At 39.3% G+C, this 288,358-nt stretch overlaps 8 protein-coding genes and 1 long non-coding RNA gene across 14 annotated transcripts; 5 read left to right on the top strand and 4 right to left on the bottom strand.

Moving 5' to 3' along the window:
- The first annotated feature begins 80,530 nt into the window (after window positions 1–80,530).
- CDYL2 (chromodomain Y like 2) lies at window positions 80,531–139,293 on the top strand. The gene is made up of 7 exons (XM_056500499.1): window positions 80,531–80,940; window positions 111,384–111,978; window positions 120,129–120,346; window positions 127,101–127,273; window positions 131,649–131,859; window positions 132,560–132,703; window positions 134,805–139,293. Exons 1-7 carry the CDS (start codon window positions 80,917–80,919, stop codon window positions 134,961–134,963), a joined length of 1,524 nt encoding a protein of 507 aa, XP_056356474.1. The 5' UTR covers window positions 80,531–80,916; the 3' UTR covers window positions 134,964–139,293.
- Window positions 139,294–144,512: 5,219 nt separating this feature from the next.
- LOC130258028 (uncharacterized) lies at window positions 144,513–177,390 on the bottom strand. The gene is made up of 3 exons (XM_056501045.1): window positions 177,370–177,390; window positions 175,015–175,603; window positions 144,513–144,634 (listed from the first exon to the last, which is right to left on the bottom strand). Exons 1-3 carry the CDS (start codon window positions 177,388–177,390, stop codon window positions 144,585–144,587), a joined length of 660 nt encoding a protein of 219 aa, XP_056357020.1. The 3' UTR covers window positions 144,513–144,584.
- A 173-nt stretch (window positions 177,391–177,563) lies between these two features.
- On the bottom strand, window positions 177,564–192,300 carry CMC2 (C-X9-C motif containing 2). Of its 4 annotated transcripts, XM_056500496.1 has the most exons (5): window positions 192,223–192,275; window positions 191,661–191,932; window positions 185,888–186,024; window positions 181,739–181,810; window positions 177,564–179,824 (listed from the first exon to the last, which is right to left on the bottom strand). In XM_056500496.1, exons 3-5 carry the CDS (start codon window positions 185,966–185,968, stop codon window positions 179,750–179,752), a joined length of 228 nt encoding a protein of 75 aa, XP_056356471.1. In that variant the 5' UTR covers window positions 185,969–186,024; window positions 191,661–191,932; window positions 192,223–192,275; the 3' UTR covers window positions 177,564–179,749. The 4 variants fall into 4 exon arrangements, with proteins under 4 accessions (XP_056356471.1, XP_056356472.1, XP_056356473.1 ...); XM_056500497.1 differs by lacking the exon at window positions 191,661–191,932 and having other exon boundaries at window positions 192,223–192,300; XM_056500498.1 differs by lacking the exon at window positions 191,661–191,932 and having other exon boundaries at window positions 191,978–192,249.
- Window positions 192,301–192,406: 106 nt separating this feature from the next.
- CENPN (centromere protein N) lies at window positions 192,407–200,923 on the top strand. 2 transcript variants are annotated; one of them, XM_056500585.1, is made up of 11 exons: window positions 192,407–192,598; window positions 193,132–193,321; window positions 194,442–194,487; window positions 195,041–195,097; window positions 195,518–195,594; window positions 196,600–196,776; window positions 197,436–197,537; window positions 198,111–198,168; window positions 198,560–198,672; window positions 199,286–199,409; window positions 199,717–200,923. In XM_056500585.1, the coding sequence occupies exons 2-11, from the start codon at window positions 193,151–193,153 to the stop codon at window positions 199,818–199,820; spliced, it is 1,029 nt and encodes a 342-aa protein (XP_056356560.1). In that variant the 5' UTR covers window positions 192,407–192,598; window positions 193,132–193,150; the 3' UTR covers window positions 199,821–200,923. The 2 variants fall into 2 exon arrangements, with proteins under 2 accessions (XP_056356560.1, XP_056356561.1); XM_056500586.1 differs by having other exon boundaries at window positions 192,407–192,568; window positions 199,717–200,917.
- A 1,545-nt stretch (window positions 200,924–202,468) lies between these two features.
- Window positions 202,469–217,659, top strand: ATMIN (ATM interactor). Of its 2 annotated transcripts, XM_056500988.1 has the most exons (5): window positions 202,469–202,699; window positions 208,131–208,256; window positions 209,197–209,396; window positions 210,357–212,194; window positions 212,552–217,659. In XM_056500988.1, the coding sequence occupies exons 1-4, from the start codon at window positions 202,487–202,489 to the stop codon at window positions 212,185–212,187; spliced, it is 2,370 nt and encodes a 789-aa protein (XP_056356963.1). In that variant the 5' UTR covers window positions 202,469–202,486; the 3' UTR covers window positions 212,188–212,194; window positions 212,552–217,659. The 2 variants fall into 2 exon arrangements, with proteins under 2 accessions (XP_056356963.1, XP_056356962.1); XM_056500987.1 differs by having other exon boundaries at window positions 210,357–217,659.
- A 7,245-nt stretch (window positions 217,660–224,904) lies between these two features.
- PPP1R3E (protein phosphatase 1 regulatory subunit 3E) lies at window positions 224,905–226,008 on the top strand. The gene has a single exon (XM_056500990.1). The coding sequence runs from the start codon at window positions 224,996–224,998 to the stop codon at window positions 225,953–225,955; it is 960 nt and encodes a 319-aa protein (XP_056356965.1). The 5' UTR covers window positions 224,905–224,995; the 3' UTR covers window positions 225,956–226,008.
- Window positions 226,009–238,403: 12,395 nt separating this feature from the next.
- On the bottom strand, window positions 238,404–245,549 carry GCSH (glycine cleavage system protein H). The gene is made up of 5 exons (XM_056500991.1): window positions 245,195–245,549; window positions 241,820–241,899; window positions 240,774–240,837; window positions 239,111–239,242; window positions 238,404–238,536 (listed from the first exon to the last, which is right to left on the bottom strand). Exons 1-5 carry the CDS (start codon window positions 245,532–245,534, stop codon window positions 238,439–238,441), a joined length of 714 nt encoding a protein of 237 aa, XP_056356966.1. The 5' UTR covers window positions 245,535–245,549; the 3' UTR covers window positions 238,404–238,438.
- Window positions 244,836–258,405, top strand: LOC130257987 (uncharacterized). The gene is made up of 3 exons (XR_008841421.1): window positions 244,836–244,875; window positions 246,157–247,210; window positions 258,249–258,405. It is a non-coding gene; the product is annotated as an uncharacterized LOC130257987 (long non-coding RNA).
- LOC130257986 (polycystic kidney disease protein 1-like 2) lies at window positions 245,582–281,955 on the bottom strand. Its single transcript, XM_056500992.1, is given in 44 exon segments — window positions 245,582–246,268; window positions 247,063–247,194; window positions 248,354–248,455; window positions 248,941–249,151; window positions 249,843–250,003; window positions 250,337–250,464; window positions 251,352–251,485; window positions 251,583–251,910; window positions 252,746–252,931; window positions 253,625–253,765; window positions 254,454–254,550; window positions 255,003–255,234; window positions 255,961–256,189; window positions 257,119–257,332; window positions 257,848–258,074; window positions 258,228–258,427; window positions 258,931–259,077; window positions 259,425–259,603; window positions 259,799–259,900; window positions 260,119–260,349; window positions 260,733–260,926; window positions 261,200–261,425; window positions 262,105–262,239; window positions 263,132–263,258; window positions 264,073–264,197; window positions 265,196–265,378; window positions 266,605–266,730; window positions 267,556–267,750; window positions 268,204–268,349; window positions 268,507–268,701; window positions 269,405–269,546; window positions 269,792–269,912; window positions 270,511–270,718; window positions 271,326–271,431; window positions 272,536–272,585; window positions 273,301–273,399; window positions 274,452–274,856; window positions 275,487–275,716; window positions 276,283–276,430; window positions 276,850–276,960; window positions 277,785–277,970; window positions 280,556–280,720; window positions 281,265–281,672; window positions 281,675–281,955. Coding segments are annotated over 44 exon segments (7,578 nt in total). The 5' UTR covers window positions 281,715–281,955; the 3' UTR covers window positions 245,582–246,142.
- Between the last annotated feature and the right edge of the window lie 6,403 nt (window positions 281,956–288,358).

Raw genomic sequence — 288,358 nt, 5'->3', positions numbered from 1 at the left:
CAGAAGGCCAAACCCTGCTGGTTTACTCCTAATAAATTCCACTTCTAAAAAGTCTGCCTTAGATCCATGTTAGTGAGTTACAGCTTTTGACTGAAAAGATTACCTGGATAATTACACAGAAAGCAGGTAGCCTCCCTCCTTCTAAGCCACATTTATAGGGTCCATGCCCAAGTCACAATTGCAAAGTGTTGTACTAAATATATTTAGTATATTTATAGGTCAAGAAGGACCACATTCCTTTGGTTAGGTTGATTACATTTGGCAGGTACAATAGGAAAGAGAATGAATTTTACTGATGCTTGGACAAACCCTAAAGCACAGAACAAAAATTCTATTCCTGCATTTAAATGTGACAGGATATATGATTGCGCTTTATATGGAAATTCCATTTTTAAATATTTCATAAAGAAGAATAATTATTAATATGTCCATTAATAAAGTGTTACAAACTGCTGTTTCTTAATAGACTGCTAATAATGGTGGTTTCTACTGCCTCTTCCCATAGACTTTGCTTTCTTCCCTACAATTCCTATTGCTGCTGCTCAGTTTATTAACCCCATGTAAACAAAACATTAAAGCAAAATGTTACCAGATGTTTCAAAGAATCTATGAAAACCCTCCCTTAGGTTCTTTCAGCTTGAGTCATTAATCTATAAATTCTTTGGTTTCTTTTCTACTTAAACATTATAGGATTTTTCCAAAAGGATTTGGTACTCTCAAAGGTAAACTCTTGCTCGCCTATTAATGCATGAAATCTCACTAAAGTCACTGAAACTACTCGTGTGAAAAGACATGCTCAAGTTCATTATGGAAAGATTAGCCATTTGGGCTTAAGGAAACTGTACACTAAGTGCCATGGAGAAGTACTTTCAGTCTTTCTCATCTACATGCAAAGCAAATTCTTCCACTGTTTGCTTCCAATTTGATAACTGAGCAAACGCATAATAATAAATAACTCAAAAAAACACAAAAAAAGTAATTTACTTTAATAAACCACAGCTTCAGTCTACGGGGATCTATTTCTTCTGTCACCCTGCAGGGAAGGGAGAAGCTGATGTGGAGACCTCCACCTCCTCATCTCACTCCAGGCACTGCCCAGCCACTTTCTCCATCTGTGGATGCCTGACTGGTGCAGAGCAGCTCAAGAATTGGAGAAAATTTTAATCAAAGGCAAAAGAAAAGCCCAAATTAAAACAGAAGCCTACACATCCCAATATAGATATTCTTAAGGGGGCACAACACAGTTCTGTGCAGCTGCTAGTCATGTTTCCCAAGGAGGAAAATCCAGACCAAGACCCCACAGCCTCTCCTCCAGGCTGCCTAGAGGAAGGACTATGCTTCCCAGAAAGGTGGCTGGAATGGCTGGGACCTGCTCAGCCTTCCACAAAGGAACTAAAAAAATTTAAAAGCTGCTTCCTGTTGGCAGCCTCCCAGCAGAAGACACTGGCAGTCATGTTCCCTTCCCGTCCCCTCCCCTCCCTTCCCTGCAGGCTCAGGAAACTGCAGCTCAGGGCTGCACCAGGACACTCTCCCTGTTCCCATGTGCAGGAATCTGCAAGGATTTTGGCATGGCTGTGTTAACCCTTAGAGCTGAGCTCTGCATCTTGTAGTCCAGGCACCACAGAAAACCCTTTCTAAAACGCTGCCCACAGATTAAAACCATTAATAACTCCTTGGAGGTGTGAAACAACACCCCACCAATTTTATTTAATCCCTAGGTGCCACATCACCCCAGCATCACCTCAGGCCCCTGGTGTCACATCCAGCTGCTATAAAATGCTAAAATCATTTATTATATGGCATGGGGTAAACCTGCAAAACCTGGCTGTGGGTACCAATTCTGACCCTGATGTGCACAGGAAAGCTGCTGTGGTGCCACAGCAAGGAGACAGCAGGAACTGGGGGCTATAAAGTACAGAGAGCATGAGGAAAGGTTCACACATCCCTCTGGAGTCCTGATTGGAGACAACTTCCCAAGAAACAAGCACTGCAAAAGAGAAGGTGCATAGGAAAAAAAGCAAATTGCTCAGAAAAAAAAAAAAAATCAAAACAGGTACCATATGGAGAAAGTGTCATCAAAATTATAAGGAAAGACAGCAAGAGGCTGGCTCAAGAAACTCTAGAGAAAGCACTCTAAAAACTAGTAATTTAATAAAAAATTGTCTCTTCTTCATATATTAGTGAGGATTGTAGCATTTTATAGCAAAAGTAAGATTAAGAAATTTTGGCAAAATTCCAGGAAAAAGGGTTAAATATATACAAAAGAAGATACTAACTTTCCTTTAAAATTCAGTAAATTTTTCCTTAAAATCTTTCTCTCAATAACTATTCATATCTCTTCTGAAATCCAAATATTACCATATTTTTTAGTATCTAATCCCAGTCTCACCAAAACTGATGGATTTTGCCAGGCTTTGTCATCGAATGTGGAGCATCTCACAGAACATTCTCACTTTTTTCCTAAGAAAAGCTAAAGCCCTAGTCTAGGACACACCTGAACAGCCATATATAAATATTTATGATCTACCCAATTATGGGGAGGTTTAAGTTTTGATTTGGAGGACAAGTACAACAAAAACCCTGAAAAAAGAAGAAATAGCTTGATATTGCCTATTAAATTAATTAATTATTACTGGTCTCATACTAGGTAATTAAGTAAACTTTTAGAAGTTTATAGGACAGATTATTTGCTGCTTCATCCATCTGGGCAGGGTAGAGGTTTTATCAAAGTGAAATAATTTTTTATTTTTTTTTTTAAGCCAGAATTGTACCATTATCCATACTCACACTAAGGAAAGGAAAATTCAGGGTAAGGTCAAGGAACAGAAACTGGCTATCTAAAATGTCTCTGACCCTGTGGCAGAGTTTCAGCCCATCCTTTAAAAGCAGAAGCCCCCCCGAGCTGGTGGCAGCAGTGCCATTATCCATTACAGGGCTGAAGCAATGAAACCCCGTGAAATCTGGCACAGGGCCCAGAGCTGGACGAGGCTGTTGCAGACTGGGCTGACACTGAAATATTCTCTGCTTTCCTCACAAGTGTTCTGAGTTTTCATGGCTGCAGCAGAGCCCCCACAATGCTGGGCTCTGCTCTGAAAAAGGCTGATTGTCAGCACTGTGGGGTGGTGCAGACAGGAGCTGAGCATGTCCTACAAGGGGCAGAAAGGACACAGATCACTTTTTATCACTGTGGCCAAGTGTTTGGCTACACAGATCAAGAATACTCAGGACACACCAGTTTTCTGTGCAATGACAACAACCTAAGTTCAGGGGACACCAATGTGCATTTAGAATTTAAAAAAGCACAGCTGAATAATGCATCATGATGCTTTTTATCATAGTTTTTCTTTCAAAAAAAGAGACATAGGAAAGCAATTATAAGCTATTTTGATGGGCTCATAATCATCATTTTCCATAGAAACTTCAGAGCCTGTCAATGGAATATACAGAAATATCTGAAATGCTAATTGTCACTACATAATTGCTACAAGGCTGAAAACGTGTTAACTAGGAACTAGCTGGGCACTCATCAACTACATCTTCAAAAATAATGCTAAGAAGGCACTTCAGTCCCCTTCTGCAAACCTAATCAAGTACTGTGCAAAGAAAAACATGACACTGAAGTCAGATGAACACAGCAGCTCTGTAGGCACACAGGGCAGAACAAAATTTATCTAGACAATGGAACAATTCCAGTTTTAAGGAAAAAAAAAATCATATTCACTAAAAAAAAGCCCTGCTCAGATGGATGGGGTAGAAAATTATCTATCTTAAGAATTTTTAAAAGTGTTTTAAGGACTGGGATTTTTTTCACCCAAGTAAAATCAAAGGCTGAGAAGATGCAGACACCGATTCCATATCCAAATGTGGGACATAAGAAGAAGACATCTTTAAGCAATAAGACAATGTTAGCATTAATCATAAATATGTTGCAGAAATATAAAGGATGTTTCTAATAACCAGTGAAATTCTGAAAGAAATTTCTAATAGGAGTAATGGAAAAAAGAGAAATCTAGCTGGATTTTAAATTGATATTCTATGTTTCTATGGAGCTTTAGCAGTGAAGAAGAGAACAAATAAAGCAGTGCTCTTGTAAATAAAAATACTTGCTAATTTATCAAAATGAACATTAATTTGATGTTTTTAACTTTTACGCAGGGAAAAAACCTTTTAAAATTTGCAGCAATTTGAAAAATTAAAAAATAAAACTATCAGGAGATACAACCTCCCTTGGGTTTCATAGTTATTTCTCCACATTGGACAAAAGTTACTCCTACAGCAAATGTGTTTTCAGTTCCATTTCTTTCAAATACAAAGCTCTCAATTTAAATATGAGCATCACATAGATTTGAAATAAAATGGTAATAAAAAATGCAATCTTTTTTTTTATGCAACTACCTAAGAATAGAAATTACTACTAAAAAGAGAAAATTGCTGGCTAACCTGAGCTGGTGGGTCCTTGTCAGCTAATCACATCATGCTTATATGACTGACAAATGTTAAAAGCAGTAGATTACCCAGGAAAGCAAAATAGTTGCTATCTAAGGTTCTATATGTTGGTTTAAAGGGAACATCTTCTTAAGGAAAACAAAATGTTGTTACACTATTGACCTACACTTCTAACCACAGAAAGCTGTAGAGTCTTCATTTAATTAGAAATTATCAACTTCCTGCACCAATTGTGAGTCTCTCTTGCAATGTCATTATTTAAAACCTTTGCTATTTGGATTGTTATTTGCAGCCATTTTTGAAATCTCTGTAATTACTTATAGAGTGCCTAAATGCCAGTGTGTTCCATCTGATATTTGTCTCCTGGGGTTGGATTTCCCAGCTGCATTGCTCCTCCACCAGCATGGCACTTGGCAGCCAGGCTGAGTAAATTCAGGGATTCCATTAGTGTGGCAGCAAAATACAAAGAACAAAGAATGGTCCAGTCATTGATTTCCCATTACATTTCCATCAGATAGAAAGAGTACCCTTGGCTACTACCACCAAACAGAACTTGTTTTATTCTGGGTAACTCCTATTTAGATTGATTTCCCCTAAAATAGAGTTTTTATAATTGCTTTTTCCTGTTCTAAGTGTGCCTTTAGGGAAGAATTCCCAACATGGGAGGAGAAACACTCACCATACCTTCATGAGAAGTTGCAGTTGAAGAGTTCAAAACCACCACCAGAAAAGGACATAGGCACCAAACTCCTATAAATTTGCTGAATTCCCAAGGAATGGACACCTGCGTTGTTTTGAAATAGATGCTTGGTTAAAATACTAACAATGAACCAAAATCAACTACTATATTTTAAATATATCCATTGGTAGAAGACCAAACCAGAACTCAGAATTAGTAGAAATATCCTTATTATTTTGTTTTGTTCCATTTATTTTTAGTAGTCTCTGTGCTCTTATCTGGCAATACTGGCCAGGAGCATCAGACATCCACACTCTGATTGTGGTTGCAGTGGATAACTAGAAAACTAAACACATTGCAACACAGTGAACTAAACACACCGAAAAGGCATCCAATGTCATCACCAAAACTGAGTGAAACACATGAAATAGACAAACTGCAGGAAGAAAGAAAATTAAATTCAGTTCTTCTTCCAGTTTTAATATCCTAAGGCACAGATTCCAAAATACAATGTATCACCAGCTGCATGCAACAACCACAGCAGAAACTAACCTCTGCTTGCTCCCTGTTCCCTGGAGGGCAGTGACCAGTACCAGATGCACAAAAAAGACTCTAAGAGCATTCCCCCAGCAACTTTCACAGCTCCTGGCAATCTGCAGTCAGGGGACTTCCTGAGCTGGAGGTTACATCAGCATCTTCCTGTTTAGTAGCCCTCAATGGACCTTTCTTTCATGAATTGTCTAATCATTTTTAAGCCTATATATATTTTGGCATATGAAACATCCTGTAGCAATGGATCCCATGACTTAATTGTGTGTTGTGTAAAATGAGTACTTCCTTTTGCTTGCTCTCAATCTGCAGCACAACCAGATTATCTGGTGCACTGGAGGTGCTGTGCTCAGAGAAATGAACATTTCCACCACTGTCTGGCCATTGAAGACATCTGTCCCAGGATTTCTGAGCACTCTCTTTCCACGCTGAGGAGTCTTAAGACTGTTAGTGTCTCTTCCATGGCCATTCATAGTTGACCATTCCAAATACCCTCTCTGCCATTCCTAATTCTATATTGATTTTTTGGACATCAGGAAGAATTTCTTCACTGAAAGGGTTGTCAAGCATAGAGATGGGCTGCCCAGGGTAGTGGTGGAGTCACCACTCCCAGAAGTACCCAAGAAACAACTGGACATGGCGCTCAGGGCTATGGTTAGTTGAAAAGCTGACATTGGTCAAAGACTGGATTTGAATATCTTGGAGGTCTTTTCCAACCTTAGTGATTGTATGACTCTGTTCTATAAGCATACATAGAATATAAATGTGCCAATTAGTTCAGTGGCATACAGCAATTTTTATAGTATTTTCCATTTCCTTATTAATTATTCCCAGTAATTTCTTAGCCCTTTTCACTGTGTCAAAGCATTGAGGTGTATTTTCAGAGAACTATTCATGTCCAAAGACTTCTCTCAGCTTTAATTTTGACTAAAATCTTCAAAACTAATTTAACACCAGAAAACCTGATCAACTCACTGCTCCTGGTCAATTCTTTTGTTCAGCTATGAATGTATTAAATAGCGAAGATTCCCAACCCAGATGTCTGGAGGAAAGCACCAGTTCTCCTTCTAATGAAAAATAAGAAAATTTATTTCATCTCTGTTCTATCTGCTTCTCATTTCAATATATTGTATATATTTTCTACCAGTACCTGAACACAAGACAGGTCTTCAGCCTTGGCACCATAAAGGAAAAGCAAACTTTCCCCCAGAGTGAACACCAGTGCAAATAACTCTTTCAGATTTTGCTATGTCATTCTTCATGCATGTGTATTTTACACATCTATTGGCTGTGCAGCTTCTTTGGCAGAATCTCTTCTCTGGAGAAAAGGGGTTTTTTCTTCAACAATTTTATGCCTTCAGCAAGTTGTTCCTCAAAATCTTCTTAGGTCTGCCCAAGGTTTTATATTTATATATGGTCTGGTTTTATATTTAACCAGTCAAGGTTATGCTCTTTTTCCACCTTCCATTTTCAGCCAGATGCTTTTTCATTTATAAAAGCCTCCTTTTGCTCTACTATTTAACTTTGCTGCTCCTTCTTGATAGTGGTATATATTTACTCAAAGCCTTTAAAATAGCATAACAGCCCTAAGAAATATTTACAAGCACTACCACTAACTCAGTCTATAATACAGTTTTATATATATTTATATATATATATATACATTACTTTGAAACACGCTTTTTAAATGCAATGAAAGTATAAACAAGGCACACTATTGCTTGTACTAGAAAAATAGCATTATTATTAATTTGGGAGGGATTTTAATGTTGACATTGAAACAATTGCAACCACCTAACAAGAGGATTAGAGACCTGAGGCATATGTCACCAGGACTGGAAACTCTCACATCCAGAACATTTATTCCCTGAGACTCCATAAATGAAAAAAAGGTGCCTTCCCTCACCTTCTTTGGTGAATTATTGATTAGCTCTGCCTTAGAAGTGCCCATTTCTCTCCACTGATTGCAGGGGGAGTTTGGATAATGAGCTCTTACATTGACATCTATGTTGTAGGTATTTAAAATTGGGCAACATAAATCCTGCCAAGAAGAAACTCAGTTTGACTCTTTACTACTCACTCTGTGCTGGCAAGGAAGATGGCACAGTGTGAGAGAAGTGACATTCTGTGACTACTATTAGAAGATACTTCTGTACCTGGAGTGATGGTCTGTATCTTTTCACAGATTTAAAAAACTGCAACCAGATTTAAGTCAGTTGGTTGCTGGACAGCCACCTGAGAGAAAGGTGTGGTGCTGCAGTGTGCCCTGAACAATGTTTCAACAATGGATGGATTTTCAACCTGTTAGGTGGAAACACGGTAGTGATTATTTATTTTAGAATTGTAGAGCCTGGACTCCTTGATCCTCATGATTTTCAGATATACATCCAGGGCAGAAGACTTAATTTACTGCCACTGATGTGGAATTTATATTGGCACCTGTGGCCACAGCATTTATTCTCACCATTTTGTTGGGAAGTGATCCTCAGTCATTCCCAGCTTCTTAGCTAAGCAGTGTAAAACTGCAGTCAGCAGGTTCTCTGCCAGGTTTGTCCAGCTGTAACGCTAACTGGAGCTGCTTTTGGCACTGACCTTTTCCATTACTTGCAAACAAGGTCAGCATTTTTTGTGGGCCTTTCTTATTACTCTCCTACAGATCAGTGTGCCTGTGGTTTGCCACCTAATGTCTGTCATGTTGGCAACAACTGTGCTCCTGGAGCCCAAGAATGGAAGCCTTGCAAGTGGTGAAATTGAGGATTATATATATATATATTTTATAGCCACTTTCCAGATCCACTTCAAAGCCAGGTCTCCTCAGGCTTCTACCATCAGAGACTTTGAGCACCTATGGAGAATAATAGAAGCTGGAAGCTGCTATAGAAATTGCTGTATTAACTACTGTCCCATGGATTGCATCCTCTGTTGGCTCCCAATTCTCCTCAAATTGTAAGCAGTGGCTGAACTGCAGCATTATCTATTTGTAGGGAAGGGTAAGATTCACAGGAAACCTTGCAGAAGTTTGTAAATAATTTCTCTGAGATAAATGAAATATGTAATTTTTCCTTAATGATCTCTCTCTGCACAGAAAGACAAATTAAGCACTTTGCAACATATTGATAGAAGTGAAGAAATTTTCTCATCCTCAACAGAATACAAGAGAACAAAATACACAAAATACAACAGAACTGCTCAAGGTGTTAGCAGGTTCCAGCTGTCATTGAAAGCTTCTCATGATCTAGGAGGCTTAGGAGGCACACATACCTGCAGGATTGGAGACATTTAACTTCTGTAAGGATCTGAATTCTTTTACCCCTGTAGTTCAACTCTGTAATTTTTAGTCTAGATGATTCCATGGAAAGATCACCATTTGTGTCTTGTGCATTTGCTCATTGTTCTGTTTTTCCAGCATACCTAGTCCAGAGTCTCTCAATAGCCTGTCCTCTCTTACACACACCCACTAGAACACTAAAGCCCAGCATCCAGTGCCTGCAGTTCCTGCTTTTCTCTCACAGCATCATTCACATCAAACACAGACAGCAAAGCAGGAGGAATAGGCACACAAAATAGGTCAAGAGAGGAATGACTAAGACCTTAGAAGTCTATAAAATGACTGATAGTACTGCCATTAAATAATATTGTGATATGAATTGCAATGGTTTCATGCATTTGAAAAATTAGTTGGGCAGAAATCTTAGTGCAAATGTATTTTGCTTCAGATTGGGTTTTGTGTATGCATGACTTTTAAGTATTTAACATCTAGAAAACTTATATTGCAATTACACCAGGGATACTGAGTCAGTATTTGTATCTTTAACAGATCAAATCCAAATTCCTGATATGAGCATTTTCCACACCATTTCAGATAAAGTTAGGATTTCTGTACCTACTTACTTAAACACACTGAGATCATACAGCCTTCCCTAAAGTGGTCCATGAACTTCCAGTTATTATCATTTGCTAATATCATCTGGCAAGGTCAACCCACCCCAATATTTTACCATGTGGGGCCTATTGTTGCTGATCTTCTGTCTGAGTGAGCAGGCTAAACTAAGAAGTTGGATGAAGTCCAGATCTTTCCAGTTTTAAATAAACTTTTCTGTTTTGTCATGTTATTCAATAAAATGTTCCCAAAACAATGGTTTTGTAAGGTATAAACAAGTTAGGCATTTAAATAATTAAGTTTGAATGGAGTAACAGAGAATATGTGAAAGGGTCACGTCTTAAGTCCATCAAACTAAGACTAATCCTTAATTTTAGTGCTCAGAGAAACTCCCAGCTTCTAAACAAGATCAAAGTCCAGTTATGCTAAATGATCTGCAGGGTCTCTGCCCTTTACAATTTACAGTTCTGTAACAGGCAGAAGTACAAGGATAAATCAACTAAAATCTTACACACTGCCTGCTCTTGTAGCATAATTTATTACCAAGTTTTTCTTTTATTTTTCCATCCTCCTTTTTGATCCAATTGAGAAAGCTGGGGGTTGCTGGGGTGGACATGAGGCTGAAGAATACCCCTGACAGTTCCTTTTATCCCCACAGAGCAGTCAGGTACTTTGTCCAGTATCAAAGAAGCCACAGGACTGTTTAAATGCTTTCTGAGTAATAAGGTTTTAGTTTGGAGTTTTTATTGCAGAAAGAAGCCTCTCCCAAGAACCTTGTCTTCCCTTCCCATTAAACTGTTTTAAAACCTGGGAGACTGGCAGTGCCAAGCCACAGCCAAAGCATTCAAGGCAGAAATTATGACACTGAAGTATTTTGTGAACTACAACAGGAGTATGTGATGCATCATTTCTTAAGCATGGCTTGGGATTGCATCAGCAATGGAATCAGAATCTTTTCTGTTTGCAAATAATGAAAATTTACCCCAGTGGAACCATCTACATGAATTCTTATGTACAACAGAAGAACCACATAAAGGACCTAAATTGGCCTTACACAACATAAGGTACTGTGCTGGCAGTTTGCACAGAGCATCACTGCAGGGCAAATTGCAGCTATGGTATGTATTTGCCTATCTTGCATCTAAGGATCTGGGCAAAGCATCCTGCACTCAAATATGTACCTCAGGAAAGAGAAAAGGGAGAAAAGCACTAGTTTCTCTTAATGCATGTAGCAGTCATTTGGGAAAACCCCCAAGGACTCTGCTCTGAAAATTATTGGCCAAACGTGTCTGAGAATGTGCATTTCCAGAGTGCCGTTAGAAATGAAACTGCATCCATCAAAAGGAACTGGTTTCCTGTTTCTATTCTTCTTGCCTTTCATTTTTCAGATGTTTAAGCTAGATAATGAAAAGCCATTCCAGACCATTTTAGGTATTGCTAGGATGAGGTAAGGTTGTTATCTATTTGAAAGAGAATAATTTTTCATTGTCTGCTGGTATAAATGGGTAGAGACTTTTTTGCTTTCCACTCACATCCACCTGACATAAAAATGTTAGCATTCTCCAAAGAGCATTCCCTATTCTCCAAATGGAATTCAGCTGGGATTGGTGACTACAGCTATGCTTTTCCTTGAAAAGTTAGAGTGTGCAAATTTTAAGTTGTTTTCATGTGGTTTCACATTTTTGTTTTGTTTCGCACATCTGGAGCCCAAACTGAAGACAACAACCTCATCTCATTGTACATTTCTTAATTCTCTACACTACCCTCTAACCAGTCTTTTTAACCAACAAATCTTTCAGAATGCAGACTTAACTCAGCAAACCAGCCCATATTGGGTCTTGCAAATAAATCTCTGTTGCAGTCAACAGACAACTGAACCAATTTCATTTTGCGAGATAAAAAAAATCCTCATTCTGGAATATCAAGAATCATTATGTAAGCTATATTCACACTCATTTCACAGCACCAACATTCCTGATGAAGTTTCTTGTATATGAAACAACATGACTGATAATTTTCATGAAAAATCCAACCACCACTGTAATTTATTAGCACAGGAACACCCTCTTCTCTGAGGAATGACAACTGACCTCATCCCTCAAACTACTCATGAGAATTTCTCAAACTGTTTTCAGAGCTGAATTGTACTTTTGAGCTCTAAAATTTACATAGACTCATTTTTCAGGGAAAATGTATTTGTGGATTAATGAGCCCAAGGCTGGCTGCATCAGGCTTTGAGTGAAATGGATATGCCATGTGCAATCTACTATTTCTCATACCAGAATGAGGCCACTAGATTTAACCACACTTGCATCATGCAGCGTTATGGGGAAAACAGCTTTTGTCAAATCAGCAGTTTTTAACTGTTCTCAAAAGATTGGATTTTTTGCAGTTAATGTAATAGTTGATACAAGAACAAAGATGAAACTTATTAAAAAATATAAACTTGTGTAAATATTTCTAAAACCCAAATTTAAATTGGGCAGATTGCCAGAAGTTCTCATTGACTGCAGTGGGAAAGACAAATGCCTGATTTCCTTGGAAATGTGCCATTTATTAAGTGGCCCAATTCTGAAATTCTCTTTGGACTTCTGAAAGTATCATACATCCTTTCACACTCCAAAGCCAGAGTTTTGATCAGCTCCTAACACAGTTAACAGAAATTGACCCAGTGAGTCTTAGATCAAACCTAAAACCACATCAGGTTCTGGGGGAATCACTCAGCACAGCCCAGCAACCAGATATGGATGTGCAACATGAAAAGCCATGAGGGTTTTCAAGCCCTCACTGCAAGGCATGGTCCTCATGAGCTGCTGTATTGTTGCACAGCAGCACCGCCCTTCCCTTTCCATATTCAACATTACAAAATGCTCCTCAGCCCAAGCCTTAGGCTTCCAGCTGATATGCTGTAGTGTAGATTGCCTGGAAACTGTGACACAGCAATGAGCTGCAGAGCTGTCCCTCAGCAAGTGCAAAATTAATAAATATTATACTTGGCAGGATTTTTAGTTCATTCTCACTGGCCTCTGCTCTGCCACAGATCTTTGCACCTGCATCCAGTCAACTTACAGCAGTGCAGATGTGGCACAACACAGTTTTGCTGAGTATTGGTAAATTACACAACATCCATTTATTTGAATCCATTCGTCATTACACAAACGGGCACCTTTTCAAACAGCCCTTGCAGCATGATTCCACCATCTCACAGATTTTCTCAGGACAAAAAGGTAAAAATAATACATCCTCTGCAGCTTTTGAACAGGGATTTGCTTTGGCATGGCACTTCCTTCCCCTGTCCCTGCCAAATGTCAGAAAGTTTGGAGAGAGAACATTTCATTCTTTGCCATAAAAACAAAGCAACACAGAAATAAAGGAGCCGTAAAGGGAGAAGCCTGCTATCTTCCCACCTAGAGCACACTGTGATGAGGAGCAGTTGGCTGCAGCAGAGTCTCCCAAATGTGGGACAGCTTTCCCAGCACAAATGTGTAACCCTGAAGAGACTTGCTGTGGTAGTTTTATCATTATTTATTTTCTATTTTACTAAGATGCTTTGCTCTTTTTGAGTTCACGTGGTGACACCGGAAAAAAAAAAAAACAAAAACCATGCCTTAGAAACAACCACTGGGTTTATATTTCCTTTTCTTTTCAAAGACACTAATGTAAAGAACAGCATCCCTCTGGCCTGCAGGCACCTCTCCAGCCAGCAATTACAATTGAAAAGAATTACAGCTGCAATCTAGCTGAAGAAATTGTCTTATCTGCTCCACGAATGCACCCTTGGGAGAATTCTTAAATGCTATTTTATATCCCTGGAGAAGAGTAACATAGAGACAATGATGAAAAAGGCATCTGTTTTAGATGTGTGTAGCTCTAACCACGAACCTAGGCTGTGTGATCTATGCCTGTGGATAGTATGACTGTGCAGCTCATTAAAATTTTACCATAGGTTGCTCCACATCTTATTCAGTGTGTGGAAGCTCAAAAGAGACCCAAACATAGTCTAGAAACTCCAGAATAGATTTAAAATCAGTAGAAGGATAGGTCATAAAATTTGTCCCATTTATGAAGAAAGAAGAAAGTCTTTAAATTTATTTGAGTGCTTCCAGCTATGTCTTCCTGTATGGAAGTAGCACAGGCAGTATTTCACCAATATGGACTCTCCCAATGACAAGTAAGACAGGAGATACATTCTGAAAATAAGTTTCAAAGAAATTGATCTTGAAAATCTTCAAGAGAATTTTTCACTAACAACTCTCTTTACAAAATAAATCTCTATTTTTGTAAAGCAAGGTACAACAGAGCCAGTCTGTAAGGAATGAAAATTTTCAGGCTTCCCTCTGGAGTAGCACAGGTTAAACAAAATCTTCTGATAGAGTCATCTTCCAGCGTCTCTTCCCTGCTTGGAAGAGCTTGATTCTTGTTCCTTGTGCTTGTACATAAGCATAAGGCACCCGAGACCTCATTGTCCTTAAAGAAATTACCCAATCATGATTCAGCCACACCTGAATTATTAACTTGAAATAATTTCAAAATTAGCATTCTTGAGCCAGTCCATCCAACTTTAATAAATCTTAAAGGCAGATTTAGCTGGCTTAATCTCAAAGTCAGAAAGAAAACTGAAAGAAACAGTTTCAATACATGTTTTTTTCTGAGAGGTTCTAAAAAAAACAGAGTGAGGTCCCATATCCAGTTAGTCAGTGGTTAGTCAGCCAAAACCCAATAAAGCAAGGTGGCACTTTCTGTTTCATTTGTCATAGACTTGGGCATAAAGATGAAGTAGTTTGTTCTTCAAACAACCCCACTGATGGAAGCAGAGAGACCGGTTTTGCACACATCATCTTCCAAAACACAAGGTTCTAAATCATGTTTCATCCCAGCCCCCAAAAGGCATGGAGAAACAAGAGCACTCTCGTTCCATCCCCACCTCCAATCCCACACATCATCCGTAGTGCTAACGATCTTCAAAGGTGCGGATTGTGAATGAGTCTCGACATGCCACAAAGGCAGTCCTGGGAGCTGAGTGCTAAGAATTGGCAAGAGCTGATTAAATGAATAAACTCTTTTGAGGTGCACTGAGCTCCTCCATCATTACTGTCTTCAGCTGAAGATATTAGTGCTCACACCTCTTCAAAACCAGGAGCCATAGTGTAATTCAGGACTGAGAAGTTTTATTGCAAACCAGGCCTGGCCTGGGCTCTCAGAGGATACTGGTCCCTCTGTCACCCACCCAAGGCACAGGCTGAGAAGAAAATAAACCTGTGTCAGCTCTGTGCCATGAAAAACAGAGCAGAGATGCTGGCAGCATCTCTGCTGAGCCCTGTTGTGGAGTTTGAACCCCAAAATCTGTATGAGTTTGATGCTGTGCTCAAGCTAATTAATGAGTCTGTGTGCAGAGCTTATTTATTAACTCTACTTTCAGTCCTGTGCTGACTCAGCTTTTTAGTTCACTTCCACATGTGGCATCTGCACAAACTCTGCTGTTGTGGGCACCTCTTCCACTCCATCCCACTTCTCACATGCCTGTGTCTCACAGGAACTGGTGCAAAAAACAATGGAATGCTCTTTTTGAAGATATATTATAGAGAGCTTTTACATTCACTATTTACTAAACAAATGCTACATATGCAAGGAGTAGAACTCTGTACCTGTGATAAATCAGAAGTATTTTCTAAAAACTATGCCTCTGTATTTTAAAACAGAAAATACAATTCCCTGTTGCTTTCTGCTACTGTTCTTGCTTTAATGTACATTCTCTGTCTGAGTTTTTGCTTAAATATTTTTGGGAAAATGATGACATGAATTCAACTTGATATTAACATTGCCATTTTCGTTACAAATAACCAAAGACTATTGATTTAAGCCACTGTGCTGCAATTCAGAATATATCAGCTGTTTTCAAACTCTACAACATATTTCCTGCATGACCAAGAAGAATTCACAATCTCTTTGTGCCTGTCTTTCCATCCATAAAATAATGAAAATAATAACATTCCCTTGTCATCTCTGTGTTGCCTTTTTTTGGAAGGATGATACAGCACCTATTTTAACAGGTCTCAGGTGCTGTAAGCAGAGTTTCTCTACTGGGTAAGAGCCACAAAAAACACAAATAAAATTCTTCCCAATGGCCTTTAGTAGATATTTTTCAGTACGGTATTATAAAAAAAATATAAAGTCAGTCAGTGTGTTAGATTTTGTTAGAGAAAAACTGACAACCCTGGAACTCACTCATTAAAATGACATGCTTTTATTTTTTAATAACCACCCAAAATTATATTATTAAAAACTCTGCATTGCAATTACCTTTCAGGACTGAATTCATTGTCCAGCTCCACAAAGACAGCAGATAAGACACAGCAGATAAGAAAACTGAAACTGTGGATAGAATATTGATTTTGAAACACAGAAAGAAACAAGACAAAATGTGATATAGTTTCTTAACAAGAAAGCAGAGACACAGGTATCTCTACATCTTCCAACAAAAAAGAGTGAAAGTTTGTTTGTATGGATTCATTTAGTCTTTCCAATATCCTGTTCAGAAGTGTTTCCTAAGGGCTACATGTTACCACACCTAACCTCTTACACTGGGCATATGACAGTCCTTGAGGTGACAGCCATTTGTGTACACACAAAGAAATGCAATGAGTTATTATTATTATTATTATTATTATTATTATTATTATTATGTCCATTTTCAATGATTATGAGAGACAAACAGTCAAATTACACACTTTTAAAAATAATACAAATCATTCACAGAAAACCCCTTCAATTTACAGTGACAGCTTACAAGGATGTGGCTGCTGCTTTTAACTTAGGATTTTTTACCAAATTGTTGAAGTCCAACTGTCTTGCTTTTTTCTCATACAGAAAGATTTTAAAAATAACAAAACCCAGCTATGTCACCAGCTAAAACTGAACCAGTTAAAATATGATACTTCCACTTAACTTAGCTCTCATTCTATTTTTATCTAGACCACTTCATACAATATCCAAAATATAAAAGTATGATCAAATTAGAAAGTTAAGCATACCATGTGGGAAGCCTGAAAACATGGGTTACATTACCAGGTGAAGTTTATTTCTGTCTTCTTTCCTATTCAGTCATTTTTGCTGTCTTCTGCTGCGGTACATTCTGCAAAGGATACACTCTCTAACCAAGAGACATGGGGGAGGAAGAAGCAATAATGGCAAGTGAGTACAAGAATGATAATTAGTGTCACTATTATCAAATTAATTAAGTATAGAGTTGGGCAGAGGGATCTAATCAGAATATATAGCTCCACCAGATTTAAGCCAGTTGCAATGTTAGACTGATTTTATTAAGATTTTGTTTGGATTCTTTGTTTTGAAATGTTTGCCTTGTGAGTGGACTTGTGCTGCAGAACAAAGTAACACAAAGCTGTAAACTCATCAGGATCTCCTTCCTTTTATCTTCTTTGCTCAATACAACAATACTAACTCAGGGCCCATCTTAGACTTGTAAATATAGAAATCCTGGCTTTTTACTCCTCTCATATTTCTCATCCCTGTAAACAGAGTTCTACTGGCCAGGGTGAATCCAAAAGATCTATCAGTTTTTTCCCATTTCTTCTTTATATGGTCAGCATCTCTGCAGTTCTATTCATGTCTTCTTAAGCTTTGCTTTTGTCTGCCTGCCCCACTTCTCCACCCCTCCAGGGACAAGCAACACATCAGCTCTACTCTGCTCTTTGTCAACAACCAAAGCAGCAGGTAAAGCTTTTTATCCCTAAGCTTTCTGTTAAGAGTAGGTCGGGAAAAAAGGATACTTTCTGTAGCTGACCTTGCCAAGTCTAGAAACAAAACCCAAAGACAGAGGCGAGTATGAAGGACAGAAGTGGAGGATGTTTGTAGGGGAAACGAGAGGAAGGGTTTAGGGGAAAAACTTCCTGACCCACAGAGAGAGTGGAGTGTGGTTGAGGATGTGCAGGTTAGAAGAGTGACTGCAACAGGCAGAAGGGCACAGCTGAAGAAGGCACTTGGATAGAATTAATAGGACAAAACTATCCCAGAGTCTTGTGGCCATGAATATGTAATACAACGCCACAGGAAAAGGGCCAATTCAGACTCTGAAAAGCAGCATGATTCAGGTCAGCAGATGTAAGAGATGAGCCCAGCTGCAGCACCCCAGGAACACCTCTCAAGTTATCTCAAAACATTACTTACCAGTATGTCTCTGCCACACATGAAGGAGCTGCAGAAATCTGTAACTTCAAATAAAAGAACAAGGACTTAGTGTCTTTTCAGAAAAACAGATTATTGTTTTCTAACATTCTACTCAAGATTTTTAATCTCTGATTCTGGCAATACCAAGAACTGCAATACCCTTTTGACCTAGTATCAAGTACCTACTACTTGGTATTTCCCCAGAATTGTAGTTTCTGCTTTCCTTCTTCTCTACTGGACTTTGCTCACTGCATCAATATTGGCATTTTGAAGCCCAGCTGGGGAGCTCTGATCCTCTGTTCTGTCCCTGAAAGTGATCACTCACTCCATTAAGAGGTCAAGCATTTTTGTCCCGAAGAAATCACAGCCAACAAGGGAGGAAGGAAAGAGAATTTGCCTAATAATCCAACTAAATCAAATTGAAAACCTCAGAGTTGGACTTGCTCATTGTCATACAATTTTATAAAGCACCAGACCTGAAATGAGGCTGCTATGAGAAGGAGAGACAAGAAGCTACAACCAGAAGCAAACAGGCCCTTTATCTGGCAGTGGGAAGCACAGAAAGAGTGACACTCACACACAATCCAGAGCCTGCTGAAATCAGAGTCTTTCCAAGCACTGCCAGCTTTGGACTCAGCATACCCAGACGATTTTGCCAAAGTGAATAATGCTGCACTGTTTTACAAAATTATGAAAAACAAGTGGACATTGCAGACTGAGAGAGATGAAGAAAAGATAATGGCAATTAACCACACAGAAGAGATCAGCTTCTGTGGACAAAACAGAAACTGAATTGGCAGCAGCTTGCTCAGAAATGTGCTACAGATGTACTTCAGCATCAGGCTACTGAGATTCTGTCACCAATGGCTTTTTGGAAATAAAACAAATCAATAACCAAGAAATTACACTCCACATCAGGTTTAGGGGAACTCCTCTCCCTGTGTGGAGGAGGAATACACAATCATCTCATGCTGGTTTGGGATTTCTAAACACAGAATGAAATGCCACTCATACCATAATACTCACAGCGTGGAATTACTGTTCAGTGTCATTTTAGAGCACATGACAACAGTATTAACAAGACAGCCATTACGACTGGCTAAGCTCCATTTGAAGCCTTTCTTTTTAACTGCCTAACAGTGGCATGTTATTTCATATTAATTAGCAGCATTAAGCAAATGACAGTGCATGGAACAGGTTCAGGGTAGGTGGGGGTCTGAAAATAAACAGCTTTATATGCAACCAGCAATCATTACTTACACAAGAGCAGCCCCCAAACCATAATAACATACCAAATTTTCAGAAAAAAAAAAAGTGGAGATGTAATTGTCACTTATGGATAAATGTGTTTTGGTTTTAGAAGAGCCTGAATGACTGCAAGGGATTATGTCAAACCACGATGCAGCTGTAATATTTAAAAAGCTCTAGCTGCAATGTTCTAGATTATAAATTACATGTGATTTCATTTTTATCATTCTGAATGGATTATGATTGAAATGAGTATGTAAAGTAATTGCCCATGTAGGCAATGCACCACCCTCCTCCTCCCCTGAGGCTCTTGTAAACAAAACAAGGTAACTCAAGGGAATATTCAGGGAATAAAGTTAGTAAATGAAAAATACACCCTTTTGTCAGTGTCTGTAATTTTTCTGTATTCTTTTGCAGCCAGTATCTGCAGCATCTTTCATTAGAAGAACAGTCTAGTCTGCAGCTATGGGTTGTGGGAACTAATTATTATGTTTCTCCAATAAAAACTTCTGTTCTAAAGAAAGTCGTTGAATTGCCACCTATTTTGTACTGATCTACCCTCATCATCATCTTTAGAAAAATCTTCCATGCCCAGTGAATGCACATATATATTCATGAAATCCACCTGCTCTCTTTACTTCACAATAGGACTGATTTGGCATGTGGTTTCTGTTGTATTTGAAGATGTCACTATGCTTCATACATTTCATGACAAACACTTTCAAAAACCCTGGCTTTCTGTTTGCTTTGTTTGAGGAGGAAGAGGGGAGAGGGCTCAGTGCTCAGATGAGAGCCAGGCTACAGGCTGATTGACAGAGTAATAAAATATCCCAATCTTCCTTTGTAATCTCACACAACATAATGTAAGCTGGCATTACTTCACTGAAATGAAAGCTGTGACTCTTGACATGGAGTCACTGCTGCAGTGTGCAGAATGCTCTGGGTCTCAGAGGCCAAGGCCCCACCAGGTTTGCTAAAATAGGGTTTATATAGGTACAAATATCATTGTAATACAAATATTTACTAACAACATCAGAAGGAAAAATCAGAGAGCAGAGAGAGAATGCTCAGTCATTAGGCTACAGCCTGATTACTCATCTTAGCATCACTGGTGAGTGTGACTAGGCAGAGGGGTCTGGTACCTGTGGGGTGAGAAAGCCTCTTTGAGGTGTTTGTGGTTTGTAGACACAGGGTGGAGAGGAGGGGGGTGGGTTTTAACAGCAGTAAAGTGTAAAGAGATGGTGGCAAGCTCTTCAGCAGGAGCTCAGGTTGCTCTTCTGAGTGATTGCCCCTGTTCTTGAGCCCATTTTGTTCAGCTTTCAGGTGCCCTTGCCCAGCACCCAACTCAAACCCTTCCAGCTCTATTCACAGCTCTATTGCAGCTTCCTCGTCTTCTCCACACCAGCAAAGCCAAGGAGAGGCACTTGGTGGGTGAAGGTACCATGATGTTCCCCTGCTGTCAGAGAGCAAAGGGGCAGCTGTTCTCCTGGGAATGTCAGAGGTGGGGTCGAAACAGCAAGCACAAATGGGAGTTAGTTCATGGGCATTTTGTTAAGACATGGTCTACAATTTAAACAGAACCTTAAAAGCTCTGGGCAAGGTGATGCAGCATCCAAGTTCCTTGGTAAAGGAATAGATGTATATATTCACAATAGGGAAAGAATAACCTTTTCCCATTTGCCTTTTTCTGTATCAAACTTGGGAGTTCTACATGACTAAAGCACTGGGAGCTTCATTAGAAATACCAGAATTGGCCACACACTGCAAACCCAGAAGCTATTCCAGTGTCAAGAAGGCTTTCTCATTTGTCTAGAAGTTACTGATCTGTAATGCTTAGCAGAACATACATGAATTAATTATATGTTCATATGGTAAAGCAAACAACAAAAATATAAAATTAATTCAATAGCTAAAAGACATCTTTTGAAGTAAAGAGGCTGTTGTATACATTAGTTACCTGCTGTAGGGATTTGTTTCCACAACTCGTGGTTGTTTTGATGCCACAGCTTAACATATCAATTTGATGCTATCTCAATCTATGCCATCCCACATGTGTATAGTGATTAATAAAAAGAGCCCTGAGATGGAACAAGTATGAACATGTTAACAGAGCATATGGAATGATTTATGGCTACATGAGAAAATTATTATTTACATGACATAAGAGACATTTTCTCAGATTCAGGAAGGAAAGGGAAACTAAAATTTTCTTAGTTCTTTTAATTTTCTAATTGGTAAGACTCTTCTTTTGAGAGCTTGTCCACTTTTACAGCTATATCAGTTAGTTTAACTGGCAATCATAACACTACCCATAAGATTTCTTGCTAGATAAAATACAATCCACACCATGGAAAACAGAAATTACTGTTTTCTACCAGTGCTAAAAATAGCAAAACTAAGGTCAGCTATATATATCAATGCAATGCATACAAGCTGGCTATCAAAAGTCATTTCAAGGACATCTGCCCAAACTACTTTAAACCATATCAAGTATGGTAGATTTTCAAACAACTCCTTCCATGAGCCTGAAATATCCCAACAATTAATGTGATAGGCTTTTTTTTTTTTTTTTTCCAAACAGTGGCTTCAAAGAGGGGGCATGGATGCTGTGGGGAGAAATCAGAGCAAGTCAATGTTCAAACTTTCTGTGCAAGAGCAGACAGCTCACAACCCAGACTGACAGCCATCCTTCCATGGAAATCAAGCATATGTTGAACCAGTCACTAAATCTCAGGCTTCAGTTGTCTCTTAATGAAAGGTGCATACAAGAAATTCCCTCCACACACATTAGGATTGTGTAGGAATCAGACTTGTAGAGAACACTTTTCAGGACAACCTTGGCTGAACACCAGGCCACATTTTCACAAGCTCCTGAACAAAAAGTGGAAAACAACACACACTTTTTAGGTCATTTGCATTAAAGCAGTTTAATCTGCTACTAGGAAGACTTAGAATGCTCTTATTTTTTTCTTTCCCATATACTGTTTTGCTGTGGCAATGTCCATCTAAATCCCAAATAAAAGCACAGCTCCACTCCATTTTGGCTTTACTGCCACAGACAATGGTCTCGATGCCAAGTGCCTTATGCTGCAAGACAAACACTTCTGCTCTGACACTGCACACCATGGAGGAGCAGTGGTGCAAGGGAGCCCAAGGAGGCAGAGGCAGTGAACCAGTGCTCTGTAAAATTAAGAGTGCAATGGTGTGAGAAATCTCCTAGATGGGAAATTGTCATGTGAGTTGCTTGGGTAAAACAAGCAGTTATATATCCTGCAGCAAAAAGTGGAAGCCACCCATTTTTTGGGGTAGAATTATCCCTTTTCATAATTGTCAAAATTGACTTAAGAGTTCGCTATAGTTGAATTATTTTCCCTAGCAATAGGCTTAATTTCTGTCTATTATGTTCCCTGCTGTGCTCAGTTTGGATGCTGTGTGAGTGCTGATTTATCTCTTAATAAGTCTCTATATCAGTGTTTCTCATCAATAAATTTCAATGCCAGAGGCTGCCGCAGGAGACAATGGGAGTGAGGTGAGGGAGAATGTGAAGCGTGTCCACTTTTGTCAGATCTCACATTAAAGAAAGTCTTGCTCTCTTACATCCTCACATACCTTCATCCTTCAAACTGCAACCACTTTCCAAATCCACACTAGTAAATAATCAGATCATATACAGTACAGCTGATTTTTAAAAATAAAGTTTAAAAAAAAAAAAAAAAAAAAAAAAAGAATGGAAGTAAAGGGGCGGCAGAAAACACATTCTCTTTACTCAGTCCTGTGGAAGCTGAGCAGGCTGTTCTCTGCTGAAGCTGCTGCTGAGGAGCAGTAACATCTGTCTTCACACACTCTTGCAGCCCCCCACACCACAGTATCCAAGTATCCATGCTCACAGTGTGCCTGTGAGGAAGGAACATCCTGCTCTCTCCGTTTTCCAGACAGAAACAAAAGAGGAAGTGATTTGGTCAAAGTCACATGGGAAATCTGTGAGAAACGAGGAATTAAACTCAAAGCTCTTCAATCTTACTTCAGCTCTGACTGCACTCATGTACATCACAGAGTAAGTACACGTGGGTTGACAGCACATTGCCTTACACCACCTCTGGTCTTTAATGAAAAGTGGTTTAGAAATGTTATTTCCTATGAGCTTTAATAAAATTACACTGGAGTTATCTGGTTCCCTAATAATCAAATAAGAGGAATATTATTAATTACCAATGCCATAAATTTTATGTCATTTACAGGAGTAAACTGAGCACTGAAAATTATGTGGAGTTTCAACAAAGTCATAATGACAATCTTCAACTTCAATTTGCCTTTGAACCAAAGAGGAAAACCAAGTTCAAATGTAACTGAGATGTGAGTTTAAACATCCTTGGAATGCCACTAACACATGTCAGCATTTCTGCTTTGACTGCAACAGCTCTGTTTGGGAAGATGCCTGCCTTCTGTTGCCAACAATGTAGTCTGAATACTAAAAATGCAGAACTAGAAGATGGCCTGATACAGCCCACTCTTGTGACATTCACATTTCATCCAGATAATATTGCTCCTTCCATTGATGTGGGAGCTTCTAACAGGGATGGCACAGAAAGGTACAGAATATCAGCTGCAGAGGTGAGTCAGATAACTGCCATTTCAGTTGTACAAAGAATGCCTTGAACATGAATGTAGCAAGCACAAAAGCAGCACATCACAGGCTCCACTTCCACACACTGGGTGAGGCTGGGCTACAAGGCCAGCAACAGCATCTCTTAAATTGATTGTGAAACTGAAATCTCAAAGACTTGCTCAGTTTGTTTTAAAGCCCTCCTTTATCTTCCACATACTTTCTGTTAGGAATGTATATGAAATTTTAGAGCTAAGTTGGAAACAAAGGGATAGATCACAGGAATTGCAATAATTTACAACAGCAAATACAAATCAGGTTGTCCTGATTCTCATATCATCAGCTGACACTCAGACAGAGGAGTGGGGCTGACCCTAACACTGGCAGATTTCCAGCAGCATCACAGTGTCTGGTATCTCTGGATCTGCCAAGTGACCCCATCCCTAATAGGAGTGCTCCCAGAACAGGGATACCTCACCAGGGTTACCTGCCTCTAGAAAGAGGGAATGAGAAATCAATAAATGCAAAAGTTTCTCTCCAATTTAACCGTGGAAATAGAACCCAAAACAAGAAGCTGAGGCAGCTACTCCTGACCAGCCCATGAATGTCTCATACCCACAGACAATGGCTTATGCAAGAAAGTGTTTCTTCTTGGAGACAGTACCATCAGTGGAAGTAAGGATTCTTGGGAATGAATCTCACTCATTTATCTCACTCATTAGCAATCTAAATTAAATTATTATATTTAAAAGTATAAAAATATGTTGGCATTTTAGGTGCATGTGATTTTTTTTTTAGCATAGAGCTCTCCCTATTTAAAGTTTTACTAAGTTTTCCTGTAGTTCTTCAAATGTTTGCTCAGAGCTGCTCTAACTCTGTCTGGTTGGACTGTGCTGGGTAACTCACCCTGAAAAGCTTCACAGCCATAAATTGAACACAGCTCAAGGGCTGCTCCAGCATCTCCAGGGCAGGTGAGTGACTCCCCCTGACTTCAGCAGCCAAGAAGATGGAACACAGCCAAAAAGATGGAACATAAAAAAATAACCAGATCCAGTGGTGATTCAAACTTGTCCCCAAGAGCCAAGGAGTTACACAGTAACTTGATAATTTAAAATATATCACAGTAACTTTTTAGAATTTGATGTGGTACCAAAGTAGAGAATGCCAAAATATTCTTGGGAATGATTGCTCAGGCTGGCACACAGTCACAGAGAGAGTTCCGGCTGTCCAAGGAAGATGTTTGTCAAGGGTTTTCTGGTAAAAAGAGGAGGATAAGAATCAATTGTTCAATCTGAAGCCACACAAAGTCAGATTACAAATAGACACATGTTGTTAGCAGCAAGGTTAATTAATCATGGGAGAAACTTATTTTGTGGTGGATTTCCCAGTACTGGGTAATTTAAAAACCAACATGCATCATTTTTCTGAAGCATATGGTGTTGTTCCAACAATATGGAAAGTTTATGGACACAAAGCAAAATAGAAGAGAGTTGCATGACCTGTCTTATGCAGGAGACTAAACTTGCTGATCCAAGCACCCATTCCTAATTTAAAATTTGTGGGAAAAGGGATGGTTTCTCAATGTGCAATTAACCAACCTCTATTTACTGAATTGACATGAAACATTTCTATACAAGATACCATAAAATAACATTACTGAATTAGGCTCATTGTTTTCCATTAAGGAAGTTTCATTTTACTGAAATGTATTGGATTTTTCTTTATGAAACTCAAAGGAGCTGATGAAAGTTCATAAAACAAGAAAATTTTCTCCATCAATTAAGAGATAAATTTTCAGCAGGATAATACAAGACGAGAAAAAACCAACAGATAACATTCTTTAGGAGGTTATATTTTACCAGAGAAAAATATGAATGAATAATGGAGCAATTCCTGATTAAAGGAGTAAAAAGCAGTGGAATGGGCAACATAATATATGCAGGACCAGAGCACCTGTATGCCATCTCATAATAAATATGGCAGGAATAAAACATTAAACTGGCAATGAAATTGGGTGAGGAAGTGTGAAAGACAATAAGGGATAGATTTTTTTGAGAGCTATAGTGTGTATAAAACATGAGCTCTACTTGGAGGACAGAAGAGATTCAGACTGAAATGATGTGCAGATGGAAATTACTGAAGGCAGGAAAGGCTGCAGCCTAAGTGCTTAAGACAGGTGAGATGCTGCAGAGCAGATAAAGAGATGGGAGAAAGGCACTCCAGGACATCTGAGAGGGTGACACCATTGTTCACTGCAAGGCTTGGTGACGTATGAAAGGAGGCAGCAGGGCTACCAGTACATTACTGTGCTCTAGTTTTCAGTATGTCTGTTTGGTTTGTGAGAGAAAGAAAATAGCTTTTGAACAATTAATTGTTTATTATATCAAACCAATGGCACAGTCCATGGAGAGGTAATCTTGTGGATACTGGTGAAAGCCAGGGAAAGAAGCAGCTTGGATTTTCTCAGGCTGCTCAAGGAAAACATAAGAGACAGAATTATAACAATGATTTAGCACCTGCTGGATGTGTGAGAACGTGATGTTTTTGTGAAAGCAGATGTTTACCAGGGGTGTCACCTGCCTTGCACCAATGAAATCACTTCTGTCCTTGCTACCACAATCCACTCTATATAAGTGTGATTTGATTCTTTAATAAAGGGCTTTTACTTCTCTTCTGCATGAAGGAAGTATTGTTGCTACATTCTTTCTGCCGCTTTTCTAGCCCAGCAGCAACATAATCTGATAGATCTTTTACTGGCACAGCTCTCCTGACTCTGCCCTCCCACAGGAGCATCCACTCTGGTTTTCATGTGCTGCCACACAACACCAAGCACTGACAAATCCAGTCTCAGGTCTGATCAGCCAATAACCACAGCAGTGGAGGGAGAGCACAGGAGACGTTCCCAAAAGTGTCCTGCTGCAACTCTGCAATGTGGAAAACATTTCCATTCATGAGCTAAGCTATCAGCCCAGAGGAGAATGCATTGCTTCCTGGAGAAGGATGAAGTATATTTTACCTCTTCCCTGGGAGAAGGGAAACAATCTGGATTCATTCCTGTGCCTGGAGCAGCAATTGTACAGGGACATACTGTACAGTTAGAACCTGGTCCTACCCAGTGGCAAAAGAAATTGGTTTTCCATTTAAAAAAAAAAATTAAAAAAGATACTTGTTAAATTTTTTAGCTTCTTATTAAATACACTCCATTTGCCAAACAATAAAATTTAGTAAGTTAGCATTAAGCCATATTATGTGAACAATTTAATTTTATGCCACAAGAAACACTTGCATTTTCTGATTAAGATCTGTGATTTACACTTTGCACCTCATGAAAAGTTACCTGGAGCTAGAAAAAAGGCAGAAAATTTCTTTTAATGAAATATTAATACAAATTAATTCTGTGTTAGTAGTAATTGTTACTGAGTTCATTCTTCAAAATTCCAATTTCAATTCACCATCTTGGTGTTTTATTACTGACTTTTTACAGTGCTTGTGCAATGAATTACAGCAAAATCTCTGCAGGACAAAGATGTGCTGTGTGAATTATTCCTTGTTGTAAAAATCCAAAGTGCTCTGTTTACAAAATTGTGCCTGATATTTCCATGGGTTATCTAGAAGCCAAGTAAATCTGTGCTGCAGTCTGAAATAAGATTGCCTGGTTTCATGTAAACTTGAGTCATGATCAGTAAACACCACAGTTGTGGATAATTGAAAGAACAAAGGAAATTATAGGGCAGTTTAGGGGTTTTCAGTGGGTTGCCTCCTTCAGGCAGCCACGGGTTTGTCCTTGGCACTCATGGTTCATCCACCCCATCCCTTGTCCCAGCACTCCTGGCACACATGTGGATGCAGGGAGGTGACTCAACAACCCCTGGAGACCAATCCCCAGCACCACAGGGCCCAGGGCCAGGAGCAGGGATCAGATTTGGCTGAGCAGCAGCTTCTGCCCCACTAATGAGTCCCAGATGAACACGCTGGAGAAGGGGTGACCACCTCCACATTGAAGTCATCCCCATCTGTGTTGTGTTTGGTGTTGTGTCTGTGAAAGTCCCCAGCCACAGCTTTTGCTCCCTCCTCCTCATCAGGCCTGGTGGTTTCTTTTATCAGTTCTGTCACTGACTCATTGTCTGACTGTGGGAAATTAATTTAGTTTTGTCTGCACTTCAGTTTTCTCCATTGCAAAATAGCAATAAACTGCCTTATATACATGTGTACGCCAAACACTGCACACACTCTTATCACTCAAAGAAGGTTTTTTAGCATGTTTTGTGTGTTAGGTCCTAACATCAGCATTTTACAACAAACACAATATTTTAAACTTCTTGTCATGCATTTCCATACACTGATAAGTTGCCCAATAGCAGCAGTCTAAACCTTTGAAAGCATCATAAGGTTCTAAGCCAGAAGAAAGGTTTTAAACATTATTTTAAATACAAAAGTGACTGGGAGGTGAGGCGTACTCAGATCCAATTGATCACAGATGTAAGATTTTTATTAAATATAACATCACTCTATGTAGGCATCTCCAGGCACTCTGAAGGCAGAGCACCACATTTAATCTTTCACCTTTGCATAAACAGAAAATTTATGCAAAATATCCAGATGGAGAATTATGGTTACTGGTGGCTATTTCTTTCTTTTTAAAAAGTAATTAACCCCTTTTTCAGGCTAAATGTTTTCTTGGTGATGCTGTCTTCCAACTGGTACAAGAGGTTAGAGAACAGGTGCTGCACTAAACTCTCACTTTTTCTTAAGATAAGGGAAAAATTTAGAGGTAGTGTTTCTAAACTAATTGGTATAATCACAGTTTCTCAATTTTTATTTCACATTTCTTGCATGTCAGATCTGAGGCTGATTAATCTGTGTTACATATGCATTTGGTAGAAAGACATTTGTTAAGTGATTCAAAAAATCTAGACATTCCTCAATAGTGTGAATTTCAAGTCAATTAGAAACAAGTTTTGAAAAGTCAATAATCAAAGATCCTAAGAAAGCCAGATAGCCAGGCAAACACTCAGAAAATACTTGCCTAATCTATTTTATTTATTTAGGTATTTATATGGCAGTGATTAACCCTGACATCATTAATCTTGAATGAGTATGGAAATGTTTAATTTTCATTATTTTGCTTTCAGTGTTTGCTCTTGCTTCTGCAAACATCTCAAGACATTTAGCATCTTGCAAATGCTTTGGAAAATAATTTGTTGCTAATGACTCGGACAGATTTTTTGGTTTGTCTTCATTAATGACTGTGAACAGTGCAACTAAAAAACAAGGGCAGCTTCCCAATGTAGCTGGCAGTGCAATGACACCTGAAGCACCTTCCATTTAAAGTCATGTTTGGAAAGCTCATCACACCCAGCCACTCCTGAGGACACACTGCAATCCCACAAGGGCTCTGTGAACTTCAGCCAGCCCAGCTGAACAGGTTGTGTCTCATGTGAGTCTCAGGGCCACTTTGTCAGATCACAGTGCCTGAAAATCCTTTGAAACTTCCATGACAGCTGATTTCCACTGGCCTTTGGTTTCAGCCCAGTATTTTTTCCTGATGATTATGACTTCAGGTATTATTAACCTTGCTGTCTGAAGTGGACATCTTGTACAGTATTCTCTCAGTAGACTTGACGAAAGTTCCACTGAAGCCAATGGAGAAATTCCCATTGACTCTGTACTGGATGGATGCCAGGAAAACTGCTCTGTGCTGTTATTTTTGGTTACTATCCATGTTGCTTCACCTTTTATAAATTGCATATTATTCATTCACCCAAGAACTTCAACTACGGAATTCAGCCACACAACTCCAGGTGTCCAAGAAACTCAAAGACAAGAACTGAAACCCTGACTTTTCACAGGAACTTGTACAAGATACTAAACTGCTTAAAATAAAATAAAACACAGATGCAGCAAACCTTCAGTTTTGCAGTTTTCCTGAGAGCCAGCTGTTGGCATGTGTATCCCTAACTGCACTGGGACTCACCTTTCTTGTGGTGTGGTAAAGAAAAAAAAAGTGTTAAATAAGGAATGCAACTTGCAAAAATACTTTCTCATGAGACAAGGACATAAAGGAGAATCTGAGATCTACATATGCACAGAGGAAGTGGAAACCAGAAAGAAAGGAATGAGGAAGAGCAAAGCTGAGATAGGCAAGCTTCAAGTGATGAATAGACAAATTTGAGAGACAACATAGGGACTGAATGTGAACAAGTAAATTTAAGAATAAATTGTGTATTATTCCATTTGATCCCCATTCAAAAGTCCTTTCTTCTACCATTCCCAACATGATGAGGGTTTGTGAACCTAATCTTGTTATTCTCTGCAGGTTTGAGAGTAGCTGCTGAAGCATGTGGTTCTCCTACCCTGTACATGCCTTGATCCCTGGTTCACAAACCCTTTCCTTTGCTTTGGCCTTTCAAGGTAACCTGGTCCTGCAGCTAAAAACATTCCTTCTATCAACACAGCAAAGCTCTCAGTGTCTGCTCCCTTTCTCAGAGATTATCTGCATTCCTACCTAGCAGGTATCTGTGGTGCCAGACCAAGTCTTAACACACAGTCTTGTAATCCAGTTTCCAGGGGAATAACCACCTTCCAAATAGCTGAGGACAAACCTGGAAGTTATGTTTATTTAACAACAGCTGTCCATAGCTCAGACTGGAATAGATTCTAATGTTTACTAACCCTCCAATGTAATATCACTGTGAAATGCACAGCCTATGGATAATCACACATCCACGGGGGAAAATATTATCAGACAGGAGCTTCATAACATCAAACAGACTTCACAGGTAAATACAATCCTGAACATACCATGTTGTCATTACATAAAAAACTAAATGTCAGATTATTATCACTACATTATAAATCCTCTCAGCATGGGAACTGATCTTGTTCCACTTAAGCCAACTTGAGTTTTGCTACTGAATTCAATGAGTGGGAAGCAAGAACCTGGAGAGGAAACACAATAAAAAAAGGAGGAGAAAGACAATTTACCACTGAACACAGAGTAAACTCTTAGTTTTTCCTTTCTTCAAGTGTAATTGTTCAGGATGGGTATTCAGAAAACATGTATGACCTCAATGAGCTTCCAGACTCTGGGCACCAGAAGGATCCTCCTGTGACCAACTGGAACATCCTGCCTGCTCTGTGGGCGTTTGCACGAGCTCTGTTCCAGCCTTCTTGTGCTCCCCTCGAGACTCATCTGTCTCTGACACGAGCAACAAGGGAGATGGAGCAGCTGGGGAATCAATAGGGACAAGCTGAAAGTTATTTACAGATGTTAGCTGAGAAAATAGGAAACCCAGGGAACAGGGCAGCGTGAGCGACTCCATCTCAGAGGGAGTGTTCTCCTGTAATTAGAACACAAAGCTTTTATACTGATTTTCAGCTTTTGCTGTGAGCAACAGCACCTAATGGCAGCAACTGCTGTCCAGATATTTTAATATTCCTGACTTTGAGATTCCAGACTCTCAAAAAAAATGAAAGGGAAAAGCACTGTGGCACAGATCCAACTATCTGCAGACACAAAATCTGCAGTATTTTCTGCACGTCAGTTTGCCACAGCACTACAACAATGGTTCAGAGGAACACAGGATGTTTATGAACCTTGGCTGAGAGCAACTGAGTTACATCAGCCTTAACACTGTCTTCAGTAAGCTCAACTAAATCCCAAATCTATTTTTAAATTTACTGATGATTCCGACCGCATCTCTCCTTGCTTCACCCACTGCACCAGACTCCAGCCAGTCTGTGATCATTTAACCTCTCACAAATAAACAAGCAGAACTGAATCATAATTACACCAACCATTATTACCACCATCCCATCCTGGATGTCAGGTTTGGGAGTATGACACATCAATACTGCCCACAGATGTCTATTTGTTTCTAATCTTATAATTTAAATTCATCACTTGAGTAAAATTACACAAGAACATATTGTACTTGCAGGATGAAAGAACTGAGCAAATCTACTATATCCTTAACAAATTGCCTATCAATTAGATTTGTAACATCACACTTCTCACTACAGCCCATAATTGAATTCACACTTTGGAAAAACAGTCCCTGCTACCCAGTTCACAAAATCTACTGTAATTCCTATTTTAATAGTTCTTCTCCTGCTCATAGAAAGTAATTAACTCAAAAAATTATAACTCCTTACTACAGACAGATTGAAATAGTGCAGCCTTTAAATTTATCCCCCAACTATCTGGAGTTACATTCCAACTGCAGTTTGTTCATATAGGCCATATATCCACATTAGCTTCATAGTGACCAATCTGAACAACAATTTTGACTAAAGGAGACAGTAAAAATATGAAAACATGTCAGAAAAGCAAATCTGAATTTAGCATTTCCACAGAAATAGGTCTCAATTTTGGGATAGATGTTCAACACAGAAAATAAAATTGGAGTGTGTGCCTGGCACCCAACTTTCCTTTCTACAGGTGGATGCATAACTCCGTGCAAGGTTTCTGCACATTGTCAAGTCATTAAAAAAAATTTTTTTATTAAGTGTTGTGTTTCCAAGACTGGCCTTAATTAGCCCTGTAATGCCTTCACAGCAGGCACTTGCTCTCAGACTTCTATTAAGACTATAATTAATTCTACATCTCTAAATGCTCCATAGCTATAATTTATTTATGCGTCTAACATTCTCCTCATATCTGAAATTAGATTTGCACCTCTTTTGTTTTGCTTAAATCTTCCCTTGATCCTTTTCTGTATATATGACTACTAAACTTTGCATTTTTATCTCCCTGACATCTTCAGAAAAGGCCTCTGGTACAGAACTTTTCTAGTTGAGTGAGTTGTGATAGTGTCACCCAGACTAAAGGTCTGTACTAGTTATTTTCTCTGAAAGGCTGACTCACTGCTATTGTTTGCCTTTCTCTGTTTTAACTTGTATTGAATAACACATTAATATTTCTGTTCTCACCAGATATCACTCATTTTAATCAGTCTTTTTTAACAATTAGAAAAGAATGTCAGAAATGCACACTGTGCCTTCTTGAACTTTCAAAGCAATAAAATATCAGGACCTCAGTATTTTAAAAAATCAGTAAATAATCACTGTGGTAGAATAGATTTATTTATTTTAGCCACTACTTAAACGAATTATGCTAAGTGGTTTAGGACTTTGCTCTCACAAAAAGCCAACATATCCCAATCAAGCTGCCCAGACAGCACATCCACACATCCTGACACAGCTCAAAGGCACTGCTGCAGCCCTCACAGCTAACCAGGATTCTCACAGGGAGATAATCCCCTCAGATAATCTACCAACAGAATGAGCCTTAACTGTTTCTTTCTTAAGATTAGGAGTGTGTATGTCTGCTTGGACTCACTTGTTTTGCAAGCAGTTCTACAGACACAAGCATGGGAAGCCCCTCTTTTCCAGACATTAATTTCTGCAGCCCCTGCTTATGAGGAAAGACAGAATAGTCCAAGGGAGAACAGAACAGTCCATGAGTGAACAGACTACTTTGTCTCTTCAGCTGTGTCCTTGGCATGCTGTGTGAAACTGCACATTTAGTTTTCCCTTGGTCATTTGTGCATGGCACAGCCACAGCTGGAGACTCCAAGACCTGTCCTTACCTAATTACCTGTGTAAACTGGCTTAGTCTATCTAGGAAATGCTGCTTGTATCCTGTATTTTCCTGACAGACTCACTAATGCTGATCCATTACTCTGTGGTCTGTGCAGTTGATACGGGAAAGCTAAAACTGCCCCCACTAAAGAGAAAGAGCAAAAAACATTATGATTCTTCTTTTCCAATAGTAGGTATTACGCAACTCCACCAGAAGCATTTCCTTGGAAATCTCTCTGTTGTGTCCTCACATGCTTTCTCTGTCTCAGCCAGAATTCTGCCTTTCCTAAAAATTACCTACCCAGGAACTCATACAAGCACAGCTTCTTCTGTTTCAGGGGTGGAGAAGAGAGCTCTGGAATGCCAGTGCCTGGCTGTCACAATATCTCTCATCCTCACCCGCTTACATCTACTGAAGAAATGATCCTCTGTGTCTTTACACATTATGTCAGGGCACAACTGACAATATTATGGGAATTAGGTATGTAGTGTAACAAGAGTTATGTTTGCTGATCATGTGTTAAGAAAACAGGAAAGTCACTTGGTTCAGTTTCAAGTGTGTAGGCAAACCAAGAACTTACTCCTGTCAAGCAACCATACCATGAGCAGTCTGCCACACTAGGGAAACCAGGCAATGCCACAATGATCCAGAGTCTCCTTTCCAGATTTATGTCACATTTATTCTCTCAGCTCAGAAACACATTTGGTTCACAGAAAAAGGAGACAAGGAATGGTTTTAAAAGACTCTTTTATACCTCATCCGTACTGTGCTGCTTTGCAATGCTTCTTTTTCCTAAAAGCAGCCACTCCATTCAACTCAGAGCTTCTTTTATTCAGAGTCCTGTCAGGGCTATTTTCCCAACCAAGGGCAGAGCTCCTGGAGTATATTTGCATACTAAATCCAACCAGATGTTTCTGTGATGAGGGAACTACAGTGAAGGAGTGGGGTAGCAGGTGGGTGCCAAAGGAAACCAAGGAGCTCTCTGGAATATACACTGGGACAGGAGATGAGCTGGCTGCTCCTCAGCTACGAGACTCCACTCATGACACAGTGGTGAGAAGAAAAGTAAACAAGAGGGCAGAGGGAAAGGAACATGGTACTGGTGCCCCAAATTAAATGGCATTATTGGAAATTCCACTAAGTGAATTGGATCAAGAAATCAACCTGATTAGGGCATATGAGCCCTGAGAAATCAGGGGCAGGGCTGAGCTAGTGAGAAAGGCAGCAAAAAAACTCTACAATAAATTAGAAAAAAAACAGGCAGAGCAGAGAGAGTTTCTAGTTGCCTGTGTGTAGAACATGTAGTGGTGTCAATGAAAGCATTGACACTGCTGAATCACTTGTGGTGAGAGAGGTAAGAGTACATGCTACATATTCCAAAAGGAAATAGAAAAGGAACAAATAATTCTAATAAGTAAATATTGGCTTCAGATAAATATGTCTATGAATAGAGGGAAGCATATCTAGAGATAAAAATGCCCTTGTGTTTAGCCTTGGTATTGGAAGTTTTAGGTAAGCACACTGGGATTTCTAGATACTTATCAGGTGTCTACCTGAATGTCCTGCCAGAATTTCCCAACCAAATCTCTCTGCAACCCCAACACTTGAAACAGATGAGTTCCTACAGAATAAAAAGGGGAACAGAATAAATCTTTCCATTTTATTCATTTATTTCAGCCTTACACAGTTCTTTAAACACCTGTGATTGAAATTCCTCACAATCACTTAAATTCAAGATGCAAGAAAATGATACTTCTGATTAGAAAAGCAAATAGAAATACATGTAAATCATTAAATGTGAAAATGTGTATTAACTATCAATACTCTTCCTATGGGAAAAATCTGTGCCACCTGAGAACTGGTGTATCCAGCCATTCAAAATGCATCATTTATCCAAGCCAGGAATGTCAAAAATAATCTCTCCACATATTCAGCTACACAGACTTTTACATAAATCACTGAAGATATCACCCTAAGGGAACTGAGGATGAGATGCCAATTTCATTCTGTAGGCTTGCAACAAAACTCTCTCAAAATGAATTTTGTCAAATCCTAAGATCAAGGGCTGTTTGGGAAAGGCACAGTATTTTGCTGTATTCTTCTCTTCCCACTTGTGCCAGAAGAGATTTCCAGAGCACACAAGTTAGATAAATAATTGCACCTGAATCCAGCACTTATGCCAAAGCCAGTTGAATTAATCCAACCCATGACAACTAAATTAAGGAATTTTGCTGTCCACAAAGTGACAGATCCATTGACTGAATCAGGAACCAGATTATCAGTGCAATGCTGTGCTGTCAAAGCAAAGCAAACAGGTTTTATTGCAGGCACTACAGGAAAAGCCAAACCACTCCAGCTCCCCAGGTTTAAAGCACGGATTCTCAGAATGCTGAGTAAGACATTAGTGCCAGAATAATCAGCCCAAGAGAAACTCCCCATGCCAAAGAACAGAACTGGGGAATTTACCACAGAGCATCAGGGAGTGAGGAACAAGCACGCAGCAAAGGCTCCCAAACAAATGCCACTGAACTTCCAAACAAATCTGCTCTGAGTGCACTGCAACCTTCTGTGATTACCATCCATGAATATTGTATCAAATGAAGATTGCTCACTGGAACACTGAATTTTAAAGGAATGTTGCACAGTAGCTGAGGAAAGTGAACTATGAATTTTTAATTTAAGCATTCACATCAGAAAAAAGCCTCTAAAAAGTTTTGGGTCTTCCAATCAAATAGATACTTGGTGTGACCTGTGAGAGCAAGTAACAGAGTTTTAATTTAAAAAGCCAAGTAAGAACAATGACTCCTGATAAGCAGCAGACCAAGAATTAATAAGATATGACTTGTATTTTTTCTGACACTAAAATATTTGAATTTTAATGACATGGTATTTTTTAATTTTATTTTTTTTTAATTTTTAGCAGAAAAAATACAAAAACAATTCAAATTCTATAGTCTTCTGTCAGCCACATGTAGCAATTTATGCAACTCCAACCCACTCTAACTCCCACTTATACCAAAAGAGGTTGATCCAGCTGATTCAAGCCAGTGACTTAAGAGGAGGGGGATCCAACTGATACCATTCCTGGAGAAATAACAGAACTGCAGCTCCCTGACTAAATCCAGTAATAGGGAATTTTTTCCTTCTGTTGAGAAACAAATGGTGTCCAAACTTCACCAGGCCTTAATGAAGCTGAGTCATAAACCTACATGACAAGAGGCTCAATCTCCCTCTATTTGGAACTTTGCACGGTATTTTTGCAACATAAAATTATTGGGTATTACACACAACAAAAAATGTATCTATTAACCAAAAAAAGCCACGTTTTAGGTTACACCACACAGAAGTTTCAGGTGAAAAGGAATTCAATCAAGTGTGCTAACCATCTAAATTTTGGGAGCTATTACAAAAGCATCACTGAGGCACTGAACACAGTCATTATTAATTAAGGAAATAATTAAGAGAACATGTGCACAGAACTTAATCCCATACATTGTCTAATTGATACAAGAACATGTTATAAGCTTGATGATGCCAGTCCTGTTAACAATAACAGCACTATTTTGTCATGTACAGCCAAGAGCATTAATGTTCTGTGTGGCTCATTGGAAGTGCTCTTTCCAAACTGGAGTCAAGAGAAAAAAGAAAAGGAGGAAAAGACAGAGAATGGAAAAAATACACAGAGATGCTCTTGCAGAAGTTCTGCTGAGCTGGAAAGTCTCCATGTCACTCCAGAGAAGTGATTTCTGTGCCCCAGTGAGGCAGAACAGCACATTTTAAGTAAAGTGAGGGCAAAGGTAAATTTCTGTTCTCTTTTTGCAGCTGCGCTTCCAAAATAACTCTCTGCAGGAAAGAGCATCGTGGCAAGGGCAGGAGGGAGGATTAACAGCTCTGACCTGGCAGAGCTGGAGCCAGAAGTCCGTAGAAACCCAATGGAGTATCAAAAACAAAACAAAACAAAACAAAACAAAACAAAACAAAACAAAAAAAAAAAAAAAGACCAAAAACACTATGACAAAATGTCTGGAGTATCTAGACCAGAATGGGGGGTAAAATGAATTATCCATATGGAATCCTCAAAAGCACAGCCCATTCTTCAAATCTGGGCTCCTAAGGGCACCAGCAAGTTACACAGCAGCTTTCACATGTTTTAGTGATTAAAAAATTAGATGGATTGTCAGTAGCTGGACAGGTATGAATCAGACTGTAAACATCAAGATAGAGTCCTTGTGAAAATCTCATCTTCTACCAGGATTCAAGATTATTTAACATGCCAAGACATATGTCTCAGGCTTCCAGATTAAAGCTTTCATGACCTTTGCTAAATATCATCTTTTGTTCTCCTCTTTTATTCATGTGGTGACCCATGAAAACACCAAACCTTTCTTTCTTAAACAGCAAGTGCATAATACCTGCTTTCCATTGTCACACATCTTCTGTCACTGTCACTCTTAAATAAATAAATGAATAATCTTTCTCTTACTCAGTTTCCTACAATAAATACCCTGAAAAATGTTTGCTAAGAGCTACAATAGTCAAGAGTCATTTCATGCTAATATTTCATGCTCTGATTATCTCTTTTTCCAATGCATTACCTTTAAAAAAAACCTGCTCAACAATACTATATACAGTTCATTTATGTCTTCTGACTGTTTTGTGCTTATTCATGATACTGTTCTTTATTTCTTTAGTTGATGACACTGTCATCTGTCACCTCATCTGCCATTTACATCTCATTAATATCAATTGTGCCCTCAGGGATCAGTTTTGTCATCAGAAAATGGCACAGAGGGTCTGCAAATGGAAGAAATACCGCATCAGAGCCAAAAATAGCAGCGAGGCATCTCATCTCTCTTTCCCAGGCCCCACAGAAGCTCCTGTGGATAATCACAGCACGTTCAACATCATTCTGGTCACTAAGGTATAAGGAAGTTGTATTTAATAATTGCACTGGCTTTATTGGAAAATTAACTAAGTAGCAGAACAGCAAGCTGACTGAAACCACACTGACTGAAACTCACAGCTTCCCAGTGCCCATGACTTTGAAACACAGAAACAGAAGTGACTAAAGGCTAGGCTGGATCATTCAGAGTGAAAGAGAAGCACTAGGATCCAACCACTGAGACTACTCTTCAGGTCTTCATTTCCCAAGAAAAGCCAAGTAGGTTGTGATGTAGATAAATTCTCCTCAGGCCAGTGAGGGTAGGCAGAAATACCATTTCTCTGAATGAATACCCAACACGCTCTTTCCATGTTTACAAACCAGGAAAAGTCTCTACATTGTGATACAGAGATGCTCTTTGGAAAGAAACTAAAATGTACCCTTCTAACCACACCATTACAGCAGTGCTGCCAGTCCCATCCACTGGAAAAGGTGTGAGACAGGTTCCAGTTCAGCTTAAGCCTCATGACAGACACCTGATGGGCTGAACACTGCAAATTTTCCTACAGAAGATCCTTGTGAGCTTTCCTGGTGTTGAGAGCTTTGGGGTTTGTCTACCTGTATGGCTTTGGAATAATTCAAGAAAACACTGTGAAACACCGGCTAAAGCCTTGCAGCCTGCTGGGCTGTCACACTCAAGTGCTCTTGAGTGCATTCTGCTGTTCTGCAGGAGGTCCAGCAGCATGTCCAGTTCCTTCTCTCTGCTCATTTCTATTGTTGAAACATAGACCACAACTGGAAAAAATCATTCCCCAATGAATGTCCATAATGTGGCACTGAGAGGCCCCTGTGAAAATCACAGCTGTAACAGCAAAATTTTATGTTCTCTCAATGCTACAGTAATGTCACTCTCATTTCACATTGGACAGTGCAGCCACATAATAAACCAACTTTCAAACTATGGACATGCTTGGCTCATTTGCTTGCAATTATATTTAGTGAAAATATCTCATACTGTTGGCTGCTCAGTCACTTGCCTCTGCACCTTATTAGCCTGAGCATTGGGAAAATCTCCACTGAGTCCCAAAAAATGCAGAGCAGTAGTCTGCACAGACATCTGCCTAACTGCAGAAAAATGAACTTGCAACCTATTTTATTGCAAATAATGTCTGTCAGATTTTCCAAGAGGTATGTATTTCATACCTCCTCCACTACTTACCTCCACCCCCAAAACCTTGATCCTAATTGCACTCATCAGTGTCTTTATATATCACATTAGCATCTAGCCTGCCTCATCTTTTCCACTCCAGTGGCCCTAGATCTCATTGTGCTGCAGTTTATCCACGAGCCCCACACCTTCCATGCTGCAGCATCATGATGACCACTCATCCAGATAATCCTGGTCAGTCCTGTCACAGCTTTGACAACAGACGACTGTACCTGTCACATTAGATAAGCCATCCTATTTGCTTCACATTAAATAGCAGGGCAGTACATAGATATCATCTGTCACACGAGAAGCCTTGTGAAAAGACAGCTCTATCACACACAGCACCCATGAAGAGCAGAAAATGCCCAGCAGCTGGAGGAACTGTGTTTTAATATTTCAAAGATTTCCCGTCTGAATAAAAATTAATTACAAGGAAAAATCACACACACACCTATAGACAGTCGCTTTCTGAGAGGTGGCCTATTGCTCCCCTTGACCCTGACCAGCCATCTTGTTTCCATCCAAACTGCTCTTAATATGATAAGAAGTTCAAAAAATGTGAGGAATCAGACACAAATCTTCAACCAAGTGACAGACTCACTCAATGTGTTCCTTACATTAACTTGAACAGAAAATGCAATGATAAGGGTTTGAAAGTCTGTAAGCAGAGTCATAGGACAGATGCACTAGAAACACTTCCTAAAATATGAGCAGGTTAAATCTCTCTTTATTGAGCTTTGCAGGAAATATATTGTAGGAAAGTCACACCACTTATGATGTTTTACCCAAACAGACTGATGTGAATGTAAATTGTCATCAACTTTCAGCTTTTCATTACCTAAGCAGACAGATCCTATTACTCTGGGCTCTGGAAACATGGGAGCTCTTCCAGCAAAAGTCATTGCAGCAAATGCCTGATAGGAAGGGGCAAAGGCAACCAGGTGGGGTGGGGGGCACCTGACCCAACCATGAGCATGTGTACAGCAGAAACAACTCAGCTATGTAACTTCACTGATTCAACTTTGTTTTAATATCTTAAAACTGATTTATGGTGTGATTTATATTGATTATTATCAAGTTCCAAATGAGGTGTTAAAATCATTCCTTGTATGCAAGTAGAAGTGAATTTGGGAAATTATTTAACACTTAGGGGACCTTACTGTATAAACTCACCTCCACTACTCTGTCCTTTTCCCTGTGAAAGGCCAGATAAGGGAAGTTTACAGTCAATTAGAAAAGACTGATTATTAAGGTCTGATGGCACTGTCCTCTTGGTGAAAATCTAGAAATCAAGTTCTTTTTTAGTTCTTTTTTAGAAAGCAAAGCCTGTCTCAATATTACTCTGCACTTTTCTAAAACTCTCCTAGGTGAGCTTGGGCTGCAGTGCTCAGCTGACATCACTCCAGCTCTCAAACCAGAGCTGCAGGATCAGGTCAGGATATAGATTTTATGCCTAGACACCAGTCATAGAAAAAAGCAACACCCAAAATCAGTTTCTATGGCTGGCGGTAGAGAAGTTGGAATATCTCAGAATTGCTGCCTTCTCTCTCTCTACCCCAATAACTAAAAATGTAGACTTTTTGTCCAAAACATTAAAACTCTCAAGTTATTTCATTAATTTTCTATATTTTGATAATTTTCATAGCAGCTCTTTTACTTTATTAAAAACTTGACAATTTCACTTAGTAAAAAAATCAATTTTACATCTAGAAAAGTAAAAGAAGCCCTTTCAAGGTTAAATTTACATTCCCTTGTTAATGAGGATAAAAACAACCAAAAAGTACTACGAGAACAGCAGCCTAAATTTAAGACAAAAGTGGAATTTTCAACCTGGATTGAATCCCAAACCAATTGTGAATTTGTCACTGAAGTGATGCTCTGCTTTATCACATCTGAAACACTTTTCCATTCATGCTACACGGATTATCAGCAATCATATATTTGACTGGAGTGTGTACATACACAAAGCCACTTAGCTTTTAACCCAAGCAATAATATCATCTCAGCAGGAAGCTGTAAGGATAGAAACATTCAAGATCCTGCAGCATCCATGTATTATAACAGCAAGACTAATACAAGAATCTTAATAGAATTTTCTGCCTACTGCTATCAGATTTGCCCATTAACTCTGGGAACACAGGGAGCCTCTCAGAGGTAAAAAGCAACATTTTCAAAACCCTCAGAGTGGTTTAGGAATTCCCACAGGACTTGGGCTGAGTCACCAGGGAGTGTTAAAAAAGACACACAAAAAAACTTTAGCCCAAGAGCTTGTTCCCCACAGAAAGGACTTCACAGACAGGAGCCCATCTCTGCGAGGTGACACTTGGAAGGGAAGGGCTGACATTAATTGGAAGATACTGTTCCTGGAGTCCAATGCAGGTTGGAGCATGAGCTGGGGCATGCAGCTGCTTGGCTATGGCAGTTCTTGCTGCAGTGGCCACAGTGCTCAAGGGTTTTCCATGCAAGGTCAGCCCCTGTTGGTGCTGCTTCAGCAGAGCCTTGCAGCAGGGCTGTGGCTGTGTCCAGCAAACCCAAAACCCAAGCATGCCCCCGTGCCTCTGAGTGTACTAAAAACCAGCCAGATAACAATAACTGTGATCAGTCACAGGTGAAGTAGAAAACTACACCTAGATGGCGGAATTCACTGGGAAAAATTAATGTCTGAGCAAGTGTTGGGTTCTGCTCTGACTTGGAGTTTTGCTAAACCTTAACAGATTAGTGTCCCCTTCTGTGGGTTGGGGATGCTCTGGGATCCATCTGTGATGCTAGTTACTACCTGCTGTACAGGAGAACTGTCAGATTTAATCAGTTTTTACCTAAATTTTCTAGAGATGGAAATTCAATGTCAGACCAAAGTACTACTATTGCTTAAGTACTACAGAGCAGGTGCAGCATTTCAAATCTCAGGTGATTAGAAAACAGGCACTGCATAAAGCATAACACAAACATTTCATGTTTGGGGCAAATGCTGCTCTTTTGCTGCTATTAACAAAAAGTTAGGTCATACTGGAAATTACTGCTGAATATTTTATGAATTTCACACTTTTTAAACTTTTTTTTCACCCTTGTTTATGTACTTGGAGTAACTGATGCTTTTTTAAAGGATCGATTCATTTTTAAACATGAATCACACAATAATCTTACAGGGAAAAAGAGGAATTAGTCATAAAAACAATTGTGTATTTAAGCAGAGAAGAATGTGCAAGACAGGATGGGGGGAGGGAGGAAGGCTGAGATAGACACAAAGCTGCTATAGCTATTTTAATCAGCAAAAATAATGCTGTCATGGAAAAACCAAAAAAAAGAAAAAAGAAAAGAAAAAAAAAGCTGAACCAGCTTCATAGCCAGCAGAGGGAGCCAGGAAAAGCCCTTCATAATCACAGTTAGGGAATAAAGACAAATTAAAACAGATACATCTTTTCTAATACTATTTCTCCCATCTTCCACTCTCTGGGGGAAGTCTCACACTCCTGGATTCCTAATCCAGATAATCCATTTCCACTCCTGCAGAGGCATATTAAATGCAATGAAGTATCTTCAAATATTTCAACTCGCTTTCTATCAGAGATCAACAGGATTTATCCAATTTGTAGAGAAAACAGAGTTCTGCATGGATTTGGATGACTTGCCTGCTGTGGACTTTGATCCTGATATCAGAGACAACAGTTCTCCTGCAGTATTCTGCAGAGCTGAGACACAAAAAGGATGCATGCACTGATCCATGGCTCGTGCTTCTCCCAAAATACCTCTCCATAGACAACTATCCCTGAACTGAGAAACTGATACCACACCTGAGCAGAGAAATGACTAATGCTGGATTAGCCACCAGCTCAGACACTGCTGTTATTCATCAAATTGGACAGCAGATGATTTGAAGCCTTATTCAGCCAGCAACAGAAATGACTGAAGAACTTACTGGATAGATTAATAATATCACATAAATCAACTCTATTTCTAACTGAACAGACTGGATCACCATGACTTAATAGGAAAACCCAGGTGCACTTCTTTCATTGCAAGTTCTCTTATTTGCACAGCTCTGAAAATCTCCTCCAGGGCTGGGAAAATGCTCCTTTACTATAAAATCCAGAAAACTTTTCTTTGGGAGAGGGGATCCCTCCTTTGCATCAGTTCAGCATTTCTTGGGTGCTCATTTTGGCTGCTCTTCAGCTACAGAATAACAGCAGCAATTATTTGAGTAACCCAGAATCTGAATATTCTGATCTTTCAAAGAGGTGCATCAGCATTTGACTTTGGGCAAGTTGTTCGTAATTATTTTTTTCCCATAAGAAAAACACTTGTTCCAGGACATCATAACTTTAATGTAGACCATCAGAGTACCACCTCTAGCTCCAGTTTTACTACTGCTGTATGTTGGCTATTCAAAAACAGAAGGTTTTGCAGGGATCAAGTTGCTGGTGTTCTTCAAGCTAAGTTTTCCAGGGTTTCTGAATACAGATTTTTGTCTAATACTAAAAGAAAGATATATTCATATTCATAACCCTTCAAGTTCACAACAAAGTATTTTAAGCAAGCCATAACATTCAGCACATATCATTCACTTATCCCACCTGAAGGACTTTGATCAACATTAGGCATTCACAGTGTAATAGCTATATTGAGCCAGGGACCAGGATTATTTTTGAAACTTATTTTGTAAACAATTCTGGAGTGCAAGGAAATGTCATTCTATTCATGAACAGGATGTTAACAGAAAAATTTAAAATATGATTAATAAAACCCAGCTCTTCAATATTCTTCTGCGCCCTTTGGACTGCCAGAACAAAAAGTAAAACCAGCATTTTAGAAGTCTGTAAGTTGGTTATGAGTGCACTTAGGACAAAAATGATTTACTGAAGGTTACGTCATGTGCTACTATTTTCCACTCTGACACAGAATCATGGTTGTTCAGCCCAGAACAGTGATATGCAAACATCCCCAGCCTCAAGCATTTGCTCTGTGACAAGGAATACAGAGCACATTATGTTCCCAGCTCTCAGAGCAAGGATAGGGCAATATTCTACTGGTTAAACAGAAAAGAAAGGAAGAAAATTATTCTCCATAGCCTGTATTTATGTAGAGTCTTCTGCAATGGTATAAATGTTGTGTGTTTGGCTGCACGCTTTGGATTGCAAATGCTGCTTGATCTACTAGACTTAGCCTGAACACAAACATATTTCCCTTGCTGTTGAATATTATTATTTCTCTTTGGGTTTTTTTCCCTGAATATTACTTAGAAGTATTGTCAGAAGACTTTATAATGCTGTAAGAATGGTGATAAAATTCAATTATAATGAAATATTTAGCAATTTAGCAATTTAGGTCCTAACTTCTTCTTTTTACAAATTCACTGATTATAAAAGTCCTGGTGTTTTTCTCCTTTAGAAAGTGTGTACATGTTTCTGAGAGATACTGATATATGTGCCTTACCAATGTCCTTTATCTTAAAAATAGCATTAATTACACACAATATAGCAGTTGCTTTGGTAACTGATTTTTCCCCTTTTAAAGGCTGAATAAATAATTGTGTAATACCCATTTAAATTATCAGTGTATGTGATTGCACTGGTCTGAAGCAACTTTTATGCCATAATTTTTTCTGTGGTGCCATGAATATGCATAGATGTTGAGGTATGGCATGATTACTAAGTAAATAGTTGTGTCAGCATGGAATGTTGTGATTAAAGGAAAGTATTTGGACAATGATGATTTTGAATAGAAACTGCAAAATTAACAAGTGTTGTGGAAAGGAAAATTTCAACTAGTTTCACTCTACTAGTAATCTCCAATTTAATGAGAGTCCCAAGTGTGCATGACTTTGGGAATTAAACCATTACATCATGTGTGTTTTGAGATTCTCTCAGTAGCAGAAACCAAGCCTGTTGTTTTGGAATTCTGGGCAAAGCAACAAAAAGAGACAAATTTCTTAAACTGCACAAACTATTCATGCCTGGCCTGGAGTTCACTTCCCCTGCAGATCCTCATCTTTTAGAGCAGCCACAGCTCCCAGCAGAGCAATCCTGCCCTGGTTGTACAGCACATTCACAGGGCAGTGTCCCAGGAAAGCTGGGGAAACTCCCTCCAGGCTTAACACCCTGGGCAAATTCAGGGAGCAGCTAATTAAGGGTCAGGTAACTCCAAGTGACTTCACTGCCAGAGCCCAGCTGATCTCAGTGACAGCAAGGAAGACGCTGCATCTCTGCTGGCAAAACAAACCACAGGACTTGAGCAAGACCACTTCCACTGAGAAAGCTCTTGTGACAAATTTAGGAATACAATTATTTTACATATGTATGGGCATACTTGAACATAGTTTAAAAAAAAGAGAAAAAGATAAATCATACCACTGTGTTATATCATTTGTCCCCCTAGAATGAGTGCAAATATATTTGATCTCAACTATTATAACATCTTTCTAGTGAGTTACTTAAAATAAAATACTATTTTATTACCAAGAGCATTAAAATGTCATGTTTATATAGCAAAGATTTAATTAAAATTCAGATTATAATAATAATTTAACACTGAAGCACAGAGCTAAATTTATTTTGCTTTCGCTAAATTTCTTTTGTACTCTTCAAAAGAGTACATTAGTGCAGACAGCTGTGTCAGGAAAACACCACACTATCCACTGGGGAATTAGGTGCAGATTGGAGCAGATGACCACATTCTTGAATCTGCTGTTGAATGCCCAAGTACGTCATCCAAACCAAGTCAAAGATTCCTGGCACTACCAGAGAATGAATAAACAAGGGTAAGTATTTCCTAAGAATGACTCTTTACAAAGATGGACCAACAGATCAAATGTGTCTCAGATATGCACTACCAAAGTAAACCAAACAATTCCTACTGATTTTGGCATTAGACTTTAAGAAAAGAAGTTGCTTTGGAAAAGAAGTAACCCTGCCTTAAACTCTCTAGGATTGTAAGGATGGTGGGTTAAGCAGCAGGAAAGTCTCAGAGGTCCTTCAAGGGTGACAATGTCACCCTTGACAAAAAACCCCATGAAACAGGCACAACATCAAATATATAGAGGTTTATAAAAATACAGTTTTACCAAAGCAATTTGTAGATTGGACACAAGGAGTAGCTGAAACAGCTGACAGGAGTGACTGCATCACCTCCAAAAAATGTTAATCTGTCTGCATTGTTTAATACTAAGAATTTACTTTTTCCTCAGCCTGTGAAAAAGATTGCCCCATTGCCACCTGAAAGCACAGTACATCAAAATTAAAAGTATCCTGGTTTACTGTCTCCAAGTGCTTGATCAAGTATTCTCAAACATCATCCTGACAGTGGCTACTTTAGAGGAAATATGCAAATGGAGTTTCAAGTTGTTTCATTTTCCTACTTAAAGGCCCATACCTACACCTTGGCCTGCTCATGAATTTAGAATTAATTTTATTCACTGTCATCAATTATTTCCCTATGTGTGTCAGTGCAGAGATCTATAACATCCTTGTTTGATTGGTTTCACACTCCCAGCACCTACGATACAGATTTTGATGTTTTCAAACAGCCATTTCTTGTAATCTGATGCCCAGTGGGACCTTTGTTCATTGAATGCTTGTTCCATGGGTTTGTCATATCTTCTCTGCTCCTGTTTCAGACATCCCAACCTAATTTAAAAAACACAGTGCCACTAACCTGCTCTGATGCATCACTTTAACCAGCAGTTCCACCAAGTGAAGCACTTCCCTTTTATCACTATAGGCAGTGAGTTTCATGTGATCTTATTTTCAGCAGCAAATTACTTCCTGTTGTGAGTTCAACTGTTTGAAACACTCTGCAAAGGATCCTACACTGCAGGAAATGGACCTGTTCTTTTTAAATATTTGCTAGTTATACAAATTACTTCCTTTCCAAATTGCTTTGTACTTTTTTTTTTTAGTTTTTAAATTGTTCTGTTTAATTATCAAACTGCTTTCAAGTACAGTGTAGCTTGTTTGGGTTTTTTTCAGAATACTATTAGTTTTAAGTTATTTCTGTAAATAATACATGTTTTTCTTACATGCATTTCAACTACCACAAAAGTAATTTGAAAAGAATTAACATCAGAAAAAGGAATGCTGGGATATTTAAAGGGTAAAGTTTAAGTGACAACTAAACAGTGATTTTTCCATTCTGATGAAGACAGACCTTGTCATTTCAACCCTTAAAAAATCAAAATAGCTAAAAAAGCTAAATATTTCCTTTCTTTTCTTTTTTTTTTTTTTTTTTTTTTTTTTAAAGCCAAAACATATGATGACTTTATTTCCAAATGGGAAAGAAGGTTGTCTTTGGTTAAATTAATTACATTAAATGAGTACTTTGATGAAATGTTTTGGAGGCAAATGCAGAGTGACATGAGCCTAATGAACTTCCAACAGCTCTGGTTTGATCCCAATGACAGCACTTCCAGGTTGTTTCAAAAGGTCACTGTAAAAATAAGCAGGCATTTTTAGGATTAGCCCTGATACCTGCTTGCTCAGTGGACCAGCAGGCATCAAGCAATGACAAAAGCAGTTTTATGAAAGTTGAGTAGTTAGGGCTTAACTCCAGGGTTGACATCAGGGTCTAATTTTAGGCAGCTGGGTCAGGCGGGAGCAGCGGCCCCGGAGAGCCGGGGAGAGGAGGCTGCCCCTGGGACAGGCTCTTCTGAACCTGGCACCTGCTCAGAGAGGGAGGCACAGCCACATCTGATCTCAAGTGTTGACATTTCTAACACAAAAAAAGGTTAAAAGGGAAAAAAAAGTTAGTAGGAGAGTGCAATGATCATTTTGCATTACTTTAATCTTCAGCTATTCAAAGCCCCAAATGCAGATTTTGCCAACGAATAGGTTTTGAGAAATGCAATTAAATGTGTTCTAGGGTTGCTGGGTTTTTGACACAATTTACTTGATGATCTCATTGACAAATCAGGGAAAAGTCCACAAATTTTCACCACAAATTTTCATCCACAAAAAATGAAGTCGTCAGAGGGGCTAAAAGTTCAGGCTTCAAGGCTGCTTTCTGAAAGCACCAAAGACCAGCATTATTTGTAAACTTACAGGAAATTTGTCTGCTGCACAATACAATTGTGAAACAACTAAATTGTGTAGGAGGAAGACAGCATGTTGTAAAAGAGGTGGATGGTTCTGAAAATTAATATCAAAACCTGCACTTAAGAATGCAGAAAATTCTTTAAGTTTCTCATGCTGAAACTGCAATATATTGAAGCTTATCTAAGAGCCAGTGCCCAAAATGCCTTTGTTAATATTGTCAATACAATCCTCCTTCTATTTTTTATTGGCTGTGCTTCAAAAATTTAGTCTACTCCTGCTAGATGTCTCTTAACTTCTCTATTTACCATATTTTAATCTCACAGGGCAACAGAGAGGAAGGTCTCATTAAATGAATTTTCTACAAAAAAGCTGGTAGTTATTGATAAAAGCAGTACTGTGAAGTTTGGGGATCTTTTTTTGTAAGCATCACCAGCCTTTCCCAAGACTACTTGCTCCTGACTTTTTGCATCCAGGAACTTTCACAGTGATGTTAAATGTTGCTTTTTGTACAGTTACAAATTACAATTGAAACTCTTTCTATAGATCAAAGTTCTTATTAAGACTGAAGTATGTAATCATACCTGAGGAGGGAAATGAACTTATAAAACCCATGTTGTCTGATGAGTGATCCCTAATTCTGACTGTGCTGTGTAAATCCAGTCTGAAGGAACAGGAGGGGTTACCAAACTCAGAGGATATTGCAGTATGAAAGTAACACAGTATCTTCATTCAACAAAGCAAGGAACAAGAGGGTTCTGAAATTAGGCAAAAGGCTGAGTGCTCAGAGTTTTCCTTTTAGTTAAGGTGATAATTTTATATGACTGTATTGAAAACAAAAGAAGGTGCCTGAGCATTTCTGGGAAAACACTACTTGAAGGTCAAATTCCACTGCAGCTCCACAGAAGTCACCTGCATTTCATGTAAAGGGCAGAACTGGCCCTGTGGTTGAAAAATAAAATACCTCTCACCTGATTTTTCATCATCTTTTGGATACTTAGCGCATGATTATACAGAAGTTATTCCATAAATTCATAAATCTGAGGAGCCCAGTCTTCGAAGAGTCTTCCAGTACTCATCTACAACCACAAAAGAATGCAGGCATTTAGAAATCTTAGCAAGCTTTGCCCATCAAGACATTTTCTGGCAAAATTATTTTAAAGGTTGATGAAGTTAAAGCATGACAAAATGCCATAAGTTACCTCAAATACACAATGATTCTCAATATGTTCAGTGCAAGATATCAGTCCTGAATCAGTCAGCTGAACACTCTCATTGTGCTGCCAAGTCTTGTAGGTTAATATTTAGATCAGTGAGCAGCCACTCCTTCAGACAGAGTAATCTCCTTCTGTTGACACTAGGCCAAAAGGAACTCTGATATTTCTCTCTCATAAAGGATATTACAGTAAGCTTTGTGTCCTTCCCTCTCCAAATACATGTTACTAATGCAGTCAGAAATTATCAAACGTGTTGTTTAACTGGAGAAAATGATAGCGTGACACAGGTTGGAAGATTCACATTAATGCTGCTGTCCCCAAAATAAGCTCCAGAAAGCTTAAGTGAACATCATCACACTAGTGAAGGAAGAAATTTTAAAACACTGTAACCAAAAATTTAATAGCTAATTGGGACAATGACTCTTTAGTTCTGTGAGCTGCTAGGTATCTGACTGAGGAATATTTTGAAAACCATCCAACCTTGCTGTTTACAAGAAACTACAAACGAAAATATTCTCCACAAACACAACATTGCTTCATTTTACTGGAAGAATGACAAGAGGTGATTGCCCTGCTCTGCTCTGGTGCAGCCTCACCTCGAGCCCTGTGTGCAGCTTTGGGAACCACAGATGAGAACGATACAAAGGCATTAGAGAGTGTCCAAAGGAGGGACATGAGGATGGTGAAGGTCTGGAGTGGAATCTGTGTGAGGAGTGGCTAAGGGGATTTGCACAACACTCTCAGGCACATGGTGGGATTGTTGGGGCTGCCTTGTGCAGGACTTGGTGTTGGACTCGATCTTTGTGGGTCCCAACTTCCAACTCGGCTTATTCCATAATTTTATGACTTAAAGTTGGCTGAACACCAATATTGTTACCAGATAACATAACACAATTTAGCATTCACTCTCATTCTCCCAGAAAGCTGCTGAAGTGAAATACTTAGAAAATCATCTCCATCACTAATACAAACAGCAGGAAGTAGTCCTGTTACAATACTTTTAGACATCAATTTTCATGTACAGAATATAAAGTTCACCTTTGGGGCTTTGTCTCATTCTTCCTTGCTGATGCTATGCACGCTTTGAGGTCAATATCCCTGCTCCCATAATTCAGCCACAAACAGCTGGATCCTCTCTCAGCCCTGAGCTGCACTGGGGATGTGGGGCTGTGGGGCAGGAGGGTGGCCATGGCAGTGCATCCAGGCAGGGCTGGTGCAGGTCTTCCCTGCAGCCCCCAGCATGGCCAGGGATGCTGATAATGGGATTAAAGTGCTGCTGTCACACAGGCCAGCAGGGACACACCCTGGGATCCAGGACGGCTACATGGTCTGACATGTGAACTGATTCCAGCAGGGACACTCCATTCTGGCTCCTTAGCAGATCTGGGCTCCATGCCAAGTTTTTAGCAAATCATAATTAGGAGCTCAGATGGCAGGGATTGGTATGATGATCAGATCCAAGCAGGGAACTTGGTTCCAATCCCCTTTTTTCACCATAGACCTAGAAGAATGACCACCCAGCACTGAGAAAGCTCAATTTAGCAATGCTTATTGCTCAGTTTAACAGAGAGAATTGCACGTAATAATCTTCCACTCTCAGAGCAATCCGTCTCCTGAAAAATTCTACTTCATCATTGTGGACTAGCTCAAGAAGAAATTATTTTAACCCTGGCATGAGAATTCTGGATAAGATATTCAATACTCACAACTGGACAAAGAAAAAGGTCAGAGGAGACATATTGTTCTGAACTCATTTTCCTTTTTAATAGATTTCCAATTGTACTGGAGACTAAGAACACAGTAAGGAAACTATTGGTCAGAAACAGATCCTCTCCTCATCAGAGCTCAACTTGGTGCAGGAGGCAGAGCAGATATTAGTCAGGACAGAGCTCCTGGGCTGAGGTCCAGCTTTGCAGCCCCAGCAGGGAATGCTCCTACAGCAAAGGATTTCTATCCCAGCCAGCTGTGGCCAAATCCCATGTCCTTTGTATAATGGAACACACACACCAGGATGTCAGCATCCATTCCAAGAATTTTGCCAGATAACAGTTAACAAGGATACTCATTTTTACATATTTTATAAAAGCTGATGGCTTTTATGTGAAGGCTTTTGGGCTTTGCTGGAGAATAAGTATGAAAAAGTCTACTTTACTTCCTCCACTGAGGTTACTTCTCCAGTTCCAAGCAGCAGGACTGCAGCAGTGTCAAGATAAAAGCGTAGGTCATGCACAATTAAATATTATTTTCTACAACGTTTTTAGAAATTCTAATAATGTTATCTCAGTATGTGTGAGAATTTGAGTATTGCACCTCTTTCCTTGAATGCTTTACTTACAAAAACCTATTTGTGATATTTTCAATAATTTAAATTTATTTTCACCTTTTATAACTAATAGATTATCTATATAAGATCTTATTTTTCTTATGCTGCATATTTTTTCTCATGAGGTTAGTCTAATATTAAAAGTAATTTCAGACTGGCTGCATCTTTTGAGGGAGTGAATATTTTTTCTCAGTAAATTTTTTAAAGGAATTCCATGTTTGGAGCATTCTACTAACAATAAAGTATGCTGTATTCTACCACAGACTTAAATGGGGATTAAACAAAAAACAATAAATTTGGCAAATGCCATCCCCTACACTTGGTTCTGAGCAGGCATCTCTCTTTTTTTTTTTTAATCAGTTATTAATAAATGTCATATCTAACAGGATCACATTCCTTCTTGTTAATCAGCACTTTAATAGTAAAATACTTGACCACTGCAACATTTTTCTACTGGAGTAGTTAATGGAAACCTCAGTATAGCTCCTATTATGTATTCAAAGTATTTGCCAATTTCCTCTCAGCATGTGAAAACCCTTATTTGTGAGCAATGTGCTTCATACACTGGGACTATCCCAAGGAGAGCAATTACTGCGCAAACCGTGGTTACGGTGTAACGTGTAACGTGTAACGTCCTCCAAAGCAGAAAAACATCAGGCAAAACACACCAGAATGACTTTTATTGATACCAGAGCCTGCAAAGGAAGAGCCACCCTTTAAACCAGCAGTACCCAAAGCTGACCTTTCCTAAGGTAACTCAATCACATTCCATTTGGCAGCACAGTGATTTTATCAAAACATCTTCTGTTTTCATAATGGACTTCATCAATTTTTGCTGAATTTGCTGCATGATAAATTTTTAATTCAGGTGCAGCTTCTCTTTTATGAAATACAGAATACTGAATCATCTGAACTTTAAGATACAGAAGTAAAGAAACAGATTTGCACATATCAGTGATGCCTCCATAAGTTTTATGGACATCTACTTTCCTTTAAAGTACCTAACAGATGGCTCCCAAGTTTCCAGAAACAATCACAAAAGTCAAACTTATAGGTCAAACCATCTTGTCTGAATATGAACAGTAGAAAAAGGCTGTAATTTAAAAACCAAAAAACCACAGCCCTACTGAAGTACTCCAATATAAAAATAACATGAGCATAAAATACTCTTAACACCTCCTCAGAATTCAAACTGTTCACAGGAAAGAGTGAAAAAGTCCAAAAATCATAACAAGGAAATGAAAAAGGAAAAAGTGATTAGGGATATACAAAAAGAAGTTCAGGAACAGTTGTTCAAAGACCTTTCAAAGTAGAGATGTGGAACTAAATGGGAAATAAAATTCATGTAACATAATCATCTTGCAATCTAAAAGCATGGTGGCAAAATTCATCTCATATGACAATGATGAAGCTAAAAAAACCATGGTATTTATGACTCCTGTAACACCAAACGACACCAGAAATCAGACCCCAAAACACATCAACAACCATTCCCAACAAACAGCGAGATTAAGATTTTAGAAGCCAACTTCAAAATGACTCTTCACATTTGGAAAGTGTCTTGTGTGATCCAACTCCCTAATTTCCTTATAGATCCATTTCATCAGGAACTGTGTTAATAAGCAAGGAACTTGGGACTTCTCTTTTCCACCTTGTGAATTTTCAGCTTGAACTTCCAGCTATGAAGCCAAAGAGTAGTGCCAGCCTTTGGACAAACATAGCGGGTTGTGTGTGCAAATATCCTCTTGCAAGGCAGACTGGGGTGACTGGCTTGTATCAGTGAGAGTGTCCCATTTCCTTAGGCAATGGTGATGACTTTTTTTTTTTTTTATAATTATGAAGGTGTTTTCAGAGCAAAACACCCACATGATTTCAGCAGAGGCTTTGCTGGCCCCTAAGCCTACCCAGGTGAAGCAAACAAAACACGTTGGTGTATTTTAGTAATGACTTATGCCCATTCATTTTTGTGCCATTTTGGTTTTCTTGGCATTTGAATGGATTCTTCCTAGGGCAGTGGAAGTGGAGAAGAAAATTGGCTTTTGCAGATTTTTTTTCCCCACTGCTAATGTTGAAATGGTAGAGCAGAAATTTGTGAGTTTGTGTGATGGCTATGCAGTGAAGGCAATATCCAAATCTGGATCTTGGGGAGGGAAGTTTGCTCCAATGGACACAGATATTTCTTATGGATAGAGCTCTTCCCTCTCATCACTGATCTCATATCTAAGATCCCCTTGTACCTTCTCTGCCTTCATATTTTTTAATATTTTTAAGTCTTTGCTGCTCTGGGGGAGGATCAACTCTTCTCATATGTCTAGATGGAACATTGTTGTTGTTTTTGTGAATGTTCAAGCAGCCTGTCATGCCAAAGAACTGCTCAGGGCAGCAAGGGACTGGAATCAATCACCCTCTGAGTTCCATGGTACGTGATACTCCTGAAAACGTGACACAGCTCATGAATCACTTATCCTTTACATCAGTATGGAATATGACTGGAAAATACATCTATAAACTATACAAGTTCATGTACTATAAGGAAAGATGCAATTTCTTACCTTTCATTTATTAAATTTTGTAGAAATTACCCCTAAATTCCCAGTAATGAAATTTAACCAAAAACTGAGATTTTTGTCGCATTTTCTGAGGTCGGAGGAAGTTTTCCACACCCAGACAGGTGATTTATCCCAGGCAATAGAAAGATTTTTGCTTCACTTTATTACTCATGTCTTCAGCACTGCTGGTATCACAATGTACAACACGTGCTCAGCCAGGGAGAAGGGATTGTTCACTGCACAGGAAGGAGGAGAAATTCCATAGAAAAGTGGAATGCTGTGTCTTCAGAATCAAACTCTAGTGCTCTGGTGACACCTGCATTCCTCACACAAATGTTCTGTCACCTTTCCTTGGAGCCAACCCTTTCTATGGAAGTACCTCTCTCACAGTGCAGCTCCTTCTCGTTTTTCTATTTGAAACTTCTTACTCCTCAAATAATTCCTAAATTAATTGTCCCAACCCCATGTAAAGGATGGGCTGAGTAATGAAATCTCCCCACAAACGGGAAAATAATTCAAGCAGAAATGATAAGCATCAAATTCTTTTCTGAGGGCTCAGCTGAAGCCAGAGATTAGTTCTACGTTTCAAGCTGGCCACAAGGTGTGGTCCCATTCTAAAAGAGGTGGCAATGCCTGGAATGTAAAAATAACTGACGCAGATTCTGCTCTACCTGGGGTTTTTCCATTACAGATCTGATATCTTAATGATAGGTTGGACTTGAATAGTCCTGCATGGAAACATTCTTATGGAAATTAAAAAATCATAGTCTTTGGATTCTTTGAGAGTTTTCTCCCTCAAAAATCCTACATAATTTTCTAGGAAACTGTGTCACTGCTATCCAATTTTACAAGCTACTGCAAAAGTTTATCTGAGGTATCACTTACTGTTTGGTTCCAGCGGTAATCTTAAAAGTTTTGGTAGGACTTCATTAAATTCTTGTAGAATCCTACTATACTTGCTCCTATTAAATTTCCTCTTGTTTTTCCACAGGGGTTTGCACAGCCTGTTAAAGCAAAAGCCTGGAGTGAGTATAATATAATTTGGACATTCTGATGAATGAATTTCAAGGGGAAAATTGAGTCATCATTAATTTGCAACACATTCCCAGACTTAACAGTAAATATTATCACCATAGTTTTGGAAATATCTATCACAAAGCTTATGCTCCAAGTCTTTTACAAACTGGTTTACTACCACAAACAAACAATCTCAATAATTTCATGCTGATATAGACAGTTGGATCCTAAGCCCCTATCCTTGAAAATATAAATTTAAAAGTCAAAACAACTTAGCTTCTGCCTTCAAATATTCTTATAGAAAATAAAAACAAGCAAACAGAAAATGGTTTACTGTTATCTAATTGGAAAGCAGAGGTTTTCCTTTGAAACAAACACATTTTATGACTATCCAGGATGAACAAATTGGAGCAGAGAGCTAATAATTTATACCAGCATTGCTCCATGCATCAAGGATCTTTTATGCTCCTGGGAGGGCATTACAAAAATTAGAGTAATGTAGCAGAAAGAATGAGTTTGATCTTCCGTTACAGCATTATCCTGCCACCCTTGCTTTGCATTTCTGGCAACTTCACAAGGAACATCTCAAAGACTGAGAGAAGTGCGCCTGCTGGTCGGAATTCACCGGGCTTATCTTGGACTGTGAGACTTCTAAAAACTATGTAGCAGATAAGCAAAGTGGTATTTCCTCCGTGCTTGCTCCCTTCCATGCAGAAAGCTGTATATTTGATAACAGTATTTAAAATTTTCTCCAGCCCCTTTAATCATGTCTTTAATTTTGTTTAATTGGTTCCATGCCTGCCTCAAGAGCAGGGAATTTATAGGATTCTCTTCACTGATACATGAGCATCATAAGGGGACTGACCCTATGAGTTTCAAATGACAGTTGGGAAGATACTGTGAAAATACTGTGACAAGCAGCAAGAAGTTAAGAAAGTGAACTCAGGATTCACATTTTGAACTAATTCATTACTTCAAGTAAAGGAAAAATTCATATACATTCATTATTATTGATAATAATAGTAAAGTAAGTAGATAAAGCCCAACTCATAGGCATTATACATAATCTGTTTTGCAGTGATCACAGAAGGCAGTCATCTTCAGCATAATAACCCAGGAATGCCCTCACAGGCAGTATAAATTACAGGAGTTTGCTGCTGAATATGTATAGGTATTCGAGATTTCCAATAAACATTTAAATAAAAATAAGATGAAAGTGACTACTGATTTATAGTCCTGTTCTTCAGAGATCAGTATACCAGTTTCCAAAGGCAGTAAGAAACTAAAACAAGAAGGGTCTGCAATGTACTACTCAGGGCAGGCCATAACACCATATCTCCAGCTACAAATAAGACCCTCTGCAGAATTTTACCAGAACACAGAACAGCAGTGCTTTGTAGGAGATGCTGCAATAGAAACTCCCCTGCAAAGTCTCACTCTTTACAACACAAAATTAAGAAAGACTTTAAGGAACTTTTTATTGAAATCAACAGAAAGTCTTTCAGCAACCCCTTGGTTTCCATTACTAACTTGTAACATAGCTGAAAATAAACATCTTTACTGTAAAATAACAAGCAAGGGCAAATGAGGAGGTTCTGTTACTGATACATTTCAGTATGAAAATTCACTGGCTGAGTAAGCACTTTAAAATACTTTTTCTTTTTTTTTTTTTTTTTTACATATATAATATAAAACCAATTTCTCACATAAATGATCCAGATGTGCATACGTGACAATTTTGTACTTCATGCACTTTCTCCATTCAGGGTACATTTTGTGAACAAACCTCCAAGACACAAACACTCATAACTCATTAGCATAACAACAGTATATTAATAAAATCAGTGGCATAATAAAATAACAATAGCTTAAGCAACAGCAACATTTTGTCACCCATGTATCTCCCATGAAAAAGAATCCTGATATCAATGCCACTGATAAAAGCATAACTTCATTCTTCTGTCACACACAAAATATCACTACCATATAATTAATGCCACTAAACTCACAGGCTGTACCCATGTGTTGCTTTTTTTCCCACTTGGAAGGAAATAATTCCAGTGGTTTTCATCATATGCAAGTCAGTTTTGCTAAAAGAAAAGCATTGTTTAAGAATTCATTAAGCACTGTATTTTCAGTCCAGTGCACAAAAGGAAAGGGAAGGAATTCTTCACAGGAAGGAAGGATTGCTCCTGCAATGGAGGGACCCTTGCCCATGTTTGATTTGCCACCATTCTGTGAGGGACTGAATCCCCACTAGTACTTGCTCTGGTTGATAAACTTCTGCTTACCAAGGCCCCAAAAAACATCTTCCAGCAGTTGTCACATTAAGTTCTAACTCACCTGAAAGTAAAAAAATATATACGGCAAATAAAGAAGGAATGGCAAATGCATCAAAGGTATGAATGATATCAAGCCCCTCGAGGTCTGAGCCTGCTCTCAGGACAGATTCAACAGGTTTTGTTACTGACTATCCACCTGCTGCAGGCAAAATGGGGCTGATTTCTGTTATTGATCAGCCCACATATCACAATAGCTGGTTCCAGCATATCCAGTGATGCAACCTGACCAGAAAGGTGAGAAAAGAGGTGAGTCACTACCGTGAGATGAGACACACACAGGCACTGATGCAACAGCAGGGGATGTCAGTTTTTAAATTAATGCTGGAGTGCCAGAACAGCCCTCAGTCCTGGGTGCTGTGGTAAGAAGCCCCAAAGTTAAGATCCTCTCACTCAGAAGAGGCAATTCTCATCTGCACCCACTTTTTAGTGATGTTTCTTCCTCCCCTCAGAAGTTACTTGGGCAGGGATGAAGTGTGGCCCACTGAAAGCCACCTGCAGCACCAGAACTCTGAAATGAGGGAAAGAAATCCCTCCTGATGCTTGTGAAATAATAGAGATTTGATACTTATCCATGTTATTTCTGACAACAAGGTCATGTATTTAAAAGTTCTGGCCTTACACTAAAGCAGATGTGTTTATTAAGATATCTTCTGTGATTCATTATCAATTCTAGAACACAATTTTGTTTCCTGAACAGAACAGCATCATTATTCATTGCTTTTCACTTGCAAACAGCTGCTATTTGCATGTGAGTGGAGTCCTGCTTCTTAAAACAAAGAAGAGAAGGAAAAAAAGTGTGTAGAATTGTTCCTTATGATCACCAGCTCCAGCCTTCATTGCTGGGCATGAGGCCTCATAGAAGAGATCTTGCAAAGCTGAGCTGTTCTTTGTGTTCTGCACAGCTAAGAACATGCATCAAAAGAATGTCTTCTGCTGCAATGTCTTTTCCATACAGAAGAGAACTTGTGAAACTTAAAACTCCATGATGAATGTGAAGAAATCTTCAAGAGCAAGGAAGAATTAAATGCAAGCTGCTGCAGCCTCTGAACTCTGCAGCACAGCTCAGTTCTAACAGCATGAAAGGAAGAGGTGGAGTAGACAAATGTCGGTAAATTGAATGAAGTAGGAGGTTAAAAGGGAAGAAAAAAGGTAGTATGTCTTCTGGAACTGAAATTGCAGGAAAACACCAGAAAGTTGGAAACTGAAAAAAGAAGTGGAATGAAACCTTTATATGCTGTGTGAATCACTGTTTGGCTAGAAACCAGGAAATAATTGCTGGAACAGGCTAACAGTGAAAAGCCATTATAAGACCCTCAGCAGGAAACAAGCAAGATGGCTTGGGAGAAGCTGCTGGGCTGGCTCTGGAAAACCCCATTGGAGATGCAGGTTAAGAGAAAACAGGGAAAACAGGAATTGAGGAATTCACTGCTCACTGTGAGATGTAATACTACAATGGTCTGATCTGACAAGCTACAGAAAACACTGACCCCAAGAATCACAAATTAACTTGGAAAGAATTTATCTGCCTAAGTCAAAAGGTGACATTAAAATATCTAAAATGGAAGCAAAAGGTTTCTTTCCTCTATCCTTCCATAAACTGGATGGATTTTAAAAAAAGTTTTCCATAAAGTGTTGGCTTTTCTTGGTAAAATGCTGATTCATTAAAATAGGGAAAAATCATAGAGAAATACACAGAGAGCTTTAAACTGTATTAAGGTTCAAGAACAGACACGTAATTTGAGTCTTGAGTCTTTCCATGAGAGAAAAACTGAAACATAACTCTAAGAAGACAATAGCAAAAATAAGACACCCTGGAAGCATTTCCAAATTCAAAACTAAACCAAAATTTTTTGACTGAAATTTTTTCTGTAAATTTTTCTTACAAAACAAAATCCAAAAGTATTCCCATCAGCTCTAAAGGCAAACTTTCAGAATAATTATCTCTAAACAGACAGAGATATTTACTTAGCTGCAAGAAGAACTGAGTAGGACATGTCTTTGAGAAATAGCAAGAGGATCAGATTGCACTAACTGGGTTCAGGTAAAAATATGTTCTTCTCTCCCAGAAGATTATTAAAAAGCTGAAGACACGACTACACTTTATTTATCAAAATACAAGGCATAAGTATTTGCTAAAATCTCCCTCCTGTGAGGTCAGATACCGAGTTACCTGCACTGTGAATGAGGCTGTGGCTCCTGCCCCACCTCAGAACATGATTCCAGTGAACCCTGGCTGTGAGTGACCAACAGTATATTTGACCTCTGTTCAATTAATAAAAATATACAGGCCTCACTCTTGGCAAGTCTGACTTCTGGGTGGTCATTAAATATTACAACATGAAGCCTTTGTAACAGCCACGAAGACACACTCAAGTGAAGATTTTAGCCCTTGGCCATTAACATAATTAGCTCTTATTCTGTTTTTTTCAGGCCAACTCAGAACATTAAATGCACGTACAATTTTCCTAGTTCTTACAGAGGACACAGATGTGAGCTAATTGAAACATCTCAGAAAACATGTATCTTTTGGAGGAAATATACATTTCTTGTGCCTACTGATGTCTTTGTAATTTCATCCTCTTAAGAGATAATAGCTGTGTCCTTCTTTTTCTCTGTAAATTAAAGGCACCCTTATTAACTCAATAGAATAATAGTGGTGAAAGAGAACAAGTATCAGGCCCATTATACTCTTGCATAAAACCAGTATTCTTCAATAGAACTTTTCACTGTGACTGGTCTCCAGAAATTAGACCTCTAAGGAGAAAAAATATTTACACAGGAGTTCAATATTTTAAAATTTAACTTCATTCTAAATTAAAAACCAAAGCTTATAAAATCTGTGAACACCATAAAGACTGTAAAGAACAAAGCTAGCAGGGAATGGTATTTCTCCCAGAATACTCTCAGATTACTAAGAAAAATATTTTGTCTCTTAATTAACAGCTGTTGATTGATTTTTTTCTTTCATTAATTTTTCCAGTTGCTTTTAAATTTATGAACTTCTGCTTTCCACAGTATCCCATGGCAGAGAGTTCTGAATCCCATGGCTCTAAAGGAACATCTTCTTTTGCTGTTCTGAGCCTGCCTGATGCTGCTTTCATTTCATGCACCACATTTTGTTGGGAGACACAGTGAGCAATGTCATCCTCACTTTTTCCACGCCTGATTTCATGGATATCTACCATATCCTTCATTTAACAGGCTAAAAAGTCCCACTCTTCATTCATTAACCAAGAGGATGCAGCACCACTCCTTTGATTTGGAATGCTGTTCCCACAATTTCCATCTTCTGGAATTCTACTGCATTTCCTTTGAGGACCAAAACTTTATATACAGTGTTATGGATTAAAGGGCCTAACATGCAGCAACTTTATAAAGCCTTCTGGTTTGTTTATATTTTTCCTGATTTTTCTCAATGTCCAATTTTCTTGACCACTCCTGGGTATTAAACTGACACACTGAACTGAGTGACACTCAACTCAGTGATACCCTGACCCTGCTTTGAGCAGGGGGGTTGCAGTATAATTTCTCTATATGTCTCTTCCAATTCCAACAAGTCAGTGAGTCTGAGATTCAAGCTTAGGGGACAGCAGATGAAAGATTTCTATTTTGCCACTGTCCAAGACACTAGAATCACTCCTGTCCCAGGGTTATGCACAGCCTCAGCAACCCCCATTGGAAAAAAATGAACACAAACTGGATCAAGCACAGAAAATCATTACTAAGATGAATGGGAAAGGAAGAGCTTATCTTCCACAAGACAACTAAATGAATGTAGGCTCAGCCTAGCAGACTGAAGCCTGAAAAGGTTTATGATTGATGTCTGAAGTACATTAGAGAGCTAAATACATTGAATGGCTATTTTAGCTATATGACAGCATTGAAATAACAACAAATGGTCCAGGTGTATGAACAATTCTTGAAAAAACTCAAGCTAGAAAGTAGGAGAAATATTCTATAAAGGTTTTAAACAACATTTTCATCTTCCAGTAATTCTGGCAGTACCAAAGTCAAAAGCTCATTATATTTAATATTGAGTTTACCAAGTTTTGACATTTTTGTGAGCTCTTTCTTTCTTGAAACTAAATGATGGGAGAGACAATGTAATTTTACAATGTGCTCTAGCTTTCATGGAATTTCAGACTGTAATGGAATATGACACTTGAAATTTCTCTATCCACATCTATCTCAAGTGCAATACATGCAGCTTGAATCTATGAGCAATAGCAACAAGTCAGAGAGAGTCTTTCCACAAATTCTGGAGAAAATTCTTAACAATGTAATGAGGAAAAACTTCCAAAGTCTCAGAACTGTCTAAATTGAAAAGAGAAAAACAAGCCCAGAGAAATACAGCTCTTGGAAAAGGTGATTAATGACTTAGAAATTATAGCTGCTAACTCTATCTAAGGAGATGTGACAAATGTTTACAAAGCTAAAGCAGCAATGGTTTTATTACCTCAAATAAAGGCCATTATTAATGACTGGAAACAACAACAAATTCCTTAAACATTAGGTCAGAAAATTCAAGACAACAGCCTATATTCTGCCTATTAAAATAGGAGAAGAAAGTACAATCCAATTAATCAAACTGAACAGGCATCTACACTTGCTTTTTAAAACCTCATGTTCCCTGACCTCCCTGTGCATGAAATATTTAAGCTACACAAAGGTGGGGCAGAGTTTGGGAACCCATTGGCCTCAGCCCTGGAGAGCTGTTCAGCTGCTGATGTGTCAGAAGAGCCAGCATGTCAGATTTTATTTGAGCTGCAAAAGTCAATCTGGTAGTTAGAAACTGCAGAGTATGAGACATTATACACCTCATAAACTCTCCTAGTCAGAGCATTCTACACAAAAGACTTTGAGGCACTGACTTTTTCAGGACTAGTTAAGTACATAAAGCATGTCCAGTGCATTGCTGCTATGATGAAAGGTCTGTCACACCATGCAGAGGGTTTGTGCCTACTCACAAACAGCTTGGGTAAGACCTCCTCCTCCTCCTCCCAGGCAGGGTCTGCCCAGACACACATGTGCATCATATTTGGGGGAGAACCCACATGCAGGGAAAGATCAGCTCAGGTGAGAGATCTGTTTGTTTTCCAAAGAAAAAGCAACAGAGCATTTCTAGCTCTTTAATTTTAAACAGGAAAAGAAAACTGCTATTCCAGTTTTATACCAGCATATCTGAGGATCCTCCTCAGAGATCCTCCTCTGATGGAGCAGCATTACCACATTTTCTCTGCAGAGGACACAAGTTTCCCTACAAATCACATTTTAATTCTTGTTTTAATCATTCTCTCTTACCAAGTCTTGACCTCACTAAGGGAATGGCACATACATCATTGGCCTCAAGAGAGTCACTTTGAGACACTTTTTTGTACATAAATTATTTCTGAATATGTACATAAGACATATAAAAGTGAACAACACTTAAATCTTTAATTACTATTATTGCAGATTAAAGGAATCTCCCTCTTTTTAAAGTGGTGAACTTCTGACAGGTTTTAAACAAATTATTCTTGTGTGGTGGAACAGACACATCGAGAAACAGCCAGTGCAGTCAATCTCCATCCTGCTTGGAGCAAGAGTGATGGCAGTTGCCTTGTAAACCCACTTTGGAGAGCTCCTGGGGAGTAGAGCAGGGATGAACAGGTTCAAGGTAGGCTCAGTTATCAGTATTTGCTTGTGGATCTTTTTTAATGTTTTAATTTGATTGCTTAACTGGTTTTGTTTCAGAGACTTTTGAACACCTGAGCTGATTTAACAGTATAAATAACTTATTTAGGCTTTAGTATTATGATCAAAAATTTAATTTGAATGTGAATACATTTATTTGCCCAAGTATATTCCTTTTTTCTACTTAATTCTCCTATCATTTTTTGAAATTTACTGCTTGGAGGACACTTAAATATTGCAGCCAAAAGGTCTGGCTCAGTCCCATCTCATTTGATGGGAAGTCTTTGAAAGACTTGGCTGGAAGTGGATGGGTTCCTAATAGCTCCCTGAAGGAATACCAGGTCTAAGGGGCAGCTGACTGGCCATCATTGCACTTTTTCCACAAATATTTACTTAAGAGCTGATACTCTTCCTTAGGGTCAACAAACCCTGAACATTAAATAACTTTCTACAAACTAATAAAAGTTAAAGAAAATTCCCTTGGAGTTTCCTGGAACTCTGGACATAGTAAAGCTGAAGGCTTTAGCTCCAGCTTCACTATGCTGCCATTTGAGCCATCCATTTTCTTTATCTAAAATATTTATGTTGACCAGAAATGGTTTAAAGACCATAGAAATAATTCACATGGAATCCTCAGTAACACATATGTAATAATATGAACAAGATGGATCTTAATTAACTCAGATTCTACAGTTTTAATATTCTGTGGCCCAGATTTACTAACATCTTGCAGCCATTCACTGGTTATTCTGGTACTTGCCTATATGGAACTACTAAGAGAAATTATATATTAGCCTTGTTTCTGTAACTTACAGTAACTTCCCATTATACATAAATGGAATCATCTGGGACTGCATCATCCTAAATACTAAAATAAATGTGGAACAAATGCCATCATCTAGATGCAGCTACATTTGGCTCTATCAATATGTGCCATATTCTACTTAGAATAAATAGCTCTTCAATTTTTATGAAGGACGTTTATAAAATTCTGGTCTTAGATGAAACAAGCTTATTGCAAAGTTACCAGTTATGGAATATTACTTTACAAATTTAGATTTTCAGCTTTTCTGGAACTTCCCAAGTTGACTCAACCATTAATTTATTAAATGTGTTGATGGTAGATAATTCATTAAAAGCAACATTAGCTAGAAATTACCACCATATTAACACAGTATTTTCATTGAGTTTTCTTTCAAGTGATCAAAAGTCACAAGACTATAGCTGATGCTGCATTTATCCTCTAGTTCCCCATCATCATTTCAGTTTATACCATGAGTCATATCCCACAAGGTCAAAATGTTAAACACAACAGAGGATCTATTCTATATAATGCAGATCTCTGTAACATAATTTAGACTTACTATGATGCAATATTGTAAATTACTTTTGGTTTATGTGCTCAAATAATAAAATTCATGTAGCTTATAATAGGTTTTGATATTATTATTCTTACATTACTATAACATTGAACACATTAAAATGCAACAGGATGTAAAGACTCCAGCTTGTACCACTTCAGTGGAATTAAGATCTTTGTAACCAAGAGGCAGATCAAACCCAAAACATAAATTTTACTATCTGCATAGTTTAGAAACATAAGACAGGGACAAGTTCAGTAGGGCAAATAATATGAATTTAGTACTGAAATATATTTTCCATATAAGAGCCCAACATTTTTTTGAAGGTTTGCAAAAGGCACTTTATGACCCATTAGAAATCAAATGTAATATTTGTGGCTCAAGTGCATATACTGAAACATTTATTGAGTCTATTTATCTGAGATAAAACACATAGGATACAAAATGTGAAAGCCATTACCATGTTTTGTCCCCATTTATTCACCTGGCCAGGATACACTATTGAATTTCCCAACTCGTTTGTGACACAGTCGTGGGAATATGGCAATTGCATAAATAAAAGTCAAAATGCTAAGCTGTAACCATTGAAAAAGTACAATTGTCTTTTATAGCAGTTCTTAATCTGCTCTTTCCTCACCATGCAAATATAGCACGTTAACCATTTATTGATCTTTGATGTCATCATGTGACCTTTAAATTGAAAATGCGTGGACTTAAACAAAAACTCTGTTCTATAACAGATTAATGCAGTTGGCCTTTGTTGTGACACTGTTACAGCTTCCAGGGCAAGTGTTTGTGATGCTGGATGCCAGATATCATCATCATGGACAGAGCAATAGGAGAAAGAGAAGCAGAACAGAACAGGACTATTGGTTTAGCCTGGTAATGAGAAGTAACCTTAAATAGACAATATTTGGGTACATCTAAAATAAGTAATGTCTTTGTTGGAAACAGTGAGTAAAACACATGAAATTAATAATGAAATTAGTTTCCATCTTCCAATTAGGCCATACTCAGACTGCAGACACAAAATACCTTCCACCATGAACACATCTCAAGCTAGAAGTGCTTGAACTTCCACACACAAGGGATTAAAAAACACTCAAATATCTGGGTCCTTGCAGTTTTTAGTGAATGCTCTGAACTTACAGACAACATTCTACCTGCACTGACAAAAGAAGTACTAATGATGGAGTCATACACTTTACTTTCTTCTGCCTTTTCTTTTTTCTTTTTCTTTTTTTTTTCTTTTTTTTTTTTTTTACCAGTCATATTCAAATACCCGTAATCAGATAAACTGCTGAGTCATTCAGGGAACACTGCTGACTCATGGCTACTTTCATTTAGTTGAGCAAAAGAAAAGCCTGAGAGAAATTATTTTAGCTAAGTAGCTGCAGCAGAATTAGAATTTCCTATCCTGGTTCTACTCACATAAAAATAATTACTATATTTAAGTGCTTAACTACCTTATTGCCTATCTGAGAGCTTTGCTTGCTGACAGAAAATAAAGGAAAGATATTAATTATGTTCTCAGACAAGAGGCTTCTAAACAGAAAAGGTGACAGAAATCTCACCATTTTAGAAACTGTCAAGCTCGGCACCAGTAAGCAACCAATATTTACCATGGTTTTGGTCCCAGAATTTCCCATCATTTGGAGTACTAGAGTTAGTGATCTGGAGAGCTCTTCCTGAGCTTCCAGCATTTATTCCAGAGGCTTCCCCCGCCCTAATGCTCTCCGTGAACAACTGTAGTTGACGTTCTACATCTTACTTGATATTTCCACAACAGAAGTAATGGGACATATGTTTTCCAGCTACAACAAGAACAATGTGTGGAGAAACGAGACTCTCGGATGAGGCAGTGCCAAATCCTTCTCTGTTGCCATGATGTGGCCCCACTGATTCCAAGATGTGGCTTTGGGGATAAAAGAAAGAATGAAAATGCAGCTACATCACAGACTAGCTTTAGAATGAAGAGGCAGAATATAGAGGAGTATAAGCAACATTATGAGTAACATATTATGTTTTAAAGCAGAACTATGAATCAAAATGCTCATTAATGAAACCTCTGGATTTATTAATTTTGCTAAAGAGGTAAGCCACTAAACTGCCTTCAAAGTGGTGTTAATAGAAAGGTCAGTCAGTCATTACCAGCATAAAGTATCCTCCTGTACTTTTGAGAATTTGAATGCTTAGTAATGGATGTTATAAGAAAAGCTGTAGTTTTTTCAGTGCATTTTAGCTGAAAATTGGAATATTCTTCCCATAGAAACATACTGGAAAAAAAGAAAAAAGATAACCTTTTCATAGTAGGAAATGTCAGTGCTAAACTACAGAACAACAGAAATATTACATTTCTATTGGAGTTTTTTTGAAATGTGATTGTGTAAGCATTGACTAATGGTGAGGAAGGAGAGACACTCAGCAAATGTTACAAGTGCTTTTTTACCCTATTTACACCAGATGTAAGGGATTCAAAATTCCCACAGACAAACTCCACCTGTGGAAACCCAAACAGTACAGACCAAAGGCAGCTGGGAAGCCATATTTTTTATTTCATGTAAAGTTTTAATCAGCAGCAAAAATTAAATTTGGGAAAGGGTTTTGTATAAAACATGTTCTTGATTATAGAATTGAGAACATTTGCATGTTTTTGGCTTTTAATTAAAAAATATAGATGTCCGAACAAGATTTCTTCTTCCATTCCCAAAGTAGTATTTAATTGAAAAGTCACTTTCTTTCCAGCCAAAAAAAATGTCCTACTTGCAACTGCTGGTTTTAGTGCTCAGCCTAAGAGTCTGGAAACCATTGACACTGATAAATTTGCTTGCAGTAGCAAAGCAATGCTGCAAACTTCCTGCAATCCCCACCTCCCTTCAGGGACCCAGAAATATCTGCCCAAATCCCACCGTGGGTTTAGCTGATTCATGAGAAATACAATTAGGCCAGGAAAAAAATGCACTGATTAGTCCTTTCCCAGATAGGTTTTTGCAGGTGAGAGCAGAAATCTTGGAGAGGAGTTTGGGTCGTAGGAAACTCAGCCAAACTGGAGAGGCAATACCAACTGTCCTCATTAACTGACTCTTAATCCACAAGTATAAAGTAATTTGTCTTCTGTTTTTAGGGATTAATCTAGGCCAGAGCAAGAGTTTCTAGTGAGCCTAATGCACAAGAAAATCCCAAAAGCTGAAGGAAAAGCTTGCAAACAAGAACATGGCTTGATAAACATCTTATCACACCCCAGTTTATTTGGTCCTGCTCTAGAGTTCTACAGCATTTCCAATCAGTAACAAGAGATCTGTGTTGATAACGAAAGTCTGAGTAATGGGTGTGGAGAATTTAGTTACTGAACCAATGCTCCAGACCTGGTAAATGTAGCAGAATTTCTCTGGAAAATATATGAAGTGTTTTGCCAACAAATTAATGAAGAAGAACATTTCTTAAAGCTTCTTGTCTCCACAATGCCTGTGTACTGGACCTGTGATTGCTACAGACCAGCTTCAGGCCACAATTAATCCAGAGCAGAAAATAATTTTCCCTGGACAGGATTACACCAATCCCTCCCTCTACACATGATGAAAATGGAGCTTCATCTTCCTTCCCCTGTAGGTTAGGGGAGGAGGATTTAGAAAGTTTAAAAGAAAAGACATTAAACATTATTGGCCAGCCCAAGATTTATAATGTCTAAAACACTGTATTTTAAAAGATTCTTACAACCATTCTGACAAGCTACCATGGTTGCCACAGGCCTTTGAAATTCAGAAGGCAGAATGCCCTTAAGCTAAAAAAGTGCCTTTTCTTCATCCCATTGAATTGTACCCAAGCTGAGCCCAGTTACAAATTGTTTAAAATTGACATTTTCTTCTCAATCTTGAATTGCTCAGGAAAATTTAGGAACATAGGACTGGAAGGGATATCCTGAGTCATCAGATGCAGTCTGTAGGCACCATGTTATATAATTCTTTTCATAAAAGTACTGAGCTCCACCTTAAAAGCTGCTGCTCTTTTTCTGAACCCACTACTTCATTTTCAGGCTGTTCCAGAACATCATAAAAATAAAAAAGCCTTCCTCTGATTTCCAGTCAGTTTAGACCCATTTTTGTCCATAAGAAAATACTGCCCTTTAGCTCAATAGTTCTTTTCCTTGTCTTGTTTTTATTCCCTCAGGTATTCATATTGTCTCTGGATTTCCCCTCCAGTGCTGAACAAACCAAGTCTTTTTCAGTCCCTTATCCTAAAATAAGTCTTTCACTCTCCTAAGGAGCTTCAGGAGCACAGGGAAAATGAACAGTCCATGGGCATCCTAAAGGGCCAGGTTTGCAGGACTAACCTAGAGCTGCCACATTGCTCTTCCCCAACCCAAATCATTAAGCATTCATCATAATTTCAGTTAAGAAATGGACAGAGCAAAACTTCTGCAATGCATCCATTTTTGGAGCTCAGCACCACCAGGGAACAAAAGGAAGACAGCACTGGTGAAGGCTTAGTTTTTTTAATTCTCAGGTTCTTTTGGAATTGATAATTCTGGAACTATGTGATTTAAGGACAAAACCAGAAAACATCAAGAAGGGTTTTAAAATGTTGTCTAAAAAGCCACTGAAATCAGTCTGAATTTTCTAGAAGCTCTAGAAAGGTTTTTAACCAATGAGAGGTAGGTTTTAAACACTTAGTGACAACAGAAATAATGGGACATAGGTCCTTGCAAGAATTCAGTATCTAAAGACTGGTGTAATTATGTTGCCTGTGGACTTCTTGGCGGATATAATAAATATAGTTCTGGGAAAAGATGTGGGGAAATACAACATCAACAATGGGAAAGAAAAAAACAGAGATTATATAATCACATTTGGTGAGTCAATGTTGATTCTGATAAAGAAAAAAAAAAAAAAAAACATGGAAAATTAGCTTGAATATTAGAAAAAGCTCATTTTTTCCTAGAGCTTGGAAACTGCAAAACAGTGAAAGTCTTAAAGTTTGTTGCAAAAATCACTGGATGAACAAAGTAGTGTTGATCTGACAGAAAGCATTTTAGTGCTCTATATTTTCTGTCTTCTGTTTCTCAGGGTTTGAGATGGTCATTCTTTGATGGGTTTTGTTATCTTTTTTTTTGTATTCTACCCAATAAATTTCCTCATAAATTCCACCCTGAATTTCTCTTTGTATAGGAATTTCAGGGTGATGGATCAGAAAGGCACAACATCTATTTCTCATACAGTGAACACATCTGATACCCCAGAGCAGGGAGAGGAGCCTCAGCACTGTTCCACCATTCCTTTTGAGTAAGTCCACAGCTGAGAAGCACTGGAGAAGGGCAGTGAGAGCAAGGGAATCATTTGCCAGCCTAAAAGATGAACACTCATCAACAGCATTTACAAATGACTTAGTATTCAGAGAGCACTTGGGACACTTGTGCATCCATCATGGACACACACAAAGCAAGACACATAAACCAGAAAATTAATCCTCTATATGTAGTTTTAGCCAGCACAATGTGTCACTGCTGTGGTTCAGTTCAGCCTGACTTTACAAAATACATTCTGAAGATGCCACAGTGGGACAACAGCAATACATTTTAGCAAGCAGGAGACTTGTTGCTTCAATATTACATTCTAAAATCCAGCCCAGCTGAAGGATAAGGTTGGTACATCATTCCAACATATCACTACTTTTCTGACCTCCTTGGATAACAATGAAATCTGCAGCAATGCAGATTAACCTCTTAAAACAGAGAAAGAGTTGTATGAAAAGTTCTCTGAAAAGAGAGGTGAGAATTTATCACAAGAGTCTTTAAGGCCATCAGGCTTTGCACAGCCTTCAAGACCAGCCATAGGTCAAAGTAGCAGTTGATATCATTATTCATTTGAAGTCCTGCTGAGTCAGTTTTAACTGTTATTGCTCAATTTTGCTGTAGATCCCAACAGCAACGACTCAGTGATACTCTTCTTATAAGAAATACAGTATTTTTTTCTAACTTTACATATTCTTTGTCCATATATGAACTTTCCTCCATGCCTGTCCTCATTCATGAGATACTATTGAAAGAAAGAAATATTCCATCTGAAGAGAAATAGCTCAATTTGAAATTAATCTTCTACTTTTGAAATTATTCTTCCTCATTATATATCTGCAGACATAAATTTTCTGTCAAGAGGAAATACTGCTTTTAGGGTGCCACCTTCCAACTCAATAGTGTGTTCTCAGTGTTCTGTTAAAGCCTGCTCGTGAACTGAGTTACTTCTATCCTATTAATCATGTGAAAGTAAAGGCAAGGTTTGCTCTGTAAGGAATTTTACTGCCCAAGAAAGGTGACAGTTAACAGCCATAAAGTCTGAAGTGTACTCATGGATTTCCTGGGAGCAGGCAGCTGATAGACATAACCTTTGGGCTAAGCAGGCCACATCTGAAGATGACAGGGACATTTTGGGTTTATACCCACCAGCATTGGTCTTTTGATACCAACAGAAAAAGTAGCTGGTTTTGTGACATGAATAACAGTTCACCTAGACTTGAAACTCAAGATTCCAAACATATTTTACAGACATATTTCCCTTTTCTAGTTGGGAGCAGACTATACTTTTTATGAGCCTTCCTCCACTTCAGCTGCTTTTTCGGTCTTTCAACAGCACCGACACAGTCAGGAAGGAGGCAGCTACTGAGCACGACTGGCTGTATCAGGAGGAGCCAAAGGCAGTTCCTGCCTCTGCTGCTGTCACCACCATGTGACAGCAGAGCCACTGAAACAATCTCATGACTTAAGCAGAGTCCACAGCCCAGCTTTTCCATGACCTGTGATAAGTCCACGGCAGCAGCCAGCACAGCACACACACGAGGCCATGGTGAGACATCCTGGGTGGGTCAGGCAGAATTCACACAGGCAGTGAGGGACAGCAGAGGAGCTGGTTTTGGGTGGTATCAGAGTATTGTAAGTACAGCTCTCAGTTCAAGCACTGTCTCTGCTGCTCTGGGCAACCAAGGAAACACCCCTGGTAATAGGACTGGACCCTACAAAAACTCTGGTTCAGGCTGCAGCTCCTGCTCAACAAACACCAGACTGCCAAGGCAGAGATGGTGACCAGACACATCAGCCAACTCTACCCTTTTCTGAATGTCAAATGTTGGCAGGTAGACCCAAGAATCATCAAGCAGCCATCAGTGACCATGTCCCTGGGTTGCAGTGCCTTGTACAGCTAACATTCTGGAAAAGTTCACGGGTCACATTCTGAAACAGCCTGAAACCAAAACATTAAGGCAAATTATGTGATCTGCCTCACAAAGATGTAGAAAACACTGTCCTCCTAGCATGCCAAATGTCCAAATTCAGGTGTCTTTTACTAACCTTTGTTTGTTTGTTTGTTTGTTTGTTTGTTTGTTTGTTTGTTTTACTACACATTTGAGTAGAGCATCAGTATCACAACAATAACCAGCAGACCATGATCACCTCACAAGTTCTCTTTGCTTCCTGTCTTGCTTCTGCTGAAACCACTCTGGTACTGGCAGACAAGGCAGTGGAGAAAGAGCACACAGCAATGCAGAGAGCAGGAGCTCCAGCACAGGATACATTCTGCTACCACCCTGTTTAATTACTATTTGCAGTTCAAGGCTTCACAGATTACCTCCACCCACACAAGGTAATTTGAACACTTTTATTTCTTCTAACTATGTACTGACACGATGTTAACAGTCGCAATTTCAAGGAGTAAAATCCTTAGAACTGCAGTTACAGATCAAGGGGAAAAATCTCAGATCTCTCCCTCTGGTTTCATAAAATTACAAAATAGCTGAGCATGAAAAAGACCTCTGGAGGTCCTCCAGTCCATCTTCTTTTTCAAAGGGTTAATTTCAAAGTTAGATAAGGCAGTCTAAGGCCTTGTCCAGCTGAGTCTTGAAAATGTCTGAAGATGGAGAACCCACAAACTCTCTAGGCGTCTGTACCAGCACTTAATCTCCCTCATTATGATTTTTTTCCTTCTGTCCAGTCATATTTTCCTCACTTACAACTTGTGATCATTGCACCACTTCCTTTTGCTATGCATTGCTCGGAAAGGTCTCTTAGATCCACTATTAGATCCACCTCAGCCTTCTCTTCTCTGGACTAAATAAACCTTTGTCCCTCAGCCCCTTCTTCTATGAGGTTCTCAGTCACCCCAGCCACTTTAATGACCTGACTGCTGCCACAGCACAGCCCTCAGCTCAGGCACACTGTCCTGCTCTGCACCAGCAGGGCTGGCAGGGTTGAAAACTCTCCCTACCCAGGACAGTGACCTCAGGTGTGAGGTCCCAGTCTCCACATCAATTTAAAGTTTGCAGTGAAGCCAGGTGCTCACCTGAGACCTCTGCATTTACTGCTACATCAGAACCCAAATTCAATTCAGGGATGAACAGGGTGGAGAACACGTGTCAAAGATTTCTGCATTAAAGAGCAAAAACGATCAAAACACCAATAAGGAACTGAGTAGCCGTTTTCACGGGGTACTTATTTGACACACGCTCTGAAATTGTGTTATTAAAACTAGAACAGAAAATTATATGTTTCACTACCCAGAATTAGAATGAGAATGGACTGGTTTGTGCACAAAAGAGAGTGTAACTGAGAGGCTGCTCAAAATAACAAAAAACACACCAAGACAGTCATGTGATTATATCAGCACCAATATTCTGCACTGTCTTGAATGAAAAATTATCTGTATCATATACACTAAGTTGCACAAACTCACAAATAAACAAAACATTTCCATTTTTGGTTTGGTGTAACTGGTTAACAACAGAGGGAACACAGCAAACAGTGAGAAGTACAACTACAACTGACCAGAATGTCAGGCTGAACAAAGTCCCAACTTCTGCTTTCAGGGGACTCTGAACTAGAAGTTAGAAGTAACATGTTTCCAAGAGAGCAGATGAAGAAGCAATGCACTGTTATAGAACTGGAACAACACTGAGTAAGACAAAGTGGTGAGTGCTAAGCTGAGAGTAATCCTTGGTTCCTACCAACATTATCTCCAGCTAAAGAGTCCAGGTTGGAATTTCAGGGAAGGCGAATTGCTGTTGCTATGTTGACATCATTACTTAAATTCATTGGAAGTTCAGATTTCAGGTTTTGGGTTTTAATTCACTCCAGCCTACTTTGTTCTGACAAGACCACCAGGAAATTTTGGATTGAGTGCAAAGGTACAGACCTTACTGTCATATCTCCTCAGGTTTTATGTTCCCTGATTTTTCAAGAATTACTCTCAATTCACACTGATAAATGAATTAGTCTTCGAAATTAAAACTAGGCTTTTTTTCATTGAGTTCTCTCACTCTAAGACAGTCCATCTTGGTTTAAGAAAGACTGTTATGGAGGCTGTGGACCAGCTCATGCCTCCCACAAGTGGGCTGGCTGCCATCTCATCTGTACTGACACACTAGTAGAGGCACTAATGAAAAGTCAAATGGTTTGTTATTTGGAAATCAGTATTACAAATGGATTTACAATTTTTAAAAATTACTCTAGCAACAACTAAAAAGAGTTAAATTCTTGACAATTTTGAAGTTGAGAATATTTAATGTCTAAAAATAAAAAAACTAATATAAAAACTCAGAATAATATTTAAGAACAATATCTTCCCAGTTTCCAAGTTCTTTATGAAAAATTGTGTGAGTGACACTTCAGAAGGTCCTCTTCCTCCAAATAAATTTAATGCAAATACTAAGTCCCAGAAAACCAAGTTTATAGCCCTTATCCTAAAAAGCAGTCCTAATGATTAGCATAGCTAAGTATGTAGTGTAATGCAGAGCCTGTTGCATATTCATTCACAGTGGGTATAATTCTCTTCTTAGAGACACTACCAAACCACCAGCAGCCCTTGCATGTAAATAGAGACTTCCATTAGCTTGTATTTAAAGGCATCTATAATAAAAAATAATTAACATGTGCGATATATTTACACATTTTTAAAGTGCAAACTGTATGATAAGGCATCATTAAACATATATTATTTCAAAACATAAGACATCTTAGTAAAATAAATACAAAAAGAAAAATATTCCTTTAAAATTTAGTTTGCACACTCCTAAAAAAAACCCAAAAAACTCCTGTGAAAGCATTCATCTTTCAAAAAGTGTGCCATTAGAAACTCTAACTAACTTGGCACAGAAAGAATTTCTGAATGACCAGCAGACAAAATGAATGCTGCTTCTCCCTGGACTACATTCGGTTTTGCCCATTTTGCCAATATCAAAAAGCTCTAATTTTAGCTTTGCAGGCAAAGAGTAGTTAATCCTTGACTAGCTCATAATAATATTTTAGCCTGTGTTGTGATATTCAAATACAACATATATTCATCTTCCTGAGCGAAATCTAACATAATGTACAAAGACCCAAGAATCCTATAAGCACAAAAAGAAGTTTCTCCTTAAAGAATGTCATCAGAAACAAGGCCACAGATATGCCAATTAACTGATGGAGAAAGAGCCTCAGAGTTGGAGTATGGAATTCATCCCTGGCTATGCAGCTATACTCAAAACCCAACTGGAGACTGTCATGAGCAAATGAACTCGAGATGACTCAGGGCTGAGCTGAAGGGTTGGAGTAGACAAGCAACAGAGATTGTCTCCAGCCACCAATATTCTATATTTTCCTATAATTGTATATATTTTGAAACACCTTCAGTGCATCATGGAGTCTTTTCTTGTAAGCCCAGAAAAACAGACTTGAAGGCACTTTGTGGCTTCAGGCTCTCCATCCTCACAAATAATGACATTATGTAATCCTTTTCTTGGATGAATCCAGCTCCATACTTTTTCTCATTAGTAAGGAATAATTTCTTTAGCTTTCCGAAATGTTATGTGTCCTTGCATAGTTTCAGAGTTATTATTAAATCATGCAGTGATTTTCCTTTTCTTGGGCAAACCTTGTGAGCAGCCTACTATGCACAGAAGGTTTGTGCAAGGCAATTACACAGGTACAAGCAGAGTCCATGTCACAAAACACAGTATTGCTTAACGTATACAATTTAAACACCTAGATCCTAAAACCCTGCATATTTGTAGGCTGGATATCATTAGTTTAGTGCAATTTTTAAAGAGCTAAGAATCAAGGAGAAAAAACAGCTTAAAAAACTAGCTTACTAATGTGCTGTAATACATTGTGATCACTCTGAATATCATATGCACTCTATGTGTAAACCACACTGAACACTTCAGATGTCTTCCCTTAAGAGCATAACTCAGATTAATGTTTCCTATAGTCTTGCTATTTATGGATTCTTTATAACAGTTCCAATATATCTTGCCCAGACAGCACTATTAAAATATATCCCAAGCACCTTTAATTTCAAGTTTCAAATCCCATAATCTACTGGCTTATAACATATTTAGGTGTTCACACATTGTTATTTGTTGCTTAACAGACGAAGCCACTGGAGCTCCATTTCACACTTCAGTTTCAACCCACATGAAAAATAAGGCCATAACCTAAAATCTCTAATACTGCACTCTTTCCTGATGTTCAAGGTATACAGGAATATAGGAAAACAATGTGTGTCATTTTCTCCTGTTAGATATACATCATGATTTTCTAAATCAGTTGAAATTCAACTGCTGAGCCAGCAATTTTGAAGGTTCTGTGTACACAAGAGCTCCCAAATGAGACTGACTTCTACACATATGATCTACACTTTGTATTTTTTCACCTTAGTTGGAAAGTCAACAAACTGTCCAACAGGAATGTTTTGGCACCTTCTTATTATCTCTGACAACATGTCAAGTGGGAAAAAAGGCATTTGCAAACAAGAGGGAGAAGAATGCGGAAAGATTCTATTTTTGGTGCTATTTTTGGGAGGTACTCAATGTGTTCAGAGAAAGACAAAGTTATCATCATTTTATCCTTGGTCAAAGTCTCTTTTCTTCCCTTCCCCAATTTAGGCAAAATGGTATTGGTCATACTAAAAAGAACAGAATATGCTCATAAAGTTGAAAGAAGTAAAGTCACTTTTCAGAACAGCAGCCATTAAAACATACTATCAACTGCAGAAAAGTTCTGTTCCACAGCATACAATGTACTGCAACAAACAAACATTACTTTGGGTTTTTCCCAGATATTACTGTTTGTTTCATTATACTCTGGTATTCCAGCTCTTACTTCAAATGCTTCCTCTTGATGATAAGTAATTGTATGTTATAAGATCCAAAGATGGGTTTGGAGGAAGATAATAATTTAGCATCAGAATCAAATGATACTACTACTTGTTTGCTTCCAAAGACAGAATGGCACAGGGCAAAGAACACTGTGCCTTTCCCAAGCCTACTTCTTCTAATAAAATACTGCAAATCAATTATTTAAAAAAACATGCTGCTTTCTTAATTTTGTCATGTTCATCTAACTTCCAATTTTCAGATGCTCTCTGTATGCCAAGGACAACCTTCCCTTGTTTTGCAGTTCCTTTTTGACTTCACATTTTGGATAATTTTTGTGACAAGCTTCCTGTGGTATCCTAGTGCTTCCTCAGCCCTAACAGAAGCCATCACAGCCCCAAGCCCTGGGAAATCCCTGATCCTGCCTATCACCATCCAGGACAGCGGTGCCATAAGCAATTTCTCTATTTCCTGTCATCTGCTACTCTGTGAACCCACTAAGACACTTTTTTTCATTTCCACTCACTGGTTTTTCCATGTTCTCATCGTCCTCCCTTCTTAGGCTGGCGATAGACATGTTGCTACCTTGTTCCCTGATTTTGTTTCAGTTACTGCTGCTAAAATAGTCCTTTCCCTCCCCCATTTTTTCACACAACCAAGGCTTTGCACAATCTTCTCCTTGCATTTGCCTTTGGTTCCTTATCCTTCACTCATGCCTTGTTTTCCCTCCTTCTCTCACATAATTTTCATATCTTAACACAGGAATTCTCTCAATTTCTCTATTTATTAATTATTCTTGCCCATCATTTTTGTTCCTCCCCCCATGGCAATTTTTCATACAAGGTGTTTGCAAATACTCATCAGCACTCCTTGGGGGAACTGAGTCAGTGACTACATAGTTCTTACATATTTGTATAGCCCTGGACTGATTGACTAAACAGTCAATAACAAATCAATAGCCCAGCTATGACAGCAGTATTTTTGCTTTCTGGAATGGAATAGTTTTGCATTTAAGTTTATTCTGACTGAGAGATAATTCCTTCAAATAAAGTAGTGGAAACCAGAGCATCCATCAAATCCAAAGAAGTGTTCAAATGTGATGTATCATGCTTAGAATGTCTCCCTTGCCTGCATTACTCTATTGGGATGGGAAATAAGAGAAGGCAGCAAAACAATAAGAGTAATGAATAATCACAAATAATAGCAAAACCATTAAGTTTAGAGTTTGAAATTTGTACAATAATCTGGTTTTTGCTGCAATTTCATTTCATAGATATTACCACTGAAAGCAAATAAAATTGGAAAAGATGCATTCCTAGAAAATCTATTATCAGAAACCCTAAAAAAATTATCATAAATTCAAGCATTTCCAGTTTTTACACAAGACTCAGAGGGACACCACCTGCCCTGTCTAGTTACAATAAAGACCTGCTGGGCAAATGAAGGTCATTTGAATTTTTTAAAACTTAAAACTTTGTCTTCTGCTAACTCAAAGAGAAATACACCAAAACCATAACCAACTTTTCCTGGGTTTGAGAATCACAAAAATCCTCTTTATGCTCCTCACTATTGACTCACAAACCACCTCATCCCGAGGGACTGTGCACTCTGAAATGAGGAGTGAATAATCAGGAAAAAGATGTTTCCCCTCTTCAAAGTATTCACTAAAGCATTCATCCTTTCAAAACTTCCAAGCTACTATTTGTTTGGGTTGTAAATCTTAGAGCAACCTATTGACAATGTTACTGTAAACACTGTACAATGTAAATGAAATTGTCCAGAGTATAGATCAGGTCATGGAGACTTTTTCCAATATGGCCCAGGGTGAGCAGGTCTCATTTCTGAGAACACAGGAACAGCAAAGCCCAGAAAGAACAGTCTGATTTCTAGACCCGTCTGAAAATAAAAGATTTATACTCTTCTACAGCTTGGGAGAGGACTTTTTAAAATTAATTCAAGATACCTTTGGAAAGAGTTGATACTATGAAGGAAGTCAATGAGTTTCAGAGAATGAATATTTTAGTATGCATCCGAAAAACTACTCACTGGCTCTGACTGCCATTTTGTTTACTGCTGTGGAAAGATGCAAAATGTAGTTGTAATAAAGCAGCCATTGAAGAGATGGATTAAAACACCTACTTATCGATAGATATATTCTTATATTTGGCTCAATGAGCTGATTTGCTACTGTAAACAATAAAGGTCACTTTACAATAAGACCAAATAATTGATTTATCAAGAAGAAACCATGAGGTATGACTATTAAATAATGCATTGTTTAGCAATTAAGAAGTATTTGCTGCATTAATTATTAGAATTACTATGCATGGGTAGTTTACGGTATTTCTTAATCTTTCCAACATTTTACCCTTGAAACATCAAATCCCAACAATCCAAACATTGCTGGCGAACTGGAAAGCAAAAGACAACTCTTCAATTACCACAGTCAGGACAAAAAATAGTTATATTTCATGGAAGCAGAATGTCTTGTCCTTGGGACTCCAATATCATCACACGCCGCTGTAGACCATACAAACCGTAAATGTCTTTGAGCTCCAAACCATCATTAGATAGTTTTTATTGAACTCTCAGTCAATACTAAACTGGTTAGCTGGCAAGTTCATAATCACCAGAGGTAATATTCACAGTTCAGGGGATGGGGTCAGGCAAGAGCTGGATGTGCATGCGCGATTTCCTACTTTCATGATAAAAAGTGACAACGTCCAAAATACCTAATATTGATATTTTAAAAAGGAATCCTCTCAACCAGAAGAGTCTTTGGCTTTACACCGCTTGAACCACACCAGGATTTTTGGTCATAAATGAAATGTTGGAAATAATTCAGCGCTCAATAGCAGCGACTTTCATTAACCATCATCCTAGAGCCCGTGATTGTGTCCAGAGCACTCTAGAGTATGTGGGGACCCGGGTCACGGCGGCCGGGCGCCCGTGAGGGAAGCTCCTCAGGCCGGGCCCAGGAGCTCTGCCCTGATGGCCGGCCAAGGCGGTGCTCAGTCGAGGCGCAGCCCGGACACTCGGCATCGCCTTCACACGTTCCCCGTCTCTCAGCAAGCACCGCGGGGATGCCAGCGGCCATGGGGAAGCCTTTCTCCGAGAAACGACACGGACGGCTCTAAAGTGGCGATGGCCGATGGCTTCGTGTCGCCGCGCATCCCCCAGCCGCTTCAAAATTCCGGCCACCGCTCCACGTGAAGGGCAGGTGGCGAGAGGCCGCTGGCTTTCACGTCCCCGTGAAAAAATGGCTGAGGGGCAGCGGGAGAGGCATCGCCGTGCCCGGCGGGCAGCGGGGGCGAGAGGTGTTTCCAGCCCCGCCGCGCTGCCCGGGCCGCCGCTCCCCGGGCGCGGCCGCCCCCTCGGGTCCCTCGGCGCTGGCCATGGGCGGCGGGGCGGCCACGCGGCGCCGGGGGGCGGAAGGTGCCGCCAGGGCCGCCCGAGGCCCCGCGCCCGCCTCTCCCCGTGGTGACCTTGGGCGGGCGGCGCGGCCCTCCCCGCCGAGCGCCCGCTCCGGCACCCACCACTCCCGCCCGCCTCTCTGTTTTTATTTTTTTTATTTATTTATTTATTTATTTATTTATTTATTTATTTTGGCCGCGGAAAGAGTTTGGGGGGGGGGGGGGGTGGCTGAGGGAGGAGGAGGAGGGAGAGGAGGCCGCCGTCAGAGCGGCCCGGGGACTTTCCCGGAGGGAGGGCGCGGGAGGACCCGTCCCGGTGCCGGTCCCCGCCCGGGGCGGGAGGCGGCGGCGGCGGGCGGGGTGTGAGCGGAGGGCGGGGGGCGCCGGCCCCGCCGCCGCGGGGGAGACGCGGCTCCCGGCGCTGTGCGCCCGAGCTGCTGCTGCTGCTGGTTACGCCAGCCCCGCCGCCTGCCTCTCCGCTCTCCTCGCCTCTGATTCTGCGCACAGCCAGCCCCAAAGCCTGTCATTCTGCAAAACACAGTTTACTCAACAGAGAGAGCGAGTGGGGGAGCGAGAGAGGTGGAGAGAGGGAGACGGCGCGGAGGAGCCCAGTCCCGCACCCCAGCATGGCTTCGGGGGACCTTTACGAGGTACCGGGGACCGCGGGGCGGGCGGGCGGCGGGGGGGCGCCGGCCGGGGCGCCGCCGAGGGCAGCGGGGGCGCGTTCGCAGCCGCTCCGCCGAGCCCTCGTAGTTGCCGAAGAGCGGAGGAAATCGCCGAGGGAAGGGCTGGGGTGGGGGAAAAGGGCTGGCGTGTGTGCCCGGGGGGGGGCAGGGAGGGATGGAGCGGCTCCCCTCCCTTCCCGCTGCCTCTCTCTTTCTCTTTCTCTCTGTACTTTCCATCGGGCTTGATCTTAGCAGGCCTTGCAAGAGGGAAGGAGGAAGGAGTGAAGGAGAGCGAGAGTTAGCGGTAGGATGGGGAGGCGATCGCGGTGTGATGAGCCCAGAGAGTGGAGAAAGTCCAGGTAAAGTCATAGGCGCTCTGGACGTGCTGAATGTGCAGATTAGTGCGAAAAAATGCGCCTTAGCGCTGCCGGGAGGCGCAGGGATGGAGGCGGCTCTGCGCCCGCTGTGCAAAGTGCAGAAGCCGGCGCCAGGTTGCTTCACCTCCTGCCCGGGGTGCTGCGGGGGCGGCGGGGGCGGCGGCCGGGCCGGGGCCCGGCTCCCCGCGGGCCGCAAAGTTTGGCGGGGGCCCCGCTGCGGGCGGCCCGGGGTGCGAGGTGGGGCGGCCCCGGCCCCGCAGCCCGGCGTGCGCTGCCCCCCGGCCGCGGCGCGGCGACAGCGGCGGGGCAGCATCGGGCGACGGCGCCCGGCCGCCGGGTCGGGGGCAGGCAGGGAAAAACGAGCCGGCGGGCAGTGGGCGAGACCCCGCCGGATTTTGACGTCCAGCGCCCTGTTCTAATGCCCCAACTGAGAACGAGTCTAGCCACTCTTGCCACGCCAGGGAAGAAGGGAGAAAGCTGAAATGAAAAATAAGACAGACTGGACATGGGTATTTGAAATATCCAGTTCCAGTAAGTGGAACCAGGATGGAAACACGACTGAATGTCCCACACTTCTTGGTCTGGAGCACCTCCTCAGGTCCACGTTTCCTGGTGAAATGGCCATTTGTATTGAGGTTCTCTGGAGTGCAGAGTTTAAGAGCTAGGACAGAGACCACCACCTTCCAGTTGGAGCTGTGTGCGAGTGATAGGTACTGCTCAACCATCAGGGTGTGCTTGGGTGTGAACTGCTGTTGTGGTTGGTTGGACGTGGTTGGACTTATTCTCCATTTGATGATCTTGATGATCAGCTGTAGGGTCTCAAGTGCAAGAAGTGCAGGATCTGACAGGTTTCACGAAGACAGTTTTCACTTTGTCTTTCAAAGTCTTTAGCAGAGGTCATAGCTAAGGGATTACATTGCTCTGTTAGGATGGTGTTTTACTGTGTGTTACAGAGACCTCCTCTGAAGTGAACAGCACTTAAACTCTCCTATGTGGTGTTAAATTATCGGAAGTACATGATGATTGAATAGTGTCATTGACCTTTCCCCCCCCATTTTGCAGTATCTGTCATTTAACTTTGTAATTTTAAGGATATTGTATGTCAGCTGTATTGCTGTTGTGACTCCAGAATAGCCAGTGGGAGTTCTGTGAAGAACAACTTTGACCCAAAAAAGTTAGCAATACAATTTTAGGATTAGTAGTTTCGGGGATGCATAGAAGACCTTTGCCTGGTGTTGTTTGAGTTTTCTTTAGACTTTCAAATTAGCTCTAGAAAGAAATAAAGCTAGTATGTCTTAGGCTAATGGTAGCCATGCTAGTTTAGCTCTGACTCATTGTTAAAAAATGCTGCTGTTTTATGATCCTTGTATTGTAAGATGATGACGTTTGGTAGTGGGATGTGGGCAGTGTCCCTGTGTGACATCCAAGGTTGCTCGAGTAGTCACCTGGTGGGTCTGTGAGGGAGCAGACTCACAGTCCAATTTGCTGGCAGTGTTAGTCTCTCTGCAGGCATTTGCATGGATGAATGTGAATTTTTGGTACTGTGGTTCAAAGCCTCTGAATCACTTCCTTTCTTTGTTACTCCATTTGAAACACTTTTGCTTATCATTGTACAATATGGAAGAATTGTCTCCACCAGAACAGGCAGGTGGAAGAAGTGTGGCTGTTCCTTTCTTGTTGTGTGAGATGTTTGGAAAATGACCTCAGCTGGTCATGATGTAAAATCTTCATCTACATGTGGCAAAAAGTATGTGCAGGGCTTCAGTTATCAATCCATTTGCATTTTGCATTTTGCATCTTCACTGGGAAGTTCTCCATGACAGAGGTCAGAAGAAATGTCTGGAAAGCTGAAGAGCTTGTATATCTAATAGACAGCAATTGTGTAGATGGCTTCATTTAAAAGATGACTCAGTTTTGCCTCCCTGCTTTTTCCCCTTCCCAAAAAGCAACTGCATCCATGAGATTTATCAGAAAGAAGCTCTTAGAGCTGGGATGTCCCACACCAGTCTGCATGTGAGATGAAGTGCTTTGTGCCCTCAGAAAAGTCCAAGTTCTTGAACAAGTAAAACATTATGTGGATCACAGGATGACTATTAAACAGTTTCAGGATTTTACCTTGAAATAATTTGGGACTGTGGGTGTAAATAGACAGATTGGGTCTTATGGTGACATTCCAAAGGTATAGTGCACTCCTGATTGTATTTTCACTCCTTCGTAATATCCAGATCTTTCAAGGATTCTTACTGAACTCCATCAAGTAAGACCAACAATTAACTGCAGTTTGGAGAGTCTAATACTGGCTGAAAAATTATTTTTAAAGCAAATAATGATATAGAAACCCTGATAAAAGCACATGGAAAAAGTACAGTGTGTATATTGCCTATATGAACTCATCATACTTGGTGACACCCAAGAAACTTTTATAAATTTTGAAGTTTTGGAAATAGATGAGCATATTTATCCTGTCATTCATTCATTTTCTCCTGTCATATTATTTTAAAAGGCTTTTCAACCTTTTAAACTTAAAGATAAATTCAATTACTGCCTTTATGTTGAAGCAAAATAAGATCACAGACAAAATAACCTCAGTGTTTGGTTAGGTAGATACCTTTTTCCAATGAGAATGGGCTTTTAATCATCTGAAATACCTTCTATTATATGTAGGTTAGGACTGTGAAACAGGCACTGATTTATTCTAGAAGCAAATGAACACCCATTAGGAGTTCTATGTTTACTGGTAGTCAGTTCTAGACCTGTGTGTTAGAACCAAGACATTTTACAACTAAAGATAATTATTCCATTATCTGGTAAAATGTAGGTGTAAGTTTTGATGGTTTTAAGTACATTTTTTTCCTTTACCAATAAAGAATGTTGTGTATGTTTTAGTGTAATTCTTAGACTAAATGAAATACTGGTCTGGCTTTGCTTGACTTCCGTGTGCTTATGATTTCAAGCTTTTATGAGTGGGTGAAAGTGCCATGGAATATTCCTTTTTTTCCCTTGCTTTTCCTCTTAAGAGGTAACCTGTTAAATATTAAAGACCTATGGTGCATGTTTCCTTAGCAATAATAATCTGAAAATAAAGGACTGTCAAAAAGGGTCTTCAGAATAGCCTTCAGTAAGGCTGCCCTGCTTTGCCTTGTGTTTCACAATACACTGTTGGATGCATTGACAGGAAATACACATTCATTTTGGGAACAGATAGAAAGGGAAATGTATTTACTCTTAAATACCAAGTTTGTTGATTTCACATTAAATTTGTCAGTAACTTGAAGTAATGTTTTTCATTTTCCATGGACAATCCCACGTACATTATCTGAACCCAGACAGGTATCTCACAGACTCTGGTATTTTAAGTCCATGACATGGCTTTAGAGGGCAAAAAAATTCCATGTGAACAGTGCTCCTAACTTCTTTTTCCTAGCCCAGAGCATCCTTTTTACTGCAATAAAAGCTCTTTTACCAATGAATATGTGAACCAGTTATCAGTTACACAGAGATGCTCTTTAAATGCATCTCAATGGGTTTTTTTTAAATATTTTTGGGGAGTTGTAGGCAATGAACACCATTAGACTTTCAGGGGTGATGAAGTTGAAATCTAAAGTGGTATTTTACCATTGTGTCAGATTGTATTACAACACCTTTGGGTTGTAATGCACATGTTTCTGGATCACAATAATAAAACCAGTCATTAAAGCTCAATAGTTACTGCATTAAAGAGTAGAAGTGACATTTTTAAAAATGGCATCTTCTCACTGAAATGATGTAATGCCCATGGCCAGGAGCATGTCCACCACAGTGACACATTTCAATTCAATCTTAGTCTGTTTATGTAGCAATATAAGAATGAGCTGCAGTTTACTTCAGCTCACATGATCCACCAGATAGATAACACACTTTCAGATAATTGCAACATTTCCCATTTATACCTGCACTCAGGTATCAGCAAAGTCAAAACTTGAAGATAATAATGGCACTGTTTGGGCTGCTGAATCCCTATGACATGTGGAGACATGCAGATGGGAGAGAACAGGGTTGAACTTTTGGATGCAATGTTTGGCTTGAGATGCAGGGTTTAGAAAATCATCTTTGCTTTACAAGGAAATGCAAGTTTTTGAGTGTTGTGCTTTCCATCTTGCATCTCTTTCAATGGAGTCAGTTTTTAGCAGAGATGCATACTTAAACCTACTTACTGAACTGAAAAGCAGAAATCTATTTTTTAATTATTTCACATGTGTATTTTCTAAGACAGAAGTGACTTAGAATGTGGTGTATTTTAATAAAGGTTATTATTTCTTAAATCAGCCTCTGGATTGATACAACTGCTCTGTAGTGAAGGAATAGGACTGACTTCACAAGCAGAAAACAGTGGCTTGAAGTAGGATTTGGGGAATATAGAACAGTTAAGCATCTACTCATTATGTACACTGGCAAGCTGTGGATGCAATGCTGATTTCAGTAACACTGAGCTGGCACTCACAAATTCTAAGATTTGGTTGTAAGTAACACCTTTTCATTTTTTAGTGGAAAAGATACACTAACAACTATTTTGAAGAATCAGCTATTTATCAATACATTGTCACTGATCTGTTCTCAAAATCAGTGTTTAGAAGACAGCTGTCCTCAAAATCAAGAAACTGCCAAGCAGTATTACCTTCAGTAGGTAGAAATCCAGAACTCTTGTTCCCTGATGAAAGTTTTCAGGACTCTGTAACAAATGTGGTGTGATTTGCAATGCAGACTGTATTCTTCAATCCTAAACTGGGCAATCATCTGAGGTATATTTTGAGGTATAAAGATGGTCCCTTCTGCCCACATCGTGGGACTTCTCTAAATTGAAGTTACTGAGCGAGGTTCAAAAGCAGACCTGGATAACTCTGGTAGTATTCATTGTCTTACTAAGAAATTCCACTTTAGAGCTGCATATGGAACATTGCAATGCCCATGACTTTTGTTTACCTACAGCATCACCATTACCACAAGCCCAACTTCCCCATTACACTGTAAACTGCTGAGCATATTTTGGGACACCCAAAACCAATTGATTTCCTGTTACAGTCTTGATAAAGTGTTTTACCTGGCTCAAGTGTCGCTTGCTTCAAGGTACAAATCATAAGTATGTTCCTGCTTGGGAGGGACACTGAATTACACTCTGAAAAGCCTAAACATTTGAAGTGAAGGTACCACCAAAGCTACTGAACTGAACAGGCTTCCCTCCCTTCAGTATCCAGGTACAGTGGTTATAACTATCCAAAGATTAAAATTGCATCATTTTTTGTAATACTTCCTGAATGACAAATACGGTGCTTTATTTTAGGCTGGTTTTTGATTTAATATTAAAATTTAGCAATAAACTCATTGTTTAGTAATGGCTTCTGAAAGTTAAAATATTTGGAGAGAGACAGCTCAAATAATGGCAAAATTTAAATATGGTCTAATATTGAAAGAAATGGGCTAATTTATTTTTTTTTAATCAATGCAGTGATTGTGATGGCCAGCTATGTTGTAAATAGCATTTCTTTGTCCATTCATTTGACTTTTAGCATTAGTACAGTTTCTTGGCTCTGTACATTTTCATCAGTGCAATCTCTTTTTGTTGTTCCTTCTTATCCATATATTTTTCAGATAATTTTTGCAGCACATTTTATGGCACTGGCATCCTGACACTGGCAAAAAAAATTATTAAATAGTTAACTACTTCTTGCATTCAGAATATTAGAAAAATATAATTAAATTCAAATGTTGGTAATATACATTCATGTAAATACAAATATTTTGTTTTGACAAAAGGAAATTTATTCTTTCTGCCTGTTGAATTACAATGTCACACTCTTTGTTAAATATTAAAACTTTGCATTGGTAATATTGCAACACTAAAAAATACACTTCAGTCTCTTTTCTTCTATTACACAGAGCAAATGTAGATTACAATGCTATTTCAATACTATCTCTTTACAAATCCTGATATAAAATATTGCTGCAAATCTATTAGGTCTCTCAAGACTTTCACAAGAAATTGATATGATTGATCTGTGTAGAAAAGAATGATTCTTCTCAAAAGAGGAATTAGGTTGATTTTTACAAAGTGGTAAAGGGTAACAGTATGAGTGGGAGACTACAACAAAACACTAAAACAAAACCAGCATTTAAAATATCTGTCAGAAAGACAGTTTTGACTGAAAAAAGCAAGTTCCCTACTTGGGCTTTCCTAGATGTCTCAGATCACCCACAAAATTTGCACCCCATTCCTTCAGAGGAGCAAACCAGAAACAATGAGAATATTTTTTTCCTTCATGTTCTTCACTGGATTTATTTAGATTTTGTTGGGGTTTTGTGAAATCATCTTCTATTAATCACTTATATGTGCTCATACAGAATGGATTAAGAAGGAATATGAAGGACTACACAGCACTAAGTCTGAGCTCCTTTGCATGCAGATTAGTAGCACCTGTCAAAATAAAAAGAATTAGCAGATGCATGTGAATATGTCTTGGTTTGGACAAGAGTTAACATTTTTATAGAACATCTTACAGATCATAGGGTCAATATTTAGAGAAGAACGACTCTGGCTGGTGTAAACGTTTTTTTAAAAACCTTTTTGTAAGACCCCACAGGAGCAGCTGGTAACAAAACCAAGCTATGGTCAAGAAGGTTTGGTCATCTCTTAGACCATCTGGTTTACAGAGAGGTGTCTATGAATAAAGGTTTCAAACACTGGTATTGGGACCTGTGCTGTATAACAGAGCTATCAATTACTTGAAAGTAATCACATTTACTCTTGATAATTTATTAGGTTATTATTATTACAATTGTCAAGAAAAAAGTTGACAGTGAAGAGCTGAATGACAGCAACTGAAATTCAGTGCTTACAAATGCAAGTGAATGATCAAAGGAAAAGTAATCCTGACTATACATGCATAAAAATGAGCCCTGAAAAAGCTGTTACTATTCTGGAGAAATCTTGGAATCATCATGGAAGGTTTCTGGGTGTGTCCATGTTAGTATTTTCATTTGGATCACGTGCGTGCTTTTGAAGTGAATCTCCCTATGATCCCCAGTTACCACTCCTCTGTTTGCATCACAGCATTGTCTTGGAGAGCAGTGACCACACTTCCTTCCAAAAAACCCAGAAAATGTCCATGAGACCAGACTTCTGGCAAACAGACATTTAGGTGTTATTAAAAAAGCAATTGAGGATGAAAGAGAAGATGATCATCCTTGTGTCCCTGGGGAACATGGTGCTTCCACCTCTGCAGTACTGCAGCCACTGCCAGGAGACACAGAACTAGAAGTAATGCACAGAAGGGCCATCAGGGTACTGCAGGGGATGAAGTGGCTGTCAGTGGAATGACACCTTATGACAACTTTCTGTCTGGGTAGAGAAGTGATTGAATGGTATGGAAAAGACAGATGGGGGATGTTTCGTTAAGTCAGAGATGAATGCTGTTTCTTATTGCACAAGAAAAGATATGCAGCAAAGGAAATAATTAGGCAAGTGACAGAGACAAGGGAAGTATTTCACAGTATTTAAATCTTGGAACTCTTTGCCATGGGATGTTGTGGAAATCAGATTTGTAAATGGTTTCAAAGAATGGTAAAACAGGTTCTTGGCGGATTGATCCCTTTATACTTTTTAGCACAAACCAATCTTTAAACTGCTAATCGTGAGAAGCTGTGAGGGCAGAGCAAGGGCAGCACTTACTCTATAGATGCTGTTTCCTAAGCATCCAGTACTAATTTCTGTTTGAATATACAACACGTTGAGCTAAGTGGACCTTTAGTCTGACCTCGTATGGCAGTTCTTAGTTTCGTACTTACTACAGTCATTAAGCAAACACAGTTATTGACTAAGGTGTTGATACGGTCTGCAGAGATCACAAACACACTTGCCTTACAAGCTGTATCCCAGTGTTCTATTTCTTAGCCCTTGTCAATTAATATCTTGGCAAAGCAAAGGACAAATCAGAATAGTGGGTTTGGTTTCTGCTTTAGAGCCCTCACAGTCTAGATTTAGAATAAATCCTTAAGGTTGAAAAAGCCTTCTAAGACCATTGTGTCCAACCATTAACTCACCACCACTGTGTTCACTGCTAAATCATGACCCCAGGTGCCATATCCACATGCCTTTTGAGCACTTCCAAGGATGGTGATTCCACCACTGACCAAGGCAGCCTATTCCAGGCTTCTGACAAGTTGCAGTGTGTGATACAAGCAAACAAAAGAGTAGAAGAGAAGAGTTGATGAAGTAACATTGAATCAAACTTGTGTAATAACAATGAAGTTTTGGCTCCTTGTTGTAGCTCTGTTTAATAACTGGGGCTAAAGGGTTAAAGATAAACTACAAAACATTCCAGTAAATGCATGGCATGAGGCAAACAATAGAGTGTTACTGGAAAGTTACATTAATGGAATAATATGCTTCTGATTAACAAAATCAGGTTTCTCCTGCATAGAAAGGAGAAACCTAAGAAAATCGTAGAAAAGCATTTCAGCATCTGAAAGGGTTTTTCCACAGCTTTCCCACATTTATGGTTTTGGATGGAATTCATAGACTTCCTTAATACTGTACAGAATTGTCACTCTGCCTTACCTGAATATATATCAAAAAGCCACTAAATTTTAAGAAACCAATAAAGTGGTTATTCTGTTGTTTGGGGGTTTTTTTCCCCAGAAATGGTGTTTACTAATATACTGATATATAAACAGTCTCATTTCTAACTGACCAGCCTGACCTGTCAAATTCTTTCACACATACACAATAAACTTTTTTGTGACATCACTTGGCAGTCACTCCAACAAAGGAGAGAGCATTGCTCACGTATCTTATTAGTCTCACAAATACAAGAGATCTTAAAATAAAGTGTGACATTGTATAGTCTTTTAAAAGACTACTTTGTAAAATTTGTTTGACTCTGTTAATGGACTTGCCTTTAAATGTTATGCAGTTGAAATTTGCTCTCATATTTTTCATTTTTTGGGGAAGGGACAATTTTGCAAAATACAAAATTACATTAATACACCTAATTAATTCGTCTTCCAGAAATCTTTTGGGATAAGTTTCAGGTATTTTAGCACAGGAAAGGTGCTGGAGAAGTGCTGAGAAGTAGGGTTCACATGGAAGGAGAAGGCACAGTAATGTTTACAGGGCTTTTAAATGGGTTCTGAAAGAAACTGCAGAGAAGTTGATCACAAAGTGTTTTGGTGATTAATGTAAGGGAGGAATAGCAGACTGCAGTGCAAATGGGAATGCATGAATTTAGGATGACACAGCGCAGGAAGACCTTCGTTGATGTGAAGTGACTGAATTTATCTCTACATAAGCAGAGGAAGTAGCAAACTTTCAGATTCAGCAATGGTGCAACATAGCAGCAAAGCTTCAAATGAGATAGAAATACGACTCACATATCAAAAGCTATACAGGGAGGAGAAGAGAAACTTTGGATCCCCAATTAAGTACTGGGAATTAGGGGGAAAACTACATTTATGTACCAAAATGATTTATCGTGATTCCAGGGGAAAAAACCTGAAAGTTCTTGAAGGAATGATAAATACTGGATGAGGAGGGGCAATTAGAACTTTGTGATTTGTCTGCAGTAACTGGAAGCAAGAGTCTGTAATGGAGTCCAGGTGCATAAACTCAAGCTGTTCACAATCTGAAAATTGGAAAAGTTGAGAAAAAACTTCCACTATTGTGGAAGTAAATATTAGCACTGGTTCATCATTTTCTACTGTGCTGACAAGTCAGAACCAATGTACTACAACAGTCAGAAAAGGAGATGTTAGAGATGAAGAACTTGACAGTGTTGTATTCATGTGGTCAGTATTACAGACCTTATGCTGCTGTTTGCTGCAGATTAATACATGGTGGTATGCAGTGTTTGTACAGTCAGCAAAACACATCACAGTATGGAAACAGTGATAAAAGCAACAGGAAACTGAAAAAGCAATGAAAAAAAATATTTTTGGGGTTGGTTTTTTGTTTGTGGTTTTTATGGTGTTTTGTTTGTTTCATTTTTTACAGTGAAAATGCAAAATGACCACTTTTCTGTCTTTGTGTATAAAAACAGTATGAGACAGCCAATTAAATAGGCAGTTCAGGTAGCAAAATTTAATAAGACTCAATGTTCCTCTAACTTACCTTTATGGTCTGTTAATGTCTTATGTGCAGTAGAAGCCCTAATCTTCTGTGCACTGATGATACACAGAAGATGTAAGAGTAACACCAGAGAAAGTTGCACTTGATAATCTGTTTTTATATATACCAATGCAATAGCTTCTCCTTCACCCTACACACACAGAAGCCCTCAGATTTTTAAAAAAAAAAGGGTGAGCCCTTGGCCAGCTTTTATGGTTTCCCAGTGCTGCATTTTATTTTCCTCTTTGTGTCAAGAATGGTGATCATCAATTAACTGTGGGAAATGTGGGTCTCTCAGAGGAAAATACTTGAGTATCAATGTGCTGAGCAACATCTTCAGGGCCCATGTGATTTGAATCAGCTCCTTCCTTTACTTTTTGCTGGTTTAGGGCCTTCAGCAGCATTCTGTACACAATAGTGATGTGTTAGTGCTTTTAGGGAAGCTGAAGTGTAAATACACCATCAGAATACACAGTGAGCAGGCTGCCTGTGTGGCCTGATGGAACTCAGGAGCCTTAGAGAGCTCTGCTCCTCCCCTGTCCTCACTCAGCATTTGGAGGCCATTGGAAGGAGACTTTTCACCAGCAGCAAATGACTTCCACTGCCTTTCCCATGCACTTGCATCAGGGATAGGTTAAAGCAGGAGTGCCAAGATGGCCTTGTCGTCTCTCCTTGCTGACTAAGGCCTGTGTGAACAGTCTGTTGTATAGCACTTATCAAATGGATCAAGAGAATAAAAATTACAAGATCCAAGGAAGACACCCCTTTTTTTTTCATTGTACACATGTAAGCACTGAGAATGTGCTTTCATTGAAGAGCAGCATGGCTCAACGTGTGGACTACCAGTTGTAGTTCATAATCTATGAGCTGCCTCTTGCTGCCTCAGGAAAAATTAAGAAATGGCCAGAATTAGTGGAAAACTGTTCTTTCTCCCAGCTGAATAGCATCTCCCCAGCTTTGTCATGGGCACCACAAAGGATGACAGATTTTTTTCCTGCATTGTTTGACCATCCTGTGCTTTGGCTTTCTGACATGACATCACTTTCAGTGTTTCTAGTGAGTGCCTCTCGGAAGCAGTATCAGATATTTCAGTGGCACAGGGTGACCACTTACTGACAAGCTGCTGTGGGCTGTGATTCAAATTGTTCTGCAACTATGCTGCTGTTAGTTTTTGTACTTCATCCATTCATGTCAAACACCACTGACAACCGGCTCTGTTTAGAAGAAAGGTAGGTCTCCTTTTAACATGAACTGAACCTTCTATTTGTACCATAACTGATGGAATTTCTTCCCTTGGTATTAACTGCTACTCTTGTAGCCTATTTAGTTTGCAGGGAAAAAAAGGTTTTGCTTACTGATCAATAAGAGATGTAGTTTACATATAGTTTTTATTTCGGATATGCAGTCTGCATTGCTGGTATATCTTAGGTTACACAACCCTTGATTTTCTGTAGTCCATTTGAAGATATGTGTCTAAAGGACAGTTGACAAACCAAGGACAATATTTTTTTAAGTTTTTATCCCCAAGCCACAAGGCAGAATTCCTTTAGTTAACTGAAATAAATTGTGCTTTAATGTAGCACTTTTCTGAGATATCCAGATTCCCTTATTAATTCATGTCCAGCTGCTGTAGCTCCTGTTACCACCAAAAGGCAGCCATTCCACAATAACAAGCATCTTAAAAGTTGCAGTGTAATGGCAGTTGATCTTTCCAAGTGCTGGCTTAGACACCGAGGATGTTGTTTAGTACTGAGAAATCACCAAGATATGTTTTGGATGTACATTTAAATACATATACTTTTCACAGGCATTGAGGGGATATCTGGGGATTGCCTACAGATATTTAGTAGTTGATATATCACTTATTCAAGATTTGGAAAGTACTTGAGAAGTAAGCCTCAGGGTTAGCAGAGGAGCTGTGTGATAAGCCTTAGATCTCACAGAAGAACTGATAGCAAGACCTACCTTTTCATTCCCCCTCTGATTATATGGTAACGCAATACGGCTTTGCAGAGACAGATACAGCCTAACTGAGGACGCAGAGGATGAACCAAGGCTGGTTTACAGTCAGTTTTGAGGCTTTTTTTTCTTTTGAAATGATTAGTCTGTAGCTCCATTTCTGAGAAGGTTACTTGAACCTGTGACTCAAACAGAGACATCTCCAAACGGGGTAAACCAGTAGCTGCAGCACTTGCGGGACAGAAACTGCTGACTGCTCAGAGCACATTCCCCTGCAAACATGGTGGCAGCTGCTTTCGATCTGTGGCTTCTCACTGCTATTGTGTGAGGGAATCACACTCTGAGTTTCAAGAGCCACAACAGAGAGTAAGTAAAGCTGTGGCCCATTTAGGACTGGGTGTTATTTTAATGAGCTTAATAAATCCTATATAGGACTGAAAGTTTCTTTGGAGTCCTCAGTCCTGCAAAGCAGCACTCTCAGTCTGACCTTTGAGCCTTGTACAGAGCTCTGAAAACTGCACCAGTTCTGCGCTGCACCAATTTCAGCAACATCAGCAGCCTCAGTGGAAGTAGCTCACCCATTTTAGCAGCTGTTCTCAGCATCAAGTTGATCAGACATTGTACTGCAAAGGGCTTCCATTGCCACGGCTCATCATGGTCACAGACACTCACTGAAGTCCAGGAGGTCCACACTCACGTAGAAACAAAATTATTTGCTTTGTGAAAGAAGTACCCATAGAAGATAAGTAGTTGGAATTTTGTTAACCAAACTCATCACATGATTAAAACTGAAATGTTCGTGAATGTTAATATTGTTCTTGTAAAGCATGAATGGCAGGGATTCATTCCATGTACAGTATGGACACTGACCTTCAAAGGGAAAAATTCATTGCAGCAGCATTTATCTCACTTTTGGCAAAGCAGGGTGATGAACTGGTAAAAATATATATATTTTTTTAAGTACTATCACAGCTGTTTTCTGGCTATGTTACAATTTTATTAATGGATGTATATTGTAAGTTATCTATCCTTGGACAGTCTACTTTGGAACAGCCAAACTAAAAAAATTACTTTTATAAAATTATTTCAGTGTGGTTTAATACCAAATGCTGAGAAATATAGTAGCTATACCAAGAAAATTAAAAGCCCTAGGGCTAAATATTTTTATAAAAGTCACTTAAAAAACAGAACTTCGACCAACTAAGTTGACCTTGATTATTACAGTGCTGGAGAGCTTCAGTTGTGCACAGCTATAAGTTTGAATAACTTATCAGAATCTGCCAGTGGTTTAAGGTTGTGACTTCCACTAATACAAAATCTGCAGGTTTTGATTCAGATGATTAAGGAAATGTCCAACATGCCATTGAAAAGGTCTTCAGGTATCTAAAACCAAAAGATACCTGAGGGTTTGGCCCTTAAGTGAAACTATTCACAATTTTTCAGAATGTTCCTGGAGCAAAAGGTTGTTTCTCTCATCCAGGAAAAGGATGGCATCCTAGAACACAACAGGGTTGCTGCATCTTTCCTTATGGTAGCTCTGTGCTGCTCGTTTTTGTGTGTGTAGCTCAGACAAGCAGTAAATCTCCCATGTGGCATATGGATAAGGCAGTCCCTTCACCAGCAGGGATGTACAATTTGGCCAATACACACAGCCATTTCAAGATCATTCCTAATCTCAAAACACTTGTTCTGCTCTGAAGGATTTATAAGGAACTTCCTCTCCTCTCAGCCCTGCTCCATTGCTCTTCCTATCCCTCTGTTTGTGCTGCCAGTGGCATTTCCCTGCATGTTGCCAGCCTTGGGGCAGTCCTTGGCAGCCCTCCTATGCCCCTGCCCATCTCCAGCTCTCTGGCATCCCATTGCCTCTCTCTACTGCCTCCATGCACAGGGAAGCCTGGAGAATAAGACAGGCTGTCCACAGCTGACTCCACAGAGAACTTGGCCTCAAAACTAAACTCAGGGTGTATTTTTGAATGTCATGTAGGCTACAAAAGTGCTGCAAGGACAGGAAAGTGTCACTGATGTACTCCCTCTGTCTCCCTCACACTGGCTGTCCTGGACCAGGGAGCTTGTGTGCCACTAATGCAAATACTCACTGAATTTACCCCATGGAGTTCCCTGATGATGCAGAACTGTTATTTCAATGGAAATTGATTCACTAGTCATGAATTTCATTTGAGAAAATCATGTAATTTTTGGTTCACTGTCTGCTCTAAAGTGACAGCAGCTCTTTTACATACCCCAACAGGCTCAGCAAACTATTTAGCCAGTTTGAGACTGAGAATGTTATGTCTTCATTTCCGAAATACAGCTGATGGTGAATCACTTGTGCCTAATGAATGGTCTGTCAGGACAGCAAAACCAACCCCTTTCATATTTTGGGGCACATATATCCAAAAGACACTTATTCTTTGGATAAAAAATACAAATGTACTTTACTATGGTAAAACATATATGGGACACTAACTCAAATTATTTAATTCCTTACACTTAATTTATGCTTCATGTGTGTGCTTTCAGAACACTCTTAGAGCATTCTGTTTCAATTTGTTTAATTGATATTTTTGAATTTATGGCATAGGATTTTTAAAAACCCAAACACTGGGGAAAAAATAAGGTAAATGGTTAATTTTTTATAGATGTGCATCTTTCATAGATTACTTCTTTTTAAGCCTTTGCACTTATGTAGCATTATGGCTCAAAATTAATTCAAATGCATATTTAGCACTTGAACTTTTTGCAAATGAACAAGGCTGTTGTCCTGTTTCCAGCAGGGTACAGATCTATGTAGATGAAAAGCAGTTTGTAGACAGATGTGGGTAATTACATAGTTGTTTGCAGTGATCCAGTATAGCACAGTGAAAACATCTCTTTGGCCATGTGACTGAGCACATGGGTACAGATTTAAGACAATGAGTAATAAACTTTTTGCATACCACAAATAAAACTGGGGACAGAACTGCACACATCTTCCTTGCGTTTAATTTTTCCATTTTTGTTAGTCAAAATTGTGCCATTTTAAGATAAGGTGCACTGTTTTTCTAAGCAGTAAAACTAAGAAAATAAATTATTTATATTGATCTGATGAATGCAGTTGTTATTATAGTCCCACACTTAATAAAAGTGCTCTATCCCAATAATATACAAAATAACATGAATTTGAACTTTAAACAGGAGTGATGAACCCTAACATTTAGGATGAAGTTTCAGAGTTGACTCTAAAGCAGCTACAAAATTTTAGACAGAGCCATCACTAGCCATCATTAGCTCCCAAATTTTACAAATGCAAAGAAACATGGAGACCATCTGTTCAGTAAGTTGCAAACCACTTTGCAGGATTTAATGTTTGGAAAATTAAATTAACTAAGAGATATAAAAAGTGCCAGTGGCTGGAAGTTTACCCTTCAAAATTAGAATTGAGACACACTTTTTAACATTAAGGTTATAGCATTCTATTTATGGGACTTTGGTTCACTACTAGCAATGGTGTACCTTCTGTGAATCACTTCAAATTAAGACATGATGACTTTGTAATAATGTGATTTAAGTAAATCAGAATTTGGGACCTCATGCAGAATATGGATGAAGAATGTTCCTGTGCAACCCAGAATGGCATTCAGATCTGTAACTGTGAGCCTGTAAGTAACATCATGACACACAAAAAAGCAAATCTGAACCCTCATACTGAAAAGGAACACGCATTCCTTTTAACAGAGTGGCTCTGGGATTCCTTTGGTGCCTTGGTATGCAAAACTTACTCTAGATCTGTATTTCAGTTTTAATCTAAGTTTCTTTGGGTTTTTAGTGTTATAAAGACATTATATCCTTAAAGGTTTACAGCCACAGAATAAATATTTGTCAAAAGAGGAAAACTTGGGGGACATTGAAAAAAATTTTGTGATATCATATGTCAATTACTCCAGAATTTATTATTATTTTAATAGTTTTGTGGTTTCCATTTTAGATTGTATTATACACTAAACATCTAAAATGCTAGAAACCTCAAGCTCAAATATGCAGAGTCTATCTCACCATATTTTTAGAACATTTGACAAATAGGATATTATTAGCTTTTTATTTAAACAGTGGTTAAAAATCTATAGTTTGAAGAAAGGCATGGTGACCAACTGTTGGAGAATGAGTTCTAGTGTGTGAATAAACTATAAAGTGCAGATCATTCTAATGGAGCAGAAACTTCCAGTACTTTACGCTGTTTCAAATGACAAGTGATTTCAGACTCTAATTCTTTAGAATTACGCTTTTCTTTTCACTGTACACACAGTATATATAGATTATCGCTGGATACCCTTCACTGAACAATGCCCACAATTACTTACATAATTAGATTTAATGTTGCTGACTTATGAGTCTGTGACAAGATGGGCACTAGAAGAGGGAAAGAACCGTGTCTTGGGGATGGTTTATTATCCCATCTCATTTTTGGGGTTTTTGATCTGTTTTGTTTGTGTCCCTGTCCCAGCTCCCATTCTCCCTGGCTCTGGGGCTATCTGTCACGATGTTTGGGAGTCAAGCTGCGGTTTCCAGAGGGAGCTGGGGGTGGTATAGGAGGCAGCCCTTCCTTTTATCACGCAGGGAGTGAATGATCGCAGCCCTGCCCGGCCGGGAGCCAGCAGTGCCCCTGCAGCCACAGGGAGTGAATGATCGCAGCCCTGCCCGGCCGGGAGCCAGCAGTGCCCCTGCAGCCATGGGGAGTGAATGATCGCAGCCCTGGCCGGCCAGGAGCCAGCAGCGCCCCTGCAGCCACAGGGAGTGAATGATCGCAGCCCTGCCCGGCCAGGAGCCAGCAGCGCCCCTGCAGCCACGGGGAGTGAATGATCGCAGCCCTGCCCGGCCGGGAGCCAGCAGTGCCCCTGCAGCCATGGGGAGTGAATGATCGCAGCCCTGCCCGGCCAGGAGCCAGCAGTGCCCCTGCAGCCATGGGGAGTGAATGATCGCAGCCCTGCCCGGCCGGGAGCCAGCAGTGCCCCTGCAGCCATGGGGAGTGAATGATCGCAGCCCTGCCCGGCCAGGAGCCAGCAGTGCCCCTGCAGCCGCAGGGAGTGAATGATCGCAGCCCTGGCCAGCCGGGAGCCAGCAGCGCCCCTGCAGCCGCAGGGAGTGAATGATCGCAGCCCTGCCCGGCCGGGAGCCAGCAGTGCCCCTGCAGCCATGGGGAGTGAATGATCGCAGCCCTGCCCGGCCAGGAGCCAGCAGTGCCCCTGCAGCCATGGGGAGTGAATGATCGCAGCCCTGCCCGGCCAGGAGCCAGCAGCGCCCCTGCAGCCGCAGGGAGTGAATGATCGCAGCCCTGGCCAGCCGGGAGCCAGCAGTGCCCCTGCAGCCATGGGGAGTGAATGATCGCAGCCCTGCCCGGCCGGGAGCCAGCAGTGCCCCTGCAGCCATGGGGAGTGAATGATCGCAGCCCTGCCCGGCCGGGAGCCAGCAGTGCCCCTGCAGCCACAGGGAGTGAATGATCGCACCCTGGCCAGCCGGGAGCCAGCAGCGCCCCTGCAGCCGCAGGGAGTGAATGATCGCAGCCCTGCCCGGCCAGGAGCCAGCAGCGCCCCTGCAGCCGCAGGGAGTGAATGATCGCAGCCCTGCCCGGCCAGGAGCCAGCAGTGCCCCTGCAGCCACAGGCAGTGAATGATCGCAGCCCTGCCCAGCCGGGAGCCAGCAGTGCCCCTGCAGCCACAGGGAGTGAATGATCGCAGCCCTGCCCGGCCAGGAGCCAGCAGCGCCCCTGCAGCCATGGGGAGTGAATGATCGCAGCCCTGGCCAGCCGGGAGCCAGCAGCGCCCCTGGTGGCCGTGAGCACAACTGCTCACAGGGGAAAGCGCCCGCGGCGAGAGACGCTGGGACCGGGTGTGTGGCGGTTAAGGTTCCACAGTTTCAGTATCTAGTATTTATTCAGTTTTTCTTTTTTCTTTAATAAAGAGGGTTTTTTCACTTTTACTCCCTGGTATTCATTTCTCTCGTTGACAGAAGAAAAAGGAGTTATTGAAGCCCTTCTCTCCTTAGAAGAAACACTCATTCCAGAGTGTTTTCTCCTGAAATTTGTCTCAAAACAAGACAAACCAAAATCATAAAATGCAGATTCTGGGGTAAAGCCAGCCTGAGAAATATCTTTGTTCCTTAAAGATCTAATTTTTTAATCATATTTTTTTTAAAGACTATTTTCAGAAAAAAATTGAGGCCAAATAGATTTTTTTTTTTTGTTGAACATAAATTGCACTTTTGACCCTTACAAAAAATTGAAGTGGATTATTGATTAACTTGGACAGGACTGTCCATTTTGGTACATATGCTATTATGAAGGGTTTAAAAAATGAGAAAGTACATCATTAAACAACTGAAAGTAGAAAGACTTGAGACATTCAGATTATCTTGAATAAAAATTATTTGATATTCTATGGCCATCAGAGGAACTTATTAAATACTTCATAGCGTTTATCTGAGTAAGGAACATTTCTAGCAAAATGTAGGAGATGTACAGGTGATTCAGACATTTTTTTCTCCCTTATTGTCACCTTCAGAAGACTCTTTCCAGTAATTTAGAGAGAATCTGGAGACTATTCCGTCCATTTTCCCCCAGTGTCATCTAACCAGTATTTATTCTTATATGTGTCATAAAATATCTGCGATTCCCTCTAGAAGTAACTCACAGGTGCAAACTTGCCTTTTAAAGCCTGCACTAACTATTTATGGTTGTTGCATTAATGGAATCAGCAAGGCAAGAACTGTAAAGATCCGATCCCGGAGCATACGGTGCTGCCTTTGCCCTGTACTGCACAGTCCATGTGACATTCAGCAGCCAAGGGCAAGGTCTTTTCCCAAATAACACTGCATTTTTGCACAGCAAAACTAACATCTCTGTCTTTGGGGCACACTGGGCAATCATTAGCACTTTTCTGACAGACACTGTGTACTAGATTTTGTGATTAACATATTCTGACCATTTCATTTCAAGAACAAGTCAAACATTATGGCACGCTATGTATTAAAGGAAAGAGCTCAGTACTCTAAGCTCCACCTGCAATGCTGCTAAATAACAGTAGTCATCATTAGTCCCCATGTAGTGGGATAGGTTTACATGGTGCTTTGTGACTATGAAAATAACATTTTAGAGTGGTAATTGGGGAAATATATACTCTCTGGGGAAACTGTGATTATCTAAAAACAAATTGGTATGTTTAAATCCTTCTTGCATGACCACAAAAGTTTCTTGTTTCCTTGTATTATTAATACTTTCCTATTATCTAGAAGGCAAGATTAGTTCTTCTAGATACCTTACGTTAATTATTAGCCCTAAAAATATTCCAAAAGGGTGAGGTTTATGTTCCTTCATTGGACTACAGCATATAAGCACATATAATACATTATAAGCAAAATAAAAGCAAAACTGTTCCCAGTATTTATCAGTATTTCTGCTGAGGTACTAAGAATATAGCACCTCTCCATCATGTGGGTGTTATTGTTTATTTCTGTTAGATTCTTTCTGTGTATGTCTTTGTACACAACTGCTCTTTGGAGAGAAACAACGGTTGAAGTGTGATCAGAAATTCCATATGTTATTCCAGAGCCATATAATGCAGCTGTAGCCTTTTTCCCACGTGTTCATCTTGTGAGTTTCTTACCCCTCCCGAGTATTCCAGGAGCCTTTTGGTCTTGTCAGGTCATTATACTGCATATCCTGCTCCTAAACTGTGAGATGCAAGCAGTGAGCACCAGTACAAAATGCACCTATACAGCACAAATCAGTCTTGGGATTTTTCCCCATTTTTTTTTCACTACTCTTCAAAACAGATCTGCTTCACCAAAATTTTCATTTTGTACACTGCTCTACATACAAATTATTTCAATGCACCTTTCCCATTTTCAACACCAGGTCTGAAATTACTTCACAGAGTGGGTGTTCTTTTTGGATGAAGCACAAAAAAAACAAAGAGAAAGTTGAGATGATGACAAGGAGTAGAAACACAAACTCTGACCTTGAAGCCCGATCTAAGCATCCTACCCTGCAGAACACTCAACTCTCTTACTACCTCAGCACAAACCTCCAGGATAGGTACAGGAAACACAAGTATACCTATATAAGCTGTTTCCTCTTAGCTTTGTGGCAAAGATTTGGCAACTTGTCCCTGTTATCCCTGTCTTTAATTCCATCATATTGAACGAAGAGCAAGTATACAGCTGTTGCCATGGAGCATGTTGTATGTTCACACCCCAGCTTAGCACATTCCTTGTTGTGCTTACACCATGAATACTGAATGTTTATTCAAACACTGAAAAGACACTGAGGAATGACTTCACAATGTATCTCAGTATTAAAAGAATCCATGTAATTACTAAATTACTAAAATCTTTTTAACCTTGTGAGCACCTGACCTTTGTCTTCCAACCCATCTTTGCATCTCAAAGTGTGGATTCATCTTGCTGTATGACTGAAGGCCAACAAATTCTGATGGTACCAGGTCAAAGAAAGTTGGAAGTTCTAAGCTGCTTGTGAGAAGCTCCCTTCTAGCTGCCTGGTTAATCTAAATTCAGATTAATTGAGTCAATTCACACGCACACACACACTTCCACAGAGTGCACAGAACTCAGTTTTCCAAATGGAGATGCTTTTCTCAGTGGAAAAGAATTAATAAAGAATTAGTAAATTATTAGTAAATATTTTATGCAAAATGTACTACAGAATCATAAAATAATGCAAGTTGGAAGGGACTTTTGGAGATCATCTGATCGAACCCCTTGCTTAAGGCAGCACCAACTTAATTAGGTTGCTCAGGGTCTTGCTCAATCAAGTTCTGAATATCTCAAAGGGTGGATATTCCACAGCCTCTCTGGACATCTGTCCCAGTATTTGAACACATGTATGGTTTGTTCTAGGCATGACAGTGAGGAGAGCAGAAGATTATTATTGGCTCATTAGAATCAGATTAATTAGCTGTCCAATTCATAAGAGTCCTAGAAGGTAAAAGTCTTTTTTGTAAACTTATAAACCATTTGCTTGTGGGATCTTAGTATTAAATGTGACTCAGAGGTTTATTATACTAAAGTGGGAATTTAAGCTTCCATTCATGAAGTATCTGGAAAACAGTTTGGGTGTTGGAGCACCAATGTGCATTGGTCTCTGCACTAACCCTCAATTAATAACAAGCAGACAGCTGCAGCCTTCCCCAGCTCCAGTTTGTGACTGGCACAGTGCCACGGAAAGAACATACTCTAGCCCAGTCCCAGTGAGACAAATGTAGGGAATAAATCTCAGAAAAACCTACATTTATAAAAATATAATTCTGTAATTGCCCTATTTTACAGAGGGACATGGAACAAAGCCCTTTGCCACATCATTGCTGCAAATGCATCCAGGAGCAGCTGAGGTATTCACACAACCGCCAAGTTAGGAATCTGACTAACAAATACATGGAAAATTTCCTCAGTAATATATTCACTACTTACATATTCAATACTGCTTTGAGCATAGACATTTCTAAATGACTCCTCAGCTTCATCAGAGTTCCAGTCTCACCCTGATGCTTGATAGGTCTGCACCACCTCTGTACAGAAACAGAAGGTAGCTACAGCATAGAGATGTGCACATGCCTCCACAGAAACCCTTGGAGTGATCTGGCAGGCATTTGGAGCAGCATGGCAGGGTCTGTACCTTGCTACCTGAGAAACCCCAGTGTTGTTCCTTAGGACCTCCCTGAAAGGAGTAATGGATTCCATTCTACAGCAACCCGTATGACGGCCAACACTTGGCTGAAACCTTATCATCAGGAATCATAATGACCTGAAAGAACTCAGGATTCATCAGTTAACAAGTCCTTGGCTTGAGTGAATTACCAGGACTGACAGAGGACTCAGATCAAGGAATGGTGTCCACCTGTTGCCAAAGGCAGCTTTCAAGAGATGTGGGGTCTGAGGACAGCAGGTAATCTGTCCTTGTCTCCTCAGCAGCACCATCAGTGGCTGTGATGGCAGCTCCTGGGGACTCTGCATTGCCAGAGGAGTTTCAGGGCAGTGTGTGACCAGAGGTGCCATGCAGCGTGGTGTGGTCAGCCTGACTCATTGCAGACACTGGGACAAGCCCAGATGTGTCAGTGCCTTTCATCCACCCTGGAAGCAAACAGCCTCCTCAGAGCCCAGCTGATTGCTCCAAAGCACACTTCTGTTAAATCAATGGATATGCTTTCACACCCTGCATCTCCTTGTTTAGACTGCTGTCCCCATATTTTAAATGCAGATTTCTCATTAGCTGCACTCTCAGATGATTTAAGATGTCTGGTGAACATTGACAGCTTTCATAACTGCCTTTACTACTGTCCATAAGATAGTTTGTTCCTTCCAAGCACCAGTAGGAAGTTGGTTTTACACTGGGCAGAATTCAAATCTCAAATACAAATTAAATCTGCAGTGGAAACCAATACAATAATTGAGGCCAAAACTTGGCCTACTGACCCTGCTCATCTGAATGCTATTTCTGAGGGGATAACGATGTATTATTCTTCCTTTTTGACAACTACTCCTTCACAGAAAATTTTTGAAATTTTCTGTGCCATTTTTCTGTGATGTTGCTCTGGTATCCTGGATACTTAGTTGTAATATTCTGTGTTCCTGTCATGCCATTATAGTTGCCTGAAGCATGTCTCTTTATTCATTTTTCTGCTCTACCTTTCTTTTTGGCTCTTTCCCGTATTCTGCCACCACATTAACTTCATTTGTTTAACCAAGAAGATGAAGAATTCTACTGAATTCTGAAAGAAACCTTTGTGTTTCATGAGTTTTCTTCCCTTATTATCCCACTACTTTACAAACTGCTACTTCAGCTTTTCACTCAAAGGATTGCCCCTCAGCCTTCTGTATTGTACAAAGTCATCTATTTTTAGCCATTTCCCTTTAAAACCTAACTCTGCATGGTATTATTCACAAATTTGACTGTTACTACTTTTGCTGTATGGATGTTCCAAACCAGTTGCCCCCTATTCTAGTCTGGATAGAGAGTATGAAGTGTATATATGATTTATCCTTCTCATATCACCTTATCTCTGTCTAGTCACTCATGTAACATGGATAAGGTTCTGCATTTTCTTCTCCCTTCTGTGTCAGTGATGGGGAGAGATTACTGTCCTCCTTCACATTCAGACCCATCAGCTGGGGATTATTTTATATTTGCTCTCTGTCAGGTATGTGTTGCTGTTGTCCTGGTTCTGGCCAGGACACACTTAATTTTTGTGGTAGCCAGGAGGGGCATGGCCAGGACCCTGATGTTCTTCTGTACCACCTCGCATCATTGCCAGGGACAGGGAAGGGGACTTTTCTAGGAAGAGGGGGTTTCTTCCAGTCAAGAAAATGTAGTAGAGGGAGCTGTCTGGTATTGTTTACTTGCAGGGGTTTTTTTGTGTGAATTATTTATTTTCCTACAACTCTTTTTGCTGTTCCTGTTAATTTTTCTTATCTCGTTGTTGTTTCTAGTAAATTGTTCATATCTCAACCCATGGTCTTTGCTTTTCGTGCCTCCAATTGGAGAGGGAGCAGAGGGTGGTTTCAGTGGGAGTACTAAATTGGAGAATATAATTTCTAAGCCGTGACAGTAATTTAAAAAATAGTTATATCTCCGTGTGTGCAAGAGCTACAAAACACCTACTGCCACTGGAGATTCTTTACAAAAAAAACCTGCTGTTCTGTATATCAGATTTTGGAGTAACTACATCTCATTGTCCATTTGTCTTGTTTTCCAACCCAGAGCCTTCATTTTTGCCAAGCTGTCATTTCAATCCTTGAAGATATCTGCAAAACTATTGCATTATCCTGCCTTAGATATCGCTGTAAAATCCACTTTGAGCCTTCAATACAATGGCTTCTTGGACTGACCAGTGTCCCCTTGTAGCCTACTCTTGTCCCTCATCTCCTCTTTGCCATGTCACCTTTGCAGAGCCAGCAAGCCACCCTCTTGAGTTGGTAAAGCCTCTCTGAACATCTGAAATCCCAAATCCTCAGCACCTATAGACACATCTAGTGATGCAGGGCTCCCCAAAACCAAGGCTTTCATATCTCTGTGCTCAAGTTTACCACTTTGCTGTAAAAGGGCTGAGAAAACATTTTTCTACCTACCCCACAAGAACATGTGGTTTGTTTTACGACAGTCGTACCAGCAGCATTTGGAAAGCAATGACTCATTGAGTGGTACAGCAAAATAATTCAAATATTTGTTTACGCTGTATTTTAGCTAAACCTTTGTATTTTTTTAATGTGGAATCTCCACTTCTGAATAAGCTTTGGGATGGATGTAAAAGTGTTGAACTGGAGTTCTGGCCTTGAGTTGAATCTGAAGCCCATTTGGTGAAATAAAATACTGTGAGAACTGGATGAAAAAACACCCAAAGAAGCCATAGCTGAAAAAGGTAGAGGAGCAAAAACTATCAATGAATATAAAAGAAGACAGCATTAATATTTTTTTAAGGTAATTAACAAAGTGTACTTTTGCAGGAAAAGTGTTGGGTCCAGAAAAGTTAGGAATGTGGAAACATCACCTTGAGCAGTAACTTCAAATGGCTGCACCACTACTGTAAATACAACTGATGGCATTGCACTTCTGGTTTTCCATCTAAACCTCAACTGTGGAATCTCATAGCAGGATGCCTCTGGAGTGTTACTGTCTCTCAGGAGGGAAAAATCAAAGGTGCAGGATGGGGAGCAGCAGGAGATCTTACAGCATTTATTTGTCCTGTTTAGAGTCTTCCCATGTCTGTGTTGAAGAACACATACACCAAATGCAGTGGTTTCCATACTAGTAGTTTCCATACCAGGCTGATAGGCTTTTCCCAGTGAAAATACTGAAGTTCCAGGAGTTCCCTACTAAGTTTAAGATCTCTTCTGATTCCAAGAGAAATGAAAAACAGAAAAATAAAAAACACATATGCTTAAAAAAGAAAAAAAAAAAAAAAAAAGAAAAAAAAAAAAAAGAGTTGAATAAAAAGCAGCATCTCTTGAGATTAACGGGGTGTTCACTGTTTTTACTGGAAAGATGTCATTTGATGTTTTGCCTAAGAGTAATTCTGGTGAGGTATGGCTTCCCTTTCCTTTTTAAGACTATCTGGCCCTTCACTTTCATTTGACCAGCCAGGTAATAACACAGATTTAGTCCTGAGAAGTTTTCATAGCTGGATCTACTGTGTGGGTCAGATTCTGAATAGAATCCCAGCAGCCATCCCACTGTTATTTTTCTAACATGAATACTGGCTGCTTCAGAAGATAAGTTGCCATATTATTTGTACATCTGGAATAAATGCTCCAATTACTAGATTTTGTGAAATCAAATACAAATACAAGAAAAAAAAAAAAAAGTTACAAAGACAAGAAGGCAAAATATTTACTGCTAACGAGACACAGTTATTCTCAAAGCAAAGGTAACAAAAAGGGAGAAGTTAGGGCAATACTGAAGTTTTTTTTTAAGACAAACATGTTGAATCAGATGGCCTTTATCTCTCTCAGAAATCTTACTGCCTTTCCTTCCTTCCTTGGTACTTCCTTCAAATACCCTTCCAACACCCTCAGGCACAACATGGGACAAAGACCTCCAATGAAAAAAAAACCCACATAAACCAGTACAAGTCCTGTGATCATAGTAATGAAAGGCAGTTTTTCTAATGTCTGTCATGCAGTCGCTGTGATGCTCTGAAGAGTTCACTAACAGACACCATCTGAACACCACTGATTACAGTTTAAATTGCTTCCATGGATGTGCACGGCAAGAAGAGGAGATGACATGTATTTATTTTGGAAATCATAGAGTAGATATGCAACCTTCCAAATCTTTTGAGAAGTTTACTGATCTCCCAGAAGGTGTTTTCTGGGAGCACAAGGATTTTTATTTATGCTCTTCAGAGCTGTGAACTGAGATGAGGATGCTATGCTTTGATTTTATAGTTACAGCTGTAGAAATAAGTCCATTGGAATTATCCTTTTTTAACTTAGCCTAGATATATTTTTTTTTGATAAGCAAACAATAATATTGTGCAGTTAAATGATTTTGACCCAGAATTTTCTGTGAAGGAAAGGTGGCGGTGTTGTTGTATTCTGCATACATAAGCAAAACACTTAAGTTTATGAAGCTCTAGATATTTGTACTTTAATTCACTAATACATTTTTATTTCACATGAAGTATAGAATGCAGATATATTTTTAAAGGCTTTTTATTTATGGCTTTCATCCTAGTTTGTGCAGCTGTGTCTAGAGCTAGGTTTAAGGCTATTTGGAAGCTAAAAAGTGTGTTACAAATGCATTTGCATAGATGCCATGCTCTCATTCTATTTGTTCTCTTTAGAAGTATTTATATGGTAACATATCAGAACCTCAGTTCATCCAGAATTAGCCAGCAGGGACAGGAGAGAGAGAATCCAGGGAAGTGATGGTACACGACATTTCTAGCAATCTTTTAACCGTGATATCTCTACAAAGTTTGTTTGTAGTCATTGCGCTTCTATTAAATTTAACTCCTTAGTTTTCCAAAACAAATATAGTGAAATCATGGATTTGGCAACTGTAACTACCAGGGCCACTTTTGGGAACATGTTACTCAGTTCTGATTAAAGATGAAACTGAGGGGAAAAATGGAAAACAAGACACTGAAGCCCTAGATATCTTCTGCATATTCTCAGAAACATGTATTGCTTTTTCTAGGGGAGGATTTAAAATATTATTTCTATTAATCACTAGCTGTCACAGAATTATTTCTCATTAAGAACACTGATATGATTTTTGCAACCTTAAGTAAATACAGAAATATTATTATTTCACATAGTACCTGTTAAAACAAATACACATCATTAAAAACATGAAGTAGTGATGTTTGTTGTTACTGTGAACTGTGGATAGAAGGAAAATGAGACAGATAATAGCAGGTGTGGCTAAAACTCTGATATTTATGCATCCACTGAAGCACTTCCCAGTGGCACTCCAAAGGGGGTAAATATTACTGAAGAACCTAAAGCCCTGTGATAGAAAAGGACCATGTTGAGAGGTCAAGTATATTCGATGCTACCCTCAGATGCATTCAGTGAACAATGACGCAGTAATGAGGACAGTAAAATATCTACTCAGACTTTTTATGCATCATTAGCCAAGTCAGTGGGTATTATGGTTGAACTAAAAAAAAAATCAAGGAAAACAAACTAATTTTGGATTAAACCACATTTTTTTCATTATCTCCCCAACTAAACAATAAACTGAAAAGCGGGTTGACCAAAAACAAAACATTTTGTCTTCAGTTTATTTAGTCCTTCTTTATTGTAGTAAGTTAAATTTGAGCATTGATTTTTTCTGAAAATGCTGTAATTAAATTGTTAGATTTTCCCAAATATACTTGCTTTCTGAATGTGTTTTTCAGAAACTATGTATTAAATTTGACCCAATTTAATAAATACTTTTACTCCTACTTCATGATATGTTTAACTGGTTAATCACATTCTCCATTGCCATTATTTTATTTCCCAGGAACAAAGACTAGTCATATTTTCTCCTTTTATCCTCCTAATTGAAATGCAGGATGCCTCATCACCAAAATACTTGAATGTGTTCCATATTAAAAAACACCCTCCACGAAACCTCTTCACATAAAGCAACAATGTGAAAATACGAAGTCTGTGTAGAGATATGTGCATGAGTGAAAAAGGTGAGGGTGGAGAGATGGTTTTTGTGTGTGAGCCTAAAAAAGATGAGGTATATTTGTCCATCCTTTCTGAGGTTCTTCCTTCAGTGTGTAAGCTGGGGAACAAAGCTGGTGCAATCCCTCAAAACAAAGACAAGTAACTCCCAAGTAGCAGCAACCTGACAAAAAGTTTGTGTTCCAAGTCCAAAGTCCTGAATTAAAAGGGAGGAGAATGCATGTGTTGTTTATCTGGTACAGACAGAAAAGCAGTAACCCAGACTCCCCAGTACTGATAGCTGTGGTGTACCGAGTTTAGCAGCCATTTAATTTTTTTCCCCAGGACATACATGTATGTGTTTTGCACTTTAGTGAGCTGCAGTAATTAAGGTAACAAATCCACAGGCAGTTACACGGAGTTCCATGGTTCAATGTACAGTTTTTCTGGCTAGTCCCTGATAGAAGATGAAAGTATTTTAAAGCAAAGGATAATTTGGACAGCTGCTCTCTATAAAGTTAACAAGATCATAATAAGTCTACCATTAGTTTGACAATTGAAAGCCATACATCCCACATGAGGGGAAAAAAAATTGTCAGTTCATTTATTTTATGAAGCCTTTTTCATCTTCTCAGACAAATAATCTCAAACTTGCCCAGGCTGAGCTTCAGTTAATTGTTTTGCCTCTCTGAGCAATCCTGAAGGGGACTGTGCTAAATTCAGAGTAAAGAGGATGCCTTGCTTTGCTTCTGAGGTGGTTCTGAGTAGATATTTGATAAGCCAGAGCACAAGAAGGAGCTGTTTGGGATGCTGCAGTGGGAGTCCTGGAGATGGAGGAAGGTGTCCACTATGACTCAGAAACAGATATCTTAGCACAGTTCCCATGTAAATGAACTGAGATAGAAGTATAATGTTTAGTTGCTAATTACATTTAGACTCCTTTGGGGAACCCACCAAGATTTCTATGAATGTACAGTTCCAGCCAGTGAACAGACAAAATTAATCCATTGGTTTGCTCTAACAAGGGACCTAAAATGAGCAATTACATACACTGCTGCAATTGCCCTTCTTCAAGGTTAAATTCTCCATACAGATTCTACTGTTGTTCTTCACATGAGATGATTTCTTTGAAGAGCAGTGAACACTGTTACATGATCTATCCACTTATTTATTCTTCTAAACTAACAATATGGCTTTGGGTTAATAATAATTAATAATGATGATTTTTTTTCATTAGTGGCATCTTTATCCTTCATAAACCACATATTAAAAATGAAATTTAAAAAATAAAGAATGAAAAAATAAAACCTGGGAAAGTCTTTGAAGGTTTCCTTATCATAGCTGACCTTCCAGCATTGACTTTTCATGGCAGACATATATAACAAAAACGGTTTGTTCTAAAAACCCTCCCTACTTTCCCCACGTTACCAAGTCTTATTCTAATACTTAATTCCTACTGCCATTACAACATTTTTCCTAATGATTTGATCTGAATTTCACTTGGTGCAGTTTAACCCTAACTTGCTGCCACTGGTGTGTTTGGATTTTGCTCTGCATTCTCCCTCTGCTTGAGGCTTGACAAGCATCCAGGTTCCACAGCATCATGATGCTGTTAATTCACATTCAGGATGCAGCCCCAATACAGTCCTTTAGCCCTTGGTGTAGAAATGTTCCTTACAATGACATTCTCCTGCACAGGCTGATAAAATTAATTCCTTCCATGTATGCCTTAATGCCCTTTGTTTGCTATTTTATTTTTGAATTTGTGCATTCAAAAATTTTGTATATTTGCTCAAATATTGCATTCCTAAAATGTTTGCAAGTTGGAAGCATCAAAATGGATGTGCACTATTGCAAACAAGATCTTTGCTGTAAAATACTGCAATTTGCTGTCATCAGTTCTGTTCAAGATAGTTCCAAGACACAAAGAAGACTGGGGGAGCTTATAGAGACATAATTCATGTTTGGAGTCAAGAGAATGAACAGTAACTAACAAAGCAACAAAAAAAGCTTTATTTGGCTCTTTGAAACAAGAGGTAGCTGAGGAATATAACAGTAATAGTCTCATTTTGCAACCAGATTTTCAAAGAAATTGTGCTTTGATTAATGATTTCAGACTCCCTCTTGTTTCTTCACATTAGAGCTACTGCAAGTGCCCAGATCAGATTTGAGGATGTGTTTATGTCTCTTTTAATGTTTTCAGAAGGGCAGTGGCCTTGCTGTCAAAATACCACTGGGGCTCTGCATTTCACTCCTGTACTGTCAGATCTATTCACAGAAATTCTTTCTAATACAATCTTGGTTTTTCCTTTTAGGTAGAGAGGATTGTAGACAAAAGGAAGAACAAGAAGGGCAAATGGGAATATCTCATCAGGTGGAAAGGCTATGGGAGCAATGAAGACACCTGGGAACCTGAACATCACCTACTCCATTGTGAGGAATTTATTGATGAGTTCAACAGACTACACGTTACCAGAGAAAAGCGATCCCGGCACGGGAAACAGGCCAGCGCGCCAAAATTATTGCGGGAAAGCCGAGGGTCATCTGTTGAGAAAATATCACATAGACCTTCTGAATCTGGGAAGTCTAAAGGATCAACACACAAAAGGAAGAGAATTAATCCATCTCTTCAAAAACAGAAACGAGGATATGCAGCAAAGCCAGGATCTGCAAATGACAGGGCTGCTAAAACTGTGACTTACCGAACTACTCCCAGCGGTTTACAGATCATGCCACTGAAAAAGCCGCATAATGGTCTGCAGAACGGAGATGGCAGCCATGAGAAAGATTCTACACATTTTGGGAATGGCTCACAGCAGCAAAACGTGGATTTAAATGATCATGAAAGAGAACAAAACTTGCCCAGCGTGTTAGAAGTCAGTAGCAATTCCCCTGTTGTGAATGGAATTGGTATGTGATTTAAAAACTCCTCTGTGTGGGAGGGGGGTGTTAATTGCAGCAACTGTAAGTAGGGCCCACTCGTGGAAAAATCATACACAAGTGATATGATGAGAAGCACACAAACAAGTTCCACACTTTCCCTATGTATTATACACCTTTTTTTATCAGTTGGCTTCTCTCTTCCCTTTTCCCATGGAGTGACACGAAGCAGTGTGGGCTCTGTTATTGTCTTTGCAGTGTAAATCCCTATGGGAAGCGAGGACAGGGCATGGAGTAGGAATGACAACTGAGATATGTACAATGCTGCAACTGTGGGTTTCTCTATCACCACATAACAAATCACTACTCAGTTAGGTGTGCTCAAACCCAGTGGTCTAGAGAAACCAGTGGTCTAGAATTATTTTAGAATTAATACCACTCTTGCAAAAGTACCCTGGCAAGTGTGGCTGAATAAGATTCAAGTAATCAATATTAATGCTTGTCATAGTCAGGAACTCTCAGAATAGCCAGGTCCTTGTCTCTGACAGTAACTGGACACATCAAAACAGGCTTTAGAGGAAGGTACAAACAGTCTTGAAGCGCATAAGAAGATAGAGGAGAAATTTCTCTCTAATCCTCATAGTTATTCTCTGGCTTAATTCTCAAATACTAAGGTTTACATGCTCTATAAAAACTATCCAGCTTAATGGAAGTTAAATAGCTTCTCTTTATCTATATCTGTTCAATCTTTTTGGTTTGTTTGTTTTTAATCCTACCAAATTTACAGCCCCAATTGTGTTTTAGGACAGTAATTTCCAGGAGTTAACAATAAGATGTACATTTTATTTGATCAGATTTTGGGATTTGGGATTTTGTTGGGAGGGACATAGCCTTTATTTTCACTGAACAGCCTCTTGTCCCTCTAGAAGGGATGAAGTGGAGGATGCCCTGTTAGTGAGTAGGCAGCCCCAGCCTTTTCAGCCTTCCTACCACCTGGAAGGCTTTACTGATTCCTGAGAGTTTTGAGTATACTCTCGTGCCATTGGTGTGGGAGGTGGTTTTAATACCTTTTAAAAACAGCAGGAGCCGTTCCAGATGATTTCCTACTGCTTACTGACACAGTGACGATAGCCTTTGGAGAATTATTTTGTCTGCTCTTACACACTGCATAAAGGTTTTCAGTGAGTGATCCACAATTGCTCTTGGGGTTTTTTTCCTTCCTTGTTACAGTTAATTTAGAACACAGTTTTATGTATGATCCCTTTCACTATGCATTTAATCTGGTTTACTGTTGCCAATTCACCTTTTTATTTTGATTCAGTGAGGCTCTTCAAAATCTTTCCTAGTTTTCACTCTACTTATTTTGTATTGCCTTCAAATTTTCCTCTCATATTTCTCTTCCCAGTTCATTAATACATACATTAAATAAACTAATCCTTCTGCAGGTCCTTGGGACAGCCAACTTGACATGATGAAAAGTAACCATTTGTTCCAATTATTTATTTTTATTAGCTACTTTCTATAGCCCATGATAGTACTCATTTCCTTAACAGCTTCTGGTGAACTGACCTGCCAAAAACTTTTCAGAAGTCAACATAAATTATATCACCTTGCTTTCCATTTTCCACCCTACTGGCAACCTGGCAAATGCTCCTTGATTTGGGAAGGAGAACTGACCTTGCTCAGTCTTATTGGCTGTACATGATAGCTACTGGGATCCTTCAAACCAGGCATCAAATATGCTATTAAAAAGTCCCAAACCAGCAAAATGCATGGTCAGATTTAAATGCATAAGTACTCCCTATGATGTCAATGAAATTTGAAATTAAAGCACTTAAAAGTGTATTTTGGCTTCTGCATTTTGAGGAGTTTGAGCTAATTTTAGAATGCTTAAAAAGTTACCTGCTTCTTTAAGATAATTTGCATATCTAATTACAGATGTGTATAAAGTTTTGGTGGTTTTTTTACTGCTTCTAATGAAGTTTTTCTAATTGTTTGTTTCATGTTATTCGTGGAGAAGTTCTGATACAAAATATATTTTTGAAATGCATTCATTCCCTATTTTAGAATCTTTTGTTTAATGAAGAACTAAAGGGTCACAAAGAACTGTAAGGTCAAATCAGCCTTTCCTTTGTCCCCATAAGAGCTAAGCAATGGCCTCCAGCACCCTTGATTGAATAATCCCTGTCAGAGAGCTCTCGTTCAGTGGAAAGCTGCTTTGCCTGAGCACCCAGGTGTTCTCTCCTGGCCCAAGAGCTGATCTCTGCAGCTCCTTTCAAACATTTCTTTATGAGAACTTTTGCATTCTCCAAATCCATCACTTGTGTTCTGTATGTTGTTCCCCTTGCATTCTCTAGGCAAAAGTAAGAGATCTTTAAATCTCTGCCTGGTTCTTTTCTGAAAAGCCCATACTCAGCAGCACTGCCAAGGTCAGAAATGCCTTGAGTCCTGCTGTGTGATACCCAACACATGCAGAGTGGAGAAAACTACAAAGAGGAGAGATGAGACTGCCAGAGTAAGAGCAGACAGAAACTGGTGAAGAAGGGTCAAAATCAAATCTCTTGGCTTTTTCTTAATATTGCCCTGCAAGCTTGAGAGAAGCCGTATTTCCTGATACAGAGGTCTGAAATGTCAAGTGGAAGAAACTTCTACTACTCTTTACCAAGCCCAACAATTTCCTGAACTCCCTGAGCATTCACACTCACAGAGAGGATGCCAGTGTGATTCTGCCCTGTGTCCCATTATTATCACAGAAACCCACTTTAATTTGGATTGATGCCACACTAAAACCAAGCTGAAATTTTACAAATTACACATAAAGAAAGTTTCAGAGAAAAATGCCCAATTTGTTGAATAACAGAAATTTTGTTCCAAACATCTTGGGTTTCAAAACTTTCTCCAAATCTGAGCCAAGGTCCTAAGGCTGTGTCCCTGGGGAGCAGAAGCAGTGTGGCAGTCTGCTTGGCAGGACTCCCACGTTTAGCTTGGAGGCAGCCAGCTATGCCAGAGGTTTCAGGCAGTCTGCCACTGAGTCTGGTAGTTGAAAGCCTGGCATGCTCCACCAGCGCTCGCAGGGCTCCCAGATACTAGATGGAACAAAGAGGGAGCCTGGAGCACCTAGTTTGGCTCCCAGAAGCTGTGGCTCCTGGGCAGCCCTGTTCAGAATCCGAGGAAGCAGACATTTCTGTCAGCTTTGAGATTGCTTGTATGGAACCCAAATGAATGTCAGATTCATTTCACAGCTAAGTATAAGACTGCACAGAGAATATGTACAGAAATTTTAGGTTTGTTTTGAGATGAAGCCTAGATTTGGAAAAGTCAAAAATTCCCTACAATTTAAAAACCCAGCTGTAGGCCCAGTTCGGCTACCAGTGTGGGCCTATGCTTGAAGGTCTCCAAACCCCAGCAACCTGAACCAGTATTGTTTCATATTATAATAATGTTTAATCACCAGTGCATTGAACAAAGCAATATAGACAGTAATGTTTAAACTAGAAGTAATCAAGTAATAGCTATTTTGTTTGTCTGTCAATGCCTGTTATATTCAAACAAATAACAGCTATTTGAAAACCAACTTTTGATGACTCCTTGAATGAACTTCCACCAGTCTGTTTGGTTTTGTGCATAAATCCACTTGGGTACAAGTATTTCTTTTTCACCTGTAGACAAACTCTCATCAGGGAGCTCTTTACCCCAGAGGATAAGCATGTACCTACAGGTGCGTGCACAAAATGTTCAGTGCACCCCAGTGGAGGCCTGGGATGTTGTGGAAGTTGGGACAGAGCTTTAATACCAAAAACTGTCTTCTACACATCCTGCCATAAGGAGAGCAGAATCTTTACTGTTATTTAAGGGTCTGCAGATTGGAAAATATTGAAATACTCTGTGAAAAATATCCATTGTTGCCCTAACAGTGCTAACAGGAGCTAACAGTACTGGTCTTTCTGATGATATTTGTTGTCTTCTGTTATCACATTTCTGTTTCTCTCCAGATATTGTAATTGAGAGGGATTGTTTTGTCAAGTTTCTTGACAGCATCAAAAAACATTCCCTTTTAATTTTCTCTTTCCTTTTTCTACACTGTTTTTTCTGTACCATCTGCTGAAGAATTTCTGCCTGTCATGTATCACTAACCACTGTTTTTCTCCATTACGAAAATCTTTGTAGTCTCATGGTGCCCTTGATTTAAATACTTTCTGTGTCTTAGTCACTGCTTCCTCTTGGTTTTTGAGCTTATTCTGTTTTATTTATTCTGAAAGAATACTGGCAGTAAAAGACAAGCAAACATGCTTGCTCTCTCAGTTTGGATAAAAACTCATTGCTTTTAGATGTCTTACAGATGCTCCCTTAGCTGGAGAAGTCTGAAATTATTAGTAAATTATCAACAGAATGCAGCTTATAAGTATGTAGAGTATTAACCATTACCCACAAGAAAGACAGAAAAAAGGCAGTTAAAGGCTATTGGGAAGACTGAGGAATGCCAAGCTGCTTTACCAGGGAGAGTGAGGGAGCATGGCTTACTTCACCTAGAAAAATTAAAGCCACAGTTCCATCATCCTTTCCATTTAGCATAAATGCATACTGCTAAAAAAAAAAGCAGTCCAGCTGTCCTTCCCATGACACCCTGATTGTTATTCCCATCCCTCCCACTGCACCAGTTTTAGTACTCTTGAGGCTACAAGGTGAACTACATCTGTTTGAAAATTAACCAGTTTTGCAGGGTGAGTTTTCAGCCAGAGCAGATCACCAGGCCAGCTCATGGTGTGGCTGCTTGTACCGGTACTGGGGTTGCCGTGGTGGGTGGTGGCACAGGCACTGCACCATTGAACTGGCTCTAATGGACCACTCAGAAAAGATGTATCTGAAAATAACAGGAGCTTGAGGTGTCCTCTAGCAGTGGGCAGAAACAGTGGAAGGAGATATGGAGATCCAAGTCCCCCAAAGCACTGAGGGTCAGTGCGATCTTTCCTCACTTTCCTCTCACACTCTTTGTCTGCCTCAGCTTTTTAGAATATAAATTTCTAATGTGTTTTCTGCAATGCCTGCTAGATTGGAGCCCCAGTCCCACACCCTTTGGCAGTGGTAGAGTACTGTAGAAGCTGCAGGGATGGGTAGGTAAAATGAAGAGGATTACAGGAATAAAAGAGGCTTCACTTAGGAGAGGGGGTGGCTGAGGGGCAGCATGATCAAAGTTTACAAAATCATCAAGGTCTCAGATACACTAAATGCAGAACTGTTGCTCCTGAAATCCCTTGATAGCAGAAGTAGGGACCACTCACTGAAACTGGTGGAACATCAGATAAAAGCACAGATGAAAGAAGATTCTCTGTGTAGTGGCTACCCAACCTCAAAGTCATACCACAGGAAGCTGTGGAGACAGAGAGCATCAACAGGCTCAGAAAGGGATTAGAGAAATCCATGAAAAGGTCCACAAGCAAACACTGAAGAAAACAGGAGGGATGAGCCCTCTCATATTTCTATACAACACTTAGGGATGATACTATGGGAAAGGACTGCAGAAAGCAACCAAGCTCACATTTTCTCCTTAAATAGCATTCTTTACTGCCATCTTTTACTGCCATTCTTGGAGAAGGATTACTGCATGCAGCAGTGGTCTGGGAACATGTTGGGTTCCCTTAAAAAGATACTGAAGCTTCTTATAAATATATGTTGGCTTATTCCTATAAATGTTGGCTTAGGTATTCCACAAGTTCTACTGCTGATTAAACACAAAGTAGTAATTAGATTAAACTCTCAGTAAAGGAAAGAGTATTTTTTCCCATTCTGTCTTCTTTTTGTACTTAGACTGAGCATCAAATACTCACTTACTACTAAGCCAGAAAACCACACCTAGATGTATCTGAAGGCTCCTTAGTTAATATGTGACATCCTTAATTTGTTTCATGTTCAGTATAAATTTCTTTGAGTCTTTGAATGTCATTTTTTGCCTGTCACAGCCATTTTTCACTGTGACATGCTCAGGTGCTGCTCCCCTTGTGTGCGCTGAGCAGGCGCTGACTAGTGACCCTCATGCAGGGACAATCCCAGTGGCTCCAGTGGCTCCAGAGCAAACCTTTAGTGCTCCACCACCTCCATGCAGCAGACGTGCTAAATTGGCCTGGTTCCACGTCGGTGTTGTCTTTAGAGCTCGCTGATCATTTTCTCCAGTTTATCGGATTAAACAAGATTACAGGGATGCACTAGAGACACGGAAACAACAAACTACTCACTATATATTGTTCTGTTAATGATCCACTTCTGGAAATGGCACTTTTTCATTTATGTTTCTCTCATATTTAATTTAGATCTTTCCTCTGGTTAAATTTCTTTCAGCTGGCATCCAGATAGTTAAAATACTGTGATAAAATCTATAGCTTCTTACATCATATATTCATTTACAAACTGAATACATTAGGAAGAATAAAACAAACCAAAAAAATTACTGTGAGGCTTTTTGTTGAGGTGGATTATCTGAGTGAATTAATCTTCTATTCTCTTATCATCTGTATTTAAAATAGATGTAGCATAATCTCACACACTAGGTAGATAATCAGTACAGTTAGTCTGACACACCTTCTATTCAGTGGAAATTTGTGCCTCTGATTTTGTAAGTTCTTTACACTTTTTTGGGAATTTGAAATCACCACAATTCAATAGCTTGTTGCTGGTTAAGCACTGAATAGATAAAAATGCAATATTTAACAGCCTGCCTCAGTCAAAGAGTTCATTCGTTTCAGTACATTATTCCCAATGCTCTATTAGTAATTTCACAATTTGATTTTTGTTTGTAAGAATACATGTCAAAAAAAAATTTGAAAAAAGCAGAAATATGCCATAGGAAATTATTCATAGCATTTAAAGTTCAAGCACAGGGTAATTTCTACACTTGTAGGCACGTTTCGTGAAGAAAACAAATTTCCAACACTTCTGGTTTCAAATTACTTCTTTAAGTGATGATTTAATGGAATTTGGCCATGTTTGCATTGCACCAGGTAAATCCTCTATTCAGTATAACCCAGGCAGTGCTTTTGATGGTGTCCCGTAATTCAACAACAAAAAAGAGTTTCCTGATTGACTGAACAGGCTCCTGGACAAAGGTGGATCCCCGTGTGTAGATGTGTGAGTATCCACATGCACACACCACATGAGACCCAGTCACACACCAAGCACTGGCTGTGTTTTCACATCCCATCCCTAACTGCAGTGCACATACAGGATTTCACACACTGTGAACAATTCCACAGGCAACTGCCAACTGTGAGGTGTCAGACAGATCAGTTACATACGTAAGCATCAGGCAGAAACAGCTAATCCAAAATGAGGGTAAGTGATTTTGGTTTAGAGTCATCTGTCATCCATTCACTGTTCAATTCTATTCCAGCAGAGAATTTTTTTTGGATGGTGGTCATTTAAACCATAAAATTTAAATCTATATTCTAATATTCATGTTGTCTGCCCTTTAAAAATTCCTGGCTATTTGAAACCAGGAGCTGGAACAGGTCAGCTTTGGCAGGAGTAAAGAACAGAACAAACAAAGGTGTTTTCATTCAGCTCTCTCTTGGCCTTTCTTTAAAATGGTGCATTGTGGACTGGGATCTATATAAACAAAAAACAGTGACTTTAATCTCTGTCCCTTGACAACCTGTCTCTGCTTTATTTTAAATGGCAATAGTGTAAAACATCTGTAATTAGTAAAGGATTATTGCATACAAACCTTGTAAAGCTCCTTCAACACCCCTGCTCAGCACTTACCAATCATCATCTACTGCCTATTACAGAAACACTGCAGACATCAGCAAAGGAATGGTTTGCAGTTCATACACAGTGTAAGTCAGAATAAACTGTCTTTTAAAACTGACTTACTATTGCTATTACTTGTTTTTAAGGAGGAATTATATCATTCTTCTCACAGTTCTCTTTTTCCTCTGCTGCTGGATACTCTCCAAAATGGCATCATTCCTTAGGTCTAGAGGTTGTCTGATTAGAGAACAAAAAGTTCTGCACGTTGGAGTACAGAATAAGAACAATGGCTTGAGGCCACATTTGACTAGCCGGCACATTTTTTATTCTTTTTCTTATTATTTTATATTTATTTATTTTTGTTGAAGCTAATAGAGAGTATCACTCCATTTCTTTGATGGTATAGAGATAATTATGCTTCGATTCTTTCCATGTGCAAGGTTCTTCTCTGGCCAATGGAAGCTTGAACCTACACAGCACTGTGAAAAGGAAACTTGATGGAGAGAAAGATTATGTCTTCGATAAGAGACTGAGATACAGCGTGCGACAAAATGAAAGTAACTGCCGCTTCAGGGACATCGTGGTCCGGAAAGAAGATGGTTTCACACATATTTTGCTGTCAAGTCAGACTTCAGAGAACAATGCACTGACCCCAGAGGTAAGTGCTTAGCCCTAAAAGCCAAAGAAAGCCATCCTAACGTGTAGGTTGTCTTGCAAACACTGCACTTGAATTTGATTTTATGGCTTTTTTTCCCTAATTGATGAATTTAGAAAGAAATCTGGAGTACAGACATATCTAACTTTTTCACATTTGGGATTCCTATCCAAAAGAATGCAATGGAAATTAAATTTTAATTCACATGTCTGAAAAAAAAATAAAAATAATGAAAGGAATGGCAGAATCAGTATTTCCAGCATGGAATTGTGTGAAGCAGCTTTTCACACATTGAAGTTACTGATATTTACTATCCTTAGGAGAAATCTGGTCTCTTTCCTTTTACTAATTTAAACAGTCCTCCAGTTGTATACAGAGAATTTCAGTCTATATCCTGAGACAGCCATTGTAAATTCTTTCTTGATCCCTAATTACTTTTTCTCTGAATCACTGTATGAGTCCTTATTTATGAAATCTTAACCAGTTAGGGGCTCTATCCTCAGCTGAATTGCATAAAGTCATACAACATATAAAAGATATAAATGAATTCCCTGGTCCCAAACATTGTACACACAAGGGCAGACTCAGACTTGCAGATGTACTACCCCAGTACACACATGGATCACTGGAAGGGCTGAGGAGCTTTTCCTTCCATTCCCTGTGGCTGCAATGCTCTGTTATACCATTCGCATGTCAGAAGAACGAGGGTGTCCATAAGTGCTTGCATGAGGATGGATATCCTGGAGGGAAGAGAGCACACCTGAGCCCTGTTCCACACTGGCAGTAGTGGCCTGATGGACAGGGAGGGAACACCAGGAGCCGCCCAGCACCAGCCTGGCCTGTGTGAGCATCCTGCAGGCAGAGATTCTCCAAGGGCTGCCCTCACTGGGGAGATCTCAGCCCTTTCTGCCCCCACACACTCCAGCACAGCTCTGTCCTACACAGCAACTTCAAGATAAGAGTGGATGAAATACCAGTTTGAGCACCACCTGAGGGGGAAGGGTAGATTGCAGCTAATGGGCAGTAATACACGGAGTGATATTAAATGGCTAAAACTGATAGTATGCAACATTTATCACTCCTAGTTTTTAAACTACCTAATATTTAGAAGAACTAGCTTGGTAATTATCACAGAACACCAAACGCGCACTTTTAACACTAATTCCTTAAAATGCATTAGATTGCATCAAATCCATCACTCCATCTCTGTCTTAATTACCACTAATTGACACTGCAGGTAATTTAAATGAAGGAGCTCAAGGGCCTGAAAAAATATGAAATCATGGACTTCTTGTGTTCAGTCACAACAGACACCTTTTACATTGCTGGCTGTGCTGTTCCACATCAGCAGTGTTCAGATGCTCTAACCAGGGGATTAATTCAGACCCTTTGGATTTGCCAGACCAATCCATTTCATCCTTTGAAAGTTTTCAATATGCCAGGAACCCACCTCTGTGGAAGAATAAATGATAAGCATGTAATAGTCCTCTCCTTGCATCACCATCATAGACTATTCCTAGAACCTTTATTGAAGCTCACTTGAAAACCAGGAAATACGTTTTAGAAAACCACTTTACTGACCAGGTTGGTCAGGAATTAATCAGGTATTGAGCTCTCCACATGGAGGTTGTCTGTTTAAACCTCATCCAGGCCAAGAGCAATCGCAGGCTCTTGCCCTTGGAAGACTCATGGCTGTAAACATAAAACAGCTTCTTTGGCCTCAGTCCAGGCTGCTGCCCATGATCATTCACACCACAAAATCCAGCACCTCCAGGACTGGCAATTTCACATTCTTGCTGGCAATTACAGCAAAAACCCCAGGAACTGAAAGGAGGAATGTGTTGAATGACTTGGCCCTGCAGTTTGTCACCCATAGCCATAGGTGAGACAAGCTGACAAAGTGTTTTAGGGAGGTTTAGAGCATTTTCAGTTTTGATGCCTTTTATCCCCAATGAATACAAAGTACAAACACACAATTCCTACAAAATGAAGAAAATGTATTTCATTTTGTATAAAGAAATGCTAACTTCAAGCTTTATTAGACATTCAGTAAATTATGTTTGCCAAATAGCAAATGAATCATTTATTCAGAGCAGGTCTATTTTATGTGCTTAAACAGTGGCCTGGGTATACCTGGCCATCTGCATTAAAGAAAAAAAAATATGTGCACTGTAAACAATAATTTTAAACTTTTAAACTTAAGTTCATACAAGATCCCTCTCACCCCTCAACAGCTCTGCTTCCCTTTGCGCTTTATAGGAATCTTCAGATGAAATGGATAGTTGTGTTCAACCATTGGCCCCTGCCATATATGCCAATTTAATTTAAATTGCAAAGAATCTATTTATTACCAAAAAAAAAAAAAAAAAGGAAAGAAAAAAAGTCTAGAGAAGTCTACCAGAGTCTAGAGACTCTTCATCCTATGTTGTTGGTAATCCCATTTGTGCAGGTGATTTTAGCATGAAATGTGCCAATGCTCTTTCCAGCAGCCTTTGCTCTGATTGAAGTTGACTCAGTGCCTCTTCAGTAATTGAGTTTTTTCTACAAAAATGTTCAGGGCACTATAGAAATTCTTTCTTATTTTTTACAAGAGCTTATAAAATTTCCAAGACAGTGTCATGAAACAGCACAGCTTGTTCTTATTTCAGTAGCTTAAGCTTGCTACTTTTAAGATTTGTTTTTTAAATACATTTGTGAAATATTTCATTATTAATATCATTTTTTTCTTGTGGGACTTCTGCTGCTCCTGAAGCTCTTTCTCCAGTGATGCTGCTGCTGTTTTAACTCAGCACATCTCAAGGATCCAAATTCTATTTCAGACTAAATGGACCCATCTGCTCTTCTCATTTAACACTATTAACAGAGCTAGGAGTTAATATTCCCCTGAATTAAAAGTGAAACATTCCCTAAACAGCCAGTGTTTCCATTGAAGAGTGACAGAACTACCTCAAGTACCTTCTCATACAGAAGAATCAGGTTTCAAATTTCAAATGTGAATACCAGTTTAAAGTTCTGCCAGGTGCATTTTGGAGCACTGGTTTGCCTTCACTTTTCCTAACCTGGAAATAATAAAAAAGAGTCAGGTACACATTTACTGTTCTCTGTAGTTCTGCTCTCTATATAAAACTGAATTGTGGGTTTTGGCTAGTTCTTGTGGCTGCAGCTTTAGAGGTTCCCAAGTCCTTTAGGTGCAGACAGAAAGGACTTGGAATCACTAACACAAAGTTTATTTATGTAAAAAGGCACAAGTGGGGAAGAGGTTCTAAGAACAACAGAATAGCTTTAAAATTTGGACTTACAGTAATATTTACAGAAAAAATACATTTAAGAATATCACAGTGAGTCCTCAGAGATTCAGAGAGGTTAACTTTTTTAACTAGTGCTTCTATTTATGTGAACAAGAGACTTCTGTTCAAGATACTTTATGTAATTATGGTGATAAATTCCCAGCTCTTGGATTTTCCCAGAATGTAAGCAAGATGGAAAGCAAAGGCCACCAAATGCCTTTGGAAATTTCCTTCATCCAGCAAAAGGCATTAAAATAAGCTCTTAGAAATTTAATGAAGTTTTTAACTGGTTCATGTTTATTTTGCAATGTAAGATGTCCTGTTCAAGAACTAACAAGATTATTTACTTGGCAGGATTAAAAATACAAGCAGCTTCTGAGGAGGTGATAATTTTATTATATATTTGTGTTTCAATAAAACAGTAAGTGAAGCACTGGGTCTGGTCTAAATTTACAATCCAGTCAACTATCAAAACCTAAATAACTGGGCCCATACTGTTCTGTAAATACTTCCTTGGAAATTTTCATCAAATGCATTCATATAGAAATACTGTCTCCCCCAGCTGAAAATTACCTAAAAGGCCATAAAAAAGCTAATTAATAAAAGCATGGATCTGGAGAATATTGCTAAGGAGCTCTGGAAATAGTAGTATTAGATCTGGTCCACTAGAGAAAATAAAATTTAATTGGACAAATGCATAGTTTTAGCAAGATGGGGAAAGGCTTAAGGGCTTTGGAAGAAAGAAAAAGAATATGGAATCTGACAAAGAAATGTAACTAAAGACAGGTTGTATCTCTGTATTTGAGAACTGAATTCACAACCCCATTAAACAGAAATTTGTCCTTAAAAGCAGAGAGCAGTTCTGAACTACGATTATATTTACTTTACAATATTACATTTCAATACACAAATCTGCAACCCTGCAGACAAACCAGCTCTTTTATAATTATTGTCCTGTTTGTAGCTTCCCTGTAATGATAGAAATAGCTGGAGAGAAATGCCCAACCCCAGATAACCCACAGGGAAAGCCAAGGCTCCAGAGGCAGCGCTGAGCAGCAGTTGCTGTAGCCAGGCTGAGTGACAAAGAGACCTGGGGAATTTTGGACTGCACCAGCAAAGGAACCATGACAAGGTTCCTGACCAAGGAGTAAGCACTGACTTGGCTGGCATTACTGGACTCAATGAGCTTCCAAGTACCTTTGGAAAGTTAATGACAAACTTAAGGCTCTTTAGAAAAAAAACCCATACTTTTTGGAGCCTGAAAATATTGATACATAAGGGTTTCCTGGTTTCTTTTGATAGAAACAAGTGGAGCAGGGGAACTAAATTTCCTCTCCTACTCAAAAATAGTAACCAAAGTCTTCCCACTTTTATCCATATCTGAGGAGTTAGTTCCTAATAACAGACTCAATGTCATCCTCTCCAGAACACTGAAAAAACAGCAATGGCAGAATATTGGTTTTTCTTACAAGAAATGTAACCTCTGCTCAAAAAATTTGGATTGGTTTTAGGTGGCTTTACTCATCCAGATCAATGAGGGGCAAGATAAAAAAGAGGCAGGTTTGTGACAGTAATGAAGTGTGTGAAGGAGAGCACTGGTAAGAGCAAAGAGGTGGCACATAGGCAAATACCACTGGAGGAAGTGGAGTAATAAAGAAACTTGCTGAATGGGTATCGTGGCATCTTACTTAATGCAGCATTCCTCACTGGATAGAAAAATGTTTGACTGGTGTTCCCTAATACTGTTTACACATTCACCCTAAGAGCAGATTATGAAATCTTCTACAGTGAATTAAGAGGACAACATTGCATTCATATGGAACTAGGAAAACCAAAATATATATATATATTTTGTTTTAATGTCTACCACATTCTAAAGTTTCTCTTTTAACTCTGAACAGAGGTTTTAGGGTTTTTTCCCCTTTGTTTCCCTATTATATGTGCAGTGTTGCTGTGTTTCTCCCATCTGAGGGCTGAGACAGTCTCTGAGACTCTCAGAATAAACAGTGCTCCTAAAATTGCTGATGACATTTTTGTACCTGCATAAGAATTTCAAATACACTTCCAAATTCTACAGCTTTTAATTACTTCACTTCCACCCACTGTCACACACTCGGTATTACAGGCATTCTGAAGTGCTCTTGTAGAAGTGAAGCATCTAAAAGTTCACCACCTGCTCTCATGCCCAGTCCCAGCGGCCAGTAATACTAATCTTTACATAAACCCATAGAGAAAGCAGCACAATCCATAGGATTGCTATTAAAAGCCTACCTAGGGGGTGGCATCAATAAAACCTCAGTGTTTAGGGACATTTCTTAAACAAGGAACTTTAGAGATCTAAAGAAGTTTTGGTAACAGAAAGTAGTGAACAGAAATAATCACAGACTAAAAATCTTGGGTTTCTCTCACATGGTAAACTCTATTTAAATCCCCAGCCACATTTAGCTCTCTCTTACCTAAATGTACACCAGCAGCAAATCTTCCAGTGCAAAAGAGAAAAATGTGAGAGGGCAGGACCATGTCTACAGGAAATACTTTGACACATGGGTATGATTAAAGATAGGTGTCACACTAGATGAAATCAGGGCCCTTGCAGTGAGCAGCAAATTATTTGCAGTGAGGAGCACATTATAGAGGAGAGGGGGCTGAAATGAGTTACAACTCCCAAATCACACCCAACTGTGACCAAAAAAAAGTTACCCCTCAGAAGTTTATGAAATAATACTTCCTTTTAAAAATCATTAGGAAGCAATTCTCTGCTCAGGTGAAAGGCCATTTTCCTACAATACCAGCAGCTCAATTCTGTACAGATTTTGATTAGATTTGATTTATGGTGCAATTAATAGCTTGATCCAGTTGTACAAGAAAGTCAAAATATCTCTTTTTCAAGGAAATTTTATGATTAAACTTTTGTAAACTGTAAAAAATGTCACAGAAAAGTGAATAATATATTTGTCATATTGATGTATATGATGTCCTCTTGTCCTGCCTTGCTCTGTTTAAAGTCATATAAACCAAAGTAGTTGAAAAACTGAAAATTGGATTTACAAATTTTGCTTTCAAGCTGTTGAGGTTAATAATAGGCTTTTGCTGTGATAAACATGTTCCCGAGGATACAGTGATGTACACAATGAAAATTAAAAAGTGATAGTTGAAATTATTAAATTGCAATCAAATTGCATAAGCCGGGTAGAATTTCACATACAACAAAGAACCGCCAAGTCCTAAAACCTCTTTGAATTAGTAAAACGTCAACAAAGCACTGCCAAATATAAAATATTTTGCAAACTCTCAATGTTATCATTCTAATGATTCAAATACCATTCTATATTAAAATTATATATATAATTGATGTAACTATTAATAGTTCCCAAAATTTAAGTCGCTCAAAATCAATAAGGTTTGTAAAAGTAGGGAAATGATATTGCCACGGCATGCATGTCGAATTGTTTACTTTTCTTTATCCACAGATCATGAAGGAAGTTCGGAGAGCATTGTGCAATGCATCAGCTGATGACAGTAAACTCTTACTTCTCAGCGCAGTGGGAAGTGTATTCTGTAGTGGCCTAGATTACTCATATTTAATTGGCAGGTTATCCAATGACAGAAGAAAGGAAAGCACTAGGATTGCAGAAGCTATAAGGTGACCCAAGCTTACCTATGATCTCTAAATTATGAAATGCAGTGTGTGATTATAAAAATATTTATCAGGTCCAAAAATGTTGTCTATTTAAATGTTGATTGCATTCTAATTTGTTTAGTAAAAAGAAACTTGGACCTTTCCGTATTAGAAAAGAAAGCACGTTTATTCCAGTGCTAATATCCATAGGGATTTATTTTATTCTTATTCTTTGTATTTAATATTTCAAATCATTCCTCTAAATTCAAATACAACTTCCTTGTTGTTTTTCCAAATTCAGTATTGCTTCATGTTCTAAAGCGGCTCCTGAAAGGCAGATCTTTTACTTGTTTTAATGTTCATCATTTTAATGAGTTTCAGTCAAAATGGGAATCCATGGCTTACTCATATTCTGTTGAAATAGCAGTCTGCCACTGTATTTCAGAACCTTACTAGAAGGGTCTCCACTCTTCTTAAATTTAAATTACTTAATATATATGTAAATGTAGTTTTATTTTTGTAACTAAAATGTGACTTTCCTTAAATATATATATATATATATATATATCACATCACCTTAATAGAATTACAGGGTTTATGACATGCAGTCTGCAAATTAATCTGCACAACACATCACCAAATATTCCATTATCCACAGGGTAGATTTTCCAGTATAAATCAATATTATTCCGCTAAAGCCAATGGTATTTCACCAGTCTGTACCAGGAGACAATTTGGTCCCTTTTTTCCCCCCATTTCCTACAAATAAATATTCTTCTCAGAGCTTTAAAACTTTATGAAACAATTCTATGAAGGAATATTAAGGAATTTTTTTACATGATATCTCTACTTGGGATTTAATAGTATAACATAAAATCAGGTTTAGGTATTACACAAAATATATTAACCACCAATTACCTTGGTTACAGCTACTGCAGATCAGTTTGGATTCCAGGCTAAAAACTTTTGAAATTCTCAAAGTAGCAATTATTTTGAAAGACTTTAAAAGATACTTCTTTAAATGTAGTAAGTTACAATCTCTTTATAAGACCCTAACTATGCTTGAATATCATGGAGTGATTTTTTAAAAAAGAAACCCTTTGAACGGCACAGCCTAAGTTTATTTTTCAAATGCGAGGGATTTTTAACAATGTGGAACAAAAAAAAAAAAAAAAAAAAAAAAAAAAAAAGGAGGGAAGAAAATCACTATTCTTGTTTTAAAACACAGGCATATTCACCACCCACCAAAAGACACAAATTTAGTATTATTCTTGTAAAAATTGTGCAGTTAGGTGTTGTTATATACATTTACATTTATTTGCACACATCTAATATTCAGGTATACTTATCAATCCAACATTTTAATAAGTATAAGCCAGACTCTGATACTCAGTTTTTCCACCCTTGGTCTCACAGAACACTCTTGAAATACTGGTACAATGTACTGCTCCTTGTCAAGAATGTCGGCTTCAGGCCCACTGAAAATAGATTTTTATTGTACTTCTGGAAACAATACCCTACGTTTTCCATTTAGCACTCTCTGTGCTTTCTGTGAACAAAGGACTCAGCTCATGGAAAATAAACTGTAATAAGAGAAGAAAAAATGTCCATTGCTTTTTTCAGTGGTTTGTATGTCCTAAAATGCATCCACAGATCTCTGCCTCCACTGCTTTACATCAAGTTAGACTTGTATCAAAATGAAATTGAACTCTTGGTTACCATGTGTTTCCACTTTCCCAAGCATGGCTCTCCTATAGCAGTCACAAGTTAAAACTGAAGTTTCAATCCCTATCCAGATTCCTCTACCATGAATGGTTCATTCATTGGTGCCATGTCCTCAGCCTCTGTGTTTTGGGACCTGAGCCACAACATTCTGGATGTGCTCAGAAGAAAACAGACAAGGACAAAGTTACTTGCTCGGCTTCTTTACAGCCCTGGATGTACTACCTACAAGCCATGACCAGCAGCAAGAGCCTGAAACAGTGCAGAGGTGTCTGAGCATCCCAGCATGTATTCATTCAATGGTCAGCCTCCCAGATATGCTCCAGCAAATCCAGAAGCCTTCTGCAGGAGTATCTCTTTCCTATCTTTGAGCATCTGGATCTACTGTGCAACAATAGCTATAATCTAAAATCCTTTTCAAAGACTGCTTTGAATTGAAACAAGGATCTTGTAGGCATGAAACTCCCTGTGTGAACTTACGGTTTGGAGACAAGGAAATGTGCCAGGTTCAGGCTACAGAGACAGCCCACTGAAACAACACACAAAACAGGAAACAAAGAAAAATGGAGTGCAGGTCACTGCAGCTTCTAGAGACCAAAGGCAGGCATTTGTTCCCCTCATCATGTCCCATTATTGTAGCCTTCCACTCCATCCTACAGGTAGAATGTTCCACACCCATCCATTTTACCATCCTCAGTGCTCTCCATTCTTCTCATGACAGAGGCTTGCTGTGCCTTCTCAATGTTGTATTCTACTCTCTTCAGGTTCTCCCTTCCTTGCTCACTCATAGGAAGACTTCCTTCAACCCTTCCCCTCCATTAATGTGTTCTGCTTTGTTCTTCCTCCACTTTACCTGTTTCTTCTCCACATCCCTAATTGCTTTTCCATATTCACTTCCAACCCCGTTTATCACCGTGATTCCTGCTTTTCTCCACAACACTGGTTTTATCTGCCTCCACATGGTCCTCAGATTTACTGCCACCATTTATCCTTAGTTTGCTTTCTTTTTACCTATCGTTCATCACATCCCTATTCCCAACTGTAGTCCTGTCTGGAAGGCTTACATAACTACTGAGGTTCTCAAAATTCCGGAATTAATGAGGTGAAGTGATCCACAGTCACTGCTCAGAAATAAACAATCAAAGAAATAATGAGATAAGAAAACAGCATCGTTTCTGCAACAAAACAAATCACAACTCTCTTTAATCCTGTTCTTCTCTAGTCAGAAATGGTCTTGATCAGGCAAAAACAAGATTTCTTATTTCACTCTCTTTGTCTAGATGGTGTTCCCCTCATCATCTCCCAACATTGTAGCCTTCCACTCCACTTAAAGATTTACTTTATTAAACTTAAATTTTATTAAATTTAAAGGTTTACTTCTGTGAACAGAGCTCCATCAATTCTCTATTTTCTCATGGTTGAAAATTAACTCCTTACTAGAGTACTTGAAAACCAGAATGTATTAATTGAAAATTTAATGCTGGGTCATCTAAGACTCTTTGTCCTCATTTAAAATACAGCCAATGCCCCTGGACTTCAACCCAGTTGCTACATGGGCTCTCTAAACTGCCAGGCCCACCTGTGCTCAGGTACAGAGGCCTAGATCCTTTTGACTTCAGTGGGAGAGGAGCAAGTCATCAAAGGGCACATTTGACAAAATGTTCTTTCCTAAAATCTGTCAGCAAATCTGCACTCTGGATCTAAAAAATATCCAGTGCAGGGACAGAATCTCCTATTTTGCTTGGGATTTCATTTATCCATGTCTTTTTTCTAACGTAACGGAGCATCTCGTTTGCCTCCATATACCTGCTGTGCACTGAGCTGCTGGAGCCCATACTTTGCCCACAATTACATTCTTGCTTTTTCCTAATTGGTGTAAAGGCTGTTCCATTCAACAGATACCTTTCCACAGTTGGTAGGTAACTTATTTAAAAGATCTCCTCATTGCACAGAATTTAACATATTCTAATTTGTTCATCCAGATGAATCCAGTGACATTTGACTTGCCTGTTATTTCTCATCACATTACTGGGATTGTCAGGCAAGGGCATCTGCTTTGTAATGGCTTTGCTGAAGATTTTAGCAATGAAGACCCAACTGAAGATCACTCACTGTTCAAACATTTCTCTCTCTGACTCCCCTTTGCATGTCTTGTTCTTTCTGCTGGTGTGCCATAAATATTGGCAATCTCCCAATCCACTGATGGGACTTGCAGTAACCTTTGACAGAGGATCTAAAGAGAACTTTTTGAAAAAAATATTCAGACTATAATATTTCATCAGCAGCCAAACCAGGTCCATCTCAGTCATTGTGGAGCAAACCAAGAAGTGCTGTGTGTACAAACTCAGGAGTTACTGGTCCAGAAGTAAAACTAAACCCAACCAAACTTTTCTGCTAAAATTACAACACTCAGTGCAATCCACTTAATCACGCCATATACAACATACACAAAACTATGTGCCAGGTACTCAGATTAAATAACTAAAAATAAGCAAACCTTTCCATGTGCAAACTAAAAAGTATCTTGCAGTTCTGACCTCATAAAACTGGGCATTTGTTGTATTCTTCTCTGGTTCTGATTTGTTTTCAGATTAAATACTTTAAATTTGGGTATTTATGTGTTACTTCTGTATTCAAGATCTTTCTTTTATTTTTTATTTTTTATTTTTTATTTTAGGGATTTTGTAAAAGCTTTTATTCAATTTAAGAAGCCAATTGTGGTTGCTATCAACGGTCCTGCTCTGGGGTTAGGAGCTTCTATTTTACCACTCTGTGATATCGTTTGGGCAAGTGAGAAGGCTTGGTTTCAGACACCATATGCAACAATCCGACTCACTCCAGCTGGCTGCTCATCATATACATTCCCACAAATTCTGGGTGTTGCACTGGTAAGGTTTTCCACCTCAAATTGCTGAAGAACCTTTCATAAATTCCTGATCTTCTCTCTCTCTCTAAAAAGTAAACAATTTTCTTAGTTGTCTTTAATAGAAATGAAATCTGTGAAAAGTTCATAATCACTACGAACTTCTTATCACAAAATACTCTCAGAATTCAATATACAACACCTGCAATACACAAGAAAGATTGAAAAAGAAAAGATTGTCAACATCATGGTAGAAAAGTGAAGAAATCCATTAGCAGAATAATCTTGCAGAGTAGTTGTCTGCATTATGTTAGGAGTGGGCAGTAATACAGCCAGATACAGCTCTCTGCTCTTTAAAGATAATCCACAATGATTCCAGTAAGACTGCTTAGCTTTTACCAGTATAATAAATCAGAATTTGTCCCAAAAATATTTCCTACTGGGTTCCATGACTCTTGACACAGTATCACTGACAGTTACTCTTGTAAGATCAGCAATACAGATTCACCATGCATGCCAGCACATTTCTCTTAAATTAAACCCATGCTGTGCTCTGGCCACCTGCACAATCCTTAAATAGCTACTGAAACTCCTTTGAAAGTATTATGCTGTATGGAAAGATACAGAAGAATATTTGTAATTTAATCATAAAAATAGCAGGCAAGTATGAGAAAAATTTTAAGGGAATTATAACCCAAGATTACCAGAATCTTTTGGTTTCACAGGCAAATGAAATGTTGTTCTGTGGGAGAAAGCTGACAGCACAGGAAGCCTGCAGCAGAGGACTGGTGTCACAAGTATTTTGGCCGACAACATTTAGCCAAGAAGTGATGCTACGAGTGAAAGAAATGGCATCCTGCAGTGCAGTGGTAAGAAATCAAACATTAAATGACGTTTCACAGAGGTAGGGTATGCTCCCAAGGCTCATCACATGTGGGACCTCAGTTTCCACAATCATACCTGTGAAAGAAGGCTGACATCAGAAAACCTGAATAGGGATCAGTGAGCTCATGGAGTCTCTCGTTTGTCACAGCTTGGGGGAGGGAGGGCTATTTCCTTTCACCATATTTGCATTTATTCAATGAGTGGCATCTCCTTGCCCCAGATTTTGAAAGGGGATTTTAGTACAGGTTTCCTTCATGAAGGTGTAACAGTCTTAAACCCTACAACTGTACTGGGAAACCTCTGTAAGAAAACAGATTTGCCTTTCACTTTGTCCTGGCCTGCCATATTTCAGCTGAATCTGCCTTCTTTCTGCACCTGCACAGTTCCTGCTGCTGCAGAATGTTCTACACAACACCCCAGAAGGGTAGGATAGTGCCAGCTAAGCTCTGCTGTGAAGGAGAGGTGAGATCCAGACAAGAGGAATTTGAACACAGTCTGGTCACAGTGTATTATAACTTTCCTTTTCTGTACACAAAAGTTGAAAGAAAATCCTTTCCTGTCTTTACTTCCTAAGGGTTTTTCCCTTCAGGCAGACATAGTCCTATTCTGAGTATATCCTTATTTAAAAAACATGCAGTGAAGAAAGTGATACTGGCTGCAATAAAACTGCAGTAATTAAAGTGAAAATTGTTATAGTTTTGTGCTATATTTCCTATGCCTCAAACTGTCTCAGCATCCCTCAGTTTCATTTAAAAGATCTGCTGTAAAAGGAGGTAGAGACACAAGAGATTTTTAATTAAACAAAGTGTAGATTAGATCTCACAGCAGACATTGAGAATGAAACTCTCTAGAAATGTAGCAGAATTTTATTTGATGATGCTGATATAATGTGTATTATTTGAGTTGGGAAAACCTCTGGGCTTTACTATGAATTCTTCCTTCCCTTACTGCTATTGGCTGTCAATAAATTTTTCTCAAACCCCTTAGGAAGACTGGTGCTGATTTGTGGACAAAGATAAACCTTCAAAGACTTTTTAACAGACCACCAAAAATACACAGGCCCTTGATTTGCTATTAACACCATTTACTTGACTTAAAGACAAATACTACTTTGCAATAGCAGTGTTGAAACCCACAACACGCAGGAACTGGGCTTAACATGGAGGTGTTGACAAGGCTGAGTGAAGAGAATGCACTTCTCTTCCCCAGAACAGTGTTAGTTATATTAAATCTCCTATCCTCAAAAAGTCAGTAATGTAGGAATTATTTCTACCTTTGGTTTGTTTGACCAGTTGAGTTCCTTGTGAGATACGTACTGGTGATGTGTATTTAAAAACTAATTTTAAAGGAATCAATCTCAGTGTGCTTAAAAATGGGTCTGGGAAAAATGAGCTGAACTATGGGAGTAACCATGGACCTGCAGTTTGTGCCTTTCAGAACTTGAACAATTTACGAAGGCCTTGAGGTTGGGCTTTCTATTGCAAAGATCTCAGGTGATTTGTTGTATCTGCCAAGAAAATCTAACTCCAGAACACAGTCAGTGGGTGCTTGTTTTGCTTAGCACCATTCTTTTACAAAATATTTCACTTTTACAAAAATATAAGCAAATAAAAAGGGATTTGCAGTAAAGGTCCTTTCCTATTAATTTCTGTATTGATAAAGAAATAATACATGAGGGAAAATTCTTAAAGATAATGGACATCCACATTTGAGTTTCCAACATGTCTAACCTTAAAGTCCAGCTTCTAGAAAAGGAAGCCAGTATATTGTCCCTCACACATTTTCATTTCAAAGTGAGGGAGTTCAGCTCCTTCTTGTGCTTCATGGCAGACTTTCAATAAACTAAGGTACCTTAGAATCCCTCATTCTTTTAAAAACCTGGCACTAACCCATCAACCTCAATTCTTAAAGAAGCTGACTATCAGCAAGTGGAGTTGTGGCTATAAATCAAATGTAATTTCTGTGCCAAAAGGAATTATTTAGATTGTAAAACAGAGTTAGTACTCTAAAGATGCTGGTCACACCATTACCCATAGTAATTTTTTCAGATTTAAAATAAAATACTGAGTTGTATTTTGGCTTTAGGTACTGGAAGAGTCCAAATGTCTCGTGCGGAGCTTCCTGAAATCCGGACTTGAAGATGTGAACGAGAAAGAGTGTCAGATGTTAAAACAGCTGTGGAGTTCTTCCAAAGGACTGGATTCGTTATTCAGCTACTTGCAAGACAAAATTTATGAAGTCTGATATCTTGGCCTAACTCAAAGAGAAATTGCTCCAGTTGTGACCAGAGTCAGGCATGACCATGTTTGAGAAGCAGAGGCAATGCATCAGTGAGGAATTTGTGACAGTGATCCCAATGCCTGTGGCTGTGTGAGCTGCACAGCTGCTTGTAGCCGGTTTGTTTTTGTGTAACCAAGACGTGGGCAGGCGTTCAGTGCACATAACCTGTGCAGGGGCTGCATCTTTCACATTGCTCATCCACATCCAACTCTACATTCCACGTGCTGAGAAGCACCACTGAGGCCCAGCAAGGCTCACCCACCTGTAAGGGTTTATTTTGTCTGTCCTTCTTAACTTATTCTTGCTGTTGCAGCACATCTAGGCTGATACAGAGGGCTCAGTCTAAATTCTGGGTCAGAATGACCTTCTATAGACCCAAAAACCATATGTTAGAAATATGTTAATTATTTTTTCTAAGTTCTAACAGTTTAATGGAAAAATCTGATAATTTATATGTATAATATGTAAAGTTAGTTTACAAAAACTACTAGAATTTTTTCTTTGTTAAATTTATTTAACTTATTTATTTTGTGTTCATATTCAGCTGTTTATTGATCACAGATCTTATTTTCATATTTCCCTTTTGACTGAATTAAAGGCATCACATGAGAATGCAAACACATTTTTAGCAGCAGACCGAGTAGAAAAATAAAGAATATATAGAAAACCCACAGAATGTTGTGGGCAGTAAATGAAACAGCCACGTGCATGCTCCTCTATGTGTAAAATTGTACAAAAAAATGTATGAAAACAGATTCATTTGCCAGGGTTAAGAGAAAAAAAAATGGGTTCTGACACAGTGAGTCCCCCTTAAGTCTCTCTTCACTTTCTGCCTTCTTGAGGAGCACTAAAGGGCTCACCAACCAGATGCTTTATTTAAGTTTACTATATTCCTGTTAGCCAGATATCAGTAACAGGGTGAGTGGTGCCGTTCTGTGGCATTGTACTGTTTTTCAGGTTTAAATACCCCTTTTGGTCTGAAGTCTAAAAGCAAATCCTTATGAGCCTTAGTCTAGTTGCCTGATTCCTCAGGTGTAAGATCATTTCTGCTCTGGAGGCCTTTGGGTGTGGGCCAGCAGTTTATACAAGGTGCTAGGCTTGAACTCAGTGGAGGCAGAGGTTTAGTTTTGCTTTTTCCAGCTCTCCACATCTGGCCACCCCACCACCTGTTACCAGAACTTATGGCTATCCATAAAAGCAGTTCACAATAAACAAGGAAAATCCAATCTGCTCTTTTCGAATGTGATCTAGTACGGTTCAGTGACACTGACTGACTCCTGAACACTGGATCTCTCTCAGTTCTTTCCTGCTAAGGGCAGTTCATGTGGAAAGGACAGGAGCATGCTCTAAGACTTCACCTGCCATTATAGTATGCCCAAATTGAAACCTCTTGAAGCAGAAGCTTTGCACATTTGTTTACTTTGTAATTTGTGCACTTGCTCCCCATCCTTCAGCTCAGTGACTTATTATGATTTAAACCTCTGCAAATGAGGCTGCTCAGCTTTCTCCCTCTTAGCATTTCCATAAAGAGTTTCAAGAAAGCCTTTGTAAAGTTAACAAACAGGTGATTACAGTAAACAGTAGCCTTCAACATATTAATGTAACATTTCTTTTTCCACAAATAATTAGAAGTGCTGTTTTTATGCCCTAATTGTACCACTGAATTTTAAGGAAATCATTACTCTAAAATGCAGAAGTGCTGATGGAAATTCTTCATTAAAAAGACAGAATCTGGCTTCTAATTAGCCTGTTTAAATGTTTTTTAAAAGCAACTTATAGAAACCATTAGCTTATTCTAAAATGACTGAAAGAGAACTCTTTCAATAACTATTTGAAGTGATGGATGCACTTTTGTCCCCCAGCCTGCCAGCAGCGCTGCAGGGCGCGCTGGATGGAGGCCCCGGGCCCCCAGCAGGGCAGTGCACACAGAGTCACCTGGAAAAAGAGGGATCACCAAGAGAAAACTACTCACACACACACACACACGAGTTTGCACAATCAGGCCTCCAGCATATACCTTCAGAGAAAGAAAAAAAGGCAATGGAAAGTACCACGGTTCCTCAATTTCCTTTGTTTCCTTTATTCCCGTCCAGAGAGCCATAACTCCTAGTCATGTGTTAATAAGATATTAAGAAGTTTATTTCAATACTATGCTTAGTTTTTGTAGATAAATATAGCAAGATTGCTCAGCAATGTGAAGGAATGCGTTCCGAACGAGATTTGCAGAGAAGACTCTTATGTTGTTGGAACTTTTGAACTGCACCATTTCATCTGAATTTTCAGATATCTGTATCTTAGCATTTTTTATGACAAAGGAATGGTTGAAATACATTTTCTATAATTATTTTTCCATTAAAGCAAGCGCTAACCATAGTTAACATTTTTAATTATTCATATCTATACAGTTACAATCTAGTTTTCATGGAATCTATTTTCCCTTCAGAAAAGAGTAATAACAATGTTGAAAGCTTCTTTTCCAGTATTTAAATATCAGAATCTGAATTTTCTCTTGTGTTTCTATCCTACTAGGTATTCAGATATCTAGATGTACTGTACATATTAGTCTGGGTACCTTTACTAATATTCACAGTATTTAAGATTAAAAATGCAATTTGTTGTTTAAGTATGTTATTTTATTCTTGTGTAAATTGTTTTGTACAATCTTTAAAAATCTACAGTTTTGCATTTGTAGATATTAAAGGTAAGCAATTTATTTTGTGTTGTCCTGCATGTATATTTCTGCTGTAGATAAGTGTTGCTTAGTTTACTATTTCAGTACATTTCTGTTTAAATAAATAAGCTTACAAACTTTAATACAGTATATATTTTCAAAATATAAACTTTTATATTTCTGTGGTAGGTTAGGGTATGCGTTTTAGGCAATCTTTTTCACTACTATGGATTGTTCTTTTAACCTATAATATAATGGTTTTGTGCCAATAGTTTTTCATTAGAATAAAATGCTCTTTTAATGTTAGGGATTAACAGATAATTTTGGTTGGGGTTTGTTTTATTTTTGGTTTTGGGTTTTTTAATTATTTTGCCAGCCTTTACAGTTTTAAATATAATTTATAAATGTATTGCATTTGTGAATAAGCCTTACCATTAGGTACAAGAAATCTTTAAAGCTGCATAATTGCTTATGTAGCACTAAGGACTTCCCCAAATAATTGCTGTAAGAAAGTTAGCAAATCAGAGTACAGGGCCTTAAGTTTTTCTTGTGAAAAGGGTAATACGGGTTGTTTCTTCTGAACAACATAGGTAGACTTGTCAGCATGAGCTTTGTTATATATAAACTGTGCATTTGTGCTCCCAACCATGGTAGTTTAATCTCAGGCTTTGTGTGGCTGGGTCTATAAAAGTCAAATCTGGCTAAAGCCAGCACTCTTTAGGAGACACTAAAGAAGTTTACATAAGAGACTTATAGACAATCTTATCATAGTACATTTGGGTACTCGCTATCCTCGATGTGTTATCTGTGTCTGCCCAATTAACCGTATGTTTTAAGCCATATTAAATCTCTTTACTGCTGGTTTAAATACTACACTGAAAGTCATTCACTAGCTTGCTTGCTCATGGACAGGATTTCGATTTTTAGTGAATAAAAATGTTATGCCTTCCATAAAAAAACAAAGGACCAAAGAGTTGCATTATTCTAACAAAGCATAGTTCCTTTGCCAGTGAACTAGTTTGACATTTGTACCGAAGATCAAACAGTCTCTTTCTGCTTCAAACACTGCGTCCTCATCCATGTCAGGTATAAGGGGGAAAGATGTATCCACTGAGCTATTGGGAAAGGAGTGATGTTCAGCTGGGATGGCATGTCTATTGGTAAGGCTTATTACCAAACCTCTGAGATGAAGCAAAGAACCAAAAATTCACAAGTTATGTCAATGTAAATTTATTTTCAATACTTGCACAAATAATTAATTGTAGAACTTTGCAAATTAGGCCCTTAAGTTATTTTGTCAGAATGCCATGGAACAGACTAAAACAGTTTCTAATATTTGTAATGATGAGTACATATTATAATATTATAAGGGTACAGGCACCCCTATATCACAGTGTTGTAAATATTTTCTGAAACTGGTACAGTACTGAGGGACTTGTATCTTCTGATATATCAAATATTGACTGTCTAGATCAAATTGTACACAATTTATTTGTTGATGGTCCTGTAACTAGTGTATGGACACATTTCTGGGTGCCTTAGAAGTTGTATTTTTCATGTGTGTTAATATGCAGTATTTATACATTGTGAGAAGCTGCTTTGAATAAAAACATTGAAACTTCATTTCTATGCAGTGATTTTCAGTTTTACATAATCAGAATGAACATGATAAGTGGTAGCCATTATATATGATAATACTATTCATGGGCTTCTGCCTTGCCAAAGAGACCAGGCACACAGCGGGCTTTTCCAAAGAATTTTTTTTTTTTTTCAAATGGCAAAACTCAGGCCACTAAGAGACACTGCATCTCTGAAATTAATTATGATCCATTTCAATGACCATTTCTTGATCAAGTCCAAGAAAACCACCAAGAACTGTCTCACAAAAACATTTCTAGGACACCATTATCACTTCCACTATTTGATATGTGCACATCACCTAAAGCATCCCTGCCCAGAACCAGCTGCTCCAGGCAGGATTTTGGCTCCACATAAGAGAATTTGATTTTGAAGTGGTATTTGCCATGAGGGCCAAGATTCAGCCCAGCCCCAGCCTGGTGCAGGAAAAGGTGGATCAGCCTCTAGGCTCCCCAGCTCCAGACAACATTCTTGCCAGGGGCTCTTGTGTACCATGGGATTCTTTGCCCATAGCATCCACAAATGCTATTTCCAATCATGTATCTCCTGTGATTAGAAGAGTAACTGTAAATTACTCCTGCCTGGGGCAGGAGAGGCAGAATATTTTTACAGAGACCCAGGGTTATCCAGCCCAGCTATACAACAAGGTCTGAAAAAATTACCTACACTTCACTCCAAGGAAACAATTATGTCCTAGCAATTATATTGACAGACACTGTTAGTAAAAACTGTGGTCAGCTATTTGGAGCAGAGGATTGAGCAATTTAGTCTAGCTTCACTATCAACAAATCCAATTATTTATTCCGGTGACTCTTGTCAGGAATTAACTTATTGTAGCATCCAGTGGACTGTGAGCACCGTGCACATGATGAACAGGGTGTGAGACCTTTCCTGTCTAACAGTTTTATTGATGAGCTTGGTTTAGTTTTGACACAAATTTTCAACATGTGAATTTCATTTTAAATAACTCATTTTTAAAAGCAAAAATTCTTTAAAATTAAAAACTTCATTCAGATATTTTGGGGGGGTTCAAGCTTTTTCAAATGCCAGTCCTTGTTGCAGCAAATTAATACACAAATTACATGGAAGAGCAACCTGTTAAGTAGATATCAAGAAGTAATTGCATGTATAAAAGAACAGGAAGGTAATAGTCCCAATTAAGGTATAAAAACAGGTCAACGCTCTGCATACACTAGGATGTGCCACCTCTCATTTTGAATAACAAATAATATTGTGTATGGCAAGAACAGGGAGAGGTTCTGAAAGCAAATGAAAGCATGTGAAATAAAACAGAAAGACAATTTTAAACACTGGGAGAGTTCAAAGTAAAACAATTGTCAGAAGTTGGACTGGGAGAGAGTTTGGTTGCAAAGGACGAAGTCAGGTTTGATGCTGGATATAATAACTTCAGGAATTCACCTCTCCTTGGGTGTCATTTGTCACGAAACCCCCTCAGAAGTAAAATTTAATCAAACATAATGCATCTCTTCACAACTCTTGCTTAACCTCAAAACCAATCTCCAGTCATAGCATGGAGAGTTTCAGATTACTAAGAAAGCGAGACTAACAACCCCCTCTAGAATTCAAACTATTTGAACTTTGTTAGCACCACTTTGCTTTAATTTATACTCTTTCCTTGGTTTTACAAATTTGCTCATTAGAGATATGTAATAAAAATAGAACTGTGAGAAACTTTTTAAATTCCAATTATTAAATCTATCTGGTGTGACTCAGTAATTTTCATCTGGAATAGTTAAGAGCACTATGGGAGAAAGAAGGCAATTTTCATTTTGAGAAAATGAAACATTTTATATTTAGTAACTTTAAAAATTCTATGTTTGATTGTATTACCTTTCCTTATCACTTCATGACACTGGTGTCACTTGAACAAAGCCCATGGATCCAAGTCAAGAGCCACCAACATCAATGGAGATCCTCCTCCTGACTTCACTTGCTTCTAAGGAAACCCCAATGGCTGACAGATACCACAGCAAACTCCTTCACAGTAACAGTACAGGAATATCTTGTAGCCATCTCTTCAAAAGACAGAGTGCTCTCATAAGAAACACATCATTAGCATTGGAGGAAGGGTTCCATTATTTCAAAATTTAACAGCAGTGCCTATGAAATTTTGTATAGATTTCAACCTTTTCGATGTTATTGCTGACTCCTGTTAGTAGAAAGTCATGCCCTGCTGTGTTTTAACCTTCCTCGACTCTTCAGTCACATTTATCAGCTTGAATTCTGGATGACTGTGTAACACATCTGTGAAACTGATTTTATACATTGGTCACCGACAGAAATATATTGGTGAACAACTATGAAAAGTGCAAATGCTCTTTGCAACTAGAAGTCAGTGGTTGAAATGGGCTGTTAAACTGCTGCTGTTTCCTAAGATGAAATAAAAGGCTTCATCTAAAATTGGAGTTTCTAGAATGAAAAATTATTTAAACACTAAGCAGCAATCTTGACTTGTTAGGACTGAGTTAATTACTATCATCTAGAAATAAGTTGTTCATCGTCATCCAGAAATATGTTTCTGATGTGTCTGTAAATAAGTACTACACTATCTCACTATCTAATACTCAAAAAAGATCAGCAATTTTCTGCTTCTGTCCTTCCAGATACCTGGTTACTTCATATGCTGCCCACCAGGCTCTGGGGTATTCACTTTCATTAAATGAATACAAGGATTCACATAAAACTCCTCCCATAACTAATTATTCAAGATCTACATTATTTTAGCCTCTCACTTGTTTATTTTTTTAATTTTATTTATATGCAGCTGCAGTAACTTTGTCAGAGGCTCAGACTCTGACAAACAATTCCCTTCCAGTCTACCTTTTGCCCCTTAGAGTCAAAAAGAGCAAAACCTCCAAACTCTGGATGGCAGCACTGCTGAGAGATGCTCCTGCTCCAAAGGTCAGATGAGCACAGCTTTGATGGCTGCCAGCAGCATCCCTCTGGTTGGACTGTAGGCTCCAGAGTTTCCCTTTATTTCTGAGAGCAAGCCTCACTTGCAATCAGTGGTCCAGCCGAGTTTTCATGTAATGACCTCTTATCACTCATTTCCATAGGGCTGCTCCCAGAATGAGGTCTGAAGCCATGTAATTTATTACCTATAAAGCAACCCACAAGCTCCTTATGCCCATGGCCAGTGCATCTGACAAAAGCCCCAGACATGGTGCTGATCCCACCCCCAGCACCTGCCTTCATCAGACCAGAAAAACAGCACATTTTAGTCTTTATGTATTTACAAGTAGTAGGATGAAGCAGACTTATTTTCCTGGATGCTAATGTGATTCCAGTTGGAAAGGAATATCCCAAAGCACATTAGACCTGGTAGGACTCATCTTCCATATATAGCTGTAACTACTTAGAACACAAAGACACTGTCTCCTTCTAAAGGATGCTTTTTAAATAAATGCTTTTCATCTGAAAATATATTCCAAGATTAAAACTGAGCTTTAAATGAACAGTCTGCAATGTGGCTGATTTGAAAGGCTAAAACTTTTCCCAACCATTTCAAGTATGAGAAAATCCAGCAGCTCTCCATTTGTGATTCAAGCACTTGGTAAACACACTCCACAACTGTACCATGGCTGTATGCCAATGAAATGGTGAGTCAGCAGGCAGGGGAGGGAATCAAGTGTCAAGAATGCATTTAACCCTCACTCAGAGAACATTCTTCTTACTAGCAGAATGAAAGCACACCATAAAAATGCAAAAAATTACTGGAACTTCTAAACCACAATACAGGCAGCTATCTCAATTTTCTTCCAACTTTACAGAATTTCTCAAATTTTAAATTAGGCCAAACACTTAAGAAAATAACGAACAGCAAACTGATGAAAAAGAGATTCATGAACATGTTCAGTACATTCCTAAAATCCTTACTATGACCAAAATCCCAGTGATAACCCTGGCAAGACTCAGTGCTGAAGGGTTTCACGAGAGCATTAGAATTGATAATATTTAATACTTGCACAGAAATAAAAAGGAGTACATTTTCCTAATGAAAATACAGTTCAACTCATCTGTCCTAGTCCCAAAAGAGTATCTGTGCACATCACTTTGCTTCACAGTGTTCTTGTGGAGTGGCTGATGAAATCATGAGATTTCCTAAATCATTTTTAAATTAACCCATCATAAAAAATTCCCCACTGAAGCATCACTGTGCATGATCACTCTAGGTTACTCTATTTAGGATGGAAAAAGAGCATAAAAAAGTGAGGATTAAAAATAAAATTTTGAAAGAGTACTCAATCATCCACCTGAAGATTTGAACACTCATTTGCAAGGTTGTTAAACACTGCCAAACCTGAATGTCAGCATTTTATACCTACTTTCTTACTCACTCTTCACAGGTGTAAATAACCACGTTGGACAGCTGGGGAAGAGGGGAAAGGAGGGGGGAGAAAAGATTCCAGTTATTACCTTCAGAGTGTTAGTTAAGGGCAATTACAGACCAGCTGTGAATTTACAGCTTTCCACCTTTAGGGAACAGACACAGTTCCAGTTAAGGCTGAAGACAGCCACCTCTGCTGTCCTCACACCGCTTGAGCCTTCAAATGCCTACACAAAGCAGATTTTTTAAACATCTGGCCCCACTGACCTCCATGGCCGAGCCATTTCCTCCAGGAACTCAACTCACAGCCAATATCATCCATTTACTGTTAAGTTTGTCCTGCCCTGTTTAAGCCTGGGCTATGAACTGGCAGAGATAAGAATTAGTTTGTGTAGACACGTAGTATGTCCAGGATGGAAATACAGTAAGAATCCCTTCAGAGATCTATGAAAGTCATTTCTCCCATCTTATGACCCTCATAAAGGCTAAGTCAAAGTTTAGACAAAACCACCACCTATGGCACTTAAGAGACAGGGCCTGACAAACCCTGCTGGAGTGGTCAGAAAGACTTTCCCCTCATCCTTCAGTTCTTTCTGCCAGATGTGAACAACTACAGCAGGGGCTGCAGATTACACAGACACATCTGAGCCACAGAAGATAAATTTGAGCTGTGAGCTCAAATGGTTGACCAGAAACTAGGACACTTGAAAGGTGACAATATCCCAGAGAAGAACACAGCAGCAGGAAGGAGATTTTCTCTTCAAACACCACATTCCCCTCCATCATTTTACAGACTGGAAATACAGAACTATGACCAAAGAATAACTTTATGAGAAACCAATGGCACTCACTGTGAAGGATTTGGCCATGGGTTGCACTTGACTTATAGAAGTGTTAGGAAGAGAATCAAGTCCTGCAGAACTTCAGTTTAGAAAGCAAATTCCCCATGCATGTTGCTAAATTCCTCCATCTGAGATTCTGAAAGAACAAGAAATGTGAAAGATTGTCAGGGTGCGATATTAAGCTTGCAGTTTATGGAAGAAATTTAAGACACACCTCTTTCTTGTATGCAGAAGGCTCTAAGTAATCTTTCATCATTATAGCAACAGTAATTCCCAGAAATCCTGCAGAGCTCCAGAACTGTCTGGAGCACTATTTCATATACCCGGCACTTCTCCATTAAAAATTATTTTTTTAAACAAATCAATTTACAAATAGGAAATTCTTTTACTTTTCTCCCAAACACAAACATCTCTTTGGTTTTTTTTGTGTACCACCCTGGGAAATGACAACATCTCTAGGTTATTCCGTTCTACACTGCTTGGAACCTATGGAACACACCAGGAGAGTCAGAGAGCACAAGAAATGACACAAGTAGTGACACTACAAGGCAAACACAATCATTGATTTAGCACCAGAAATATCTGAACACTTTAGAGCTTGGTGGCTTGTTGTATGAAGGCTCTTCACCCAGACAATGTGAATAATTGTTGAGAATTTTATTTATGTATTATCAATTATAATGCAAAAAGCATTAGCAGATATAGTTTTAAATAATTTCAGATACTCAGCACTAAATAAGTGGCTCACTTTCAAGAACCAACATTCACGAAAAAACATTCCACAGAATGTCATATAATCCTTCAAAAAGAGAGTTATATTTCATTAGCATGGATGCTTAAGAGGAATAAGTCTCAGTATGAGGACTGTTTTCAGCAATAGTTGGTAATTAAGTAGTAAAGTACTAATAAAATGTTTAGGCAGGTTGCATTTAAATAGAAGTATAATGATATGTAATTACTAAAAAAGAGTGCCAAAACCATTCTGCAACAGACCACATTCAGTTTTCATACGCTGTGCAAATCCATTTGAAAACAGAAAGGATTCCAATGTCCACTGTACAGTGGCCAGGGCACAGGCAAGCTGTAAAACTTAGGTTCTCAATCACAGAGGAGAGCCTTTTACTTAAAAGCACACTCTAAGCTTCTCTCAGAGAAGCTACAGAAATTAAAAGAAAATATTCTTAACACATACAGGAACAAATAAGCATGCAGTAGCAGTGAGGGCAGCAGCTCTTCTGCAGGGTCATGATGAAAAACCACCAGGAAAAAAGGAAGAACCTGTGAGGAAGGATAATACTGACTGACCTCACCACGGGGGACACAGCAGGAACCTGCCCCCACAGGACATGTCTAAGGGTGAGGCATTCAATTCAAAAGTAAACTTGGAGGAGAAGGTACCAAAATGTTCTGCTGCAGCAAGGTAAGGGGAGATAAATATAATTCTTCGTGGGTAAGCAAAACGTGCAGTAGGCAAAAGGAACTTGGCACAGACAGATGAATTTCAACCAAAAGAAAATGCAAATATTTAGAACTTAAAACGTGTCAATGAAGATAAAGGCTCAGTGGAAAAAAACACATAAGGGTAAAGCTGAAATTCACAAAACTGCCACCATAGTAGAAATTAAATAAAAATACTGGACAGACAAATGTTTATATTTTAGATATAATTTATACTATTATCTCTAAAAGATAAAAAAACAGTAACACCAAGTACAGAGATATTTTGATTTTCTAACAGCTCCTCTTGTGATGACAGTAGTTCTCAAGTTGTGGTATAAATGCAGTAAGTAGCTGACAATCTAGTAGGTCCCAAAATTTCTTGCAGAATCTTTATATTCCTTATAAATATTTATATTCCTCCATAATAGCCATTGGTGTCTCTTAGACTAATTAATCACAGGTTGCTGCAAACATGGGCCTGTTTGTTCTTAAATCAAATCTAAGTGTCATTCATAGAATTATTACAGTGAGAAATAGTTCATAAATACACATAATAATTGTGAAAATTTTAATTTTACTGTCCGTGAAGTAAAGCTTGGCAGGCTCTTCCAACTTCAATTATTTTATGGTTTGCAAACTAACAGAGTACATCTCTGAAGCACTGAAGCCCTCTGACTTCCCAAGGCCAGAGCTGCACTTGTGTTTAAGGCAATCCATGGAATGACATCATGGCAGCAATGGGGCTTCTTCCACGTCAAAGACCAGGCATCTACTTATGTGATTTTTTCAAAATTTGCATTAATGGAAATTAGATACCAAATCCACAGTGCTGCTTTGAGAACCTGTCTTTTGTGTCTGCCCTAGCAAGCTTTCAGTGCTTTGGCAAACCTAGAACTGTGCCAATAATCCCTTTGAAAACACCAAAGTGCCTGCTTTTGTGAGCACTGCCTGACTCCAGCATGGTCAGTGAGCATGTGCTCAGTAATACACCTTTCAGACAGTCATATTCCTAACATGCCCATATGTTTAAAAACATTCTTTATCAATCACAAACCTTCCTATCACTGTTTCAAAAACAGAGGCTGAGAAACTGAATTTGCAGAGATTTGGATTATTTTTGCCTTTGTATTACTTGCAGACATTCCACAAAAACACTAAATCATTGGTCGTTTTTTTTCTCAATTAAAGCAGTTTACCACAGGTTATATGCATGAAAAGACCTACATTTTTAAAACAGGAGGAAGGTTTGTTCATTTGACAAGAATGGTTCATTTTTAAGATTAAAATCTTGCAACTAGAAAAAATAGGTCATCTTCAACTGATATATAAAGAATTATAACCAACCAAGTACAAAATGCTGAACCCACACACTTGCGGTGAGGTTCTCCCACTGTAAGTCAACTAATGCTCTAAAATGTTCTCCTTTCTATTCTGCAAGACCTCCCAATCTTCCCTGTGCATAATCTGTGCTTTGAACATTAAGATGACATTTACATTAAGGGAGTAAGATATTCAGTGGGTTAATGTTCTACTTTGTGAACAGATTACCAAGAAAGAACTTTCCCTTGTTACAAACGGCATTTCTGTTATTTGGATTCAGAAAGCTGATTTCACCATGTAAGTGAGTCATCAAGGAAACTGCTGAGCTGCCCCAGCCAAGAAATAAAGATTGGGTTGCATCTACTGCTGCTTGATCATGCACCTTTTTTTGCATAAACCCATTTGTACACAGTCACCTCAATCACTTTAGAACTCCCCTTGTACAGCAGTTTGGTTTCCAGATGTGATAATCCACAAAGTGACACTGCTGAAACACAACAGGAACTTCATTCCCACCCTCCCAGACAAGTGTCCTGAGCCATAAATCCCAATGCAATGTTGCTCTCTCTCACTCACTGATACACAGAATTCAGAATTTAGACAGTGGGTAAATTCACTGGTTCCAATGTAGCAGCAAGGTGATCACTAACACCTAAATTCTTTTCCCCTTTTCTTTCCCAGTCTTTGATGTTGGCAGATGTGGTATTAAGGGACACACTCATGTGATGGACTTAGCAACATTAGGTTCAGTGTTACAGTTAGTCTCAAGGATCTTAAAGGTCTTTTCCAACCCAAATGATTTAATGATGCTATTATAAGAGATGAGGTCCTAAATCCATATTCATCTCTGTCGCCAAGATGATGTGGTAACACAAAGGCAGTTCCTGTCCAAGGAGGAAGAAAATTCACCATGAGAAATACAGTTATAAATACAGATACATGGAAATTTGATATTGACCTTGCTGCACTAAAATCAATAAGAGATTTTTCACCAATTTGAATGGATCGAGCCCACAGATGGGAGATCTGCCAGTTTTGCTCAACAGCCTCTACCTAGCCTTTGCACAGTCTCATTTATTACAATCATCACATTAGAGGGAGGTCTTTAAGATCAATACAAAAGAGAAACAGACACAATAGGTTTGTATGAAATGCAAAAATGGGGATTTGAAGCTGGGAATCAAGAGACAATGAGACAAAAGACAAGTAGGTAATAGCACAGGTTAGTAGGTGATACAAATCGTTACAACTCAAGAGAACTGTGAAATATCTTCCTGAATACAGGGCTTAGAAACTAAAAGCTCATGAAGAGGCTGAAAATGGGGCTTTACTCCATGAGGATTGTTGGGTGCATTTTTATATAAAGGTAATTATTAGGAGGAATAAAATGTTTCTCTCAAAATCAGGACTTGGAATTACTCAATGGTTTTGTTGTCAGGCTGCACAGTGAAAGGTATTGGGTAAGAGGGTTTTCAGTGATCTGAAGGGAAGTAGGGACTAGTCTGAACATGAGGGACACAGGATTTACACAGGCTTCTGAATGTGAAGCAACAATTGTTAAAATAACCACAGAAATTTAAAAATACTGAAAATTGAGTGTTCTCAGAGTGCACAATTACATTAATAAGCAAACTAGCTGTTAGTGGGTATCACATGATTGATTTTTGGGTTCACTGCTATGAAGATTTGATTCAAAAAATATAAAGATATTTCCACTGTGACTGATAGCAAGACAAATGAATGAGGGGCTGCCAGCCAAACAGTCTGTTTTATCTCAAGAGAAGGGTTGCTTACTCATCTCTAGTCAACAACCCCTTTTAAATGTACTGGAAGTAATTTTAAAACCCCAAGGAACAATGGAATTTAAATGATTTGTGAGGGTGGAAGACTGAGAGGTTTTCCTATATGACCACTTATTTCCCAGAAAAATATCAGATGCTCTATCATCATACTTTTTATATTTTCCCCAAATTAAACTCCAGCCAATAGAGTTAGACTCATCACAGCAGATCGAATTTGCTCTCCCTTTCTTTTCAATGAACAGTTGTTGCAATCTGCTATTTACTTTTCTCATGGTCATACTTCTGAATAAATCAGTGCATTCAAATAATTCCAGTGAATCAGTGAACTTCAATGAAGTTCAAATTAATTCAAATAAATCAGCCAGTTTAGAGAGAGAAAATAATTAAGTAGGTCAAGGTGGTGGGTTTAGCTCTATGAAACCCAGGTTCAATCCTCTGCTCCAGCATGAGGTGCTCTACACTCATGGTGTGAGGTGAATTGCTTTTGGTATCAGCCCGCGAAATATTTAGACACTTGTCACTGAAATCCCCTAAACAAGACAATGAATGAAGAACCCTATTCCATCAACAGTTTCACAGAGCCATAGAATGATTTTGGTTGGAAGGGTTCTAAAAGATCACCTCATTCCAACCCCCTGCCATGGGCAGGGACACCTCCCACTACAGCTGATTACTCTAAGCCCCATCCAGCAATTCCAGGGATGGAGCAGCTACAGCTTCTCTGGGAAACATGTGCCAGTGCAGGCACAGTACAGAATTTCTGAGTAAAGAATTTCTTCCTATCATATAGTCTTAACCTTTCAGTTTAAAACCATTGCCCCTTGTCCTGTCAAAGGAAAAGTCCCTCTCTCTCCTTTTTATAAGCCCCCTTTAAGGCACTGAAGACCACAAATGAGGTTTCCCTGGAGCCTTCTCATCTCCAGGATCATCTCCCTGCTCTCAGCCTGTATCCACTCTCTATAGGAAATCTACCAAGGATACAAAGAAAGAAACATTTAAAAGAAAATGAAGTCCCAAAAGTCCTTTACTATAAAGACAGACACTAGTTGGGGAAGGGTGAACCTCAGCATTTAGCTCCAATACAAGGCAGAGTGCTGCAAGGGAGTACATATTTCCATCTGGGCACAACTCCAATTTTATATTAATAAACTGGCTCTTTTTTGTAAACAGAATCAATATCCTGTTTAAAAGTGATTCTCAGAAGAGCAGGAAATTAGAAAATATTAATATTAAATTAATCAACCTTCTCTTCATGAAATATTGTTCATGTTAATGAATAATTTTTGTTTTGTTTTTTTCAGTGTATATACACATGTACACTGAAAATGCTACCCTAAGCATATGAGCTATGTGCTCATTTGAGATATGCAAAGCTACATATTTCCTTCTTATTAACTCTGATTCCATGAACACTGAGTGCAATTTCTGCTTTCAGGCATTATGAATTATAAATATGATACAATTTTTCAGGACGAATCATCAAGATAAGTTTCTTTTTGGTCTTTTGTATTTCTCAGCAATGTTGGATGTGTCTCTAAAAGTAGAAGGGACAGGGGAAAAGCATGCAAGAAAGCTGAATTTTCCTAAAACATTTTATTTTATTACTGGCACATCAAATCCCCATTTCCCTGTCCCTGTAAGGAAATTTCAGAGACTCAAATGCCATCAGTTACATCACTGGGCATTCTAATCCATGGCTTGCATTTTTACATAGCTAAGGAATTTCTAAGTTGTCTACAGTTTTTCTTTTCCAGAAGGGTAATAGCAGTTTCTAGTTTAGAAGAAATGTATCCAAGACGCCCTGGGGAAAGAGTGATAAAAGCAGGGACAAGGAGGAAGGCCACAAGAGTGAAATGGGGTGAGGCTTGGGGGAACAAAATGTTCAAAAAGATCAGAAATGTGGCTTGGCTTGAGCCTGATGAATATTAAAAACACTCAGAAATTATTATTTGGTCTGAATGTGGATAAGAGGCATGGGGATAAGAGAGGAAAAGAAAGATTTTGCAATCTTTCTCAAAATCTAAAATCTTTTAAAATCTTCTTTAAGATGAAAAAAAAATCTGCTGAAAAGAAATTAGTTTTTAAAGTAGGCCTACTGTGCAAGTCTAAATTTAACCACATCACTCATTACCAAGCACACTTTAAAACACGTCACACCCAGGGAAGGTTGGTTACTTACTCCATTCAGGCTGTCTTTGTAGATCTCAAAACTTTGCTTCCTTGCTGCATCAAGCTACTTTCACTTTTTAACTGAAGAGTTGCAGGGGCTTAAGTATGACCTATGAAGGAAGTTACACTCGAGCAGAACATACCTGAAAATATCAAGTGCATAAACCAAACATGATATTGAGAATCACTTGCAAACTGGTGTTTTATTTACTGAGCCTTTTTCCTTTTGTGTCTGCACATTCACAAACAGTAACTTTTGATGATGTCTACTGGGACTCCAGTGTGAGAGCTCACAGTGATGCCTTTGAAGCAATAAGTAAACATTTTTAACACACTGTGTGCGTGTGTCAGATTAGCTGAGAACTTCCCATGTTCTGCCCTGCAGCCAAGATCACTGCTGACTGCCCCTGAGTGGGGATTCCACAGGCTGAGTGGGAGAGAGATATGACAGTTCCCTGAATTACTCATTCATCCCAACACACACTTGGTCTTTTATTACAACGTACAGAATTCACTCAGGGGAATCACAGTCTTCAACATTTCTACCCTTCCACTAACATATTTCAACAACTTTCAATCATCCCTGTTCTCTTTTACCTTTAAAATGTTCAGGTGCTCATACCCCAACACTGGAGATATATGTCCTCAAAACAGGCCACACTGATCTCTGATTTCTAGTTTGCAGCTCCCAACTTACACACACAAGTAAAAATGTCCACAAATTAAAACCATGATACAGAAGCTCAACTGCACATGCTTGCACATTTAGCACAAGCAAGGCAATTTGTACTCGAAAAGGGTAACACAAACTACAGACCCTCCATTGAATATACTGCAAATGAAAATACAGATCATGGCCAATATTCTCTTCTATCGTGCTATATCTCTCATAAGTGTTTTAAAATAAACACTAAATAGGAATTGCTTAGTGCACGTTAAACATGCCTTTGGGATGCTCTGTGGGCAACTGCAGAAAGTCACAAGTCCCACAATATACTCAGTACTTTTGAAATACTAACTTCTGTTAAGAAATAATTATTTTCTATTGTTACCTCTGTGAACAATAATTGCCAGAGGATATTTGTATAGAAAAATTCACCCTTCTGTGTCACTGATTAAGGCTTCAATATAGCTCCTCAATCAATGCAATACAATGCCCACAGATACACTGTTTTTTTTTCTACAACCATAACCCACAGTAAAACCTCTAAATCAGAAGAGAATTTGCTGGTAAATGCTAAAATTCTAGGATGCCTCTTTATTCTTATGCACTGCAGAAAGTAGAGGGATATAAATACAGTCAAAGGTTAAAACAAACTGTCTTATTTTATACACAAATGCAGGGTCAACACAGTAGCACATTTTTCATATAAGACTATGGACAACACATAACCACTCCTACTAGGCAAAGAAATCTGAATTTTCACATTTGGAACAAAAATTAAACTTGTCTTGCACATCTAAGCTAAGAGTACCTTTATTGAAGCAGGTAAATGTTCTTGTTCCAGGTAAAAGGTATGATTTCCCAGAGCAAGCCTGTCTATTACAGAGGTTTCATTGCAAAAAGTAGTGAGAGGTTACACAAAGTGACTGTGAGTACATTTAACAATGATACTCAACCTGATTATTTGCTTTATTCTTCAAGTATACAAATCATTGCACCTGAAGCCTAATAAAGCCTCCTGCACAATTCCATGCTTGGGAATTGCTCAGTAGCAGCTCAGTAAGCCACAGCTGAGCTACAGGACGCCTCTGGCGTGGCAGCCCCAGCAAGGGAAAGCCCAGCACAGCAGCTCTCCTTTCAGCTCACAATGCCTTTGCCAGACTTTACACATCCATGCCAGCTGTCTGTCTAGATAGAGGAGAACAGCAGATAAATAGGGAAGAGAACTAAACCACATTTGGCAGGATAAGACTTTTCAGCGGGAAGGGAAAGGAGAGAACTTGGGAGGTGCTATGCAAGGTGCCAGCAGAACTAGTATTTGGAGAAACATCCCATACATTATGTAGTACCACATGGCCCTAGATTATTTAATTTCATAATATTCTTTTTCACACTCCCTGGTGCTCAGGACATAAACATGGGCAGCTTGGTTTAGGCGGAAAAGGCTCCCATGTTATTATTGAAGGTCATGAGCACAATTGAAATGGCAGGGAGTGGGCAGAGGAAGGCAAGTAAAAAGAAGCAAGTCTCATGGTAGGCCACCTGCATATTGCAGATAGAATAGGGATTTCATCCTCATCTCTAGTTTACTTTCTCATGGTTGGAAAATGTTTTGATTCAAACATGTCCCACAATTTCAGATCTTCTGACTGGATAAATTTCTGAACACTGACCAGCTGCACTGGAAGCTGTTCCCTGATCATGGAGTATTTGGGCCACAACGGGGCTCAAAACAGGTAACTTGTGTTCCAGGTGTCACAACTTAGGCACTCAGAATTAGTCATAGACTGCCATTTATTTCCTTTGCTACAGTTTATTACCTGTAAAATGGGGCTGCTACACACATCACTCAGACTGTTTTGAAATAAAATGATAATCCAAGAACAAATATGCAAGAAAGCCTCTGAAGGAATTAATCTACTTGTCTGTCTATGTGGTTGAGTGTGAATGTTGTGCATAGATCAACTGAAAAAATCAGAAAAACACAAAATACCAAGTTGCTGTCCATTTTAATGTACAAGGAGTTAATTCACAAATTTCACTCTTGAAATGACAACCTTTCCAGTAAATCTGACAATGTGCTTTCACCATTTTGCATAAAGCATTTACAGAAGGGATACCACTCATCATTAAACTCAGCTGACATATAAACCTACAATGAGCTGGAAAGCAGCAATCAAACCTTCAGTTTTTTGATGGGGGCATGCATATACTGAAATTCCCTTATTTTCTGACCATGACAAAGGAGACTGCAGAGTATTTTGCATCGCAGATCCTCCTCAACATCACTACTCTTCTTAACAGAACCTATTTTACTACTGCACTAGCTCAGCTCCACACAGAGCAAGAATACGAATTCTTGCTGTTAAAGAGAAGAAATTAACCATGAAGCAACACTAAAACCTCCAAAAATAACTTGCCCCTATTGAACTCTGACTATAAGTACTTCAGAAAACACACACACACACTCCTGCAGAACCATGTGTTTATTACTGGAAACCCTGGCTTCCTTATTCCAGTCTTTGTATATGGGTATTATCAGCATCTGCAAGAGCAGCTTCCACTACTGCTGAAAAGAAGAGGAAGAAGCGCAACGTGGAACAGAAAAAGTATGTGCACAGCTTATTATGTTAAAAAACAGCTGTGAATGCATGCATTCATGTGCAAGGATTACTTCAGCAAAGCCTACAACCACAGATAAAATTAAACTGATTTTTTTTTTCAGCCTCCATAGTCCTCATGTAATATAAGATTTTTACTTTCCCTTTCTGACATGCCCTAAAGCTTCCTGCATTCTGATCCTATGGTCTTCAGCAGTGCTTAGAATGAACCCAAAGCCTCTTGTTCCAGTCAGCTGCACTTCATCAGATACTGGGAAGCACCAATACTCAAACAGACCTACTAGGGAGACTGAGCTGTTTGCAGCATTTACAAGATCACAAATGCAGTTCATTGTACATATTTCACTTATTTCACTCTTTATGTTTCAATTCAGAATTTGAGAGGTGGGGTACATGAGAATGACATTGCAGAAGCTGGTTGATTTGGTAACCACAGTACTTTGTCATAATATTTTTATACAAGGCAAGCCAAAGCCAAAGAATATAATATTTTTAAAAATTCTAAACACATTTCTTGTTTCTTATTGATCTGTAGGAAACAATACCAGCTTTTTACTAGTTTGTATCATCTGTCAAAAACAACACTAATCTATCCAAGCACACCAACACTCAATATCCTTTTATAGGTGTCAGTGAACACAGCAGGAGACTGAGATCACATCAATTTCTCAAACTTGGTTTCTCTGTTTTAAAACCAACACATGATCCCTGTGTCATTTTCACAGCCTGAATGAAGCTCAAAGACAGTACTTGGATTGGCTATTCCTTCTCTCAAACTTCTCAAGTAAAGCATTTTCTACTTGTATTTTTTAATGTAGATATTTGTAAAACATTTAGATTATAATGGCTGCAAGAAAGATAGACATAAATATTAATGGTATCATATACTGTAAGGAAAATTCTTCAGAACAAGATCCACAAGTTCTAAATTATATACCATGATCTAGTAAAATGTATGGAACTATCATAATTTACATCCATGGAGAATCTTGTTCATTTAATATTTTGTCCCTTGGTCATGATACAAACATCAAATTTAGTATGCTTTGATTTTGTAGGTCCTCCAGTGAGCACTACACTACAGAAGGAACTGAACCGTACAAAAAACAACACATCCAGATGAAATAGTGTCACTAATTTCAAAACATGCAGCTGATTTTTATCACATTTCAATAATGCTCCTAATCTCCCATCATAAAATATCAACCAGCTCTCTGAAAGGCTAAATAACCAACTTCAGCTGCTATGATCTGCACAAAGACTGCTTTAGTAAAAGATATTTGCTTCCATAATTTTTATTACATCAGTTTCTGCTATACTAGATAATCATTTATCCAAGTTTTAATTTCCAAGCTCTGTGCTGTTGACATTTTACAATATTTTCAAAACATGAAAATAAAGAACAAAAACATGACAACAAAGAGGATGGTAAAGATCTAAGAAAATCTTTCTATTTTTTTAACCTGCCCTAGGTGTGTTGTATACTGTGTGTACCAAACTCCTGCAATGACAGGAGTTCATACTAATTGCTTATCTTATTATTCTTTTAATAAGAATGTTCATAACAGACTGGCTGCTGGTTCATCTTCTGACATGATCAAGAACTCAAAGCTTACAAAGTACACACTATAAACCCACAGGAGATGCCACATAAAGGAGCTTTTTCATTTATTACTGTTTAAGGACATTGCTCCCAATTTTTAAAACAAAAGGGATTTGCTCTGCAGACACCCATGAAAGTGTCCCAGTGCTGATGGGGACAGCTGAAACTGTCCAACAACTGCTGCTCCAGAGCAGAGGTGAGCAGTAGCTTCACTGAAGTGAGACCAAACATTCACTCATAGCAAGGTTTCCTCCAACACTTTGGTGGCAGAGCTAGAGGAAAGAAATAAGAGTTCACACCCTGTTATGATTTCAGTTTTTCTGTTAAAACAATGCCACAGGTTCTTAATCAATGTCTCATTAAGGCTTAAGGGCACCAGATTTGCAATACTGTAAAACACAACTTCTGCCATCAGCTCTTCCCTGCTTTACCTTACTACAGATCCTCAGCAGTCTTTATCAAGAGATGAGAAGAGAAACAAGATGAGGCTATTAATTCCTCAAGAAATGTCACTCAACTAATGGGAAAAAAGAAAATAAAGAGCAACGTATTCTCAACATCTTCTTGCAAACATGAAAAAGGATCTCTGCCAATCTTTTAACTGACTGTATGTTCAAGTGTATTTTACTGAGACATATCTTAGCAAGATTTCTTTGGGCTCTGTATTCCAATGAACTAATATACTGTATTCCAGTGGATAAGAGAGAATGGGAAATTAACATGGAGAGTTTTCCACATCAAGTGAGTACCGGAAGGGTTTGCAGGCAGCCATATCTTTCACCAGACTCTTCCTTCAGCCCTGCAGAGAAGAATTTGGGGTGTGAACAAGCATCCACCTTGTGAAGACTGTATTGGTGGAAAAGGTTTATCCCCAGATGTTCATCACCATCAGCTGCAGAGGTTTATGCCCCTTCAGAGCAGCTCCCAGCTGTCCTCTCTAACCAGCACCAAAACCACTTCAGCCAAAATAAAGTAGATTAGCACAGACCTGCCTGTTAATAGTGTTAGAAAAATGCCGATGAAAGCTGGCAATACATCCCCTGCCCTTCCCCCGCCTATCCACTCATCCTTTCCCTCATGCAAGCAACAGCACTTAACTGACCCCTTCAGGCATCACAGGATGTCAAATAGACAAATAATGATTTTTTTTTTTTATTGAACAGGAGAAAAAACAGGAGAAGGGAGAAAGTAGGAAAGCCTTCTTCAGTTGCCAGTTTCATGTCTCCTGAATTAAAGTAACCAGCAAGCCATGGCTTTACACAAATGGGAGAAGGAAGGTTAATTTATTTCACTTAATGAGAAATATGTTTCCTCTTTAGTAGATAAAACAGAGAACAGTTCAGAAAAGTATAAATTAAGTATACTGCAAGACAGGTCTAAACTATTCTAGGTCTTCCTCTCCTTTAGGATCAAGATCTTCTATTCTTCTCATGACAAGAAAATATTTTACTGTTCACCATTTAGAAAGACTATTCAGATTGGTTTACTTTACATTTTTCAAACCTGAAATACCAGAATGAATAATTACAAGTGTTCACCCTTTCTATTACTTTAGGGCCCTCTAGGGCAAGCTGTTTAATTATTGCCTTTAAGGCTAAACATTATTTTTCCTTCTTGAGAAGCAGCTCAGAGAATGGCATGGGTTTGACCAAGAAAGATTTGAAATACAGAATAAAAAGAATCCTCCATTATGTGCAGATGCTAGGAATCTCTTCCCTCCACCTCTTTGTTCTGTCTTTGAGGAAGACAAATTGCTAAAAGTTTAGACATATAAAAACTAACAGCAGCATCAATTCTAAAGCAATGTGTTTTTCAGGAGACCGCACATCAGTCAGTTTGGTTTATAGAACCTGAGAAATTATGTTTTAACTTTTACTGTTGCTTCTGTCAGAGTAGAAAAGATATAGTTTCTCTATTTTGGAGTACAACAGATAATGCTGTCATATTCAAAATGATCCTTATTGCTTATGCATATAATAACTACAGCATTTGTCCTGCATTTAATTTTATGTCTGTGTTCAAGTGTTTGCTTGATTAAAGAAAAAAAAAAAAAAACAAGAAAACACTGCACATGTGTTCTGCAGGTAAAAGCATAAATTACTGATCCTGTGTTTGAAAAATGACAATTAATCCTCATCATTTCACGGACTTCCTTATTCTTCTGCCTAGTCTTGTAATTGTAAGCTCTTCAGGGCAGAAGCTAGGGGCATTTTATACTGCAGTGAAGAGTACTAAACTAAACATGGCTTTAAGCACTACTTTATTGTCAAAACAATAAAGGTTTACTTCATCCAAATATTGCCTGCTTGGTCAAAAAAAAAGTGCCATCTAGAATCCTCCACTTTTCCATTTCTTTGCTATAAGATGAGTAAACCTTTCACTGGGTTTATCACTAAAACATATATTTGACTCAAAAATTACCCCTATAAGACTTCCTCAAGATGCTACTCTTTCCTCACTGCTATGACTTTTGGCTGCTGAATCTTGCTTGTTTTGCTGACTCCTAATTTCCTCGTGTGTGTGTGTGCATGCTTACGTGCGTGTGTGCGCATTTCCTCCTCCACTCCCGAGTTCTTCAAAGCAAGTACAGCGCTCCCCAACACACAGAGGCAGTAGGAAACAAGGAAGCCCATGCGACTCAGAGTGGCTGTGAAGAGATAACAGTTCAGTGGTTCAAATGCGCACCAGCACTGCCGGGGGGCGCAGACCCTGCCAGCAGCGCCTTGTGCTGTGCTTCTACAGAACGAACCGGTCCCTTCCCTCACTGCAACAATCCCCTCTCTGACCTCCAGCTGCCAGATGAAAATGACAGGAAAGAGTCAGCTCTTCCTTTGTAACCAACGTTCTTTGTAACCAACATACTGATCTGTGTACCCCAAAATACAGAACTCCAGCTCAACCTCAGCTCTCCCACCACAAAGCTGGTTTAGGTCCTGGGGCAAACAAAACATTGAAGCCTCATAGCTGAGACCCCTTTCACAGCATTGCCTCGTTACTCCAGAGCTGATATTTCACATTTACCAAATGGATAACCCTGCCCAAGAGCCTTTATACCATGGCTGTGAGTGTCAGTTCAAGCTGAGAGGAGGGAAGATGAGAGATGATAAGGAGGCATGACATTTCACTTCTTTAGCTCTTCCAGCCCCCTTATCATTGCTGGAATATAATATTACCTCTTTTCATATTCTGGATGGTCCTGACCTTATATTTTAACACCAAAACTCACTACATTACTGTTCCAAAGAACATCAACAATGGACACTAGCAGAGAAGAAAGACCCTGACCTAAGTGGTGCAAAGGAGAAAAACTACTGAGAGGACCTGTATCCTCATTGTGATCTGCTTTTCCTGCTTCTCCACGATTATGGGCTATATTTTTGTTGGTGTGAACCAATACAGGCCACATTTGTGTACACAGGGTTGACATCACAAACCTTGCAAACACACAAATGTCTTGAAAGAATCTGCATCCTTCAACACCATGGCAGCCTACCATCTCCTCAGACATGCTCAGTAAGCACTGCCCCAAATGTTTCAGCCAAATCTGACAAGGTACAAGAAAAAGCTGTAGAAGAGGTCTCTAACTTGACAGAAATAGGTTGCAGGGCTAGAAGATGGCCACCTGTCCACTATTGGGAACCACAGACAGACATCTTTGCTAGATTCAGCCAAAGTCTAAATCCATCTCTACCTTCTCATCAATATCCACAAGGACTGTGCCTTCCAGCAAAGGTGGATTAACACCTCTAGGAAGAATTTCATAGGGAATGTTCACATGGCTCCTGCCACAATATAGAAACCTCTAGCAAAGATAAGTTTCTGGGGTCAGCAAGCTGTAGCTCAGAAAAATGAGCTTCATTTTATGGTCCAGGAATCTCTGAAGGAGATGAAATGATAAAAAGGCAGAAACAGCTGCAGTGTGGATCGAGGAATTACACAACTGCTATTGTGAGCATGGACAGCATACAAAGAGGCAATGCAAAGTAGAGATGGAGGTAAGAAACAATCCCGCCTCAATAGATCTGTCCCTATGGAAGAGCCTTCTGGATTTAGTGACATTCCATCTGTACTCTGCACAGGTACAAAGCAAGCCATTCAGGGCAGAGAATGGCATTTTCCTGAAACTGCTTTGTCACAAAAGCATCTCCGGTATCCCAAAACCTGTCTAAAGTACCTAAATCAGCAGTTTTTTTCCTAATTGAACAGTTTGAACAAGAAAGGGTATTTTCAGAACAGTTCTAGGTATTGATGTGTGTTAACCACTGTCAGTAAGAAAAATCATAAAAACCTTGAAGGATGATACAGACTTTCCAGGTGTGAAATATCCACTTGTCTCTAAGAGGCAACAATGGCTACAGCAGTGAATGCTGAGAAGCCTCTACTGTCATAAATGTCGTGTTATTTTAATACAATCTTGATTTTATTTTCACACAGAATCCAGCCCCTTTCCTGCACTGGTAATTTTATGCTCTCTAGAATGTAGTATTCTAAGAAATACTCAACATTGTGGAGAGTTCCAGAGAACTGGTGATGACATGATATTGTCAGCACCATTTTAATATCCACTGAGCTGGGATACTGAACAAACATAGGGACCTTCCTCACAGACATACAGAAATAAAAAGCCTCCGTTTGTTCCTGTAAACAAGATCAATATAGGCATTAAAGGAGATTCAAAGCAAAAGTAAACTGTATTTCAGAAAAGCCTATGCAAATGGAAAAGCAGGTACATTGTTTTAAGTATTAGGCAGCCTTTTACGTGATATGACAGAGGAGGCTGATGTGTCTCAGTTCCTCTGACTCACATCTTTTGTAATATGTTCCATACAGGCAAGCCACTGTCTTCCAGTCCCACTGTCTTTGACATGAATTCACAGGAATCTGATGACACAGAGAAGTCTGCAGCTGGTTTTGGTGGTAAACTCCCTCCCAGAACATCCACATGCAATGCTCCATGCACGTGCTCCTCAGTGCTGTGCACAGTGTCCCTGCCCCAAGGACATTCAATCTAAAAGCTGCAGGGCAGAGCAGTCCTGGAGCGTGAGGGACGACAGGAAATGTGATTCCTGCCAGCATTCAGTACTGAACCAAGTGGAATCACTCACTTCAGCAGTTTATAGATTTACCCTAGTTAAATCTATCATATTTAAGTGCAGAGGGCTTTCTGTTTTTTTCCTTTTTAAGGCTAGAAAATGAGGTTATTGTGGACAGCTCAGGTATCTTGTAGATGCTTCTGTGGGGTTTGCAGTACCAATTAACTTTCCCAGGTAATAAGGTATAATTCCCCCTGAGAAAGCCTGCTTCATCTGTGATATATTCCCCACAGGGCTTGGAAATCTCACAGCCAAGACTTAGATTCATGAGATTTTGGTGCTTTTTTTCCAGTATTCTTTGAGAAACTAAAGGAATAAAAATTTTACATGGGAGCCCTTCTACTGTTTTCCTCTCTGGAACAAACACTATATAATTACTGAAAAGTGTTTTAACAGTAAGAAAGGTAACAAAATTTTATAATCAGTGCCCATATAAAACTATGTGTATTAAAAATTCAGCCAATCTCTGCAGAAAACAAAGAAAATAAATGACTGCAGTGAATTAGTTTAGGGCTGCTCCTATAAGACAGCTCAGTTTCTCTCATATAACAGGCAGTGAAATTAAAAATTTACTCTGGCTTTTATTCACTGCCCGGTAATAAAACACCACAACAATTTGGCAGCAATATAAATGGTCTCCCATCAACATGAATAGTGTCAGTGTGTGGACCTCTCTATTTTACTTGAGCTCAAGTAAATCAGAAGTTAACCACTTCAATGTGAATTACAGCATTACAAGTTAAGAAGGACGAAATCAGACCTGGACACTGATCCCACATGGCCTTTGCTAATGAAACCAGCTCTGTAATTGTTTATACCCTCACTGAATGGTCTCACAATCATTTGGATACAACAAACAGCTCTTGCAGATGGCTGACTGCTAAAGAGGAGAAAAAAAAGAGGTGTCTAATGGCCACACTAGAAGGCTTTGATAACAACACATCAACTTCATAAACTTGTGTCCTGCAGTAACACAAGTGAACATTCAGCCAACCACAAGAAACAATGGAGAATGTGGATGACTTCATCAGCCATTAAGTCTGTTGTGCCCTGATCTAACAGCATGATTCAAAATTAAAATCAAGGAAATTTGTCAACAAGCATTTCCTCAGCTCAGAAGAATCCTCAATTGTTGTGGCTTTTCCTCTGCACCCATTTGGGAGTGTCCCACAGACAATGAATGGGGAGGACTGGGAGCAAACCATCACTGTATTCCGAATCAATAAACCCAGACACTGAGGCAGGCTGAGCCTGTACTGGGTTTAATTTACTCTGGGAACTGGAACAGTTACACACCAGCACACTCCAGCAGTTCCATCTCTTCCTCCTGCGCCGAGACCTTCCAGAATTGTTCAAATGCAGTAGAGCAGCCTCTGCAAGTCCAAGTCACAGCGGTGAGAAGTGAAATCCAGAGTGACTTTCTGTGGCTGTGGAAAGATGTTCTTCAGCAATGGGAGTTACACAGAGAACCAAGAACAGATTAGATGAATATTCATTATTCAAAGAAGGAGTAAAAGTAAATGATGGTTTGAGGATGTAAATTATGAGGGAGAATGACACAATTCCATACCATTTAAAGAGTGCCTTCTCAAACTGCCCCCGTACTTTCACACCCACACTTTTTCCCTTCCCTTAAATGTTAAAGAGCTGGGGAAGAGGCCTCATGCACAGAAACTGCATATGGATATCTACCCATTTTTTCATATATTGTGAAAAAAATCTGAGTAGTGGAATATTCAGGAAAAAAAATGGCATACAGAACAAATTACTTACAAAGGTATGTTTTACTCCTCTAGCCAATAACATACACGTGGCAACATATTATTTTTCTGATCTGGAACCTTCTCATACAAATACTGAGCCAGTTTTCCATACCAGTAAGGATATTTCATACACATCTTAACTGACTTCACATTTTGCTTTATCAATTAATTCAATTATTTTTCAGCAATTAATCTGTTGAAGTGTTATTTTTAAAGACTTCTGATTTTAATCTGATGAACTGCAACATAAACTATGTTTTAAAATAGATCTTTTTTCTAGTTTCACCCTTTAGAAATCTACTTTTTGGCAGGTGTTCAGCAAGTCTTTCTATAAACTGCAAGTGCAAATATGTCTCACAGAATGCACTGAAAACAGAGGACTGAAGAGACATTTAAGAAAACACTGAACAAAGAGGTGACCTGGATTACAGGGGTAATTTGCTTTATACACCAGTATTTTTTATATGCCAGTATTTGTTTCTGGCCAAAACTCTATTCTTTTGGAGCACTCTGCTGAGTAGTGTAACAGGGAATTCTCTTTGTATTCCAAATTTTCCAGCTTTTAAGGGTCTCAGTCTCAGAAAATTTAAGGATATTTTTTAAAAAATCAACAGAGAAGAGAAGAAAGACACCAAATTAAAGCATGGGAAGTAACTGCAAGCACTCTACCCATAGCTGGTCATCCCCACTCTATAGACATGGGTAAAGCAAAGGAATGGAGTTAACCTGCCTGAACTCCCAGCCCAGGTCAATAGGACAGTCAGGAACAGAACCCTAATTCTCCCTCCTCACCTGAGCACCAAGCTACAGCTCTTAGAAATGGGAAACAATATTCACAAAAAGCCAATTCCTACAAAGGGGGCATAGGAGAGAACAGTCTCATTGAGGAAAATACTTGTTTGTGGAGATTACTGCTTGCCTCACCAATACCCCAGGGACCAACTTGCCTGCACCCATAATTAGGGCAATCCCCTCTGTAATTTCATGAGGTCATGTTTTTCTTTCAAGCAGCAGTAAATTACCATGCTTGTTATCACTCCTCTCTCTACATAGATTCTCTCAAAAATTAGATTATATCTAGGGCATCCTTTGCTATTTTGTCATTTGTAGTATCACTCTCGGTATAGTAGGAAAAAAGGCCAAAAAATTCAGAATTTAGGGTTTGAGAAACAAAGATATTAATGCATTAAGGGAGGAAAAAGAGTGAAAGCAGATCATCCTGGAACTGCCAATTTTCTATATCCTTTGAGGTTTAGATCCAAGCTTATAATTTCTGTGAGCAATTATCTAAATAGAAATGCTCTAATTGCACCAGGATTGTGTTTTCTCAAGAGTGTTATTTCTTTCAAGCATCCTGCTGTTTACTTATATTCAACTAAATAAAAGGTGTGCTGAGTTACCCAGTGATTTACACTACAGTAGGGATGTTACCAGTGGTACACAGGAGACTGCTAGGGTAGCACAGAAAGCCCCCTTGGCTGTTCTAACTTTCTAGAACTAAGCCCATTCCAGTCTCTGTCTTCTAAACTCACAGTTTAATAAAGAAAACAAAGCAATACTTCCTGGATGATTGCCAATGAGCTGCTTTGTTAGCTCTGGAATCACTGCCAGCTCAGGGGAAAGTTGGGAGAAAATTTGGTATGATGCACAACTACCCAAGGAAAAGAGCTTACCCAGCTTGGTGTCCCACGAGTCTGGAAGTGTGTTACAGGAGAACCTGGCACGGAGGCAAAACACAGCCACACACATTGTGCCCTCAGCAGTGACAGCAGCTTACACTGATCACTTCCATGTGCCTCCATGGGTGCTCTAATCAATACTGGATCACTGACAGAGGCAGCAGCACCAAGATGAACAGCCAGGACAAAAGACCCAACACTCGTTAGAGTTTCATTCCTAGAAAAGAGAGGTTGCACAGGTTGTCCTCTCCTGTTATGCACCGTGTGCTCCATTGTTCAGGAGAAGTTCTGTCTGTCTTAAAGGTTAATAAAGCTGTAAAATGTGCACACACTGGAGGGGAATGCAAAAACTCTCCTTCCCAGGGAATTGTGGTGATTGCCTAGACTAGGTCCTAGTCCTCCTTCTCCAGAATCACAGCAAAACGTCAGAAGAAAAAGCAGTGAGGGGAACCTCACAGCTCATTGCTTTCAGCTGGAAAACCAAAATGGATCACATTACCCTGCAAATCTTTAGTAACAACATCAGGAGTGGGATATAATCCTTAAAGGGTCAGGCAACAGAGGAAATTTCTATTACACATATTCCTATCAAACACTACTTACTACCCTAATTTGTGTTTGTTTATGTTTATACACAGTAATGGAGAAAGGAGAAAAAAAAACAAAACATAGAAAGGGCCAAAACTTAAGTGAGTTCAGAAAATTCAGGAGATTGCATGAAAATTATAGTGTCAGGGGCACTAAGTATCAAGTCAGGAATAATTCCCTAGAAACATCACTGCTTTTTTCAAAATTCCAGTCAAGAATAACTGCCTTATGTTAACAGGAAAGAAACAATGAAAAGCACATTCCTCCTTTTCTTAATGTGCCATCAATTAATGGACAACACAACAGGAGGAGTAAGTGAAGAGGATTTCTATCTGTTTTAAACTATTTCTGCAACGAATAAATTAATTTTAACCATTTGCAAACAGGACAACAATTTTTAGAACCATGGCTCTGTCCTCATTTCAAACCAAAAAAAATGTGACAAATGGGAGTTTGTATTGAAGCCTAATTTTTGTACCAAATTTTACCATGCAAAATATGCACAGAGCACTCATCGATGAGCCACAGGCATCTGTGAAACAGGTCCCAAGAATAAAACACAAAAATATGTTAACTAGCAACTAAACCCATAACAGCAAATACATTCCAATCCTTGTCAGGACTGAAAAACATACATTTCAGAAATACACCTACTTAAAGCTAATTTTCTTCGCTACCATGAACGTTACCATCAGCGAAACAGTATCTCCTTGCCTGTCCTTTAACAATGAGGAAGATGACTGTGAGTAAAATAAACATGATAATTTCTTGTCCAAAGCTGTCACTCAGATTGATGGAACAACTCAGTTTTTCTACAGCTGAACTAAAGGAGAGACATACCTGATAATTTTATTGCTTTTCTCTGTTTCTCCAACTGAAGTGAGAACCTTCAGAGCCTGGGACATCCAACACCATAACAGACAAGTCCTACTTACACATATGCAAAACATGAATTAATGTCAAAAAAGGGTCTGCTGAACAGACCAGATTCAGAACTGCTCTTGAGGGAAAAAATTCTATTTTAACCAAATGGAAGTTTTTCTATTTTAGTGGTTTTCTACTCTTTAAGTCCATAGTTCACTTCAGCCGCTTAAGAAATATTCTTGCTTTACAATATCACAATAATCTCACACAGAAAATTTTCTAAGTTCATTTTAATGACTAAGGCTTTGACACAAGAGGGATGCATATGTCTTTGCTTCCTTCTTGTTCAAGTTTCCTCCCTTAGAAACATGAGCTCAAGCACACAAAATCTCCATGTGGAAGCAGAAATACACAATATGAATGCAGGGGCTTTTTTCCTCCCAAAAGGGAGGAAAAAAAAAACAAAAACCAGGAAACAAAGGAACATGATAAAGGGTCCTGGAGAGCAGAGCACTCAAGAATCCCAGACCAGTCTTCAGCTCTTCCAAGCTTCATTTCAGCTGAAAGGGCAAGAATGTGCCAATGAAGAGCTTGGTGTTTAAACCATCACACACAGATTTGGAGATCAACCTTTTGCAAGTCCTGCCTCCTCATCTTTCTTCATCCTCTGGCTCTAGAGGAGCCAAAATGGTATTCAAAGCCAGAGCTTTCATGGCATTTTAATGATCTTGGGATTTCCAGTCCTCTGTATGGACCCCCAGATGAAAACCAGGGGCTGTATATGTGCTCAAAGGTTTACACACATCTCTCTTCAGGATTTTTTGCTATCTTTATACAAATATCATGATTTTCAGAAGCAGAAAGAAAGTATTCAAGGAAAAGGCATCTTAAAGGCTCTCAGTATCCAAGATACTTAATGAATAACCTCTGGATTCTGAAGGCACCATTTGTATCTCAAGCTTAAATCCTACTTTATCTCTGCTTCATTATCTCTATCTCAGAGGAAGATAGCTCCATACTGTTTTCCATGTCATTACTGGGTGCAGTAGCATTGTATTTCTGTTTATTATGAGTGCAGTACTCTCTCATCACACATCCTCTTCTGGCTGCTTCAATGCTGCCTGCTGCCTTCTTAAATATATTCTTTGAACTGTGCTCCCAATTTCCTGTGAATAAGACTCTCTAATATGAAGATGTCCCCTAGAATAGCCTCCTCTTTCTCATATATATTCAAATACCAAATGGAATCTGTATCTCTCCTTTATCTCAGTAATTTTTTGCATAATATATATATATATATATATATATTTTTTTTTTTTTTTTTTTTTTCATTCTAGACGTTTAAGGCAAAAACTGAAGCAGTGTTCCAGTCATAATTCTCACACCAGAAAAAGAGGATCAGCTATCTTCCTGGTGGAATTTCACCTTAAGTTTTATTTTGTAATTCTTGTTGATACAACCCAACAGACAGGCACTGGTCCCTTTTCCCAGGGAACAAACCTAATTTGTTCTATTAATGTCCAAGAAACAGACAGGCTTGAACAGTTGTATCACCATAGAAAATCATTCATCATCTACATTCCTAAATACTCTCTCTGCTTATGCAGAATATTTTCAATCCCATTCAGCACACTGGTGACCTTAAAGGATCAAATATTCAGGGATGTAAACTGTTTTCATACACTTTTTGCATTATTTCTCAGGACCTTTCATCCACAGCAGGCAGAGCACAGGTGTGCAAAAGCAACCAGTGGTCACATTCTATGCTCTAGATCAATAGTAGCTTTTCATTTAATTAAGAGAAAATATTTAAAGCTATCACTGCCTCCATGAACTGTTCTCCTCTAGTATAAATGGAGGGAATTACCACGGTGTCTATAAATGACAAGTTTTCCATATTACTTTCTTCCTGTGTTAAACCAGTGAAGTGAAGCTCTTTAATTGCATATATGGATGTAGATATACTAAGGTAGCACTTCAGGCTCCAGAAACAGGGAAAGCACGACCTTTGAAAACCTTACCAGTTTGAAACTGTTTAAAGATTTATTTAAAAACAAATGACAAAAAGAGATACTGAAATTAAATACACAGAAATAATTGCAAGGCTACACTAAATGTATGCGCTGTGTACTACAAACCCAAGGGGACAGGATCAAGTGCATTTGCATTAAACAAGGGGGCAGGGGGTGGAAAAAATATTTAAGGAAAACAGAACAATGGCATAATGTAGCATATTTCTACTTGGGTCAGATCCAGCTGATTGCTTTGGAAAGGATTCTTCTCAAAGTGAAAGGTGAATGGAGGAAGGGAGTTCAGGAAAGGGGCGGGTGTTTGTCTTTAAAATAAATTATTTAGAGAATGCAATGAGCAGTGAATGTATTACACTGCAGTAAACACTCCAAATACCTCAAAAATACTATAGCAGTGTCTTCATTGCTTTGATTGTTATTAGGTAGAAGGCAAAAAAATGTGGAAAAAGAGCTTGGAGCTCTGCCAGGAATGGTCACATCTAACATACATTATTTATGACTGTATAAAGTGCAAGAATATTAGTCACTTAATGAAAAGCTGGAGGATATCTGTTACAAGACATGAAATGATCGTAACTTGTTAAAGGTAAAGGTTAAAAATGAGAATCTCTTTACTCAGGAAGCTGCTGTGAGTCTCCACCTCATGTCGACAGAAAGGTAGGTTCAAGCTTCTGCTAAAACACCTGTCCCAGACATCACTGCTGACCTTTGTAAATTCAAGACCCAACATTGTCTTCTCCAAATCTCTTACACATCCCCACTGATATCTTTGACATCACAAATTACCCATCTCTCCCTAAAACTTCAATTTAGTACAGTTTATACTGTGGGTTTCCTCCTTGTCCTTCTTTTTAGAACTCCATTCAATAGTCTATTCTTCCTCCTCCTCCCTTCACACCCTGTGGGCAATTTCCAGGAGGCTCTTCTCCCTCCATCCCTTTTTCACATTGTCTATTTTTACCCTTCAGTTGACCTTATTCACTCATATGATCTCTCATCAAGCAGGGACCAAAAACCCTCAAATATTCCTCTTTTGCACATCTGTACCCTGCTACCTTTCTCTTGGCTCATAGATACTGCAATACTAAATTTAACAGTAGAATTACACATTTATCTCACCTAACCTCATTCCAGCCATCACCTTCCTCTCCAAAAAGAATCTTTTACCCAGCTACAGATGAAGGTTTTGAGCAGTCATAAGATAGATAGATAAGATAGATATTTTTCCTTAATTTATACCTCGCTTATTTCCACTTATTTATATTGTTTATTCTGCATATTAAAGAGGGAGAAAAAAAGAGCTGTTTGAGAAGTAGGAACTCTCTTTGGATTTATATTCAAACAAGGAGATGAAACAGGACAAGAAGAAACAATAGCTTTTCGTTGTTGTTCAGAAGATAACTGAAATTCTGTGAAATGCAGAGTCTTTGTACCTGGAATCTAATTACATAAAGTATTCTGTACCTCTGCCACTGAATGCTGTGGGTTACAGGGCTTGTTGTTCAGGGGTTTTAAATTGTGCTTTTATATTGTTTTGGCTCTTTTAAAGCAGCTCCCCATTTTCCTAAAGAATGGCTGTTTCCAGCCATCAGACTTTGCTACCTCTGCTGCAACAACGTGACCATGCCTGGCTAAGCACTTGCTTAATTTATTTATTCAGCTTCCAACACAGCTCAGCACCATGTATCATACATCGTGCAAAAATTTCACTCAAGCATAATCATGGTTCTTAAAACTCAAACTTTGCCACACAATGACAAGGTCTCCACATTACCAGAATTACTTTCCCTCCTCCTCCGCCCCCATCCAACTTCTCATCAGTCTCTAGTATGACTCAACCTCGTTGAAAAGCTGTAGGTTTACAAGTCATTTCATTTCTTTCAAGTGAGATACATCATATGGAGGAAATAAATAAAATGTTTTCAGTGTCTGGTCCCCAGCAGATAATAGGGTCTATCTAGTTTCATAGCTGCTTCTAACTGGAAATTTTTCTGCATTAGTTTTGGCTTAACCAGAGTGAAATCCCCATTTTGAAGCCCACTCTCTGATGGCAGCAGAAACTCACCCAGTAGCACATCAACATTTCCTTCTTGCTCTTTGAGCTGACAAACGCATTTTGGAACTATTCCTGTTGCAGTTCCTGCCTTATCTCCAAGACTGCGGGCAGGGTAAAAACTGCCTTCGGACAAATGCGTTTTTCCTAAGGTCCTGTGTTAAGAGCCATCTTTTACTTGCCAAAACTCCAGACTTCAGCTACACTCTAAGGTTTTCAACACATTTTTAACCATTTCACTTCCAGACCCTAGCCAGTTTATTGTCTAGCCAGGAAATGTTTCTCTCTGTCTCCCTTGCCCTGGCCTGTGTTAAAATTTATACAAAACAAAAGGGGGGCAGGGACAGAGAGAGAGATAGAGATGAAAGTTACTGTCATGAATCATCCTAAGGAAAATGAAGTTAAAGTATCATGTTTTCAGTAGTCATGAGGGATTAAAAGTAGAAGCAAATATTTATCTGGATCAACTGATACATTTATGATTGCAGGTGTTTTCCCCCCACCCCCCCAAGAGTTTCATGTTGTTAAAATTTTGAGGATTAATTATGTCAACTTTTGAGTATCCCCTGCTAGCTGCTACTTGCCCTTACTTCTAGTCAAATTACTTGAACTGATCACTCTCAGCACTATGCAGAATTAAAAGCCCCATTGGAAAAGCATCCCCAAACCTACAAGAATAATTGCAGAAGAATCAAAAGGGGCAGATGTGAAAAAAGAGCAATGAGGGCTAACAAAGAAGAGATGGTTCATTGAATTGAAAGGGGCCAGGTAGTAGCTGAAATTTCAGTATTATAAATAGGACATTATGTAGCTGAACTAAAAATAGGAGTTTTATTTTTACTTGATGTTCTTCACTGCTGGCTGCTGACCTAGAGAAAGAGGACTCAGAAAGGAGAATTAAACAATTCCCCACAACCATGCAAAAAACAAAACCACTAGCCTGGTGCCAGTGCCTATTTGCAAACTAAGAATACAAATTTTTTAAACCAATTTCAAAAGATGTGTAATTGAAAGAATTCCCTGCTGTGAAAAGAAAGTAATAGAACAGAACAATTTCTACAGAAAACCAGCAGCAATTACAAATTCTCTGTCTACATACTCACTAGTAAGAGAAAATGGGTGCTGTATGTACTCTGATTCCTTCACCCACTCTGTATGTGTACAATTGATCTCTGTGCTGGAAGCACTCTCTACTCAGCAGTAATAACACATTTTCATTCCAGCACTCGGTTTCAAGTCAAGATTGAGGAGCCCAGGACAGGTCTGGAGGAAAGTGCTCTGTCAACTTGCCACCTGCCAGCCGTCTCAGGGCAGCATCTTGTGTTCTTCCCTTTCCTAAAGGCCAATTTTACACTTAAACTGAGAATCCCAATTTCAGTATGGTAAAATGGCAGTTTTTCTGGCCAGCTGCTGAGGTGGTTGTTCATACTTTGTTTCATTTTTAAAAGAAAATAATAGCACAAACCTAAACCACCAAATCTGGATTTAAGTTTCAAGCCCACCCATCTAATCTTTGGGACAAAAGAGACTTGAAACTATGGTTTTGGTTCCGCTTACAAAGATAAGAGGAAGTTGTAAAACAAAACCAGATCTGAATCTCAACTTAAATTCACAGCTGTTTAAGACCATGGCTTTTGGAGGAGCCCATCACTAGCTCAAATCTAAAAGACTCAATAAACTCAAGGTTTCCCTGGGCTGATTTTGGCTGTACCTGCTAAATACTGGATCTCTGCAATGTGCCACAGACCCCAAAGGGCTGTGCTCAAGTATTTATCCATCATCACTTTTGTAGAAAGCTCAAATGAAGATGAAACATGGTGATTTAATTTTGAAGAGTAAACCATAATTATTTAAAAGATTTTATGGCATCAACAAAAATAACTTGCATTACTTGTCATTGCTGATCAAATTGAAATAAGGGTATTTATTATAAGAAATTATTGTAATTATTTAAAGAAAAATACTTAGCATCTGTGTGTAGTCTATATGCAAATCTACTAGTCAGTCATCCTTTCCCATGAGCTGAAAAATAGCAAAATTCATATTTGCTGTATTTGTACACTATTCACATCTGTCATTACATCAGTGATCTGATTTGTTTGGGAATGCTAAGACTCAGAACATAATTCTGCACTTAGCTGAAATAATTCTAAAATGCAGGTTAGCACAGAGGCAGATGATAATCCAAAACTTCTTCCTGCTGCTAAGCTATTTTAGCTTCTCTCACTGTCAAAGCCAAGGCAAACACACCTGAATCAAAATGCCTATTTGCAGTGTCTCAAAAAACAACAGAAAGATTAACGTATTTTGTTTTCACTCTTGATTTTTGGTAATATTTTTTCACTTTTCGTATGTTGACTCAAAATCCCCACATAAAAGTAAATGCCCTCACTAAGGCTGCACTGTTATATTACTGCTGGGTTTTGATCCATCAGACAGCTTAAGAGGAGAACAAGGACCATAACCCTTCCACATTGGAAATGTTGGCTAAATGGGTCATCTCCTTTCTTTCACAACTGTACCAATTTTTATACATTTATACATATCCATACATACAGATATAGGTACACATGCACACAAACAACACTACTCCAAATCCTATTTTAGATGCTACTAATAATTTCGACAATCCAACATTTCTGCCTTTACTTCTTCTTCTTCTCATTCCTTAATAACTCACTAGCGTAAAACAGACAAGAGTTGCTGGGCAACCTCTGGAGCAGCAGCAAATGGAAGGAACACAACTAAGGAATGGACACAGCAGAGACCCAGGTTCACCTGACCCATACTTGACAGGCATGACCTACACCTCTCTGCACCTCTTTGGTGTAAGGGCACAAGGAAACTTCACCTTAGCAGCACTGAAATGGCCAGATGATCTGTAACTACATCAAGCTACAAACAGAAGTCCTGATGATGAAAGTCCCAAGTTCTTCCTCAGATACTCAATCCATTAAAAGACATATTTTCATACAAATCAGATTCCCTTCCTGCTGTTCTGTTCAAAGGAAGAATTCTCACTTCCCTTGCAGGTATCTTCACTTTCTGTTTCTCCCCTAATACATATAGTACACAACTTCTGTGTGCAGTCTCTTCTAAAACATTTTAAGACCTAATTAACAACTAGAGATAAAAATTATATCTCCGGTGAGTACTGGACACTGGAATTGGTTTCCACCCAATGCACCACTCCCTGCAATAATCTGCAACTTCCCAACCAGGAGATTTAGATAACCTAAATAATTTTTACCCTCACCTTGAATACAGCCTCAAGCATGGAAACAGAAGCCCGTGAACACAAGCCCAACACAAAAAAAATCCATGGAAAAATGTCTAGCTCTTGTTATAACCAGATGATTTAAGAGTCTCCAGTTTGAATAGCAAGCAGCTCCAGAGGAAAGCGTCAGGTTTCCTTGTTGCTGCCCATCTTCAGCCCTTACCATCTATTCTTGGCCATCCCACAAACAGAACCAACAGCAGCACAGCTGCATCACACTGAGGACAAACTGGCTTTCTGAAGAAACTTCTAATATTTACATCTTCTCCTCACACAAAATATTGTAACTCAAATGAGCCTTTTCTATTTTTCTAGTTCAAATAAACTCGCTTATCACAAAAAAAAAAAAAAAAAAAAAAAAAAAAAAGAAAGAAAGAAAGAAAAAGTATCTTGACACCCATTCTCCACAGTTGACCCCTCTCTTGTAGTGAACAGTCAACAGGTTTTGGACTTTTTGCTCCTGTATACCACACACTTGTTACATCCACCTAAATGAAGCCACTGTGGACCAATTATGAAAGACCTGTTATTCCATTTGGAGTTATACGTTTGGGGATTTATTTTTTATTTGTTTTCCTCTGAGGTTTTTTGGAAGCACTAGTGGGATGAAGTTTAAATTAAATTGGGACCATCAGCAACCCAAAGACAACAATTCAGTAACACACATTTAATATTGATTTAATGTGATTATGTGGGCTGTTTGTAACCGCAGCTGTCTAACGAATGCCACTTAGACACAGAGTAATTTATATATTCATTACCAGGAATGTTAGAATATGAATCAACCCAAAACACAGCTAAATAATCCACACAAATATGTAGCTTTGAAAGCTACGGAAAAGCTAAGAATTTAAAGCTGCAGTTTTCAATTAACAGAGACAACTGAGGTGGATTGTTTTGTGCATTGCATGCATGGTCTAAGGTACCACTGGATAAATAATTACAATATTACAGAATACCCAGAGCAAGTGACAAACCAACCAGTATGTTATACAAAATGAATCACTAATAAATCAAAACTTCAGGCATGCCAGTTGTCTTTGAGGACGACCTTTTATTCCTGACTGCTTCCAGAGCCAGGTGCATCAGCCAGTTCCAGTATCCTGCTGAACATTGGAAAACAGGAATGCTTGTATTAGGGCACAACATAGCTGTTTCTAAAATATCTCTTATAACTATAATTACCAATTCAGGGGGTGAAACAAAGTGTAGTCTTCTAATCCTACAAAACACCATAGAGAGGAATTTTGGTAATGTCAGCACTGATCCCTGCTGTGGTTTGTGGCTACACATGGGGCCCTGTGCCAGGGCCTTGCTCAGCACTGGACACAGCAAAGTCCAACCACGTTTGCTAATTTCAACAGCGGTGTTCTCAGCACAACATGGACTTGATTTAAATAAATAAAAAAAGCTGGTGATAAACAGAAGTTGGATTGTGCAAGAGAATTCAGCATCAACGAGTGATCAGTGGCACCCCCAGAGTGTCAGAGCACGGGGGTCAGCTGTGACAACTTTTGACCCATGAGGGAAGAGCATGGATGTCGTTTTACCTGAGGCAGAGTCTGTGGTTGGGCTGCACAGAATCCAGGGGCGATGGCACCTCACCAGCACCCAGCACTCGGTTCTTACAAAGACTGAGGCCATTTCACAGCACAGCACGAGCACCTCGGCACAGAACAAGCCCTGAACACGGCAAGGATGGGCCAAAAAGCTGCACTCAGGGCCCCGCCAAGATGGCGGCGCGGCCTGAGGGAGCCCCCCCGCGCGGCGGGGAGGCCGCTGCCTCCCGCGGGACAGAGCGGCCGCTGGGCGGCGCTGCCGAGTCCGGGAGCGCGGGGAGCGGGAACGGGATGCGGGATAAGGAGAACGGGATACGGGATGGGAGAACGGGATGCGGGACAGGGGAACGAGATACGGATGAGGAGAATGGGATACGGAAGGCCAGGTCGTGGCCTCCGAGCCTGGCGACGTTCCCGGCTGGCAGGCGGCGAGTGGGCGGCGGTGATCCCGCAGCGCCCAGGGCTGGCGGCTGGCCCCGGGAGGCAGCGGAGGCCGCCTTGTGCAGCTCCGAACCGGCCGCCGCCCCGCTCCGGGCACGGTCACGTCCGGTGTCTGTCGGCTGACAGAGTTCTGCCAGAGCTCGGGAAAAATACCAAAACATGGCCAGTGTTCTTCCTAGCGTCTGTAACGAAGGGGTTTCCCAGTGGCACGGCCAGGACGGAGCCGCAGTCCCCGCTGGCACCGTGGCACAGCCGGAGCGCGGTGATGCCAGCGCGGGGAGCAGCCGCCTCAGCCCGGGGTTGGAGGGGAAATCAGATTTACTTCACGCCGAACAACTCAAGCGTCGGGCTGCTGGCAGCAAAGGTCTCGAACAGTTTTCTGTCAAAGGTTTTTGTAAAAATTAGACCGCTAATGTCATGCTAACAAAACACGTCCTTTGCTAGCAGCACCTCTGTGTTGGGAATGACACGGTCACATCAGCGTTCCTGTAACTTAGCCACATAGTAACATATCTACACTCTTCAAGGCATTTGACGCTTTTGCCAAGCTGAAACAAATCTCCAGGTCCTGGATGGATGACGTCTGTACTGGGAATGAGTTCTCTCAAGCCATCAGTAACATCTTTCCAGGTAATTACTATCCCAAAAGATTTTTCTGCTCACTTATATCTTTGAAATGTATCTTGTTTTATGTAAGGGTCTACATTAAAATACCGATTAAAGTCTCATTGGTTAAAGCAATAGCTCTACATGAAAGTTCCCAGCCTTTAAAATGTCACCAAATAGTTCAATAAAATAATTTTGAAGCATGATGGTCCACAAGAACCATTTTCAGGCAAAATATATATATTTTCTTCCTATTGATATATATTTTTGGTACACAACAATTTAAGTAGGTTTGGGAAACCTGATGTGAATTTACTATTCACTTTCAAGTTTTTCTTAGTAGACCTTCATGTACTGCAAGGCAGGTTCTGTTGATGAGCAGCATGGTTATCACTGAGCCTGTAAAATAAACAATCTAATGGGACCACTAAGATTTGCTGATACTCCATTCTAGTCCATGTTAATAAAACTCAATGTGTAATATAAGTTGCAGCACTAAAATCCATTATGTTGTCCAGGTAGAGAATCTCCTTTGCTTAAGCACTTACGCTAATAATTAATTTTTAACTCAACTATCAGAATCTGGTATCCAGTTGTTCAAATCCTTTTAGGTATTCCACAGACATGTGTTTTCACTAATATCAGAAAAAAATCTGTATTAGATGTCATGATTTTTTTTTAAAAGCATGGGCAGTGCCAAATTCAGGAATGCTTGACTGTTGAATACACTTTATACATGAGGTGTGGAGCTTCAGCAAAGTGTGTAACACACTGGAAACATTCAGGACTAGTCCTCACCCAAATTGTACAGTCAGCTCAACTAAATCAAGACTTTGCTTCAAGCTCCAGAAACTACATATTAACTTTATCAGCAACAAAGGACGTAATTCCTTGAGGATGTTACCAACTAAAGTTTACAGGGAAAGATGAACAGTACATTCATAATATATTAACACTCAGCACTGCAGCTTAACAGGAGCACTGGATTCAAGTATTGTTGTATAAAGAAATTAATACCAGAGCAAAAATTCACCCTGCTGCTCTTACATTATGCTGTTGCTATTCAGCAGAATATTTTTCCCTCTAATAAAAATTAAATTTTTTTTAAAAATTAAAATAAGGAAAACAATGTCATTTAGTTTCCCAGCAAGAGGAAGTATGCTATGAGTAGTGTTACCAAGTCTAGTTTCTAGTAAAACTGGAGGGATTTTGCTGGACAGTTATAATTCCCTTTGCTCCGTCCTCCTCCAGTCCATGTATCCTAGACTTTTATGGCACTTCAATATGGGAAATCTTCACCATTATGGCCAGAGCTGCCATTTGCCCTTTTCTGTTTCCCCCTTCTTCACTTTCCCACATAAAACACCCCTGAGTTTCTCACATGCAGTTCAACACAAATTACATCAAATTTCTTTTCTCTCTCAAATACACTCTTTCAGAAAGAACAATGGGCAAAATGCTTCTATAGACAAATGATATTGCAATAAAGTGTCTTCAAAGTCTATAGAGATAAGGTTTATTTCACACAAGCTCACTTTAGGAATCAAGAAAAAAACCCCACATTTACTATTTCACCCTTAACCCTTTCTCTGTCAGATAAATCATAAGTACTATTACATCAGTGTTTTTCAGCTTCAAGATCAAATTAGCAACATGAACTCTCTGTCAAAAAAAAGGAACAAAACCCACAGAAATCAACGGGCACTCTCATATCACACTACTAGTGGGCAATTAGCAAAGGGAAACAGAAGGAAGACCATGACCAGACTTTTACTAGGTAAACAAAGCTGATCTGTAGAAAGGATTTATAAATAAAATGTAGTTGAAAGTATCAATAGGAATTGTGTATGTCTTTTGGTCTTTCATTTACTAAGCACATTGATCTTTGCAAACATGATTCTGACTAATGAGCTGTGTTAAGTGGCTCTTAGTTTCTTATTTTGTTGCTGTGTGAAAGATTGGGACTCACAGAAGCTGATTAAAGAAACAAAAGCTTCAGTGCTTCTGCACTCAGATATCAGCTTCTCAACCTAATTCGGGAACAAGTCTCAATTTATTTATTTACTTAAAGACTACAAATCCTATTTAAGAGCTTGCCTGAAGTAGGTTGTGTCATCTCAAGTGGAAGAAGTATCATGGATGCAGAATTCCCAGATAGGGAAGTTCACTACAAGGTACTCTTTGAAAATACTCTGGAAAGTACCAATAAAGGCTGCACCATTCCAACCATGTAAGCATCATTTACTTGTTCTAAGAAACAAACAGTGTCAAGATGCAGAAACAATTGCTTCAGCTTTCCTTGGAGCTTTCACTGAAAACATTTGTGGTTTAATTTTACCAATTTAATTGGGTCCATCCAGGTATTGAAAAATAACTGAAATTATTTGATCTAATTCACCCTTCAAAACAGCTCACAAAATACCATTTTCTTCCAAAAACAGGGGCATATACCAATTTCAAGATTGAGTATCAACAATGGTTCTTACAACAAACCATGTAATTCATTGTAGAATAGGCACCCTTTTTCCAAAAGGTTTCTAGATATTTTGTATATTTGGCTCAATAAAATTTATTTTTTAAAAAAGTCTTTTGCTGCTAGGCACAACAGAGGCATTATTTAAAAGTAATGTGAATCCAGCAGACACGCAGAGAAGCAGCTCCATCACTGGACAAACCAGTGTATGTTTTGATATCAAATCTTATGAATTCTGAGGCTTGTTCTGGGCTTTCAGCAGTTTGATGGCAAATAAACACCTTTTATAGGCTAACAAGGCAACTTAGTAACACACGTTAACTTGCCTGAGAAAGTTACACTTTCCTTCCACTTCAGTGTCAGCTTTGCTTCAACCTCAACAGTCATAACTTAGCTTTACCTTTGTAACTGAGAAAATGGAAGAACTTTAGCTTGCAATTTTTACAGCACTCCTCTTCAAAAATCACTCAGCATACATTGATTGTACTCAACAAAAATCAAGAGGAAGCTTTGTAAATCCCTGGAAATGTTCCATTCTGAATTTCTAAAGCCACTTGCTTTGGGTATGATGAACAAATTGTCTTACAACAGTCTACACTGTACAAATGGTTGGCAGGGAGGATTTGTAATCTTCTCAGCTGAAGACAGTAGCTTCATCCTTTTAGCTCCAATAAAAATACTAGAACTCCAATTATTCCTTGATAGGCAATTTCCAACTTCAAGCCATATCTGTTTAAAATTTCTTTACACTAATCCATTTAAGTAGTGCTATCACAACACTACAAAGAATGATGGAAAAAATAATTTAGTGTTTTGCAGTGAAAAACAAACAAAAAAATACCCTAAAAAACCCAAGATATGAAAGAGAAACTGCTAAACATGAGGAAGTAAATGCAACTCAGTACAAAGTGTGGAACACAGCTGCCCTGAACACATAGTATCTCACACAATTCCTCACTGCTTAATCATAAAACTGCCAGAACAAAGACTTGCCACAGTAGTTTTCTTTTAGAGGTCAAAATTTAAGTTAGGTTGTGAGCAATGTATTGCATTAATTTTTGCACACTGTTTGCCTTGTTGGGAATGAATATGTATTCGATGCATTCGTTTTGTCACCATTTCACAAACCACAGGCTGGACAGTGGTGACGAAACACTGCCAAGTGAATGTCCCTGTGGAGCTGCAGCTGTCCAGCCTCAGCACAGCTCACTTCTCTGAGGCTTTGTGAGCATTTATTATCCTCTGTCGTTTCTCCCGGTTTCTGCGCCTGTTTTCTTCATACTGGAAGACACATAAGGAAATCAATAGATCAGCTGTTATCATTAAACTTATCATGTCAAATTTAAAACTGTAGAGAGCATTTTTTACCCAGGAATAGAAACAATATATTTGACTGATGCATTAGAAATACAGCCCTTGTTAATATCTAGACATAGGTTCATTTTTACTTTGAAATTAACACTTTTACTTTGAAATTAATATTTATTTATAAAGTTTGAGGTTTCTAAGTTTTTCTTTAGCTTATTAAGCTAAGGGGTATTAGAACATTTCAATAAAGAATATTCAGTTAATCTTAAGGAAGAAGTTAATTATACAGTGATCTAACATAAGACAGCTACACTTCACACATGAACTAGGAAAAAAAGTTGCACTGGTGCTATTCTAGAGCACAGGTCAGGCTCTTCTCCTTTTACAAGATACTGATTAATGTGCATCTGCCTTCTGAAACATGAATTTGTCATCACAGGCTTGGTCTATTTTTGATCTTGGTCATTAACTACACACATAAATAAAGCAGGATACCAAGATGAAAGGAACAAAGGCAAATTTGAGGGTAAGGCATGTGGGGATTTTTAATGGTTTAAACAAGAACCACAACAGAGGCAGGACCCCAGTGTAAAATGGAATCAAGAAAGCCTTCAGAGTTAAGATACACGTATAAAGTCACCATGCTTTCAAGTATGCCCCTGCACCGGCAGAAGAATGAAGAGCCTTTCTTTCATTGCAAACAAAAAGGAAACATTTTCATGGCTCAAATAAATGAAAAATTAAAAATCAATCATTTGATATGTATTTAATGAGAAGAAAATCATTCTTGTCCTTAGGTTACAGCATATATTTGTTCAATATTTTAATAATTGGTATGAAGAATAAAACCCAAGTAAGCCACAAATATTCAATTCTCCATATAATGTAATAAACTACTAAAGAAATTGATTTTGAAAAGGATTTGCAGTTTTTCATCCATTATACTGATTGGTCTATAACTGAAATAATGATCCAAAACATTACTTAACATTTACAGAATGCTTAACTTTTTCCCTTGCCAATATTTAATTTTTCAATAACCCATCCATGTTTTTATGTAGAATGAGAACAATGGATATTTAAAAGCTGCATCTGTACTTACTCAATATTTATGGACAACCTTTCAGGGGCTTCCTAGTAATGGCATATCAATATAAGCACATTTTAAGAAGGCAGACAAATATAATCATCAAGAACTCCTTTAATGTAAAGGCTTCAATGGAAGACAATATAAGAATAATGAGATTATGTGGAAAGAAACTTTTTAGTATGGTGAAATTTATGTAAAAATTGGAAACTATAGTTTCAAGTTAAAAGGTATGTGAAATGTTCATTTATACGTTGTGTCATGTAGGCACAACCACCATAAATATAAAGAACACTCCTCTGAAAATTGCCTGTTAAACAGTTAATCCACTTAAACCGTAGTCTTCCTTCCTTCATATCTGCAGATATTTTCATTTAGGGCCTACCTCAGCAACTCATTAAGTAGTTTCAGTCAGTGTAACTGACTTCAGCTTTAAGTGTTACTTATGTAGAGGTGACCATTACTGCTTTATATTAAATTCTGTGCAAATGCCACTACCAAAAAAAAAATTAAGAAAAAAGTCAGAAGCAATCTGTGAAGTGTCAGTTCCTGTCTGCAATATTTGTTTCATTAAAATTTGCTTGCCTATTTTTGTATATAAAAAAAAATACACCATACCATTTGCTAATGCCAGATTTTACTTGACAAAGTTATTTTTAAAAGTTTAGATTTGGTCTCAAGTGCCCACAGCAGGATGTGCTTACATTTATTGATTCTTACTATTTAGTAAAAAGCAACTCTAGGACTCTCCCATTTTTTATTAAGCCTTTAACTCACAGTATTTATAATTTATTGCTTACCTCTTTTTTTAAGCACTTCCTCATCTCACGGTCAATATCATTGCAATGGCCAAAAAACTTCAAAACATTGTGCTGATGAGTTAAGAAGAAAAAAAAATTACAATTCAAAGGTTTCTTCCTCTAAAGCTCTAAATTTATTTAAATTCATTTGCATTTTTCAATATATCCTGGTCTTTTCCTTTCCCTTTCTTGTGAAAAGTGGTGTTTTGTAACATTTTTCCCCAAGCAGGCAAAGGTTCAAGCTACTCCTGAAGCCCACTTGAGCCACCCCTGCCTTGCTGAAAATTGAAGGTACTCACCAGACTAAAGGAGGACACCTAAGCTGAAGCTATTGTTTAAATGCAGAACATACATTTTATTGATCTAGAAGTTAGTCTCACAACTCTCACTCACACTAGGTTAAATAACGTACAAAAACTAAATATTCTGAACTCCAGGTTGTGATAGAGGCAATGTCCTCCCTGCATTAGTTTTCATTATTTCTTTGTGACCTAGAGAGGCAAAGGATTCACTGCTCCATTATCCCAGCTGCACAAAGAATGTGGTGTTGGTCCAGAAGATGCAGCACTAGGCTTAATTGACTGGAACATTAGAGGCAGTATAAAAAGTATCTCTGGATCTTGAAGTTAATAAATAAGATGCATTTACCATCTTTACAGTACAGCTCAGTTGCAGGCCTTACTCACATTTAAGTGGTCCATAGTTTCTAAAAAATTGCAGGCCTTGTCCTCATGAGGGCTCTCCATAGCTAACATGGTGGTATTCACCATAAAAATCTGTCCTCTTAGCCAGGATTTCTTAAAGCAATTCCATAATACTGGGCATTAAACCACTCTCAGAATGCACAGTTGTAGAAGGAGTGCTCTTTCAGGGGGATGCTTGTGTCATGCCACAGAATCTCATAGCAGAACCTGGCAGCAGAGCATCCAAGTGGTTTAGAAGACCTGAAGGAGGGGGCTTTTAGCAGATATTTGCAGCTACACAATGAATGGAGACAACTCAGCCTATCTTGCAGCTAATGAATTGAAATAGAAAACACCACGAAGAACAAAACAGATGCAAATAAAGTATATTTCATATTTCAGAGGGAAACCTTTATGCATTTCCACAGCTGACCAGCAGCTGGGTGGATTTGTACAAGTAATACTTGGACACTATTAAGGATTCAAATTAACAAGAACTCATCCAAGAGAACACAACTGAAGTAGGAGTGGGTTAATAAAGTTTATGACAAACACTTCACTATAGCAGTGCTATAATTAGCCTGTTTATAGCTCTGTGATTTATAAAAGGGCATCAGATGACTCTGAAGCAGTTGCACAGAGTAAGTGGTCACTTTACTGCACACCAATCTTGCTTTTACAACATTTTCATTCCAGGTGATACAGATTTGGTTTTGTATTCTACTTGCATACCTGCACGTTCAATTTCAAGGTGAACACTCAAGCTAACTCCACTCTGAGTAGTGCATACAGTGGGTTTAATCTATGTTTATTTAGCCAGAATCCTAAAATGTCAACTTCTTGGCTGAGATTATAACAGAAACAAAGAATCAGCTTCTCAAAAATAGCTACTACACCTATTACAGTGACACAACTGCGAGACAGTACACATTTCTTTGAGCTGCTACCTATAAAAATGTGTCTATTTATAGGACATACTTGGCACCAGAGTGGAGTTATCAAAAAAAAAAAAGTGACATCAAATAGGAATCCCATTAACCTGTCCTCACTGGATACAAAACTTGATATCTAGGACAGGTTCTAGATTAGTGATAAAGTAAATCAAATTGACTGTTGTGAAAATGGACACCCAATTAAAAAATAATGCTTTTCATCCCTCAGAAATGGTGATTAAATTGTAGATGAAAGTTCTTAGAACTGTATATGAGGGTTTTTAGGCATTATAAGAAAACAGCAAGTAGTCACAAATAACTCATTAAGATCACTGACTTCAGATTTCAGTGAGTTCAATTTAAAAAGAATATTTCAGTACATTCCCCTTGAATTTCAAATGAAAAAGTATTGCTCCTTTTCAACAGAGTGTGAAAAAGTCATCCTCATCCTCTCAGTTCTGAGACTGCCAACACAAGCATCCTCTCCCAGCTTAGCACAAGACTGACAAAAGTAATTCCTCTTCATGTAGAGATCAACTTCAAATAAAACCAAGAGAACATAATTCTGTGCATGACTATTATTGCTGCTTCCAGTCACTTCATAAGTCAGATTGACAATAGACTCCTTTGGATCACTTGCTGCCAAGGAGTTCAAGAGTGCACCTTTTAGTGCCAGTTCTCAAGGAAGTCTAATTCACACAAGTCCATGATACTCCTATCTTGACATTGATTAAAAAAAAAAAAAATCAAACCATAAACAAAAAGCCAGCCAACCATTCATTACTTGCAATTAGTAAATCAATACTGCTGCATTCCTACTCAAAGCACAGAAACCCTCCTATGTATGCAGGACAAATCTGAATGTATTTTCTTTCCTGATTGGATTTGTTTTCACAATTATGAAAAAATAATTACAACACTTTCACTTTATATTGCTTACATGCTGCCTATTCTTCTAACTGATGGTCATTTGGCAATCCTTTTGACACAACAGTAGTTAATGTACATGTAGTCTTCTCACTTAACTCTAGCTACTGAATATTTACCTACCTTACAACATTAAAGTTGTTGTTAAAAAATCAAGTAAAAAATGAAAGGAAGGAAGTTTCTACAATCACTCAAACTACCTAAAGCATTTTTATGCAAATTAAAATTTCTGACCTTGGAAGGAAAGTATAACTCCTACATTAATTCAGCTTTTAAAGCTTGGAGATGCTCTGTACAGGAGCAGTGGAATGGGATGTACCACCATGAGATGGTATCAAAAGACTGCAGTGTGTTTATGTTTCAAGATACTGCACTCCAAGTGCCAACAAAAACAAATTACATGTTGCTGAAGAAAACCAGCACAATATACTTCCTGCAAATGAACTTTAATATTAGAACTCTGTTCCTTTCATTGCTGTAATTTAGAAATCATAACGTGTGGTGCTGAAAATGTTTTTTAATATGTTACTTTAGCTAAAAAAAAATCTTGCAAAAATCTTGTTACCCCCTCTTTCAGATAAAATGTCTTCTCTCACATTTTGGGAATTATCAGCCTTGTTCCTCATCCTGTAACAGCTTTCAAAACAAAAAATTTACAATTCTGTTCAAAACAATAACATTTGTACTGTCTTAGAATCTAACTATATTAGAAAAAAGAATCAACATCACAACTGACCATGGAGGCGTATCTACACATTGTAGATTGCTTGTAGTGGTGTAAATCAGAGTTTTCACATTCATAGTGAATATTTAAATATATTTTTATATCAGTATAAACTATGAAATTTAACTTTTTATGCAGTAATACAGCAAAATTATCTCTGCAGAACATGTATTTAGAATTTACTGGGAAAATAACAACATTTCAATGATGCAGAAAGCTTTCAATGCAGGGCCCAAATCTTCTACATATAGAGATGCAGAAGATGTAGACAAAGCAAATTTTTAAAAAGGCTTTTCAACAAGTGAAATGATGATTTAATAATCTTGAAGCAATGAAGAGCCTGGGGAAGCCTGAAGACAATTTAGCATTTCCATCCTTGAGTAGGTGCCTATTGAGAAGATGGAAGTCAAGCAGTAATTCTCAACTAGCTCTCCAAGCACTGAACATCAGGCATGTGGCTGTTAGGATCCCCATCAGCACATCTGCTTATAACCACACTGAAGCATCTGCCCCAGGGACAGCTGGAATATGAAAATGCCATGAGCATACAAAACAAGGGCATTTGAAGCTGGTTTTATTATTGTTTTTTAAGGGGTACACAGCACACTGAGAGGTGCAGAAGTTATTTTAGTCCTTAAAATAGGTCCTTAAATGTTAAGCTGTAGCACAGAAAATTTTAAGGTATGTTGTATTTCCTAAATAAATCACTGGAATGATTTTACAGTCATCAGACAGCTTTTCAGTGAAAACACACTAGCTATATTTCATGGCTGCTCTGCCTAGAGGAGGGTTTTCTCTCCATGATCATATAACATCATCACTAATTTATCTGACACTCATTTCCCCAACCCACCCACTTTTTTCTCTGCTCAACACTTCTTACCTCCTTGTGACACTGCTTGAGCAGACTGATAATTAGGTTACACTCTTCAGTGTGCAGATGAGGAGACAGGTCTGGATGCATCTTTAGTTAGGGATGATTTTAGTAGCACAAGGACAAGAATCTGAGAAAATTTCCACCTGCCAACATTAAAATAGTGTCACTAGCAAGTCTGATTTAACATGTAAGATATTATCAGTGTTATTTTAACAATATTGGAGATCAAAATGCAGTTTAATGTGTATTAGTTATATTACACAGTTACAGTCATTAAACCCAGAATATGCCTGATCTTCTACACAACCCAAATGTTACCAGTCAACTAGGAGTTTATGATCTTGGCTATCACAGACATAAGCATGCAGCTGAGATTTTAATTTTAATGCTCTAGCAGCATTAATCTTTCTTGAACTCCAGATTATCTTTTCAGCTTCCTACTTCAATTTTCTGCTTCCTTGCCTTAAAAAGTTAAGTGTATGTGATTTTCTTTCTACCTTTTACAAAGATTACAACAGGAGGCACAGTGCTATTCCATTACAGCACTCTCAGAACTGACATCTTTTTTAGCTATCTACACACTTTTAAAAATATCCTAAACCAGACATTGGTGATGCTTTAAAAACTGGTACTTAATCACTTTATCAAAACATAATGATATATTTTAAATCACTAAGAATTGAAATATCCCTTCTTGCCTCTTGCTCTTTCACTGTACTTCTTTGAAAAGCAACATGAATCCCCCACTCCATCAGATAGTGGAACGAAGCACTTAGGTTTCCCTCATGTTTTCTCTCTGGTAAACTAAAGGGGAACACCCTTTCCTGCAAGATTCTGTGGGGAGGGAGCGAGTTCTTTAGCTGAAATGGGACTTTCTGAAAGCATCATATGACAGTGGCTGAAGAAAGATGACATCTTTGCTTGGGAAGATCACCAGAAAGAGGAGGAGAAAAGTCCAGCTCATACCAGGACAAATGGGCTCATCCTGGTAAAATTTTATTTTTATAGCCCATATTGCCACTGAATTAGAGAGATGCCTGTTTGTTTACTTAGTATTTTGTCATTTCCCCTTCTCCCAAATAGATCACCCTTCCAGTTGCAATACATCACGCAAACACCACTACAATTTGTACTAAGTAGCCATCACTGTCTTAACATTCCTACTAGACAGACTGGACAAGTACAAGAAGCCAATGGTCAGATTTTACAATTGCAAAATCCCAAAATTCAGCTGCAGTTATAGCAGTTACAATCTCCACAGCTATTCCTAAAATGCTCAAGGAATATATTCAGCTTAAAGAGCCACATATACTCACATATCCAGTACTTCTCACCATGTGTTCAGCTTAACAAGAGTTAGATTCCCACAAGCAAACTTAATTTTAAAAATCCAAACATTTAAAAGTCACTTGAGAACCATGAGAATATGTTCTACATGGTGTTGTAGTGATTTCTTCCAAAAACCTTCCCCCATACTATCTGGAAGTCTAATATTACACTACACTTACTCTTAGCACAGAAGTTGTTGGAAAATGTACAATTTGCTTAAGCATTCTTTTCAACAAATTAACAAATGAACCTTTAGAAAAATGACAGCAGGAGCACAACTGTAACAGCAAAGTGATTAAGAACCCTGCTGTGTTATTGCCACCAGCTTTTGATTGCATGCCACACAAAGTCAATATGTTTTAAATTTATCAGTAGAGCTTTTTTGAGTTAGCATTCCCTTGAGAGGGTGACCTGCTCAATGGCTGTGTGTTACTTTAACATGTGTGAACCCAGATGATTATTAAAGCTCTTCATCATTCAGCCTTTGCCTGCACTTCCTAAAACTGTCATCTGAGCTGGCAGTCTCAGCAGAAAGAGCAGTGTCCTAATGAAACAGGGAATGCACATCAGCACAGGCCAGGATGTCAAAGGGAGCGTTTCAAGGAAAGATTCGTTATTTCTAAAATAAGAATAGTAATCACTGCCATTGTTTACAAAAGAATTCTCAGACCATGGATGAAAGTCACCAATGGCACAAACAGAGGTGGTGGTGCACTCCATTAGTTAAAAGCTTTCTAACAACTCCAAGGGATTTTCCAATGGCACCTCTTTAGAATAGATGACACAAATAAAAGTTTTTAACTGTCACACCAGTTCGAAGATCACTACTCCTGAAATTTTCAAATAGCATTCAATATTACAATGTTTCAAGTTCTAGCACTCAGTTCCTGAAGGATGTGATGGACAAAGTAACAAAACACCTTTTTGTGCTTCCCTGGAGGCTTTAAGCACTTTTGAAGTTAGGACAGAGCGATTTTCTCAGTGCTCAATATTAAACTGATGTTTAGAAATGTCAGATTATACAGTGGTCTATAAACAAGCAGGGAAGGTTGAAATCTTTTTGCTGGAGGGGAATGACTCTGACAAACAAAAAAGTTTCAAGCGAAAAATTGTGAGTGACGAAAGGACATTGGTTTCATTAGTTTCTTTTTAATAACATTCTAATGAAAAATAAGAATTGCAAGTTGCCATCTTACCAGAATCTAAGTCCAAATGGACAGAAATTTGTATAGGTGGTAGCTCATAGGGAATTGATATGTAAAAGAATACGGGGAAAACAAAACAAAACATGAAAAAAATCACAGGAAAAAATCGTGAATAAGCAATATAAATTGCTCTGAGGAAACTACTGACAGAAATGTGGGGCAAAGAAAGCCAAGATAAACACACAATTTCTGTACAAGAAATACTGGAAGTGAAGTAAAAGAACAATATTTAGAAAATACAGGAATTGCTTTAGAATTGGAAAATGCTAAGCAAATGTTAATATCTGAAGTGAGTATTTGGAGAGAAGAAATTATCTCTTTATATAATGGCACTGATATATTTCACTGGTTTGCACAGAAATTTTCTGCCCTTTAATGTGTTTGATATGAGACTCAGCGCAATTTTTTTCTTTCCTGATAAAAATTACATTACATAGGTATCTCAATGATTTGTTTAAAATACAAATTTCTATATACTAATAGTCTCCGAACATAGAAGAAGTGGATAAAGATAATTAATCTTTTAACTTCCTAAACCAGTTTCTAGATCTATGCTATTCTTCTGGGAAAAAAAAATAATTAAGAAATTGTCTCATTCCAGTATCATATCTTGTCTGGTTTCTCCTTAAATAGGGAAAATATAGGAGTTTCTAACTGTATGGTTTCCAACATAAACCAGATTTTTTTCTAAACAATCAAAAGCCTAAAGCTGGAAATTTTCTGATAATGATCCTAAACTTCCAATACTAATATTTCTGCTTAGAAAAATAATGAGGTAATTCCTTGTGTAAGCAATCTTGGGACATTAAGCACCTCAAACTTTCCAACAGCAATCAACATATAAATTATCAAGATGTGATACTCATCCCTAATCTGAAAATTGACCTGTACAGGTGTTCAATGCATTAAATATTTCATATTAACTGCAAAAGGAGCCTACATGTATTACAGAATTCAAATAAAACTGCAGACACCCAGGAAATAGGCTGAAACCAAAGGCTGACCCAAAAGAGCATGGAAGAACACTGTGAGCATTTCATGTTTGACACAAAAACTTAGGATAAAATTATCATTTCTGTCTGTGTGCCAATTTCTCCTCCTGACTTCCTCAAACTTCCTGTGTGGAGAAACAAAGGGTTCAGTGCAATTTAACTTCTTCCCAAAATCAGCTATGAGGTCAGCATGTCAGGAGTCCAGGGAAGTTTCTTTCTTTTTCAGAATCTCCCATAAATATGAACTAACCAGCTCCCTGATGCAGACGGAAAACTGAATTAGGATCCTTTAGTTTTGCAGATTAGCCCAGTGCTTAATTTTTCCACGCTTGAAGGACACCAATGAAGGGAAGGTTTAGATCTAGGTAATTGTTTCCATAAGATGCTTTTTCCATATTTAATTAAAACATATTAGAAGGCTACTTTTTAAATCGAGTTTTACTGTTTTTTCTATTTGAAAAGAACACAATCATATTTTTTCAACTTTCTAAAGTCAATGGTAAAGAAACCCCCAAACCACATGAATTCACATACTGTTCAGAAAAATGACTTCTTAAAGCAAAATGCAAATCCTTGTTAAGCAACCCTGTTGATGAAAAATTATACCTGAGCACGTACATTGCTAATGATGAAGCTCTTTACCAAGAGCACAGACCTGTGCTTTGCACAGCGCCACAAAACACAAACGTGCTGCAAACACTCAAATGACGCCCACAAGGCGGCAGCAGGACCGTGCAAACCACAGCAGGGATTCACAGCAGGGACAGGAACAAACCCGCAATTCCTCTGAAGTCACTCTACTCTCCACCTTTAACATTTCTTTTTGCAGCTAATGGCACTGTCTAACTTGAGTAATACAAAATATTTGGAGTTTCACATTCTCAGTTACATGGCATTGTTCTGCTTGGTGTTTGGAAAAAAATATTTACAATCTTAACTTTTTGTTTACTCAAATTCTGTTTTCTCTAAGATTGTACAAAATTTTAGTATAAAATATTCATCTCCACACCTAACAGGCTGGTGTCTGCCTCAAGGTATCATCCATGCCACTTCAGCAGAACTCCTGCATTCCTAGTGTTCTTTACTACACAAAGAATTTTGATAATAACTTTGAATACTCCGTGATCAGTGAAATGAGAAATCACAATTGATGCACACCATTTCAAAACCCAAAGGAACTCAAAACTCAGGACTTTGTTTCTACCTTTCAGAAATATCATTAATATCTTCCAGACCAGGATATTGAAGGGTCACTCTATGCTGCTGTTCATAAGGCTATGATTAGGTACATTGAGAATGACCCCAAAATTTCCAGCATCTCCAATCAACCAAGCTTAGCTAAATCATACAAAATTTACTCTTGAACTTCGGTCTCTAAAACTGTGCACTGGATTTCCAACATTACTTATTAGAATGGGGGAAATTAATTTAGAAATATATCTATAAAGACTTGAAAGGAAATGGAAAAATGATCCATTATGTCTACTTCGAGATCTTTTTAATTATGTAGAATGTACTTACTTTCCCTGAACCTAAAGAATAATATTTTTTAATGCTGATAAATAAGATTATTATTTTCTTTTTACAAGATCGCTTTCTGCCAACAATTCAACCTCCCTCACAGCAGCAGAATGAGCTCACCTGCTTTTAGTACCTGACGAAACTACATCATACCTGATTTCATACTTAGCAAAACAAATTAAGAAGGTGTTAATCCTAAGGAATAGAGCAGATGGAACACCAACTTAAATACTAATTTCTACAATTTTATTTAAGGTTGAAATAGGGGATTAAGTAAAGCACTACAAGATATTTTCACTTCCTGAATTATTTAAGGTTATTATTTATTTAATTATTTAAGTAACATCAGCAGAGTTTTAGCAGGATTAGTGGGATATTTTTATTATAACATACAGCCAGCACCACTGCACAGGACAACACTGTATAACAGATTACTAAAGCTGTCTCTTCCTATTCCTATTATACCTTTTCAAAATATACAGTTAAGAATTACAAGATCCAGACACTATAAAACTAAAGCACTGCCTAGTGAAAAGTGTCCATGCCTATGGCAGGGGGTTGGAACAAGAGGATCTTTGAGATCCGTTCCAACCCAACTCATTTTACAATTACATAAGGACAAGGTGCTGTCCTGCTTTGCCAAGCTGCCCTTGTGCTTCAACTGCATCCACCAGACCAGGCTTCATTCCATCTCATCTCCGTTTCATTAATTTCCCAAAGAACTCTACGAACCTATCAGAATCTTGCGATAGGTTCGCAAGCTCTTCCCCTCCAGAGAAAAAGGGAGCAAGAGGATACATTTCCTTGTTGGAAGACGGGCTCTGACCCCTCTAGCAGCCCGATCTCGTGACGAGTAGCACTCGGCGGAAAGCAAACATGGTTTAGTAACACGGTTCCGCCATGGGGTGCGAGGGACTGGGGCAGCTGCTGTCACAAGGTTAAGGCAGGGGGGTCCCACGGAACCAGGCCGCGCTGACCGCAGCTCCTCACTGCTCCCGGGAGGCCTTAAAGAAGCGACGGGACACACACAGACAGGAAAAGCAGCTTACGGCAGCCACAACGGAGAGACCCGTGATCCCACTCAGACCTGCCCTTCCAAAGCCCCCCGGGAGCTCCGGAGGACGTTGCGCAGAGTCGCAGAAGGTGGAGCCGAGCTCGGCTCGCTACTCGCCCCCACCCCCCCCGCAAGTCAGGCGGTTGGAAGGGAAGGCGGCAGGAAGAGGGGAGAGTTTCCCTCTTTTCCCTGAATTTTGCCCTTTCCTGCTGGCTCTGCCCGAAGCCGCCCCTCACTCACCCCGGTGCGGGGCGGGCGCAGTGACTCGGCCGGCCCCGGCCGGAAGTCGCCTCAGAGCGAAGTGCGCGCACGGCTCCGGAGCCGGAGCGGGGCGGGGCTGCAGGAAGGGAGCGCTGTGATTGGATGGGTGAGGCTGGGCGCGGGCTCTGATTGGTCAGTTCGAAAGGCGGGCGCGGGAGCGACGGGTGCGGGGTGAGGCGGCCGTGCCGGGACGGGTCCGATCGGTCACGGGGTTCTGCGCACTAGTGCCCGCTGTCCGCGGGCTCCGGACACTCATCGGAGCGCATACACAGCAACAGCCCTGGGGGCACCCAGCGCCCCATCATTCTGCTCGCACCAGGCCTCGGTCACTCCGGGAGACTTCTAAGGGCTTGACGTGAGTTGTCTGTTTAGCTTGAAGAACAGGAGACTGAGGGGGAGCTCAGCTCAGTGAGGGGAAGTGGAGGGGCAGGCAGTGATCTCTGATGACCAGTGACAGGATTCCAGGGAATGGCTTCAATCTGTGTCAGGGGAAATTTACACTGGATATCAGGAAAAGGTTTTTCATCCAATGAGGGGTTGGGCACTGGTGCAGCTCCCCAGGGCACCGGTCACTGTACCAAGCCTGACAGAGCTCAAGAAGTGTTTGGAAGACACACTCGGGCACCTGGTGGAATTCCTGGGGTGTCCCGCACAGGAAGTTGGATTCTGATCTTGTGGATCCTGTCCAACTCAGGATATTCTATGATTCAGGGTCTATGTAAGTTATTGCATGTATTTTAACTTGCCACTGTCTAAATCTGTAGTAGTGCCGCACTTAGGACTGACATCGATGTCAGCCAGCGCCGAGGCGCAGCTCTGTACACCTTGGAAGGGAGCAAGTCCCCTGAACCTGCCTGCTGCTTGATCTTACTTTCTTTAACCTTTCAGCTTTCCTGGTGGTTCCATTATGGATGTAACTGTGGCTGAGTACATCCGAAGAACTGTGTTAAAAATGCCAAGGGATGAAATCAAAATGATGCTGCAGAAGTGGGGCTTTCTGTCTGAGGCACAACTGCAGACAATAAATTTCCACCAGATCAAGGACAATATTTCTCAAGAAGTTGTTCAACTCTGTGAGGTAAATCCTCTCCTTCATAAAATGTCAGTGACATATAGGATGCATGAGAAGCATCATGAGAAAAACCTGAAACAGTAATCTTTGGGCACAACACAGCCTCAAATGGCACTTAGGAGTCTGGAAAATGTAAAGCTGAGTGGGTAACACCATCGATATTGTCTGATCTATAGGAAATGTGTAGAACAGACCTATACTAAGTATGCAAGTATATGTTTTGAGCTCTAAGTTACATATGGTACATAAAAGCTCAGTATGTTAAACCTTTAAAAAATGTGTGTATTTCTAAATTATAAAATAAAGGCATTGATGGAGATGTCCATTCATTGCAAAGTCTTGATTTAAAGCTATTTAGTATGGGTAATGATAGCACTAGTTTATATCTTTTAGATGTTTAATGTTGTTGGGTTTTTTTAGCCAGAATTACTTCCATTCAGAATGCTGTAAGCAAAACAATTATATGATCTAACTCTGATGTTAGTGTACCAGAGGGCTTTAATATCATAACCTAGATAGATGCAATTATTACTGATAAATCTTGAATTCTGTAGCTTTTGGTATGATTCCCTTTGAATTTCATACCCAAAAATTGCTTACCTGAGTGTAGATCAAACTACAGGAAAGAAACTCTTAAGTTATTCTCTTAAGATAGTAAATGCCATATTTTAAAATAGCATTTTTTCTGAAATACTTGTATCTGTAACAAAATGTGTCATGCAGATTTTTTAAAATCTTCTCATACTGTGGAGCATAAATAAGAAATAACCAATATGTTAAAACTCCTGACAGTGAAATACTAGTTGAAACAGTGAACAGTGAAATATTGTTGCATTGTCACAAATACTCATTAACTTTCTTTTTAATTTTTTGTACATCACACAGTAAGGATTATATTCCTCTTGCTGCCTCTGCAGAGGAACATTTAAACATTGCTGAAATAGTTTTCGTTATTGATTTCTCAAAACTTGGGACCAGGTGTGGTGCCTTTGAAGAGAGTGTACGTGCTGTGGACTTCAATGCCATGTCCTTTAAACTACCAATAATGAGATTATTTTTCACTTGATAAACAGTGGGATCCGCCATTCTGGACCTGTAGTTCACCATGCTCTCATGTTCTTTCTAGGAAAATTCTGCAGGCATAAAGCAAGCAGCAGCTCTAGACATCATTTGTAAGTAAAAAGTGAATTAAAATTACATTTATTTTTCTAAGTAAGTTCATAATGCCCCTAATTACATAGTCATGACCCTTGTGGGGTGCAGATGCATTTGAGGTAAGCACATCACATTTTAGATTAATCTTATTGGATGTGCCCTTTTAACAAAAAGCTCAAGATCAACAAAAGTATTTAACTCCTAAATCCAGTACCAATTCACAACTTGATTAGACAATAGTTTAAATCTCAAGGTTTTTTCTAACAGTCTACATGTCTTACATTGGGCAATGTAGGTAAAACCCTTCCTTAAACATTGAACCCCAGGGATGCCCTTTATTAGCTGCTCACCAAATTACAAAAGAACTTTACATCTCTTTTAATAAAAAAAAACCTATTTTGCTTTTATGATTGCTATGAGTGGTAGTTTAAGAATGTTAATACATTATATTGCATTATCAGAAGTAATACTTTTTAAATTAACCTGTCTATAAAAGTATTGTGAAATAGTTTGTCCCTTAATTTCTGTTTGATGATACATTGTTATTGAGCAATTCCCATTTTTTCCTAGACAACCACATCTACCAAAACAAAAGAATGTGGAGTGTTTACCAGATGAAAAAATCAGGTAAAATATCTTTTGTTGCTGTAATTCCACAATTCTCAGCAACTTAGTGCTGTACTGCCTCATATCCTACATTTAACCACAAATGTAATCTCATCTGGATTTTTTTCTGTGGAGAATTTTTTAACATTTTACTGCAGCCTAGTATGGATTTTTCAATGAAGATTATCTTTAATGTTTTTAGTATACTTTCCATTAACTTCTCAAGCAATTATTACACATTAGTAACTACTAATTAAATATTAATCTTTTCGCTGTGTAGGAATAATATTTGTCAGAATTAAAATCCAGCTTTTAGTATAAGGTTATGCAACTTCTATTTTTTCTGCTTAATTTTGTTTCTGCAAAACTAAAAACATCTCTCAACATCATTTGTACCCAGAAATCTTATTTCTGGTTGGGTTTTTTTGTCTTATGTAACAGGAGAAGAAGTGGACTATTTTGACATAGCAGATTTCAAAAAAAAGTTTAAAAGAAGAATTCGGTCAGCTTTGAAAAATGTAAGAATAAATCCATTCTAAATTTATTTCATGGCTCTGGTGTCAATATGTTGTTTTCATAACTGTTCCTTACAGACTGAGTCAAGAATTGAATGGAATTATTCATTTGGGCATGATAGGAACTGCATGTAAAACAGGAAAAATGTATTGCGTATCTGTTTTAGCAACGTCACAATTATGCTGGAAGGAAATAAAATGTAAGTTTATCTTAAAATGGGACTGGCTTCAAGAAAGGCAGCAGGTTGGTGGTTTTTTATCAAATCTTTGCCCAGTTTGCAGGAATCTTTAGTTGCTTTAGCTCACCAGCTTCATTTGGACAAGGGAATAGAAAATGCCTCTGGCTGATCATTTGTGTCACTCCATGACACACACAACAGGAGAGGGGAACAAATCCAAATCACTCAGCCAATCAGATGCAGTTCACATCACTTTTTTAAAATAAAGTTTTGCAATATTTTGGAGTTTTTGTTGTTGTAGGGTTTTTTTAAGTCTACTACCTGAGTCAAGGTAAAAAGAAGAAACAAGGAGCAAATCCACAAGAATAGAAAAGGGGATGTTCAGACTTTGTGTATTCTTGAGCAGTAATAAATATCTCTAAAATCACAAGTTGATCAAAAGTTTAGTTTCTCCAAAAATTGACATATTATTGCCATTAGCCCTCCTTCTAAACAGACATCTTTGTATTGTTTTCTCAAAAGAGAGATCAGTGCTTTTGTAATAAGCAATTTTCTATTTTCAACCTTCAGAAAAAAATGTATATAGAAGGAAAAGTAAAATTTGAGTTTGAAAGGTGATTCTTCTTTTTATCCCGGTTTGTGAGGTTATTGTTTTTGTGTGGAAATTTTATTTAAATACAATCCTTACGACATTTAGTGGGTTTTTTTCTTATTCAAGCAGTGGTATTAAATTATGTTTGGATCTTGTAAACAGAGATGTTAAGAGATAAGAAAATCTTTATGGATACCTAAATATGTTGGTAAATCAAAACTTTTCTTTTTCTATCAGGTTACCATCACCTTTAAAGAATATGAGGATAATGCAATCTGGATTAGAGTTGCTTGGGGAACACCATATAAAAAACCAAACCAGTACAAACCCAGCTATGTTGTGTACCATTCACAGACTCCCTATGTCTTCATTTCTGCCTCAATGCTGAAGAGCAACTTGCCTCTGCTGTGTCAGGTACAAAATGAAACTGCTCAGACCCTGACTTCCCCACAGTCATCTAGAGCTATAATTGCATTAGCTTTTAAGAGGATTGGTAAAGACATCTCACTTAATATAATTTGCTAAAAATGCATATTTTTTGTTCTCTTTAGCTCATGATAAAAATGGGGCAAACTCCAAATCTTTGGATTGGTGCATTGTGAATAAATACAGTTTATTCAGTTTACTGCTCCTAAATTTAATTTCTTAACCAAGTCTTGGGCAGTATTCTATTAAATTATCTCTTCAAGAAGTTGAAGAATATGAGATCAGCACAGTTAACCTCAAGAATGAAGCATATGAGCTCATAAGGAAATGCTGTTCATTTTTGTTAACTTATGGTGATCAGCTTTGGTAGTATTTTATGATTCTGTTTGTTTATTTTTCATCTAATAAGACTATGGGACTTACCTTGTTAATACTGTGAATGCTTTTAAATATTAACTTTAATTAAATATAGCTGTATAACAATCTCTGCAACATTTTTTCAGATATGAAAATCCTAGTTAAAGGGCAGTTATTGCTTACCTTGAAACAAAAACACCACAATGTCTAGAGATGCTATGTTTCTTATATATTACAAACACAGTGATGATTAAGACTGATGTTAAAACAATTTCCATTTTTATTTAAAGGCCCTGATTGTTGCCTCCAATTACCATGACATCCGTGAAATGGAGCTTCGAAGTCATTCTTTAAACTCCCTTAAAGATATTGTGTTTAAAAGATATAGCCAGGTGAGCCACTTCACAAGTAAATCCTAAGATAAGTCTTGCTTTTTGTTTCAGGCCTAGTTCTCACCCCCTAGCAAGGGGGAAAATTCACCTTTTCCAAGAGACCATCAAGTTAAAATAATATTGAACTACTGAGGTCGACAGCCTTTCATGAAGGTAACATTGCAGTGAGGATCTAATTATTTGGTATCCCATGTACTCTTTATTATTGTAATTCCTGATGGCTAAACTCAGACTAAAAATTATATGGACAATTCAGTCCTAACCTTTTTTAGGTTCATTTCATTAGGCTTCCTAGAGCCATCAGTTGAAGGCTGTTGGAATGGATGCTTAGTCTGCTCATCCATGTAAAACTTGTAAATAGGGAAATCTTCACAAATATTTTAAGACAGACAATTTTTTCAAAATAAGTTTGGCTTCCAGACTTCTAATAAGGGTCAAAATTTGGAAGATCATTCTTCCAGAATGAGAAATAAAAGGAAATATATTGAAGTATTTTTCAGCTAGGCATTCTAAAAGTAGAACTGAACTAAAATATTTTTCCCCCTCTCTCTCTCTCTCTCTCTCTCTACTTAGAACTTCCAAACTTACACTCCAAAACCTCTGCAAGGAGAGAATGTAGAACCAGAATATGGTATGTATATTTGAAATATAAAGCTAGTTTAAATATCATTCCTGCTGGCTTGTGAAAGGAGATTGATAAAAGGAAATGTACATATTCTCCATTCCCATTATGTTATCCATCCCTGGTGCCTTAATACTGGCTGTCACTGGTAGAGGTCAGTATTTCCCATGAGTGGCACTGGACATGGAAACCAAACCCACTCAATGCCCAGCATCTCACATTAGCTTGTGTTTTACTCTTGGTAAGAACTGAAAATATAAATGGTAGAGATAACTACCAAAAAAGATTGCAGTGAATTCATTAAAACTATTATGTACAAATTTTCATTGGAATAATCTGATCAGAAATCCAGTATTACAGAAGCTGACAATTTGTCTTTCTGTTCTCTTTTCCCCTGCAGCAGATATAAGAATAATTCATGAAAATGGAAGTGAGAAAGAAAGAATCCACAGACTGAATCAGGAAGTTTTTGGTAGTGGTCCCCAACCAAAACTCGAATTTGCACAATACAAGGTAGGAAAAGCAGCCAATTTGATTTGAGGTTCAAATTTTAATGTAGTAATAGTTAGATTAAATTTTAAATTTAAGAAATATTATAGGGCTTTTTAAACTTTAGGGAGGACATTTTAAAATAAGTGAGTTAAAGGTCTCTGTAAGAAACAGATTGAAATTTGGTGAGAATTTTAGATCGTGTTTCAATCTTTCAGCCTTGTGAACTCAGCATTTCAACCTGTTTTTGTAATAAAGACTTGACTTAGACTAGCAGTGCATTGGAGCATGAGAAATTAGGATAATTTTAAGTATATGTAAATCTTATGCTATGTATGATACCATAATTGACTTCTTGATGATGCAGAGATTTTATTGCATGAACAGATAAGTTGAAAATTCTAAGAAATACTTAATGTTTTGCAGTATTACTGAACAAGCTGACTCTTGCTTTCAGCAGAAAACTCTGCCACATGGTGGCAGCCTCAGATTTTACTACAACATTCTTCCAGCTGGAATCATGTTATGATTACAAATTGGAAACAGTCCTATTTAAACATTTAAATGTAATATGTAATAACATATAAATGAAATATATTCATTACTTATACTCACTGGATAAATTTTGTGTTAACAGCTTGAGACAATGTTTAAAAGTGGTCCTAAAATGGATGTTTTGGATAAAAAGGAACCATTCAGATGTTTGGTCAGGTTTTCTAGTCCACATCTTTTGGAATCACTGAAATCCTTGGCACCAGCAGGTAAGTATTCCAACTCTGTAAAATGGAGGGAAATTCCAGAGTTTTGCATATTTTTGTCATCTTACATTTTGTTTGTATCTTGCATAAGGAAACAACTTCATGGTTTCATTAGAAAAAGACACATAGTGGAATAAAAATGTTACCACTTTAACAACTTATGTCTAAATATCTGACTATTTATTCTTAGAATTACTGGTTTGTACATGGATATTAAAGCTGTGGTTTGTTTTAGTGGTTTAGTTTTGTGTTCCATACTAACAGTTGAGTACAGCTGCAATTATCTGTCTCTCTCTCTCTCCCCTCCCAGGTATGGCTGATGCACCACTTTCACCACTCCTTACATGCATACCACATAAAGCTAGGAATTATTTTAAAATCAGAGAGAGAAAAGAAAGTTTTGTAAGCCCTTAATTTAAAACTGATTCATAGAGAAATATGCAACTTATTTATTACTGGTATTAATCTAAATCATCATAAGCTTTCAAAAATAGCTTATTCTTTGTTAATGCCTTAAAGTTTTTTTCCAAATTATAGCTCATTAATTATTTTTCCACAATTATCTTTAACAGAAGTTATCTTTAACTAATAAAAAAAGGTAGTCACAAGTTTAAACAGAGATTGTAGAGATTTTAAATTTAAATGTGACAATTGCTTTTAACTGTACTTTTAATAGTATTTGTGAAGTTAATAAAGACACAATAATGTAGGTATTGTAGGTCAAGCTGTAGGTATTCAATTTGCTATCATAGCTGTAAGTGGCTACAATACTCTAGATGGCCTTTAATATTTTAGACAAAACACTTGCCCTGTTAGGAACAGGGAGAGCAGTCCCATTCACATGGGTGGGGCTCCCTGGCTGCAGCTCAGGCATGTTTTTATCTAAGTAGATAAATTGTATTCTAAGACTATTTCAGGGCATAGAGGAGAAGGGACGTTTGGGGTATAGATGTCAATGAAAACCTCCCATCCATCTTTAGGAGGTGTTAATTCGGCTTCCAAAGTCTTTCTCACCAAGGGCAGCAGCCAGTAACAAACACTTGAAAATCTGCCTGTTGCTATTAATGCCTTATGAAATTTTATGTTGGAAGAACACATTGAAAGAAGCAGTATTTTCTTTTGAGAAAGGTACGTGTTTTAGAATATCTCAGTATTTGATCCTTCCGAAATCCTTGCCCATTGCCACCGGTTTTCTTGCCTGGGGACAAAGATGAAATCAACATGGCAACAGTCACTAATGCTTTGCATTGGAGTTCTTTACAGTTGGTAAACATTGGTAATTGTATAGATATTTCCCACTTTGTTTTTTGAGATTGATCTGAAGATTCATTTAAAATGTACAAGTTTTTATTTTTACTTCTGTTATCTGGATTGTTTTGTGTGTACTTGATGTATGTAGAATTCCAATATACTTTTAATATCTCAGTGTGCAGAAGCATCTGTATTTCCAGAGGTTGTATGGGCATGTTTTTTAGACTGTAAATTAAGTCATCTTATAAAAGTTTGTTTGGCCTGACTTGAAAATGTTACTTATCATATACTGATTTTTGGTTTGGTTTGGTGTGGTTTGGTTTGGTTTGGTTTGGTTTGGTTTGGTTTGGTTTGGTTTGGTTTGGTTTGGTTTTCAGCACCTCTACAATTCATACATGAAAAGACATTTGGGACTATCTGCTAGTGGTATGGATTTTAGGAATTCCACCTGTGTGATCCAAATGTTGATTTGACAAAATACTTAACATAATGTTAGGATTCTGGAAGAATTCCAGGTTTGGTGTGATAGACATTAAGAGCTGGCTCTTCACATGCCACCATACTTCCAGGATTCAGATCCATTAAGATTCCAGCATGCATTTCACTCTGTGCAGCTTGTTCTTCATAATGCGCTTTCCCAAATAACCTAAATGCCTGAGATGGCAGTGATTTACCATAAAGTTCCCAGGTGCTCTAAAACACTGTGAGTGCCTGGCCTACTGCCTCTTGTTTCTGGGAAAGGCAGTCTCATCCCCCTTTTAACATCCCCTGTTTGGTATCTCTGATTTTCAGAGATGTTTTATCTCTAACTTTCTGTAAGCAGGGATATTCCAGGAAAAGCGCTGCATTTCCAGGCAAGGAGGTATGTATTTATTAACTTGTCAGGAAACATCTACAACTCTGGGGTTCCTTCTTGCTGAGCAGGTCTCCCCATCGAGGAGGTGAGGAGAAGATAAGACAAAGGGGAAATGTGGAGACCAATCTTCTCTTCCCCATTCCAGTTGGTCTCTTCCAGCAAGTTGGAAGTTTGGGGTTGGACTAGATGATGTTTAAAGGTCCCTTTCAGCCCAAACTATTCTTGCTAACCCCAAGCAGCAGAACACCTGCAGCTGAGGGCACAGGGGCTGCAGGAGGAACACACATCTTGGGCCTACACCTATGGCATAACTTACCAATAAACGGTGTTCCTCTCTTCCCTTAACTTGACCAGCTATAGGGGAAAAATCTGTGTATTGTGTTGGTGATTCCAGTATCAGGAAATCACAGAATATTCTGAGTTCGAAAGGGACCCACTATTTAAATCCCAACCTGTGACTAAGAGTGTTTTCCAGATGCTCCTGGAGCGCTGTCAGGCTGCTGCTGTGGCCACTTCCCGGGGGAGCCTTTTCTAGTATCCGACTACGCTCTGGGTGGAGAACCTTTTCCTAATACCCAGCCTCAGCCTCCCGCCAGAGCTCGGGCCGGTCCCTCGTGTGCTGTCACTGCTCAGCAGAGCAGTCAGTGCCTGCCTCTCCGCTTCCCGGTGCAGCACGATGGCCGCAGCCGCTCGGCCGTGCAGCGGAGCCGCCTGAGCGGTGTGCGGGCCGGTGTCGTGCCCAGGCTGCCGCTCGCCGTTTCCCCCGCGCGTCCCGGTGCTTGCCGTGTGCGCGCTTGGTGCCGCGGGAGCGCGCACGGGCCCGCGCTCGGCCGCACCGCTCGCAGCCGCCGCCGCGGGGCGCTGGCGGGCGGGGGCGGGGCGGCGCCACGTGCTTCATGAATATTCAGCAGCGCCGCCGCCGATTGGCCGCTGCCCCCGGAAGCGGAGCGAGGCCCGAGCAGCTGACAGCAACATGGCGGCGGCGGCCGGGCGGCGTGGCGGGGGCTTGGGGCGGCCCCCCGCGCCCGTGAGGGACGTGCCGCCCGCCGGGGAGCTGGTACGGCCCTCGGTGACAGAGCTGTCCCAAGTGCGAACCAACATCCTGTGCACCGTGCCCGGGTGCGGGAAGGTGCTGCCCAACAGCCCGGCCCTCAACATGCACCTCAGCAAGGCGCACCCGCTCCAGGTACCGCCGTGAGGCCGGGCCGGCCCCGCCGCCCCCTCCCGCTCGGCCCCTCCCCGTGGCTGCGAGGCTCTGTCGTGGCGCAGCGCCATTTTCTACCCCGGGGCCTGCGGCCGGCTCGGGTCCGGGTCCGGGTCCGGGGGGCGGCTGCGGTGTTGGCTGTGCTGGGGTTTGGTTCGTAGTGAGACTGAGTGGGGGCGTGGTTCCTCACCCGGAGGAGAATTGGGATTCTTCCGAGAGATTCTGAGGCAATTGGGATTGTTCAGCCTGGAAAACAGGGTGTTTTGGGGTGACCTGATTGAGGCCTTCTGGTACCTGAAGGAAGCTCGCAGGAATGATGGGGACAAGAGCCTGGAATGGCAGGACAAGAGGGAATGGATTAACTGAAAGAGAGAAGGTTTAGGTTAGATACTAGGAAGAAATTCTACAGTGTGAAGGTGGGAAAGCCCTGGCACAGGTTGCCCAGAGAAGCTGTGGCTGCCCCATCCCTGGAAGTGTTCAAAGTCAGGTTGGATGGGGCTTGGAGCAACCTGGGATAGTGAGAAGTGACCCTGCCCATAGCATGGGGAATGAAACAAGATGGTGTTCAAGGTCCCCGTCCAACCCAAACCATTCTGTGATTCCAGGTGGGAATAGTGAAGTGTTTCTCATTGTCTCTTGTTTAAATTCCCCCTTGTGTAAAGCCCCTGCAGGTCCATGTATAAATGCACAAGTCTGTGTAGGGATGGGCTGACCAGTTGTGTTGAGGATTCCTCTAAAATTGCTTACAGAAATAACCAGTTTTGCACATTTTTGTAAACATACCACGGTAGTTAAGAGTTCTTTGGGACTCATCTTCTGTTGTTTTACTTGCTTATCACCAATCTTTCTGCAGTAAGGCTTTAAAGCCCCACTTGTGAGGTGCTGTGCAAACACGCAGCATTTTCTAACCTTATCAGCTGGCAAACCATCTCCATCCCAACACCGGGGGCTGTTATGCTGGGGTTTTGTTTGTTTTTTTTTAAAATGTCTGAGCTAAAAAAACTAGCAAAACAGATGGATGCCATTTTGGAAACAAGCCCTCATTTCCATAATACTCCTGAGCTAAGCATGTGCTAGTGGGGAGGAGAACCACAGTTCAGCAGGCACACATTGAGAGTGGGCCTTTCGGAAAGATATCCTTGTTTTTCCCAGAATCATAATGCCAAGTGTGCAAGGACAAATTGTATTCCTGGAAAACTTCAAGTGCAGCATTCATAGCTGCATTCTGAAAGTGCAGCCTCAGTGGGCGAACAATAAACATCCCTGTTTTGTGAAATGGCTACAGAGTCGAGTGTGGGTCACACGTGCTCCTTGGTGAGGAACAAAAGGAAACAGTGTCAAGTGTACTTGCTGTCTCCTGTCTCTGGGATGTTTTAATTTCATTTCCTATATGTACTAACTTTACTGTGTGTTAGGTGTTAGTTCTCACATGTTGAGGTGGGGGGAAGTACAGCAGAAGTTAAAAGTGTTGTTTCAGGTCAGTAGAGTCAGTTTGGTTGTGAGCTGATGCTCTGAGCGTGCACTGCAGCTGGTGGGTTACATAACTCAGGGTAGGATGGGTGAGGAAAAGCTGCTTTCTCACCTAGCTTGCTGTTAGCCACCAGTGCTTTGAAGCATTAGAGCGTACTCCATACACCTTATTACTGAATCTTGTGATAGCTTGGAATAAATACTGAAACGTGGATGGATGCTGATTTTCAGAAACTTCTTGACTTGTTTCAAGGGCATTGTAATTGAGACTAAAATATTGTTGATGCTTAATGGAGGCTAAATATTTTAATATTAATATTATTCCCTTTTAAGATGTAGCTGATTCCCCAGATAAAAAGAATTTAGTAGATTGCATTTATTAGTGAAATAGAAAATTAGTGAAGAGGCAGCTTTTCAAATGAGATGGTAAGAAGCTGTTGGGGAAGGAGACAACATAATACTCCTGAAGAGAAGGGAGAATGACTTAGTTGATTTTTGTTAATAAAAATAGCACCAGTAGGATGTTTTGATACCAAAACCCATGAGGGATTGCAGTGGCAAAGAAGGACATTTACATGGAGATTACCTTGTAAAAACAGAGTCAAGTGCAGCACTACCAGGTTTTAGTCTTGTGAAGTGATAGCAAACAGTTTGATCAGCTCTGGTTTGTTTGTAGAGAAATAATCTAATAATAATTTGCAAAACAATTTGGTCATACACAAATGAGCCTTTAGGGTAAAGCTGCTGTGAGAACAGTCCTAAAACATGGCAGAGGGATATTCTATGTCAGTACTGTAGGGTAAGAATCTGATTCAAATAAGTTAAAATGAACCCAGAAGATGTGTAGAAAATAGCTGCTAAGGGTGATGAATGGCAAGTGTTTCTGACAAAGGGAAATTAGAAGAATTTGACTTGTTTGGCCTAACAAAGGAAGATAAAAGGTGTTGATATGTAAACTTTGATTTACTGGCTCCTTGACAGAGGATAAACCAAGAAAAAAAATGGGAGCAGATGATAAAAATAGCCACTTAATATTACTTGACTTTTTTATTTTAATTTTTTTGGTCTTTTTTCTGTGTTATTTTATGGGAAGAAGGGAAACTACTTCTTTGTAGTTTAAAATTAATCTAGAAGAGTTCTTGTAAGGAGAGGATTCTGTGGATTCCTGTGATAACAGGGAGGCTGTAACCAGTGTGAACTGGAAAGGATAGCATACCCTTGGGGTAGGTTACTGAAATACTGCACTACCATAATAGTTGTTATAATAAGAATAAATGCACTTCTCTCCGTGTCCTATTTAGTAAAGAAATGGCTGAGCTTCTGCTGCAAAAACCCCCATGTTTTAAATAGTTGACTATAGTCTGCTGCACTATAATTTAAAAGTAATCCTTAGGAGTAAGTCTTTCTGGGGCAGGAAAGCAAGATGTCATTAAGTTCACCTTGACTAAGTCTGTAGCAAGGACTATTAATTCCCATTTTCTGAGTTGTTATCACAAGTCAATATTCCTTACAGTGCAAGTGTCTGCATTGGGAGAAGTTTGTTGGACCAATATCTACCAATAATTTTGATGGGTGGATGTTGTAGAAACGTGGTACACAAAATCAGATAGGTAAGAAAGGGAGGTGTGAGAATGTCTGAAACAGGACTGGCCAGGTGGGCTTTGAGAAGATGCAAAATTAGAGCCATGAGGACTTGGGATAGGTTAAAACAAGATTACTGTCCATATATGATATCTTGTATGTGTAGAGTATCTCTCAACTTGTCACAACTAATGTGTTGTGGTCTCTGCCACTAAAGGCTGTGTTCCAGCTGTTAAAAAAGCATCTTACTCGTGTCTCTAAAGCTTTTAAACGACCAGTATTATTCTATACCGTAGTATTTCAGTAGTTTTAAATAACCTGACTGTGGTTTACCTGTTAAGAGACCAAACATGTTTCTCATATTGCCCTGTCAGTTGTTGGGTTGTGATGTTAAATATAACACAGTTAATAACTTTTTATTTAGAAATAAGTAACTCTAATTGCCAGTTACTCAGCATATTGGCATCATCTGCAGTGGGAGAGGCCAAACATAGCTTTGACTTAAAGACAGATCATCTTTTCTCCTAAGGACTTTGACATGTGATGAAAATGTTTTGTGTAAAGTCAGGGTTAAAAAGTGGAATTTGGGCTGGAGCAGCCAGATTTCTTTGTTTGATGTTCCTGTTTAGGACAGTGGCTCTAGGAGGTACAACAATAGTCACAGTGATGATTCAGCAGAGATAGAACAGGCCTGTTTATGAATGGGCTGTCCACAGTGAAAACTGCTGTACATAAAGGTGCTTAGAAGGCTAAAATGGTACATGAAAACTCCCTTTTTAGAGAATTATTCCAGGCTTTCTTGATATGGTGGCTGATCATTTTGGTCAAGAGTCTCTAAACATTGCTTGTTTGAGTCTGGTATGTCATTTATAAAAATGAACTTGTGGCAATCTCAGCAAGTAGCAGTGCTGAGTGTGTGGAAATATAACTGAAATATTGCTTGAAGGGATTACATTTTATAAAGTAGCTTAGCTTAAGAGATGATTTGAGGGAAAACAAAATCATTGAAATATCCTCCTCCCCAGCTTCCTGAGATATAAATGAGAGGACTTCAAAAGCAAGGCATGAGTGGCTGAGGACAGCATTGTTGGGTTGTGAGTAACTGCAGGTGGGTAAGAGGTGGGGTTGTGAGCAGTGAAGCCCTTTGGGCCCTGGAAGCTGAGGTACATGTTTTGTTTGCTTCACTTTGGGAGGAGACTGTTGTGCTTTGTGCATTCTCTGTGTTTGGTGTAACCTGTGTAAACACGACCAGCTGGAGATCTGCCCATAGAGATAGCTAGGAAGTGATAGGTGTGAAATCAGCCTTCCACTACTGACTGTGCTCTCTATCCTCACGCTAAGGAAAATCAGGTGCAGACTTCAAACAGGGCACAGTCCCATTTCTTCCCTGAAAAATCATCTTGGGATGCCACCATGGACTACAAAAACTCTGTAATTGCAGGCTCTAGAGACTACGTTTGGCCTCCAATTCAGTCTCAGGATGGAAGGAGACTCACAGCTACTCTGAGCATCAGCTTTTAAATAGTTCGCTTTTACTTTTTTGCTTAGACACAGATGCCTGATGCTTTCACTGAGACCCTTTCAGATAGGGTATGTCTAGAGGTATATGTCTCGTGTGGTTTCCATGCCTGTGCCCTCAGTAGGAAGGGACTCTCATGTGGTTGAACTATCTACACAATCCCACTAGTATGTCCTCCTTAAATGTAGTCTTGAGGTCCTCTTTGAAAAAGTTGTGTTGCTTTCTTCTGTGTACTTGTGAGGGTCAGTGAGACAACTCCCATGGAAAGCCTGGATAGCTTGATCACTTAGTGTTTGGAGGGTCAGAATTAGCATACCAGTTGTTTCATAGACTTAAGGTTTATGATCTAAATTAAGTGGCAGAGCATAGTTAGCATTTTTCATTTTATTACAAGTAAACTCTGAATAGTGCTAACAGAATTCCAGCATCAAGGAAGTGTTCTATTTCAGTGACTAATCTTAATGGAGCTTCACATACTGTGCCACTAACAAGTAAAACCACATTGAATCAGCAGTCTAGAGTCTTATCTGTATGGAAATTTTTTTTTTTTTTTCTCAAATAACAGGAAACATGGCACAGGGAGTGTCTTGGTAAAAGTAAATAGTACAGTACCACTACTCCATAGAGCTTGTTGTAATTGCACCTGGTAATTTTGATGGGATCTTTGCAAAGTGCATCCACACAGGGAAGAAACTCCATTTGAATTTTCAAATCACATAGGAAAGTGCCTCCAACTCATTGAGATGGGTAAACTCAGTGAGGCATAGTTGATGTGTATTCTGAATATTGTCTTGAATATGCAAACCTGTAGAACTGTCAACTTCTCAACTGGTTCTTTTTCAGGATGGAAAACTTAATGCACCAATAAGGAAGGGTTTGAAAACTTCACAGAAATTCTACTGCTGTCCTATTGAAGGCTGCCCTAGAGGACCAAACAGACCATTTTCCCAATTTTCTCTTGTAAAACAGGTATTCCTGTTTCCTGAAGTATTTTCACACTGATTTAGTCTTGTCTCTACTCCAGAGAGTGTGCACTTTTGCATACAGATACAAGCATAGCCTCTTAGCACATAGGCAGAAGTTAGGGAAATTTATGCAACAACTCCAAGCGCACAAGTGATTCATGAGTTTGCATGTTTGCATGTTGATATTAGAGGACTTGAACATTCTGATCAGACAGATGTCAGTATGTTGTTCTAAACTAGATCAGAGCTCCTTTCTATAAATCCAATAGATGGAGAAAGGTTAAAGAAGAGTGGGGGGAGAAAATCACAGTAGCAACTGATGAAGGTTTAAACTGTGGCTGATGCTTTTAACTGCTTTTTCAAGTGGTCAAGGTTTAAGAGCTTTTCTCTGCTTTAATAACAGAATGCATTTGTTTACTAGTTAACATGTTTAAGAAAATGTTTCTGCATTAGTGAGCAACGAGAGCACTGTGCTGCAGCTGGTTATTTGTGCTGAGCTGGGGACCCTATAGGAGCTCAGTGGCAAGCACTTGGTGCCATAAATGAGAAGGAAAAATTCTGCTGTTTGTTGTGGTGTTGACCTGTACTACTTAAGATTGTTTGCTCAGTTGTCTCAGATCTTCAGGAGTGTGCGCATGTGCTCTTGTGGCAAGGTTAATCTATAGATTTATTGATGTCCACAGGAAACCTTCAATGGCATTAGAATAGGTAAATGTTTATCTGTGTGTTTAAGATGCATGTAGCATCAGCAGATTTGCAAACTTCAGATTCTCTCTATTGACTTCTTTAAACTTATTTGTAGTAACGCTTTAAAAAAACAATAAATGCTACACTTCAGCGCTACTTAGCAACTAAATAATTGCAGATATTTTCTTCCCTAACCATGATTTTCTTTTTTTAATCATCACTGAAAGCTAATATTTACTTTCCCTTGTGTATTCTAGCACTTTATGAAAATGCATGCTGAAAAGAAGCACAAATGTGATAAATGTAGTAACTCCTATGGCACAGAATGGTATTTGAAACGGCATATAGAGGTCTGTGGCAAGACTTTCCAGTGTACTTGTGGGTGCCCTTATGCCAGCAGAACAGCATTACTGTCTCACATTTACAGAACTGGCCATGAAATTCCTGCAGAACACAGGTAAAAGTGAAACAGTGAAGTAATGATACATTCATCACCAAGTCCTGTGTGTCTCAGTGCTGCCTTTTTGTCTCCTTTCTGTTGATTAAATAGGAAATAGTATGATGTTGTTTTAGCTGAAAAGCAGTTTGCAGTTTCTTTGTTGCTTTTAGGGGTTTCTGTTTTGTTGAAGGCAGTGGTGATCATCTAATCAGTAAGATCTGGTTTCCCTACATAGAAAACAAAAAGTACTGATGACACTGCAGTGGTTGGCATAAATGGTGGTGGTTCTTGTTGCATCTGCTTTTGCAGTTCTGTGAGCGTAGAGATAATTTGGAAATGTTTATAGCTGGTAACTGAGGTGTGGAATGCATTCAGGTTATTTTCTTGTACAGTCTAGTCATTGTTGCAATTGTTGCTGGATGTATTTTTGACGTTCTGTCTCTGCATGTTTAGATTTACAGTTTTAATATATACATATATTTAATAAAGGGCCTTCTGCTTTCTGAGGCCTGGCCTGTCTTTGAGGTTCAGCTGCTGCAAAATTTAAGTTTTGTGTGAAGAATTGCTAATTTTTATCTTCCATTTTCATGAGAGACCATTACCTGTGCACATATTTTAAGAGCTCTGTACCTTCAATGCTCAGTCTGAGTCAGTGTCAAAATAACACATTAAAAGTCTTCAAATCAGAGTGCTTAATGTACAGAGGGGAAGAAACCATATAAATTTGTACATCCCTTCGGAAATAGGTCTCCATAAGGGGTAGTGTCTATTCTTTTTTCAAATGAGAGAACAAGGAATGACATTTAACAAAATTGACCTTCATTATGTCTTTTTATGTTTTAATCTGGATTAATTGTCTTCTCATATCCAACCTCATCTGTGACTTCAGTTTGTATTTGCAATGCAGTGACTCAAAAGAATGGAAGGCAGATTTTCTGTGTTTGAAAGAAGTATAAATTATTGATCTCCTGTTCACAGGGATCCTCCTAGTAAGAAAAGGAAAATGGAGTCCTCCGTACACAATCAGCAGTTGGCAGAGAAAGCAAATGAAGCATTCAGCAATACACACAGTACTGCTCCTGGCACTCAGGAACTGGAGTCCTCTGAAGTGAAAGTAGTGGCCTCTCTTGAAGGCTCCTGCAGTTCTAACTTTACGAACCAAATGCAGCCAAAATGTGCACCAAAGATGCTTTTACCCAAGCCCAAGGTGGCTTTGGTTAAACTTCCAGTAATGCAGGTTGCTCACTTGCCTGTGTATGTATCTGCAACAGACTCTTCTGTCAAACCTGCTGTAGTGGCTGTTGATAATCAAGGTTCAGTTGTAAGTACTGTTCATTTATTGCCTCAATCTATAGGAATTCTGATTCCAGCCCTGGAGGCAGAAACACTTGTATTTAAAGACAGTATGCCTGTTTCAAAAGTGACGACTTCTGGTGATCGTGAACCAGTAAGTACTGGTGTACAAGTTGAATTGGACAAGGTTACATCAAATAACACAGGGCAAGACCTGGGAAATGTTTGTCACAAGAACAAAATTTCTTCAATAAATATACAGACTGACTTATCTTTTATCTCACAGAGCTTTGTACCAGCTGCAGCCTGGACTCCTAATTCTTCTGTGTCCTCTTGTTCTCAGACAGATCTGTCGTTCAGTTCCCAGGTTTCATTACCCATCAGTGTACAGACACAGACACTGCTGCCTGCTTCCAAACTGACTTCATCCATAGCTGCTCAGACTGATGCTTTCAGTCAGGGCTGTTTTCCAACGTGTGGCATTTCCAGAGAGACTCAAACCAGTAGGACACAGGACTGTATTGATGGAAGAGTACAGATGGACCAGGCTGTAATGTGCAGTGACATTTTTGACAATGTTCCTTCATCATATAATGTTTCTACTCACATTGAACTTCCAGAAAACAATTTAATGCCTGCAAATATAGATCAAACCTTGCTGCAAAGAAGTAGTTGCAAGAGCCTGAGTCAGGATACAGTTAAGTCTGAATCCCTTATCAACTTCAATACACAGACTAATATACTTCCACCTCAAAATACAACAGATAATCAAACCCAGACAATGGACCTGCTAAGTGATCTGGAAAACATCTTTTCAGGAAACATGTCTGGCCAGACACTGGATAATCGTGCTCTTTTGTCTGAGACAAGTTCTAATGCTGACACACATCTTCCATCTGGTCCATCACAGAGCACAGGGATAGACTTTGACATTGAAGAGTTCTTTTCAGCATCCAACATCCAAACTCAGACTGAAGAGAGTGAGCTTGGTACCCTGAACTCTGAGCCAGTTTTGGAGTCACTGGACATTGAAACTCAGACTGATTTCTTATTTTCAGATAGTGCCACTCAATCATATAACTGCCGAGGCAATTCTAACTTCTTAGGTTTGGAGATGTTTGATACACAGACACAAACAGACTTGAATTTCTTTTTGGACAGTACTACCCATCTGCCTTTAGGAAGTATTCTGAAACAGTCCAGTTTCTCAATGAGCACTGATTCATCTGATACAGAAACCCAGACAGAAGTATATATGGCTACTAAAAATACACCCACTCAGAATATTGAAAGCAAAGTCCAGCTCAGTAGTGCTGAGACACAGACTATGGATAGCTGCTTTGAGAATCTGGGGAGTTTATTCCTTACCAGCAATGAAACACAGACAGCAATGGATGACTTCCTTCTGGCTGACTTAGCCTGGAATACAATGGAGTCCCAGTTCAGTTCAGTAGAAACACAGACCTGTGAAGAGCTGTGCTCCTTGTTCCAGAGCTCTGACAAGCCCAGCCACTGAGTGCTACGTAATATAACTGTTTCCTGTGGTTTGAATTTAACTTATTGGGGTGGGAGAGATGGCTTTACCAAGTAATCCACTTAGCATTATTGAATGTACTTGTCATGAGCAGTTGACCTAAGAGACTTTTCATGCTGAAGGTACTCTATTGAACATGTAACTTCACATAAACAATGTGTGTATAAATAGAGGGGAAAGGGGGAGCTGTAACATGTTAATGTACATTTGAACCTTAAAAAACATTATGTGGTGCCTATGTTTTTTGCTCAAACTTCTTTACAAAGCTATTACTGCTTTCATCTAAGTGGAAGAACTTTTAAAGTTGTTCTCTATATCTCTCTCTCTATTCCTGGCTTACATGCAGGGTTCCAATGTGCTGGACCAAAACCCTGCCCTGTTCAATTGAGATGCTTCCCTGAACTTACTGGGGAGGATTCTATTAGTGTAAGCTACTTCTGTTTACTTTTTTTAGTAGCTTGTATTTTAAATCCGCCATGAACATAATCAGCCGTATCGTCTTCTTTTACTTTATGCCTTCACAGCTCTTTCTCCTGCATAAGCTGAGATTTTCCAATTACCTGTCCAACACACTAGACACATAGAGATTCTTGAATTGTTGAAAATATTTATTGTTAAAAATGTGTATAGAAAGCAGTATTTTTTTTTTGCCCTGAGTGGCACCGATGCTCTTTGAAGGTAGGAAAAGAACTTGGAATTTGTAATTGTAGGGAAAATTAGTATGTTATCCTTTTAGCTAGTGTAATAAATGGGACTAACATTTTTAGAGTCTTCAGAAGGGATTTGCTTAAATTATTTCTGTCTGTAAGATGCAAATGTTACAATGTGTGTGCCTCAAAGACTGGAATCATTTGGTTTTGCTGAAATTCTCCTAGCTGTATTGAGATACGAGTTGAGAAACGTTACAGTGGTTTACTACCTTAAGAGAAATCTTTAAAAACGGGAAATTAAATTCCTTAAAACACTCACCTTGACTTCTGTTTTTGGACTTCCTGATTCCAAAAACAGTTGGAATCCATTTTTCAGAGCTGGGATATCAGCTCACAGAAGCTCTTCCAGAGCAGCTCTATCTTGCTTTTGCACTTTGATCTGCAGCCCTCAGTTCCTGCAGCTTTCACAGTCTCCCTGAGTATACTCAAATTCATACAAACTGATGTTTTAGAGAAAAAGCATATGATCTCTTGGCACCTTTTTTTTTTTTTTTTTTAATGTTTAGGTTCCCCTCATGCCACTGTTTGCAGTATTTTTCATTTACATTAAGCCAGTTGTGAATGTATGTTGGAATTTGGCCTTAAGTAATTTTTATCTCTTACTATAATATCTGTGAAATATAGGCCTCTGTTTTTGTACTAGACAGTTTTTAGTTTCTGTAACCTTAAGAGAAAACTATTTATGTCAAATTCTTGGGCCTGTAACAGACTTTTCTCCTCCATTGTTAGAGGAGAGGTATTGGCTGCATATTTACTGTGCAGCCCAGCAGCAAATGTATGTCCAAGCCTTAGGTTTTGAGGACTCCCTATGCTTCGTGCTGCATATTCTCAATTCAAGGATGTGGGAGTGAAATCACTCATCCATTGCAGCCAGCTTGTTTCTGTTGCAGATGAGCAATACCTTTCTTTTTTTCTTTTTTTTTCTTTGTCTTTTCCTGATACTCTATATTGCTGTGGTGAGTGTCTCTGCCTTTACTGAAATAATCTCTTTATGTTAATCCTGAAACTCACATGTTCCTTCTGAAACCCCATCTGTGTTGCCTGTTTGCTTTTTCAACATTTCTAGGTATGATTTCAGACACTTCCAGTCTGGCTGAAGAAACTGCAGAACAGAATCTTGCAGTTCCTCAGGAGAAAGTAATTCTGCTGTGGGGAATGCCCCCAGGTTTCACAATGTCTGTAGAGTTCTCATCTGAAGGGTGGGATATATTTAAGAAAGGAAGACATAACTTGTAATTTTGTTTCTTTTGAAGATATGACTGACTCATATTTACCTGCCTACTTTGAAATTGAGAGATAAGATAAAGAACAAAACTAGGATAATTTATTCTATTGCAGTATCTTTCTAGTAATGTTGCAACTTCATCTTTTAAAGTGTTTTTCCTTCTCCTTTCTTCCTCTGGCTGGAATACCAGAGAACACTTCTTCATATGCTGATTTCTTTGTTTCCCACATGCAAGCTGGCATGTGAAAGAGAGATAGTTACTATAAACCTGGTTTGGAAGAAAGGGTATTTTCCACAGCTGTAGAAGCTATTCTTTACCTCTGAATTTAGAAAGTCAGTCTTTACTCTGCAAGAGAAAGAATCTTGGGTGCTAAGGAGCAGAATTACTGAAGGGTTTGAATTGTAGATGAGTGAGGTTTAAAGTTGAAACTAATTTCCAAAGCTCTTAGCATCAGGGATTGTCAGGAATAGACCTAAAAGTTTGTGTGGATGAAGTCATATAATGTAATTGTTACCCAGTTATTGTACTTTGTAATTAAAAGTATTTCTGAGCTTTGTGTGTTTTATTAGAATGTGTAAATCACAATTCTTTCACTCATTCCATTGGTTTAAAACAGTTTGGACTTTAATTAGGTGAACACAGTACTACAGCATTTATTGAAAGTGCAGTATTAAGAAACTTATTAAATGTCTGCACTGTCTTTGAAAAGACAAAATTAACTTCTGACCAAAATTAACTTCTTTCTTCACTAATTTAGTTCTTCACAAATTATTCATAAAAATGAAAAACAGTTTTGGATCATGTATGTCTGGTATACATCACTCAGTTTGGATTTATTAAGTATTTTTCTGAAAATGTGGAGACTGCAGCCAGACTTCATAGTTTGGTGAATCCCACATAAAACTTCATGAAACCTGATCTGAAACACTATTGCTGAATATTAGGAATTCTTCACATTTAAACAAATTCTTGAAAAAGTCTGATTTTCTATATTTGCCTTTGTTAGAAAATAAACTTCAAACACAACTATTTCTGGATAGAACTAAAATTATACTTATCTCCCTTTTTCTGCAGTTTGTCTCTGATTTGATTATCAAGGCACTGTATTGTAAGTATTGGTCAGCAGTGGCTTACTATCTTACTCTTTTTTGTATCCTCTTGCCATTAGAGCTGCTATACAGAAATAACATCACATTCTCTGTAGCCTCTTAGCCCAATTTTTTTATCTGGAAGTGATACTAATGTTACGTGTACTTACCCTATGTGTTTCCTGCTTAATTCTGTTAAGCTGTGATTGCTGGATCTTGATCTGAATGCCTGTGTAACACTATTATAAAATGGAATTAGTACTTCTGTAGTTTCATTTGTGCTTTTCTTTAATATATAAAAAGTCGAACAAAGGAAACAGCAGATTTGGGACTTGCATTCTGTGAGAACATAAGCTAAAAAATGAAAGGTCTGTCTTGTTGCCTTCCATATTTGTTTGTCAGAATGCTAAAATTTGTCTGACAGTAGATGTTTTTTCTTCTTATTGCTTTGTGTCTATTTCTGCTAATACACCTGTGAATACGCCATAGGTAGGGAGGGAGTTCTCCCCAAAACTTTTTGTTGGCCTAGAAAAATTGGTAGTTTTAAGTCAGAGTTTGCTAATGCAGTGTATTCTTAGTTATGCAAAGCTGCTTGTGTCTAGAAAATTCTCACTTCCAAAGGATATGAAAGCATTAAAAAATGTATATATACTTGCAGCTGTAAATGAAACAGCTACAAAAGAAACCTTGTGAAACCTCGTTTAATTTTGAACAACTTGATCAATGTCTGTAACTTAATGTATGTAACTAACTCCTTACAAATTTTTATTCCAAGGCATAATACACAGGTTTTTTCTGTTGAAAACAAGACGCTGAATTTAGCTGTTAGTCATATGGACCCCAGTTGTGTAGGGGCAACAGAACAAAGAACTGGTGGCTGCCTTCCACTTGTTCTAAATCCTTATGCTGCTAAGATGTGAATTGATTTTTTTGTGAGGGTGAGTAGAAGCTTAAGAGTTGGCAGGATTGGGGGCTTAGGGGGCTAGAGGGGGTTTAATAGCCTTTTAAATGTAGGGAGACTTAATAGAACTGATACTGAATCAACAGTGTGCTCAACTTGCAAAAGAACATGTTCCTGAAGTGGCAGCTTGGAGGTGAACCAAATGTACTTGCCTTTAACATTAAGGTTGTACAGCTTCCTTTGCTTTAATATATTTCTGATATATGCTGATTTTTTAAGCATTATCTTAATATGTACCATTGACTGTTCCAAATACATTCACACCAAATTGTTGGTAATGTTCTGGGCCTTGCAAGCTTTTTCATTCCTGTTTAGTTTAAGGTGCTGCTATGCTTGTGTCCTGGTGGGATGGGCCTCCTGTAAACAGGCTGCCATTGATGACAGGAACACTGTGAGGATATGGCTGTTCAATGGTAGCAAACCAGTGTATGGTGCAGTTATGCATCTTCTGTTTCTTCTGTTGTTCTTTTTTAAGAGTGAACTTAAACGTGTGCGAGAAGGACTTGCTGCTTAGAACACGACTGAATTCTCTTGTTTCAAGTGCCATTGCTATGCAATGAACAGAACTCAGTGCTCAGCCCCACAGTCAGGGTGAGGGAATGTTTGTGTTTGTGTTTGTGTGTGTGACTCTTCACTGAAAACGTAACCGGACAGCCTGAAACGGTGGAAACTCTTCAAGGAACTGCCCAGTTAAATAACAGAAGTCCCTTTACTTGTGACCATTTTTCATATGCTGACTTTACAGTACCTTCAACAACTAGCAATGGATTATAATAGATGACTTGTGGTGATGTCAGCTCTACATTTCACAACATCCAGTGCTTTACATGCTTCAAGCATCTGCATGCAGAGCTAGATTGACAGTACCTCTATGTACAGACATTTGCAAGTGCATCTATGATAATGCTACATATGAAAGATGGCCATATCTTTACAGCTTAATGACTTCAACACTTGATTACAATCTCATTTAAATTTGTAATTATTTGGAATGAATGAGTAATAAATCTCATGGGTGAGTCTTTCTCAAAGTTTGTATGAGTTAATCTCAGCAAGGCTGAGTAATGTCTTTAAAATATTTTTCTTTTCATTACTGGTGGGATTTTTTTATTTAGTGGACAAATCTAGTTTTCAAAGGATATTCATGTTTAATTCTTGCTATTTAAGTCAGTAAGCTTGCAGTGACCAGAGAAAATCAAGCATTCATTACTTAGACCTGTTTTACAAGTGACAATCCCAAAGAAGGAATGTTGTCCTAGCAACTGTGAAACTTGTAATTACTTTATTGCATGCAGAGAAAACCTTGTGCCAAAATACTGTTTCATATTTCCCTCTGTTGGAAACTGAAGTGTTACACAAAGTTACTAGTAAGTTATTCACAAGTATTGAAATGTTTTGTTCACAAATGAAGCACTTATTCAGTCCTGTAAATTATACATATTTTGGAATAAAGTTAACTTCAATCATTTTTTGCCTTCTGTTTTAATGGCCATGACCTCTGCCTGCAGAGGTCCAGCGCCTATTGGCAAGTACCACCCATTACTCCTGAACATCCTGGTTTTATTTTACAAAATCTCTACCAAAAAGCTTTCAAAATGTATCTTACTGTGTCAGTTCTTGATCTTTGGAGGTGCTAAAAGGTTCTCTGTCTCAAACCTCTCATCAGCACATGCAAAATGTAATCTTTACCTTGTACACACAGTGGAATGGAAACCTCTGCAGTTGCAGCTCTGTGACAGATGCCTCACCTCTACAACAGACTCTCAGGACATGGCTCCTTTGCTTTCTTTCTCAACCTTACCATCCACCCCTTCTGTAGCTTTTAAGATCTCTGGTGTCATAACAGCAAGTAGAAATTCAGCTGCATTATGATGGTTGGTTTTCAAAGTATCCTATTCTCTCTAACACCTTATGATTTTGTAATGTATTTTATATAACTGAGAGGATATCTTTGCTACTGTAAATATTTAAAAACTCCCAAACCCTAGAGTGGCTTGGTTTGAGTATGTCTCATACTCTGTCCTTTTTCTTCCTATACTGTTCCCATGCTTAGTGATGGTCTCACCATTTTCTGTTAGTTGGAGGATATAAAATGCTGATTTCTGTTGTTACCTGCAAGTCTTGCATGTGTGATTCAGAGGAGGTGAATGAGCAGAAGCCTTGTGACTGAAGGTTTATCTGCACTGTTCCTCATCTGTATTCCTGAATGAAGCATTCCCTGATGGACAGCAGGAGGCTGCTGTGTTCAACCCTGTCACAGTCCCAGGTAAGCATTTGCAAACAGCAGCATTCAGGTATTTCCAGAGGAGAAAGGGGGGTATTTATGGAAGGGAGGATGTCATAAATATCTAGAAAGTAAATTCCTGTTCAGAGAGTTTACAATCATGGGACGGTCAGATGTGTAAGATCCTTCTGAGAATAACAGACATATTCCATCGTGGGGATGATTCTGCTTTAGATGAGACTGTTACTTCAGGCTTTTCATCATTGAGAAAAGATTTGAGTTATGGGCAAAAGTCAGGTATTTTGACAGACTGCATCTCTGGAAACTTTACAAATGGTAGACAGTCCGAAAGGCAGGAAAAATTAACTCTTGATTAGACTGAGAAGAAAGTGGCTGTTTAGGGAAGACCCATCTATTTTCAACTAGTATATTTTCAAACTACTTTCTTCCCTGCTGTTGCTGAGAATTTTGCTGGCAGTGGAAGTGTTCCTGATTGGTTTGGGTTTAGTTCCTAAATTTCCTTCACTTGAAGAAATTGCATGCTGGCAAGCTGATTGTTTTCCATCAGAACAATACAGGTAGAGGCTGATTTTCTTTCTGGCTCCAGGATTTGACAGTGAATCAGTCCTTTGGATGTTTGGACCTAAAACAATAGGAGAAAAATGTTGATTTAACTTTCAGGTGTTCCATCATTGCATTTTTACGTTGTTGTCAACAATTCACTTGTTTTGTTTTGGCACCTTGGATAGAGGAAGCACTTCTGGCTGATCCAGCCTGTAACTTTATTTCCTCTCCTTGAACAGGAGTGGTGTTGTTCTTGAGAGAACTTAACACAAAAACAAGAAGTTGCAATTTCCTCTGCTGGAAGAACCCAGTGTTTTCAAAGGCACATAACTTGATTAATCTTATGATGGCTGAAGTGTTGTGTATTTGTTTCTTAATGTTCTAGGTCTTTAGTCAGCAGCTTTTCTGGCCTTCTGCTGCAGGTCTTGTAGAATAATCTCTGAGTGTGGTCTATGTTCTTGTATCAGGTTGTGGCAAAACCTAATCTGTCTGATTTGACAGTTTCAAAAAACACAGCAAAACTCTTACCGGGCATGAAACACTGGAAAACATTGAAATAATGTTTATAGTCTTCCTTGCAACTTTTATTTTTTTCATGTAGTCCTAAAAAACCTGACTGTCTGCAATGGCTGAATCTTGTAATTAGTATAAAAAACATCTTTGTCTTTACTTTTAATTGGTAATGCATTCATTTTTCTGGTTTCTCACTGAAGAAGCATTATTTTCACTTGTCTGAATGAAAGAAATCTCCTTCTGGTCTTTGAAAGATGTTTCTAGTTTCAGAGCTAGAGATAGATGGATGGATGTTTGCATTTTCTATTTAGTGGAAAATGTGACTGAAACAAGTATATATTAATTTCTTGGGGCTATTTGTGAAGGATGCTTCCACATCCTATTTGTGAAGGATGCTTGTTTTGTAGAGGTTGCATTTTATACCTAAGTATGGAAAACAGATTAGAAAGTATTTTACCATAGGGAGAAAGGTACAATGAAGGGAAGAAAATGGTCTATTAGACCTAACTGTGAAAAAAAAAGAAGCATGCAACAAGCTTATTTTTGGGTCTATAAGGTCATGAACTAGTGCTACTGAGACCATTTGCAGTTGTTAGAAAGCCCTGTGGTTATTTTATGAAGACTAAGTCACAAGGACTCTTACCAGAAGATGGGATTTGGGGACATCCCTAAGTGCATTTTTTCAGATACTTGTATGAAGAGATGTGTTAAAAGTTCTAGGACTGAAGGAGTCCCAGACCTGCTTGCTGTTACTTAACCTTTGTTAAGAAAATTCAGTCCTTCTAAAAAGTGCAGAATTATTTATATAAGAAAAATAAATGCTCTTTATCATTTTCTCCATGAATTTTTCTAGGGTGATTTTTCTAGGGTGATTTTTCTAGGGTATTTTTTCTTTTCAACTGTTTCTGGGGTTTTTTTAGCTTTTTGTTGTTGTTGTTGTCTCCAAAAGTCTTAAGCCACTCAAGAGTCAACAGTTAATGCATAATTACTAAAATTGTGTATGAGCTTCATCATACTCTAAGGCAGACTCACAAGGTCATAAATGTAGGTAAACTGTTAAAATTCTATTTTCTTGCAAATGCCATCTCTTCATTTGGATCCCAATATTTGGAAAAAAAAAATAAATAAAAAAATAAAAAAATAAAAAAAAAAAAAAAAAAACCCCTAGAAACCAGCACTCAATCACAAAACACCCTTTCCAAGTGTAATATCTTTTGTTTAGAACTTTCACCTATTGGATTTTATTCACTGATCTTTTTTTACATCAAATAACCTTGATATAACACTATTAATCAAAGAATTTTCACCTGAATAGATAAAGACTGCATAACCTGGTTGATAAAGATAATTTTTGACACAGAAATCAATACTAGTGTTCTTTTAGAGAACTCAAGCATGCTATCTAATTCTAATCTGGCACTTCTTGAGATGTGACTAAGATATTTTCTTGGGGAAATAAATAAAGTCTGAGTTAATCATCAGTGTGGGAAGGTATTTTTAAAGTAGAAGCATGCAGAACACTGTATCAGGCAAGGCTTACAGACTGCCAGTGTAAATACCATTGTCACATTCATGTAGTCACATAAGATTATTAAACTCAGGAGTGATATTCTCATGCAACACCTATATAGCTCATAGGCTTCAGAGGAGCTGCACAGATACAAATGAGAGTAGAAGTTGACCTTTACAGTTCTTGTACTGAGTCACAACTTCATCTCCAAAGCTTCTGTAACCGTAATGCACTTTGCCTTTACATCCATTTTATCTGCCTGCAATTCTCATTGCTAAATATAAACCTGTTCTGGAAAGTTAAAGTGGACATGTGACAGTGGCCACTTTGGATAAGCCCCAGCACTCAGACACTCTTCCCTATTAATGGTTCCATCATAGCTCTGCCTAATGCTCCCCAGCACTGGTGTTTGCTTTCTCCTAGATTACCTGGACTCTCATCAGTAAAAGCAGCAGAAGAAAGCTCCCCGTTCACTTTCTGCTACAGTTCTCTCTTTTTCTTTGCAAATCTTCTAACAAAACAGGACCAAACGTCTCTGTTCATTTAGCTGGAAATTCTCAAGCATCAGACAGATTTTAATTGCACTTTGGCATGGCAGAAATGTCAGGAGCAGTCAGCTCACGTAGGCAAACAGGAAGCTGTCTTTAAAATTTTTGATGTCAGATGCAAGATGCAGAGACAGGTCAATAAAATGTTATTAGGACAATGTTAATTAGGACAAACCTTTATCCTGTGACTGTGCTATTTAAATCTGCAGAGGGAGAGAAATCTGGAGGAATGAAAACAATGCCTGAGCACCGTTTCCTAAGGCTGTTGACAATAATTGCAATTTAAGACCACCTGCTCTTCTTGCCCTATAATAGAGCAAAGCTGCATGGCTCTAGAATTTACAGGATGCTGTCTCTGTTAGTGCTGGCACCTTCAAAATTATCTTGTCATAAAAATACTATTTTCCAGCAAAAAGATAATGGGTATTTCTTTAAAGGGGGGTAGCTAGGGGAGTACTAATGATTTCTATATCAGCTTGGTTTTGACAGTATTATTTACAAAAGAATCTTGAAGAATGTCCTTACCATAGCACTATAAAAGCAGAGGGAGATTAGGCTTCAAAACTTCAGTGTTCAAAATTTTGTGAACTACATTAAGATTGAGAGGGGGTGGTGGATGGCTGCCTACTACTGCATACATTAAACCATAGTTTCTGTGTGTGGTAGTGCTTACTTGCTTCTAAAGATTTCAGCATTTGCTCTGTACAAATATTTATAGTAGGCAAACCCAAAATTGCTTTTTAAATTTCGTTTACAAATGGTGCCTGATGCTTCCTATCTTTAATTCAAACCACAGTTTCCATGTCACAGAGGCTGCAGGCTACTTGAGGAAATGTCTATGTGTATATTTGTTAAATTTCATGCTCAAGACTTTCATTTACTGCATCTGTCTTAAAATTCATCGGAGGGGGCAGACCAGCTTGGTAGTAAGGACACCCTCAGAAGTGAAAGGCGTGGGTAAGAATTCCCACAGCACACTTGGCAAGTGAGCAAGAGTAAAAAGAAAGCAGCAGCATCCTCATATTCAGTGAGACTTGCTGGGAATGTTTGGATTGAGAGAAGAAAGTGAGAAATACTATTGTGAGAATTCTGGTGATGTTTACACAGTGACAGTGTTGAGACAAAGCTGAGGTGCCCCCATATCTCATGTTGCCTTGACCTGGCTAGTCCAGAGCTTATTGTGTTGGATTGGGTTGGGGTTTTTTTCTTTCTTTTCAATGTAATTTCTCAGGTTTTATGCTATTTTTGTGCTTACTACTTTGGAGTAATTTGTATTTTCAACTCAGTTACATGAACTACCTGACCTGCAATCACCAGAGAATAAGGAAGTTGAGGTTTTTGATTCCATGAAATATCATGGTTGTGGAAGGGGAGACCTGAGAAAGAAAAAAAGCAATAGTATTACTCAAGTTTATGATAAGAAGTTGGGCAACTAACATTACCAGAAGAGGGGAAGTGAAACTTTACAAGGTACCCCGCTTGTGTAAAGTACAGCAGAAGCTAAATTATTCCAAAGTTGTGTTCCCAGGCATACCACAAAAACATCCAGACCGGACTAAATATGTAATTTGGTTTAAACCTATTTAGCTTACTGGTGCTGATAGTTTCACAGTGGTTTAAAAATGCAAAGATCGCATATTGATGTAGAAAATAAAGTTCTCTCTACTTGATTTAAAATGAACATCAGCAAAATGAACATTGGCAAAACCAAGTGTTAGTTCATTTAAATATGTTCATTATGACAGAAATTATGGAAAAATAATTCAAAAGGATGTAGCCCTAAAACCTGTTTGTACAATTATTTGAGTCTGTTCTTGTTCTCCCCCATATTAATATGAGTAGACAAAAACCAGACATAAATTCATGTTGTTTTACTGAAATATTCATTTCTGTGAGGGAGACACAGGAAAGAGACCTAAAAAAATCTTTCCCATGGTGTGCAGTAAAGGACAAGTGAGACAATTTAAAGATTCTGGGCTAATGAATTCAGATGTACTTATTTATGTTATTACTATTTAATTTTTCAAAACCTGTAATCAGGCTGCAAATGTGAGACAGTGGCACAAACATAATAGTATCAAATTTAATTCAGATGGGCATAATTTTCCCTACTTAACATCTGTCATTAGAAAGATTTGGAAGCCAGCAGCAATAATCTAGGAATTATTTTTATACGTATTAGTGAAGGAATTAAAGCTGCTTGTTCTAATATGAGACAGCAGGTAACTTTTCCCTGTGTTCCCGTGGTGGCCTTTTTTTTTTTTTACTCTTAGTCCTTATCAGGTTTACTTGTCCTATTCTTAATCTTATCAGCCGCATTTCCACTGCCTAGACTGTCAAAGGAACACCAAGTGCTGCAGATAAAATGCTAGAGGTGTAAAAAGCTCCTGCTCAGAAGCTAAATCAGAATCACATGTCAACACAGTTCAGGGTCAGACTCTGGTAGGATGGTAGGATCATTGTTTTTAATGCCATTTACTAATTAATAATGAGTGTCAGATTACGGAAAGTCTGGAATGAAGCGGCTTACTAAAGTGGTGGTTTAGCTCTTTGAACCTGCTGCACCAGAGTCTGTCATTAAACTGTAATTTATTTGAATATTGCTCAGCAATTTCCAAATGTTCTTCTGACAAGAGGCAGCATGGTTTTTGTTTCTCACAGTCATCCCCCCTTGTTTGACCCGGAGCTCCTTTTACCCCTATGGAGATGTGTGGCAGGACTGTGGCAGGTGTATTTTATTTTATTCGGCAGATGTACTGTAAACGCATTACAGCAGATGAGCTGGATTTCTTCCTTTAAATGTATACTGTGAGATCCAACTTGCAAGCCAGCTGTTTCTTATCGGCCCGTGTAATCTTCCCGAGCCCGGCTTTGCCTCTTCCTCTCTCAGCTATTTCTGTAACGGGATCGGACGAGCGAGAGCGCCGCTATGAATTTTAATGCTTCCACTGGGGAATCCCTGCCGCCTCCTCCTTTTGGATGAGATCCTCGAGGAAAGACCCAGAACAGAGCGAGTGGGGGGGAGGAGGAGGAGGAGAGGGACGTCGTATCCGCGGTACTGGGGGAGCGGCAAGGGGGAGGCGCGGGCTGCAGTTCGGGACCGCGGCGAGGCCGGCAGCGAGCCGGACGCTGGGGCGGGTGGGAGCCATGGGGAAGGAAGGATGGCTCGGGGCGTGTGTCGCTGCCTGACCGCGGCACGTCACCAGCGGCAGCAGCCACAGCAACGCGGTCCCGCCGCCGCCCCCGCACACATGAACCCGCCGGCATCCCCCAGGGCCGGCCGCGACCTGGACAGCGCCGGGGGCATCCCGCTGGCTCCGGGCGAGGGACAGAGCCCGCGGACCGGGCGCTAACACCGCCTCGCCGTCCGCACGCCGCGGTCCGAGAGGAGGAGCCCCGGGTGCCGCGCCAGCCGCCGGCCCCTCCGACGCTCCCGCCGGCACCCCATGGATAAGGCGGGCTCGCTGCACAGCTCGGTGCCCGGGCCGCCGCCCCGGCTCTACCTGCCGCGCAACTTCAGCTGCAGCGCCTGCCTCTATGGCAGCCTGGCCGAGCAGTGCCGGGCGGGCTGCAGCCCCGACGGCGACGCCGCGCCCACGCCGGTGGTGCGGGAAGCGGCGGGCGAGAAGCCGCCGCCGAGCCGCGGGCGGGAGCCCACGCTGCCCGCCGTGCCCCCCAGCCCCACGCAGCGCCGCCGCGCCAAGTCGCTGCCCACGCCCGGCGACCGCAGCCTGCGCCCCGCGCTGCAGCAGAGCCCGGCGCGCCGCAAGACCGTGCGCTTCGCCGACTCGCTGGGGCTGGAGCTCACCTCCGTGCACCTCTTCTGCGAGGCCGACCTGCCACGGGTGCCGCTGCCCGCGCCGCCTACGCCGCGCCCCGCCGACCTCCTCAAGACCAGGAAGCCGCCGGCGCTGGGCGACCTGGAGCCGGTGCTGTTCGGGCCGCCGCCGCCGCTGCTGGAGCCGCTGTTCCCGCCGCAGCCCGGCGCCAGCCCCGGCTTCGCGGAGCGGGTGCGGCAGCACAAGGTGAGGCTGGAGTGGGTGCGGGCAGAGCCGGCGGGTTTGCGCGGGGCCGTGCGGGTCCTTAACCTCGCCTACGAGAAGGTCGTGTCGGTGCGCTACACGCTCAATGGCTGGGCCAGCTGCGCTGAGGCTGCCGCCACGTACCAGCCGCCGGGGCCGCCCGACGGCATCACCGACCGCTTCGCCTTCCTGCTGCCCCTGGGCCCCGCCGCCGCCGCCGCCGAGACCACGCTGGAGTTCGCCGTCCGCTACCGCGTCGCCGGTGCCGAGTACTGGGACAACAACGAGGGCAAGAACTACCGGCTGCGGGGCCGGCAGCGCGTCCCGCCCGCCGCAGGGCCCCCGCAGGACCCCGACAGCTCCGCCTGGATCCACTTCATCTGAACCGGGGGGCGCGGAGCCAGCCCAGGCCCGGGGGCTCGGCGCACTCCCCGAGAGCCACCCGGAGGAGTTTTCCCCAGTTCTGTTTACAGAGGGGTGATTTGTGTTTTCTGTGTCACTAGCGGGGCTGGGGGAACCCTGGCTCGCCTCCCAGGCGCTGGCGGGGTGTGGGCAGGGATCCCCTCAGTGTCCCGAGCACTGTGACTTCCACCAAAGCAGCGGCTGATGGCCGGGCTCGGGTGACAGGGGCCGGGAATGTGCGGGATTTGCCGGCCAGGACCGGGCTCCTCAGGTGAGTGCACATCCTCCCGGCCCCGGAGGTCAGGCTGAGCTGCTGTCACCTCAGCAGGTTACACGGAGGGCACTACCACAGGGCGTCCCTCCGTCCTGTTCGCCTAATCCTGCTCAAGCAAAGCCCGGCTCCAGCCGGGCTGGATCCGCCCTCAGCGCCTCCCTGACCCTCTCGTGTTAATTGTCCCGCGGGGTCAAGGGCCTGGTAGTGCGGGCTGAGGGACAGGGTAGTTCCGAACCCAAAAAGACAAAAGTACGGATGCCCCAAGGCATAGTTGTGTTCCATTATGCACTGAAAATGTTTGATAAAAAGCAAAGATTTGAAGTTTTTTTTTTTTACTTTTGAACCCTATTTCGGTTATTTAATCATAGTTAGAAATAAAAGAAATCAGCATCGCATCCTGTTTGAAATGCAATTCATTGAGGGATTTTTAAAAGAAAGTGTTTTGGTTTAGAATTTGTGTGATACGTTGATGGAAAAGTTTGTCAGGATCTGGTGTTTGTTTCAGTCGGATTGGTTCCACAAAGCTGCTTGTGTTCAGGTCAGCAAGAAAGTCGTGGAATTGCACCAAAGGAAGAGAGACAGCAAGAGCTGAATCCGTATTTCCAGTCTGCATCAGGAGCAACACCTTCATTTTTATTCCTGCTAACAGTTTAATTAAGCAGTATCAATGCAGGAGCCTGCTTTCTGATTTCCTGCTCCAAATTCTTTGTCATAATTTCAGTAAGTGATGCATTTCACAAAACTGGTGAGGTTTAATCAGATAAATCAAAGTTCTACCTTGCCATATAAAATATATCAATCAAAATTACACAGCATACTGGCTTCTGCCTTCAAAGATATGTTTTAAATTATATTAGCACTAAACAAAGCATTTTCCTTTTTAAACATGCTTTTTCAGGAGTTCAGCTGAATACAGGTGTGCTGGTGCCAAATCTGGGTGCTAATTTTCCAGGATTGAGGCATGTGTCTGTTTGCTGGAGAGGGGCCTCTGCAAATATAACTTTTGAGAGTGGTAAAACCATGTCAGTGTAATTTTCTGGTTGTGAAGGGCTGTAAGATCAGGCCTTTAGGTTTTGCATTTTCTGTAGGTTGTTTTGGGATGAAATGCAATTTTTTTTTTAAAACTGCATTTTTGTGTTTCTTGAAAGGGTTAAGTGTCCCAAGCAGTTTGAGTAATGTGTGGAGTAATGAGTTCTCACAAAACCTTTTTACTCTGGTGAGAATTGAGAGCAGTTTTTTCTCCTGAGGGTCTGATTCAGTCAGAATAATTAAACTTATAAATTCTGGGGGAAAAAAAGAGATCTGGAAACTCAATAGAGAAAGAGTATTTAATTTCATTTCAGATTACTGGTTCTAATTTAATGAAGGAAATAGCAAGACTGCTTTCTGTAGTATTGGTAGCTTGGTTTTAATTTCCCAATCAGTGTTCTAATCCCTGTGATTTTAATGAAACCAAACTTAGCAGAAATACACTGTCAGCATCTTCTGAGTATTTCGCATTTTAGTATATTAAGGTCCCCACCTTGTAATACAGTAATCTGTGAGTTACTAGAACACGTTTATCAAGCTAGAATTGCACAACTAGGGTCTTAAAATGTTCATGATTAAAACATATTAAGTGGTGTATCTGATAAAGCAAGCCCAAGTGTCTTTTAGTTGAACTTTGCTTTTTATAAGAGCCTTAATACTGGAGAGAAAGAAAAGGACTTGTCTCCATTTGAAAGCACTTTGAAACCTGGTAGAAATATAGCAAACCATCATTTATTTATGTTGTAGCTTTCCAAAGCTTGGCCTTTTTAAATGGCAGAGTGAACTAACAGCATTTATGTGGACTAGTGAAAATGCTTGGAGAAAAAAGTAGTTTCTATGCATTTTAGATCAACTGATGCTGCAACTTTGCTTATGAAGTTTTAACAAGATTTCCTGTTTATTGTTTCAATGGCTTTAAAAAACACAGGCAGTGCTAAAGAGCATTTTTAACATGGAACAATTCTAGAACTCCAAAATTATTTTCCAATGATTGGCAGTTTTCATTGTCGTTTGATTTATGCAGCATATGTAGGTCTCTAAAAATTCTCCAGAAGTGTCCAAAAAAGTTTTAAAACCTCCTCCTAGCACCTGTGGCTTAAACACTTTCAATTTGAATTACCTAAGGGGATGTACCTGTATCAAGTGCACAAGGAGGTTGTTGTACTTGAATTTATTTTTAATCATGACTTAGGTGAACTTACTATTGTTCTTGGCTGGAATTTTACAGGCAGAATTGGGCTATGGCTTTGTAATACTGTTCAGATATTTTTGGTCTTTTATTTATGGCCACCTTTGCTTAACACCAATCTGAATATTCAACCTTTTGAAGTCATAGCATACCAGCAGAGTGTTTTGCAAAAATTCTCCTGAGCAGTTAATCCTGACCTCAACCTAAATTTTGTGAGTAACTTTGTGAGCTTGATCAGAGATTATTGATAAGACATGTGCAAGTCCAGTAAAAGACATGGTCTTGTAGAAGATTTAGAGACTGCTCCATTGTAATGTCTGGAAAGGGAAAGCTGCACCCAGCCAGCTTTGACCAGAGAATGCTATTTATGATATTGATGAAGTCTGTGGAAGGAGATTGAGGTGTTTTCATAGAAATTATCAGTAGCATATGCCAAAGCTGCACTATTTCGATTACATATTTGCATTTTGTCACATGAATTTATTTCCAAGAAAGGTTCATTCACATTTCCAAACACATGTTCAGTTTAAATGGGTGGGATTATTTTTCCACTGGCAGCATTCATGCTTTTTTCAATCCATTAGATTTCAATCTGCATCCATCTATTCCATCTAATACTTGCTAGAAGCATTGTGATGAAATATAAATATCAAATTATATTTATATAATACATAAACAATGACTTTGAAGAGAAAAACCTGTGTTGAAGGGGGTGATTTCCAAGCTGACAGGACACCAATTATTTTATTGGGAGCTTGACCAAAACATCTTTTTAAAATCATATTTCTAAAGAATATTGTTCAAGAAAAGCTTTCACAAGCAAAGTTAAATATTTGAAAATTTTCCAGCCAATCTCTGGAAAAAATGGTTTTATATGCATGAATGGGGTCCATGCCAGCTCCCTTTCCAAGTGATACCAGAATGGTTTAGGCAAGGCAATAATCTTTAGGTTGTGTACTTCACTTGTAAGTGAATTCTTCATTGCTTATGTCACTGCAGGTGCAAAAATGTGTCTGTCATCTATGGTGCAAAGTTGTAGCTTTATGAAATGTGCCGTGTTATTTTATGTGCACTATAATGCTCATTTATACAGCTTCACACTGGAACTGGTAGGGGTTTTGTATGCCTTCTGTGGCAAGATTTTGGAGATTTACCCTAATTATTAGAAATCCTAAAACAAATGAGAATTATTAAGTGACTGTAAATGGAATTTCAGATAGCTAAACATATTATTTATTAGCATAAAATCAGTAACTGAAGGTGTCATACTCATGTACATAATTTCAGGTAAATTAATTTTTTTCTCCTTTTAGCATTTGCAAGTAACTTTTTGATGTGAATGTGTGTGCCTCAGTATCTCAGTAAACAACAGAGTAAGTGCACACTCAGTTGTTTCAGCAGATGTGAGGGGCAAATATATCACTTGAATGAACAAATGTCTGTTCATGCATGAGCATCATCCCTTTACAGATATATGAAATGTTTTTTCCATAATGCCAATAGGCAAGCAGCTGCTAATTTTAATGTAAAGTAACCTGCAGAAATGCTCAGAATCTGATTTTTTAACATATCATATATTAAAAATTTTATGTGCCTTTCAGCATTTCCTAGAAATAAAGCTCATGTGTTCCTTAGCTCTCCCACCACAAGTCCATTAATGAACTTGTCATTGAAATTTTTACAAAAATACAATAATCCTAATTCCTGACACATTTTTAGCTGTGCCAGAAATCATGTAACTATAGCAGCCAGAAGGATTTGATAATATTTTCCCATATTACAGTAAAAGAAATGTCAGTCAGAAATATAACTTTCTGGTACACCTCTACATTTATATAGTTAAATAAAAAAATAACCAGTTGTGACTATAATTAGGATTATAGGATATATTTGTTGCGTATATTCACCTCTCTGAAGCCAGAAGTTCTAGTTTTCTGTGAAATCTGTTCGTGGAGACCTGGCCTTTTCAGTTTCTACTGTTACTTATCTGATGCTGCATAATGCATATTGTTAAAATTTTTTGATGGATTTAATCTGTCTGCAGGGTTTATATCATGAAACAAAAATGCTCAGTGCAAGAAATATCTGAAGTAAATTACTTTTACCTTCCAGCTATTCTGCATGGCTTTTTGGCAAATCTTCAGTAATTCTGGTTCCTGTAGGTACTCCATGTGCACGTGCTTGGAGTAAATGGAAAGATTACTTAATGGAAGAGAAATATTTTTGAGCACTGAAATTAAGGATTTTCCAACATACATAATTCCAGGGCAAGAAGTAAATATAGTAAATATTTCTGTAAAACCAATCCTACTGTCCCTATGTAGAGCTGATCAGTATGTTGTTTAAAATGGAAGACAGTGGTGTATTTCAAAATTAAACTTGTTCAGGGAAACACACCTGTTTGTTTCAGTGAAGGTTTTCTCAGGTTCAGCTGATAGGAGAGAATTGCCCTAAAACAAAGAAGTGGTAAGAGTATTTCCTTACATCTATGTATGGGCTTGAATGTAGGTCTTCCATAAACAAAGTGGATACTAAGCTATAAAATCACTTGCTATCACAGGCTATTGCTTGGAGGTTTTCTTTATCCAACTTACAAATACTGTTTGAAAATACCCTCACAGAAAGGATTTTTGACCCTGGGTTTCCTCATCTTGTGTGAATATTCTCTTCATTAACCTCTCTGGCTTTTGCTTGAAGCCTCTGTTGTTGAGGAAAGGTTTGATTTTATTTTTATGCTAGATAGGAAGATTATTTTATATTCGATTTCTGCAGGGGAAGACAGGAATTTTTTTTTCCTTGCAATTTTCATTTTTTAGATGTTAAACAATAGCATGAAGTATAAAAATGGCTTGAAATAACATATGCACTAGTGACTCCAAAGAATATAGCTAAGAATAATGTCAAGTGTGAGTTGTGCTTTTAAAAAACATATGTGCTTTGATCTAGAAAGGCAGGGAAAAAGTCCTAGTCTCCAGTGCAAACTATTAATGCCAGGGATTTCTTTCTATGCAATTCTATGGTGCACCTGTTTTTATAGGGATTAACTTGATTGGTGTAGTTCATGTATCAGTGTGTTATGTATAGAATACTCTGTTTAAAGTGTCATTAAGAAAACTGTGTGTCTTAAATGGTGTTACAACTTTAGGCTCCTTTTTGTCCAACCTGACTTCACTAAATCATAAGAAATTCCTCTGAATAACAATAACAGGACAACATTTCATAACACTGCATAATGAAATTTCACATGTTACACTTATCACCTTCTACAAAAGTTGTGTTACTGTTGTTAGTTTTAAAACTTTTGTATTTCTGCATCTTAAAACAAAAAGCCAAATTGTGCTACACTTTTAAACACAAAGAGCTAACAAGTGTGTTTTTAAAGCTTATTGAAAATAGTCAAACTAAAATTGGCTGGGATTACTCACATGTCAAGTTTCTGAACTGTGGTATAAAAAATGTTTTGTGTACCTCCTGTGTCCCCTTCATGGAGGGGCACCCTGGGTGCAAAACCTGCCAACATCTGGACACCAATCCAGGTTGTGCTGCAGGAAAATTGCTGTGATAGAATTGCTGTTCTTGGAGAGGTTTGAACAAACCCAACTCCTCCCTTGTGGTGTTACACAAATAGAGGTTCTGTCTGTTGAAGAGACTGTTCTTCAACATGCAGGTTTTTATTACTGTTTCTTTAATTTACTGTGACTTCATTCTGAAAAAAAAAATGTTACTTAACTCTCTACTTGACTAGTAAATTACTTTTGGTTGTAGTGTCTTCTGCAATGTTTATATTTCACCAAATAATGTTTGTTTCTAATGTTTGTAAAAGTTAATGTACTATCACGAAAAGTCAAAATCAACATTTTCTAATTATGCCTTGTAATTTACTAGCCTTACAGTATTTCAGAAAATTTTCCACCAAAACTGCATCTAGTCACTGCTTGTCACAATTATGAAAAAGATATATTTATAAACCTGTAGCTTTTAGCTGCCATTAAAGATTAGTGAGACAAATCATGAGCATGTGGTGACTATAAACTTTTTTCCTTAAACTGACAAACTGTGATTTTTTTTTTTGTTGAAGATCTGAAGCAATGATATTCCAAAACCTCCACTGTGCATGTTGGGATGTACCTGCAAATCTGAGACCAATACCTGATATTTGGGGCACGTTTCCCAGGCAGCCTGTCCTGAGGGTGTCTCCACTGAGTGACCTCTGAGGAAGCTGCAGGAGTTCTGCTGAGGGGATGGGAGTGGATGTAAATGGATGTGGCTGATTTTATTGTCTTGTTTCAACAGCACCATTTCAGCCCCATTTTAGCGTTTTGTGATCGAGGAAGGGCTGCCTGAACTGCAGAGCTGAGCTGTTCCAGTATCAGCTAAATGATCCCAAGCACTCTTCCAAATATTCTTTCTTTGTTCATTGCCTATGTCAAAATATTTGTTTCTTGAATTGTTACAATGTGCTTCTATTCAATCTTTTAGTGTACTCAGCATCTTCTCTTGCAATGCCAAGAACAGTTTTCAGCTTTTCTTTATCTAACACTTTTAAAGTATTTTTTATAATACATAGAAAAGCCATATAGCCACAAGGAGAAAAAATGTTCTGTTTGTTCTCATGTAATTGGTACAACTTATTTTTCTATCCTCTTTCAGGAACATCTGCCTACCTGTCTCATTAATACTTTATTTTGTGCGTGTATTTCTTTGGAAGGGTGCAGTAATTAATATTAGCCCTAGATTTCTTTCCTTTTTTTTCCAGAGGGAATTTTTCATGATTTAACATCCATCTAATCTTTCTGTTCAAGTAAAAATGAATTCTTACCCCACATAAATGACAGAATCCAGAACTATTTTCTTAAGCTACCATTACATAAATATTAGACTGTTTTAGTTAGAATCACAGAGTGTAATTTAGATTTCTTTTTGGTAAGGAATATGCTTTGAATTTAAAACTGCTGTTATACTTGAATGGTCCTGAAGTAATGAGATTACAGTTCTGAGTGAAGATTATAATGAAGATTAGTTTTACTTTGTTCTTGGATTAATTTTTGGGTTTTTTTCACTTTTCCATGGGACAGTATATTACTATGCTAATTCATGTGATGATTAATCAGCATTACATGTTGTAGATAGTCTTATTAATAACAGGAGTTAAAATAAGTGATGTATTCAGTTGCACTACTATTAGTGATGATAATAATAATAATCATTGTGGATGAGGGTAATACACTGCAGGAAAAAAGAGATGTACAATGGTGATAATATACCAGTTTTACCACTGCCTTTGCCTTTCCAGTTGTGGCACAAGTGAGGGCTTGTCAGAACAGCCAGGAGAACACTTAATTCTGTAATTTTCTCTTGATCCAGACCCATACAGTAAAGAAGGGAGGCAGGTGATGGCAGAAAGCAGAAATTCTCCTGTGTCCTGAGAAGTGCAAACTCATCCTCCTGTCCTGTGGATTGACTTTCATGGTCAGAGAAAGGTACAAGTGCTGTATCTGCATTTAAAGCCTTCTCTAAGCAAAATACATTCAACAGCATAAATAATTAAATGCTATAAACAAATGACAAATCAAACAGCCTAATAGCAAAGGATGTAGGATACTTGTACTGCATTAAAATAGATTGGGTCTGAAGTGACTGAATTATGCTTTGTCAGGAAGAGAGAGACATCAATACTGTGGGGCAAACTCGAAGCAATCCAGATACCACAGAGTCAATTCTTCTGCCAAGGACTGTTCTTAGACTGTGGCTCAAGCAGTGTGGGGAGAGTGGAGAAAATTACATTAAGGACACTCCCAAGCTGCTCTCAAAATTTGTCTGTGCTATCTGCAGCATATCTTGGTGGTAATTTGCAATGACTGGACGTTGCTCGAGAGTTTTAATGCCTTACAGATCCTGTTCATTGGAAATAGCATCCCCAAGGCTGCTGTTTTCCATCAGTTCAGTCACATGACGATGGGTACAACGAGGTTGAAGTTAATTTCTTTGTTACATGCTGTGCTGTGAGAACTGTGTTTGTATGTTTTAAACATTTGCAGTGGAGCAGGGTTTTCATCCTTTTTTGCTGCTCTTGCATTGCCGTGGGCGAATGGGTGGCCCGGAGCTGCGCTGAGCCTGCAGCCCTGGGAGCTGGAGGCCCCAGGAGGCTGCACTCCCTGCCCTGGCTGCCAGGTCCCAAGTGCCACCGTGTGGTGAATCTCAGCGATTATTTAGCAGTCATTTCAGTCAGGGCACCGTTTGTAACCTGAAGCATTTTTTTCTACTGGTCACCTGCGTTTATTAAATAATTCTGCGATATTCTTAGGTTTCCTTTCTCTTCTCCAGAATATTTAGTGCAGGTGGTGCAGTTCCCTTTGCCTCTTTGCTGTGTGATCTCTTGACATCACAGCAGAAAAACCTCATGTGCCCAGAGATTGATTGATTGCTGCAGTTCCGTTTATTCTCTCGGCTGGGCTGAAGATGGATATCACATCCTTTCTCTGTCAGTTTGGCAGATTAAAACTCAGTGATGGGAACCATTTCTACGTGGAGATTTTAGATTCCCAACCTATCAATCTGAAGGAAAGGGAAAGAGGATCCTTGGCCACAGGACATCCCTTGTCTGCAGACACTGGCTCAGGCAAGCATTGGAGACTGAGATTTGCTGCACTTCTAATCAGAGCTGCTTAACAGATTGTCTCACTGCTCATTTACTGAGAGTGAAGCTGACATTGCTCTTCTTTTATGCTCATCAAAACACTGCCAAGTGTTTTGATGTATTTTAGTTCTTTTCATTTTAAACATTAATTTTTTTCCTCTCTCTCTAGTAAGAAGTAACAGTTACATGATTTCTATTTATATACATAACAAGCTCAAGATTCACAAAGAGATACAGCACCCCATTGGCTGAAAAACAGACAAAATGTAAGGTATTCAAGCTTTTGGGGACTTATGTTGATAAAAATCTTGGAAAATAAAATATGGTTGGAAAACTTAGTTCCAAGTTTAGTTTCTATTAGCCAGACAGATAATTGGGGAGATAAAGGGGTTGGTACTTGTGGAACAGTGAGGAAGTGTTGGCACAAAGAAAGGTGATGATATAATTAACCCCCAGGAGATACAGATGTAATTATTGCTTGTGGGATTATAACTTGCTGTAAACCAAATCTCTCTATTGAATCTATAATGTATATAAATTATCCTGTAATTGTAATTGTTAAGTTCTTAAGCTCAGGATCTAGACTTAAGAGGTCACAGATAAAGTTATTATTTTTGTAAGAATCACTTCCTTTATTAATTTCTATAGGAGCACACACTAGTGAACAAGTTTGACATTTTCCCCAACAATTTATACAACAGCATTTAAAATTGTGTCACAGACCAAAGGTAATGCACATTCACTCCATCTTTTTATGTTGATTAAAAACATTCATTGTGGATTCATGTCAGCAAGTGCTACATTCATACTCTTGCAATCTGGTTTATCAGTGCCTGGTGGTCTGCCTGAGGCTTCCTGCTGATGCTGAACTTAGTGAAGGCATGAGATGCTTGGATCTCTGCTTGGGTAGCAAACATCAAACCAGGAAGGACACACCTTTTTTGGCAGCATAATTCAGGTAGTTGAGTAAATTGTAAAAAGGTATAAAAATATTTGGTCCAATACAATAATTTATCCTAAACTGCTGAACTCTTGGCATAAACCACATTAAAAAAAAAAAAAAAAAAAGGCACCTAATTACCCTTGTTCCCATTTTAAGAGGAATAAGTCACTTTAAAGTTGTATAAAATTTTAAAATAGTTATAGAGAGAGATGTTCTTGATCCTCCTCTTTAAGCAATGGAGCATCACTTTTCCACCTGTACACCATGAAAGAGAGGCTGAATTCAGTTTTGGGTACTTTTCCCAGACAGCTGTCATTTATCCACACTGATGTATGTAAACTGCTAATACAGTTTAAAGGGACCAAGTTTAAGAAAAGATCGTTTGCCAGTTTTTATTGTTCCCCAGCTACCCTAGGTCATTACAGAAATTACTGTTTTATTAATCAAAATACAAGAACATTTTAAAGAAAAATGGTATAAAAATGCATTACAGTGCTCTGGATTAATCTCTACAGGGAGATCAACAACAGTTACACACTACAGGGTAAGGAATGAAGGGCCTGCTCTCTAGTCAAGTAGGAAAAAAAGATGTTGAAAGGAACAGTATCAAATAGAAACATTTCCTGCATTCCTACCTCAACTTGCCTGCACTTACTGTATTTGAAACAAACTTTCTCTTCCGAAGTGCACCGGGTGTGAAAGGCTCAAGCTGAGGCAGGGAGATGTAAAGGAGCCAGGACCAAGCTCCCAGCTGTCTGAGCCCTGAAGGTTGTCACAATAAATACTACATGGAACTGTGAATAATGCATAAGTACTGAGAGTTTTTGAAACGTTTACAATAGGTTTACAAAAGCCTTTTGTTTATCAACCACTGCCAAGTTAGAACTTCTGTGGAACAGTCAAACTCCCTCTTTCCTCTTACCCATTTTGCAGTTCAACTCCTGTGAAGATGAAACTGTCTTAAATACACAGTGGTTTCTCTCTTGGCAGGTCTTTGATGTGTAACTTGTGCAGCAAATTTGCTCCTAGGATTTAAACCCAAAAACCACCATAGCAATTACTCTGACATCCCTTCAGATAATAAAAAAACCCTCTTTTTATACATTAGAAAGGTTTCTGTATTACCAGCAGTGTATTTACGCACTCTAGAAGGTCTGTGATTCACATCCCTTCAGAAAGAAGGAACTTTCAAAGGATATGAATTTTGCTTTAGTCATCTTACATGAACTAAGCATTCCCCTGCTTCCTCTTAGATGAGCTTAAATCATTGGGGATTGTTGCCGTTTTATGCTTAGTTGCTAATAATAATTTTAAAATTGTGGGGGAAAGTTTGAGATCAAAACTCTGCTGTGCTACTGTGTTTTCCTAAAGTGCAGATGTGTACAGCTCCACCTTACATTAGATGTTTAGTTGTCACATTAACTTTGAGTTCACAATTGAGGATTCATTAAATATTAAGCCTAATGGAATGAGCTGCTTTAGTTCACTGCTTTGCAAAGGGGAAGTTCTGGGTTCAGTCCCAGATGTCATTAGAGCAGTTGGCTACATGATCTTAAATACAGACACACATGGATACATGATATGGCAAACTGTTGCTGATCACACAACTTCTACAAGTACCAGCTCTGCTGAAATCACCACAATTGCCAGGCAAAAGATGTAAAATTAATTCCTTAATTACTTGTGACTTAGGTGGTATTTACAAGACATAAATACAGCCTCAACAATCCACTGTAGAACCTTGATAAACAATCACTGCAGGAGCTTTGCACACTAAAAAGCACAGAAAGGGGAAGGCAGGGCCCCCATCCCTCCTGCCTCACAGGCAGAACTATTTGATTACACAGAAAAGAAAAAAAAAAAAAAAAAAAAAAAAAAAAAGTAGAGCAAAAGATGAATAAGTTCTGTAAAGAAATAAAAATCATGCAGAGAGGTAGTTGACATGGCTTCTTTTTTGGTATCATTTTTGCAACCCTAAGAAAAAAGAACACGAGTAGGTTAGGAAGACACTGCTTTTCAATGGTTAGGGAGAATTAGAAAAATATTTCAGGGAAAACTGTAGTCCAGGTTATGAGAACAGTCATGTGCCTACAGAAAAATTGGCATGTTAAGGCTGTAAATTTGATGTCAAATGAATCTATAGAACTATATATTTTAGCAAGTGAATTTTGTTTCCCAAAATATTATAGATAACATCTGCATTTACATGAGTCAGACAACAGAATAAAAAACCCTCACAGGTACACAGATGTGAAACACTCTAATTACTTCTAGTCTTGTACATGTGATCTTAAGTGGTATTTTTCAAGTTGCCAAAACTGGATATTCAGTATTTCCTTAATTGATGACAAACTACACTGAGATTTTATATTAATTTATTTCATTATTCCAGCTCAGTCCTCAATGGATTTTATGTATTTCTCATAGGCATCTTCAGTCATCAGTTCATCAAGTTCAGCAGGCTTTGCCACAGTCATCTTGATAAGCCAACCTGTAGTTAGGAAATTAAAAAGAATTGGTAATATCCTACAAGAACAATTCATTCATGTTACTGCCTTAGGAAAGCACTCCCAGCAGGAACAACTAGCCTTGGATCGCTGGAGAATCAGCCAGGTTTTTGTGCAGGCAAAACAACATTTCAGTATTTTTAAAAAATGAACAACCAACCAACTCATCATAAGAAATGGCCTTTTGAGTCAGAGCAATTGTGTAATTTAGTGCTGGCTGTGACAGTGGCAGAGGGAAATGCTGTCTGGAAAGACAAGGAGCTGATCTCTCTTTATTGTGAACTCTTAAAAGATCTAGAACCCAGAAATGCAGTCAAGGCAAATAGATTTAAATTCAGCCACAGTGTATATCTGAAAATAACATGTTGTAAAACAGATGTTCAAAAATGACACTGTGATAATGCTTTTACATTAAATTTTACTGGGCTTGAACTATATTCAGTGTATTCCATTTAAATCTCCACACCATTAAACTGAAAGAATTGGAATTGCAGAGCCATTTGTAGTAGCAAGAAGCCACATAGTATTCATTATTGAAAGATAAAAGTGACATCTTACCATCTTGATAACAGGATTTATTGACAAGCCCTGGATTATCTGCAAGGGCAGCATTAATCTCAGTCACTTCTCCTGAGAGAGGGGAGTAGAGTTCACTAGCAGCTTTCACACTTTCCAAAGCCCCAAACTCATCTGAAACAGAGAATGTGATTGAAAGTTTCTAAGGGAAAAACACAAAGTACTTCCCTTTGTTGTCAGATATTCTGGTGATGACACAACAGTGAAGAAATGTCTTGATCTTGAGCAAGAAAGAGATTGAAGTCACCCACTTTATGACAAGGATCAGCATTATTAAATATGATGTTTATGCTCTTGAATTCTGGGGAATCTGTACTAGCTGGCTACTACAGAAGGGACAGGAATTCCTTACATTTGGTTAATCCTTTGCCTAAAACCTACAGCACATATATAGACTTAGAAGGAACAACACCCAGCTCTTGCTGCAAGAGACTTAAATATGCCATTTATCTACAATTTAAACCTTTTTATTTGTAATTTGGTTACAAAATCAACACAGCCACAATTTCAGCAATCCCATTTTTCCTTCAGAAACAATATGAAGTCTTACATTTGCACTCACTGGAAAACACACATTAGTATTCAGAAGCACCACACTGGAAGCACCCAGCAGCTCTTCCCTTCTTCCTGTTTTCTAGGGAGTTATGGAAATGGTGCCTGGAGCAATGTTAATCCAGAGCAGCTCTCAGCCACAAGCAAACAAGACAGAGGCTGAAGGAACAAGGAGCTGTCACAAGGGTAGATAGGCACCAGCACAAGGGATCTGAGAACAACTTGTTCTTGGAATTAGACTGAGGCCGGAACGGGTAGAAAAGAGAACTTAAATGAAATTCCTTCAAATAAAGCAAAACTACAAATTGGTTAATTAAAATCCTACACAAAAGAGACCTTCTGTCTAACAGTCAGCATTCAATGTAATAGATTTGGCTAAAACAGTTTGATAGAGATCTATTCCACAAGAAGGATGGCAGAAGAAAGGCATTCTACTTTACCACATAACCCCTGGTTTCTTTTTTAAAAATTGTCTGAAAATAATGGCAAGATTTTCTTCATATACTGCTGAGACAGCTCTCTATGTTAATACATTAAAAGGTTTTTAATTTCTACCTGTTAATGTTCACTTCAACAGGAAAAGTTACATAATTGAATTATGAAGAATGTAACAACTTGTACATCACTAACAAGCAAAAAAATCTGTGATCACATTTGATCCCCCAAAATTACTGAGTCTCTGTACCCGTACTAAAATTAGAGCTTGATATCAATTAGAAGTTTCACATCACACAATTCCCAAAGTGCATAACTGGAGAATTACAGATAAACACTTGCAAGTTCAGATCAAAGCATAAATATTTTAAAAACAGAGTATAGATAAAATTATTACAAAAAAAAATTAATACTTTATTTTTGAATAAATATCTTCACAGTTTAAAAAGTGTGTATTTTCTGCTGTTAAGCAGTTTGGCAGTGAGAATTTAAAATTAAAGCTGCCTCTTGTAGAAACACCTGAATTTATTTTGCATCCAGAAGATTTATAATGGTGTTAATAACCATAAATAACCATTATTTCAGAAAATCTATCTTTGTAAAGGAGAGTGGGATGAGCAGAATAATCACTTCAAGAGCATCTAGAACTGAAACTTACCGTGTTTACTCAATTTTGTACCAACTTCTGGAAGACTACAGTAAACAACATCTCCTAATGCTTCCTTAAAAGAAAAACAAAAGCATCAGAACATACATTAACAAAACTATATATAGGAGAGAACTGATACAGTAACTCTGGAATTGCATAGAAGTATTCTTTGTCTCTAAATATTGTTCTCATTCTGTTGTGTTATCATGCCCCAAATACCAAATTATTGTTTCTATATTACAGTGCTACTAACCCTCAGGCTCAGTTTATATGCAGATTTCTTCTGGCAGAAAATGAGGAATAACATCTGCTGATCTTCTCAACATCAGCTACAGAGAGCTGTTAGCACACAGTTTGTCCTTACTGACTTAACTGGGACCCTTATCACCATAAGAATTGGCTCAACTCTTCCCTATCTTGTCCCACATGACACATGTACCCTATCTTACAAAAGGCCAGAGATCTCAGAATATCAGTTATTGACAGAAACCTGGGATTAAAATAAATGCTGCTAGTCCTGAGAAACATAAATTCCATTTATTGATAGCTTATCCCATTCTTTTTTAAGTTTTACATACAGCCCAGAATTTGCCTGTGACTATTCCAAATCCAATATCTGTATGAGAACAAAAAAAATCCAAAGGAATTCCTGTCCTAGAGTATGAAATATATGCTATGCTGTACATCTGTTCACAACTGTTCTTTAGCCAGAGGGATTTCACCATATTTGTGTTCAAAGGAAATTTGACCTAAAAATGTACATTATGTACTGTTCACACAGCCACGAACTGCTCAGGCTTAGACCTGAACATTGACATTTCTCACCAAGTTCAGCCCTCCACAGGCTCAGACTGAAGCTATTAAGACCTTATTAGAATGCTGAGATGGCACAAACATCACAAATAATGGGACAGACTCCGGTCCAAAAATCATGCTCAGTGTGTTGCACATGCAATCAAAGCAACAAAAGAACAGTAAATGTCCAAAGAGCAAGGACAGAGCAAATAGGCAAAAATAAATATCGCAGACCTGGGCAAGTGGGGAGGAATCAATACCTGTGCAAAATCGCTGATTCCTACTGTTCCAATGCCATTTTCCACAGATACCCATTCGTGCTTGTCTGTGAATTTGCGGGCTAAAAGGAAACAAAACATTTCAGAAAGAAATCACACCTTGCTCACTTAAATACAGTAACGCATTTGCAGGCTTAAACTAGGGGCTTTTCACTGAGTGTGTTCATTTTTCTTGCAAAATATTTTAACCAGCACATGCAATTTACAGAAGCACAGAACATGCTCAGCAACAGGGCAGAGGCTCTCTGGGTGTCCTGCTCAGAGTATTATCAGCTCCTGTGCAACCATCTGGAGACTGATAAAGTACAGGAGCAAAAGGAGCAGCTCTACTTCAAACAGAAGTGCAAATCTAAAGCTTAGATGTGTGTTTTATTCATAGTTATACATTTCTATGTATGATAGCACAGCGGCTTTTCAACCATATTTAGTGTTTATTTCTGATAACTACTTTATTATGGCTGGGAAGGCCAGGGTTGGTGACTCTAGAAACACCGTGAGCATTACAGCATCTCATTCAAAGTGCAAAGCTGGCACAATTCTATGTAATATTAAGGCAAATTAAGACAGGACAAATTAATAAGGCAACTCATACAGACATCTGAAACTTAATAGAATTTGCTTTCTGTTAATATTGTTACTGTGAGAAGAACACAGTTGTTATTCTGTATCACTTTAAAATAGGTCTGTTAAAACCTTAACTCTTTCCACAGCAAGGTTACAATTCTCCTTACATTTCAGATCTGCAAGATTCAAGACAGCCGCAATTTTAAATATAAAGTGTTATGGGAGAAACTTCAAAAGAAGTAACTGAAACAAGCAACATTTTTGTTTCTAACATTTTTCCTGGATCTTTTCTTACTCAGAGCATTTTCAGCCTGCCATGTCCATTTTCTCACTTCTACATAATTTCCCTGTAGATACCTTCTTACATTTAAAAAAAAATTAATTAATTAATTTTTATTTTCCACTTGCAGCACCCATCCAGTCAGGCAAGGGATATTGCAGAAGCTGGAAAAGCTGACTTCTGAAACAGCTCCCTGAGAGATTAGTGCCAGAGTAGTACAGCTGCACCTTCCTTTTGAGCTAAACATTCTCCTCTCAAGCTCATCCTCTGGGCAGGACTCTTTAGGGCAAACACCAGACAAACTACACTTCTGCAAATCCTTGTATATTTTCTAAAACTGTACATATGGAAAAGAGAAGCTTTCACTGTAGACCTGCTAAAATCTTTCCAGACTGTCAATACTTTAAGCTTCTTCAGTTGCAGTGATCCTCTTGTGTCTGAAAAGTTCAAGAGTAGCAAGTCTCAGATAAAACAGTTTGTCTTACAATAAGGCCCAAGTTTTGTAGAGCCCAGAAGAACAATATGTGGGTTTGCAATTATAATACAAAACAAACATGAGTAAACTGTAAATATGAAGTAATTTTCATGGATTATCAGTCAAAAATCCACAGAATTTCATCTAGCACGACTTATAACTATAAAAAAATCTCATGATACACTCTAATGAACAGTGCTAAATGTCTCAATTTTGGGTCAAGACGTTAAATCCATGGGAATTCTATTGGAAGTGAGTAATGAACCATAAAATTGGAGAATGACAATTGACAAATCTCAAACCCAGGCTGAATATTAGTGATGTTACATAGCACAAAGAAGCCAACCACTACATTTTTACTCAGGATAAATATTGTATAGAATCTGTTTATAAAGCAAGGCTAATAAAAATCCAGGAGATTTTCACACCAGTTTGGGATACAGCAATCTGTTTATAAAGCAAGGCTAATAAAAATCCAGGAGATTTTCACACCAGTTTGGCTTACAGCAGTGAAATGTCCTGAACAGTTAGAAGATCACGTAACTTTCTTGCAGGACAAAAAAAGGTGAAAAATTAAAATTCTGAGCATGCAACAAAAAACACTGCAAATAAGTAAAGGTCAAATTAAAAACAGTTAATAAGTAATCTCAAAATTTGAACTTTGAGCTTAGGTGGTCAGCCCATCAAATAAATCAACCAAAAGGAATATGAAATGTCAATGCATACCAAGTCTCTCTCTGCATTCTGTTATAGAAGAACAGGTGAATTTACTCTAGCTTCATTCATTTCAGGACTTTGGTTTTAGTTTAACTAGCACACTTTGAACCTTCATTTAGTGTAACTTGTCTCCATTAAATATTTCATATATACCCGAAGAGTGAACTCACACCTCCACAGAGAGGCATACAGAACTTTTCCTCTCCGCCTCAAACAAAAGCACTGTTTGTTATTCCTTCAAGTGATGTGTATAGAAAAACAGTGGGTACATTGGCCAGAATAAAAGCTTAGATCTTGACTGAGTTTGCAAGTAATGAACAATAAATATTAATTTTTTCACTTTTGCAGCAAAAGACAATTAAACAGGTGGGTTTAAGATTGTCTGGAAAGAAAAGGATGAGTTCTTAGTGGCAGTCATTACTTTTACATCGTTTTCTGCTCCTCTTCGCGCTGACTTTTTAAACATTTCCGTTTGCTACACTATCACAAATTCTGTTTTTCAGACTTTCGTGGGTAACTTCTATTCAAAGAGAGCTTTGACATCAATAGATGCGTTCAGAATTAACTACACCAAATGGAAATCCCAGCACGCACAGATGCACGAGTGCATCCCCCGCCGTGCCGCTCTGCAGCTGCGGCTGCCCAGGAGCCGGAGCCAAACCTGTGCAGCCAGAGCGGCTCAAGGCCCTGCGAGCCCGCTGGGTCCCTGCTGCGGCTCTGCCCCCGCCAGACACCCACCCCTGCCCCTTCTTGTGCTGCTGATGCTCCTTGGAGCCCACATCGAGCTGCTGGCGAGCGGCAATCCCGAGAAAAGCGATCCGCTATTTTGGTGCGCTCCCCGCTCGGCTCACTCTGCGAATACTCTTTGGAAACAGAGGGGGACTGAGCCGCTTTGCTCAGAACTGAAGCGTGGAGGCGAGGTTAAAAGTTTCTGGCCGAGTAACGGAGGTGAAGCTGCTCCTGTGGGAGCGGGGCCGGGAGTGCCAGCAGCGCCGGGGGCAGGTGAGGGGCGCCCGGGGCTCAGCCATCTTGCGAGGTTCTCCGGGCCCCGCCGACACCGGGGGGACCCGGGCGGCTGCAGCATCGCGGGGCCGCCGGTACACGGCACGGCGGGAGGCAGGGGAGGAGGGAGGGACAGAGAGATGGAAGCCAGCGGGACCTGCGCTCCGGCTGCTCCGCGTACCCAGCCCCGGCTGCCGGGGGGTGCCCCGCAGCCCACCCTGCCCACCCCGCCGGGCACAGGCACCGCCGGCTCCCCGCAGCACCGGGCCGCTGTCCCGCCCGCCCGCCGCGCACCTCCCTCCCTCCCGCCACCACTCACCAGACTGCAGCAGCGAGCTGGTGCCCAGCCTGCGGGCCGCGAGCCCCCGCGGCGGCAGCGGGAGGCGCGGGCAGCGCGGCGCCAGCACCGGCCCGACCCTCCGCAGCGCCCGCCACGCCATCTTTGCCGGGGGCGGGCGGGGGCGGTGCCAGCGGGAGGCGGCGATGGCGGCGGGGCGGGGCCGGCGGGGTGACCCGGGGGCCCGCGGGCCCTGAGGGGCGGCCCAGGCTGGGCCCCGTGTCCCGGTCTGGGATCCGCGCTGGGCTCCGGGCTCCGAGCCCCGGGCCGGGCTCCGCGCCCCGCCGGCAGCGGGCACGGGGCGGCCTGAGGGAGCCGCCATGTTCCGCGCGCCGCCGCGGCCGAGACAGAGAGGATTTAACCAAACAGTGCAACAGCCGCGCGGTGTTTATTAAATAAATACAGGCCGAGTCTACAGCAAGTGCACGTGGGACTTTTCGCCTCAGGGTTACCGCTGTTTCTTTGCTATTTCTCCAGAATAACACGCCGGCAGCACTTTGGGGGTGAACACCGCGTAGTTTTCCCAGAATCATGGAATAGGCTGAGTTGGAACGCACCCACAGGGATCTAAGTCCAAGTCCTGGCCCTGCAGAGACACCCCAACAATCCCACATATGCCTTAGAACCTCGACACCCCAACAATCCCACATGTGCCCTAGAACATTGTCCAAATGCTCCATAAGCTCTCTTAAGTTTGAGGCCGTGACCATTCCCTGGGGAGCCTGTTCAGTGCCTGAACACCTGAAGAACCTTTTTCTAATCTGTAACACAAACCTCCCCTGACACAGCTCCAGCCATTCCCTCGGGAAAACCCATTTAAATCAGAAGCTGTAATAACGTAAGCCTATGGTCTAACCTAACTCTAACCACTGCAGCAAACAATTAAATATTTTGCCCGCAAGCAAAGTGACTTTTCAAGGTGGTCTTCATTCACTCGCTGAAAGGTTGTTCTACTTGTTCACCAGTGACTGGCTTCTCTTCCTTCTTGCATTTTATCCCAAAGAAACTGAAGAGTTTCATTAGCATTAGATCAACAATCTCCTCTTCTTCTGAAGCCTGAAATAATAGCAAGTAAGTTACTCAGAGGTGCACACCCAAAGTGCATTCAGTCTTTGCTGAAGCCTGAGAAAGTTGCATGACAAAATCTCTACTTGAGGTGAAGTAGGCCAACTTTCAGCAGAGCATGAGTGACTGCCAAGCAGAACATCATGCCGATATTTTTATCCAGACAGAAGCTCCAGATGAGTATGGACGCTACAGAAATTTTGGCTGTGAATTCTTATGGAAATCCTTCTACAGGAGCCTGAAGTGCACTTGCCAGCTCCCATACAGCTTGTGGTATACACAGTGAGACTCTAGATGGAGTAAATGAGAAAAACTAAATATATATTCTGTCTTCTATCAGCTACATGCTTTGTTTTCATCTCCCTTGACTTTATTTAAAACATAGAGGAATTCTGGGCAGTACTGGAGTGCTAAGATGGATTTCACACTGCACTATCAATCGCTTGAATGAGTCAGGCACTTACAGTGAGAGTTTTAAAAGGAGCTGTAAAGCCTCATGCACTTCAGTAGCAGTTTTGGCACTAATTTCAATATAGCCCAGCACAAACCTAAGAGATTTTTGTTGGATGTAGTATGTGAACAGAAGGCTACAAATCAGATCTGAACAGGGACTCATCTGAACAGGAATGGACAGTGTAAATCTGGAAAACCTGAAGTGTTCTTTCTGAGCCAATGTTGCCTTCTTAAGAGCTGGACTGAATTTACATGGTTTTCATCCATGGTTGAATACCTGAGTAAGCACTGAGCAAAAAATGTTAAAAGCAGGAGAGCTTAGATGAACAAACCTGGTAATGCTTTTGCTCCTCACTGAAAGCAACCAGAATCACCGAAATGAACAGATTCAGTACCACAAATGTCATAAAAATTATGCAGGATCCAATTAAGAAGGAGCCTAAAATTGGATTGTAGTCCAGGACCTGTGTAATACATAAGGTAAGACATAAATAAAAGAAAAAAGAAAAAGCATGCATACCTTCATATATATATATATATACAAGCAGTTAAGACCCAATAAGAAGTCTGTCACCTTGAAAATCCTGTGTTTAATCAATTATGACATATATATTATACACATATATAAATTTTCTATTCTAGTATTGTCCTTTGTTGATATGATATAGTACAAAGGCAACAGAATATTTTATATATATGTGTGAATATGGGCAATCTTTGGGAGTTTCAAAGTATTTGCGTTTGATTGTAATGGTTTGACAGTTTTCAATGAAAGTTGACAAGCCTGGAGATCTGTTTATCCACAGGACAGCTGAAGCTTCCTAATGCCTCAGCTTTCAAAATAGATTAAATCCCTGTATACATTTCATTTATTTTACTGTATGCTTTACAAAGAAGCACAGTCAGATTGGCAGAGACACTTATAAACCAAGGGTTGTGAAAAATCAAAACACTAATTTTCGTACAAGGTACAACATAGGAATATATTTTCATTATTAACCTGAGTGGGATGTAGAGGTGAAAATGTGCCAATTTACTGATCTTGAAAGCCACCCATATTCTATTGGATCCATGCTAAAAACATGCACCAAGGAGGACTTCACAGTCAGAGATGTCCAAGAATTAATTCACAAACAAATGTTCAAAGGACATTGAAATATTTGAAAGATTTTACTGAAAAAGTGGTATATAAGAAATAACAAAAAAAAAACCAAAAAAACCCGAACATTAACATGAAGTTCCCTTGTGGAAGGCCTTGCCTTTCTTGGGAGATAGAGGGGGTGTTAAGAACAAACACAGGGCTTTGCTCACATTTCTATCTATAGCTTTCTAAGGAAAATGCTCAAAACTTTTTGTAATCAATTATTAATTTCTCTAGTTGAAATATGAGCAGGTTTCTTAATGAAAGGTTCATTATGAGCCTCCTTGTGGTCAAAATAAGACATTAAAGAGGTTTCACTTCTAGCTCAGAAAGGGTGGCTGCTTTAGGGAGCTGTGGGGCTTGCAAAATTGCATTAATGTTTAACACTAATTGAAAGTCCTTCTATTTGCTAGGTAAAAGCATATTTGATAGCTGAGATGCCAATTGTACAGCTGTAAACTTCTCAAAATTAGATGTGGTACCTCCTCATAGTTGAAGATTCCCAGCTGAAGACTGACCATGGTCTCTGCCGAATCAAAGAGAGTCTTGTAAGAGTAGAGCTTCCAGCCGAATATCAGGTTTGCCTGCAGAAGACAGAAGTCATGTCTTGTGTCATTATCAGAGTCCTTGCTGCAAAATGTGCTTAGCTTTATCACAGATACGAGAATGCTCAGCCTGCCACTAGATATGTAAAAAAGATAATTATTTCCCAATTATAAACTAGCCAAACAGCAAATGGCACTTTCTGAATGCTCCACAATATAAGCTTTATCCAGAAAATCTTTTTTTCCTTTACTTTGTTCTTGTCACATCTATTACACATAGAGAGTTCTTATTTTTCAGCTCAGTGTTGGTTTTTTCACTAAATTTCAGTTTGCAAAGAACAGACAAGTTTTAACTTCTCTTTCACTCACATGGGCTCCAAGCTGCTAAACTAATATTTAGACAGGCAGCTTTATTCCATTTTACATGGTAAAGCTGTGTTGCTTTTAGCATTCAGAAATAGTTGATTTAACCTGACAGTACCTGGAAGCAGACTGCAGACAAGAGAAAGCACCATGATACTCACAGCAATGGAATAAGCGAGGAACATGATTACAATGACAGTGATGAATCCAGAGATATCACCCCATGCCCTCCTTAGTGTTGAAGTGATCATGTTCAGTTTAGGGTTGAGCCTCAGCAGATGCCACAGTTTCACTGTGGAGAGAAGCACCAGGAATGCAATCAGGTAGCCAAGAACTGCATCAGCTCTCGCTGTTTCACTGAAGCTTAGGGAGCTGTTAGGGGAAAAAAAAAAAAAGAAAATACATAATATACCATGCACACAGAATCCTTTGAAGTGCATAAATGGGTATGGTAGAAAAGCCAATCACCCTATGCTGGGGTTTCAGTGGAGACCTAATGAGTTCCTGCTTGAGTGTTCCCACCTGCTCTTCCTACTGTGTGTACACAAAAAGCTCAGTTGTGCGTGGCTAAGATTTTTAAGGAGAGGAGGTCTAGGCTGTAGCTCAAATTCTGTTCGTTATCCTGTGGTTCTATCGTCTTTCCTGTGTGACCATTTTTTAAAAGATGCTGTAACTTTCCATTCTGAACTAAATATTCCATTATTGTCCTCTAATCAATGGCTTTTTACAACAAAGACCAGTGCAGACTGTGTGCTTTCTGGGTGGATGTCCTATAGCAGAAAGGCTTGTAGGTTCACAAGAAGGTGATGCAGACAGGAAAATAGGAGCTAAAAAAGGGAGCTTGGTGCTCAAGTCTGCTGGATTTTAATAGAGCAGTATCAGAAGAAAATCCTATTGCTGACACAAATCGAAGCCTTGACAAACTTACAGGCTTCATGAATATATAGCAATCTAGGATAGCAATATCTAGCACAGACAAGGGACTATCTGGGAAGAGGAAAAATAGATTTATTTCTGCATAAGTAGTAACAACAAAGGATGCACTAAAGACATTAGTACTTACTCCTCCTTGTGTTCCTGGTAGTAGCTGATGTCCCGGGTCCCAAGGACCGTCCGTTTCACAAACACTGACAGAGCACTCCAACTAATCAATATAATGGCCATCTCCAGGAGATTCCACTTGCTATGGAAGTATCTCCATCTCAGACTCTTCAGCAGCTTTCCCTGAGAGGAGTTTTACTGTTTCAGTCTCATGACTCCATATGCACCTCTGAACATTAGGACAATGCCCTCCGCAATAAAGCAGACTGCTCTGCATTAATACAACTACATCTTACACTAGTTTCTCATTATCTTTCTCAGAAACAGCATCCAAGCCAAATAAAGTGTTGCATTCCTATTATTTAGTACTGACACTGTACCTGATTCCATCTTCCATAGGTGTAGCAGCACCAGCACTACTGAAATCAAGTACAGTACAATCCCAAAGCTTTTGTAAGTGAAATCAACAGCAGGCACAAGATAATGCTCTCAGCCAAACTTTCCACTGGGCCTCACCTGTACTGTCATGTAGTACACAATAAAAAGGAAATAAATGACTTCTGCTGCAACCACGAAGATGTGGAGGCTGTTGGTGTAGGGGTAGAGCCGGACACTTTGCAGCTCTGCACTTGTGAAAAAGGCCCCTGAAAAACAAACAGGGATCACCTCAGGGCTCTTTCTGCTTTCAGCCAAACAACTCCGTTCATCAGTGAGACTTCTGTACTTGCTTTCATGTAAACTTCAGGCTGAATCAAACCGCTGAACTAAGATTTATATTTCAGTATGTAAATAACCCTGTAGGGTTTGAAATTTTCCTCAAACAGGAAGTTCAGAGAGTCAAGGCTTTTAGATTTGTAGTGCTTGTCTGCTTGAGTCTTGTGGGATAGCACAATAGTAATCCAGCAGGACTGAGTTTGAATTGGACTGCAAATGCAGAAATACAACAGGAGGATTTGGAATTTTTAAAAAAAGTCGAATCTCATTCTTGAGTTGAATCTCAAAATGAGCTCCGTTTGGGCATTTTCTAATACTTGGACACACCCTAAGGAGGTTCAGACCAAATGTTTTCCTGTAGCCTTTAAACCAGAATCTGCTTTCACTATTCTCTTTGTTGTATCCAGATGTGATTACATTGCTATACATTAGAAGTCATCTGGAACAAAAAATAGAGTTATTTGCATTTTTGTTTTAATATTGTACTGATTAGCTGAAGTGATTAGGAAACAGAATTTTTCTTGTTCCTGTTGTGTAAATTCTCGAGATCAAGTTTCAGTACCATGTTTTCTTCAGCAGCAGATGACCACAGCATAAACAAACATAAGATTTTCCATTATAGTTTGTATTACTGTGATGCTGCATTTTTCCCAAATGGTTTAGAAAATTTGCATTGATTCTCTCGTGATTAGATTTGTTAGTACACTTGTCTTTCCTGAAGAAAGAGCTAGGAAAACACTGCTAGTGTGTAAATCTGCCTTCTGTAGGTGAATTGCTTGCTGTCTGCAGAAATGTGTAACTTAGGAAAGGCTCTCACCTAAAGCATTGCTTTCAAACATCAGGCTTATAATGCAGAAGAGGTTCACATTGGCATTGTAGACTGTAAATTCAACAAACACTGCTCTTGTGAAGGTGTCAAGCCAGACGTTGTTGAAAAGGTACTGGAGAATTCTGCCAAAAGAATGTGTAGCCAGTGATCTGATTTATACAGGAATGAGACAGCATCATATGGAGGTACACTGATAATTTACAAAAACACAAATGGTACCTGGAGGCATTTTTAGGGTCTGTTCCCAGGTGAATCACATATCCCCCTCCACTGTAGATGGCAAATTTACCCCAGCTGGGGTGTCCTCTCAGTTTGGACTGACTTTGATACTGCCATGCTGAGCTGAAGTCAGAGGAGTTATCGAAGACTGAGGTATTCCAGTGCTCCCCATAAACAGTTGTATCCTCTGTTTGTAGGGAGTATGGAGCATGGCATTCCTCAACTATGTGCTGGAGTCTGGGAGAAACAGGGCAGGTGTCTCCTTTCACTCTTACTTGGCGAATTCGAGCACTACCCACCAGCTTGGAATTGCCATCTGTAATGAATCCTAAACAGGGGATGGAAAAGAGCAGCACTGGCATTATGACAAAATTCATAATATTTCTTCATTTCATTTATGATTCACTGATGCATTAATATTTTGCCATATATTCTTTTCTCGGAAACACTGTAAGCAAAATAGTAATGAAAATTAAACCCTCATATTGATTTGAACTGAATTCTTAAATAACATTCACAATAACAGAGTTCTGTGTCACCCCCATCTGTATTTTATGCAGAAGGAAAGTGAGGCCTGGGGGAAAGTGACTCACTTTGAGTCCCATAGAAGAGTAATTTTATGCAGTGTTCATATGGCTTGTCATGTTCAAAGAACAACTCTGCTAATATATTTCAATATTTACCCTTGAATGTGAGCTGAAAAATGGGTCATATTTTACTGGATATGGCTAGATAGAAACATGCTGATATTGCATAATTTGCCCTCACATTGACCCAAGTCCTGATACAAACAAATCTCCTGAGGAAAAGCTTTATGGTGCCACCTCTCTGCCATTTCTTTTTTTTTTTTAATGGAAAGAAAGTTGTGTAAAACTGAGGATATATCTGAGTATCTGGAGTAAGTAGTGTAAAATTTGAAAATAATTAGCACTGCAGAGCAGAACTTTTGGGTTATATTAAATAAAAGGAAAATATCAGGGGATGTTTAATTTGGGGTCAAGCTGTGGGCTTTTGTTATCCACTGGTATTCATATTGTAAGATTCCTTGCTGGCCTTGTATACTCAAAGTCCCTTTCTCTACTCAAATATGCAAGTTAGAGATAAGTATTACAAATAATGTTTCAGAATCTGGCAAGCTGAAGGGAAACAATGTGACTCTGCACCTTTATATGATCCATAAAGATTTTTCAGTAAAGTAGTGTTTGCCCATGTGAAAAAATCCTGGTAACTGTAGACATCATGGAATCCATCTGTAAAGCTGTCCTCAATGTGTTTGTTTAAATAGTAGGAATTGGGATCTCTCTGCCCATAGGCAACCAGCAACAGCATCCATAAAAACCCCAGATAGGCTGGAATAAAAACAGGAAGAGACAGCACATGTGAGCTCTGAATTAACAATGCAGTTCAAAATAGATTGCATGAATGATTACTGCTGTCAGCACCTATTAGGCCAAGGAGGTGTTTTGTAGACTCTGAGTGACCAGTGCTAATGAATTCACCCAAGCTGCTTCAATGTGCTGCAGTTTAAGTTTCACATTTGGAATATGAGTAGCAGTCAAGAAAATAAGTGGGAAGGCTGAATAGTAGTCATGGCAGCTCCAGCTAGTCCAGCTTTATTCCATGTGAAGTTGAGGTAATTTATTTTTGCCATTGATTTTAGAGGAAATGAACAGGGGCATAAATCATTTTCTAAAGATACTATGTGCTTTTAGAAAGATGGCCTCCATCTGCTCTTTGATTTCAGCTTCACTTAACTGCTGACCTCCTCCTTTTATCCTTTCTGCTTTTCTTGAATCTGTTGTATTTATGATGTGTTTCTTTACTATGGAACCTTAGCCACATTTTTATCTCCAGCTAACATTCCCACCTCCCTGCAGCTCCAGCTGCCATGGAACAGCCTGTCTCTACATCATAATGGCTGGCAGAAAACTGAAGATATGCCAAAACTTTGTCACCCAAGAGAACAGTGTTTTCACTTCTGTAAAATTACTGATGAGTGTCACTGAATAAAACAAGATAATCTTGGGTAATATGGGTAATACCCAGGATTTCTCTGATGAGGGCAAATGCTTTCTGCTCCTTCATGCAGCTGATTTTCATTTTCTCCACATCAGCAATGGGAGGTGGTCGGTAAATACTGCTTCTACTGTCCCTTCGGACCCCAAAGAGAGGGTGTGAATCACCTGTGGGGGAGAGCAGTGAACCCTGGGATTAGTCAATTGATCATCCATGTCCTGCTTTTTGTTTGTTTGGACTTTCTAAGGAAACATTTCTACCTAATGATTTCCTTCAGGGATACAGAGGATGTGATTTAAACAATTACTATAGCAATTGTAAGGCAAACAGTGGGGAGGAAGGGACTTACAAACAGTGTGTAGGGTTTAGGACCAGGTGTGGTCCAGGTGTCTCTGTCTAGGCTGAGCATCTCAGAAGGTGGTGTATTCATAGCCTGAGGCTGAGCAGGGAGGAAGCTGTAGATCACATAACTTTGCTGTGCCCTTGGATTCCTGTCTGCTGCTGAAGGCTTTATTTAAATATGATTATGACTGCAGAAGCCACTGTTCAGTTTAGGGGAATAATACAGATAGCTGTGGCTGTGGAAAAGTATGTAACCTGAGAACATCCACATAGGGCTTAAAGGATGTGGGAAATTTCTTTGTGAGACATTTAAGTAATGCTTGTCAGATAAAGAGCTACCAGTCTTCATGAAGAATGCATATTTTACTGGTCACTTATTTATTTTCACTAAGTTGTGGAATAGTTACAGGTTTTGTTGCAAGCCAGTTGGTCACATATTCATTCATAAAGCACTCTAAAAGCTTGGAGAATCCTGCACTTTCTTTAATAATTTTTAACTTTGCAGGCAGTTACCTTGTGCAGATAAGGGCCCATCAATAGCTGTGTTTTCTTCATCCTCATGTTCCACCTTCTTCATAACCAGAGCAAAAAAAGCAGCAAATCCCAGCACCTGGAAAGAATCAGCTATAGACTCACCATATTCCCATTTCCTGTAAAGAAGATTTTGGCTTTGACCTGGATCCCTTTGGATCCAGGCACTGCAGGAAAACATTTCAGCTCTGGATTTGTTGAACCCATGCAGCTGAAGCCCGTAAACAAGAAAACAGTGCATGGTGCTGGGGTTTGTCCAGCTGAACTGATTTTGTGACACATCCTCACTAGTCAGAAACCTCATTAAAACCTGATAAAGCAAGGGAGATGAAACTAATGGAGTTAATGTCAGCAAAAACCAACAGAACCCTGTAAACCACCTGCCTGCTCTTGTTTTGAGGGCAAAGACTTCTCATTTTATATCCTAAATCCTTTAGCTCTTTAGAATTAGAATTTAGTGTTCCATCGTCTTCCCGCTATGGCAGCATGTGAGTTCATCTTGGCCAATGGTTGTATTTCTGAGGCTCTCACCTTCAAGGGCTGTGTGATGAAAAGACTTTCAAAGAAGGAGATGACCATGGAGATGAGCCACTTGATGGAGTTCTCTTTGCCATAATGGAGTCCGTAGAGCATGGTAAAGAACCCAGACACACCGCTGGTGGCTGCCACAAGGAACCAAGCAATGAACACAAACCACCAGGGCAGCCCTCTGGGAGAAGAACTTTTCTTGTCATCACTGGACAAGTTGGGAGTATGGGACCACCTTGAGAGTCAACCAGAAGAGAAAAAAATCAGTCTGTCATCAGGTTCACTGGGAACAGGCAACATCTCATGATATAAAATCAAAATATTCTTTTAATTAATGCAGTAATATAGGATGTATGGATACCAAAAAGCACAGTGAGAAAAAATAATGAGGAAGTGTGCAGACATCAGCTAAAATCAAAATAAATGTGATGGGCTTATTTACTCAGCTCATGCGTAATTGAATATCCAGTAGAATTACTGGCAAAGCTATGAGTGCATTAAAGCTGCTGAATGCATCTCTTGTGATCACCATAGTGGCCAAGTGACGTAATTAGTGCAATTGTTTTCAATACTTCCAACCTAATTATCGTATTTCACTGAACTATTTTTGTCTGCTTGTTAATTTTTCTTTATCCATACACTTTAAGAGACTTCTGTGACTTTGGAGCTGGATGATTATCTCAGCCCTTTACTATCACATGACATTGTATTGTAACTTTCCATTTTGGAAGCAAAAATGACAAACAGCAATGATCTGTCATTATTGCCTTTGTGTACAGTTCACAGTACATGGAAATTTCTTTGTAGCTCCTGCAGTGGTATAATAGTAAGGCTTATTTTTACAGATGTAATAATAGTTATCTAGCACATGTTAAGCAGTAATTATTTGGGCTCTGTCATCTTGCCCAATTCTGAATTCATGACCTGAATTTACTTATACTGAGAATGAGAACTGGGTTACCCCTCAGTGATAGATGATGATGAGCAGATTTGGTTCTCCAGGAGGTTCTTCATGTGCTGAACCTGGCAAACAGCTTGTGTGTAACTCTGAGGCATCTGAAATTTATGGGGCCCCAGTAATTCCAGCTCCATCTCTACATGCTGGAGTAGCATGTACAAGCAGCGATGGTAATCACTGTACTTCAGCTGGTCACAAATTCTCTTCTCTGGAGTTGGATTTCTTGTTTTTTCTGCAGGCAAATATTTATTTATTTATTGAGAAAATAAATAGTCCCAGATTAAAACAATGTTCAATGCAAAGGGTGGTAGAAATGGAGTTAAAGTGATGAAGTGAAGACTAACATATGAAGGGATATGTAAAAGCAGCTTTAGTACTAGAGCTTAATATTCTTCTGCTGGAATGGCCCGGCACTTTTTCCAGAAGGCAACTGAGTTAAACAGCAGTCCTAAAATCTTAATAGACAGGTCAGATCAAATCAACTGTTAATTTGTTCATGGTTTACCTGTGTAATTAGTAGCTTGGAAGACTCCCTGCAAAAGCCAAATGTGAGTCTTAATGAAATCAGTGAGAATGTTTACTCATATATTCTTTAACTGAGAGTCAGATTGAAAGGAATGAGAGCACAAGGCCAAGAAGAAATTTAAAAAAAAAGGACAGGTCAAAGAGTTGGTGAAACAAAGGATATTTATGAGTCTTTTCCTTTGTAGATGCTGATTCAGCTCCCAAGCCAGACTAGTAGGAAACATTTGATTCTATAGCAAAAGAAACAGAGATTTCCCAGTTACCTTTACTTAGTTGGGTGCTCAGTGGTGCAGTGAAAGAACAAGAAGCAATGGGCACATCTTAAAACACGGGAAATTTCTGAATATAAGAAAAAATGTAGATATTGGACACTGGAGTAGGTTGCTGAGAGAATTTGTGGAGTCTTCATCCTTGGGGACATTCAGCATCTGACTGCTCTGTTCTTGGGCAATCCTGCTCCCATTGACCCTGCTCTGAGCAGCATGGTGAGATCCAGAGATCCCTTCTAACCTCAGCTCTTCTGTGACTCTGTAGTTGCCTTTGAGTCAGAATGTAAGAGCTTGGGTCATGACATCCAGTGCTATCATAATTTTCACTGCAAAGACTTCAGCAGGCATTTCATAGTGTGTTATTTACCTGGGATATCCATAGCACCCAATGTGACAGTTATAGGGCCATCCTTCTTGCTGTCATCATAAAACCCTTGCCCAGCTCTGTTCTGCTGACAGATGATGTCCTCAACTAGTGACAGGAGTGTGTTGATGTTAGTTGATTTTTCAAGGTCTGGTACTGAGGTGAGAGATGGAGTCTTCAGGGCTTTAAAAAGTGAGTTTGCAATTCTCCTTATATCCTAGGAAAGACATTAGCAACACAGTAGTGACTCTGGCTGCAGTGGCTTAAGCTGATGTGATCTGACAGTACCACTGGCTGGGAGTTGCACCAACTGCTAAAATCTCCAGAATGGATTAGAATAGCACATCCTACAGTGCTGGATGTGACAGGCAGATTTCAGTGAGTTCAGCGAGGAAGCTTTGGGGGTTCAAAAGGGCAGTGTGCTTGCCTGAGGACCTAAGCTGAGAAAAATGTGGTCCATGATACATTTTATCTTCAGAGTCTTGCTTAGTGTTTGCTTTAACTCCTGAACACGGAGATTTGGTCACACACAATAACTGTGCAAGGGCTGTGGTGCACAAAGACAGACCTTAATGAAGGGTTGCATTTAGGTGGGCAAATGAATGCTTTGCACCAGTGGTAACTGGCTTTTCTCTTCAGAAAGGCTGAAGGGCATCAGAACAGGGAAATTAGAGTGGGGGAAGCCAGTAGTGTGTGGCAGCAGAGGGCAGTGCAGGACTCGCTGGGACTTGCCTTTGTCACAGCCTCTGGAGTGAGAGAGGCAGCCTGGGTGGCCCCTGGGGTGGGAGGCAGGCTTGGGGACACTCGGCCATTCTTTCCCGGCCTCTTCTCTCTGCCCTGCCGGGCTGGCCGGGGTCGTGTGTTCCTGAAGATCTGCACAATGAGCAGGTTGATGGGGAACATGAGGAGGGAGCTCTCAAAGCCAATCATCACTTCCTGCCATGTGAACTCGATCTTACCTGTCAAGGTCAAACAGAGGAGAGAAGAAAAAATAACCCCAGGCAAAATAAACCATCAGGTCTCTCTCTTGTGGAAAAAACCCATTTATTCAACTCTTGCTCCCAAATTCTGCTGTCTCTCTTTTTGCCTGCCCAAGCAATGGTGAGGATTACCCAAATCCATTTTCTGCTCAGCAGGATCCTTTGGCACACCCCAGAACATGATGCTGGTCAGCATGGTGCAGAGGAGCAGTGAGAAGCAACAGGACACGCGCTGGGCTCGCGTGAAGGAACTTCGCGGGGAGCGGCTGAAAACCGAGTACCAAATGTGTCCATCCTGGAAACCCTTGGAGGTTTTCATGAAAAACAGGTTGCTGGGAAGGAGAAAAGGGAAATCAAATGGATATGTAGAAAGGAGAGGTGTGAGGGAAGAACAAAGCCCTAGTTTAGGGTCCCAGCCTGTGCATGCTTCTAGGCACTATCAGCAGAAGTAGTAACTAGGAGGAATTATCAAACATCATGGCTTGATTTGCATGGAATGGTCATAGCTACTTATGTCCTTTCCTTTTGGTCACAGCATAGCATTAACTATTTAAATTGTTAAGAAAATTACACCTAAGAGAAGATGTTTGGGTTTTGTAGGTTTGTCAGGCTATCCTTCTTTAGCACCAATATTTTCAGTATGGTACTACTGTTAGGGTAATGATTAGATTTATGTAACCATCCTTCCTCTCTCCCTTGTTCAGAGCCCTTTAAGGACAGTGGAAAGACCTTCCTTATTTTCATTTTTTTCTTGAGCTTTGGTCTGTTTTATTCATGCTTGTTTTTCCAGACTGACTGCTATCAAGAGTAAAAAAGTCCATTAAATAGGAGGTACCTGAACTGCTTCATGTCCTGTTCTGTTGCTACTGGGAACACTTTATCTAGGACACATTCTCCAATATCAATGGCTAGCCAAGAGTTACAGAGGAAGTACCATTTCTGATCCCATGCCAGATCATGGACTAATACTCGATTCACATACCTATTGGAAAAACACACAGGGCACAGTCATATGTCACTGAGTAAAACACAGAGCTCAACAAGACTGTGGAGGACAAACTCTGGCCTTCAGCTTCTTAGGGTGACTAAACTGTAAGGCACAGGGCATATCCCATCCTGTACTAGACATGGGATATAGGAAGCACTCCTGGTCCTGCAGTTTGGGCTATGATTTGGTCTATTTAGCTGCAAAACCAAGAATCTAACACTTCTTTTCTTACTAGAACTGCAGTGAAGATAATTTTTAAGTGCTAGAAAGGGAAAGGTATTGTCATTATAAAAAATTATTTGTGGATTTTTACTTCCCAGCATCTCCAGCCCTCTACTTACCAGGACGGACTGTCCCCTGAATTATCATGCCACAATCTAATACTCTGCAGTTCCCCAAGAGGGAAGAAGGTACAGAGGAGGAAAACATCCACTCCTCCACGTTCAAAGACTGGTGTATCAGGATCATTTAGGTGGTGGGGCTCACTCTCTCCATCCAGACCATAGAGGGTGAGAGTCACCTGGAAAATAAAAAAGCAAAATGAAGATTTGCACATCTTCATCCCATGTGTGATTACTTCTCCTTTCATCAAACCTAAGGGCTTTCTGGCTCAGACAGTGCATTTGAGCAGTCCTGTTTAATAGCTCCAGGTGCTCCTTTATTCATCCAGCTCTCTAAGCAAATAAACTCTCCTCCCACACAGTGCCACTGATACCTTGGAGGTTGTGGCTGCGCCACGTCGGTGTCCTGTGAAAACTGTCACAAGGTAACGATACTGAGCAAAGGGATCATTGTCTTCCAGGACTGTGATTTTCACCTGCAGAGCCACACAACACAAGCAGCATGTTAGCTGTCCTGAAAGTACAGATTCCTGAAAGCTGTGGGTAGGGATTTGTGATTTTGTGAACAATGTTTACTTACCAGTAAATAGTGTTACAGGAAAACAAGTAGGATTGGTTAAAGGCTTCCTATTAAAACAAGCTAGACATGGTGGGAATTGCCTGAATACATTGGTTTTATTAGCTGGAGACTTACTTTGGCATCATCCTGGATGTCTTTCCTTCGAGCCCAAATAACGACAAGCACATATATCAGAAAGATGCATCCTACAGTTGTCACCACTACAGGATTGTCCACGAATGTACCAAACAGCTGTGCTGTTTTGCTGACATCTATGGCATTGGGTAGGACAAAGAAGGAGCTCCCAAAGAAGGTCAGATGGTTGCAGAGGCACTGAGTGCTGCTAGGATTTGTTTTTGGTCCTACCTGAAACCCAAAAAAGATTCCTGATAAAAGACTTACCAAGCAAATTGGAAGACAGTGGTGAGAGTGGTAACTTAGTGTAGAGAGCTGCTGCACACCAAATTGTTCAAGTTCCAACAATGAGTATTAATTCTAACACCTAACCAGTAATGGGAATTATAATATATTATGTCCTTGTCAGAATGGTTCCATTTCTTCTTATATAGAATTTCATCCCAAGAAATGGAAATGTTGTTTAAAGGTTAGTTCAATATGACTAAACTTCTTGCGTTTATTAAAACATCCCAGAATGATCTTGTTTTACGGTCAGTTACTGCATGATGGTGGTTATGAGGGCTGGCTTTGAAGTGTGTAACAGACACATTGTTTTGTTTTGCTCTACTTACATGACATCCATAGCTGTTCCAGCCTCCCTGGTGCTTGTCCCAAAATACACAGCGGGATGCAAAGCAAGTGGCATTTATGGTTAGCCCACTGTAGACTGTTGAGTCCATTCCCATATCTTGTAAAACCATGAAATAGTAAGTTCCCTCTCCAAAAATAAGTTCTTCTGGGCTGAGAACCCAGCTGTTTGTCTCACCTTGAACATAAATAATTTTTTTTCAATGTATATATAGAAAGGCTAATTCAGAAGTATGCAGCTATATTGCATGTAATAAATAAACCAAAGAAACAGGAATGAAATCATTCTTAGCAGCTTATTGATCAAATAATCCCAATCTTTGCTCCTGTTAATGAACACTTTATTAAAGAGATTGGAACTTTGAAACATGAGGTTTACTTCCAGCTAGACACCTGAACTCATGGTCAGGGCTCATTCTGCAGGTTCATGGTCACTAACCAATTATCTTACCTCCAGAAGTTTTCTTATAGAACAGATGATTTTTCATGTCATAGTTGGTTTCATTTGGATGATAACCATACCCCAAGTAAAATATTAGCGGGATGTCATGCTCAGATTCCAGGTGGATCACTATAGATGTGTTTTCTGAGGTAACATTGACTTGAAAAGTGCTATAATTGCCCAGCTTCAGCAGAATCTTATCTTCCTGAGCTGCTGAAAGCCGTGGCAAGATGATCTGTTTTTAAACAGAAAGACATAGGTTTAAATACAGAAAAGCATTTTTCTTCTTAGCATGCAGCCACATGCTAGATTATCTTTTTTCATAACATCAGGAAAGCATGGCCAACAAAAATATCACTTTCAAAGTAATTTTCTTGATAAAGTAAACTAACCTCTGAAAAGTTAATTTAAAATCTGTGTAGACTCATCACAAAGTCTATGACCCTTGGTGCATTTCTGAACTGAGAACTGTGTTTATGACTGAGACACTGGCTGCATGAAGTGCACATATGAATGATTTAGATGTCATTTTATACATGGGATAGGAAGCCAAAGTGTAGTATAATAAATACAGTGGTTGGATGATGAAATCAGACTTCACATTGTGCTTTGGGATGACAGTAATCTGGAATCTATTTCCACAACCATTAGCATTCTTACATTCATTTAGGAATCTTCATTTAAGGATGAATAAAATGCCTTCTTTTCAAGAGAAGAGAGAAATATTTGTTATTTCATTTACCATATCACACAAATCCCTCCATCATGACTACAGACAGCATCAGGCCATATAATGAACACTACCAGCATTTTTATTCACCTCACAAATGATAGCACAAATGATAGACAGTTTGTTAATGAAGAAAGGAAAAAAATGGGTAAAGAGGGTGATAATTAGGAAATAGTGGATTTACCTCAATGTTCTCTTTGAGGTTGCTGACTGGTATGATCAAACCATCCAGACCAGTTAGGCTTAGACCTCCCACTGTTCCACTGATGTCAAAACTGTTGTCACTGGAGAAAAAGGGATTCATGGCAAAGCTCACCATCTGTTAGAAGACATTAACAATCAGACAACTGAGCTATTGTAAATATTTCATTTTATTCACACTCTGAATTGCTGAATAGTGAAAGATTAAGCTCAGACCCAAATAGAAGTCGACTTCCATGAAGTCTCTATCTAGATTTAATTAAGACTTACTCCTAAGGTGGGTCTATAAACCTTGAAAGTGATTTTCATTCTGAAATGTCTACAACAATGTTTATTGTTTCCTTACACTGTGACACCTTTTTGGCAGAGTTGGAAAATGTGCAATGAAAAAAACAAATGTTTGCAGGTATTTTAGGGGTCTCCTGAGAGGGTCAAATCAACCAGAGAGATATTCAGAAAATTTATTATGAAAATATGACAATTATATGCAATCTATTGTTCTGAGGGAAGAAACACCATGTTCTAATTCAGATGGGGGGAATTTGCTGCCATTATCACATTTGTCTCCTGCAGGATCTGAATGCCCCACACTCAGGTGTTTCTGGCTGGGATGTAAAAAGTCTGCTGTAGGTTAGTTTGTGTAATTTGTACTCTGAGCTGTTGCATCCTCCTCAGAGCATAAGATGTAAACAAACAGCAAATAGATTTGTAGATATTGATTCATTCTATTGCCTGCTCCTGTCTTGTACTTGTGAATCGAAGTGTATGTAAGGGGCCGATGGGATGGGGAATTTAAGAATTCAGTTGTCCTTAACTTGCTGAACCAACCTCATGCAATTAAGATAAATGAAGGCTTCTTTGACCAATATTTTCAAATTATTTTCTTGTCATGACAGGAGGAATGACGTGTGCTTGTGTGTTCATTGTGCAAGGATAAATGATTTAAAAACCATTAGATCAGGAATGTAAGCTGGATATCAGATAGAGTTAGATAAAAGCTGTTTACTTGCCCTTATATCCACTGTTTCATCATCAACTCCTGAAACATTGAGTGAGGAAGCAGGTGGGAGAGTAAAGCTGGCAGAGCTGGAATTTGAGATATTAATGGATGTGCTATCCATGTTTTCTGTTTGTAATCTGTCCAGTTCGGGTTGAGCATAAGCAAAGCAGAATAAAAGAGAAAAAGTATAATAAAAGAAAAAAGAAACACCAGAAAAAACCCAAACATCAATAGCATGGACTTCATATCTACATAGAAAGCTTTCTCTCTTCATGGGTATATCTTAGTTGCAAAACTATTTCTAACCCTGCCAGTAAATACTTTGTATATGAATCTGTCCCTGATGCAGGACTCCACATAATGCTGCTAACAGAATCATCAAAAAAGGGATGAAAGTGGCATATCTGGAAAGAAAGTTGTACCAAGATGTACTTATTTGAAGGACTTGATTTCTGTGTGAACATGCTCTTGATTTGAATGCATGGTCTGATGTGGATAAAAACCAGGATCAAAATTTAGGGATGATTATAGGGAATGGTAATGCTCGTTCAGGCTCCTCAAGATGGTATTTGCTTCTGCCAAGCTGGTTACAGTTCCATATGACATGTCATTATTGGCAACTTGGAAAAAAAAAGAAACCCTTAGCTAGCACGGCATGAATTTTCTACATAATTTCAAAAGTAAGTGACTACTGCCTCATTCAGGAAATTGTAGTCAATTCTCTGCTGGTTAAAGAACACACAGCATGGGAATTTCTAAGGGTATGCTCCTGGAGTCCAAGCTGTTCTCACTATCAGTCACTAACAACTGCCTTGTTGCACTACTGAAATTGTCATTATGCTATTATTTAACTTAAAAATATTTAGTTAGTTCCAAACATTCTGTTTAAGCACAATGGAATTAACATTTGTAGCTCTCAGAAGCTTCAGTGGGCGACACTGCAGCTGTTACCTGTGCATGTACATTGTGGCAGAGGGAGAGGTGAGGACTGTTGGCTCATCACCTGGTGCCTTCCCAAACAGAAGGGCATTCTGGAGATTTTCAACTGTACTTAGGAGCTGGTGTGACACTGAACTCTGGAAAAGGATTAGAGGAGGAAACTTACAATGAAGGTACTCAGGATCATCATGCTGCACATTATTTGTCATTGCTTCCATTCAATTTTCATGTTTTATTAAGCTGACAAACTTGGTGATGAGCTTCCTCAGCTCAGAGAAAGTTATTCTTCTGCAATTCAGTTTCTGTAATTCTCATTGAAACATTGCAGATAGCAAATAAATGCCTTACAGATTTTACTTCTATATTGTAGTATTTATAACTTCTATACATTGAAATTACAAGCATGACATCAATCAATATATTGTGTATTAATGTCCTTAGCTACACATGTTAGTGTTTAGTTACTTGGGAAAGCAAGACCTAATTACATATCAGTTGTGTATTATTAGTGGGTTATTGTTGGGGAACTTGTCCAGTTCATAATCTTTTCTCTCAAGTTAGATTTATTTCATCCCTACTCCCTCGCAGTGATGAAACTAAGGTATGTTCAGCCCAGGAAACTCACAGAGTCAGCTGTGACAATTCACATATAGATAGGAAAGGATAGGACAAAATAAATATGTTGCATCTTTCTGAACAGATAATCAGAGCTTTCTGCAAAAGTGTAAGCAGCAACCAGAGCTGGTCCAAGCTGTGAAGTAGTGGCAGCAATCACGGATATTTAATACCTGTGGCTACCTTGAATTATGGGGCAAAAGGAGGGGATAGAAGCAAATCTGAAAAAAATCACAATGTGCTTGTCATTTATTAGAGGTCAGAGCTGATGCTGTGTTCTCTGTCCTGTTCAGCTTTCAGTGTAACAAATCTTAAGAGGCCTCTATCATCTTCATTACCAGACATTAAATCTAACATATCTAACTGGGGAGGAATTTCCTCTGATATTCAAGTCCATCATGGTTTCACAATGAACCCTTCCCAGCACAAATTAAAAAATACAGGAGTCACCAGAGAATTTAAAAACCTCCCAAAGCAAACAAATATTCACACATAGTAAACTGGACCAAATCTAACTTACCTGTTCTGCCTCTGGCACTGAAGTGTTCCCAGCTCTGTTTTCTACAGAAGCTTTAAGAACATTGCTCACTGCATTAAACAGATAGTTGGCTGCTTCCTTTAACTCCTGACCATCTCTGCTGTGCTCTGTGTTTACAGCAAGCAAGGAGGCACTGACATGTTTCAGAGTGTTGCTGGCTTCTACCTGCATGACAAACATGGGGAGCAGTTTATATGTGCCAGCACTACAAATGACAGAAGTGACACTTGTATCATTTACTGAATATTGCAACGTCAGTAATCTCTTGAGACTATTAGCGGCTAAAGCCATTCTTACTATAATTATTTGTGCTGGGACAATACTTTAAATGCTAATAAAGATCATATACTAGATGGTACACCAAAATGGAATGCAGCCATGAAAGCATGCAGCCTGCTTCTACAGATGTAATCCATAAAAAGATGAATAACTTGCCTGTCAAACCCTGGGCAAGGATAGCTTTTAGATGTACAGTAAAATAGTAAATTAGGTTATACGCTTCTATCTTAGTGCCAAAGAAGAATGAGTTTTACAATTTTTATTTTGTGCCTGGATGCAGCTTTGTGACTGGGAAAGCACTGGCCAGATTTTAGCCCAGGATAGTGAAGCAGCCAAGCAAATTCACTGCAGGCTTGGAACATCACAGCCTGTGAACGCTCAGCAGCCTTTCTGTAGGGTGAGGGCTGGACCTGAGCTGTGTTCTTGTCTTGCCAAAGTTAACCACATCCTGCTGAAATGCTCCCAAGCCATTGTCTGGCTCCAGCTCTATAATACATCAGAAATCAGGACAGCTGTTTTTATTGCCTGCATATTTGGGAATCTTCCCCCAGTGACAGTTTGTTCTGTCCTGCCGTATGCTCACCCTGTAAGCATAAATAGCATCATCTACTAATAATGCCTTGTTGCCAGACAAGATTCAAGAGATACTTTTGTGAGACCAACCTGCACATTTGTGCCCAGATCCTCTGAGTGCTGACATATTCCTTGACCATTGCCTGTGTGAATTTTGTGCAGTGCCAGGATCAGGGATGAATGAATGTGGGCAATTCTAGAAAAACCCTCTTGGAGCCATCCTTCTTCAGGGTTCTAAAAGTTCTTTACAAGAGAAAACATGCACCCTGACATGTTTCTGACTAAAAGTTAAGAATTGTGTCTCACAAATGTATGATAAATGTAACAGTCATAGCCTGGATTATACAGATTGCTGAGACAATATCTGAGAGTTGAATTTACTTACTCTAAAAAGAGTCAAAATACTTCTAGTCAAAATACACATGCTGGTACAATTGAAAAAATGGGTAAGAACAGATAAGTCACTTAAACTCTTCCAAGGTCAGTGGGATAATTAGAGTCTCTACTTTCAGTGTGAGAAGATATAAGTTGCTTCTTACCTGTGCTGAGACAGACAGCTCTTCACTTCTGTAAGTGATTTCTTTCAGTACCTCTGACATTTTCAGAGCAGTCTGCATTGATGTTATGTTAACAACAGAGAGAGTTGTCAGCATCTGCCCTCGGAGCTTGGGATGAAAAGGGATAATTAGGCAAAGGAACAAGATGCTAATTAGGACTGTGAAAGTAGTGCTGTGTATTGGCAGCCAGGCTTGCTGTAAGTTATGCAGTAGAGTAAGGCTCCACAACAAGAATCATTTGAGCTGATATTAGCTCTACTGACAAGATGCCACTTGCCCTAGCAATTATATAATCACGAGTTTTTATGTTAGCTCCCAGCACAGAGAATTAATACACTTAACATCCATTAAGAGTAAGAGAGTTACGTGTGAGAATTTGTACTAATGTATGTGAATTACTGTGTAAATGCCACTTCCAGAGAAAGCAGAGCCATGTGTGATTGATGTTATTCAAATAATGAACGTTAATTGAAGGATACATTCTCTAGATCTCTTCATCTGAGCCACTCAAAGCACTGTACAAATATCAGCTTATGACTGAAACATCAACTGGTGGCTAAAATGGACAGAAGAAAATTCCCTGCCATCTAGTGCTTTGGGGGAAATTAGATAGTATATTTATCCCACTGGAGATGCCACTTTATTGATATTTAAATTGCTTTGGAAAATCAGGTTTAGATTAACTAGTTTAAATTAATGAAATAACAATTGAGAATTAACTGTTTTATTGATGAGTGATAAAAAAAATTATGTAGACGAATAGTGAAAACTAGCTGAAACCTGTGCCAAACACTGAGACAGATGCTAGAAACTTGAAACCTTCATTGATTTCAAGTGGCAATATGTGAGCTTTTTATTACTTAAGAGCTGTCAAAGAATATGAAGAGTCCATTATATGACATTGTACTGCAATAAAGCAAGTGTTTTGCTGACCTCTTTTCGTGTATTTGTCTGTAAGGACATGTTAAAACTTTCCTCTTGGATCTGCTGATTAAGGACAGATGTCACTGACTTGTACAGCTGGAAAAGACTCATGCTGTTGTTCCCATCTTTTAGGATGGTGTTTGCCTTTTCAGATATCACAGCCTGCAGGGTCAGGTTCCCATCCCTCATATCTGCAGGTTCAACCTGATGAAGGAAGCAGATATGCTCTCAGCATTGCCAAGGCTGTTACAATTTTCTTTGAACAGCTTCCATGATCATCTAATGACAGCCTAGAGTGGGACATAAAACTTCATGTTCCCCATTTTAAATGTTTTATTTTTAATGGCCTGATAAGGGTTCTCCTTACTGTGGCACTGGGGAAGAAGCAGGAGGCTTTTGGGGCTTACACAGACTCAGTAAATAGGCTTACACTGCTCAGTTAATGACCAAACAATTCTTTTAGACTTCTTTTCTAGAAAAAAGGGAAGATCTTTTGACCATAAGCACACAGAGAATAGTCTCTGTTAGACAGAAAAATGGTGATCATGGCACATTCAGAAGGAAGTAATCTATCTAAAACAGGAAGAAGCTTCAAAAGTCAATTATGGGTTAGTTACCAACCTGAGAGTTCTTGAAAGAAATTAATTATACCTGTACCTTCACTGAAGCATTTGTTTGAGCTGTATCTCCAAAATTGTTGCTAACAATAATTGTCACATGTAAAATAAAATCATTTTCCTCTTCTCCAAGTGGAAGATAAACTGGGAAGAGTTCAGGATGCGGGCTACAATCCAGAAGAGAATCTGAAAGAGGAAAGAAGGGGTCAGGAGCAGACAGCACAGAGACATCTGCTCTGTGAGAACAGGAGACCCAGGCATGGCTCACCCGTGAGCAGTCTCCCAGCAGAGCAGGGCAGGTTGTGCCTTTAGGAGAAGCCAGGCAGCTCTCCCGGGGACTTACCCGGTGTCACGTAGAAGCAGTAGGTGAGCTGGCTGCTCGGGCTGGGCCGGCCCGAGCGCTCGGGAGCGCTGCAGGAGACGCTGAAGGCGGTGAGCAGCGAGCCGCGCCCGGGGCTCACGGCACAGGCGGGCGCGGCGGGCGCGGGCGCGGCGCTCACCAGGAACCGGCGCTCCCCGTAGCCTCCCCGAGCCGTGCCTGCCGGGAGGGAGCAGAGTCAGCCAGAACGGCGCCCCGGTGAAACACTAGTCTTAGAAAATTAGGATTTTAGTTACCTTGCTGAAAATAATTAAAAGTTGGAAGGGGGTAGTTATCTGAAACTTAAATAATTGTCTGTCGTTTTATGTTTGCTCAGCTGCGCTTACAATGGGGAAAGACGAAGTTAGTGAGCAGACCCAAACGAACACAGACAATGCAACCAGAAACCCATTCTTTAAAAAAATGGAGTATCCCCAGAAATCATTTGTATTGTCATTGATAGAAAAGGTCAAGAGTTTAGGATGAGGCAGACTCGCCTTTATTCCTCCTTTTAAGGCCCCTCCCCACGAAAACAACCCCAGACTTAAGTCTATTTCAAATATGTTAATGTTTGCATTATGAAGTGAAGCTCTATTATTTGATCAAGCATTTACCATAACTTCGTTTCTGGTGAGCTTTAACAAAGTTATTAACAGCTTGGAGTATGATAACTGAATTTCTCCTGCTGTGAGACGCCCCAGAACAAACTTATCTCTTCATTATTTTAAAGAATGCGCATATAAAGTAGCACCTTTCAACTTGTGGACTAATTTACCTCCACATTCGTCAGTGAGGCTATGTGTGTGACACCAATGTAACGTTGTGCCAGCAGAGACTATCTCAAAGGAGTCTGTAAAACCTTAAAAACCCTGTTAGCCCCTACCTGTTACTTTAATCTGAAAAGCTTCTCCCTGTGTCTGCAAGAAGGAGCTGGTCATTCTCAACACGGATGTGTTGCTTTGAAGCAAATGCAAAGAGTTCTGCTGGAAACCAGTCAGGCCACAGGCAGGAGGGAGGGCTGTAGACTGGAAAATCAGACAGAAAAGAACAAATGGCAGTAGAGGCTCTTTGCTGTTCTTTCTGGTGTGATTTATTAGGAGCAGGGTGGCAGTTTGGTGCCCTTCATTATAACCCCTCCCAAACCAGGCACCCCCTTGTCTCAGTCTTCACTAGTATTTGCTAAGCATCCATTTGACAAAATATCCCTCTGAGGCCATATGGCTTAGTGGATATTTATTTTTGTGTGTGCAGTATTTCTGACAAATCTCACCTTGTTTTGGAATGTGTTATCTAAATACCAGTTATAATATATGGCCTGGTAGTCCTCCTCTCCAGAGACACTCAAAACAACTTCATCACTAACATTCACTGGGTTGCAGTTTGCCTCACACCTGTAAAGAAGATGGGAGTTACACATAGTATGAGATGCCTAGGAGAAATTTCAGACTTATGGCATTTATTCCTGTTGTTTCAATGAGGTTGACACATTGAAATCTCCAACACTGGAAAGATGCAGTGGGGTCAAAAACCCTAAGTGGTTTTTGGAAAAATGTGTCTCAGTTTATAAAAGGATTGTGTTCAGAAACGTGGACTGAAAAATGCAGCAAGACTTATTTGATCAGTAATTTTTATAATGGCAAGGTGAAAATGGATTCAGAACAATAAGATTTCTTTACTGTGAGAGTGTTGAAGTCCTGGCACAGGTTGCCTAGGGAAGCTGTGGATGCTCCATCCCTGGAAGCATTCAAGGCCAGGCTGGATGGAGCTCTGAGTAACTTGTTCTAATGGAAGATGTCCCTGCCCATGACTGAGGGGTGGAAAAATATGATGTTTAAAGTCCCTTCCAGACCAAACCATTCAGTGCTTCTATGATTCTATGGTTCTAAAAGTACAAGACCACTTTATTATCATTATTATTGGAAACTGTGGCCTTGCACTATGCTTGTGCATAATAATATTAACCAGTGAAGACTGGGTTTAAAACCAGACCTGATTTCCAGTTGCAGTTGTTGTTTTGCAGTCACATAGAGACATTGCTCATCCTGCCCCTCTTCACTGCCATGGTTTCGGACGGTAACCCTGACAGTCACTGCTGATTTCGGAGGAGGAAGGCAGGAAGGTGGGATTTGCACCTCACTTTGGTTGATTAGGATTATCTGTTGCTTCAAACATTCATTCCAGGCAGGCCAGCAAGCTCCTGCAGAAACATTTCCTTTATAAATAGAACAGCATCTTATAAAGGATTTTCCTGCCATAAGTTTCAAAGAGCTTTATAGACAAGTTTCTTGAACACAATTTAAAAAGTTGGTAATCTGGATTCAGAGTACAGGCTTTTCCAAAGTCATGCATGAGGTCAGGGATAATTATGGGGATAGAACACAGATGGCCTGAATCCCAATCCTGTTTTTCAGCCAGAAATGTTTTTGCATCATGCTTAATGTTAATTATTGCTGTTTTATTGAGACACAGGTACTTTGCAAATGCCTAACTGTGTAAGTCACTTGGGACTAGTCCTTGGCTATGAGAGTGAAGCTTAGGACAGATAGATCTTGAAAAACTGAAAAACTGAAACCTTTGGGAGAAGACAAATGGAGTTTTATGCTGAATTATATGCCATAATTAGTTTGGTGCCAAAACTGTGGTCAACTAGAAGGACATTCTTCATGTACACTGAGTGGCAAACTTTAAAGACAAAAAATGAAGCATCCTTAAGTCAGATTTTCAGTACTGGATCTGACACAACAAGTGAGTTTTGTTGCTCATCAAGTACAAGTTGGTGAAAAAAATTCAGGAAATGCACAAACCACAGGTCCAGAGAAAACTGGAATTATTGTTGTTGTCTGGCCAGCCAAGTGTTACAGTCGTGAAAGGATCCACATGGCGACTTGGTTTAATATATATTTTGTGATCCTAAACAAGAAGTAAATATATCAGTTAGAGCACAAACATGTATAAACACACACATACTTTGCTTCTTTATAATGAAGCAGGTCTGAAAGTTTAGACTCCAAATCACTGGATGCAGATCTGTTTATATGATCCTTCTCTTATCAGAGCTAGTATGGAAGTAGAAGCAGTATTGGAATAGAAGCAGATAGCACAGAAAAATTGTGTGGCAAAATTCCCCCAAATGCAGAATTGGTTTAGGAGTGCAGCTCCCATTTTCAAAATCAGGTACTTAGGAAATTATTTCTTATTAAACCTTCATATCTGGACCAAAATCTCTAACTCTTGAATAACCATTTGTCTTCTGGTGCGTCCCTTTTTTATCTGAATTGGATACATTGCAGCTATGTGCAAAGAGAAGAAGAGATAGCTGAGTTTGTCTTTCTGTGTACCAAACTTGTACTGTGATAAACTTGGGTTTGGATTAGATTTATATTCCTCTGAGGCAATATATTCTTAGAGGCAATTTGTAAAGCATGATGGCTTCTAGTGGAGCAATAAATCTCCCATAGCAGATGTCTGTCTGCAAGTGCTACAGTTAAAAATTAGACTTTTAAAACTATAAAATATTCTATCTGGCATTTTTATTATTTAAATTTGGACAGCTGCTAGCAATTGGTGTATCATTAACTTCTTAGTTTTCCATAAAGTGGAAAATTTTTCATTGCAAAATAATCAAAACACTCCAATACAGAAGTAGAAAACACTTGGGAATCATATAAAATATATTAAACTCTGCTTGAAGGATCACTCTTCAGAGAGAGGTTTACATTAGTCAAGTAGATGAATTAAAGATTCATCTAAACACATTTTAACTTCCAAAATGGAATTGTTGTGGAAAGTTCCTTTTCTTTAATCTTTTTTATGAATTGTAGATGGAATGCCTGTAAACACATTTGTCTCCAAGACTTGTGGTGTAGATTTTGTGTTAGGCCATATGGGAAACAGAACATCTAGTCCATAATTTACTAAGCTACAAATACTTCTTTTCCCTGTCTTATACAGTGCTTTCACTGGTAAGAAAAATTTCTAAGCAATTTAAAAGAAATATCTTTAAATAATACTTACATTGTTCTTTCGGGTACTTGTTTTGTATCTGCCTTCTTCCTTAGCAGAATCTGTTTAATGCAAAAAAGAACAGAATATTTTAGTGCTACTTGTAAAGCTTTCAGACATCCTCAGTGAATAGGACTTAAATCCACAGGATTTGACTACTGACAGTGTGAAAGATGGAGCTGTAATAATCAGACTCCAGAGCTGTGATAAACAGCCCAGTCAAATAGGTAAAATTGTAGCTACAGGCTCATCTCAAACTACAAAGGAGATGATCCTGATTCTTCAAACATAATGGTATAAAGCAAAATATATTCACAGAAGGTGATGGAGTTTCACTGATGTACAAAGGAAAATTGATGGAAAGCACTGGAAAACTTTCAAAACAATTAGTGCTAAGGTTATTTTATTTCTGGTTTAATCTGCTCTTATAAATGTAAGGATGAGCCATCTTGAAGCCATTAGCGACAGCAATTTATGAGACTGCTGTGATGCAAATATTTTCTGGTTTCAAAGCTATGTCCCAAGCCATAAACTTCACTAATTATTTCTAGGACAAACAGCAAATGTGCAATGTGTTAAATGTACAGAGTTATGCTAATTTATGACTACATCAAAGTCAGGGAATCTGCCTTCATCAGGAAGAAGCCTTCACAAAAGTTTTCAGCGCTGTTGCTGGAAGGAAAGCAATTACTACATGCAAACCATAAACACTCCATGAAATGCTCTGATTGCAAAAAGACACTTACGTGGTCAAAACCAGCAGATTAATGCAATTACCTTTTTTATGGGAACTGTTTGCCAGCACAGTGATGAATCCAAGATCCAGACTCATGTTTGAGAAGGCATTCATGGCCACCACTTTCACTAGAAAAGTACCTAGAGAAGGCAAAGGGCCAGTTAAGAGTACCAGTAGGTCCAGTCCAACAGGTTTGAGGTATAATATCCAATTTGTAAAGAAAACCCCCTTCTTTTTGGTTAAGAGTTTTCAGGGCGGTTTCTGATGGGTGTCCACAGCTGAAATGCTTTTTCTGAAATGTTTTCACCTTTAGCTCAACTTCTTAATAACTCAGCTGTCATTTTCCTAACCCTTGTCATGCTATTCCTTGTCAGCTGAATAAGATCTCACAGGAAACTAGAGGTGTACAAACACTGGAGGCCAAATTAGTTTAGGCATCTTGAGACAGCAGCTATCTTGTTTGAAAATTTCTGCCTGTGGGGAAGGGATGTTCAAATGGGTACAGGGAGAACAAATAAAACTTTAATATTGAATAATTTAAAAATATGAAATGAAATCATAATTAGCTTTTACTGTTCTCACTTTGGAATGGGGTTGGAATAGCTCATTAGAGGTGGAAACTTTTTTATCTTCTGCCACTGTTAATTAACTCTTCAGCACAATCTGCCTAATTCCACATTTTAAAGGCTTTGACTATGTAATAATGGAAGGATAATATTACTAAAATGTTTATTCATAATTAACTCCAATGAAAGTTATGTGTTGGAAATGGACACACAGAAAAACTCCCCTTTTCTTTATAACCTCTTCTGAGAACTCCTCATATTATGAATTACTTCAGTGTAAAATGCAGAACCTAAACTTGAAACATTATGAACAAACAGGAGGAAAACACTTTGCTATTCAAGAAAATGCCCTGAAGAAATAAACCCTTGGTCTTTTCACTGTGTCTCTTGCATTGTAAGCATCAGGTGAAGCCTTGCTCTGAGCCTGCATGTGCAGACCCATTTGGCAGCTCGCTTACATAGGACTGTGCTGTTCATCCTGCTCTGCAGACTAAGTTTGAGCAGTCAGAAAAGCTGCCAAATTCAGGTGTACAGTACTGTCCCTAGCCCAGGATGCTGTGTCTGTTTTTGTGACCTGTACTGATGTGGGGTGTCCAGGCAGCAGAGGAGGTGTCAGTGTGCTGTACCTTCCGAGGGCACAGGAACGCCGTACGCCCGCTGCTCCCCACGAGGGCCATCGGCTTTGTTCCAGTGGCTTTGGTTGGCTCCAACCACCTCAAACATCAGCTTCTCTGGGGCGCCATGGGACACAGAGACATTCACCTCCAAATCCTCCCCCAGCTGCAGAGTGTGGGAAGCTATTGCAGCCTGAATTCCAGATACTGGCTCAATTAAATGAACAGCAATACTCTCGAAGATCTCCAACGCCTTCGTGTTCCTGGATGCTCGGATTTCCAGCTGATGTGTCCCTGGGCCTAGCAGCTCTTGAGAGGCACTGTTGAGTGTCAGGTTATGGGGGACAAGGCCTTCCTTTGCACTGGATTCAGTCAGTGTCATGTTATCTGCTAACACACTGTAGGTTACTCCATTGCCTGCAAAAACACATGAAAATTTCTCACAGCTTGTGCAATAGGCCAGCAAATTCCAGCTGCTTTGTGCAGCGTTCCACTGTTTATACAAGAATCACAAGAACACTGCAGCAATGCAGTCATTTTTCATAAAGTCACTTAAGGTGACTTAATGTAAAATCTATCCTTTGTTTTCTAGTGGGAATATTTTGAGAAGAGAATTCAAACACACACTACTGAATTTTAATTTTTTTCAGCATATATGTGACTTCCAGGAAGTTGAAGTGAGAAAGAACTGGACACCAGCAAATCTGTTCAGCTCAGAGTGGAATCCTCTTACTCTAATCAGAGGTGCATTTTCATTAATTTCTAACTTTAAATACAGAAATATTCTGACTGGCATCACGTGGATTTTGTGACTGAAGATATGCTTGTGCTGTCAGCTCTGTCAGGAGGAAAAATGGGTGGTGGAATATCTCTGAGGAAGAACCCCTCCAGGGGAACTGAGAATTAAATTGCAGGAATACAACAATTAGAGGGAAAGCATCCACTAAAAAGAAGGAATATTTTGCATAATGAAAATCCTACTTCTATCCCATGGATGGCAATTATATTTATCCTTTCCTCTTAATCATGCAGAGAAATTATCCTCACCTCCACTGAGCTGCACTTGGATCCACAGCACCTCCCCATAGAGCGTACGGCAGTGGGAGCTGTTCCCTGTTTCATACTGGCTGTAGCACCCAGTAATGCTGAGCTGATCCACCTTATCCTGGACAGTCACCTGCCTCTGTGCCATCACATGCCACTCACTCGTGGTGCACTCCACAAAAACACTGAACTCCCCAGGAAAGGAGTACATGTAGGTGAGGTTGCTGACCAGTCTAGAATAGAAAGAGAACAGCTCCTTGTTGTAGAAGACCATCTCGAGAAGTCCTTCACCTTACATGATAACACATCCCCAAATTTCATTCATTCAAATGTCATTCCTATCACTAAGACAAAATCTGGTTTTTAAATCCAGCAGAAAAATGTTTGATCTATTAGAGATAGGATTTTTATGCAATTAAAACAAAAGAAAACTACAGAATGTCCTTGTTATATTCTAATTGTTATCAAAAAACACTCTTTAAACTTAAGGAAATAATATTTGCTTTTAGTTGGCAATTAATAATATGTTTTCAGTAATTTTGTGTCTTAAGATCTCAAATAAATAGTCTTGGAAATAGGAAACACTTGTTATATTAGAAAGATTGTGATTAGCAGCTTAGTATAAAATTTTATCTTGATTTCAGAACAGGTTTTTGCAGAATCCAAGTCTCTTGTAGATATGTTCTATTATTGAGCTATCTATTTTTTAATATCTCATGTATGAGACTTGGCACCTTCAATAAAGTGCAAGCAATGAAATGTGCTGTTTGTCTGAAGAGAAATGAAAGCTCAATCTTACGTTAGAGGGTAGTAGGGATCAATAGTGTGACCATCTCCAGTGCTAATGGTACAGGAAAGATTCCCAGAGTATGGTGAGAGCAGCCAGTTCAAAGTGAGTGTGATATTTTCAAAGACAAAACATGTGTCTGTCATAACCAGCTGCAGACCTGCAAAACAGAATGACAGAATTCAGTGTCAGTGATTGCCTATTTTTCTTACAAAATTCAGTTAATTTTCGGGCATTGAGAGCCAACCTGCTCCAAACCATGGTTGGTACTACTGTTAATTTGTGTGGGTTAGTGGTATGACAGGGAAGTGATTCTTTTCCGTGACTACTAATCAAAATTCTTGTTGGAACATAGTTTCATCTAAATGCGTTTCATGTGTCTGAATTTCTGGGCTTTATATTCTACCCAGAACCTTCAGTTAAGACAGGGAATCTACATTTTTGTGCCTATTTTCAGTGATCACCACCATTCCAGTTTCTTCCCTGAGGGCAGAACAGTGATTTTTAAGATAAATATCAATGGTCACAGTGTAACAGCAGAGAACAGCGCATTATTTTGGTGTGCCCCCTCCCTCTTACCTTCCTTGCAGTGGTATTGAATAGACAAATAGCTTCCTGAAGCTGGACAAGGATCTCCAAAGAAAGTGCCATCTGCTGCCACCTGGCAGGCCTGCAGACCGTGACACTGGCCTGGAAAGGGAGTATTTCACATCAGCGAGTGGCTCTTGCCTTTACTGTCACAACAGCTCAGATGAAAGATGATTGAGAAACAAAAAGGGCAGGAGGAGCAGTATCATGTCTGATTTCTAGACAAATTTCCACATCACTTTAGTGTGCTGCTTATTGTGTGGCATTTCTTAGCACCACTTCATTTTATTGGAACAAAGCTAAATTTGAAAAGGTACAAAAAATTAAAGCTTATGTGTTTTGTTTAATTTTGGCTGGAAGCCCTGAGAATCACCCTGGGGACAGGCCACAGTCACTATACAGTATCCAAGCCCTTGGCTCCAGCAGGTTGGGTGCCTCACACATGGCAGCAGCAGCAGGTCCCTCCTGCCCTCATGTTCCCATGGGTGTCAGCAATTCCCTCCTGCTTTGGAGTTAAGTTTGTCTGTGTGTGTTGCCTTGCATCTCCATCAAATCATGTGTATCCCACCAAATTTCCAAATTTATCAAGGAATCAGTGTGCTGAAATATTTTCTTCCTACAGTGAGAGTAGCCAGGCACACCCTTGTGTCCTTTATTTGCTCCTCCCCTCTTCTGAATCTCTGCTCCTCACAAAACCCCTCCCTGTGCTCCTCCTCTCCTTCTCTGAATTTCTGCTCCTCACAAAACCTCTCCCTTCCATCCAGCCTCCTGTAGCAACTTCCTCCCTATCTGTGATTCCCTTTATTTTAGGAATAATCCACTTTCCCATTTGCTAACTCTACTGGAACACAAGATAAAGTATTTGAGGGACAAGGAACTTTGGTTCCCACTCTGTGTTTCTGACAAGCAGTGCTATAAGATACCACCTGCTACTTCATCCTTGACGCTGATCCAGCTGCAGCCTTCATCTGTTTCCAACTGGAGAGGAGTCTGTGACACACAGTAGTGAGGGGTCTTCCGCCCATAGAAGCTTTCTTCAATTTGAATAACTTCTCCTGATCCACACTGTACAGTGGCATTGTAATTATCACAAGCAATGCTTTGGCCAGATTCTAACAGGAGAATAAAACCCAAATATTACCTTTTTGAATTTCTGAAAAATCCTCCTGCAATTCTAGTGCATTTTGTTTCATTTCTCTTTCTTCCCTTTTCTCCCTTGTAAGATAAACAATTAAAGAAATTTAAGAAAATTACAAAAGAATTGAATATTTTTATTTTTTAAAAGTCAAAATTAATAGGTTTATGTTTTTTCTGCCTTAAAACATTGAGGACATTTTCAATAAGCAAAAATATTTTAATTATAAAAATAAATAGTATTTTTGTGGAAAACTCTTAGCATTTGACTAGAAATACTGGAAGGTTTAAAGTTACTCCTTACTTCAGAAAGAGATGTATGGATTGCAAAATATTCAGGTAATTTCTTTAGAGAATAATTTGCATATTAAGTATGGAGCTGATCCCATTTCTGCAACAGAGACTCCTTTGTTCCTGCATGATATTTGACTGACTTCATTCAGTAGGACTGCTCAGAGGGTAAGGTCATAGCTCTAAATGCAAACACCTCATTCTTTGATTAATCTGGGACAGTTAATTATCTTTCAGAATTCTTAGTATCGTGTAGTAATCAGAATACTTAATACCCTGAAGAGAAGGATGTGAATAACTGCTCTCATATGGGAGTGTTGCAAAAGGATGTTTTTGTTTCAACAGTCCCAGTTTTAAATACATTGTCTTCCCGTTGTTGTTTGGATCGTTCCCATCAAGTCCCTTGATTAACAGTGCCAATGTGTGCACACTGCAATAATTGTGTGCTATTGTTATTTAAAGGCTAAAGCTAAGCCTGGCTGTAACTATAGCAACATGATCAGTTTGCAGATTAGAGCTCTCTAAATAAGCTTGAAAAATAACTTGCTGGTAAATTCTAGTATGGACTATTATCTCATGCCTTTTTTTTGTTCTCTATATGAAGATTTCTCACAGTATTTGCTGTCTCAGTAACTTTTACATGGAAAGATGTACAAAACTTGGTCTGTGTTTCTAGGTATGAACCCTGGTTCACTACATGCATATTTACTGGAATAAACTGCTAACCTACAGAGCAGCAAATGGTAGCCTTGATCTGGTCTTGGTTTTCCTGGTAGTGGGATGATGAATGTAGTGTAGGATATTACTGCTCTTTGAATTTCATGAGCTCTCAGTCACATCCTATGGTAACAGATGATGGTTTCCTTACAAACAGACAGTTGTCTACCGTGGTTGTAATGGAAAAATAATTCTAGTCTGTTTTTGCAAGGAAAATAAGCTTAAGGGATTGTGCTGTCTGCCAGTTTCCTCTCCCCCAGTCATTTTTAGTGTTAGTCATCTTCAGCTAAATTTGATGTATAGATATAAACCTCCAACACACTACAATTTCACGAAATGCAATATCTAGTGAGAAGAAAAAGAGCTACATTGACACCTCGGTGAGTAGTAGGAATTATAACCCTACTTTTACCTATTCTGGGACATGGAATTCAAGTGGCCAGCACATATAGCTGCAGCTCTGAAAGGGCTGCAGAGGAGGGAGCTGAGGCAGTGAGAAGCATTTGCAGAGGTGGGACATGCTGGGGATATGGGAGCAAACTGGGAGTGCTGAGGAGGAGGGTAGGGAGGGGATGTGGAACAGAAAATCAGGATAGGAAACAAAACTTTATTAGCTTTGCTTATTGCAGAACAACTTATTTAACTCAGTAGTAGTAGACTGTTGGACAGGACAGTAGCAGTTCTAGGGCTTGTGGAAATCTGTACTTACATACTTGATTGGAAGCCTTTTTATATGAGTGAGCCCACAGCCAGACTGTCCTTCCAGTGCTTGTGACCCCAGTTCTAGCTGCAGTTTAAAATACTCCTGTGCAAAGTGCAAGGAACAAAAATTCCTCTCGTATCTATATGTTGAAAGGATTGATATTGCCAGCATTCCTTTCCAGAACTGTTTGTTTCCAAGTCACAATTTGAGGGACACAATGTCTGTGCATTTTCTGTCTGAGCACAGGAAGTACATGTTCCTGTCTGCTTCTTAACCTGGAGAAAACCTTGAACTTCATGTGATGGAGGGGTCTGAGAGAAACAAGAAAAACTTGCTCTCACTTTTGCTCACTCCAGGCTGCAAGGAGTGGTGCCCCTGGAAGCCTGACTGTATTTTTGCTGCAGTTACAAATGGAGATTTTTCTGGCACACATTAATGAGTGTTTTTACAGGGCAACCATACATGTCCCACCTAGCCCAGGTATTATGGTGTTGTGGGAGTTTATTTAACATAGCCAGCTTATGTCCACTGTAGATGTGGACAGCTACACATTAGATTCACTCTCAGATCCATTTCTATGTTATCAACCCTCTGCTGGAGCCCTGGGCCCTAATGTCTGGCTGCTGAGCACATACATCTCCCAGTGATTTGTGGGTTCTTCGTTCTCTGGATAAGGAGTACATCAGCACTCTGGAAAAAGAGCACCTGCTGGGGTTATATGGATTTTTGCTTGTTCACATTTAGTAAGATTCATTAACTTATTTCCCAGCTACTTTGAAGCAACAAGGCAATTTATGCCCCATTGTGATCATGGCACACTCACTTCACTGTTCCAGCTGCTGTGTATCTTACCAAACTCACAAATGAAGTCAAATTCCTGGCTGCAATTTTCAGTCACACCCCACTGATACTTGGCGTTCTTCAGGATGTACCCACATGTGGATGAGAAGGGAGATGGCTGATCCTTGTACCAGTTACTGTAGCTTATATTTGAAGTGTCCAGCCAAGTTATTGACCCTGTGAACAGAGAAATTGTGTCCTGAATGTTTATGTTCCACTGTAATACAACTGGAGTCAGAGCCTGCAGAGCAGGACTGTAGCCCTGCTCCTACTGAAGCAGATATGGTTTAGTGTGGGTAAGGATCTTCAATTGCATTTTATATTGAACCTGATACAATCATGAAAAGAGACACTGCCACTTCCACCTGTGCTCCCAGCCTCATGATTTCCCCATTTTCCTTGCATCAGACCTTGCAGCACTTCCTAGTGGGGTGAATTGGCTTCCACTGGAGACTTAACACAGCACATTTGTTTCACTGGGTCAGCAAGCTGGTCTCATTCACTGTGTGTTCACACAACCACAAGATCCAATGGAAAAGGTGATAACATGCAACAAGGAAGTGAAGCAGGCAATTAAACATCTTAATACAAATCTGAAGATACAGCAGCAAAAGACAGAGGCTTTTCAGCAGATATCTACAAAGGCACTGCATTTTTACCATGTTAAAAAAAACAGCATGAACTGATACAATTCTAAAGACATTATTTTAAAACCACCTACCATCAGTAGTTTCATTCAGCAAGGAGTTTGAGATCAGTCCTATCCACCATTCCTGATCCTCAGCAATATGGTTTTGCAAGAACTCTTGAGTTTCCTCATTTTGAATAAAGACAAGGTGCCCTCCTCCTCTCTCACACCAGCTCTGGGCACTTGTGAAGGTTTGCTGGAGTCTAACAAACTCGTAGCATGAATTGTTGAAAGCTTGCTGGTACTTTGAACAAGGTATTCCTTCATCAGTTGCTTCCTCCACAGCCACGCACACAGCAAGAGAAATCAGAACTGTGACCCCCAGCCACATTCTCAGCTCACTGCTCTGTGTTGCACTCGTCTTGCTTTCCAGGGCACCACTCTTTTTGCTGCCTTCTTCAAAAGCTTGAGACGTCATCCTTGTCATGTCATCAGCATTCTCCTTCCTCTTTGCTGCTTGCCACAGCAGCAGCAATAGAGCATGGAACAGAACAGAACTTCTAATATATAATTGTGATTGCATCTGGGATGTGTTGAGCTGATGCTAAGCTTCTGTACTGGCCCTTGTGAGCTCTATTGTACAAATGTCACATCCCATGTGAGATCAGTTTGAGGAGAAGGCATTAAATCACTGCTTTCCTCATGAGCAGAGAAGATAAAGTTGATATATGCTACTGTTGAACATGTGGAAAAGTGAGATAAAGCTCCTACATCAAAAGCTTCATTGTGTATAGTGAGAATTTAAAAAGTGAGAAACACAAGGAGTCATGAGATGGGAAAACACATTGCTTCTCTAGATACATTTAATTGGTCTGGATGGTTTTATTTTTAATAATTATTGTTTGAGGCGCTTCTTTAAGATGCTAATGCAATGTCTATAATTATTGTATCATATCCATCCTGCCCTCTGTTTACATATGTGCAGATTTATCTCAGCTTTTCCAAGTAAGCTTCATTTTGAACTGTTGTGTCTGCTTAGAATTCCACATATCAAGTGAAGTGCTCCCATCATCCCTCAAAGAATAAGCTGCTCAACTATTTGGAGCTACAGTATTTTTACCTGCTGGGAGGCAGAAGAGAAGGCCATAACTTAAACCAGTGATTTAGGAAAGATGAAAATATTGCCTTAGTCATCAGAACTACTTGAGAGCCCTATTTGCATATTCCAAAGGCTGCTGATGGACTTCGGGAAGCAAGCCCAGCAACATTTAGGAGCTGAAATATCTAAATGCATCTCAGCTTCCTTATAAAAGATATCCATCGGCTTTACAAAGCCACCAGCTTAGTAGAAGCACAGTACAAATAAGGATTTTAGCTATTGCTATCCTTCTGTTCTTGGCATTAACTCCACTGAGTTTGATGCCATTATTATTAATTCATACCACCAAAACCCAAAACTGAAAGAACATGCACTTATATTTAGACATGGGTCAGTGAGCCAGTTACCACAGCACAGAGGAATCAGCAGTGTTTGATTCCTGCACTGCAGAACTGCCTCCTGCACTGCACTGCTGGGCTGAAGGCAGTGCCCATCCCTGCAGTGTGCCAGTCCACTCCAAAGCTTTCTGCCCAAGTCAAGTGCATGCACTTCATCCAGTCAACATCTTAAGAGTGAACTTCAATCCCTTTCTGGACTTCCAGTTTATGGATGTCTTGCTCAGCTGAAAATAGCAGGACTGTTATCAGGGTTTTCAAGATAAAGTTAATTGGAAAGTGTTTAATGGGTAGGAAAATTGTGGAGCGTGAGAGGAAAGGAGAAGAAAGTACACTATGCTGGATATCTTCCTTCTCACCACACCTGTAAATCAAGAGTTCAGCCATGAAACCTTTGGAGCAGATCCCACATGAATTTCTGACTGATTAATAGGGAGAGCTTATGGAGCAGCTAAGATATGAATATTGGGACTGGATTTCCCAGCTCTGGAGAAAGCCAATCCATATTCTAATTAGCTAGTTGGCCCAGACATCCATCCCCTTCCCAGCTGAGACTGTGCAACTACAATTATCAGCTGCTTCTGTTGTGGGTGTCTGCAAGTTAGGAGTCCCTTTCAGGCCCCGTACAAAACTTCACAGGCTTCAGTTTGGGAACTCCCAATCCAACTGTTTTATATTCAAGCTGTTGCAGCGGTCAGAGCCGAGGGCAGCTGCTCTTCAGTTAGTTGGCCACTGTATGTTTGCATGATGCTTTCTCCAGACTCCCTGCTTCTTGGGCCCTGCTGACTTGCCAGGCTTCACAGCAGCTGGCATCCAGCCCTCCCACTTTGTCCGTCTAGATATAAGAAACACAGCCTGTTTCTGAAAGCATAGGCATGATGAAGGAGACTCCACTTAAATACAGACATTTCCTATAGGAGCTCACTTCTGTGATGAATGTGGTAGCATTGTCTGGTTCTTTCTCTGCTACTGGAAATCTGACTACATGAACATACTAAAAATGCCAGGGATGAGGGTGCCACAGGCTCTCCCCTGTGAATCTGCTCCAAAGGCATTGAAATTAATGGAAGTCTTGTCTCTGGCTTTGATGGATTTTGAAATAGGCCCTGAAAAAGAACAAATAATGTTTGGAAATGTCTACAAATAAAGCCAAGCTCTCCAAGTGAGTCTACTGTTGGCAATTTCTATAGCAATGTGCATTTTTTTCCTAATCTACGGTTGCTATAAGTTACTCTTCAGCTGCCTGCAGCAGATGGAGAGTGGAAGAAAGACAATTTCCCTCTTTGGCAGTTTGTTGACTTTTTATACTTTAGTGCCAGGAAAGTATTCTGTCAGTTTATTCTGTTTACCACAAGAATGAGAAAAGCATTTACATGAAAAGAAAATACTGCTTTTAAAGCATCAAAATTAGCACCTAAGGTCTTCAGGAAGAGAGAAACTTCGGACAACCCTTTTTGCTCATAAGTGAGAACTCACTTGACATCAAGTAAACAGTGCTCCTTATACTTACCTTCCTGTGGGAAACATGTCTTTTGCATTCTTCCTCAACAGAAAGACTTTTTTTAGAAACTGCTTTCTTATGCCAGAAGTCATTGAGTGGTCTTGATCTGTACTCTGGTGCAGATCACAGATCACAGCTGCATCATGACAGCCTGAGAACGTCCTGTGATTCAAACTGCAGCACTGCAGAATAGCTTGACAATCCATAATAGAGACCAGAAAGTGCTAGATTTGAAGAATTAAGGAAGTGAAGAGCTGCCAAAGAGAAGGAATAAATCACACCCCTGTTCATTTTGGCTGTTGCTCATTTGCCTTGAGGAAGAGCAAGTAAATTTACTTTCTATAGGAGGATATTACCATCTTTACATTCCTGAATATTACTGAATGTAATATACAGATTTTTATCAGAAATATAAGCATCACTGTGTTCTATTAATTGAATAAGCAGAAAAAATGGAAAACTGATTTCTATTACTTTGAGGTAGAAAAAAGATTATTTTCAGGTATTATGAACTTGAGACAAGATCATGAGTAGTTCATTTTACTGTGTCATGTAAACTTCTGCAGTGTGAAGAGCATTGTTACCCAGATAGGTAGGAAGTACTGAGTCCTGAGCAGACTCTACACCTACATCTACACCTTTCATCTCTTCATTTCTTTAAAAATGCCCATTTGCCAATTAGTTTAAGAAGGTGGATCACAGCCCCACTTCCTTCCTTGCTGCTCTCCTGTGCTGCTTATCCTGATGGTGAGACCCAATTATTGCTGACTGAAAAGGGTTTGGTCTTGTTGTTGCTTCTACTGTCTAATTTTCCATGAGGCAACACACTGAACTTACCAGTGATCCCTGCCAAGTTGCAATTTTGATGTTATCTTGTTTATAAAAACAGGGAAAACAATTCTTATCTGTACTGAGTGCAATAATTAAATTAGACGTTCATGCCTGGCATGATGGGGTCAGAATAAAGATAAGTAGGATTATGTTCAGGAGCTGTTGGTTTGAACATAATTTCTGTTTATAGGATGTGTATGGTTACCTGGATAAGTCACCTGGATAAGTCTCTGATGATCTTCTCATAGGAACTGTCCCCTTGGAATTGTCTGGCATTGCCTTTAGGCTCATAGCTGGCCTTTCCTCACTGCCACAGTGGATGCCTCAATCCCTGCCTCTCTCCCAGCTATTTCCCCTTTGTTATTGCCTTTCAGAGCAGAACTTTGACTGTTAGGAGGAAGGGGATGAGTGGGCCCATTAGAATATTTATTGAGCCGAGGTTATTGATGGTCAAATTGAGCCCCAAGTTCACACAGAAAAGAACAGAACTATCTCAAGAACCTGATGACACCTCATATGTCCTTTGTGATCATGTTTGACTAAGTGGCACCATTTAGATCTGCCATTGCCTTAATATCTTAATTAGAGAACTGTTAAAAGCATTAAAGGTGCCCTCTTTGGGTAAAACATTAACTGGTAGATACAAATGGACTGAACTTTGCCCAGCACACACAGAGATAAAATAAAAAGCTTGGATCTGAATTTACAGCCATCATTTACAGCCACTGTCTCTGCAGTCTCTCCAGATTTCCATAAGTGTAAAACTGGCCAGATTTCTAAGGTGTTTCAGTTTCCACCTCTTGTTTGTTTTATTTGGTTACACATTTTTCTTCTGCTTATTATGAGCCATTTCAGGGTTTATAGGGTATGGAAACAGAGAGGAAAAAAGCTCTATTACAAATTATTTACTTTGATAATGTTTCTTATGAGCAGATATCCAACAGCTTACAAAAGAGATCAGTTTCACAATCCCCATAATTCCTGTTCAGGAACACTGTTTTAGTGTTAATCTCACTACACTCAATTGCCATTTACTAAAACCAGAAATATGAAAACCTTTTGAGTTTTTCATTATGTTCCTCCAAAGATGTAGGCTACCAGGTAGGATAGAGTGCAGCAACATTAACTTCTGTTAATTGTGAATTGTTAACTGTAAATTGTACCCATTTGTGACCCCATTGCCACATCTCCAGTCATGGAAGTGAATGCCAACCTTCACTGTCATTCTACCCACTTGAAAACACATGACTTAACAGTATAATTTACATATTAAAACATGTAAATAGGGATGTTGAAAGTTGCAGATACGGTTATAAAAGTCTTACAGTGAGGAACTTTACATAGGTACTGTGGTTGTTTATTTGTTTTAATGTCTAGTGTTTAAATATTTGGGTATTATGATCACTGGGCAGGCTCAGTCTCATGGATACCAATGTGGGTAGATCAGCAGTTCCATACGCAGCACTTGAAGGGTTTTAATATTAAATTACATTAATATATTTGTTTTAATGAATAATTCAATATTTCTCATGATAGGTATTAAAACTATGACTATAAAAAAGAAAGCAATACTTTTGTTTATCAAAAAAATTGTGAAATGCCACAAAATACTTCCCCTCCCCAAAATTAAAACTTTATCAAGGAAATTAAAATCTCACAAAACCAATTATTTTTGTCCAAATAATGAGCAAAACAGTATATGATCAAAGCAACTTTGACCCAAATAATATCTGATCAGAATAATGTAGGGAAACTCTTGTTATTTAAATCTGGACAAACTATAGTAGTAATTTGTTTTTGCAATTATGTCTGGACAGTGCAAGAGACACGTTTCTAAATAGCCTGGTGGCAGTTTTGTGACATGAGATCATGCCAATAAAAGAGTATTTAACAAAGATAAAAATTGTATTTCTAGAAAGTGAGATAGCCATCAGTGTGATTTCAGCAAGAACAACTCCTAAGTTCATATCAGTTTTACTATTGGAGTTTTGTTTGGTAGTAATAGATAACTTCTGATAGCTGAAAGTTCTTAGCACAGCTTAAAGTTATATATATCAAGTCAATTTGACGTTTGTTAATGGGCTTTAATTAGAACTCAATTTCAGTAAGCAAAAGATTGAGATTAAAATAAATTAAGTAATAGAGATAAGGAATTATATTGGTCTCTCTGTGATTTATAAGGCAATAACTTGCTTCTTGCTAGGTGAGCCAAAAGTACAAAGGTAGGACACAGCAATGCCATTATTGTTGTACTAGAAATGCAGTTAACAAGCTCTGCTGCCTTGGAAGGCTTCCTTTTGATTAACCACACAAATCACACCCAAATGTACCCCCAGCCTCCAAAAATGTCTTCATGGCCCTTTTAAAATCTGGGAGAGAAGCTCAGGGCATGCAGAGACTGGAGGGAAGTGAAAGTGAGAAAGAGCCCAAGAGGAAACAGCTTGTGGCCTTCACCACAGTTGCTTAGAGCAGAAAGAAATACAGTGAAGCAATCTGCACGTGGTGGGGAGCTGGTGACTTCAGAAATGTTGGCATGAGGGGTGAATAGGGGTGAATAGAGAGAGGAAACTGGGGAGAGAAATGTGAGATTTGGTTGGGGGAAGATTTATATTTGAAGCATTTTGCAACAAGAAGAAACATTGTGAAATAATAAAATTAGAAAAATCACCTAATCCACACCCTCTACTGCTGATAACTACACATTATAATTGTAAATCAATGCTTTGATATTTTGCCATTTCAGTGTAAAAAAGGGGGGAAATCATACAGTTGGCAAGAAAATTAATCTCCCCATACTGTACTAAACTGCTTATTTGTCATTAGTGTGATGAAAGCAACAAAAAAAATGTTTTTCTGGTAAATGAAGTATTTTTTACTGACAAGCAGGAAAAACTAACTTCACAAAGCTTCTTTATTTAAGTTGTGCATTATATGAGACAACTTTCAGTCACAGACACCTAAAATTAACTATACATTTAGGTTGATTTGGATATCTGCAGCTCCGTGTTCTTCCATTCAGACAACTTTTAACGAGGTTTCCAATAATCTCATCATATATGCACCTTAACCTACATGAACACGTGGGGTGGAGGAGGCAAAAGAAGTTTGAACTAATCTTTTTTTCTTGCTTGCTCTGTGGAAATCTCAATATCACTAGAGATTAGACAACTCATGGGTCAAATAACTAAAACTGCAGCATTAAGAGCTGCACACATAAATAGATGAGGATACACTGAAACAAACATATTAAAGAAAACAGAATATTGTGGAGAGAGAAAAAGTCCCCATGGCATAGTGAGAGTAGAGTTGGGCAGCTTTTCAGTCCCTAACATTGCTGAAAAATCCCTTACTTGACTTTGTG

Source organism: Oenanthe melanoleuca, chromosome 11, assembly GCF_029582105.1.
Source record: "Oenanthe melanoleuca isolate GR-GAL-2019-014 chromosome 11, OMel1.0, whole genome shotgun sequence".
Lineage (NCBI taxonomy): Eukaryota > Metazoa > Chordata > Aves > Passeriformes > Muscicapidae > Oenanthe > Oenanthe melanoleuca.
The sequence above is the reverse complement of the archived record's forward strand: the minus strand, read 5'-3'. Positions and strand labels throughout refer to the sequence as shown.

Excerpts from the sequence above, each read along its gene's own strand:
- CENPN (XM_056500585.1), top strand. The coding sequence starts at position 193,151 with ATGGATGTAACTGTGGCTGAGTACATCCGAAGAACTGTGTTAAAAATG. Across the intron at positions 196,777-197,435 it reads ACTTGCCTCTGCTGTGTCAG|GCCCTGATTGTTGCCTCCAA; the intron begins GTACAAAATGAA and ends TTTTATTTAAAG. Across the intron at positions 199,410-199,716 it reads GAAATCCTTGGCACCAGCAG|GTATGGCTGATGCACCACTT; the intron begins GTAAGTATTCCA and ends CTCCCCTCCCAG.
- PPP1R3E (XM_056500990.1), top strand. The coding sequence starts at position 224,996 with ATGGATAAGGCGGGCTCGCTGCACAGCTCGGTGCCCGGGCCGCCGCCC.
- CMC2 (XM_056500497.1), bottom strand. The coding sequence starts at position 185,968 with ATGCATCCAGACCTGTCTCCTCATCTGCACACTGAAGAGTGTAACCTA. Across the intron at positions 181,811-185,887 it reads TCAAGCAGTGTCACAAGGAG|CACAATGTTTTGAAGTTTTT; the intron begins GTAAGAAGTGTT and ends TTAACTCATCAG. Across the intron at positions 179,825-181,738 it reads GGAAGTGCTTAAAAAAAGAG|TATGAAGAAAACAGGCGCAG; the intron begins GTAAGCAATAAA and ends TGTGTCTTCCAG.
- GCSH (XM_056500991.1), bottom strand. The coding sequence starts at position 245,534 with ATGGCGGCTCCCTCAGGCCGCCCCGTGCCCGCTGCCGGCGGGGCGCGG. Across the intron at positions 241,900-245,194 it reads CAGCTCGCTGCTGCAGTCTG|CCCGCAAATTCACAGACAAG; the intron begins GTGAGTGGTGGC and ends GTTTCCTTTTAG. Across the intron at positions 238,537-239,110 it reads TAAATCCTGTTATCAAGATG|GTTGGCTTATCAAGATGACT; the intron begins GTAAGATGTCAC and ends TCCTAACTACAG.
- LOC130258028 (XM_056501045.1), bottom strand. The coding sequence starts at position 177,390 with ATGGCAGCTCTGGCCATAATG. Across the intron at positions 175,604-177,369 it reads TGGCAGCTCTGGCCATAATG|CTCTGGCAGAACTCTGTCAG; the intron begins GTGAAGATTTCC and ends ATTTTTCCCGAG. Across the intron at positions 144,635-175,014 it reads AACCACAGACTCTGCCTCAG|AATCTCAGATGGAGGAATTT; the intron begins GTAAAACGACAT and ends TTGTTCTTTCAG.
- ATMIN (XM_056500988.1), top strand. The coding sequence starts at position 202,487 with ATGGCGGCGGCGGCCGGGCGGCGTGGCGGGGGCTTGGGGCGGCCCCCC. Across the intron at positions 202,700-208,130 it reads GCAAGGCGCACCCGCTCCAG|GATGGAAAACTTAATGCACC; the intron begins GTACCGCCGTGA and ends GTTCTTTTTCAG. Across the intron at positions 209,397-210,356 it reads GAAATTCCTGCAGAACACAG|GGATCCTCCTAGTAAGAAAA; the intron begins GTAAAAGTGAAA and ends TCCTGTTCACAG.
- CDYL2 (XM_056500499.1), top strand. The coding sequence starts at position 80,917 with ATGGCTTCGGGGGACCTTTACGAG. Across the intron at positions 111,979-120,128 it reads CCCTGTTGTGAATGGAATTG|GTTCTTCTCTGGCCAATGGA; the intron begins GTATGTGATTTA and ends TCCATGTGCAAG. Across the intron at positions 131,860-132,559 it reads AAATTCTGGGTGTTGCACTG|GCAAATGAAATGTTGTTCTG; the intron begins GTAAGGTTTTCC and ends TTGGTTTCACAG.